We start from the raw sequence: 249,985 nt of genomic DNA, 5'->3' as shown, positions 1-249,985 counted from the left end.
GGTTTGACTATTGTTGACTCGAGGACTTGACGAAAACGTTACCAAGACTATTAGGATATTAGTAAACCGAACAATATATTTGCTACTTGTATTTAACTTGGTTGTGTGAATGAGATGTGTTGTTTATGATTTGTTGAACTAAAATGAGTTGAATAAATATTGTCATTTTAAATAGTGTCTTGTGTATTTGTCCAATCACGTTTAAAAGAGATTATGGTTTTGCTCAAAATTAACAAGTGGAAGGACTTTAATATGCAAAAATTTGTGCAGGGACTTTTATGAGCAAAAGTAAAAAGTATGTTGGTTTTTTATGGTATTTTCCCTTTGTAAATATCATGTACATACATCATATGTATGTTCTTTTTAGAGCTTGATATTATGTTGAGAACTACGAGAACACATTAAACCCGTGCAATATTTATTAGATAAATTGACTAAGCATTATGCTAAGAACTACGAGGTCACATTAGCACATGTAGTATGTATTACATAAATTGACTAAAATGCATGTAGATGTCGATATGTTTAAGATTTCTTTTTATAATATGGTATTTATAGTCTTTTGTCTATATGCACATATGCACTATATTTGTATTTGCATATGTGCACATTTTTACATTCGAAAAAGAAGTTTTGGAGGAAATTGATACAAATCAAAGAAAGACTGGGACAATACAAATGAACCATTGTTTTCGGTTTTTTTTTATCTTCTTAGTTGAAGCAACATGTACATGTGTTATACGGTTATTACAGTTCCTAAATATCATTTTCGATAAGCGTAATACCTATGTATAAGTTATAATGCAAATATCATTATTATATTAAATAACAATAATAAAGTCATTGCAGTCAATTTAGTAAAGGAGGTGAATGTGACATCTGATTCAAAACAAGAAGCTGCAAATTTAAAAGACAGTGAGCTTGAAGCTTTGGACAAAGCAAAGGCCTTACTCTTCATGTACTTCGGTTTATAATTTTTTATACATCATCACCAAAGAAAACATTTTAAACATTGCATAACTCTAGACCTGATAACCAAATAGGAAAGCACCACCCATTCTCAGGTTGATTTGGGCCGATCCGATTTATGACTTTTATCATATATTTAACTTCTCATAAACAACAAAAACAGCTGATTTTTACCAAACTTTGTAAATACAATTTGATCCCAAAATCAAAGTCAGATTTGATGATGCAAATCAGCTTTTGCATTTCAGAATTCTATAATCCTTTATCACTGCTTTCATGCATAAAACTTGCGTCTAAAGCCGAGCAAGTTGTCTGAACAATTCCAGCAAAGAGGTCCATCACTATATTCAAACTATTTTCAACATGCTCCTTGATTGTTCGGTCTCAAACCAGCATCTTCTTGTTATGGGCCCGAGATCATGACAATCTGTTTCACTACAAGATCCTGGATCTTAATGGCATGATATCCATTTAGTTCTGAATTTTCATGGATCCAATCATCATTGTCATCATAATCATCTTCTATGCGTACGTGGTTTAATGGAGTCTTGGTGGACCTTACTTCTTGAGTAACAGATTTCTCCGTTGCAACTGGATATTTGTCTGCAGCCATATAGTCGGTTGTAGGTTCAAAAGACGTGCTTGCAGAAGGTGATTCGGATGCAGTACTAATATCATGAACTATAGAATTACTCCCATGGGATCGGAAAGTATTTGTTGAGTGTAATTCTGGTTTTGAGTTGGCTCGCTTTGTAACTCGTTCATTCACATACTCCGGGCTGCAACTATCTGCAATTCAATAACATGCTATAAAATGAATAACTACTCATTTCACAAATTCAAATTCTTAATCGTGATAAAAACATACATTGGAAACCAAGGAAATAAAAGGATAAAGTTGTTTTAATTAGTACTAACCGAGAATCACAAAGGGGATATATAAGAACACAGGTAGGTTACAAATGAACTTTTATTGAAGTCTAAAGTCGATGGGGTAAATGACAAGTCAATCCCCTATGTATAATCCCTCAACCACCAAAAGAACGATGGAGTTCAATTGATATCAATGGCTGAGATCATATCGCTTAAACTTCGTGTGTTTGTCAATATCCCACCAATTTAAAACATACTAAACAAAATGTTGGATTGATGAAAAGTTTTGGTAGAAATATTTTGAACAAAATGTTGGCTAAAACATTTTGTTTTAGTTGAGAGATGAGCTTCACCGGCCATGACGTACTCCTCGAGTTCATACCCCATGACCGTTTACAAGCATTCAGTTTCGCCTCACGATATGCCTTATTGCCTTTAAGGGAAGGCCAATTTGGAGAAATAGGAATCCGCTTCCTTTAGCTTAAATAACCATATCCAAAATGTAGTCGGAAAGCAGGGAACTTAGTTGCTAAAGATGATTAACGCTCCTAGATAATTTCGGCCTACCACTACCATCATTGCAACTTTTGTACTCGCAAACATCATCAAAGTTCTATCTCTGGTCTTTGCTACTACAACTCGTGTATCATTCAGAGCATACACGCTTTTCTTGAGAATCGTTTTTTATTAGTACAATTAGAAAATCCAAGAGAGCGTGCATATTTTTTATTTCTTTATACATGTTTAACAGTCACTCAAATTGCATTCTTAGGACATCTATTCAGGTATAGAAATATGAATGAACACAAATTTAGTTGGTTTTTTTATTTTTAAAGTAATTTTGATGAAAAGAAGAGATTATTGTTAAGAATAGAACAAAGCAAAGCAGAATTGATGTTTATTTGGAAACCAGTAGCGCCCAGGCCTTCGTGCTTCATTTACTTTCACCTAGTATAGTTTTTCATTGCTTCAGTTGAATATATACTTTCTCCAAATCTTTTAATCAATGTTTGATTCATCATTTGAGATACTATCCTTAAATTTTCTTGATTCACATGCACAATGATAGATTTTTTTCCACGAAAACTACACCATTTCCTTGAGTTTCCTAGTACTGCTTCTCACATATAGTTATTCGTCCCCTCGATCAAGTGGTTGCCCATGCATGTAGCCTTAGCCTATCAACTAAACTTCTCGCATGCACTTGCCTAAATTGATGGCTAACTCACTCTCACAAAAAGAGTATAAGAACGCAAGTATTTTATAGATGAACTTGTAGTACTCAAAGCTTGATGGCTATAAAGAACAAAACAATCCCTATGTATAGTTTGTTGGCTCAGTTGTTGTTTGGACTGAGGGTACGGCCCAACCCAACCCAAGAGTTAAAAAGGGTTTAATGGGTTGCTTAAAGACCAAGTTAGGGTTAACTTGGTTATTAGGTTTCTTGTTTAATAAGTTAGGGTTATTAGGTTTCTTTTTTAATAAGTTAGAGTTAATATTATAAATATGGGTCAAACCAAGTTAGGGATTGTCAAGAGATGATTAGGGTTCATCAAGCGTCAAACGGAGTTAGGGTTTGAGAGTTGTAATCAATTTTTGAGTTATATTTTCTGATTAATATAAATAAGATTTAGTTGTTTAGTTCGTGTTTATTTATCCATCGGGCTTGATAGTTGCTCGGCCACCAAGCGAGTGGTTGAGATCAACTTTCATTAAAGGCTAAGATTTCATTTCTATTAAATTCCCAATAAATATTTTACATGTTGGAGAACTCTAGATATTAAGTTGTATGCGTACGTGGAAAGAGGTCTACGGTACCTGCAAGAGAGAATGTCATGTTGGGCACCCTTCGGCTTACCAATCATCATATATCTACTATTTAGATGCCGCCTTAGTCCAATCTCTGTCTAGCGTTGCTGTTAAGCAGGGTCGTCCCTGAGAGCTTGATGATTTTCATGGACCTTGTAGTACGAGTTATAAAAAATGGGCCCCAATATATATATAGGTATTGGATCAAAAATAAAGCATTAAGTCATTAAATGTAATAATGATGAACAAAACAACACAATTGTAGCAGAATGATATATTTTAAAAAGTTATTTGATTACACGAATCTTGAGGTTCGCCTTGCATTTTTGTAAGCAAGGTTTTCGATCAACTCGTTATGATCCATACACTCGACTATTCTTTCCTATTTTTCCTATTCATCAAAAGAGTCACGGGTGAGATTGCAACAACATAGTGAGAAAAATAATAGAATCACCACTCAATCTCAATCTCAATCAAGATCAAGCAATAAATACTCTTCGCACATCAGTTGGAGAACTAACAAGTTATAAAGAGGAAGTTGTTGATTTAACTCGCCAAAATGAGTATAGAAAGCAGTTGAATGTGGTCCTAGAAGCTTCTTAAACTCTTACACTGTGTTCCCGAGTTTCATTTAACTGAAGAAAGGGAAGGAAAAAGAGGGATGGAAAAAATATGTTGTGTTCCCGAGTTTCATTTAAGAAAGGAAAATGAAGGAAAATTTAAAAGAGGTGTTCCCGAGTTTCATTTAAAGAAAGAAAAGGAGGGGGGAAGAGAAAATAATGAGTAAAATAAAAGAATTTGTATCTTTCTAAATTGGAAAGATTAGAAAGGAAAATAAATTGAAGCAAAAGAGGATATATCAAAAGAAAAGATAAGAAGAGAAAAATTTCTTTTCCTTGCCTTTCTTTTCTTAAATGAACTCTGGAACACAGCGTTAACTTCGACAAGAAAATGGCATCTTCATCTTCTTCATCCTTTAAGAGTACTAGAATGAAGAACCGAGAAGAACATTCAACACAAGTTAGTGATCGTTTTGAAGATCAAAAAGAAGAACAACACCAAAGTGTTGACCAAAACAACTTCATCAAAAGAGTCAAGATTGAAATCGCAACAAATTTATGGAAATTCCGATACCCGTTTGACTAATATTGAAAACACATCAGTTTCGCATACACAGTCCGACACAAGAACTAATAAACAAGAAACACATTTGGAGTCTTCCTGTTCAGAACCAAAACCTACTTTGATTGCCAAATTAAAGATTTATTGGTCAAATAATCAAACAATTAAGACCTGATATAATGCCGATTTCAAAAGATGAGTTGGTTTTTGTAGATTATTATTTAATCTTTTATTTAACATGTATGCTTATATTCATATGTAAGTAACATAATATAAGCCATCGTAGACTCGTAGCAGCGCACCCAATATTGGAAAAAAGAAACTAAGTAAATGAAGCCGCTAGCACATATGGGAAAAGTATAGCTACTAGAAGTCTACACGTATGGCTGACAATTTGGCCACCTATTAGGTCAAACCATATTATTTTATTCGCCCTCGTGCTGCTTTCCTCAATCAAATCTATATTTTCTTACCCATCAATTTTAAGTCATATGCTTTGTTGTTTGAGTAGACGTACATATATTTGTAGATAATTTTACGAATCCTATCAGTTTACCAACAAGCCGTTTACCGTTAACCAATAAAATATAACCTTTACATAACATTTGACTTCACTAGTCAAGCTCGTGTAATTTTATTTAAACCTTTTTTTTCCTTCTAAACTTGACAAATTGAGATTTTATAATGAATTAAATGTCAAAACATAATTCGCACAAGGAAAATTTCCGAAAATATGTGTTTATGAAAACAAATTTCAAATTTTACGTGGCATTTGCAATAAATTCCATAAATAGGTATTATAAATCATAAACTAGTCGTGACGAGTAGTTTGTATAACCAATAAAACTTGTCACGTGTCCTTAAACTAACCGGAACGAGCACGTTCACTAATCATTTACTCGTCACGACAAAAGTAAGTTTCATGCCTCGTGATCAACGCTCACAAGTAATTCATAATCCTTTAGTCACGAAGAGTGGATTGTAAGGTTAAACTAATCGCGACGAGTTAACTACTAATAAACTACTCGTGTAGGGAATGTAAATTGGGTAAACTAGTCGCCGCGACTAAAGGAATTATGAATTACTCGTGGAAGTTGATTGCGATGCATGAAACTTATTTAGTCGTGACGAGTAATGATTAGTGAACATGCTCGTTACGTTTAGTTTCAGGGCACGTGACACGTTTTAATTGGTTCGACAAATTACTCGTGTATGACGTGACAGATTCTCTCCCATAAATGTTGAACACGTGTTATTGTAAAAAAGAATTATATCCTTCCATTTAATTTTGGATAAGAACAATTATTTATGATAATTGCCTACCTTTTCTCTTTTAAGAAACTATTAAAATAGTTAAAACAATGAGCGTAGTGACGCCCCCTTTATTAGACATAAAGTCTCTAATCCAAGTCATCGTCGTCATCTGTAATCAATCAACCCACCGCACACGCTAACCTTTTATGCCTTTACATCTTTTTCGACCAAAAAGTATACCAAACTTTTATCCAATGATATGTTTTGTAGCAGATTAGGATAAAATTTTGTAGCATATTAGGCATCTTATAAAAAATATCTCATCATAAATTTTACACATTGATTTTGGATAAAGATATAAACTCATAAACCTCACATCTAAACATATCTTAATGAAAATATAATTCATAATGGATGATCACTTTCCATAAAACGTTTAACTCATAATCACAAAATAAATCCGAGAATTCATTACAAATTAACAAAAAGCATACAATGTTGATTGGATATAAAAGGTATGATCTTAAAGCTAGACTCTTAAATAACTATTAACAGTTATCCTAATCCTAATACAAGTCAGATTATCTACTAATGTAGCTTTAAAAACTATTTAACTTATGATACATTTAAATCACAAAACTTTATTAAGTAATTAGACCATCCGTAGTGGTTGTTTTATGGTGGCGTTTTGGAGTCATAATGTCTGGGAACACCGCCCCCCTAGTCATTATGGATGGCTTTTTGAACATGCGTTTCCTACATATCGCGCGTTTTGAGGGTTCATGTTATTTTAATTTAATTTTATATTTAAAAATGTAATGAATTATTATTTAAAAAACAAAAAAGTGTAAAAGCGATTGGACGCCACGTGGCGCATAACGCCCAGGGATGAGGCATTATGACTACACCCTCTTTTTATAAAAATTCATAACTCTGACTGGACGTCACGTGACGCATAACGCTCAGGGATGAAGCATTATGACTACACATGGTCTTATATATAACATAAATAAATACATCTTTACCTTTGAAACAAACAATATAATTACAAAAACAACAAAATATGAAACTAAAAACTAAAATACATAATCTCACATGTTAAAATATAATAATTACATTTTATATTTGTATCTTAGATCTGGATCCAGAAAATACTAGTATACTACTATAATATTATCCATCAATCCATCAAAACCAATATCTTTATATTAAAAAAAACACATAAAAATAAGGTGTTTTCCTGACACGAAAGAGTCAAACCAAAACCACGACTTCAACCCACTCGCCACCTATAAACACACCTTCTCCACCTCACCCACACACACACACACTTATTATTATTATTACATCACCACCGTTTCTACACCTTCGTTCATTCATTCATACATACATTATTAATATTATTATTTCATTCACAAACATGAGGAACAACCAGAAGAAGCTAATGATGAGAATCATCACAACACCATACCGAGCCATCTGCAAAGCCAGAGACTTCTACATCCGCAGCATCACCGACTGCGCCAACCACACCAACTACGGCGGAGTCGCCGCGGCCTCATTCGGAGCCCCGATATCCAGAACCAGCAGCACCAGTTCATTCGGGTCCAACACCGCCGCCGCGGAGGATCTCCGGGAACTCATCCGGGCAAACTCAACCGCCAGGATGGGTAATGTTGAGATCACTAGGGCTGACGTGGAGTTGTATGTGAAACAGTATATGATGACGACCAAGGGGTCCAGGAGAGTGCCGCGTAGCGCGAGTGTGGGCATGTCGAGGATTGATGAGGATGGTCCGGTGAGTTTTGCCGATGATGAGGATGTTGGTCGGAAAGTGAAGAGTGATCATTTGATGTTTCCGAGGAGCAGGTCTCATGCTGTTACAAGTAGTCATGATAAGTTTAATAGGTTTTCATGAGTACTTTGTTTTTTTTGGGATTTTTATGTTTTCTTGAATTTTAATGTCATGTTCATTTTGAGTTTGTGCAAGTTGTAACATATTGGCCGGTCTAGTTTGATTACTTCTCAACTCATCAAGTTGGAATGCACCTAAGGGTGTCTAGCTAGTTGTAGCATCATGTTTTTGACCAATTTGTTACCAACTTCTTTAATTTGAAACCATTTGATCATTTGAAAGGTAAGTATAGCATTTATGAAGTTTCACATTGAGGTTATTTTGATTGATTATATTTATATAATTAATATAAAATATTGATTTAAAATGTTTATAGGCAAATGGATGTGATATCTTAATTTTCAAAATTGATGATTATCTATCCTTCTTTTTTTCTAAAGAGCAATCATTTGGGCACTAATACTTCCACACAGTTAATGGACTTGTTAAATGTTAATCATGGTATATTTGGGTTAAGGTAAAAAAGAATATTTCATATGATTCAATCAAAATCACCATTTGGGTATGTTAAATCAAAATCACATCTATGCACATGGGTTAATTTGGGTAAATTTGGGCATGTTAAGATTAAAAACAATATAGTACTCAAATTAAAGAACACATACAATAAAAAATATTATTCATATGGGTTAATAATTTGGGTAAACTCCAATTAATAGAAAGTATCATTCGATCATATGGGTTTATTTTCGTTTACTCCAATTAGTAGAAAGTATCATTCATATGGGTAGGGTTGTCTAAACCGTTCGTCGCTCATTCGAAAACGCTCAAAAAATGCTCGTTCGATTTCCGCTCGATTTGGAAATGAGCTGATCGGATAGTTCGATTTGAAAGCAAGCCGAGCACGAGCAAAGCTTCGCTCGGTTTGTTTTGCTCAAATTATTTTTTTAGTTAGTAAAATTTATATATAATATATTATTTATATAATATACAAAATTTTAAGGATTTTTTAATTTTCTACTTTTGTGTTGACTTTAAAGTTTAATTTTAAATCCTAGCCACTTGTTCAATACTTTCACAATTCCACTTTTTCATAAACTTTCTTGTCATTCTATCGTTCAGTACTTCGATTACACATTTGAAAAACTAGCTACTGGTTCTCGTTACACTTGATACACGAACTATTTTTTCTAGTGTTAGGAGAAAATATCGACTAGGTATCTTCGCTGAACTTATTATGTACGTTTTATTACTAACTTTGAATTTTAGACATTTTAGAGTTGGAACTAATACATTTTATTAGTTGAAAGTTTTGAATTAATGATATTTTGGAGTTTAAGAATTTTAAATTGAAAATTTTGTACGAAACCAAGCCGCTCGATTTAAAACCAAACCAAGTTCAAGCATAAAAATATCGCTCATTTCTTTAAATTCAAGCTGCTCGGTTCGGATCGGTTTCAAACCAAACCAAGTATGAGCATGCCAGCGTTCGGTTCGGTTCTTGAACAACCCTACATATGGGTTAATTTGAGTATACTCGAATTAATATAGTACTTAAATTAGGGAACACAACATAAAATATCATTCATATGGGTTAATTTAGGTATTTAAACTTGATTAAAAACCATAACTATACAACGTGTTAGTTATTGATGATACGTTGGTTTCCCGCTCACATTTTGAATAGAAAATTCAACTTCATATTTATAGTCAGTATTTTATAGTTATTGATTTCCTTTTGTGTTGTAAATCAAATCCCTAAATTATGGGATTGATTATTGTATATATGGGTGTCTTGTAAATGAGAAATATACATCGGTTGTTTATACCTTCAATATGGTATCAGCCAGGAGCACATAAACCCTAAGCCACCATCTCCTTCCCAAAACAACTCCCTGAACATCGCTGCAACTCTATTAGCAGCACCATGGCTACCACGAATTCCACCTCCTCCACCACCATCGGCACCATCCCCCTAACTAACACCACTTCTCTCACTAGCTCTTATCACTCTCACTGCCTCCCTCAAGCTTACCGAAACCAACTATTTGAGTTGGAAAACTCAAATTGAGGCTTTGCTATATGCCCTTGATCTTTACAAATATATTGATGGCTCACTTACGGCTCCGGAACCAGTTGCTGACAAAGATGGGAATACCACACCACATCCCGACTATTGTGCTTGGTTTCGCCAAGACCGTCTTTTGTTCGACGCCTTAGTCGGTAGTTTATCCCCGTCTCTCGTCTCGTTAATCTCCAACGCCAAAACCTCCCTCGAGGCATGGAATATCCTTTCCAGTACCTATGCCTCCAACTCACGTGGTCACATCAAACAACTTAACTATCGCCTAAAACAGTCTTCAAAAAGCCCTACCCAAACCATTACCATCTGTCATTGAGTCTGTGAATGTCCGGGACACCCCTGTCACTTTTCATGAGAAACTCATTAATCATGAATTAACCTTGGCACAACAAAACCCTACTGCTCATACCATGCATCAATCCACCACCGCCTTTGCAGCCCATACTCGCACAACGCATAAACTGTGGAATACTCGAAACACCTCCTAGTCTGCAGGTCTCCTGCCCACTCCACACAGGAAACCAACGTATCGTCAATACATCAATTCACCTAGCCCAAACGAATCAACCATTCCCTTAACACCCTCTGACCATAATTACACCAATTCACCTGTCTCATTTGACCCAACCATAACTACCCTTAATACACCCAATACAAATCTCGTCTCTCCTCCCCATGCTCTCACTCGTAAACCGAACCCAAAATATCACAATGAAAATTTTCTTCTTTATAATGCTTCCTTTTCTCACGCCACTGGGCCTACGACAGTAACTCAAGCACTTAAAAGCCCTCTTTGGCGTAAGGCTATGCAAGATGAGTTCGATGCCCTGCAACGCAATGGCACTTGGTCCCTTGTTCCACCAAAATCTGCACCTAACCTTGTTGGTTACAAATGGGTTTTTCGAACCAAATTTAAACCCGATGGCAACGTTGATCATCTAAAAGCTCGTTTAGTGGCCAAAGGTTGTCACCAACGTCCCGGCTTAGACTATGTTGAAACATTTAGACCAGTTATCAAACCTGCCACTCTTCGCCTCATACTTTCTCTTTCCACTTCTCAAAATTGGTGTCTCCGTCAACTTGATATAAATAACGCATTTCTTCAAGGTACCCTAACTGAAGACTTTTTCATGTCTCAACCACCCGGCTTTGCCGACCCCTCCTTTCCCCACCATATATGTAAATTAAACAAGGCCATCTATGGCCTTCGTCAAGCATCACGTGCATGGTATGGTGAGCTAAAATCATATCTTCTCTCAGTTGGTTTTAAACCAACTATTTCTAATTCATCCCTCTTTGTCAATCATCTCACTAAATCTCCCATAAATCTTCTCGTTTATGTTGATAACATAATCGTCACTGACCCAGATACATCGCTCATAAATTGTTTCATAAAGTCTTTTGCTTCTCGTTTTTCCCTAAAAGATCTTGGTCCAATCTGTTATTTTTTGGGTGTTGAAGTTCTTCCCCATAAAAATGGTATTTTCCTTTCTCAAACAAAATATATTCTTGATTTGTCAAATCGAGCTAACATGAGTGATTGCAAACCAGCTACCACCCTAATGTATTTCTCGGACCATCTTACCCCAACCGATGGAACACCTCTTCCATCACCCACCCAGTATCGTGCCTTCGTTAGAGCCCTACAATACCTATCCCTCACAAGACCCGATGTGGCATTTACAGTTAACAAACTTTTTCAATTCATGCACTCTCCCACAAACACCACTGGGTTGCTCTTAATTAAGCGCTTGCTTCGGTATCTTCATGGCACTATCTATCACGGCCTAAGTTTTAGAAACAACTCTCCAATGCAGCTGCATGCTTTTACTGATGCTGATTGGGCAAGTGACAGGTCAACATACCGAAGTACCACTGGATACGTCGTTTACTTAGGCTCCAATCCAGTTTCTTGGAGCTCAAAACGCCAACCAACTTTAGCAAGGTCCTCTACGGAAGCAAAATTTCGGGCCATTGCATCCACCACAATGGAAGTTCAATGGCTCATATCTTTATTAACATAACTCGGCTACAAATCCATGTCACCCCAACCATATATTGTGATAATTTAAGTGCAACACACTACTCAGCCAACCCGGTATTTCATTTACGCATGAAGCACCTTGCTCTCGATTTTCACTTTGTACAAGAAAAGATTCAACAAAAGACGATACGGGTCACTCACATCTCCGGTGATGAACAACTTGCTGATGCGCTTACTAAGTCATTACTGAAACCACGGTTCCAGTACCTTCTATCCAAGATTGGACTTGTCTCTCGATCGTCCATCTTGCGGAGGCATATTGACGATACGTTGGTTCCCCGCTCACATTTTGAATAGAAAATTCAACTTCATATTTATAGACAGTATTTTATAGTTATTGATTTCCTTTTGTGTTGTAAATCAAATCCCTGAATTATGGGATTGATTATTGTATATATGGGTGTCCTGTAAATGAGAAATACACATCGGTTGTTTATACATTCAATATTAATTTGGGTTTTTCGTAAACAAAAGAGAAAGTGTCATCAATATAAAACTTGTTTTAAGGAAAAATGGATCCAAATGGATTAAGGATACACCACCTGCACTCATTGTTTGTCATCGTTCAAGAGTTTGTCTTCGTAAATAACCTCACTCCTAAAAAAGACTAAAGGCCACTACGTCACCTTATATGCATCACCATGAGTTTTTAAAGTCTTATTAGCAAATAAACCAATTAATTAAATAAAATACACATACACATCAGCTGTGTGACAAGAAAAATTTAAGATAAGATGGGAGATATTGTAAGATTAACTAAACGAATTTAAACAAGAGAAATTGTCTTGTCTTGGACCAGGTCTTCTGAGCCGGGTCAATCTGAGGGGCCCACCAAGTATCCATTTGGATTTTTTTCACTGTCCTGTACTTAATTAAGGTAACCGACTCAGCAACACAATGAAATACATTTAACCGGCGGCCATCTATGCTGCCAGGTGTTTGGGAAATTTCAGAAATTATAACTTGATTTTCTAAAAGTTATTTGCATTTTTATTTTTTAGATTAAAACTATTTGGTGGTCTTTTTAAATATCTCAATCGTAATATTTGAGTAAATTCAACGCTAAAGTAGGGCTGCCGTGTCCGGGGCTTTACACTAATTAAACTTTTCTTTTTGTTATAATTGCATGTTAACAAATTTTTGAGATTACATCTTTACTAACGGTACGTTAAGATCACAGTGTCTCACTTTGTTAGCTAGCTCATCGGGTATGTCCAGTTTGGAGACAATGTAAACAAATCATAGTGTGATTTGCCTACATACATATTAACGAAGAATGAAGATTACGAAGGCATTTAACGACCATATGCTGGTTTGATTTTGTGGTGGCATACCATTTTTCATGTTGGTTAGGGGTGAAAAAACGGGTCTTACCTACAACACCTGACCCCGCCCCGGTTAAGCGTATTCTCAAAACTCAAGAACTAACCCTGTTTTAATATAATCGGGTCGAGTCTTGTGGATCTCACTTGTCTCGCCCGGTTTGATGGTGGTGGTTGTATCATGAAGATGGAAGAAAACGGACGAGGTAGGCCGTTAGGGTCTTTGTGAATTGTGATGTATACAAAATTTAGTAATGGCCCAAATAGATTTTTGAGATGTTTTAAAGGTTAATGGCCCAAATTGATTTTTGATATATAAAAAATCATTTAAAATATATATGTTACTGAATTTTAAAATGAATGTTAATTTAGTTTTTCAAATTTATTTTTGTTTTTTTTTAAATTGTGTATTTTTCTTAATTAATAGAGAGTTAATTTTTATTTTATATTATGTTTCTTTTCGACATTTTTCATCTCATTTGTTTTATTTGAGGTATAAAACCTCTTTTAAGCTTATTTTCTCCTTTTAATCGAAGTAATATGTCCATGTAAACACATACTCCTTTAATCATTTTAACTTTACAATAATCCCAATACCATACATAGTTTAACATACACCCCGACCTTTGGTGTATCAATCACTTGATGCCAAGCCTATAAATACAATTTAATCCCAAAGGCCAAAACACATAAAAAAGAATATGTGTTTCCGTTGATATATGTATCGATCGGTCACAAATAGCCCGGCCTTAGGTGGCGTATGACATAAACTATTTGATAAAATGTTTTAATAAACTGTTATGCAAATTTGTAAAAGATTTTGTGGTGTTAAGTGACCCATATGTTGAAGATGCTGAAATCCATATAATGACTTACATGTTGCTAATGTTTGTGTTTGACCTTAAATGTTTAAAGGACGAGACCAAGCAATCAGGACGTGAAGTATCCTTGAATCACGTGTGAATAATTTATGTACTCTAAATATGAAACTTCGTTTACTTTTATCCTATAAATGTTGAGTTTGTACTAACTGGAAACTATTAAAGAGGTTGATGATGTCAACTAAGAAAATGGAAATAAAATGCAATTGGGCGTCTCCTTTATGTTGTTTGGTGGGCGATACGGCGATTCATATAAAATATGGTCTTCTCCTCGAATTAGAAATTGAAATACACTATTCTGAAAGACTTTATTTACTTTTTTTCTTATTGTATGGTGATAGAAATTGGAAATGTAAGGTTAAGTGGATCGAGTGGATTCAAAACCTTTTTTTTTTTTTTTGTAAGTTGTTTGTCTAGTGTCTTCCTAGTTGGTTAGTTTTAAAAAATTTTGTACAAGCCAAAAAAAATGTGACCATGTGGGATAAGGTGATGGTAATGGGTAATGAAAATGGTCTTTAAGAATGACAACTATTAAAGAATGAAAAGTTTTGGGATAAAGGACTAAGTTATGGGTTAAATGGCTACCTGTTTTGAATATATGGGTATCTTACATTAATAATAAGGGTGGCAAAACAAAATCCAAAAATCTAAATGGGTTGTTTTGGGCAATATAAATAACTTTTAATGGAACAAAATGGATCAAAATAATCTAGCAAGAAGGTCAAGATATGTTGAGAAAAATGCTAGTGACTTTTAGTTATAGGTTAGAATGAGTTTGTTTGTGGGTTAGAATGGACTAAAACAAACTATATCCAATTTTATTTCAAACAAAACCCATGAAACCGAAATCATTGAAACCGAACATATACCAAAACTGCCGGAAATGTAAAAAAAAAAGCAAAACCGAACCGAAAAATCAAACCTGAACCGACACAAAACCGGGTTTTTTTAATGAACGAGGAAGACGGTGAAAACATTTTTGTTATTTTACATTTTGAGTTTTTGAGTTATTATTTTTTTTTATTAATTTTTTGATTTTTTAGGGGTTTTTGAAACCCTTGTATTTTAACCTTTACTTTGGGTTAAGATGGGTTACCTTTACCCATCTTGATCCATACACACCTAAACTCTCTTATTTTAAAAAATCCATTTTGACCGAAACTCATTCTAACCCATCACCCAAAACCAACTCAACCCATTTATATTGTCACCTCTAATTACTATATTTTGGGTTATGACGGGCTGTAATGTTTTGGGGTTTAGGTAACTCTTTAATATTTATAACGAAGTCTGAGTTTATAAACAATATATTGAATTAGTAAAGTTGCAAAGGACAATGGCGTGACTTATCGAGTTATCTAACAAGGACAGTGGCATATACTATAACAGTTAATAACTTTAAACATACTTGTAAAAGCTAAACACTTTTTTTTAAAAAAAAAAACTTTAATATGTAATGAGTTGTGATGTTAATAAAAAGTCTTTTATTATGTATGTGATGTGTAGATTCAAGAAGTGGTATACTTTTGGGTTTCACATACCCGACTAAACTAAACAATATGTAATCAAGTCGATTAATATAATTGAAAACCAAGAATTAGCAACCCATATATATTACATGGGTTCACCATTGACATATAAGTTTTGAGATTAACCAAACTTAAACTCGTCGTAGGTATGATGCACGCTAATGAGATAGGATAGAGACAATGAAAAATCTGTAGGCACGTACTTAAGGAGAGAGAAACAACTTTTGCGAGTAGCGTTGTATTTATACTACTCCCATTGGTAATCTAATAATGAGATTGGTGGGTCCAAAGTTAAAAAAAATTGAAAAATAAAATTTATCAATCTAGATTGGCAATCTGGGTTGGTAGAGCAAACCCAGATTGCAATCCAAACTAACCTCCAATAACTTAATTATTCAATTAACTTTTAATATTCGAACTAAATAAAATAATTAAATACACGATATTTCTTAAAAAAAGTTATGAACATTCCGACATAAATTTTATTTAAAACGGACTTTGTTAAAAAAAATACTTTTTTTTAAGTTGGTATGGGTTGTGAATGCGTGTAAAAGATTGGGGTGAATTAAATTATATAGATTGAGGAGAGAGAAATAAATTTTATAATGTGAGATTGAGATTGTGAGATTGTTGATGGGGATAGTCTTAAGAAAGAAGTGTAAGTAGTGAGTAGTGGGGTGACGTGAATTTTTTTTTCCACACGTATTCATTTTTCATAAGAAAGAGTCTTAGTATTTAATTAAAAATGTTCTATAATTTAAAAAGGGGCAATTTGTGAATTAATTTCTTCTATAACCAAATGCCAATCGGTCTACGTACCGGTATCCTATGACTTTCCTTATTGTTTATTGAAGGTTGTGTGTTTAAATCTCACATAGAGCAATTTATTCCAAATTGATCGAAGTTTTCCTAGTTGTGGGTTTCCTTCAGGGTGGGTGGCCCGTGTCACTACACTATGTTATTCAGCACTGATCTATTTGTCAGAATGATCTCATGTTTCCAAGTGTTTGCTATTAAAAAAATAAATTCTAAGTTAAATATAAAACTTAATACTCTCATAAATGACATGTTTTTTTTTCTTCATTGATGACCTTTTTCTTTAATTGTTTTTCCGGTTAAACTTGTCACACCGCGCGTATTGCAGCGAGTTAAACTACGAAAAAGATTACCCTCATACTTTTGTATATCATGTAAAATCGTCCGCGTTCATTACACCTCGAAACACGATCGTTACGTTTAAACTTAAGTCATCTAATCGCAAATTTTAAAAGTCGAAGGACCTAATATTAGTTTGACAAAAGTAAGGCATGCTGATGTAAGCCCTCTATTTGTATGTATTCCAAATAACCACCCAACGATACAAAACCAACATTTCCTCTGGAGACACATAACACATTAACATTAGGGTTCAACCAAGCCAAAAGGCTGCGGCGGAGATGCTGGACTTCTACAAATGTAGCAGTACCTCCGTCGAATGGAAACCATCGCCAATACTCGCCTTAGCCACCAGCCCCGACGAGTCTCAGGTCGCCGCCGCCAGAGAAGACAGCTCACTCGAGATATGGCTTGTTTCCCCTGGCGCCGTTAACTGGCACTGCCAGCTGGTACACTCATTATGTTATTATTATTATTATTATGTTATTGTTATTTGAGTAATTGTGTAGTGGAATGAGGGTTTTGATATTATTTTGTGGTTGTAGACGATACAGGGAGACCCTAATTTGAGAATCTCATCGCTCGTGTGGTGTAGTTCGGGTTCCGGTGGCGGTAGATTGTTTTCGTCGAGTATTGATGGTTCGATTTCGGAGTGGGACTTGTTTAATTTGACTCAAAAGGTTTGTGTTTTAGGGTTTATATGTATTTATTTATATTATATTATGACATTAAGTTTGTTTTACTAGTCAATATGGATAAATCATAACAATGGATAATGAAATGATATATCTTGTTTTTGTTAGACCGTGTGTAGTGGAAAATGCCTTATGGGGGCGTTGTGCGCCATGTGGCGACGCGTCACCATAGTGGCATTATACATTATACACAAAAGGGGTGTAGTGGATAACACCTTTCCCAATCATTACCCCATTATTATTTAAAAAACAAATAAAGCAACGATAATCATCTCCCCTCTTCTTTTTTTTCCGGCACTTTCTGGGAAGCACACCCCACATCTAAACACCCCAAGGCGCCCGGGGGGAGGGTGTTCCTGGCGCTTTGGGTGGGGAAAGCGGCCTACTACACACGGTTTTAGAGGTAGAGGTGTGCATGTGTCGATTTTGGCCCAAAACCATATCCAAAATCGATTGGGTATGGCGATTATGGTTAATTGGTTTAAAGTTTATTTCCGGTTGATTTCGGCCTAAGCTAAAATTAGCTCAAAAAAGTATAATTGAGCTTTATTTGGGTCTGAAAGTTTGGCTTGAAACTTTTTACATGGAACAAATTGTTATTACACATGTTAATATATTACATAGCATTAAAAAAATTCATATAATCTAAAACATTTAAAAATACATTTATCTGGTCTGGTTTTGGCAGGTATGGAAACCTTGTTTACCTTAGCTGACCCACTTTTGTCGGTTATCAGAAAGTTGTTAAACCAGCTCACTGGTTTTTGGTATGGTTTGGTTATGTCGGTTACTTCTGTTCTGGGTCGGTGAATTTGGTTTTTTGCACAGTGCACACCCTTATTTTGAGGAAATGTTTTAGGGCTGTGAGAATTTGTTTCAAGATTCAGTTACATGCCAACACACTCAACTTCTATATAAAGTCTGCTTTTGTTGATTGGCTTACTGTTATAAATTTTGTAAAATCTTATTTTTAGCTGATTTCATTTGCAGGTTGTGGTAGATTCTATTGGCGTGTCTATATGGCAGATGGCTGCTCATCATTTGAGCAGGCATCAGTTAAATCGAAGGTCAGATTTGGCTACAATTGAGAACGGGCATGGATCGGATAAAAGTATAGGTGATGGTGATGTCACCAGTGACAGTGAAGTTGAAGCCGATTCCTTTGAGCTATATGAGGAACCGTTTACTTCAAACGCTAGTATAGCAGTTGCTTGTGATGATGGTTGTGTGCGACTATATAATATCTCAGAATCAGATAATCTAAATTACTATAAATCACTTCCAAGAGTTAGTGGTAAGATAATACCTTCTGTCACTACCTTTTTAGTTATATAATTTTTTATATTTATTGTCTTTTTCATTGTTTATATAGGGCGTGTATTGAGTGTCACTTGGAGTTCAGATGCTAAAAGGATATATTCAGGGAGTAGTGATGGGTATGCCTCTTATACCCTTCTGACAAAATGACACATGTCAATTGTTTTCCAAGTGGTTAACTTTTTTATATTTTATAAACATTTTTAGGTTCATAAGATGCTGGGATGCTAAGACATCTCATGAAGTATACAGAATCACTGTTGGTCTTGGAGGCGTAGGTGGTGGCTCTGAAATTTGTGTATGGTCTTTAATTGCTTTAAGGTAAACACCTTTTTTCTTTATCTGTGTATGCAATTTTGTATCCCATATAACTAATGTGTTGTTTAGATTAGTGATTTACTTGTTTTGTATATCTTCTTTTAGGTGTGGGACCCTTGTGAGTGCAGATAGCAGTGGCAGTGTTCAATTTTGGGACAGTTTACATGGAACTCTATTGCAAGCACATATTTATCATAAGGGTGATGTTAATGCTTTAGCAGCTAGTCCTAGTCATACCAAGGTGTTTTCAGCTGGATCAGATGGTCAGATAATTTTATATAAACTTTCCAAACCGATTAAAAAGTGGGTTTATGTTGGTTATTCGAGGGCTCATACACATGATGTGAGAGCCTTGACTGTTGCTGTACCCATAACCCGTCAAGGTATGTTTTTCTTTTTTCTTTTTACCTAAAATTATGTCTTGTAGTTTGACTTTTGTCACTTTATTATGTAAACAGATGTATTGCTAGAAGATAAGTCAAAAAGAGCTCGTGTCAAGGATAAATCTATGGATTTCAGTTACAAAAAGTGGGATCATACGGGAACCCCCATGCTAATATCAGCTGGTGATGACACTAAGCTTTTTGCATATTCTGCTAACGAGTTTACCAAATTTGGCCCACATGATATTTGTCCTGCACCACAAAGACCACCGGTTCAGTTAGTGTGCAGTACGGTTGATGGGTTTACTTATCTGCTTTTGGTCCAGGCTGCACAGTGGTTAGATATTTTCACTGTTGATGTGAAATGCGATGTTTCTGCTGTTTCAACTACTGCTTTGGTGGCTCGAGTTAAGAGCAAGGGTCTAAGAAAGATTGTCTGTAGCTCTATCTCACCTTCTGGAAGGTTCTTTGCTTATTCAGATGATTTGAAGCCTTGTTTTTTTGAGTTGAAGAAAAAGGGAATAGGGAAAACTGGATGGTCGTTAAGTAAACGAAAACTTCCTTCATCTTTACCCTCTGCACGTTTCATGGTCTTTACTTCTGATTCTTCTCGGTTAATGATTTCGGGACATGATGGAATGATATACGTAAGTAATCACACACCTGTTCTATGTATATATGCATATGTGTTAGTCCCATTAACAAACCGAATGTTCAGTGAACTCTTCGTGGACTGTGTGACAGGAAAAAAATAACATGATTAAAAAAATGTTCACATTGTTAAATTAACGAACATGAACACATGTATCGTTCGTGTATTTATGTTCTTGAACGTTAGGTTATGTTTGTTCACTCATTTACTTTTGTTAGTTTGTTTATTTACATTTGTTAATATATTCATTTAGCTTTTTAGGCATATTACAATTTAGTCTAGTTCTAGTAACTTCTTTGCCTCAATTCATTGTTCATATAAAAGTTTAATAGGTTTTAGCTCAGTGATGTTTTTTCATGAACCGCTCGTTTATACTTCAAACGAACGTAACATAAACAAACACGGGCACATTCAATTTTTCACCAAACGAACATAAACAAAACTTGGTTTGTTTAGTTGTTTGTATGATCGTTTGTTCAGTTAAGGTAAACAGACAAACCTGAACATGCTTCTTTCATATTTGTTTGGCTTGTTACAAGCTTATTACACACACATATATATGTATAACGTAGATTTATCATATTTCAGGTTGTAGATGCTGAGAGCTTGGAAATAAGTCAAAGGTTCACTCCGTGTCGTAAGGAGTTTAATGCGGACTCAGCACCTCAGCCTCCAGTAACCAAGATGTTTACTAGTCCGAACGGATCGTGGTTAGCTGCTGTCAACTGTTTTGGAGATATCTATATATTTAACCTAGAGACAAAACAGCAACACTGGTTTATATCAAGATTAGATGGTGCAATAGTGACAGCTGGAGGGTTTACTCCCCAAAACAGCAATATGCTGATACTATCCACGTCAGCAAATCAAGTTTATCTTTTTGATGTGGAAGCTAAGAAACTTGGAGAAACATTTGTTTTGCCACGAAGATATCAAGATTTTCCGGGAGAGGTTATCGGGCTCACGTTTCCGCCTTCTTCAAATACATCGGATGTCATCATTTACAATGCTAGGTATGTTTTTATGAGTTGTACATAATGCCATGTCATTAAATATATAATTTTATGTCATCATCCAGTTATGCTCTTTTAACATAATTTGTATTTTTTTAGGGCAATGTGTGTTATTGACTATGGAAAGCCGATTGTTCGAGATGAAGATAACGAGAAAGTAAACATTTATGATACAATATTAAAGAAGTTATACGGTCAAACAAACGGGAAAGCGAAACGTAAGTTGATAGAGCTCAAGGATGGTGAAAGTATAAATGAGACTAAGAGCAATGAATTTTGTGCGTTTAAAGAACCGGTTTTGTACGTTGGGCATCTTTCAAAGGGTTCGGTGTTGGTTATAGACAAACCATGGTTGCAAGTGGTTAAGAGTTTTGACGCTCAGCCGGTTCACAGACATATATACGGGACATAAATGTAAGTCCTGAGTTCTGACAAAAAGGTGTTACTAGAAGAGAGATTAGGTGTTACTAGAAAAGTTCAATTTTGGTCTCATTTTATTTGGTCAACCTGGGGTCAACGCATGTTGTGTAATGTGTCTGATAATCTTGTTTTCTTTAATAGTAAAATTCTTTTCATGTCGTTTATGATGACACTGTGTCAACTGGAAGTTTTGATCGCATGATATTTGAATCGAAATTTACTTGCATTACCGTTTTGATTATTGTCGACATCATTATTTTATTCTTGATTGACTCTTGAAGTTGAATTGATCTCATGAGTTTAGTTTGACAGCCATATTATGTTTGATGTTGTTTAAAACTTATGTTGTGTAGTCTGTTTTCACTTTTCAGTTCTAAACCAGATTTTGAAAATTTTGACATATGAAACATGAAGTTTACAAACCAGGTTATCCTTTATGAAGAGACTAGCATTGAACTATCTGAAAGTTGTTTATAATTCCTTGTATGCTTGATGTTTTCTTAGATTTATTTGATTAGTTTGTTTGTATTACGCATGTTCTAATTAAACCATGTTTTTTAATTTTTTGTTAACGATAAATGATTAACATGCTCATCGGAGCGTCTTCATCTGGAACAACTTTGTCTTAAGGGCTGATTGGTTTATTCAGAACTAAATGAGTCAGATCTGAATAAGCATCTGTCCCATTCAGAAACAACAGTAAGTCTAACAGTAAGTCTGAATGATTCATACATAATTTTAACCATTCAGATGTTATTTTGTTTGGAACCAAACAGTCTGAAGTCTGAATGAATCAGATGTTTACATCTGAATGGTTCCATTCAGATGTAAACAAACAACCCCTTACTCTGGATGAACGTTTGTTTATTTACCCGTGTTAATTATTCTTCATCCTAATGAGTGTGCTTTCATCCGGACACATGATTTTGTTTAGATTTGACCCAACAGACAATGTCAAATCTAATCAGCATAAATTACCTCAGCATCGAAACACCAGAAACTCAAGCAAACTCCCCTTTTCAAAATTTTGTATTTAAAACATCAAGTTCAAATGATTCATTTGCTCTCGTTGGCATTGCTACTTTGGTTATGTTTGTTTTTTGCTTAAAAGATTTGTAATAGGCTTATGTCTGCGAACGCGTAGACATAATTCTTTGAAGACAGTTTGTTCGAACAAAATTAACTCCTCTTTTCTTCGACCCGAACCCACCCGACTCAAAATGTTTGACGTTTTTAAAGGGGAGGGATTAGATGAAAATTCGATTTTTTTCAATAAATTTACCAGCCAAACACATTATGGATTTTCATATATTTTGAGAGGCGGCCTGATATTTGTGTGAGATTGAGAGTGAGAGTGATGCCTATATGGACTTATTGAGCCTCCTTATTTGACTAATTTTCTATTTGATGTTATCGCATGAACATTAAGTTAATGTTTCTTATGGCAAATTAATATATTTTTTAAGGAAGGAGCGAATTAAGTCCATGCCAAAAAGTTTCTAGATGAGGAAGTCCATGACGCCACTCCCTATTCACAAAGACGAACGAAGTTTGAAAAGGTTGACGGGTAGCCCGCGCCATCCCTTACCTTTTTTACAAACGTACATTTTTAGTGCAATTTCTTCTTCTTCGTTTTATGTATTAGCTACATCTGAAAAAAATAAATAAATTAGCTCACGCTACCTCTCAACTTTTCTTCTAAATACGATACTGATATTAAGTTGTGAATATTTACGAATCACCATCATAGCCTAAACTAAAAAGGGAGCGACAAATATTTCATTGCTAAACAAATTACACAACAAGAAGTTCCATCGGTTAAGGTAATCCCTCGGTAATCACTCGACTCGTATTCTCCTTTGGATCAAAAGCCATAAAACATCAATTTTTGGAACTTGGAAAAAAATAATTAATGGTGTTAAGTTTCTTTTAATAGGGTCCAATAAGAAAAAATAGGGCGACGGGTGGGAATGATGGTAAGATTTTTTTGAGGTGAGATTATTGTCGGCCAATTGCAAAAGGATGAAATTATTGTTAGTAGTCTTGTATTATAAAATCCAGAAAAGAAAAGAAATAAATAAAACAGTGAACCGGGCTTGTGTTTAACATAATTCCCTTAAACAGATTCGCGGTCTGTTCCCAGGGTACTCCGGTTCGAAGCAGAAGCGTAGCATTACCGTACTCGATCACTTGCATGAAATGAAACCGAAGAAGAAGTGTGTATCAAACTGGCAATGGTCATGGTTTTATAGCCAAAGAATCATAAACAATATAATCAATTATGATTGATGACCATTAAAGAATAATGATCCATTCGTGTCCGCGGGACGGGCAGGCACGCACGAGTTCGATGAATTTCTAGTCCAGAAACCCAAATTTGCACCCCCCCCCCACCTCTGCGTGCGCGTAGGACTTGTGATAAAACATATCATAAAGATTCAACTGAGTAGTAAAGGCTCTACCTTATATACCACTCTTTATTTTGTTCCCAATCCAATGTGAGACAACTTTTACCACTTCCTTATTCAGACTTCATTCACACACTTTACTTAAAACTTCCAACAATTATTACAATCCAATTTGCCTATTGTTATTGACATAAATAGGTGGAAAACAATGTAAAGTCGTGGACAGTGATAATATAGATTATGAACATGCCCAACAGTGATAAAATATAAATTCAAGATGCAAATAATATATATATTTAACCAACCAAGAAGATATTTATTAATTCATACAAAGTTAAAAGACAGCCAAACATTTTAAAATTACATGTGAATTGATTATTCCCTACGTTTGAAGATAATTTCAAGAGGTTTTTGTTTCTGTAAAGTCACACCAAATTTTTCAGCCGTGTCAAGTGTTGCTGGATCCTCACCGTTCGGAAGGTACCAATCGTAATCCAGAATCAAAGATGCTAACAAAGTATGCAAACTCTTAACCGCAGACGGTAAACCAGGACACATTCTCCTCCCACCACCAAAAGGTAAGAACTCGTAGTCATGCCCAGTGAAATCAATGTTAAAGCTAAGAAACCTTTCGGGTTTAAAACTATGAGGGTCTTCCCAAACTTTTGGGTCATGGTTGATCGCCCAAACGTTGACCCACACTTGGGTATTCTGAGGTATCGTATAACTCATAACGTCACAAGCTTCAAGGGATCGTCGAGGAATTAAGAGAGGAACAACAGGGTGCAATCTTAGTGTTTCCTTGATACATGCATTGAAATATGGGAGTTCAGAAAGGTTGGATTTCATGACACTGCTAGAGTTTAGTTCTCTTCTTAACTCCTCTCGTACTTTGCGCATGATCTTTTGGTTCTTTAAAAGCTCGGCCATAGCCCATTCGATGGTTGTTACCATAGTATCTGTACCGGCTGTGAACAACTCCTACATACATGTAAGGGTAGTTTAAAATTCAAGTGAACTGCGGTTTTCGTCACCGTGGTTCGTCCAAATCTGCGGTTTTAGTACAATAGTTTCAAATTTGCGATTTCCGTCCCTATGGTTTAATTTCACCTGCAATTATACCCGAATTCATTAACCCCGTTAAGTTTGGTAGTTAAACCCATCAGCGTGCCCCTCACGTGAGGGGCATTTTTGTCCTTTTTTCTCCCCAAATAAACTCCAGTCTTAATTCTCAAGCTCCCCCTCACGTGAAGGGCTGGGATGTATTTGGGGAAAAAAGAACAAAACTGCCCCACACGTAAAAGGCACGTTGATGGGTTTAACGACAAGACTTAACGAGGTTAATGAATTCGGGTATAATTGCAGGTGAAATGCAACGACATAGACTAAAATTGCAAATTTGAAACTATTGGACTAAAACAGTAGATTTGGACAAAACACAAGAACGAAAACCACAGTTTACTCTTAAAATTCAAAATATTGCATTTAAAATCATGGAAACATTGGATGTACTATAAAAAAGAAAAGATCTTAAATCAACTTATATAAAAGACTTACCATGAACAAGATGCCGCCTTGATCATCCGTGAAGTTATTTTCAAGCATTCGATCCAAGAAATCTTTTTCTTGGTCGGCCACAGCCCCGTACTTGGTGATTCGAGCTCTCCTTTCTTTAGCTATAGCCTCTAAATAGCTAGCCACATTTTCATACTGATATATGCAATCCTTCCTTAGCCCTTGAAGATCTAGGCCTCCAATTACGGGGAAAAAGTCGCTTACATTTGGTGCAGCCGAAATCTCTAATATCTTAAAGAGTCTGGATTTCATCATACGAGCAGTTTCTTCATCTTTCAAATCAAGAAAATCCTTGCTGAATAATATGTTGCTCAAAGTGTTAATCAATGTAGTAAAAACCAATTCCTCAACTTTCACAACCTTTCCTTGAGTATTATTCAAGAAATCTAGCATACGAGTCAACTTTTCGTTTCTCAAGTTTGTCTGTGCCTCTATTGCCTTAACCGAGAACAATTCAGCCCGACACAAGGTTCTACATGATTTCCAATGTTCATTGCAATCCCTTGCAAATACGACATAATAGTCCATGACACGTAGGTGAAGTGCATCAGGTATGGTGCGACCAGAAAGATGACGGTCTTGAGTCCTGAGAACTTGCACGGCTGCCTCTGGAGTAGAGGCTACCACAAGCTATCGAGTACCTAGACGCAGAGAGATAAGCGGGCCATATTCATTAGTGAAGTTAGCAGACGCAACATGAGGGTTCTTGGCCATTTGGTGGATGTTCCCAATGATCGGCCATGGTCGTGGCCCTGGTGGGAGATTTTTGACGGATGTGTAATGTTTGCGAGCCGCAACCAACAAGAAGAGAGGTATGGTTAAAAGGAAAAGAGAATATAAGAGATTGAACTCCATGGATAAGAAAGTAATTCCTATTTGATATGTTTGGTGTGGTTCCATTTGCATGTGGACATGAGTTTTTATAGGATGCCTTGATGAAAAGAAGCACAACATATCATAGAGCAAAAATTATTGAATGAATAATAAAGCCATCAAACTTTTCATTAAAAAATAAGTTAATTAATATAACTGATCATGACAATATAGAAAATACTCATGCATGTCATACAAGCATATAATATTTTTTTTGAAAAGATGGCATGAATACTTAAAACACTTTTATATTGATCATCATATTAAATTATAAAACACAATAATTAGATTTTAAGACTATGCCATATCTATAGTAGTAAACTGATGAGAATACCTAAAGTTTACTCCAAATTAGTGATGTAAACGAGTGGAGTCGAGAAGTTAAAAGTTCGAATAAAACCGAGTTTAAACAAGCCCGAGTTGAGTCTAACAATACACCCGTTTACTAAGGAGCCCGAGATCGAGACTTATATATCTAGTTCGACTAGGATCACAAATTTAGTGGGACTGTTATATTTATAAAAATGTAATATACGTTATTTAATATAAGTAGATGTATATGTGTTACCTAACATGTATACTGTAGTATACAAGTTGTCTTGATTCTTGAATAGTTATATCTTCCTTAATTCAAATAATATATGTTTGACTAACACCAAGTATATGTTTAAAAGCTCAAATCATAATAACAGAACATTTAACTAACTTTGTTAAACGAAAACAAAATGATGGTTGTTGAACTTGTCTTAAAAAAATGACGAGAAATTAATAATCCTAAAGCATTCCACTTTAAAGTAGTCAATTTTTCCCTCCTTTTCTAATATGGTATAATGGTAGAAAGTCTAAGTATTTTAATGGAAACTCAAGTTTAATCCTCACATACAAAATTTTGGGGAGAGCGTGGGTGACTCAATGAATAAATACCGAGATCTTTAAGATCTCATATTCGATCTTGAGGGCATCTGGGTTTTACCACTAATGGGTCTTTGGACATGTGGTTTCCCCGGAACTGGAGATAACTTGGAGACGCTTAAAGGCTCCGTACGACTGGTTAGCTGGTGGTGACCTTTTACCATTAAGTCACCACGTACGGAATACTAGATTCTCTATTTATTGGTCGTTCAAAAACTAAAGTCATTTTTCCTCAAGCAAACTAACATAAATCAAGATCGAATCTGACCAGAAACATCAACTTTTATTATTTTTAATTATGTTGAAACATCCAAATGATTTACAATGAAGTGGCAGGTAAGCGGGCAACAAGCTGCGCCGCAACACCCTTTTGGATAGCAAACTCAATCCTACTAAAAAAAGTTTCGATTCTTATGGGCCTATACGTTACTATGCGCAACTTTCTGAACCATATTCAAAAGGTCCACGGCATCCGGAGCTAAGAAACCAAAAGTGTCAAAGGCAAAGGGGATAAACACGTGTTGATTCTCCAAACAAGCTCTCTCGTGTTTAGCAACCTTCTCCGATGCCGCCTTCAATGTTGTCTGGCCTGCTACAAACCCATTGTCCCTAATCCCAACAAGAGAGGACACTCCTATGAGGTCGACATACCTTTTTTTTTATCACATACCTTTTTTTGAATACACAACTTTTATTTGAATTCATTTACTAATAACATACCTTTTCTTTTTTTATCATTTCTCTTTACTTAGAAACTAATACTAAAAAGTTTAGTATATCTTGAAATTATATATATATACACACACCAACCCATGAAATACACGGGTCTCTAACTTAGAAAAAAAATGTCTAACGCCACATAACGTTTCATAGTTCCTCCTAATTCTACGCATCCGTCTCTAATCTCTTCTCTTCACTCAATTTACCACATGTCAATTAATAAATACTATTAATAATAAATACAAACTAACAAATATGGAATAAATAAGTTGTGTATTCAAAAATATTTATTTCAATAATATTAACATATTATACTACATTTAATATATAAATATATATACATACACACACACACGCACATATCTATCTAACTATCTAACTATCTATATAATTGTCTACCATGAAATCTTATGTGTCGCTCTCAGGTTGTTCCCCCCATTCTCTAGAGCCACCAGATTGCTTGATTTCTAAATGGTGGTTTCTCATGCATTTGACCCGAATTCATGGTTATGAGTCTTACCAAACCCGGATAATCTTTAAATGGGTTATAACATCTCATATATTTATGAAACTATTTCATAATCAAACAATAATTTTTGCGGGTCATGGGTCTCACCAAACCCGTATAACTCCAAAACGGGTTATAACATCTCATTTATTTGTGAAATAACCCCTTAACCATCAAAGAATAATTTACACAGGTTATGGGTCTTACCAAACCCTAATAGCCCTGAAATGGGTTATAAGATCTCATTTATTGGTAAACACTATCATTAAACCCTATTTTAATTTATCTCCTTTACATGTTCTATGTTGCTGGTCTATCATACAATAATTTTTGCGGGTCATGGGTCTCACCAAACCAGGATAACTCATAAGCGAGTTATAACATCTCATTTATTTGTGAAATAACCCCTTAATCATCAAAGAATAATTTACACGGGTTATGGGTCTTATCAAACCCTAATAGCCCTCAAATGGGTTATAAGATCTCATTTATTGGTAAACACTATCATTAAACCCTAATTTAATTTATCTCATTTACATGTTCTCTGTTGCTGGTCTATCATCTCCATCGGCGGTTAACTTCCGATACTATCCGCCATCGTCAACTACATCAACTTCCCCTTTTTCATTAGACAAATATTTGTTGTCATGTTTGTTCATTTAAAAAAATCAACAGTTCGTGTATTTTTGTTCGTTAAAAAATCTACACATCTCAATTGAAAGTACCCAAACGCAAAAAAATATAATAACAAACTAATATATATATGTGTGTGTATGTGTGTGTGTATTAAATTAAAACAAATTACGTTAAAATATAAAATAAATCATAATAAAATAGCAAAACGATTAAAAACAAAAACTTAAATAAACTCTCGTAACACGAGAGGATCAAACTAATATATATATATATATATATATATATATATATATATGTATATAAGTTTAATAGTTTATATTTCATTAGTCATTACTAAACTTAGTATATAGAAAACATTAAAATAACATTTATGTATAATTTAATATTCTTTTAGTATTTTAATTAAAACGTATACTGCTTTTGTTAACTTCACTTAAGAAAAATATATTTTCAAGTTTTTTATGTACCAATCATAACGCTAAGACAATATGTTATTAATTTTATTTGAAAATGTATATTTCAATTAAAAAACATATAATTTCATTTAAAATTCACGTAAAAAATTAAATTTCACAAACAAAAACGTAAAAGTTGTGACTTTATGTAAACTTACTAATATTTACTATTAGGTCACGAAAGTTGTATATGTTTAATCATTGAAATTTTAAATCTATCTATCTTTTATCTACTGTATTAAAAGACGAACTCTAATGGGACACGTCCCATAATTAGGATGCCTTCTACCTACATGTCAATTATATTAAACTAGTTTTTATCCCCCGTATTACAGGGTTGTTTTATATTGTTTGTTCTAGTGTTTATTTATTTATTTAATTTATATTTTTTTATTGTATGAAAGTTAATAATATACTTATGGTTTGGGATAAATTGTTTCACAAATAAATGAAATGTTATAACCCGGTTTAAAAGCTATATGGTTTTGATGAGACCCAAGACCTGTTTATTTTTTTTACTATGAAATTGGTTTTTTAATTATAAATAATTTTTATGAAAGTTAATAATATACTTATGGTTTACCCAAAACCCCTTTATTTTTTTTATTATCAAACTGGTTTTTTAATTTAAATAATATATATATCTTTTATAAAATTAATAAGATATTATTTTTTTATTATATCCTATTTTATAGATTTTTTACATAAATAATTTGGTGATAATAATTTTTAATTTAATGAGATGTTATAACCCGTTTAAGGAATATCTGGGTTTGGTAAGATCCATCCATGAATTCGGGTCAAATGCATGAGAAACCTCTAGCAAATCTGGTGACTCCAAAAAAAGGGGGAACGACCACATCGGGACACGTAGGATTTTTATGTCTTCGTTTATATATATTATAGATAAATAGATTTTTCCTATTTGCATCCGGTTGGTTATAATACGGGTGCACAATTTGCCCCTAAAAATCAAAATGATACATTTGAGGCCATGTAGTTTAAAAATAGGTGCACTTTGAGTCTCTCAGCTAACCACCGTCAGACTTTAGGTTAACAAGAAGGGCAATTTAGTAAACTACCACCTAAAGCCACGTTTTAAAGCAAATCAAAATTTAAAAGAAATTTTCCGTCTTCCCAAAAAACATATTATTATTATTATTATTATTATTATCACTATTTTGAGTATTACTATTACCTATTATTGTACATAACCGTCTGATCCAGCAAAAAACACACGTCTATGATTCAGACCGACTGCTAAATCATTGACATCACCTTTATGGCAAGAACATGCTTCCAAAAGAGTTCCATGTGACACCAATGTCCTTGTAACCATGCGAATAACTTTGTTAACCAATGAGTTTAAACCCTTCTTCTTCTATAGCATTGCAAACAAAATCCTCCATGCCCTCGAAATACATCCCCGAGTCAGAAACCAACCTAATTGAATCCTTAACATTAAAAACATCTAAGAAATCATCAAGCCCTTCATCACAAACTTCGATTCTCATCAAAATCACCAACGTTTATATCAGGAATAACCAGAGGAGGTTGCCCAAAAGGTTTGTTTGTATGCCTATTAAACTAAACTAGACGCGTGCCTGCGCAATGCAGCGGGATATACGGACATCGGTAATCACTAATCACATTATATATTTATGGGTGCTCGTCGTTTCGTTTGTAACTGTGAAACCATTTATTAGTATAGGTAGATTCATAGTTCTTATTTTAAACTCATTTTAATATCGAAGTGCAAACGAAACGAAACTTTACCATTGTTAATGGTTTGATTTTTTTGGGTAATTTTCACCGGTTTAGTTTCAATTTCCGGTGACCAAAAACCGTTAATAATGGTTTGACTCATGGTTTAATTTAAGACCATCAAAACCGGACGGCAAACGACTATATGTAAAATTTTATTTTTTTAACTGAAAAGAAACTATGATAATATCATACTCAAATTAAAAAAAAATTAAATTCTCGTTTTAGTGATGCAGTTTTTGAAAAACAATATTAAGATATGAAAAAATTATAACCGCTTAAAAATCGTGGGGGTATTTGGGTTAAAAGTGAAATTATGAAGAATATATAGTTAAAAGATAAAGGACCAAACTTATAACTATTCATTAAATTTTAAAATTTTTATTAAAGTTAAAGGGGCAATCTTGTACATATTTTAAAGAAAAATGAAACACACGATTAGATTTAACGTTACAATTACTACTTTACCCTTATTTTAGGTTATATAATGTGCTTAAAAATTTGTAAATCCCTTAAAATTTACCGTCTTAATTTGCCCATGACACCTCTATTATATATAACTAGACGGGTGCCCGCGCGATGCGGCGGGTGTTTGAACGCGGACCCTATTAATCATGTAACAATTATGAGTGTTCATGGTTCGGTTTAAAACCTTGAAACCGTTTAAACCGGTCATCGGTTTAGTTTCACGACTGAGTTTTTTACTTTCAGTGGGTATTTTTACTTCCTTTATCATTTTAACTATCATATTTTGACTTAGTTGGAATTGATGATACAGTTAAATTAATAATCATTTTAAACAAATTTTATTATCAAAGATTAAACTGTTAAACCAAACCAAACCAAAACCAGACCGTTAATAACAGTTTGACTTTCAATTTTCAATGGTTTAGTTTTGGTTTTGGATGACAAAAGATGGGTACTAACGGTTGGGCTCACAAGCTTAACTTAAAAATAATCAAAACAGGCATTAAACACCCCTACGCAACATATTAATTTTTTTAATTGAAAAAATTATAACAATATTATACTCAAATTAAAGAGAATAAAATACTCGTTTTTATGGTGCAATAATTTTACAAAAATATTAAAGTATGAAAATATTATTGATATTTAAAAATCGTAAGTGAGAAATTGGTTTAAAATTGAAACTACAAAAAAGAATATGGTTAAAGATAAGGGTGACAAACTTGTAAGTTGGGTGATTTGTGTTTAAAAGAAAAGTTTACCCCTAATTACACATGTACTTTATGTATTAGCACTTGTAAAACTCTTAAAATTAAGTGTCTTAATTTGCCCTTATTTGATGTCTTTTATATATAGTATAGATATAGATTAAACAAATATAGAAATCTTATTGGGCTTTTTTCTAGCCCAATGGACCCACTGAAATAAAAAAGGCCGGCCCAATAAAAGAGCCTAAGTCGGTACCCCTCGTCTCGTCTCCAACAATCGCCGTCTGACCTCCCAACACACACTCTCTCGTGCAAACTGAATAATAATAAACAATCACAGAGATATTAGGGTTTAAGCAAGCAAACAAGCAACATGTTCGACCTTTACAAATGCAATAGCAGCTCAGTCGAATGGAATCCATCTCCGATAGTGGCTTTAGCCACCAGCGTCGACGAATCTCAAGTCGCCGCCGCCAGAGAAGACGGCTCACTCGAGATATGGCTCGTTTCCCCTGGCGCAGTCGGCTGGCACTGCCAATTGGTATTATTATTATTATTATCATTTAAACAAATAGTTGTGTCTCTGTTATTAATTTGAAAGTTTGTTGTTGCAGACGATACAAGGTGATCCTAATTTGAGAGTTTCGTCGTTAGTGTGGTGTAGTACGGGTCACGGTGGCTCACCTGCTGGTCGATTGTTTTCTTCCAGCATTGATGGATCGGTGTTGGAGTGGGACTTGTTTCACTTAACACACAAGGTTTGTTTGTTTCTATCTTATTATATTATATAGGTTTCAGGAAGATAAATAGGAATTAGTTTCCCCGAGGACTGTAATTGAAACGAACTAAACCGAACAAAACGTTGTTCATGTTTGTTCGTTAAGGTTTAGTGGACAAACAAATGGTCCGTGACTTCATGAACACGTAACCGGAAGAAATTACGCGTTTGTGAAGGAAATGAACTTGTTTATGCTCGTTCATTAACTTTTTAAATGAACATAACTGAGCACAAACGAGCGTATGTTAGTTTGAAAATATAAAAAACATTGTTAATCCCAAACATTAGACATTATCGTTATTATTTTAAAAAAGTGTGAAAGGTCTAAGTTTCCGGAAGTTTAAATGTTTGGATAATAATATATAAAAAGCTTTTAATGAAGGAACGTAATCAGATTAACAAATTTAAATGAATGAACATAAACGGGCATTAACGTTTATTCACGGACATAAATGAACGAACGCGAGCTTTGTTCATGTTTTGTGTTATTTAGGGGTGTTTGGGTGAGCTTTTAGATTTGCTTATTTGCTTTTTGAAAAGCTCCATTTTGAAGCTTTTGGAGGAGCTTTGCCAGACACCTTTTGCTTTTCAACAAATAAATAAGCAAATAACCAAATTTTAGAAGCTCACTCAAACACTCCCTTAATTAATTGAACGGATATATTATTCATGTTTGTCCATTTATTAAACGAACTAACAGAAACAAACTTCATTAATAATAAGCGCTTTCTGCTGTGAAGCTGAGAGTCCGCAAGTATTTGAGAGACATTCTCTCTTATTAACCAAAATCTATTTTACTTCATCTGCAGGTTGTTGTAGATCCTATAGGTGTGTCAATCTGGCAGATGGCTGCTAGTCCTTCTACCAGGAGGCACTTATGTCCTAAACCAGATTCAACTTCAATACAAAATGGACATGCTACCGATAAAACTTTAAGTAATGGTGATATCACCAGTGAAAGTGAGATTGAAGCTGATTCACTCGAGTTATATGAAGAACCAGTAACTGAAAATGCAAGTGTAGCAATTGCTTGTGATGATGGATGTGTGAGAATATATAAAATTTCAAATTCAGATGGATTCACTTACCATAAATCGTTGCCTAGGGTCGGTGGTGAGATACCTATCTTCTATTCAGACCATGACTTTTGTAATTCTATATCTGTCAGTACTATTATTTATATTTTCATGATTTTATGCAGGCCGTGTGTTAAGTGTTACTTGGAGTACAGATGCAAAAATGATATACTCGGGAAGTAATGACGGGTTTATAAGATGCTGGGATGTTAAATTGTCTCATGAAGTATACAGAATAACTGTTGGTCTTGGTGGTTTAGGTAGCATGTCTCAACTTTGTGTTTGGTCTATGCTTGCACTGAGGTAACCGTTCATATGGGGGGTGTATATATAATATATGCAACCTGTATTAACTAAGCGCAACTTAGCTTCATATATTACATATGTTTTTTTCAGGTGTGGGACCCTTGTGAGTGCAGATAGCAGTGGAAGTGTTCAGTTTTGGGACAGTTCACATGGAACTCTTTTGCAAGCATATTCATGCCATAAAGGTGATGTCAATGCTTTAGCAGCCAGTCCGAATCATAGGCGCGTGTTTTCTGCTGGATCAGACGGTCAGGTACAACAACAACAATAATGATAATACTTGTAATAGTGATGATGATAATAATAATATTAATGATCTGTTTTCAGGTCATATTGTATAAGCTCTCTGTGGATAAATCTAGTCATGTAATGATGAAAAAGTGGGTCTATATTGGTTATGTGCAGGCTCATACTCATGACGTGAGAGCCTTAACTGTTGCTGTACCCATAAGTCGTGAAGGTACGCGTTTGTGCAGTTGTTTGGAGTTTGTTTGATACACTAGGCCTGTCAATGAACCTAACAAACATGAGCAGGAATGTTCGTGTTCAAACGATTTAACAAGAACAGTTGAACTAATGGGGCTTTCTTGTTTCTGTTTGTTCGTCAAGAAAGTGAATTTGTTCAAGCTTGTTTCTGCTTGTTCGTTAGTAGTATAAAAGAACTGTTGACGAACATAAACAGACGAGTGTTCAAAGAATATAAATGACCACAACTGAGAAAACACCAATTAAGAGTAAAAGAGAATATTTGTATGTGGGGCCTAAAAAGTGATAAAACTAGACTATTTTGTAATGGGTGATTTTTCTAATTTAATAAAGCGAACAAACTTAAAACAAACGTACACTTGTGAACATAAGTGAATGAATGAGATAGAGCATGTTTGGGATTGCTTCTTGAAATTGCTTATGGCTTTTTGGAGAGGCAAAATGTCCAAAATGCCCCTCCAAAAGCACCTAAAAGCTCCAATTTGTAGCTTTTAGGTGCCTTTGGAGGGGCATTTTGGACATTTTCTCCCTCCAAAAAGCCATAAGCAATTTCAAGAAGCAATCCCAAACACCCCCATAAGTGAATGAATGAGACATGTGCTCATTCATGAGCAGGAATGTTCGTGTTCAAACGATTTAACAAGAACAGTTAAACTAATGGGGCTTTCTTGTTTCTGTTTGTTCGTCAAGAAAGTGAATTTGTTCAAGCTTGTTTCTGCTTGTTCGTTAGTAGTATAAAAGAACTGTTGACGAACATAAACAGACGAGTGTTCAAAGAATATAAATGACCACAACTGAGAAAACACCAATTAAGAGTAAAAGAGAATATTTGTATGTGGGGCCTAAAAAGTGATAAAACTAGACTATTTTGTAATGGGTGATTTTTCTAATTTAATAAAGCGAACAAACTTAAAACAAACGTACACTTGTGAACATAAGTGAATGAATGAGATAGAGCATGTTTGGGATTGCTTCTTGAAATTGCTTATGGCTTTTTGGAGAGGCAAAATGTCCAAAATGCCCCTCCAAAAGCACCTAAAAGCTCCAATTTGTAGCTTTTAGGTGCCTTTGGAGGGGCATTTTGGACATTTTCTCCCTCCAAAAAGCCATAAGCAATTTCAAGAAGCAATCCCAAACACCCCCATAAGTGAATGAATGAGACATGTGCTCATTCATGAGCAGGAATGTTCGTGTTCAAACGATTTAACAAGAACAGTTGAACTAATGGGGCTTTCTTGTTTCTGTTTGTTCGTCAAGAAAGTGAATTTGTTCAAGCTTGTTTCTGCTTGTTTGTTAGTAGTATAAAAGAACTGTTGACGAACATAAACAGACGAGTGTTCAAAGAATATAAATGACCACAACTGAGAAAACACCAATTAAGAGTAAAAGAGAATATTTGTATGTGGGGCCTAAAAAATGATAAAACTAGACTATTTTGTAATGGGTGATTTTTCTAATTTAATAAAGCGAACAAACTTAAAACAAACGTACACTTGTGAACATAAGTGAATGAATGAGACATGTGCTCATTTTTGTGCATTTAATTAAATGAGCAAAAAGTTCTGTCATGTTCATTCGTTTATTATATAAACGAACTTTTCGCCGAACGGTTCACGAATAGTTTACTGAACCTATGGTTCGTTTACAAGCCTAGATACACATGATGTTAGTATATGCTTAATTGCTTACTTGATAACAGATCTATTACCTGAAGAGAAAGTAAAACGAGCGCGTAGTAAAGAAAAGCTAGTTGACTTTAGCTATAACAAGTGGGCCCATGTTGGAATCCCCATGCTTATATCAGCCGGTGATGACACTAAGCTTTTTGCATATTCTGCTAACGAATTTACCAGATTTGCTCCACATGATATTTGCCCTGCACCACAAAGGCCAACAATTCAGTTGGTCTGCAGGACTGCTGACCGGTTGACTTATCTTCTTCTGGTTCAGGCTTCACACTGGTTGGACATTTTAACTGTTAAAGTCAACCGAGACGGTGACATTTCAACCACTGATATGGTGGCTCGAGTTAAGAACCGGGGTTTGAGAAAGATTATTTGCAGCTCTATTTCACCTTCCGGAAGGTTCTTGGCTTATTCTAGTCACGTGAAACCGTGCCTTTTTGAGTTGAAAAAGAATGGAACCGGGAAAACCGGGTGGTTGATAAGTAAACAAAAACTCCCGTCTTCTTTACCGTTTGCACATTCCATGCTTTTTAGCTCTGATTCTTCTCGGTTAATATTATCCGGACATGACAGAATGATATACGTAAGCCAATATTTATATCTAATTATCTGTTGGGCAAGTTATATAAAAAACTAACATTCTTTTTTTAATTCTCGTAAAAGTCCCTTAACAATATTGTGCACATAAAAACGAACATACTTTTATGTTTTCTTTTTATCGTAAATGTCCTTTTAACATTCAATTTGAAATAAAAAATATATCTCTCTGAATTATGATTGGATGAAATCTTGAAGACATTATTTGACAAATTACATTATAATAGCGTTGAAATTCGTTTGTTTATAACTTTTTAACAATTTTAATTTTGTTTATTTTATTTTGAGTTATGCCATCTACGCTCGTGTATTGCCTTTTGCCTTGCCCGTGTCCCATCTAAAACATTGATTCATCATTCATCTCAACTCTTTCCTCAAGTAGTATTAGTAAGTAAAAAAATCACAATCTTGTTAAAAGTCAATGACTTTAATGTGTAAAATGTAAGTGGCTCTTATGAAATTAAAAGTATGTTGTTTTGTTATGTACAAACATTATTAAGGGGCTTCTATGAGAAAATACAAAAACTGTGTTGGTTTTTTATTTTATTTTCTCTTTTCTATGTGTATATTTATTTGTTTATTCGTGTGCATTTAATATTTAGGTCGTGGATGCTGGGAACATGGAATTAACGCATAGATTCACGCCTTGTCGTAACGAGTGTGACGAGGATTCACCCCCAACTCAGCCTCCGATAACAAAAATGTTTACTAGTTTAGATGGACAGTGGCTAGCTGCAGTCAATTGTTTAGGAGATATTTACATATTTAACCTTGAGACACAAAGACAACATTGGTTTATATCAAGATTAGATGGTGCGTCTGTGACTGCTGGGGGGTTTACTCCCAAACATAGCAATGTGCTGATAATATCCACGTCATCAAATCAAGTTTATGTTTTTGATGTGGAAGCCAAGAAACTAGGAGAATGGTCTATACAAAATACCTTTGTTTTGCCACGTAGATATCAAGATTTTCCGGGAGAGGTTATTGGGCTCACGTTTCCGCCTTCTACAAATTCATCAATCGTTGTTGTTTACAGTGCAAGGTATATGTGTTTTGGTAATTTCATATTAACAAGACTGATTGTTGAATAATATTATTGAATAATTGTTTTGTTTTGTTATCAGGGCGATGTGTTTGATTGATTTTGGGATGCCGGTTGATGGAGATGATGATCACGAAAAGGCGAACAGTCATGATGTTTCGATGTTAATGAAATTAAAACGGAAGTCAGTAGATGTTAGTAGGAACTTTGAGTTTTGTTCATTTAAAGAACCTGTTTTGTTTGTTGGGCATCTTTCGAAAGAGTCTGTATTAGTTATAGAGAAACCATGGATGCAAGTGGTCAAGGCTTTCGATGCCCAGCCTGTCCACAGACATATATATGGAACATAAGTTGGAAGATGATTTTCAGTTTTGGTCTCATTTTCATCTATGATTATATCATGTTGTGTAATGTTCTTTTTTGTAATAGTAAATTTTTTTGTTCTTAGTTTGGTTAAGCTACTATAATGACTAGCTTGTTAAGTCATTTACAAAGTCTGAATTTGTTCATATTTACATCTGCATGACTTAACCTTTGAGACAAAACAAACGGATAGTGGTCGAATCAGCTAGGAATCATTGCTTTGATATAACTCATGATGATGGTTTGAGCCATTGCGTGGTAACCAATATAAATGCTCACTAGGGTAAAACAAGGATCACATAGAGCTTATGTGATGGGTAGTCTACTGAAGCCCCGTGTGGTGTCATCGGTTTTGTCATGTCGTGTCATGGATAGTAGCTAAGCTTGGAGTTTGTACAAATGTGTATATTCAAGTGAAGCAACACTGGCTCAAAAATGAATCCGGTCAAATTGTAATTTGACTAGTTTGGTTTAGTAGGCATAACCTTAAGGTACCTTAAATTGCTCAATCCTAATTTTAGGAACTGGAATACTAGTGATCGCGCCTAACTGCATCGGTTTCTGTTAAAATATCCATTGAGTTGGAGTGAAGCAAGAAAAAGAAAAACATCAATGGATGAAAACAAAGGCGTCTGAGGTATGTTTTGGCTTCCTCGGTCCCGGTCACTTGAGCTCTTTTGTAAATCCTAGGAAACCCTAACATACTTGGTTTGGCCAAACCCATCCACACACATCAAAACTGGGGTTGTAAAATATAGCTACGCCTCTAATGAGAGTATCCAAAATAATGTATGAGAAAATGAATATGTATTTTTGATTAGACCAAATATGTAACATGATTGTTGTTGTGCGTGTGGTAGTAATATTATGAAAGGTTGGATATTTAGCTTTTGCACAATATCGTGTTTTAAATTTATAAAAGTGATTTCTACAAAAACTAAATACACACAAAATAGGCAAGTGTACCTATCGTATATGTAGAATAGTATTTGTAAGAACCAAGTATCGATCCGTGGACACAAATGTTTCTAATAATGAATCGTTGTTTTACTTTAATCGGAGGTTTTAATCATTTTGGGGTTAATTTTCTTATAAAATATAAATACTTATATATATAATATATAGGTGACCAAGAAAAGAGATTCTAAACGAGTAGTTCAATTATGCGAAGGTTACCATCTAAGATCAAGAATCCACTTCATTTTAGCATTGATAAATAATATTTGAACATGTGGTAAACTTGCCATAATAATATATGATAGATAGCTCCTTAAACCTTAAGTGAGCATCTTTGGCACTAAGGAGATAGCATGCGCATTTTAAAGTCCACCATTTCCTAATGTCACGCCATCTCAATGATGTCAATTTAAGTTGGCAAGTAGTTTCGTAAAGTAGAAAGATTAGGATTGACTTCGATTTCTCAAATACCAATTCTAACAACTTCGGGTGGTTGTAGTTTAGTCACACAACCTCCCCTTGGTTGATTTATGTAGGTTATAATTACACATTCCATTAACATATGATTTCTTTAACTAATTTGATATCATAAGCAAAGCCATTTTCGGATTACCAAGGTTTAGAAAAATACATCATAACTTATATCTCATCATTTCTAAGTACAATATAAGGATCCATGTTTCGATAATGTATCAAAGTATTTCTATCTTTCAAGAACATGAATCGATCATGAACGATTGCCAATTGAATTGACAACCACCAATTTTGAATTAGTGATTTAAGATGGTGAAACATTTCTCATCAAAAGATAATTGTAATATAACCATGTACTTTACTAGACTACACCACATGTTTTATATAATTATCAAGTAAAACAAAGCTTCTTCATAGATTTTAGATGGTAAAAGGAGTTTAGCTCATAATGAGCATGATGATAAACATTAAGATGAATGATAATAACAAATACATTATTAAACTTGGAATAATCTAACCAAATGTAGATGAATCTTCCTTCTTAATGATGATGATGATGGATGATGGTGATGACCTCCAAGCCTTTAAACTCTTCACTAGATCTTCAAAGTGAGTGTTAGTGTGTGTTTTTATAAGAGAGAACCGAATAGATTTCTTTTCAAGGCACACCCTTCAAATGGCACAAGAGCCACTATTTATAGGCAATCTGGAGTGTGAAGCACGGCCCCGTGCTTGATGAGCACGGCCCCGTACATTTTTATGACATGTGCCAGATTTGTTTTGTCTTTTCTGTGACGTGGCCACGGCCCCGTGCTTGATGAGCACGACCTCGTGCTTTTTAATGACATGTGCTAATTCTTTTTGTCGTTTTTGGAAGGTAAGCACGGCCCCGTGCTTCCTGAGGCACGCCCCCGTGCTTTTTACTGACATGTGCTAATTCTTTTTGTCGTTTCTGAAAGGTAAGCACAGCCCCGTGCTTCCTGAGGCACGCCCCGTGTTTCCCAAAAGCACAGCCCCGTGTTTCCAAAAGCACAGCCCCATGTTTCCTGAAAGCACAGCCCCATGTTTCCTGAAGCACAGCCCCATGTTTTGCTGTTTTCTTTGGTTTTTCTTTGGCTTTTCATTCGTTTCTTCATTTGAGGCTTGGATTCACCTGAAAATACATTTTAACATGATAAGTAGTTATTTTAACTATATTATACGATAGAAGTTGCAGTTTTTAGGGATTATTTGATGCTAAAAAGATGTATATTTTTATATACATCATAGCATCCTAAATATTCTTATATTAAATAAAGAGAGTTGCGTTAAATTGTCATGTGTTAAATAATTAATTAGTGTAATATAAAGAAGAATCTTGGATTTGGATTAAAGGGTAATGGGCCTTAGGTCCATGGGCTTTAAGGGATATAAATATCCCCTTAAACCATCCCACAACCCTAATCCTCATTCCATCTTCCATATTTCTCTACACACTCAAAAACACACACATCCTACACCCCGTATACGGCCGAGAGAGAGACGAGCGAGATCCGAGAGCGAGTAACGTCGGTTGTGATTAGATCTTTGTTATTCGAGTATTATACAAGATCTAGAGTTCCTAAACAAGCTAATCAAGATCAAACGAACACGTAAAGGTATGTCTTTCACCATAAAGTTTACGTTTTCATAAACGTTTAACCTTGAAACTTAGAACGAGAATAGATCGAGTATAAAGGAAACGTAAAGTTGTAAACTTGATGCTAAAACGAACCTAATAAATCCGCAAACCTAGTTGGAACGTTTTAGCTTAAAAGATCGGACTTTACAAATCGTTTGGGTCAAGCTTGGGCCATAATCAGTCTAGGGAACGGGTGGAATTAAGGCCGAACCATAATAAGCGAACAAGGGTTGCAAAACGCGTGTTTCGGATTGGTAAAACGAACTCCGGCAACATCAGCTCGCTGCAGTGAGCTTGCTGTATAACTTCGCCGAAAGTATAAGTTCGCTTGTGGTATAACTTCGCTTGCGGTGTAAGTTCGCAACTAAGTAACTTCGCTAGAATCCAAGTTCGCTTTTGATTAACTACACTGAACATTAAGTTCGCCAATGTTAACTTCGCTGAACATTAAGTTCGCCAATGTTAACTTCGCTGAACATTAAGTTCGCATGTATACAAGTTCGCCCAGCTTAACCCCAGCCAGGGGCTCTGCCCCTTGGACCTCGCTAGGGGCTGCAGCCCCTAGAACCCCGCTGCCAGGGGCGCTGCCCCCGGACCCCCGTTCGTTGAGGGTTATAATTGAACTTGGAAAAACAATATAGATAGCGATAGATGATTGATACGTGTAATTATTATACAGTTAGTCGTGCGCAGCTCAAGAAAGGGGTTACGATTAACGGTGAACGTAACCGCATTCAGGTGAGTTTCTAGCCCCATTTCCTTGTTATGTTTTCGGGGCTGTGTGCATACTCGATGTGATAGTTAATACGCTTACCTTAAATGATAAGTGTATGCCATGTATGATTTATGTGATAGATATTATGTTATGATTGTGAATGAAAGCTTGTCAATACGTGAACGATCTTCGGATATTGCACGTGTTGACAAGGGAGGTATGTACATTGTGAATGAAAGCTTGTCAAGATGTGAACGATCTTCGAATATTGCACGTGTGGACAAGGGAGGTATGTATATGAAAGATGAATGTGTATGATATAAATATATGAACGATATATGAGTATGTAATAATGATTAAAGAAAGTATATGTATGAGTATGTAAAGATAGTATGAACGAAGAAGAAGAAAGAGCGATCAAACCTTAATAATATCTGAGATAGAGAAGACGGGATCAGACCCTTATAATATCTGAGATAGAGAAGTAAAAAGGGATCAGACCCTAATAATATCTGAGACAGACAAGAAAGGGATCAGACCCTAAATAATATCTGAGATAGACAAAGAAAAGAGGGATCAGACCTTAATAATATCTGAGATAGAAAATGAAGGGATCAGACCCTAATAATATATGAGATAGAATGGACAGTAAATATAAAGTATGAACTTAATAAAGTATGTACGTATGTATGAAAGTATGAAATAAAAGTAAATTAGTAAAGTAATTATTATGTATCTTTGGATGCATGGTTGAAGGTAAGTGAATGTATTGTATGATGTATGATTAACTAGAACTCACTCAGCGTAACTGACTTTTAGTATGCACGCAGGTGAGTAGGATGCGACAGCTGGCGTGAGTGGAACACATGGCAGAAGAATAAAAGCCTGACATCTGAAGACCCTTTTATGTTTTATAAGTTATGTTTTAATTTCGAAAGACAAGAAGAATGTTTTAATACATGTTTATGATTTGATATGTAATGTTTTATGAAAGTTTTATATTCCGTGTAAAGTTTTTAATTAACTCTGATTTTAGAACTGCGTTTATGAGTAAATCCAACACCAAAGTAGGGCTACCGGCAACGGGACCTTACATAATATTATTTAGTCTTGTTTAAGTTACACATTTTTAATTTCAATAATTAGGTTGTGTAAAGTTTAGATGTATTTACAGTAAAAAAAAATAACAAAGAAATCATTTGGTTGAAAAAGAATATGCAATGAAAAAGATGTGAGGAATTGGATAGGCAAGCGATATTTCTACACCAGGGTGGTTAGCTGGACATCATTTGAAAACTATACGACTTATATAGGGTTTGCTTTACTTAGTTTGTGTTAGTATGTGTGTATGTGCCTCACATAGGCTAGAGATGAGCTTGGTACCAGCTTGGTATCAGTACCAGTATCATAGACAAAAATTCAGTAAATACATGTATCAAATTGTACCGATCCCGAAATATCAAATAATTGATAGTGAATCGATACCCGGTGGTACCCTTTCAATATGCTACAGTATCGGTACCATTTTCTCATCCCTAGTATAGGCACATTTTCCTTTTTGTTTATTTTTCTATTAAATTGTTTACTTAATAAAAAATTGTAAATAAAAAAACCCATATTTAAGAAATAACATCTCATATATTATAAAATAAAAACACGCCTATTTAAAAGTACATATTTTGCTTCATATTAATTGAACATACGAACAACAGAAACTTTTCGAGGCACCAGTTTTAAAGAGTGACTTTTACAAGTACTCAATACACTCATGTTGTCTGTAGGTTGTTCAGTTATTATAACTACGTATGATGTACCTCTTAAATTTTGTGTTTTTTTAATTAATAGTTTAATTAGTTAAACATAAGATCTTATAAAAAATTAAAACAAAAATCAAAAGAAAATTATGCTTATATAGATATGTGTTCCGTTTAAGCCATACGAGGCGTATCGACCTAACGAGGTATATTGTTTCTATACGATTTGTATAAGACCTATAAAACTGGTATATGCTTATACAAGTAGTATGGCATGCAAAAAAAAGTTATGACTTTAATTTCTCCGTATATACGTCAGACACACATTATATTTAGTATTTGTATAGGTTTTACCAGGGTCGGCCCTTGAGGGTGGCAGAGTGGTCGACGACCACAAATTCGACACCTCGCTAGACCCAAAATTTTATTTTTTTAAATGATGTATTTTTATTAAATACAATATGTATATTTAATGTTTAAATTGAATTATATAATCACTAGCTTGGTCTAGGGACAAAGTGATATTACTTTCAACCAAAAAGTTATGGGTTTTAGTCTCATATGAGACATGTTTAATCCAATTTTTATACAAAAGTTTTTTACACAACTCAACCATGTAAACCCATATAAAAATTAAATTGTTTAAACCTAACAACATACTTTTTTTACTTAAAGTAAAAAAAAATTCGTCTTTGACCCAAAATATTTTTTGCTTTTTCGGAGCCGGCCATGGGTTTTACTCACATCATAGGGTTTTGTCTGTATTTAACATCTGATACAAAAGCAACAAAAAAATTTGACAAGAGATAAACCCCTTTAAGGTAATGACATAAGTAACCAACATCTGATATACCAATTAATCGTACGAGGGGGGAACGACAAAAGAGCCTTGGTTTGAAAATAAAATTAGAAAGTGTATATATTTTATATAAAAAAGAAAAAAAAAAGGATGGTTAAAAAGCTGTTTATTTTACAGATATGAATGAAACCAATTTCAAATGAAAAAGTATGCTCTTAATCCACCCATCATATTATATGTATGAGGTTTTATAGTATAAAGAATGGTTTATGATGTTTTGAGTGGATTTTTTTTTAAAATTTTTTAGTAAATTTGAAAAGTTTATGTAGCATCTTATAAGTTTTTACATACTTTTTAAAAGTAACTTTGAGTAGATAAAAGAGAAAAGTTATTTAATTAGTCAAAGTGAATTTTGATGTAATTTTGAATTTTAAAATAAGAAAAGAGATAAAAATGCTCTTACAGGTAAAACTAAGAAAAGAACCTCTTTACAAAAATAATAACAATAATAATAATAATTGAAAACTAAGAAAAGAAACTCTTTTATCAAAATAATACTTAACAATAATAATAATAACTGAAAACTAAGAAAATAATCTCTTTAAATAATAACAATAATAATAATTGGCATGCATCGAGTATATATACCTGTTAAGGTGTTAAAACTACACAGTTGAGATTTTCAAATACATCTTTTATTATTTCAAATATTCTTTAATATATTTTTATTACCTAACAAAAATAATAAAAAATATATATTCAAAAACAAGAAAAACAGTGAGCTAGTACCATTAATGTTTACAGGCGTGGTTCACATAAATAGGTATCATGTTTCTGGTAGTCAGGTCGGTTATCACCTAATACTATGCCATCCCAATCCACGTAATAATTAAAGCCAATCTTATAATCGAAAACCAATGTGATTACCCACCCAGAATGTTTTGGGTTTGGCCGTCAAGTTTTGGCCACATAGCCTCACTGGGCATGGAACAGCGTTATATCGGCTAAGCCGAAAGGCGTGAAAGGGGCAAGGGTGAGAGTGCTCACATGCACTAGGGGATTGTTTGGTTTGTTTTCAATTTTTTTTAATAATAATTATATGTAACCAATCATTTCATTGTACCTCATCTCAAGCCATATTTCATATTCTACCTCACCATAACACATCTAATTTGGTATGAAATGTGTCTACTAGACAAATTGATATCTCACACTTGACACATTCCAGCTGAACTCAAAAGATTTGACATGTGTTTAGATCCATCACATTACATGAGGCGTGATTACATGACACTCTCATTCATTCATTCATAAAAAACTAAAGATAAGAGTTGATTTCCTATTCAATTTGTTCAAATATTAATAATTCTCCTGCAATACCAAAATCAGTATCTTCTAGAATTCAAAATCTTCTACTCCCCCCTGCACAAGAAGCATACCTGAATACAATTCAAATATAAAATGACACTAACTTTATGAATGCAATTACACTTTGTGTGTAACATTGACCGGAACCTTTATAAGAATAAAGAGATACACATGCCAATTATGATATCATGATCATGCCAATTATGATAGCCCTGCTTGCGGTGCGCACATATGATGTATATATGTGTGAACCCTCGGGTGGGCAAAAGTGAAATTGCACTAATTTTGACGTTATTTTACTAATCTCGTGAAAATAACGTTAAAAGTGACGGACGGTTAATCATGCATCATGTAGTGGCGTTGATAGCTGAAAGATAAGGGTACATGCACCGATCAGCCGGTGTCCCGATGATTGAGTGCTATGTGCCTTATGTCCAAGGCTTGATGCAAAACCACTATCGAGCCGGGGGTCTCACCGGAAGCAGCCTCTCTATCCCTATGGGGTAGAGGTAAGGCTGCCTACATCTTACCCTCCTCAGACCCTACCATAGCTTTGCTATTGGTGGGATATACTGAGTACGATGATGATGATGATGATGATCATGTTAGAAACAAAACAAACAGCCTTATTCAATTTACAAAAAAACTTATTTCCTGAAGCCAAAACAATTAGAGTTTTATATCCGCACATGTTTATGGATGATAAATCAATTGGAATTTTGTGCAGGTTGTCAATGTATAATTGTATATACTATATACAAACAACCATAGAAGATCAATTTAACAATAGGACCAAATATGCATATAGTTTCAAGATTTACCAGATAGTTATTCAGTGATATCAATTTGGTGCAGACGCGCCCTTTTTAACCCACACAGCGGTCACTTGCGGCCTCTTTACCGGAAACGGAGGCCGCGCAGGTCGGTTTTTATTGTATCCTCCAGAACCATATCTTCCATTGGTACTCCGACTCACATTACTGACATTTACTTCTTTCTCAACAGCAGCAGCAACACCATCACCACCGGAACCATCATTGCCCACATTCTGAGCCAACGGTGCCGTTTTGCCTTTCGGTTCCGATACCTCCTGCTTCCGACTCCAGTGTCCGTGTTGTTTTTTCTCTGGCACCGGCTCTGGTGAGCTACCTCCAGTTTGTTTTTGATCAGTGTTGAGCCTAGGGTTTCGATTCCGGTGTCCGCCGTTGTCACGGTGCTGTTTCTTCTCTGGTACCGGTTCCGGTTTCAGTTCTGGTTCCGACTCCGGTGTGCTGCCAACTGATTGATTCTGTACGGTAGCAGACCTAGGGTTCCGATTCCGCCTTCCGCCGTTGTCACGGTGTTGTTGTTGTTTCTTCTCCGGCAACGGTTCCATTTCCGGCTCCGGTGTGCTATCTACGGTGACAAACCTAGGGTTCCGATTCCCGCCGTTGTGACGATGCTGTTTCTTCTCCGGCACCGGTTCCGGCGAGCCACCTCTGGTTTCCTCTTGTTCATCGACAAACCTATTTAGTCCTCCGGTTACACTTTTTTACTTTACTTTAATTTAAATAATTAATATATTAAATATAATCTTTCTTTTTTGCTTTCATTGACTTCATTAAACATATTTAGTCCTTATGTCATATCATATATTTTGTCATTTTATTAACCCTGTTCATTTTTAGGTTCAACTTGTGTTAAATCATCAATTCATCATAGCCAGGGCATTAGTAACCTCTTCTTCTTCATTCTTATTTTTATAATTACACTAATTTTAATATTATAATTATTTCTTTTATTTAATTAAATAATATACTTTTATACTTTTATCATTAAAGTTTTATCTTTACTATACTCACAACCAATTCAACAAATATTAAAAAATAAATATTGACAAACTTTGTTTCCATAAATTTACAAAAATTACTACATTTTCTCTCTCCACCATATAATTTACGCTCACAACTACTCAAAACCTCACTTAATAATTTATAAACTTCACTCACTTAATTTTGAGGGATTGTATGAGAATGCTCTTACACTATCTAACGTCAATTATCGCACGAGACGTATAACTTTGTTACTAACGAACATTTGTTAGCCGTAATTTGGTTTGGGCTGGTCCATCAAGCCTATGGTGGATCGATAACTTGGGGACCAAGTCGAGTACATTACTTAATTAATTGTTTAAATATGTTTTTACTAATTAGTATTTGAGAATGATAAAGAGTTTGTATTCTAGTTTAATTTGGTTTTCATGTTTAAATTAGTATATATACCCGAGCTCATGGGTTATATCATGGTATTGTAAACTTTCAAGCTAATGAGAATTACAAGAATCGACCTTAGGATCTAAAATATTGTTTGGGTTTTCGGTTCTGGTTACCATACTTCAAAATTGTCGCCTCAATTAGTCTCTACGTTATACATGATCCAACCTGTATGATATTGGGTATGTTGTTAGGCAGGCTATGTTGAAGACAGAATCAGTAAAAATTGCTAAGCATGAAAAAACTTATGCCGAGAATCAACACGCCTTCATTCCTTTTGCTTTTGATACATTTGGGTCCCCTGCCCCGTAGTTTTGACTATTTGTCCCTCTGTTAGAGGTGTTCCAGAAATGTTTGCGATCGAGTAAATAGCTCTACGAACGAATGGATTGGATCGAGTTGGAAAATGGAAAGATTTGTACAAGTTATACGTTTCGTCACCACAAAGCAAATCTATAAAAAAAAATTAAAAAGGTACCAAAGTTGAAGTATTCAGTTGCAACAAATTTAATAACGATACTAAAGTTGTGTAATTGTACAAATCACATGTATGGAAATGACAACTCTAAATATTTGCTATCAGAATTTTACATATGAATGTCTAAATGGATTAAATTTCCTCTTCTTGTTAGTTATCGTTTTCTTCTAGTGTTTTGCTAGCTTTCACTTTAGAAGCTGTTAATAAAAAAACTAACATATGATAAACAATAAGTTTACATATCTCAACCAGGGATGGATTAACCTCAAACTAACCCCTGGTGGGCTTAGCTTAACGTTTCCAGATGGTGTGCTACTGCAACGATAGGGAACTCCGATAACCTTAATCCTGCAAAACCGAACACCGTGAGCTCGTTACGAGAAGGGGAGTAAGGGAAGTCTTCTCGTAATCACCCTCCGGCGTGAGAATCAGTACCTTAAGTATTAGGAATTCTTAGAGAGAATCAGAGGGAAATGGGGATCCTTTTACCGTTGGTTCTCGTCTAGTATTTATAGCCGAATGATAAGAGAAGGATTGGGTCAGATATCCTACTCAACAGAACCTGTTGTACTCATGATTGTGCATGATGGTGGCTCTTGATTGGTTGGACAGTCTGGCGCATATGGATCCTTGTCGTGTGCAGGTTTCGCGTTGGCCTTTTCCCATTGGTCCATCGTGCTATCGTGGATATTATAGGAATTCTAAACTGTGATTGGTTAGGTTGTGCTTTATCACGACAAGTCTTCCGCCATGCTTCTTTGGTCACAAATGATCAAGTGTTTCTTCTGCTAAGGGTTTACACCTTACTCTGCGGCAAGTATTTGCGGGGGAAATCTGGGACATCGCGGAAGATCTACTTCATGTGTGATCGGTTGCCTAGTACCTTACCTCCACATCATACTTGTGTTGTATTAAAAATGTTATACGTATGTCAAGTATGAAAATTGATGTCGTATTGTTCAGAAAATTCTATTAAAAAATACAAGTATGTTTTGTAGGTTTTACCAATTCAAAAAGTTCTCATTAAGATTAAACTATTCTCAAAGCAAATCTATAATTTTTTTTTTTAAAAAGTTGAAAATATAATAATGAGGAATATAGCTTGTTTCTTAGTGCATAGTTATTCTTAATACCTTTCTTGTAACCAAATATATTCTTACTAATCCCTATATATGGTGCATTTCTATTGTATGCCAAAACATCAATTATTTTAATTTTATATCCAATATTTTTGTTGAGGAAGAAGTTTCATTTGCATTCATCACGTAAGTCCAATTTTCTTCCATATTTTAGGATCTTATATATGCTTAAAATATAAGATAGAAATTGTCATAAATATATGTTTTCGAACTCTATGTTAGGTGATTAAAGTGATATGTGCGTATATTCTGGTAGTGAATTAGTGATTATCATACGGTGTTCAAGATACAATTCCATATTGTTTCAGTTTTTGCATTTTGTTTTAAAAAATTAAAGCCATTTCCTAGATTATTTTATTTCTAGCTATGATAATTCAAAAATTATGCCTCACTTAAGATGAACAAAAATGTTTATATATCATTTCCTGTGTTATCTTTTCTTCTCATTGGAAGTGACTGTGTATAATTGCACTACTAAAAACTCTCCTATTACATAGCTTGACTAATTGAATAATAAAATTTCAAATAGTTAGTAATAAGATTTAAAAATAACAAAGTGATCATGTATTGAGATAATATACGATTGAAATTACATATAACTTTCAAACTAATAATTTAATATATCGAAGTCAAATAGCTGATATTGTATTTAATATATTACACCGTTAACAATGCAAGGCGTTAAAAGCAACTACAAACATGCCTCGTCAACATTTGTTGCTTTCTTTGCCATGTCATCAAATGCATGGAGCAAATGCCTTCCTTCGGATATAGTATTATGTTTTCTTACTGTAGTTACAAAATGGTGACATAAGAGAATTGAGAAAAAGAATATTCGGCTCACAGAATTACGGCATGTGAAGCGATAGGGCCGTCCAAACCGCTCCCTACTTGAACTCGCTTGAAAAATGCTAACTCGTTTTTCGCTCGATTGTAAACGAGCCGTTCTCCTCGTTTCAGCTTATTTACGAGCCAAGCAAACATCAAAGGTCTGCTCGGTTTGGTGCAACTCGAATACGTTTAATTTATTTTATGAATAGCTATATATATATATACAAATATATAAATATATAGACTACACACATAAAATATAAGTATACAAGTTTTAAACCCTTATAAAATTTTTCTATTTCGTTAATTTTATAGAACATTACATGTTTATTATATCTCACTTTAAACTTCTTTCTCCTAAAAAAATTACAACCTATTACACGTTTGTTTAAGAACTACTGATTTGTTTACAAAATATATTATTTAGAACATTCAAACATGCTTCTTATTGAAAATTTTAGAGTGAAAAAAGAAATAAATAATGCTCGATATCGCTCGATGTTCGATCGAAAAATGCTCGATTTGATTTTGGCTCGGTTCGAATTTCAGCCGTTAGGTTCGTCTGTAAACGAGCCAAGCAACGAGCAAGCTTTCGCTAGGTTCGGCTCGGCTCGTGAATAGCCCTATGACGCGACCACTTCCTTATTTATTAGGTATAGAAGTGAAAATTTTAAGTCTTTCGACGATTAAATGATGAAGATGGCAAATAAATGTGCCTTATAATACTGTTGATGATATTGCTTAAATTGAGATTCTAACAAGTAGCTACAATGCCTTTTGAAATCTTATTGCAGAACAAAAATTGTAGTTAAATGACTTTCTTTAACATGTATTTTGTTGAATGTAGTTGCAATGGAGCAACTCCAACATTTTAGTCATGAGCATCTCCTTAGCCTTGTCGAATTACAGTCTGTCCATAATAATGAAGAGCGTCTCCTTAGCCTTGTCGAATTGCAACCTGACCATATTAGTGAAATCTCTAACAACGAAGATGAAGACGGTGATGAAGATGACTTTGTTGTGGAAAATCGTCATGTTGGCACATGCAAAATGTGCAAGGAAGAAATTTATTCATTTCATCTATGCTACTACTCCTGTAAAGTGTGTGACTACTCACTGCACAAATTTTGTGCACAACTGCCCATAATCCAACAAAATCATCCATTACATCCCAGCCACAATCTTACGTTGTCCGAGGGATTTCAGTATCACGTTCACGTTCCCACATTTAGTGATGATGCTGGATGGACATGCGTCATTTGCAAACGTAGAAGCAGGCTCTATAATTACTATTGCTTTGTATGCGATTTCAAAGTGGACATAATATGCGCCACTATGTCCGAACAAAAGATGAACCACCCAAGTCACCCTCACCAATTGCAGCGAACTTTCAGCCGGGCGATGTCTCTCTGTTGTGCTTGTGGTAAGGAACATAGTGGAACCTTCTATAATTGTACCACTTGTTCTTGGTTCGGGATCCAATTGGATTGTGCTTTGCTTCCATCCAAGTTATCTATTCAAAAATATACAAACGATAGTTTCAGTCATACTCACTTACTTAACATTGCTTATTCGTTTCCTTTAATTGAGAAAAAGGCTAAGTTCTATCCCCGTTGTAGAGTTTGTGAAGATGGTTTCAGTACCTACCAGTGGCACTACATATGCAATAAATGTCAATATTACGTCCATTTTGATTGTGCAACTTCAAGGAGAGAGGCATTTATGTCTATTTTGATGCGTGCAAGTGAGTAATACAACTTTCCTTTCTTTTAATACTATATATTATGCTTGACAGTTTAGCTTTAACTTTAATGTGTCATTGATTAGGCCTTGGTAAAACTTCAAAAAACTTCAAAAGACTATGATTATCCTAATCTAATCCATTGTCCACTTCCTGATGAAAGTTTCAACCTTTTGAAGCACCTATTTTTCAATAAAGATGAATTTATTACTAAAGGAAAGATTGACGATACCGAAACGTTCATACATTCCTGTCACCAGCATCCGCTAATTCTTACTGACACACTCCTTCATGAATCAGTTTCTGTTCATGATCCCATGAAAAGAGTGGAACTGTTGTGTGATGGATGTGTGAGACCAATTACAGATTTGCCATTTTACAAGTGTTCCGAACATCATTGTGGTTTTGTGCTTCATGAGTGGTGCACCAGACTACCCTCTGAAATACTAGATCACCATGACCATCCAGAGCATAAGCTTGTTCTCTTGCCAAAGATCCCTAAAAACTCCTTAGGTGTGTTTACTTGTAAAATTTGTTTGTTAGGTTGCAATGGTTTCTCGTATGGGTGTGTGCAATGTGATTATTATCTGGACATCAACTGTGGGTTCATACCTGATGTAATCACACATGAAGCTCACCCTAACCACCTTTTGCTAAGATTTAAAGCTTCAGCTGATTCAAGGAGGTTTTGTAAGGCGTGTAGGTATTCGATGAGAAAAGAATTGGGGTTTTATTGTCCCACTTGTAATTTCTATATACATACATATTGTGCTTTGTTATTTACCTAGAACGATTCAGCACAAGCACGATAAACATCCATTGATTCTAAGATATTATCCAGCTGAGAATTATAGTGGCGAATACTTTTGTGAAATTTGTGAGGAAGAATTTGACCCAGAAAGATGGTTCTATCATTGCAACATGTGCGCCTCGTCTATGCACACTGCTTGTGCTCCCCTAAAACTTCACTTTGAGCATTCAACATATACCAGGTATGCTTATTCTCTCTTTGTACATCTCAATGTCAAGTTTGGAGGAACATTCGAGATCGATGATCGTCCACATCCTGTCACCTTTGCACAAGGGGTTAATGGCCAATACATTGTGTGTGATAAACAATTGCGGTATTGTCAGATCTATAAGTGCTTCAGCTGCAAGTTTGCACGTCATATTTTTTGCGTGAGAGCGAATCCTGTCATCCGTAATGTTTAATTCCCCCAATCTGATCGCATTACCATAGTTATTCCAAGTGTTGTGTTTCTAGTCTACTTGTACTTTACATGTACGTTTTAGTGTGTTTTTTTAATGAAATTCTCTATATTTTTTCTAATATTCACAAATTGAATTTACATGGAAATTAAAGATGTTATAATCAGAAACAGAAACCAAAACATTGGCAGAATGCACACCAGATAAGCCAAATGAATACTTTATCACTATCGATGAATTAATAATTTTCTTGTGAAGTTATGGTATATGAATAAATATCCTAAAAATGTTACTCAGACATCACGTGTCAACACCTTAAATCACCAACGTTTTCAAAGATAATATCTTTTGTTTGGTTTATTTCATACATAACTAATCTATTTGTCTGCATAACAAGAATAACTTACTAACTAGGAAGCAAGCGAGCCAAGCCACTCGAGATTCACACGGAAAGTTTGAATATAAGCTTGTCGAGAAATACACTTATAGAGCTCGAACCATTCCTTTCCTTCAATTCCAAAACTTTAGCGGTTTGCCATGGATTTCTTCTCCATACAATATCCCACACAAAAGAACCATTAATTAATACAGCTTCTATTATTTTGGTGCAAATCCTCTATTACCAATCTCCATAATTTACTTGCTTCCAATTAGGTAACATAGACATATTAGCCACCGGGTGTTCTTCGGGTTCGTTTTTCAGATTTCGGGTTTTTTGGGTCGGGTTCTTCGGGTTTCAAAGTTTTAAATCTTGACTCGAAACCCAACCCAAATCTCTCACAGGTTTTTCAGGTTCGAGTTTTTTCGAGTTGGGTTAATCGGGTTTCAAGTATCCTAGAAAACAAAACAAAAAAAACTAAAAACTACAATACTAAAATTAAAACAACATATTATTCTTTGCTCGTAAGTTAATAATCATATAATAAACCAACATAACTTGATAAAACAATCCAAAAGAAAAGTAAAACTAACTCGAACCATAATCGTCTTCAATCGGGCGTGATTTGGTTTTTCGATTACTGTTGCTATTAGTAATAAACGGAAAACATAAATTAACAATAAACAATCGATCTTTAATAGTTGTAATGACAACAATCGACTAGGATCATATTCTGATAACATTAATGACTAAAACTAAGCCTATTATACCTAAAAATATATTTAATTTCAAAATTAAAAAAGTTTAATCGGGTTGACCCGAAACTTATAAATCAAACCTGAGAACCAACCCGAATTACTTTGATTCGGGTTCGGGTACGTGTTTTTTCGGATAAAAGTGAGCCATAACCACTCTTAACGAGGCCACTCCATTCCAGCCCAATTATTTTGCTATAACGACTTTTTTCAACGCCACCCATGTATTTTTGAATTTTCTTCATTTTAAACCCCATAAAAATCTTTTTCTGAACCGCTTACTCGAATCGAAACCGGTCAAAACCCAAACTAAAACCGATAATAACCTGGTTAAAAAACCGGTTTCAACCCGAACCGAAACCAATCATAAACCATTTTAACTTTTATTGATAAAACCAAACCGGTTTCAACCCGAACCTATTTTAAGTTTTAAACCAGTTTGTCCATCTCTACATACAACACCATTTCACATTTCACATTCAACGTGATCCAATCCATGTAATTAAGTGAATATTTTTAATGCATAAACTAAACCTTAAACGTAAGTACATTACCAAATATCCTGAGAATTTAGTCTAGTGGTAAAAGGCATGCTTTCCTTGAGTAGAGATGCATGTTCGATTGCTACTTGGGCTGGTTTAAAGGATATCTAGGTGAATGGACAAATAAGAGATTTAATACCGTGTTTGAACCCAACATGGGGCGAGGGTTTACGGATTCTATCATAGTTCCCGCACATCATGGGGTACGGTCTCACAATGATCGAGGACTTGATCTTGAACATAATCCCGAAAGAATAGGTTCACACATGTAGGGTTGTTCACGAGCCGAGTCGAACCGTGCGAAGGCTTGCTCGTTGCTTGGCTAGTTTACAACCGAACCGAACGCTTGAAATTCGAACCGAGCGAAAAACAAACTAGCCAAAATCGAACCGAGCATTTTTCAATCGAACATTGAGCATTATTTATTTCCTTTTCACTTTAAAAGTTTTAATAAGAAACAAATTTGAAGGCTGTAAATAATATATTTTGTAAACAAATTATTACTTTTTAAACAAACATATAATATGTTGTCATTTTTCATGAGAAGTAAGTTTAAAGTGAGATATAATGAACATTTAAATAAACTTTTAGTATTCTGAAAACTTGAATCAAACTAATAAAATTATAAAATTGACGGAATTGGAAAAAACTAAAAGGGTTTAAAAAGTTTTATACTTCTATTTTACGTGTGTTGTCTATACATTTATATATTTGTCATATCTATACTCTCTAATAAAAGACTACAAGTTTTGCCACTTGTCACCTCTATATTAAACCTCACCTTTTTTAACAAATATATAATAGTAAAATAATAATTACCATTTTTAGAATTTGTTAATTTAATATTTATTTCTTATTTTTTTCAAACATTTTATATTTATAATTGTCTCTTAGTTCAAAATTGTTTTAATGAGTATTGTATAACAACTGTATTAATAGTGATTAACGGGTTTATTATTTTCTTGTATACTGATTATTTATTAAATATTGTATTTTCAAGAACTACTCGTGTAATACACGGGCCTCAAACTAGTATAATTATATATAAGATAAATTAAAAATATTCGAGCTGAACCGAACCGAGCAGGCCTTTGCTCGTTGCTTGGCTCGTTTACAAACTGAACCGAGCAGAGCGGCTCATTTACAATCGAGCAAAAAACAAACGAGCATTTTTCCAAACAAACAAACGACGAGCGAGTTCGAACAACGAGTGATTCAGAAGAACTTGAGATCCTATGTCTAAAAACAAAACAAGTAAACCAAATTTTAAGGATCCGTACATCTGTATAGAATATCCTGTCTCGAACAACATCATCTTCATCTTCTTCAATCTTCAAACCACATCTCCCAAATCACCACCACCACCACCACCATCACAAAATGTCAACCACCACCACCGTTAACCCCGACGACACCACAATCCCATTCTCCGACTTCCCGGAAGACGTCCAGCTCTGCATATTATCCTTCCTGACACCACCCCAGATCTCCTCATTCGCCTGCACATCCAAACGCTTCTCCACCCTCTGCCGCCAGGACTCCAAGCTCTGGTTCTCCTTATGCCACCGCCGCTGGGGCTCCAAAACCCACATCCACAAATGGGGCTCCGGATCCATCACCTTCAAACGCCTCTACAACACCCTCCAAGATTACCAAAACCTCATCGGATTCTGGCGATTAAGCAAAACCCAATCACAACCCAGATCCCCTAATTCAATACCCAACAACCCTCCGCCTTTGGTCTTGTTTGAATGGGGCCCGTTTTTCATATCCGGGTCTCGGGTTTTGCCTTCCGGTAACGGTAGCTACGACGTTGTAAAGTCGCCGTTTTTATTAATGGGGATTTCGGCTAAAGGCGAGATTGTTAACTATCTGCAACCGAATTCGGAGATTCGGTTGGATTCGGAAGCGGTTTTGATGGGTTCGGGTTTGGGAAATGAATTGGTTTCGGTGGATGTGAATCATTTGGGGGAAAGTCATATAATAATTGAGGAGAGGGTTGGTTTTGGTGGGATGAGGAATTCGAATGTGATGAATGAGGATTTGATTGGGGTGGAAAGTGGATCGCCACCGAATCGGGTGACGTCGGAGATTTATCAGTATTTTGCGAACCGGACGAGCCCGGTGGGAGAGAGGAGACAGAGGAGAAGAGAGAAAGAGAAGAATGGGAATAAGAAGTGGGAGTCTGAGCATTTTATTAAGATTGTGAATCACTCGCCCACGTCTTCGAGGCCGTTGCAGGGTCTTTGGAAGGTAATTATTCGTTTACGGTGGAGTTTGATAACTATGTACATGGATTTGTTAAAAATTTAGAGGTGTCAATCGTATCGGGTTGATTTGTTCAACCTGAACACGGCCCTTATATTTATGTGCGTAGTTCTATCCCGGATGCACTTTAAATTTTGTAACCCGAACACAACCTGTTTAAACGAGTTAAACAGGTTGGCATGTAATAATAAAGTTCTAAACTTGTTAATTGGGTTGGTGGTGTAAGAAAGCGGGTTAAATGGGTCATAAGCAGGTTAAACTGGCCAACCCGACCATGACACATATATTTATTTGTGTCAAGAACATAAACCCTAACCCACTCACACTTAAAATTGTGTAACTTGAACACAATCATTTAACCCATTTATTTAAACGGGTTGGCGGTAGGGGTGTGCAGGATACGCGTCTGGTCCGTGAAACCCTGTGAACCCGGAAAACAGTTCCGGTTTAATGGAACCGGAATTTGAAAGCATGTACGGTTCTAGTTCTGGGCCATATCAAGCAGAACAATGCTGGAACCGCGAACCCCGTGAAAATCAATGGCCCGTTGAATTTCTTAGGGGTGTGCATGATATAGAATGAATGTCATGCAAGAATGAATATGAAAATAGTATACATTGTTTTGTATATAGTTGCACGATCAAGATTGTTTTGATGATTTTGAAATAGACAGGTCAACATGTTTAAAGTTTTTGACTTTTTGGTCAAAAGATGATTATGCTAATATCTTATTTATAACTTTATGTTGCATAATATAAGGTTTAATTGTTCAATGTCTACTGTTTTATGTGGCATAATATTATATCAACATGTACACACATCACTAAGAGTCGAAGTTCCTGCGACTGATCATATGTGTTTGTATTGATGAATGATCAGGTTATATGTGCCTAAAGCCCCTGCATGCTGAATCTTGTTAACAAACCCGTGAAACCTACCAACCCATTCCTGCATAACCGGTTTAAATACCCGGACCAACCCATTATTTGTAATAGGTCTGGTTCCAGTTTTTTAAAAAATCATGCAAACCGGTTTCGGTTCCAACCCAAGCGGAACAAAATGCCTGATTTTTGCATTTACATTTATAGTTGATGAATCATACTTTAGTTTGCAAATTATTAATGTTAGTCCAACTCATAAAGAAGAACAAACATTAATATTAAAGTTGCCAGTAGAGAATGACAACTAATTGATCTGGTAACTCCAGTAGAATGTTGGCCAGTTAGCTGTCATTCTCTACAGGTCATTCTAATATTAACGTTTCTTCTTCTTTATGAGCTGGTAAGTAATTAATTCACATTAAATAGCGAATTAATTAATAACATTAATATTTTGCAAACTAAAGTATGATTCATCACTGTAAATGTACACACATTTACATGTACACACATCACTAAGAGTCGAAGTTCCTGCGACTGATCATATGTGTTTGTATTGATGAATGATCAGGTTATATGTGCCTAAAGCCCCTGCATGCTGAATCTTGTTAACAAACCCGTGAAACCTACCAACCCATTCCTGCATAACCGGTTTAAATACCCGGACCAACCCATTATTTGTAATAGGTCTGGTTCCAGGTTTTTAAAAAATCATGCAAACCGGTTTCGGTTCCAACGCAAGCGGAACAAAATGCCTGATTTTTGCATTTACATTTATAGTTGATGAATCATACTTTAGTTTGCAAATTATTAATGTTAGTCCAACTCATAAGGAAGAACAAACATTAATATTAAAGTTGCCAGTAGAGAATGACAACTAATTGATCTGGTAACTCCAGTAGAATGTTGGCCAGTTAGCTGTCATTCTCTACAGGTCATTCTAATATTAACGTTTCTTCTTCTTTATGAGCTGGTAAGTAATTAATTCACATTAAATAGCGAATTAATTAATAACATTAATATTTTGCAAACTAAAGTATGATTCATCACTGTAAATGGATATGTGAAAATCAGACATCTTGTTTCGTTGGAATTAAGGCTGTGCAACAGGTATGGCCCGGATCGGAATCGGTATGCATGATTTTTTAAACCTATAAATGGACTTGCTACAATTGGGTTGGTCCCGGTTTTTAAACCGGTTATGTGGGAGCGGGTTTTTTAACAAGATTCAGTATTTAGGAGCTTTAAGCACACATAACCTGATAATTCATCAATACAAACACACATGTTCAGTTGCAGCAACTTAGACTCTTAGTTATGTGTGTAACTGTTGATATAATACACTGCCACATAATACAGTCGACATTGAACATGAAAACATTGTTATGTTGTGGTCTCCGATCCATCATGGGTCGGGTCCGGTTTAGACGAATAGACAGAATTAGGAGATTAAGCTGTTTGAGTTTTGGCCAAGCCCAAAAGCTCTAATCAGGCCCAGTTTAGTTAAAGGGTTAAACCCTAATTGTCTAGTCTATATATTCTCTCCTGTACTTGTAAGTTTGTATCACTCAATAATAAGAAAACCCTAGTTATCGACAGTGGACGTAGGTCATACACCGTGACCGAATCACTTAAATCCTTGTGTCTCTTTCGTTTATTCTTTCGGTTTTACTATTGTATTCGTGTTTGTGTGTGACTCCGAACCTAACAATTGGCATCAGAGCCAGGTTCTCGATTATACACACAGTTCCGCCGCCGCTGCTCCGCTGCTACAGTTCCACCGCCGCCGCTACAGTACCGCCGCCGCCGCTACAGTACCGCCGCCGCCGCTACAGTCCCGCCGCCGCTGATTAGGGTTCCGCAGCTGCTGGTTCGTTTTTCTGATCAGTTTCCAGTCCTTTTATTCCTTGGGTAGTTTGGTTGTTTGCTGTAATCAAAACTCAGTTTGGATAATGGCTGAGGACGGAAAGATCAAGATTGAGAAGTTTGATGGTCAGGATTTTGGATGGTGGAAAATGCAAATTGAGGATTTGCTATGTCAGAAAGACTTAATGGAAGCACTAGAAGAGAGGAAACCGGAAAGTATGAAAGATGATGAGTGGAAGGTACTTGACAGAAAAGCCATAGCTGTTATTAGACTCTCACTAGCTAAGAATGTGGCATTCAATATTGTAAATGAAACTACCACGTATGGTCTTATGAAAGCCTTGTCAAATATGTATGAAAAGCCTTCTGCATCAAACAAGATATTTCTGATTAGACAGCTAGTTAACACCAGAATGAAGGAAGGGGCATCTGTTACCTCTCATGTTAATGACTTCAACACTATTATTTCTCGTTTGTCTTCTGTTGATATCAAGTTTGATGATGAAGTTCAAGCGTTACTCTTGTTATCCTCGTTACCCGAAAGTTGGTCAGGGACTGTTACTGCAGTTAGTAGTTCTTCTGGGAATACTAAGCTTACTTTTGAAGGAGTCCGGGATTTGATTTTAGGGGAGGACATAAGAAGAAGGAATTCTGGTGAGACATCTAGTTCTATATTGAGCACCGAAGGGAGAGGTAGGAGAAGAGAGAAAGGTAATGGCAGGGGTAGGTCAAAGTCTAGAAGAAGAAGTCAGTCAAAGCCCAGAAAAGACATTGAGTGTTGGAATTGCAAAGAAATGGGGCATTTCAGAAACCAATGCCCTAACCCCTCAATTTCAAAAGAAAAGAAAGAATCTAAGAAGGAAGTTAATCTGGCCACCGGTTCAGATGATTCAGAAGGTTCAGAAGAGACTCTTATCTGCTGTGTTGAAGAATCAACAGATTCATGGATTATGGATTCTGGTGCATCTTTTCATGCCACTTATAGCACGAAGAAGATGAAGAATCTCCGAACAGGTAATTTTGGTAAAGTTCGTTTGGCTAATAATCATGCTGTTGATATCACGGGGATGGGGGATATTGAACTAAAAACTTCATTGGGCACCTCATGGACTCTAAAGGATGTTCGGGTCGTTCCTAGCCTTAGAAGAAAGCTAATTTCTGTTGGGCAGTTAGATGACCAAGGATATGATGTTATGTTTGGTGGGGGTCAATGGAAAGTTGTGAAAGGGAATCTTGTGATCGCCAGAGGTAAAAAGAAGGGCACTTTATACATGGTTGAAATTCCAGCTGATGGGGTAAATGCAGTGACCAGTGGACCGAGTCAGTCTAGTTTGTAGCACCAACGACTAGGCCACATGAGTGAAAAAGGGATGAAAATGCTCGTTGCTAGAGGAAAAATTCCAGAACTGAAGAAGGTTGAATCTGAATTTTGTGAACCATGTGTTTTCGGTAAAAAGAAGAAAGTATCTTTTGTGAAGACCGGAAAACAACCGAAAGCTCAGAAATTGGAGCTTATTCACTCTGATGTCTATGGACCAACTTCAGTCTCTTCTTTGGGAGGATCGCACTATTATGTCACCTTCATTGATGATTCGACACGCAAGGTATGGGTTTACTTTCTTAAAAATAAATCTGATGTTTTTGATACTTTTAAGAAATGGAAAACTGCTGTTGAATTGGAAACTGATTTGAAGGTGAAATGCTTGAAGTCGGATAACGGTGGTGAATACGTTAGCAAAGAATTCCGTGATTATTGTGAAGAGTACGGTATTCGGATGATCTTTACAGTCCCTGGCACTCCTCAACAAAATGGAGTGGCAGAACGAATGAACAGGACGTTAAATGAAAGGGCAAGAAGTATGAGACTTAATGCCGGGCTTCCAAAGACGTTCTGGGCAGATGCAGTTAACACTGCAGCTTATTTAATTAACCGGGGATTGTCAGTACCGTTGGGTTTCAAGACACCAGAAGAAGAGTGGAAAGGTAAAGCTGCAGATTATAAGCATTTGAAAGTCTTTGGGTGTAGCGCTTATGATCTAGTGAAAAATGACAAGCTTGATGCTAAAGCTAAAAAATATGTTTTCATTGGATATGGGTCAAACGAAATGGGCTACAGGCTTTGGGATTTAGAAAGCAGAAAAGTAGTCAGAAGCAAGCATGCAACTTTTAATGAGGCTGAGTTATACAAAGATAGAAACACTTCAAAATCAAGGGTTCAGAAAGAGCAGGTTGAATATGAAATTGATGCTCAGAAAAAGACAGTTGAGTCAGCTACCGAACCCGAGACAGAAACTGAAGAAACCACAGTTCCTGAATTTGAAGATGATGATATTGGTGGAAATGAAGAGTCAGAGGGAGTCTCTGACAGTGGGAGTTCAGAGTCTGAGGATGAACAGTCTCCACAAGAACCTGACCCGCCTCAGCACTGGGTTAGGAGGTCCACCAGAGTTTCTAAACAGCCGGTACGTTACAAACCTTCAGTTAATTATCTCCTTTTAACTGAAAATGGTGAGCCAGAGAGTTATTATGAAGCACTTAAGTTGAAAGATTCGCTCCAGTGGGAGCATGCTATGAAGGAGGAGATGAACTCTTTGAGTAAAAACCAGACATGGGTTTTAACCAAGTTTCCACCAGATAAAAGAGTTCTACAGAATAAATGGGTCTATAGAGTCAAGGAAGAACATGATGGGTCTAAACGATACAAAGCTCGTTTAGTGGTCAAGGGTTTCCAGCAAAAGAAGGGAATTGATTATAATGAAATATTCTCTCCAGTTGTGAAGATGACCACCATCAGATTGATCTTAAGTATTGTTGCTGCAGAAAATTTACATCTAGAGCAATTAGATGTTAAGACAGCATTTTTACATGGTGATCTTGACGAGGAGATCTATATGGCACAACCTGAGGGATTTCAGGTTGCCGGGAAAGAAAAATGGGTCTGCAAATTGAAGAAAAGCTTGTATGGTCTGAAGCAGGAACCTAGGCAATGGTACCTAAAGTTTGATGATTTTATGGTGAGAACTGGGTACAAGAAATGCGAGGCCGACCATTGCTGCTACTTAAAGAAGTTTAAAGGTTCATATATCATTCTACTTCTTTATGTAGATGATATGTTAATTGCAGGATCTGATATGAAGGAGATTCGCAAGTTGAAGAAACAGTTGTCTGATGAATTTGAGATGAAAGATCTTGGTCCAGCCAAACAGATTTTGGGGATGAGTATATCCAGAAAGAAAGATGGCTCCATAACACTATCCCAAGAGAAATACATAGGGAAAGTGTTAGAAAGATTCAGGATGAATGATGAGAAGACTAAACCGAGAAACACACCTTTGGGAAGTCATTTCAAACTTACCAAAGACCAGTCTCCCAGAACAGAGGAAGAAAGAACAGAGATGGCTAAAGTTCCGTATGCATCTGCTGTTGGCAGTCTCATGTACGCCATGGTTTGTACACGGCCAGACATTGCTCATGCTGTCGGGGTAGTTAGTCGTTTTATGTCGGATCCGGGAAAGGAACATTGGGAAGCGGTGAAATGGTTACTCAGATACTTAAAGGGTACTTCCAGTTTGGGGTTATGTTTTAAGGGGAAGGATACAATTCTCAGGGGTTATTCAGATGCTGATCTGGGTGGATGTAAGAAGACGTTTAAAAGCACTACTGGTTATGTTTTCACAGTTGGGGGAACAGCAGTATGTTGGATGTCCAGACTTCAGAAAAGTGTTGCTTTATCAACCACTGAGGCAGAATATATGGCAGCAGCCGAAGCAAGTAAAGAATTAGTATGGTTGAGAACTTTTCTTGAAGAGTTGGGAAAGAAACAGGCAGAGTTCTTATATTGTGACAATGAGAGTGCAGTGAAACTTGCGAAGAATCCAGTCTATCATTCGAAGACTAAGCACATCGGGAGGAGATATCACTTTGTCAGAGATTTGATCAGTGATGGTGTTTTCAGTTTGAAAAATATCTCAGGTGCTAAGAATCCAGCAGATATGTTCACCAAGCCGGTGATACTGGATAAGCTGAAGCTGTGCAGAGCTTCAGCAGGCCTTCGGGAATAATGTTGAGAAGGCGAAGGGTAACTAGGAGGTGCAAAACCAGATGGGTTTTATTTTACATGTACAAGGCAATGCAGGTGAAGACATTTTACGTCTCCAAATGGGAGCAGGTTGAAATGTTTGACGCATCCAAGTGGTGGTTTAGAGAAGATGTCTCGAAGCCCAAGTGGGAGATTGTTATGTTGTGGTCTCCGATCCATCATGGGTCGGGTCCGGTTTAGACGAATAGACAGAATTAGGAGATTAAGCTGTTTGAGTTTTGGCCAAGCCCAAAAGCTCTAATCAGGCCCAGTTTAGTTAAAGGGTTAAACCCTAATTGTCTAGTCTATATATTCTCTCCTGTACTTGTAAGTTTGTATCACTCAATAATAAGAAAACCCTAGTTATCGACAGTGGACGTAGGTCATACACCGTGACCGAACCACTTAAATCCTTGTGTCTCTTTCGTTTATTCTTTCGGTTTTACTATTGTATTCGTGTTTGTGTGTGACTCCGAACCTAACAAACATTATGTTATGCAACAAAAAGTAAAAAAATTTAAACATACTGCAACATGTATACTTCAAAAGCATCTTGATCTTGAAACTATATACAAAACAGTGGCATAAAATAGAATATTTTCATTCTTGCATGACATTCGTTCTATATCCTGCACACCCCTAAGTTATTCATCGGACTTTTGATCTTCATGGGTTCGCGGTTCCATCATTGTTGTTCCACCGAGTAAGACCCGAATCGTTTCCCGTTTAGGGTTGATATACTGGAACCGTACATGCTTTCAAATACCAGTTCCATTTAACAGGAACTGGTTTCACGGGTCAGATCCGTATCCTGCACCTCCCTAGTTGGCGGGTAGTAATGCATTTGTAAACTTGTTGATCAAGTTGGTGGACTGTAAAAATATGGGTCATAAACCGGTTAGCGGACCTGTATAACTAAACGGGTTAGCGGATCGACCAATTTAACTGAACGTGTCAGCAGGTGGACCTGTAAACATGACCTGGTATAATGAAGCTGTAAACTTGATAATCAGGTTAGTGGGTTGTAAAAATGGGTAAGTCATAAACAGATTTAGTTAGTCGACGGCTATCTGACTAAACAGGTTGCCGGTTCAATCACTAAACATGTCAGCCCAAACGCGTCCCGCCAACCTGTTTTGATAAACATGTCAAATGGGTTGGCGAGTAATAATAAAGTTGTAAATACTGGGTTGGTAGGTTGTGTAAAAAGGGTTATACGCGTCATAAATCGTAAACTGGTTTGTGGGTCACCCTATTTAACTGCACAGGTTGGCGTTTCGACCTGTTTAACTAACCGGGATAAACAGGTCAACCCGAGCACAACCCGTTTTTTAAAGTTTCTTGATGCAGGGTATTTGTGAAGATGCAAAGCTGGACTTTTATCTTGTGGCATATGATGACATTGGTGGTATAGCATGTAGAAAAATTGGAGATTCTTGCAAACCTTTTTCCAGTTGTGCCCCCGTGTTTTGGACTTCCAACACTACATTTCTTGAATCCCCATTTTCTTCCGAGGAAGAACACATATACGAAACCCGTGAACATCTTCTTCCACCTGGAGATATACCATCCTCACAAATGGAATCTGTATCGCGCATGCTTTATATAAATTCAAGCTATGATCTTGTGCTACCGGGACTAGCGGGGCCCACTTCTGTGAATCCTCACCATGTGGAAGGAAGGATTTGGGAGTATGGTGATGGAACAATTGGGTTCGGGTTTCTTCGTGATAATCATATTGTTGATCTGAAGCATATTGCGGTTGATGGATGTCTGTTAGACGCGGTGCAACCGTTGTGATGTCTGGTAATTCTTGGTTAGAGTAATAGTTTACAGATTAAAGTCAACCTGGGTTACCCTGTGTTAGGGTTGATGATTGATAGTTTGGATTAATAAGTTTAAACTTAATTGATCTGCTTAGTTTCAGATCTTTGCAAAATCTGTGTTTTTTTTTCATTGGATGCTGATATACATGTGTATCCGTACTTTGTAAATGTTACTAGATTATATTCTTGTTTTCTAAGCACAATGTACTGAAATATTGCAAATTTGTTATATCTTTTTAGCCGCATTATATATTATCTAATTATTAGACTGTATGATTGGTTTCGATATACAAAGTGGGGCTTTTGTAGGCGATTGCCATGACTAATTGGTTGTGATATACGCATCCTTATTACAAGAGGTTGTCTCCACGACTTAAACCCGTGAGCTCTATCGCAACCTTATTGCTGCTCTAAGGTTCAGCCCTGGAGGTTGAAAGTTGGAAGTTTCACTTTAGGGTTGTGATGTAGGTGTATACGTGTCAAGTCGACCTCAAAGTTGACAAAGCTTGAACTTAGATTGTTCAAATTAGGAGAGGGTGAGGCTTGTTTAGACCCTATTGTGTAAAGCTCATTAGGTGAGTCATACTTGAGCTTGTTAGGTGACACATTTTGCCCAAGTTGTGTTAGACCTAAACGCCTCATAGTGTCTCACACTTTTTTAACTCAACCTCGCTAAAGCTTTGCAAGCTAGAGCCTATTTAAATTGTAATATATATTTATGCAAACGAATTGAGATTTATAGGTTGAACTCCACTTGAGCTTGTTCAAGTAGAACTACAAGTCAATCGAGAATGGTATATTTTAGAGCTTATGAATCAAATCGAGATCGAGCTTGCATCAAACCTGTATTAATATTTCATAATTTTCAACAGGAAGCAGAACACTCTTAAATTCGAATATCCCATTCAAAGTGTCACAAGCAAAAGAAAACAGACTCCATATCTTTATCAAGCATACAAATCTCCCAACACCAACAACAAAACACAGGTTGTAAGATCATCATAACTCATAAAAGGTAATCAATCAATAATCAAGGTGCCGCTTCTGCAACCCTAGCAGATCGCTCACCCTCGAGCTGACTCAGGTTACCCTTCTCTTTAATGAGCTGAGTGTGGTGGTGTCTGCAGTACAGATGACCTTCATGTGCAACATAATTCGACGGGCTAATTGTACAACCTCCATGGCTACACTTAAAGCAACTCTTATGGTATGCAGTCCCATTTACAGAAACCTAATTCAATTTGTTACATATTTAGCATACTAAACAACTTACCACTTTACCAGTCTGTTTTAAGCTTCAACAATGAAAAGATCTTACCTTTTCGGTTGGATAGACCGTTTTCTGACAGCCCAAACACTTATCTCGCGTCCCCACAAACATACTCGAGACTTTATTTGCCAAAGGCCTCTGTTAAAAAATTCAAGATTCATCAGTTTCAGTTTCAACTTCAAAACAAAACAGATCAGATCTAGATTCAGTTTATGGTCATTGTGTTCGATTAAAATCATACCTCGCCATCGGTTTTCTGCGGTTTCACAATCTTTGGTGTGCCTGAAAAATAATAAAAAACAATGAATTTGATCATATCATCATATTGGTAATGAATTATTAATTATAAATTGTTAATTGTAATCCATTAATGATGATGCTTTACCTTCAAAGCTCTTATCTAAACTCCCAGTTTTCTTGAACAACTGATCAAAGTGTGGCCTGCAATACAGCACACCCTCAAAGGAGTTATAGTTACTGAGCTGCAAATAACAAGAATTTAGTGAATATCATAAACCCATCTTCACTGAGGCATTAGGTCGAACACCTTATGTGCAGATCTAAAAAAAGAAAATATATAACCAACCAACCAACCTTAAGTGTGCCATTGCAATGGTGGCATCTGAAGCATGCCTTGTGGAAGACCCTATTGTCAGCAGTGAGTTTGTCAACAAGGTAGACAGTCTTGTCACATGCCATACATTTCTGGGTTGTGCCTGCAAAAGCCATAGTTGGTTTGAGTTGCAGAGGATGATGTTGGGATGTGTGGAGTGGATGGAAGATAATGTTGGGTTGTAACTAACTAACACATGGTATGATATGATAAGGGGATCCATGACAATGATTTTGTCTGGATTCATAAGTAAGCAATTACCTGTAACCCATGTAACCCACTCATTTGAGTTCCAACTAAGCAACTATCTGTCAACCCTCTTTAATTACTATAATATGGAGCCCCATTTCTTCTTCATTATTATTATTATTATTATGTTGTTATTATGAGTTTTTAACATTAACGAAGCTTTGACGAAAACGTCAAGGAACATAGGGGCGGAATCAAAATGCATAAAATAAAAAAACTTATTAACGGAGGGGGCCGAGCTCAAAATTTCAATCGAAAACGAGTAAATTTGCACTACATAAAATAGTTTTCGGGAAAAAAACAGGTAAAGTTACACCATTGTGCAAAAAAACAGGGAGCTTGCGTGTAAAGCGTGGTGGGTTAGTTTTAAGCGTTGAATGTTAAGAAAATAAAAGTACTGAAAGTCGTTCGAGAAAAATCATGTAAAGATAAATTGTAATTTTAAACAAAGCAGCAGAGATAAAAGATTAGTTGGTATGGAGGCCCATTTTGTTAATTAAGATGTTATTTTATTTTTATGGTCAGAATGTTATTATATGTGTGTTGTTAAAATGTCAATTCTTGCTAAAAACTTGCATGCAAAATGAAAGTGATATTTTCCATTTAATAACATAATGTAGTGGTTAGTTTTAAACACTTAAATAGTGAAATGACAAGAAATGAAAGTAGCTGAGTGTAGTAGCTAGTAAGAAAAAAGCGCGGATGAAATTTTAAACCGTGAAAGATTACAATAATTTACTTTGAAAAAATAATACGTTAAGAAAAGATAGTTTGAGTCCCTTTTGTTTGTCGAAAATCTTGATATAATATACTAAATTCTTTTTATTTTTTTTACCCATGACATCAAGTGGTTGTGGGCATTGTTTATCTAAATAGTAACCAATAATTTTTATGAAATTAACATATTACTGCATAAGTGAACATTCATGAATATTTGTATCATAGACTAACCAATAATCACTTTTATAAGGTGACATTTCACAAATGGTTAAGGCTATATGAATGTAAAGCATATGTCATGAGTGTGTGGAATTATTATTGAAAAAGTTAGATTTACATGTTAGGTGGATCCATTTAAATAATAATTAGGTTGCGTTGTATTTTCATGAATAATGTATATGCATATTATTTAATTCGACTATTTTAAATGATTCACAACAAACATTTATTTTTTTAATGAACCATATAACATAAAAATATCCCATCCTTGGTCTGAAGTCTAAACATATAAATTTTAAAATTAAGATCTGGTAGTAGAAGTCAAGAAACCAAGGGGAAACGAAGTTGATGATATTGGCATCGTACAATTAGACAAACCTACAAACGATGGCCACACAACACAACCACTTGATGTTTATGTTTATGTTTATGGATTCAACTACCTATCTATTCTAAATGGTTACCATTTATATCCAACCAAATACATGATTTAATGGTTGGATGGTTGTCCATAAGAGTGATAAGACTACCGCCTCGAAACCTTATAAATGTTGCAGTTCATCTCTTGATTGTACGTTTTGCGATTTTCAATTTGATATCTTAGACAACTTTTCGAATCGTGTGATTATTTTTAGATTAAAGTATTTCGCTTCAGATAAGATAGAAAATTTCAATCAAAAAAATGAGATGTTCTCCTTCGTACAATTTGAAGTGTTGAAATTAGACGAGATGATTTATTTTATATCGATGCCGAACCGTTACAATGGTTGTGCAAAAACGTCATAACATTTTGTATACAAGTATGGCAATTGGGGTGTAACCACGATAGTTACATTCCACTCGGTAGCAAATTTGTTGCTATCAAAATTCTAAGATCCAACTGCAATACAAGATGCTAGAACATCTTATTTGCTACTTGCCTACTTAGCTCATTGGTTACTGATAAACAAAATTGCTACCGCTTGAACTAAGTAGCTACCGATCAGTAGCAATTTCCAACTTATTTCCATTAACCTTTTAAGATCATATTTCATGACCAGTAACTAAGTTGCTACCGAGCAGTAGTAACTTCCTAAGTAAGTTTTAGTTTCATTAGTATAAATTTCAACAAACACGATAAGTGAGTTTTAGCTTCATTTGCATAAATCTCAACAAAACCACACGATATCGTAAGTTTTAAGCGTCATTCGTATAAATTTTCAATGTAGAGGGAAGGAAGGTAGAAGCAGACCATTGTTCTATGATATTGTATATGTCGTTTCCCTTACTTTTACTAGACATTTTTCGTTACTAGCACACTAGCATTCAAACTGGCATGTTCATTTTAAAACTTAAAACACTAGTCTGCGTTTTACCAACTCACTCCAATATACTTTTACATTATGAATAAAGAACAGTTTTGAGCAACTAAACCAGTTGAATCAGAGTATATAATAAATGATGTAGTACTAATACAAACAACACAAATCAAATATAACATAATATGAAATGCTATATTAATAACAGAAGCAAACTACAAGTATATCAAACTATTAAAAGAAAACAAAACTTGAAAACGTGACAATATATGAACACGCATGCATATTCATGCCCCACCGTAAGGTTCAAAATTAGAGCAAATCCAATAACGGAGGCTGCTCAGATGACGGTTTTGAATTGGTGGAACGCGATTGACGATTTTGCCCCTGGCCTCTACCACCACCTCTCCCTCTACCAACAGCACTCTGAGGCGGTGGGGCCAGTCTCGGTGCCGCCTGCGAGCCCTTGGTTGATGCAAATATGGAACTAAGATCCGGAGGCTTAGCCCCGGTTGATGTACCATGGTCATTTCTCATGAACCCAATTGAGTTATGGCTAGAACTTCCACCAGTCAGACTACTAACACCAGGAAAGTCAAGGTTGTTGACCCAGTCGGTATTGGTATTACTATTTAGTTGACTTTCTGCACGTGTGGCGGTTCGGTTTACAGATGGGTGTGGGTTTGATAACCCGTTTGAAGCTTGTGGTGCTGCCGGAGGCCAGTTTGCAAACGGGTCTAAATCATCAAAGCTTGCGTTTGAAGCGTTTGAAGACCCGCCTTTTATACTCTCACCACCTTGATTGGAGGGTAACGGCGGGGGCCACTCGAAATCGGCTGCTAGGCACGATGTTGGTGTTTGTTGCATGGATGTAGACATAGACATGATCGGGACATTTTGTGGTGCGTTTATTGATGATGATTTGGGTTGTGTGGAAGATGTTTTTGGTTGGGTCCAATCTTCGTCCCATGTGGAGTTAGATTTTATGGCGGGTGAAACAGTTGGAACGGTTTTAACAGAAGGTGGTTGTGATAAACTTGCATTTGGTAAAGGGAATGACTTTGTTTCAACTGATGTATCGTTCATTGTTACTCCCTTTTTCTCTTCAACTTTCCTGCAATTAAAACAAGAAAATTGTGTGAATTATTCAAATAAATAATTGCATTCTGCTAGAAAACGGGCATACCTAAGGACACCTTTAACAAACGACATGTATTTAGCGAACTGCTGCACATTTAATTGTTGTGCAAGAAGAAGGGGGATAAGTAATGGAACAACATGTTCAACTGCAAAGTCAACTCCATGCTACATAACAGAATACCAGAAAAAGGGAAATGTGAGTTGTCCATAACAGAATATATAAATAAAAAGAGAGAAAATATAAATAAATGTGAGACCTTTTTCAAAATGGAATTTGCAACACCGAGGGTGCACATAAGAGTAGGGGCAGAGCGGTCAACAGCAGTGCAACGTTGAATTGTTTGTAGGATTTCCAAAATTGCTGGCTTACCGAGTACATTAACCATATCACCTAAACATAACAAGGCATTCACTCTCACCTGCCAGATTAGTAGACCAGATAAGGACTTTAAATTTAAGTTTATTGCATCTTTAAATATTTATACGAAGAAAGATTACATACCGCAGCAACTGTTGTCTTGAGGGCCAAGCCATGAACACGAGGCAAAATTGATTGTTTTACTAGCTGGATTTTAGTCAAAACACCTGATGTCAGCATAATCTTAAACTAACAATCTAACATTTTCCTTTATAAAAAATTTATCAATTAACATAAAACAAACTTACATGAGGATCAAGTTTTGTAGCGAGAGTTACAGTTTTTTTCAACACTTCTTCTTGCATGCGAGCATCAGTGTCATCATAGGCTCGCACAAGCATCGGTAAAACATGAGAAATCAAGTGCTCTTGACTAGCCTGCCATTATAAACATCACTAGATGCAGTTACAGAAATAATCTATCAAAACATTAATTCTAATATTTAACTTTTCATATATTATATGGTCCACATATTTCCCGACTGTTATAACTATTTGGTTGTGCTACATTTGTTCCACAATCCATATTTTATTCACGAGAAATATAAATCTGTACTTTTCTTAGGCTTGTAAACGAACTGAACCAACACAAACAGAGCATGTTCATGTCCGTTTGTTTAACTTAAACAGAACAAACAATCAAACACAAACTAATAAAGAACCCACATTTTCTTGTCCGAGTTCGTTCATTAACAATATAAATGAACGGTTCACAAACGCAAACGAACATAACTGAACATAGATGAACAGACATAACTTACCGAACACCAGTTAAAGGTAAACATGAATATCAATCTGTTAGGCTAAAATGTAAAACTGCTAGACTAAAGTAATGGGTGATAATGTGATATATGTTATGTGTACGGGCCCATGAAGAAAGAACCCGACAAAGATCCCAAGCCCATGAAACATGAGCCCATGCACGAAGAGTAGGCTGTGCATTTATCTTTCATTTGTTTATTTTCTAATTATCAGTAGGTTAGGGTTTGAGTTAAATAAAGGGAATTAGGTTCCCATGTTTCAGTTTTTTAGGCTAATAGTGTGTTATGTGTGTCCGTGGTTCCTGTCTCTCTTTAAAACGGGAAAACCTATGTTAAGAAGGATTATGAATGAAAATTTAGTCTATGTTCTCTCTATTATTCTAATCTGGAATCTTTCTATTTTCTTTTGGCTAACGATTAAACATTGGAACTACATCAATATATTGCATAAAACTAGACTAAATTGTAATGGAACTAAAAGTTTTAAATAAATATACAAACGAACAAACTTAAACAAATGTAAACTAACGAACATAAATGAATGTAAATGAACATTCATAAACACTCGCTCACGAACAATGAACGAGACATGTGTTCATGTTTATCTGTTTGTTTAACTAAATGAACAAACAATGTTCGTGTTTGTTCGTTTATTACATAAACAAACATCCAGATTGACGATTAACACAATGGTAAGGTGACCCTGCTACTTGTTTGATGAAACTTTTATAATGGCATGTTACTAATTTGTCCATACAAAAAGAAAAATGCAAGTTTCAACTTTCACCACTAGAATGTACAAAATAGGCATCATAAAGAAGAAGGGTAATAATGTCAATTACTTACCTTATTGACAATTAACTCCGCATGCTTCACAAGAAGCAGTAGGGTCTCACCAGCAGCAGTGGTTAAGACAGGAACAAGAGCAGGTAGTGTTGAAGTCTCAAAATCAACTTTATCCTGCAATACGTCAACACAAATTAGCGTTTTTCAAAAGAAATAGATAAACATAATGCAAGTGATTAAACACATTTCATATACAAACAAATCTACCAACCACCCATTATTTAAATATCTTTTTGCATTAACTTTAAAACAAGATACCTGAGAATCGGCTATCTTTAAAACCATGGGCAGAATCATTGGTTGCATAACCATATTCCTAAGCTCTGCACATAGAGGCGGAAGAACCTACACAGACAGAAACAAAGTTAAACTTGTGAAATTAAACAAACTGTGTTATGAATATTATTTGATAGCCCACAGTTTTAAACAAAGTAATAACCTTGTCTCGTAATATGCGAGCATCAAAATCTTTCCACATGTCCAACAGTGCTTTTAAAAACTCAGACTTCTGCATGTTATCCCTTTCCTAAAGCAAATAAAAATTAACATAAATGTATCTTATAAACACATCATACTAATTCAGAATATTACCATAAATAACTTAAATCCCACGCACGTACAAGCATGTGGTCCAGGAAGCGAAGCGCTCGCAACCTAGTGTCATCACGAAAAAAGGGAGAACCTGAAAAGTAAGAAAATCATAATTAACCATAAACCACAAAGTGAAAAGTCAAAACTGCCCTTCACACTGAGCACATGCAAGTCACACTTTACCTGTAAAATCTAAAGCGGATGGTCTCAAAGCCTCGTTTGGTGAAAGCATTCGCTTCAAATCAGAAACTAGTTCAGGGGGGATAGATGAAAACGCCTCGCTGGATAAATATGTCAATTTATTCATGTACTGCATCAAAGTACACAAAGTTACCAATAAACAAAAAGAAAAACTTGTGTTACGGATTATAAAAAAAATTATCCTTTTAAATATAATACCATTTTCACGTTGTTGCGACAGTCAAACAAGGACTTTTTAGCAATTAAGTGATATGCGAGACACGCAAAGCTAAAAATATCAGACGAGCATCCAAATGAAGGAGCCTTGGCCCTGACTAGCTCTGGTGCAGTGTAGTTCAGTGATGGCTGAAGTGGCAACAGTGAATCTTCAACATCATATTCCTAATATAACATATTCATATAAGTCTAGAGAATGGATATTTACATTATTGTTATATAATTTCCACCAATGTTACCACTCACAGAATAATGAAAGGGCGGAACAGTAGACGGATCCGCAGATGATTGGTCTGCAGATATTGCAAAACCGAATCCGCCAAGCTTCCAAGCTCCACTTGAATTAATTAGCACAGCCTCAAATAACCAATGAAGAAAATGATCAAATGAAATGCTAATATTGACTATAACAATCAATAAGTAAGATCAAATAAGCTTGTGTATATCTCGGGTGACAGACCGCGATGAACAAGGTGAGCATTATTATGTAGAAAGTCCAAAGATTCTGCTACCTGAAGCAAACCATGTTTTACCTCCAACAATCCCATTTCCTACAAAAGGAGTGAACATTTTAGGGGATATGAAGCAGAGTTATTATTCACAGTCTAAGAATGAGCAATAACCGAACAGTTAACCAAAACCAAACTAATAGCTGACGAAACCGAACCGAAACTAACCAAAAACCAAATTGCCGAAAATCGGTTAACGATTTTTTTGTGTGCCCACGGTTAACGAAAACTAACCAAACTAAACCATTCATATTTTCATATACTTCTAGCTTTTATACCTCCATTTCATGTACTTTTAAGCAAAAAAAAATTCCTAAGTTCGGTTTTGCTAACTAACTAAACCAACTTGAAAACCGACAAACTAAGCGAATTAAGCAAACCGATTTCGGTTATCAGTTTTGGTGGATATTTTGCAAAAACCGAATTCAGGTTTCCGGTGTCAATGTAGTGGAATAACCAAACAAAACTAAACCAAACCGATATACGCTCAGCCCTAATCACACTCTAAGCTCATAACAATCACTAATTAACACCACAGTTCCCAACACACATACACACATTAGTTAAATCAATCAATGCACAATAATCATAGCCTCAAATTCCACAAATAACAAAACAAACAACCTACCATTCCTTGCAGCTCACGCGGCACTTTGGCAATATTATCCAGCATCCCAACCGCATTCGCCACGGACGCAAACAACGGCTCCGTCACCATGGCCATGGCATTCTTATTCTCATCCAACGCCTGAACCACATGCACCACTCCAGGATGCCTCAGCCTCACCAGCCTCGTAGCATCCGCCCTAACAATCTCAAAAAACGAGTCCTCAGCCGCCTTAGAGAGGCCGGCGCGTGCCCTAGCCTCCGACAACGCGCGCTTATCAAGCACCCAAACACAAACCGTAGGGTACTGCTGCGAGATAATGGTGGAACCGCCACGTGGCTTGGCGGAGTATAGCTTCCAGACGAGGCCTGGACCGGCGGATCCGATCTGGTCGAGAAGGTCGTAGTCCTGAAGAAGCTTGGGGCCGGTGACGTCTTGTACGGTCTTTTCGATTACGGCAGCGGTTTTTGCGAAGGCTTGGGTTAGGGTTTTCATATTTAGAGACATGATTGGATTGATTGAGGATTTGGCTGGTCCGATCGGATCTAGGTGGATTTGAAGCGGTTAGGTTATCGGATTTTGGTGCTCCGATCGGATCTCCGTCGTTCCTCCGGCCAAGTATTGACCGATGAAGAAGATGACACCTAATTTTTTTCTTTCTTTCTTTCTTTCACCTCTTTATTTTGTTTTTATTAAAATTTTATATAATATTATTATAATTAAAAAAAAAATGTGGCTTCAAAGAGATCATGCTAATAATTGGGTAATAATTGATTTTAGTAGTTAATAGTTTAGCAACAAAGGATTCGTGTTTTGGCCTTAAATGAGGGTTTTCTTCTGTTCAAAGGCGAGTGTGTCCTGATATGGTGAATTTCGCCAATAGCCTATTTAAAAGATTCGTTGACCATTTAGAAAAAAAGGCTCGTTAAAAGGATTTGTTACTCTCGCAACTTTTTCTTACAAAATATATATGCTAATAAATGTCATTTTGAAGTTTCATTTCAAATACCGAAATACGAAAAGAAAGTGTTGTGCTTGAATTGATATCGAAACAACAATCGATTTGATTAACATATTGAGTTTAAACAGTAGAATAACATATCAAATCAATTGATTAACTGATTCAAACACAAATATTAAATCAGCGTAGAAATCATCACATATTTACTTAATTGCAAAACGAATTACAACCGGCTCCTCGACCAATGTAGTCGATAATACGATGATACCTCAAATGCATGCTTCACGTGTGTAGTTTCACAATGACTCAATTGTTACAAACCTCAAATGCATGCAAAACACGTGTTTAATTCAACTACAATGTATTGTGCTACAAATATGTTTTCATGTTTACAATTAATTGTGTATATGTGTAAGTCACTGTGGCCCCTTGAAAACATTCTTGAACCCATTGTACCTAACTAGAAGAATAAGCATTGCTCATGAATGCCACAAAATAACCCAAAATAGAATGCAAACCTAGATTAAGTCGAAGTGTTTTGAGAACCGGCTGAAAAATCAGCACACATCGTGTTGAATGACTAAGTCAAATTGTCAGGCTAAAAATAACCTCTTTATTTTATTATATATATCATGATACAATCTCATCTAACAACATTTTTTCGCTTCCTTACACTTTCTCTCACATATATTTGGGTAGCCGCTACATGGTCTACTACCGCAACAACAAAATCCATCAAATTCCTCATACATATGACACATAGGCTTAGTGTATGGTGGTGCTCGTAAAATTGCAGTTGTTTCAATGTTATTGGTTTTGTTTGTGTTGTTGCCTATATATACCCAAAGATGTCAAATATTTTATTTAAAATCCACGACTTGAAAGATAAATAGACGAATGAAATGGAACTTACAGCGATGACAAACAAGAAACATGAGAACACTTATGAGGAAGATGAAACATGAGAACACTTATGAGGAAGATGATCATATGTGATTCAAGAAGCTTGTCTCTAAAGAAAAGTTTAGTTGCATTTAAGACGTAATCCATCAATTATAGTTTTGTTTTTCATTTGTATTGTAATTTATTTTACATATGAATGAACAATATCCCACACAATAAACATGTCGGAATCTTGCAAATGAGAGTTTCTTGAAGAAGTCTTGAACATGTCAAAGTGACTAACAACACAATTTTCATGATTTCGAAGTGAGGTTCACAACTAATGGAGTTCGTGATCACGAGAATTTGATGCACAACATAATGAGTTTACCACAATGTTTAATGTTATTTAACATTTCAGTTTCATGTATGTATGAATCTTGTAAATTATATTTGGTGGTTGCTTATAAACCACCAATGGCTTCTTCACTCACCTGTGAGATACTCACTTGCAAGTTTTATACCAAACTCACTACTTTGAGCATTAACATCCAATCAATTTAGCTTCATTTTCAACATAGTTTAGCACTTTAGCTCATTGTGAAGCGCTCAACTAGGAGAATACAAAAAAATAAAGTCATTGTATATTGAAAAGTGATTGCGACAAACCCAACGCACTTTTATGACGTTTCAAAAGCAATAAGTTAAGTTTTGGTTATCGTCTTCAGTTCACCTTTACCATAATTTAGAACCCTGAATACCAAAATACTTTTATTACGTCTTAAGGATCTTTGTAACCAAGAGTGTTCCAATCCACAAACTCAGGGTGAGAATTATCTTGCCACTTGTGTTACATGACCAAACAAACATTTGGTTATAAAACAATAAGCTGAAAGTAATAAGAAATTTATAAAAAAAAAAGGTAAAGACATAGTTTGACTTGTTTAACTTACTTGCAGTTATACCCACCTAGAATGCAACAGTACATCGTACAATAGAAGCATAGGCAAGTCAAAATATAATCAACCACGAGATTGTTTTAAGTCTAGCGCATATTCCTATTAATATACAAAACAACAAACCACCTCACTGCCTTTGCAAGGGCGGTGGTGGTGTAGGCTGACTGCTTTGCCCGTAAAACCCAATACCTGGCGGCCGGTAGTAGCCGCTACCACTCTGAGACGACTGCTGCTGCTGCTGCTGAGGCGGCGGCTGGTGGTTGGGCCTCATCATCCCCATTGCAATATGTGACGGCAGAGGCGGCGGTGGTGGTAGGGGGCTACCACTGAATGCATATGGCATTCCACCCATCATTAATCCAGAAGAAGCCTGAACAAACTGATTAGTGGGAGAGCTTGTGCCACCAACGGAGGGTGGTGGCGGTGGTGGCTGTGGATATGATGTTTGGATATTGGTGAAGTAACCTGAAGTGACAGGGTCGGGATTGGTTAGTTCTGGGACCGACATTGGTTTTTCTAGTTTGGGTCTCTTTTCTGGGGGAAATATGGAGTTGAATCCGGGTGGTGCGCTAAAGCCGTTGGTGATCGAGGCGGCTTCTTCGGCAACTAGAGATGAAAGAACAGATGTGAGCATTTGTGCAGAGGAAGCTGAAGCTGCAAGTTTTGCAGCAACTGCAGCAGCAGCTGCCTTTTTGTTTTCTTCTTCGGTGGCTTTTGTGGTGGTTCCAAAAGGCGTTGATTGTGGGAGGTTATCAACAGGAACTGTCACTTCACCAGCAGGACGAGAAGGGGAGATAAGTTTCTTTCTTAAACTAGCAGCATCGTCAATTTGGCGTCGAGCAACCTGAAAATTCATTAGCAACTTTTAGGGTTTTGGTTGAATAGAAAACAGAAATGGTGTGTGCAATTCTAAACCATAAAAATGATGTCGTCTTTCAAATCAAGACATAATTTTCAAAAGCATCAGGTGATTGTTAACTTTTCACCCTTCAGCTTTCATTAAGCTCTTTCTGTATATGAAAAGAAGTTAATTGTCATTTTATTTGCTGTAAAATACTGGCATCACTAATTGTCAATGGATCATTTAATCTAGACACATCAAAAGGGCTTAAAGCACCTTTTGGATCAAAAGGTAACAACACCACTACAACATGTTTAGCTTTCTAACATGTTATGGTATGACTATAAAAAATGTGCAACAAGGAGATAGAAAACTAGGTAGTGGAAGCTCTTACACGGGTGCAAGGTTCTAGTGTTCTAACTTGTTCACCATGACTACGTCAAGTTTTGATCCTCTACTTTTGATCAAATTAAAGCAACCTGGAACGCTAGTCATCATATATAAGCAGGATGGTCATGTTCTAACTAAGAACAGGAAGGTAATGGTAGGAAAAGGCAGTACAGAAGGATATTATCAAAATGTGTCATACTTCAGCAATGGGAGGACACTCCGGACTCCATGCTACTCAACAAAGGATTAAAAGTTGCTTTACATGGAAGTGCGATGTGTTCTCTAGCCTATAGACTAGACCTGGTACAACACACGTTCCACGTCTCACTTCTTAAGTGAGCTAACAGTCCTCCTTCACAGAAGATGCATTTACCTTTATATCACCCATCCTCCAGCTACAACCATTGGCAATTACTGACCGGAAGCTTACTAAGAAAGGTCACTGTATTGTTAGTTTGTTATGATGATGTTAGTTCAGTGGCATAACTTGCCCATTATTGAGGCGATTGTGGAGACTTGGAAAACTTGGTCTCAGCATGATTCTTGAGATTAATATCCTTTAAGGAGTAAATTACGTAGTAATAAATAAAAGACAATATGGGGTTCATTTTCTAATTGTCGTCATGTTAGGGTTCTTCCTCATAACTCTCTCTTCTTACTATAGCAGTATAGCAATGAAGTAAGTAGCAATGTTGCAATTTTTATAACAAATATAGTTTTAGATAAATGGAAGAAGAAAGTGATGAAGAGAAGAACAGTATTGAGACGCCAAGAACCTTTATCCCCATAAATATTCATGGGGGTCAAGGAGAAACTGATAGGAATTAGAATGTTGTGATTGTGATTTAAAGAATAAACCGGGAAAAGAAGATAGAAATATTTAATAGCAGAAACTTGAAGGAAAAGTTACAAGGATAATCCAGGGCTATGCCCTCTCTCCATACATCATGCAGGAGCCTAAACAATCTAACAAACTCATGCCTAACACATCATACCTTATTCTCTCCTCTAACAAATTCCTAGTCACTATTATGAAAGTCACTTTTGCCCCTTCTAGAATAAACATGTAACAAATTAGTTTTAGAAATGGTGTTGTCTCTATCAGAAACCACGACTCAATATTATGAGCACATCCTATTCCTCAAAGTAATACACACCAACTCCTAGTTGATATTCAATGTTCAAACTTAAAAGAAATAGAGAACTTTTAAGATATATCTCCTAACGAGGATATACATTATACAGGCTGAGGAATCATGAATCACATCAAATAACTTGACATTGAGCAACTTATAGTAGATCATTGATCATTGATGCAACAACTTATGAAGCTAAGGAAGGAGTTGCTCAAATCAAGACGCTAAAGACAGCTTCAAGGAATTGATGATATGAACCAGCAAAAGTAGGCCATCATTAAAGAAACTGAAATGGGCAAAGTAAGAGAAAAAAAAAGTAAAGAAATGATGGTGTTGCCAGTGATTGAGAGAAGTGAAGAAACTACAATGGAAACACTAGATATTCACAAACGGAGGAACAGAACAAACCTTATAACTTCATTTATGATTTTATGTATTTTAAACTTTTTACTAACAAATGTGTGGGATATACTCAAAGGACCTACTGAGCTCCAACCTTAAAAGGGAACATGCAGACGGTTGTAGCCTTCTATATGTATCATGAAGCTTTTACAGCCTTTACAAGATGATCATAGTATACCTAAAAACTGCATCAGTTAAGTAGTCCTTAAAAACATTGTATTGGCCAACTGCCTTGACAAATAGGTATCAACATTACACTATATAGCATACTCAGAGTCTGGAGCCACCTTGACACCATTGCCATGATATGCATCCCACACATTGTTTCTTACTCAAGCTTATCACAACCACAAGTTTCTCCTAGTATGTGGCCATATTCCCTAACAAATTGCATCATGTCCATGCATGCCATCTCTTCATTCTCCCTGTTCTTTTCCATACGACCATACCTTCTAACTTCAATAAATAGGCTTAATTTATGCAACTTACTTCATTAGTTCTGAACACAACTATTTTCTGTATAGACTTATTGCTGACGTAAGCACGCAAATGGTTATTATCTCCCTAGGCAACACATTGCACAAGGTGTTATAAATGTCATGAGAATTGAGCTCTACATATTTACTGCATGGCCTCCTATTCTTTGGTGTTTCTTTAACAGATGCTAACAACATGAGATTTTTCTCATTGCCTTGCCCTTTAGAAAACAAAGCATAAAAAAAGCCATTTAAAGTGCATTGTACACAGATTATATTAGAAAAACGGGTCGTGAACAGGCAAATTGCAATCGCATATTACTCATTACCTGGGAAAGAATTCTCCCATTTCCATGAACTTAAACACAAAATCCAATGGATACAGAATGTGAGTTAACATGAGTTGTTTAAAAAGATCAACATCCTGAAGACTTGAGTAATTAAAGTATGACTCTAGTTAAACCTAAATAAATAAAGAAAAACTTATGTATATATACTAAATAATATATATATATATATATATTTCCTAATTTAAGAGAAACTATTAGAACCTGGGAACCGAATTGATGAAATATAGGATAACTGGCCTGATTTGAGATAGGCTAGATCTCCAAAACAAAATACGAATATGATAGATAATACTTAAATAAAAATAATAAAATAGAAGAAACAAAGCAATTAATACTAATGCCGCTAGCTAGAATCTAATAAAACCACCCCTACTTTTCCTCCTACAAATTAATTTTAATCAAGAGTGTTTATTTTCAGTCAAGGATGTTTAATTTCAGTCAAACAGTGTTTAGGCGGGAACAACCAGCATCTCTTGAATTTGCCCCTAAATGCATCAAACCTGACCCCTTTCCCCTTTGCGGGTAACCGGGTTCGTATCAATACTTCCGCCCCGGAGGAACAACTTGTCCTCGAGTCGGAAAGAAGGGAATTGTTGTGCCAGGCAATAAGCCATTCAATTGTAGCCCGTGCGGGTTTCAGCATGAATACAAGGAAGACCAGGTGATCTGGGAGTTCGATGGTAATTCAAGTTCATAAGCAACTGCCTCCGCTTTACGAATGATGCAATAATGACCAAAAGGCCTAAGTAGCAATCTTTCAAAACGTTTTTTTAGCCAGGTTCTTCCGGCGATAAGGTTAAATTCGCTGAAAGACCGCATCTACAACCTCAAAATTCAGTTCACAACACTTTAGATCAACCTGGGTTTTTATGTGATCTTGGGTTTTTTGCAAATTAGTAGGCATCAATTTTACATCTTGTCTCTGGTGACTAGTCACTAGTTTTCCCTAGAGTGATCACGTGGATCCAAATCACTGATCTTCAATTGAATACCCAAGAGTCCAAGACATGCTCAGACTGTTCTTCATCATTACTAGGACTGTTGTCGAGGGTTTCTTCTTCAACCAGATCTGGCAATGGGTTGTGGAACGCTTTCAAGGCGTGAGGCAATGGCTGCCAACTGGCAACAATGGAATCAATATAGGAACCGCCATCTTCGGTGGTGGTCAGGGTGGAAGGCGCCATAGGTTCCCGGCAAGGGAACCAATGTTAGAACCTGGGAATCGAATTGGTGAAATACAGGATAACTCACCTGATTCGAGATAGGCTATATCTCCAAATCAAAATACGATTTTGATAGATGATACTTGAACGAGATTACAAAGAAAAACAAAGCAACTAGTACTAATGCTACTGGTTAGAAACTAATAAAACTACCCCTACTTTTCCTCCTATGAATAAATTCCAATCAAGGGTGTTTAATTTCAAACATCTCTTGAAACTGCCCTGGATGCATCAGATCTGACCCCTTTCCCTTTTGTGGGTAACCGCGTTCGTATCAAAAACCAAAGTCACCAAATACGTTCCTAAATCACCTTTGATCCTATGTAGTCAAAGGCGCCTTGAGTGCGCCTAGTGCCTTCGACTACTATGATGTGATCATATTTTGAGATTTGTGACAGTCTAAGGTCCACCATCAATTAGGTAGTCTACACTAAAACAAGAGAAATAAAAAGTTCACAGTGACCGGCCTCCTAATACTTGATGTTCTATTCAACCATTAGAACATGACACTAAGACAACTAGTACCTCCATGACATGCCTCTATCATATAAAAGCCAACACTCTGCACAAGCCGGAGAAGATAGAAGTCGCATATTTAACAATTAACAGGCACAATAACATTAGCAAATCCCATTGTTACAATAACATATTAACTGATGTTCATGTTAATAAGCTTTAAGTAACCATCGCTTTTATGCTGTAAATAGTTTGGAGCATGTAGAGAAAGAGAGAGGAAGAAAGACAGGGAGAGAGAGAGAGAGTACTTGCAACTGACTGTGAATAACATCCAGCTTTAATTCCTGAAAAAAAAAATTGACAAAAAATTTAGTCGTAAGTAATACTCCTTCCAAACCAAAAATAAATGTAGAACTTTGAGTCTGGTAATTCCAACATTAAGCTTTTCTATATTGTCTTCAAAGTTTTAAGTTTCTAAATTATAATTTGTTCTTCCATTGTAATGCCCTATGACTTTTTAATGTAGCAATTCTCAAAACTAAGATAAAAACAAGTCTTAACAAATTTACTTGGCAAAGTAAGCCATTCGACACAGAAAGCAAATTAACACTCGGTTTTTAGAAGCAAGGAAGTAATATGCAATCATACTTGATCCTGAAGAGCTTCTTTAAGCTGGGAAATCAATGAAGTCCTAGTCCTTTCTGCAGCTTCAAGTTGGTTGACACAATCTTGAAGCACACTTTCTTGCTCCTGGATTTCATCTAGCAATGAAGATCCTGGTACAACTCCTGAACAGCACAAAACATTAATAAGTTCCTTAAAAATCCATATTTAATATGGATGATGAATAGGTATGCATCCTTTACCCTGACTTTCGATCTCTCTTTCCAAATCTCCAAACCTGCGTATTGCACCTTCACAGTTGTTTAAGGCGGTATCTTCAGTAGCAGTCTCATCATGTACCAAATGGAAAGCAGTCATTATCTTTTCTGGAGTACCCCCAACAGCCAACTTCTGAAAGCCCAAAACATGAATCAAATTTTGATATCAATTGAAGCTAAAAGATATCCAAACAATTCAGAAATGAAGCAAGATATAGTACTCACAAGCCTCAATGAGTTGGCATCCCTTTTCACTATTTTGATAGGAATAGTGTTAGTGTTAGGATTAGAGTTGGAGGTCTTTCCATTGCTGGTCAACTGAGTGGGTGGACTTTTACCAAGCATTTCATCTTTCAAATTCTGACCCCTAGATCCAAACACCCTCCTTTCATCCCATATTCCAACCTTTTTACAGTAATAGAAGCAACATTGCTCAAAATGCATAACAGTGGTCAAAATTAATGACTTGGGTATAGAAAATAAAACATAAACTACCAGTCTTGATGCTGCTTTCTTTCCATTATCATCACCATGTTCATTAACATATTTGAGGGCTGAAGGCATGACCTTCCAAAATTCATTCACAAACTCACTGCCCTTACGCCTACTATTTTGCAAGATGTCATTGGCCAAATACAGAAAAGAAACTTGTTGCTCACGCTGAGCGGATTTAAATGATTTATGCCATATCTCAACAATTTGTTTGGCTTTCTTCCTCTGTGAAATACACGAACGGGATAATGCTGATTTAGCACTAAGGAAAACCATAGCGGCAAAAGATACAATACATTATATCATGAATTCAATGTTAAACACAATGAAAACTTATCTATCAAATCAAAACGCTTAATACTTACATACATAAAACATAAAAAGACACGTGATGTAAACAAGCAGTTACACAATAGGATGATTTTACTGCAACGCATTCTTGTTTGTATAGTAATGTAGGACAAAGCAAATGTAAGGACCTAACAGCCCAATTGCCAAAGGGAGTCAGTGCTGAATAACAAAACTCAACTTCAAGACCAAAAAGCTCAAGTCTAGAAGATATTGGAAAAGCATTAACACCAGATGCTGATATTAAATAATTTTTTTAACAGCAAAATATTATATAAATAAAAAAATGATGGTTAGAAAAAGCTAACCAATCATCACAGAAACAAAGTTACATGAAAATAAGTGTGTTTTGAATCCACTTGGTCCAAGAGAGATTAATTTTTTATTTCTAGTAACAATTCATAAAACGGGAAGTGTAAAATAGACATCCAAAGATAATATTTGAGCTAAATGTGTAAACTATAGTCTGAAGGAAACATCAACTTGACGTCCAAAAATAATATTTGAGCTAAATGTATTAAGTCCAGATGCCTTATCCTGATTTGCTAACTAAACACCACTTATGATGGGCTTAAACTGGCAAAAGGATACACTCTATACTTTGTTGAGAGCTGTTGAGTTTATGCAGCTTGTCTGATAACGCTTGTCCATCAAAAACATCATCACTCATCCTGCTAGCTATGTAACTAGATTCAAAAGTCCTGCAAATCATGAATACAAATAATGATTAATATCATAAAGCAACTCAACTTTACTGTAGGGATGGCAGTGAACCCGAACCCGATGTAGAAACCCGAAACCCGACATAAATGAGACGGGTAATACCCGACCCATTAGGGTTTGGGATTAATTTTGAAATTTTTGGTGGGTTTGGAACGGGTTTGGGATTTTTAATATACCCGATTACCCGATAACATTGACCCAATTACCAGATAATATACCCGATGTACCCTACATAACTTTTTTTATAAATTTATTTATATCAAATATGCATTTAAATGTAACACAAATATATAAACTTTTAATAAATCAATAAAAATATAAATTTAACAAATTATAAAGGCATATATGGTCATATTGCAAGAAATCCAAATTACCACACAAAATGATCTTTATTATTTTCAAGTTCTTGCACTTTTCTTTTAATCTATTTGTAAAATTCTGGCATAACATTTTTTTTAATATATTTATGATACTAAATGTATTATAATCAGTTATCTAATAATTGAAAATGTATACCTATGTAACTTTATAAATCTATTATTTTATAACTTATTAACTATTCTATACTTGACTTTTAGCTTCCTTAGTTAACACCTTATAATTTTAGTATTCTAAGGATTACAAATCCCACCCAGACGCACAGTTGTTTAGAACCCGATAGGAAACCCGAAACCCGAAGGGAAACCCCGAAACCCGATGGGTAATTACCCGATAGAAACCCGACAGGTTTTGGACGGGTTTGGGATGAGACTGTATAACCGGGTATGGTTTCGGATTACCTAAACCCGTCCCAAACCCGACCCATTGCCATCCCTACTTTACTGGAACAGACGGATAGCATGTAGCAACCACCAAATAAACTGTGAATTACAGGTAAGAAGAAACATTAGTGTCCGTCAATGTGTTATATTTTCAGTTATAATCATTTTTTTGTTTCTTTCCCACCACATGCAACCCAAAAAAAATGCGTAATACCTTCACCAAATTGAGTTCATACCATGACACAAGGCCAAATATTACATATTCCTATTAACAATTTAGCATTGTGTCAAGTGCTGACCAATAATCATGCCTCATAAGCACAAAACAGTGAAACGTGACAGATTTGATGCATTCCCTCGCAACCGTCATTATGACGGCAACAAAAATGGAATGATAAAAAAATCCTCTAACATGGACTAGTTAGCATAGTATAAGAGAAGATACCCATATATTTAATTTGTATGAGTACTCTTTTGTTCCCTTTAGAACTTTACAAACTTCTACGTTATGGGCCTGGTTTGGTCAAGTTTCATGATTACTTTATGTATTTTGTGTGAAAATAAATGTTAAGAAAACATTTGCTATCTTTACAAGGTTCTTCGACTCAATCTCCATGGCTTCATTTTGGATCATCAGATACTGAATTATTCAAATTTGTTATGACAGTGAACTATTTAGACAAAACTTTCTAGATTACTGTTGTGTATATATGTATGTAGTGTGAAAACTTGAGTTCAAATTGTAGTTTATCCTCCACTCAACAATTTCAGCCATGGCAATCTTTAGTTCGCTGTCCACATACCACTTCATCCGTCCATAACTCACTTTTGGCTTTATATGTTAAAAACTTTATGCTAGAATTTAAATGGTATGAATTTGGTAGCATTCTAGGAAGAATACTTATTCTTAATATCAATACAATTAATGACTAAACAACAAATATGTGTGCGCTATCAGTCTCCAAAAACATTAATTTATATTATATTCATTCCCATAGTTAATTTTCCAATAAATTCTATATATTTCATTAGCTTCCATAGCTACAATATCATTTTACAACCTCATTAATTTGAAAAAAGTTTGCAATTTGTAGTCGGATCACATTACTGTCAAGTTTTAATCAGTTTAACATTTTTTTTTGAATTACTTCCTTTAGTTCACTTATTCTCAATTAAATACAATTATAATCAACAGAAATTTGTTAAAATAAAATTCAGAAGTCACATTGGCTCTTAACGCGTCGTTCATAAAGCATCGTTTATAACGCATTTCAATTAATGACTAAAAGACAAATATGTGCGTAATTAAACATTATAATTACATCACCATACTTAATTTCCAAAATCTTGTATCTATTCCATTAGCTTCCATGGCTAAAATATATAATTTATACAAACTCATTAATTTGAAAAAAGTTTTAATCAGATTGACAATTTTTTTCAATAGCTACCTTTAAGTCACTTTTTTCTTAATTAAATACTATTATATTCAACAAGCACATATATTATATAAAAAACCCCTAAAAACTAGGAAACCTAGCTGGATATTTTTTTCTTGACCTAATTATTACTAGATATATATGTTGCAGGGGGGAGTTAATGTACAAATTAAATTAATGTGCTAACTGTGAGAATCAAGTAGTGTAATTATATATACAACATAGTGTAATTATAGTGCTACTTGTAAATGTAATAACACTAACTGATTCTCATAGAGTCATAGTTAGCACGTTAATTTAATTTGTATTTGATCCAAACAGAGTGTGAATTAAACATTAACAATCAATCATTGGCTCTAAAACTAATAATCACTTCAAATCAATTCATATGAACATCCTAAAAGGTTCGATTCACGTAATTTTACCTAAAACAGTGTGGTGTATAGTTTGTGATACTGTAAACACGCATTTTCAGTAGCGTGAGCTTCGGCGTAAATCGATAAACAACAAGCAGATGAATAATATAATAAAGGTAAGAGCGAGAAGATGATATGAGAGAGAGAGTGAACGTACCGGATGAATTTGAAGAAGAGGTACGGCAAGGCAATGGTGAGGTGATACAGGGGTGAGCTGAGTATGAGTATGAGTATGAGTATGAGTATGAGTATGAGTATGAGTATGAGTATGAGTATGAGCTAGGGCTTCAATCGCAGTGGCCACCAATATGATTGATTCATTTGGGGAAATATGTTATTATTATTATTATTAATATTACTACTGTTTATTTAGTTATATCAAATTTACATTGTTGTAAACGTGTTTTGTAACCTAGTTTTATTAATTTAGATAATAGTTTACACATTATATTTTGAAAAAGAAATCAAGTATAGAGAACTGGAAGAACTTGAAGGTCGTTTAGTTAATAAGTGTTTTTTCTAGTTAATAAAATGGATAATTAGCAAAATGTTCATTTGATCAGTCAATATAAAAAGAATGTTCATTTGTCTAACTTTCTCCTAAAATGTTCATAGCTAAATCATGTCGACCCGCTGATTTGTACGAGATTTTAGTCAACTAGATTCTCTCACTTATCTTAAAACCGACGAGATTATTCTGGATTGCAACAAGATACTTCCCACAAGATTATTTTGGTGCCCGATGAGAGAATCAAAATCAAAACCAAAACCGAACTGGATTCACACGTTGTTGTGTCATCGTAACTTGATGGTCTTGTTACCTGGGTTTATTAATTTAGATCATTTTTGACACTTTATTTAGAAACCAGGAAAGTTGGAGGTCACTCACTTTTATCAAAAACTATCTATCTCTTTGCGTGTGTTTTTTAAATTGATAATTAGCAAAATGTCCATTTGACCTAGTCAACATCAAGAAAATTTCCATTTGACCAACCTCCTCCTAAAATGTTCATGCTAAATCATGTAAACCTGCTAACTTTTAATAACTAACTTGACGGGATTTTTAGTCAATCGTATTACTCACTTGTTCTAAAACATTGGCGATTATTTTGGGGTCCGCCGAGATTCTGGACTCCGACAGGATTGTTTTGGCGCCCGATGAGGATAGGTTTTAACATGGAACATTTTTTAGAAGAGGTTGGTCAAATTGGCATTTTCGTGATGTTGACTAGTCAAATAAACATTTTTGTCATTATCCATTAACAAAATACCCTAATATGAATTAACCTTAAGGAAAAAAAAACATTATTTTCTTCTTACCGCACCAGTTTGGAAATAATTTCCAATGAACAAAACTTTTACAATGAACAAAACCTTTAATTAATAATCTATCAATGCCACTATTTTGTAAGGCGATTTCGATTAAAATGTATTTGAATAAGTTTTAACATTTGTTTTCAAGTTATAAAGTGTTCTCTCCCTTTAATCTTGATGGATTAATTTCCTTTCAAGAGTAGAGTAGCATGTAGCAAGTCATGATCCGAAGCTAGTCCTCGCGTGTAGCAACAACAACTCGTTAAGTAATCCCCTAAATATAATCAAAACTCAGCAGCATACAAGAGGCCACCACAAACACTAAGATTGACAAATGCATACTTTTATTTATATCCATTGTGCATGTGACAGTTACTTTTCATTTTCTGAATGATACACACTTTTATATTGACGATGCATAAGACATATCAGTTTCTGTATTGATCCATGCATTATTATTCTTAGACGATATTAACAGGTCGAAAGAAGACAAAGAATTTGGAGACAGTGTCACATTGATGTCATTCTTATATTTCTTGAGTACACTTTTAACTGGCGAAACCTGCATGCGTAACATTGTCAAGAAAGTTACCTACCTGTGACTAGTAAATACATAGAGAAAAATGAGTATGTAAATATTAAATACCTTGGTTGGATTTTGGAATGAATTCTCATCATTAACATTTGTGGAGGTGAACACAGTCGTTGACGACTTAGAATAATCGATTAACCGAGGATCGAACCCTTTAAAAGTTATCTTCAAATTCACTTTGTTGCTACCATAATTTACTACCTGAAAATATTATTTCAAAAGTGTTCTCAGAAATCAAATAATATTTTATATATGTTCACTTATTTTTCTCATTTACCACATCAGAGAAAAGATGGTTTACTTTACCTTAACTCTTAGATATTTTATGTTATCTACAGGATTCTCGAACCAAATAGCGGATGCCACAAGCGAACTTGATGAATCCGTGAGTGTCGAATCAAGAAGAGTTGCACCATTTGACACTGAGAAAAATTGTTGCATCCAGTAACTTGGTGTCCCGTAAGTCCGATAAGAATCAAACACTATGGCATCTGGCCTAAATCTGAAAATAATCAAATATAAAATAAGTTTCAGTCACTAGAAGTTTAGTAGGTAAAATAGAAGTCTTGAAAAAAAAATACCCCTTATTACTAGGTGTATTAGCATTCAAAAACAAAGGTGCATTGCTTGCCAGACCCACAACATCACTGCCAAAAAAAAATCAACACATTATAACACTAACATTTTGATGAAGTGAGAAACACATGTAACATGTTTTTTTTTAAATAAAAACTGGATGACAGACCAATTTTTCTCTATGCCCATAAGAAATCCAGCTTGTGCTAATGCTGCTAGAAGGTTTCCTAAACGAGCATCGCTATAAGTCACAGCATACTCGCTTACAAAAGCCTGAAATCATTGAGTGTCACAACTTTTTTTGCGGTTTTTGTTCGGGTTTATATAAAACATATTTTTTGGAATATGAATTTGCAAACCTTTGGACCGGTGCGTGATGTGAGATCAAATTTATGAGCCATAGAAAACATTGTCTTTGCGTCAGCATAAAGCTAACAAGAGAAAACAGAAATCTTTATCAGATCCAACTCTTTTTGAAATTACAATATCAAGTAGAGGTGGAAATATGAATGTGTCAGGCAGGTTGTGTAACGGGTCAAAATGTTTTTGTACAAAACCTGAATATTTTTATAAAATTATCAATTGTGACAAATAGCTATATTATTAAAATAGATCGATTAATTAAAAGTTCTAATGAATTTACATACACTTTGTGGAATAACAATATCAGGTAGAGGTGCAAATATTGACGGTCCAAACCAGGTTCTCCCAAACCGGTTTCAGTTTGGATTAAGAACCGACTTTTGTACACAGGGGCGAATCTTCATTGAGGCCCGGGGTGGCCCCGCCCCCCCCCCTGTTTTTTTTGCGCAGTAGTGTAAATTTACCCGTTTTCGGCCGAAAATTTTTATACGTAGTGTAAGTTTAGCCTTTTTTGGCCGAAATTTTGAGTCCGCCACCCCCCCCCCCCCCCCCCGTTTATGAAACTTTGTATACATTTTGAGCTCGGCCCCCCGGTGCCTCAGTCCAAGCTTCGCCACTGTTTGTAAACCTCTAGTTTAACCATATGAACCATTAGTGATAAGTCATATTTTAGCCCATTTGTTAATAAGCAAACGGGTCGAAATTTGCATAATATCCGGTGAAGAATGATTTTAAAGTTAAACAAAGAATCTTACATGATAATCATACAGATCTGCAGGGTGGTCCAGTTTTGTGTTTGATCCATCACAGTTAGAGACCACTTTAATATCCGGATAAGCTTCTTTTATAGCAGCATAGAACTTAAGGTAATTTTCTGACCAAAATATAAAAAACACAACCATTTTTAAACTGAGAGTAGTCAAATGGTTCCCGGTATGAACAATAAAAAAAAAGTTAAAGCATACCACGGTAACCGCCCCTTGAACAATCTTGATTCCCGATAGAAACATGTTTTAAGTTAAACGGTTCGGTGCGGCCCATATCGGCCCGAAGAGTCCCCCATGTAGAGTTGGGATCACCTCTTGCAAATTCAATGCCATCAAGGACATCCTGAATAAAAAATAATAATAACAAATGATAACAATAATACTAATAATAATATTAATGTATGTTACAGAAAAGGAAAAAAAGCATGCCTGCACCAAAAGTTCAATGTTGGATGGATTGACCGCTTGTTCTAGGCTGAATCCTATGAATTATGGAAACGAGGATTAACCGCCATTAAAGATCAGAATTTTATATAAAGTATTGTAAGTTTTGACATGTTATATTAGTTTACCACTGCTGAACACCCATATTGGTGATGCATCTAAGTCCTCTGCCAACTGTAACAAAACCAGATATTTAAAACAAATGTGAAAGATAATATATCATGAAACGTTTAGTGTTTAAATGATATAACTCATGTAACCTGGAGAAATTCGAAGAAACCAAGCCCATCATCGGTCCAGTAGGCCCATACGTCATTCATATGTCCGGGCCTCTCTTCCCAAGGGCCCACGGTATCCTTCCACCAATATGCACTTATTAAAGATCTTCCTTCAGCAAAATCGCCACCTAGATGATTATTTATTAGACTCTTTAGGAGTGGCAATTTCCAACCACTTATTTATGAATGGTTTTATTTGGGTTAAGTTTTGTCTTTAACGAGTCAAATGTATCAAATAGAAAAATTCGAAAGGAAACGGGTTGAGATTTTGAAATGTTAACAACTATATAAAAAATATATTTACCTGGAAACCTGATAAATCCGGGCTTTAAATCTGCAACCATCTTAAAAAGATCTTTTCGGAAACCATGCCCCTGGTCCAAAAAACAGTTGTATTAATAAAGTTTATCCTACGTGCGCGTGTCCTATGCACGCATGTGTGTAAACCTGACTACAAGATGCTAAATGTCATGTTCATATGCGATAAAAATAAAATGTATATACCGAACAAAGCAAATGGCAGCATTGTTACATAAGAAATGTACTAAATATCGCGTGAATATAGTATACCTTGTATGTATCAGCAGGCATCAGAGAAACTTGATCAAACCATATGATGCCTTTTCTGTTTGTTTTAAACTCTAGTCTTGAATTATGATTAGTTGCATTTGCTTTCAATAGAATTTCCATCTTTGTCCAGTTTGAAACATCGGTAGCTCTTCAAGAACAATTATTAAAATAGTTTAATATAATTCCCGCTTAAATCCTATAAATTTGATCAAATATTAATACTCACGTGATGTTTGCAGAAGAAAGTGTTTGCCCTCCGGTTGAGTTGGTTAATGACACTATAATATTTACTGAATCTAATGAACGAATATATAAAACTAACTTGTATGTTTTCCCCTTTTCAATATTCTGCAAACGTTTAAGAAAATATTATGTATGCAAAAGTAAGATTATTAAAAAAAAATATATTATTTCTTACCATTCCCCAATATCCAGGATTATACATACCGACCCCGCCAGCTGGACAATCACTGATGTCACAAAGCACCTCCATCCGGAGTGCAACGGGATTTCTCTTAAAGCATGAAGAAAAATCGGTCTCTACTCGTATTAACGAGTAATCCCCGATAACTGACCAAGGTTCAATGAGGGCTGGAGAATGACGTCCACCAGCTTCAAAGCCTAAAGTTTTAAAATTCAAAGTTTCATGAGAACACGTTATCGTAATGATGAAGATTCATTTGATCTTTACTTTGTTTAGCAAGAATGTTTTTCTGTTAGAAGAAAATATTAAAATATTACCTCTGTTGCTTACTAACTCTGCCCACAAACCGCCTGCACCGGCATTGTTGATCTCCTGTGACATGGAAAATCATTAATAATAATAATAAAGGTTAAACGGACGGTTAAAAAACATGTACCTCAAAGGAAACACCAAACAGATTTTGTGGCATCTTCTTTGTGGATCCTTGAGAAGCGTTTACAAGCAGTAACGCGTTTGTATCGAGTAGAGTCGATGTGCATTGAATAAAAGAAGAAAATCCAATAAGAAGCACAAGTATGAGAGCTTGAATAAGAATAATATTATTACTTGAAGCCATTACTTCTTTGATGAACATTGAATACCTTCAAGTGGCCTGCTATAAGTTACAACAAAATGGAAACTAATATAGTTATGATAACACAAAACAATACAATGAATCAATGATAATCAAGATCTTTAAGTTAAAACTAGTTATGAAGTTGTATGCAATCAATAAGTGATCAAAACATTATCAACTCTAGTGATCAAAAAGTCAACCTTGTACTTTGGACATTAGAAGAAAATATTTTACCTTAGGAGAAGTTGACCGGAAGTTGGATGTTTGAATATTATCACCGGAAAATTATAAACATTAAGAGGGTTAATTAAAATAATTGAGGTGGTATTTGTCTTTGCTTATACGTAAGCAAACCTTATCCGTTTATTTATTTTATGGGTAGACTTGAAAGCATCAACAACTTAGTTAGTTATTCGACCCCACCAACCACTTGTCTTTCAATAAATATGTATTTGTTTTTATAGTTTCTTGCTGATTTTGAATTTTGATGAGACATGAAGCTAATGTCTAGTGAGAAATTTCGTGTGGAGACGTATTATTTCGAAAATAAAATTATAAACAAATCTTTAATAACACGTTTTCTTTTTCCGTTAACGGTTATATAGTCGAGTCAAAAGAGAAGATGCCCAAACCAAAAGTTACCAGCATTTTCTGAAAAATTACTAGAAGGTTAAACATTTTTATTACGTATGTTAACCGATAATTGTTTATATTACTAGCAATTAACATCGATGTCACAAATCAACGATTAAGCACAAACCCCTAAACCTTAAACCCCTAAAAAGAGTTATCTCATGAAACAGTAAAAGAACATACAAATCACAAAGAACCATGCTATTAATACTCGCAGCCTAGCATTATTATTGATATAATATAGGATATGTGTTTGCCGACAATACCATCAGTTGAAAGAACATGTCATTTGGTTCAGTCTTTAAGATAGACACAACCCACAAACATACATAGTTCAGTACTTCAGTTAATAAGTCTCATATTAAACTAAAAAAGGCATGATCCGAAACTGCTAGACTTTGAGTTGTTGACCAAGTGCAGATTAGCCAGGTGGCCAGTTCATTTGGCGTCCCCCGAGTAGGTGAACATGAATGTGGTAAACAGATTGGCCTGCCAAAAAAGACATTGTAAATTAAACATACACCCAACCCACCAAAGCAATGTTATATGTATACACACATATATAAAGAGAGATGTTCAATAAAGAACCAACTTAAGTAAGAAACTGCATACAGTTCTCATTGTAGTTCTTAACTGAATTCTATATGACTCACTTGCTCTCTCTAGATATGTACATTGTTCAATACAAAACTAATTTTAAGTAGAAAATTAAAGAGAACATGAATGTGGTAAACAGATTGGTATGCCAAAAAAACACTGTAAACGAAAATGCACAAAGACATGTTCATTACTCTAACCAATGTTGAGTACAAAACTTAAGACTTGTAAATAGTACTTTAAACATATAGTTGGAAAGACTGAGAGAGCCAGTTATGTGTTTACATAGCCACCTTATGTATCACAATTAAAGCAATAGATTACTGTCCGTGTAGTTCTCAAGTTAAAATTGGTTATGTATGACCCTATGCAGAAGTGTTTATGGCTATACATAGTAGTGTTGTTCAATATAAAGTATAAACCAATTTTAAGTAGAAAACTGTATAAACACACGTATTTATTGCATCAACTAACTGTAAGGCATAAGATAACCACATAACCGCGTCTCTTTTCTTTATCTCTCCAACAATCCCACTGTATCCGATAAGCACTACGTACAAGTGCTTATGCAGTTCTCACAGTCCTCTACGTCAAATTATTTATGTATAAACATGCCCCGGTGTGTGTGTGTTTGTGTGATGAGATAGAGAGAGAGAGGTACGCATACATCCATTTGGCCCATCATTGATGACAACTCTGAATCCTTCTTCAAGACCTTCTTGCTTTGCTACAACCTTTGCAGTGTAGAGAAGATGACCAAGAATCTCAGTATGCCTCTCCTCAGCCTACAACATCACATATAAAAGTATATCAATTAACAAAAACCAAGTAGATTTATCACGTGAAAGGATAATAAATCATGACAAATAAACGAGTATGTGTGAATATACAATGTGATTACCTTAGAGAGACCGGTCAAGCCATCCTTAACTTTTGGAATAAGCAAAATGTGTGTTGGTGCTTGAGGAGAAATGTCCCGGAATGCAAGAACCTGCCAACAAGAAACATTAAACAGCATATGATAAAGATCAAAGACTTATACTGTGATTTATAAACCAGAAAAGTATACCGGGACATACGGGATTCCCTTTTAGTTACTTGATCATTGAATACACATTGTTAATTCAAAAATAAAAGATCTTAACAAAGTGGAAACAGTAAAATGCTACCTTACCATCCTCGTAAACCACGTTTGCCGGGATTTCCTTGTTAATAATCTTGTCAAAACTTCAAAACAAACAAAGAAAGCTAACCTTTTTAGAAGAATATAAAAAATCAAGGATATCGAAAACGATTAAACATGTATAAATATAAACAATGAAGTTAGTCACCTCTAAGAACACGACCGAGGGCTAACACAATAGGCAATATAAAGTGATAGGGTAACTTCTAAGTTCTAACAATATAAAACTATTATACATAATATGCTTAGATTTCCATTAGCGTCAGTTAATTATGTTATTATTTGTAAGCCCTAAATATGAAAAGCATATTAATTACAATCGATGAATAAAATTCATCCCTATTCTTGAGAATCTAGGGCTAAAAAACACTAGAGACTGATCTAATTGGCCGTAACAAAAGAAATGAATATACAGTAGATTGTAAAAAAGGAGGTTAATCAATAAATAATAATAATAATAATAATGTAGCATGAGTAGAGTAGAGTAGAGTAGAGTAGAGTGGAGTACATAGTGGGAGAATCGGAAAGAACGGCGGCAAGAGCGGCGTCTTTCTCCGACGCCATCGCAGCAGAACAAATGTGAGAAGTGAGTACTTCCAGCCGCTTGCTCATCCCTCTATATATATGCTACATCTACTGTATTTCACAATTTCCTTTTATCATATTTTTTTAAGGGATATTAATTAATACCCTAAATATTTTAAAGTGGCTCAATGGTAAATATTTTAAAGTGGCTCGATGGTAAGTGACAGGTAGGGGTTCAAACCTCACTATCACAAATATATATGGAAGATATGAGGGATCACCCTGGCTTGCCAGGGTTCGAGTCCTGATCTCACCCGGTTTTACCGGCTCCTCACTGTCGTGCCATTTGGTGGGCGTGGAGGTCGGGTTTTATTCGATGAATCCCTCAATAAATGGACCGCTAGGGGCTCCGTTCGTCCGGACTAGTGGCCGGCTCGGGCTACCTATAGCCAATTGGGGCCGCGTACGAAGTACCTGACGTTACTTAGTTGGTCGTTCAAAAAAAAATACCCTAAATATTTTGCAATAATATTACACAAAAATCACTTATTTTGAGATGACATTTAACCAAACCAACTACTTTTATGAAAGTTTCTTATAACTTCAATAAGTTAATAAGTTACACAAATATAAATTGTTAATTTCCATTTCACATCAATAGCAATTTCAAACACTTTATTTTGCCTCTCAACATTTAAGTTGTATTAAATTCTCTATGTGTATCAACGATAAAATTGTTTTACTGTATTTTAAATTTTAGAAATTATCACGAGTCAAGGACCGAACCAATCCAAACGGAATAAGGTGAAAAATAAGGGGACCAGATGGGTGGGTGGGTCTTGGGTTTACATGGTAATTCAAGTTGGTTTTGTATATGGGTTGGAAAGGACCGACAAATTTTTCATACTTGTTCGCTTACAATGTCTGATGATGAAGGGGTAACACCCGTCCAAATGGAGTGGGTCATATGTTATAACAACACATCGGATTTGGACAAAGGAAACTAAGTACAACCTAAAAACAAGATGCATCTAAGTTAATGTATGAAAAGATTCAGGCCTAAGAGGTATCATAGATTAAATGGTATTGGTGTATTAAACAGGAAGGTTAAGAACAATGGTTCATGACAATAGTGATCACGACTATAATAGGCTTTATACTCGATTGAAGAATATTGATCAAATTATTGATACTTCACACAACTTAAAGGACGCCAGATAGAGTTTGCTTAGTATGTGGTCACTATGAGGATTGTATTCTATAGCACAACAAGAAAAGGATATGGGTGGCCCAATTCCAAGAGACCCCAACGTGAACGGTTAAGCCTAACGCACCCAAAAGTTTATAAGCATAAAGAAACAAACCCAAATGAGAAAATAATATAAATGAATTGTCAAATTGAAAGTATGTATATTTTTAACAAATGATACTGATGGAATACTTGAATCGACTTTTGGACAAAGGAGTGATAGCAACTGCTCCGTAAGAAAACCAAAAAAATAAAGATCCAAAAGATATAAATAGGTCATTTGTTGATGAGCTCCCAAATCACCTTAGCATCATAGTCATCATACTCTCTCACCATTTTCTGCTTTCAAATATATGAAAAGTTTTTAATTTGTAAGATTATTTTTATTTAAAGACCAATCAAATTGAATCTTTATTATAAAACTAATTTTCCTCTCTTTTATTAACACAGCCCAACCAAATCAAACTTTTCACACTCATTAACTACCCAACGCTTACTAATTTTTATAAATTAAATATAATTTATAATTATTATTTTTTTAATTATAAGCTGTAAAAATATAAAAATGATTTCTTTATATGAAAATAAATAATATATCTAATTTAAAAATATTAGAAAAATAATTATATTCATCAAACATCAAACATACTTTATAAAATAGATACACAAAATTACAATTGTAGCATTAAATATAAAATTATACTCAAAATGATTCAAACTATGTAATTGCTTATCAACGCCACATTTTTGCCACAAATGCTCAATCAACTCATTTTAAAAAAAATCGGTAGTGATTAATATTTATTTTGTATTAAAAAATATATGTACATATACTTTTACAAACCTTGTTTTGATATAAAATCTATATCGGTGTGTAAAAAAAACAAACCTGAACAATATTGTGTTTTCAGATTTTTTTAAAAAGGAAAACCTGAACAAGACTAGTTAAAACTAATTAGTATGAAAGCAAAAAAAAAACCACATGTATTTCGTTAGAGCCAGGCTAAACGTACCCCTTCGTGTACTTGTCATACCCCCTCCCCTATACTTTCAATTCATTTAACAATTTTAATTGACACATTACTACTCTCTATCATTTTTGTAAAGCTTATCATAATAGTAATATTGATTATATTTGTAAATATATTTTTTTAACAAGTCGATTTTGTTTAATCTTTTTTATTGATTTAAAACAATGCAGTTTTTTTTTTTTAAAAAATCTAAGCTCTCTAAACATTATTAAACAAAACATACTCTAAAGTATTAAAACACTTTTTAAAAAACTGTATTAAAACACTCTAAAGAAAATCTCTTTAAAGAATAAAAAAACTTTTTAAAAATAATAATGATAATAAATGATAAAAAAATGGTAAATGAAAAACAAAAAAGTTTAAATCGTATTAATACAAAACTTGAGGGAAGAAGTACGTTTAATAAAAATGAAGGGAACGGGTACGTTTAACGACAACCATCTCACTACAACGAAAGATTTGGTCTATATTTTGTTGTTTTTATCTCAAATAGTGAGACAAGACAACCCGTCTAAAGTTGAGCAATAAGAGTAGTGAACGATTAAAACAAGTGGTTTGCCTTTCAAAAAAAAATTAAAACAAGTGGTCCGTTGTGTAGTAAAACAACAAGTAACACCGACTAAGCAGCTAACAATTAAAAATTAAAAAAAGAAGTAACTTTTTTGTTACTATTCATTCATTCATTCTATCATCAACCTGCTGCTGCTGCTGCGATCTATTTATTTCTTTAATTGCCACCACTGCTCGTGTGCCAAACGACTCAACAATTATCGTTTCAGGCAAGTTTTTATGTATTTCACTCAATTGTCAATTTCATCCAACAAAACCCTACCAGACAGACAGATTTATCATCCCAATTCCACTCACCCTCACTTTTACTTTCTAACCCTAGAACACCTTCTCAAACACATAATAATAATAATAATAATAATTCATCTCAATTTTCTTGCATTACTTCCATTTCCCATCAAACCTCAATTCAGTTTATAATTCATTAGATAGGCAGATATTATTCAATAATAGTGTTTTACCCAATCAAAATAACAACTTTACCATTCTAGGGTTTTCAAATTTGGGGAAACAAACTCTATTGTTATTATTATTATTATTATTATTATTTTATTGTTATTAGTAAAGGGCTGTAATCGACCCGAGAAGGGTGACCTCGGGCTCCAACTTAAACTGGCTGGCTCGAGTTCGGCTCGTTAACTTTATCGAGCTCAAAAATCAAGCTCATGCTTGGCTCATTTAGAGCTCGAGTCGAGCTTGTTAACTTTTTTAATTTTTTTTGTATTTATTTTATTGATATTGATGTATAAACGACAAAAATATATTTTTTAACATCAATGATCAATTTATATAAATTTTATAAACTAGAGAATTTATCACATTATATGTTTTATTTTTGTTCTTTATTATGATGTTTTAAAGCTCGAGTGGCATAATATATGTATTATTTTTATTTTGTATTGTTTTGGTATGCTATTATTATATTAGAATATAGGGATTAATATAAACAAGCCGGGCCAGCTCATTAGATTCGAGCTATTTTCGAGCGAGTCACGAACTTTTTGAACTGCCTTATTATTGTTATGGGGTGAGTTCATTGTTGTTATGCATACAACCTCCAAAATCACATTACTTAAATAAAATTGTTTATGTCACCATAATGTAAATGCATTACTACTTTATATTTTCAGATTAAAATGAAAGAACAGAGTGGTTATATACCACCTCCTTACATTCCGCTAGGACAGTCAGATCAAGATGAGTCGGATCTTGAGAAACATATGCTTCCAGATCAATCACCATCAAAGAAAGAAACTGTTGAAGGTGTCGAAGCCCCGGTTATGTGGTCTTCTGGAATATGTGCTTGTTTTGATGATTTAGAGAGCTGTATGTTAACTAACTTTATTCATTTGTTTTTATCCAGAGTTGCTTCAGACCGACTGCTGGCATGAAATGCATTAATACTTTAATTTGTGCTTAATTAGGCTTCGTTGGTACGCTATGCCCTTGCTATCTTTTCGGAAAGAATGATGAGTTTTTAGGATCCAACACTTTCATGGGATCATGTACAACACATTGTATCATATGTGGTCTTGTTAACGCATGTTGCTGTCTGGCATCGGGCGGTCTGCTTCTTGGTTTTCCTGGTTGTTTTGCTGCGTGTTATGCGTGTGGTTACCGCAAAGCATTAAGGACAAAGTATAATTTGCAGGTACTTTTTTTTGTTTGTTTAGTGTTTATAATCATATTTAGCATATTAGTGGTTTAAAAGATATTGTTTGATATGTTGCAGGAAGCTCCGTGTGGGGACTTTGTAACGCATCTCTGTTGTCATATGTGTGCTGTATGTCAGGAATATAGGGAGATCCGTGAACGGTCTGTGGATATAAACCCGAATGCAAACATGGTAGAGATTCAACTCCTGAAGTCCAGTCGATGGATTTGGCTGTGCGTAAATGATCCTTGTTTTGTTGTGTTGAATGATAGATTTTGATTTGACAACAGTAAAATGAAATGTGATACTTTGGCAGTTTGGTGATAGAATGCTATTTTTGCGCCCCCCCCCCCCCCCCCCCCCGGTTTCTATGGCTTTATATATTATTTTAGAGTTTTTTGTATTTATATATGAATAAGAATTATGGATGGAACAATGTGATGAAGAGTTTTAAGAGCATGGAACTGAACAAACAAGGCAACACCCAAAAATTACAACAACTTTGCCAAAGAATACTAATTAAACCAGAGCGATTCTTGATCCAAAGATACCCGAACACTTAATTTCGTCCAAAGTTTTGCTTATGGTCACTACTTAATTTTGTTCAAAGTTTTGCTTATGGTCATTGACTTGTTTTCAATGATAGTTTCATTTTGGTCGCTTCCAAATACACCAACAAGCCGCGAGGATTTGAATGATCGATTATGAATGAAAATTATGCGTATAAAATAACTTTGGTCATCAAAACTTATTTGAAAGATATAGTTAGGTTATGAGTCACTTGCAATCTAAAACTTATTTGTTGTTGGTATGTAACCGTTGCTTTGGGTTAAAAAAGGATGGTCTAAAACCATCATTTATTGAAATGTTCGGTTAACATGACTAAGATGCTAAAAAGAATGATGTTTTGGGTTAACATGATTTTATACACAAGGTGCGTACCGTGGGTTGAAATAAAAAGAATTAGTTTGGGCTACCGAGTTGCATTAGAATAGGGGTGTTTTGAATTTCCAATGAGTAAAGTGCACATAATATGATTTTATATGTTTCTGGTTAAAAGAATTATTATTATATTAGGTTTATATGTGTAAAAAGACGTCTTTGTCCCAGACCACATCATTTTTTAACGGCCAAAAGAAGGGTTGGCTTAACGGCCAGTTCAATTACGAAAAAATTCATACTACAAGTGTTCATTGTGCACTTGTAGTTTTATACAAATTTCGAACCCTCGTTGTTTTATACCTTTTCCACCACCGGACACCACCGCCATACGATACACCCAATTTGATTTAAGTCAATCTATTAGGTTAAAATCGCAAATTCCTTTGGATCAAGCAAATTTCTAGTTGTTTTCAACCACATCATTATACAAACTTATTTACTTCTTTTACCATTTCAATTCACTTCCAAAAGCGTATAAGACGTATACTAACAGGCTCTCACTTGACATCAAGAAATTACACAACAACCGTGTCGATGGGCATGAAGATTCTACAATAGGTTTTGAGTATGTCATTAATATTAACTTTTGATCTTGCTATAGAGCTACATAAAGGGTTTGTGTTTGATTGATTAAAAGGGTTAGTGTAACATCTTCTTTGAAGATTATGTATCGACCATGAATAAATATATATCAATTGGTTCTCATATAAAATAGTGATCAAAAGGGTTAGTGTAACATCATTGCGTTAGGATAATGTGTTTCTCGATACATAACTCGATAATAATAAGTATATTTGTTTGCAGTATATTCAGATAATTGTGACAACATTCACAAAAAATGATAACAAATGGGGTTTTGTTTTTTTTTGTGTGTGCAGAACTAATGCTAATTGAGAAACTCTTTTCACAACTAAGGCTAGGGTTGAAAAGTTTTAAAAATAATGCAATCTCCGTCAATAATGACAACTTGAAGAGACCCAATAAAGTTGGTCAGGAAATGTACAAGAATGTAAGATTCAACGGAATATATAAGTTGTCGTTAGTAACTGCGTTTATGGTCATGTTTTTGTCAAATTGTCATTAGTAATGGAACTTTATTCCAAGTTAGCATTAACAACAGTTGTCATTAATAATGACATTTTCTAAAAGCAACTATCACATCAATTATTTCTCTTTCTATTTACTTACGGGTGGTTGAAGTTGAATGAATAAGTTAAATGGGTAGGCTGAGATGACAAATAAATGCATACATTAAATTGTTCAAAGAAAAACAAATAGATGATAAATAAAAACATTCACGACAAATAAATGACTCATAAGAAACTATCAAATTATAGTTTTACCAAACCGTCTAATTATATCATCCTTTTAGTATTTTTATGAAACAAATAATGTTATTATTTTAGATGATAAGTTTTATCAATTCTTTTTAATATATTCATCCAATTATGAGTGGATGACTGACTAAAATAAAATTAAACAAAAATATGTTTGTAACCGACTTACATTTGGTGAACCAAGTTGATTGCTCGACTTAAATTCCACATCATAATTTTTTTTCCTTTTTAATTCCACCTAACAATCAATATAAGTAGATGAGATGGGTAGACGAGTATTTATCAACTCACCATCCAACTAGTACTTCATAACTTTCCTACAATCACTTTCATCATTTTAAAAGCCTCGTGTCGCTAAAACTTTGGTTTTAATGACACTTTACGTATGTCATATTTGCTTTGCACATATTTAGTGCCATTTAGTACTTGTACCAGTGTATTTAACGGCACATTTGTAGTGGCACGTTACATATGCCATATTTTCTTGGCAAAATTTACAGTAGCATTAGCATTTTTGTCACGTAAATTTAGGGTTCTAATGTCACTTTGTATGTGTCACAGTTATTTGACACACATTCAATCAAGTTTATGACACTGTACGGACTGAAATACTGGTTGTGACCCTTGTCCATGAAAGAAGAATATAAAATCATGTTCTGTTCGTTAATTCTTCAGCAAAAAGAAAATGAGTTCTATCCAATAAAACTTGGTCTAAAAGTTTTTGCAAACAAAAATTATCAAGTTTTGATTCAATAACACTCACGAGGAATAACAATTTAAATTAGCAAATTCAGCATGTTGTTGATGAGGGGTCAAAATCTGCAATGTCAACACAGTAGTATAAAAGATAATCAAATATAACTAACTAACTATATAAGCCAAAATAAACATGAATAACAAACTTTCATTAACTAGAAAGATTAATAGATACTTAGTGGCTCCGTCTCACATTAATTAACTTTCAAGTACAGTTTTAACAATGTTTAGTTTTGTATAATTTTTAGTTAAGAAAACATGTATTTGAAAACACAAAAACAATAACTTTTTGGTTCATGTTTTCACTTTTCAGTCCCGAAAACAAGCCGAGACACCCACTCTTAAGACTCTATAAAGACTTGATATACATACCAGTACTAGCTATCGAATCGTCTTTGTTGTTTTGATAGGAAGCGGCCCCTCCTCCTTCTCCTTGGTATCTTTTTCATCACCTAACGTTTATCATATACAAAGATATACATTGAATCAAAGTTGATATGATCATTTGGCTTAATGGGTAAAAGTGAACACGAACCATGGCCGCGTTTGACAGAAAGCGACCCCTCATCCTCCTCGTGTTTGGTATCTTTTCCAGAACCTAACATATATAAAATATATTAAAAGATGCATAGCATATTTGTATTGAATGATCATATCATATATATGACAGACAGGGTTGAATGGTTAAAAGAGGATCACTTACAACAACTACACAGATGAAGCATGTCAGGGGCATAGTCCTCATCTTTATTATCATAACCTAGCATTTATTTATTTATTTACATGCATAGATTGAATCAAATTAAGATGATACATTTGGTTGGGTAATTATAAGAGACCGGAATTGAACTTACAAATACAGCCTTTTCTGAAACGAACATTCCCCGTCCCAACTCGTGCTTTGGTAAACCGCGCATCACCTACATTAATAAATAATTACATTTATATTAATTTGTTATTATAACAATAATTAAGATGATGATACATGGTGGTAATTGAATGAAAGATGATGAATATTTGGCATGGCAAGGGATTGAACTTACAGCAACATACTTTCAAAGTAAGTGGCCCGTTGATTTTAAAGTCATTCCAAATTCCTGCTTAATTAATTGTACAAAACAAAGTAATTAGATTGGGATGAATGAATTGGTTGCATGACTTACGCTCGTCCTCTGAATTTCAAATCATAATTTTTTTATTTTTTTTGTATGCAACTTATATTTCATAGAAACATCCAAACGATTTACAATGAAGTGGCAGGTAAGCGGGCAACAAGCTGCGCCGCAACCCCCTTTTGGATAGCAAACCCAATCCGACTAAAAACAAAGTTTTGATTCTTATGGGCTGATACGTTACTATACACAACTTTCTGAACCCTATTCAAAAGGTCCACGGCATCCTCTGAATCGGAATCGGTAAACCTTGTCCCGAGCCAGGGTTCATCAGGATCTAATGGCGGGAATGGCCTCCTTGTCTTTCCAGCATCCTTGGGTTTCGATGGATCAGTACTAGACATCCCGGCCTGTTAATTAATTTGAAAGAAAAAAAATATATCATCAAACCATAATATATAATATAACAACCAAAATCTAACAAACTACACGTACGTAACCTGATGATATTGCAAATTAAGAACCCTAATCGATTGTAAGCCTGAGAATTATCAAAACCATGATGCTATTATTATTATTATTATTATTATTATATTATTATTATTATGGTTGAGTTATAATGAGAAGATTAGTTTTATTAAGAAGGATTTGAAATAATCTTGTCCATTTATTTTAAAATTGAATGGTTGAGATTATATTAGAGGATCATAAAGTGTAAAACAAAGGTAAAGACATAATAGGGATAACACATTTGTTGACTTTCTCTCCTCACATGCAAGCCACATGTCAAATACCCCCATCAATTTAAAACGCTCATAACTTTTTTATGCGACATGTTTTTTTCAAAACAATTTCACCATAATAACGAGTGTTTTTTTATCTTTTATATGAGTACCATATTGCTTTATAAAAATAAAAAAAAAAATTCGTGGGTTTTTACAAGGTGTGTTTTATCATAATTGTGTTTTACAAAATTGTGTTATACAAGCGTGTTTTATCTTTTCATAGTGTTTTTTGCATTGTGTTATTTAATTGTGTTTTTGTCATTGTGTTTTTATTTTTATAGTGTTTTTTAATTGTGTTTTTTCAATTGTGCTTTTTACATTGTGTCTTTTTCATTGTGTTTTTCATATTGTTTTATTTTCCGGCGAAATTTCCGAAGACTTTTCCGGCAAGGTGGTCGCGGTGGGTGGCGGTGGGCGTGGTAGTTGTAGGAGATTAGTGAAAATTTAAGTGGGTTTTAATTAAGTGGGTTTTTGAAATTAAATTAAGTGGATTTCAATATTAAGGTAGTAGACTAAAATACCCTCCTTCCTAGCCTTCTTAGGAAAACCAAACTTTTTATTTGATCATTTCTCATTATTATTATTATTTATAATATATATATACCCCGACCCTTGTTATCGGATCCCTTATCGCGCACGTAAAACATACATGTATTTACAATTATTTTTAATGAATTAATCTATATGGACCTCTTAAAAGGTACCACTCTTGTTTCATGTTATACAATAATAATGCATAAAATTTTAAAAATGTAGGGGCAAATTAGTCTTTGCTAATTCAAAAATAAGTTACAATAATGGTCCTTCAACTTCAATCAAGTTTTATTAATTTATTAAATAATTACACATTTCCCCCTAATTCTAAAACAACTACCCACACGATTCTTTAACAACCGTAACTTTTTAACTCTTTAATATTTTTTCTAAATAATTACATCATAAAAACGAGCATTTTATTCTTTTTAATTTGAGTATGCTATTGCTATAGTTTATTAATTTTAAAAAAACTAACATGTTACGCGATTACCATTTATTACCGGCAATTGGTCGGACATGTTCGGCTAATGGTGTTGGAACGGGTGAGATTGGAACATGTTAATACAAAAAGGGTTAATTTAGTTCATGTTAGGATGAGTTTAGATCGAAAGGGTTCATGTCAAAAAGGAATTCGAGTCGGAGCTGGTCCGTCAAAACGGATTAGGCTAAAAAATAGTTTATTTGAAATTATTATACATTTCATCTTTGCTTCTTGCTTGTCGCCACCAGTTACGCGCGTTTAAGCATCGGTTACGTGGATAACATACCGAGTTGCTCACGTATAGACGTTATGTGACGCGCTTATTGGCACCGGCTACACGTCCGATGCCACGTTAAATGTATACCACCGTCGGGTTCCGTACGTACCGTTGCGAGGTTACAAACATACTAACACCAATTACGTTTACGCGTACACCGCTGCATCGCATGGACAACTGGCTAGTATACAAAGGTGTACATGTTTCCCAACACGTATAAAAAACTTGCCGTTTAAATCAGGCTCTTTTCATATCTTGTAAAGCCCATATCCCACTACGACGGAGATTTCTCATATCAAGTTCATGAATCATCCGGATTCATGGCTTTGGGATTTTGATGTAGATAACAAGTTTTCAGTCAAAACTATTAGGAAGCATATTGATGCCAGGACATTGCCTGATTGGGGCTCTATTACGCGGTGGAATAGATTGGTTCCCATAAAAGTAAACATTTTGGTTTGGCGCATTTATCTTAAGCGGATGCCTTTGCGAACCAATTTAGTGAATAAGGGTATAGATGTCCCTTCGGTTCTTTGTCCTTTTTGTCTTAACTCGGAGGAGTCTTCATATCATGTTTTGGGTGCATGTGGGTAGCGACTAGAGTATGGAACATCGTATGTAAGTGGCTTGATTTGTCTTCGATACAAGACTTTTCTTTTTTGGCTCAACACGCTTTCAGTTACTAGTAAGAAGCGGAAACTAATTCATGGTATTGTTCTCTCCGTGTGATGGATCATCTGACGGACTTGAAATGAAGTTGTTTTTCAAACAGGAGTTAGCAGAAAAGCTCTCATTTTCAACTCTCATCTTATTTATTCGTTTTCATGGATTACAAATAGAGATATTAAAAGTATTTTTAGTTGGACCGAGTGGCTTAAAAATCTTCTTTTTGTAATGTAACTGTTTTGTTTTTGTTACAAGCTTTGGCTAGTTTTGGTTCAATAAAAGCTATTCTAGAAAAAGTAATTTAAAACAAATAGATTGTTGTTAATAGTAGGTTATTTTTAGCATAAATCACAAAATACAACATGCATCATGACATGAACTCTCACTAAATACAGATATTAAACATATCGAAATACAAAAAAACGAAAGATTCTAACCTCATATGCAAGACGTACGGATGCCTTTGAACACCTCGCCAGACCTAACCGAACCTGACCCACGCGTTTGCAAATGGACTGACATTTAGCAATATTCAAGGTATGGTTGCTTTGACATGTGTTGTTTTGTTTCTCACTAAATTATTTGTTGCACATGTAATTTGTTTTTCTCAACCTAATCATTTAACTCATTCATTCAACTTCAACCACCCGTGAGTAAAGAGAAAGAACTGATGTGATAGTTGTTTTTTCAGAAACTGTCATTATTAACGACACCTTGACAGAAATTGTCATATTTAACATCAAGTTGTCAGAAATTTCCATTGCTAACAACTTGTCAGAAATATTTATTGCTAATGGCAACTTGACAGAAATTTCCATTATTAATGACAACTTGACAAAAACATGGCAGAGGTCGTCGTTACCAAGGGCGACTTATGCATTCCCAATATTTGAATCTTACATTCCCTTATCAACCCTATACGGTTCCTTCAAGTTGCCGTTATTGACAAGGATTAATGCATTATTTTTGAAAGCTTACCGACCTCCGTTTTAGTTGTGAAAAGGGTTTATCAATCAGCTTTAGTTCTGCAAAAAAACCTGAATAATACTATCTAACTGAACCATGCTCTTTTTAATTAATAGACAAAAGTTTTACATGGTACAGAACAAAGGTCAACTGGTTTCCTGTTCAAATTCATCTCCTTGATCATATTCTTGTGCATTACTATCAGTATCATCATCAAAGTCTTCTTTGTCATTCTCAACTATTGTTTTCCCAATCACAATAAGGTTGCTGTTTATCTTTCTGATGTCATTGTACTGCAATAATAAATCATCACATATATGATCAGTAAATACTAATATATATGTGACCGATCTAAACGCAAGGCCAATTTGAAGCATCTTGCTGAACTGTGAACTTGAAACAATTATGAGCTTTGGGTTGTAGTTTCCATATCTAATGATCATGCCATAGCTAGCAGTTTATTCCCCACATTGCTGTCATTACCTCATCGAAGAATATTGTGTTTGTCGTTGAGCTGTCGTCGGTAATGGTGACGTTGAAACAGTACCTGTTGTGCGGTTTTTAGTAGTATATGTGTGCAAATCTAATTTCAAGAAGGACGAGGCATAAATGTTATGTTATTTTATAAGGCGACTTCTTAACCCTATCACGACTTGTTAACTTTTTTATTACAACGTGTCAACCTATTTGACTCATTTAGGTAAACGTGTTACACACATAGTAATTGAAAATGCCGCAAAGAGAGTATGTACATTTGTTTAAATATGTTATATCCTTAGTGGCTGCTAGCTAGAGTATTAAAACATATCCTCCTCCAAATGTATTGCTGTTAGGTATGACACTAATGTTCCACAAGATGTTCCAGATTTCATGTATAGTAAAGATTTTATGAGTGGTTTAAAGCAATAAAATATATATAAAAGGAGTTTACTAAAACCATAATGGGTATAAATGTGTGTTCTTATACATATGATATAAATGCATTAATATAAAATATTAATACTAATATAAAATTGAACGTGCCAAGAGTTGGATAAAATAAAGAGATTTTGTGATACTCGAGACAGATGATTTTAAAAATATGATTTTTTTTTTGTTTTATATTGTGCACAATTTTTGAATACAAGCAATGTCTTATTGTCTTGTACATAACACATAGCATGCCCATTTATAATTTGTTAGTAAAAGTTATGGTTTTTAATTTTTATGGCACCCTTGGATATCCTGATTAAAATGTAACGGTGCGAGGTGAGATTTCACAATTTCGAAGAGCGTCTTGGCCCACCTCACATAGTCTTAAAAGTTGGACGACTTAGAACTTGACCGGGCGCCTTGGGGTGAACTAGTCAATGTGTTTTGGAATTTTTTTCAATGATGGTGCTTTTACAAATAAGTTCTAAAAAATGTATACTTTTTTAAAGATTTTCATTTTTTATGTAACCGTGGTCTCAAACCACGGTTTGTGTATCAAGAGATCATCATTTGAAATAAATAAATTAGAAACAGACCATGGTCTGAAACCATGATTATGTGTAAATAGAAGCAAACCGTGGTCTCAAACCACATATTGCACTAAACGTGTGCAGTATGTGGTTTGAGACCACGATTTGCTTCTGTTTACACCTGACCGTACTTTGAGACCATGATATGTTTTAAAAAAGTGTCGTTTCTTTGTTTTGGACCTTGGTTTGTTTATTCCAAATGACTGGATCCGATACGGTTTACTTCCATTTACACCTAACCATAGTTTGAGACCATGATATGTTTTTAAAAAAGTGTCATTCCTTTGTTTCGGACCTATTTTGTTTATTCCAAATGACTGGATCCGATACGTCTCTGAATATTTGATAGAGAACAACATAACCCGTGGTTTGAGGCCACGATTACACTAAAGTGAAAGGCTAAAAAATTATATCATTTTTGGAAGGTTATTTGTAAAAACAAAAATCACATTTTGGGAAACATGGAGAAAACATAATAATGGCAAATTCACTAAAAGAGTTTCTTAACTCTAGTGTATCATATTCAATTCAGATTAAGACCCAAAGCCATTTTGTACTTCAAAAAAAAAAAATCATGCATGCATCAAGGAATATTCAATTAACCCCTAAGTTTACACATGGTCACTTAGTTTCTTTGATTTTACACTTTAATTAGAACAATTCTAGTCTCAGTCTTCTTCCTTGTTAGCTTCCTAACCAAGCACACAAATTCAGAAATTCTCTTTTGACTTATAAGTTTGACCTAACTTCCTCTTTTGACCAGAATTTTAACTAAGTCTACCCAAATGACTGAAAACACCCTCCAACTTTCCTTTTTTTTGAACGACCAACGAATCCTTTAACTTGGCTACATCAAGATACACTCGTGTCTTTCAATCCTGAAAAATCCTTCACCTAGGGCCAACGTTCGTGAACACTCGCCCGAAGGCACGAATGTGCGTTGAGATAAAACTCGTTCGGTTCAAGAATCCAACTAGTGAAAGTCATCCACTGATGAAGTCTCCCATCATTACCCTGACGCCTCTGAAACTAAACGTTGAGGGCAGAAATCGAACCTGGGTCACATGAAGCACCAAGTCTCTCCAACTTTCTAAGTGTGTTATTAGGTAATTAAACCCTTAATTAATTAAACCCTTAATTAACACATGAATTGGTCTTAACTCTTAAAACATTATTACATATTTAAGTGATGCAAACAAAACCGTTCATGTAACTTAAAACATCTTAGATTAAAATTACCCGAAAATGAGATGCTACACGGGTAGTATGATTTAACAATAGGCCTGACAAAATTATAATCAGGGCAGATGCACATAAGTTAAAACTATTATTATAGTTCTAATAACTAAGCATAAGTCATCTGAAAATCTTTTAATAAAAATAAATAACCAAAAAAAAACTATGAAAACTAATTTGACTTCACCCAACTTGCAAGATGTTTCCATGTACTAAAAGAGAGAATGTCACATAATCACATGTTCATATGCAAGTTATATAAAAAAAATAAAGTAAAAGACCAAACTTTTGGTTGACTAATAATTAGGCCAGTTTCTATCAGCTAAACTCTGGCTCTTCAAAGTTCAATTTACCCATAAAAAGTCTCCTTAATCTTATTAAGTTTGTTTGCACTTGAAGAATCTAAACAAAACTCCATCATCGTTATCTACCAGCCTTTTATTTCTTGACACCGTTATGTTTGATCAACGAAGTCTGTTGTGGTTGCTCCCGGGCCTGCCATTATGTTGATTTCTTACAGGAACGCCCTTGGGCTTTGGCAGATCATGCAGCTCCATTACTTGTATTGTCCTTTGTTTCTTTGCTGTTCAAAACAAACACCGCCATCAACGACATGCTAGTCTAATAAATAATATTTAGAGGTGGCTAAATTGTGGGTCGGGTTGCATGAGTAAGAAGTCAAAATAGATACTTTTTGTGCAAGTCGAATTAGGTTGGGCCTAGGTTATGGTTTAAAAAAACAGGTCATGTTTGGGTTGACCACAGTTAAATAGGTTGACCTACTAACCCGTTTAACCCATATTTTTAAAACCCGATAAACAAGTTTACAACTTGATTATTACCACCAACCCGTCAACCTGTTTGACACATTTAGATAAAGTTAAACTAGTTGTGTTCGGGTTACACGATTTTAAGGTTGATGTTATTGACACAATAAAAATATGGGTCGTGTTCGGGTTAAACATTTCAACCCGGCAACCGGACATGATTGACAGTTTGACACTCCTAATTGGGTCAATCACTTTTACTATCCATATGGTTACAGAATAACCTAACTTTCTTTATTAAAGCGATTACTTTCTAACGTTACATAGAGTACAATCCACACATTTAGAGGCATACGGGCCAAATCCAGACATTAATCATATTATTCAAAGAAAGAAACACAAACCGTTTTCCGCTTGTTGATACCGTTCCTGAAGCTTCCTTTTTGCTGCTTCAAATTTGTCTTGACCCGTTGCCTCCCCTGACACCTTTTGTTTCTGTTCATCAAAATTAAAACAATTATCGTCAGGCTAATAATAATAATAATATTTGTAATTATTTTCTCAAGTCATAACTCACGATTTGTTGTGGAGGTCTCTTTGGAACATTTTGCAACTTTCTTTCCACGTTGGGTTTGACCCGTTGACCCGGTCCAGACTCAGGAGCCGTAGGCTTGATTGGTTTCACAATAGTTGGCTGTTTCTTCTGCATCAAACCAGAATCAGGCTCGGTTTTACGAACCGTATTTGTGACATTTGACGGTTTTTGCTGTTTTGGTTTTGGCGGGCTTTGGTTCTTGTTGAATCCCCCACTGTTTCCCGGATCTGAAACAATGGAAAACATGGAGAATTCAATAACAAACCGAGTAGCAAAAACTTAACAAATGTCGGTTTTAATAAATTCAACTTACTTCCATACTCATCCATTCCATCAAAGAACTTCAAACGCCAACGGTCAAAAAACAAGCATTGTTAATAATTAGTCAACATAAAGACAAAAGAAAGGTTTTTAACCAAATTAGGAAAAAAAACAAGATTAGAGTTTTATACCTCGGATAGTTCCAAAGACCCGTGAGGGTATAAGAAAGTCAAATCATCTAAAGGCGGAGATGGAAGGCCTTCTTCTTCATCAAGAACGGACGGGTTGATTGAGTCGGGTGTAGCTTCAGAAACTATTGTTTTCTCAGCAGCCGCCACATATTCATCCACCAAAACCTTCCAAGATCTGCATTTTTTTATCATTTATTAGATATACGTTACAACAAGAAAGGTAAATAATAACTTTTGCAAGCATATAAATGTGAACTTTATGCGAAAGGGCGTTTAGATATGCATTTAGAAAGTGGTTGTATGATATTCAATTAACCGAATCATATAACCAACCCTAAACCCTAATTAAACAGATTTGACCGTTAGTGTTTGGATTTTGTTACGCCTTTTGAACTTGTAATGATTAGATGATCAGATATGCGAGTTATTGTGAAGAAATTGCTAAATGAGAGTAAAAGCCAAAATTATGTATAAAAACGCGCGCTTTACTCTTAAAGTCACGTTAATCATAAGCAAAAGCAGAAATTATTGCAACTTCAAGTCACATTAATCAACAAGTAAGTTAGGATGAGCATCTATGCTCTAAAAGATCATATAACATGCACATAATCCATGTGAACTAATTACAACTATTTTATTCCTTCATGATAGGAATTAAGTCACATTAATATTATTTCAAAACTAAAGCAAGGGAAATCCATACCCGATGAGTGTCTTTACAATGCTTTGAACGTCCTTCGACACATGCTTGCGAATACTATTAACAGATTTTCCAATCTCAGTTGCCTGAAGTATAATTAACATACATAACAACAACAACAAACAACACAAAATTAACTAAAGTCAACTTAAAAAAGATTTGATCTTGGTTAAGTTCTAGTCATATTTATATTTATATCCAAACCTTGAGAGTTTCCACTGATAAATCCATCAACTGAAGCTTCCTCAACGAGTTGTACAACACCGATTCAGACTGACAACAACAAACATTTAATCAAACATTGTTTAACTAAAATTAAACATTGTTTTAACTAAAATTAATAAAAGTTTAAGGAACAAGATAAAAACCTCATCTTGATAGCTGTCAACAATCTCTTTAATCCTCATAACCTCACCAAACACAAGGGACTCCTCTTCCATCGCATCGTTCAAAGCCTCAACAACTTCATAATTGTAATCACTAACTTGATGCTTACCACCAACAACATTAACCTCCTTATTACCATCACCATCTTGGTGTTCATCAACAACAGGAACACCCAACTCAACCTTATCACACCCAAAACACTTGATCAATTTACAATTAAACAAAGTTTGAGCAATCCCATCTCTCTTAACTCCAAACTCTTTTGGGTAATCAGAAGCAGCAATCACAATTGCCTTTTCAATTGTTTCAAATATATCCCCTTTAGAGTTCTTAAAATACTCCCTCCAATAACCCATAGCAGATTTAGAAGCTGCCATTGTAACTATTAACTATTATATTAACTAAACCACCAAATTCAAATCAAAATCCAAAAAGACTGAAAACCCAGTTCTTATTTCGATCTTTGAACTCGACCCAGTAATCAAAATCCAAACTTTAAACCGATTCGATCGAACCCTAAATTGATGAACAACTTAGGGTATAACAGAAGAATGCAATAACAATCGAATCGAACAAACTTACAATTGACGTTAATTGATTGTTCAGTTACGTCTACAATCAATCCGATTGCAGAAGTGATAACGAAACCGATCAGATTATATCAGCAAGTTGTCAGATTTATGTAAAAACGCCGAAAATCGATGAATTTGTATGAAAAAAAATAAAATAAATAAAGTCTTGTTTAGCGTTATAATTATGGTGTAAAATGAAAATCTTGAATAACCCAGATGGGGTTTATGCAAGAACCGATAAGAAGATCGAAATCGATGATTATTGTTGTTGTTATGATTATTTGGTTGAAGAAGAAGAATAAAATATATTTTGGTAGACTTTGTGGTGTGTTGTGTGTTGAATGTTCAACTGAGGGGGGCTGGAAATGAGTATTATGTATTATTATTATTATTGGTATTAATATTATTCGATTTGGGCAGGTGAGACAAAACAACACAAAGTAGTGAAAAGTGGTATCAGTTGCAGAACATTTTTACCCTAAGTTTTCATCCGGTTCCTCGTACTTTAGGTTTTTTTGTTTCTTTTAAGAAAATAGTTGTAACTTTTTTGGTTGAATGCAGTCAACTCTTTGACCTAAAGGTATATATGACTTTTATGTTGGATATGTATGAAATGGGAGTTTTGATTTTGGATAAGAAGTGAGAATGATTAGTATGCTTATGTTTATCCTAATTAAACATCTTTAGCAAACCAATCTATTAATAAAACTAATAAATTTTGTAAGGCAACTTGTTAACACTGTTACGACTTGTTTAACTTATGGATTATAACTTGTTAACCTATTTAGCTGGTTTTGGTAAATACGTTACATGGGTAGTGTTTGAGTTATGCAATTTTAAATTTGTACGGATTGTGGGTGGTTTAATACGATGTGTTAAGCTGATGTGATTTGCACCCATAATTTCAAGTGATTTACTGTTGAAGTCTTATCTAATATCTAAATTTATACTACCTAAGTTCATTATTTAATAAAAGATAATTTATGTAATATCGATTTTATCTTATGTTTTTACTTCTTCACACATCTGTAAATCTGTAATGCAAGGCTCATGACCCTATTTGGGAGTCATGAACAAAGATGCAAGTAACCACCCGTTGTGTATGGTTTGAGTTTAAATTATATGGCCAGGGAGTTTTTAAAACTGGTAAAGGTTTGATCATTAGTTTGTTATTGTTTTTTGTTTAATTGTGGAAATGTAATGGGGTTTATCAAATGGTGTGTGATATTTGGTAAAAGTTTGTAAGAAGATTTTTGGGTAGTGTTGATGTATAAGGGCATTTCCAACCTAACATTCATCCTCGTCTTCATCTTTAAAATTTGAGGAAATTATTTAAAAGGCTAAAAGCACCACTCTACCTATTCTTTATCCTTATTCTCCATCTCCCTAAGTCAATGGAAACCTAAAGTGAATCCATAATCCCTAGGAGGTGTTTGGCTCGCAAAATGTATTTTAAAGGAATTGGAATTTAAATGAAATCCTTTGAAAATTCACATTGTGTTTGGTTTGTAATATTGATGGAAGAAATTATAATTTTTTTTTCAAATGACACAAATCAATCTTATTAATATAACCCTTCATTAAACCCACTTCAACTTCATATCGATGCAAACACTAATATGTCCAACATTTGTTTTACATCGGTTGATGTTACTTCCAATCAATTTCTTACAATCAACTAATTTTGATAAAGTTCGCATGTTATGAATTTCAATCGATTTTAAGTTTATTAGATCAATCTTCGTATACTCCTCGTGTTTTAAGTTTTTCTTTATGAGCCATAAGCACAAAATATTTCAAGTTTTTTGACTTACTAGTTCAAATTTTCAAATCTATGTTTCCGAGTTGGAAGTTTTTTTTTATCACAGTTCCAATTGAAGTTTTTAAAAAGATTAAAGAAAAAATTTATAATAATAATAATAATAATAATATAAAAACATTAATAATAATAATAATAATAACAATAATAATAATAAATATTTTTTGCATGCCAAGACCAATGGACCCCACCATATCCAGAAACCTAAAACCCGGCTCGACTGTATTGGCCTCCCTCTGAATTTATGGCCCACCCACAACTCAAACCAATCTCTCTATCTTCACTTGACACGTCATACAAAGCCAATTAAATCATGCTTTATGGTCTGAAAAAAATTCCCCTTCTTTATAATTTATATAAAAGAAATTACTATAAATGGCATTTTATACAAATAATATACGAGTTTAATAAAATAATTCATATGGCCTCTGGATTTATCTAGTAATTACAATTACATGATTAGTTAAAAAAAATTTGTTTGAATGACTACTCACATATTATTTACAAAGGGGTGGTCTAATCACAAAAAAAAAAAATGAAATAGAATAAAAAATAATAAGCATTAAATGTAATTATGAATCTAATAAATATATATCTTTTATTTTATTTTCAATTAATACGATCCAAAAGTGATACGATTAGTTAATTTGTTTAATAGAAGTCATTATATTATACCATTAATGGTAAAGTTTGTAATCAGTGACTTTATTAAATATTATAATTGATAGCGAAAAACAGTATATAAATATTTAGCAATTAATTATCGTAATTCACAAATAAAACTTTGGAAACATATGAATATAAAGTAGCTTCACACAAACGGTAAAACCCCATGTTATGGGGCGCCGTGGGGTGCTTTTTTAGGGCGCAGTGGGCTTGGAACACCACCGTGAGGCGCAGTCCAGGAAATGGCGCCGTGGGTAGGGTGGTTCCAACGGCCGACGTGGTCTGAAAATTTGGTGCCCCCCGCCCCCCCTAGTTTTTTAAAAAAAAAAAACTAATTATTTTCTTTATAAATAGTAACACATTTTTATCATTTTTCACTAAAAAAAAAAATACAATCAAATTTCACTAAAAAACCCTTCAACTATGTACCATGGATTCCTTCTCACATTTCACAAGCTCGAGCTCAAACCCGAACCCAAACCGGAACACGAGCTCGAGCTCAAACCTTAACCAAAACGCGAACACCAACCCAAACCCGTGGGATCCGGCTCAAAGGTGGTGGGCTAGTATGCTCGCAAACAACAATGACCCTACGAACCCTTTCTATGCCAACCAGCATCTACCCGCCATGCCTCCAAACGTACAACCGTTTCCTAACGATATGTTTTATCGAATGCCAATGCCGTTTATGCCTCCGCCACCCCAATACCTGAAACCCAAGTTCTCGAAACCCAAGTTCCCGAAACTGAAGTTCCCGAAACCCAAGTTCGTCGCAAACGAAGCCATAAAAATGAGGTTGTTGTCGATCAAACACCAACCGAAATGCACGACCGGAAAAAGTGGGAAGACGATGAGGAAGCGACGTTGGCCCAAGCGTGGATCGACTCATCCGAAGACTCCGTCTTAGGTGACGATAAACGCAACGCGATATTTTGGGTAGAAATAATGGGTTGAGGTCACTACCGCGGGGATGATTCCGTCTCCAACAATGGAAGACAATGGTTTTAAAAATGAACCACTTATCCACGATTCACACTCGCCTTACGAACAACATACCAAGCGGCACGAACGACGCCGGCCTTCTTAAGGATATTTTGAAACAATACAGGGGCCTTCATGGTCACCACTTTGGCATGGAGATGTTTAAAATTCTGAAGAAATGCACGAGCTTGCCGAAGTGGCATCCGATCCCGACATCTTCACCGCGACCGTCCAAACGGTCAAAAACGACGTCTGCTTCGGCCGATCAATCGCTGTCTCGAGCCGGGTCGAATGCTCGTTCTCAACTTAACTTAAACGAGATTGATCCCGATTTTGTTTTTGATGAACTGGATGAGTTGCCACGTCCGGTAGGAAGAGATAGGGCCAAGGCGACGGCTAGAGGTGGGGGATCTTCGTCTAGAACGACATCCACGATGAGTTCCGACGTGAGCGCGCGGTTTGACAATTTAGAGCTTGCTCTTAAAGAGTTTCGCGAGGACAAAAAACACTCGAAAGAGGAACTCAAGATAATACACGAAGAAAGAAAAGCGATGCATGCGGAATACAAAGCCATGCGTGAAGAAAGAAAGAAGGCTAAATTGGAGCGGCAACGAGAGAAGGACTTCAAACTCCTCGCAAAAGATCTCTCGCATCTAGATCCGGCCACGCGGGCGTTTTTGGAGAAAAAAAAATCAAGGATAATGACAAAATACGCAAACGAGGACTCGGACGCCGAATAGTAGTTCTATTTTTTTTTTCTATTTGTATGTTTTTTTTTATGTTTTTTAGTTTAATTAAGTTTGATTTTTGTTATTTAGTTTAATATAGTTTGTATTTTATTATTAAAGTTTGTTAAATTAAAAAAAAATAAATTAAGGGGCTTCGAAACCCCCGCACCATAGAGGGGCATCTTTGGGGTGGGGCCAATGCCCACGTGGCGCTGACGTGGCACTGGGGAGGGGTTTCGAAACCCCTCACCATAGAGGATGGTCTAAGTGTATCGGTTGCGTGTAGCACAAACAAGGAAGTTCGGATATCGAACTCAAGAACACGTGAGATGGCTTGGATAATAAATCCAAACTAAGTTCTCCTATATAAAAATATTTAATTTAATTTAATTTTTTATTTTTAAACTAATTTAACCTAACTGAACTAACGAAAAATTTAAAAGAACTTAGCAATGACTTAATTGATGACGAGAAATGGAACCACCTAGTAAAATGAATATCGGTTATTTAATGGGTTCGGGTGCTAACAAGTGTATGAGTCCGACTTCTAAAGATGAACTAACATAGCCAGTGTTACACCCCGATCAAAGGCGGCGGAACATGCGGGGGTGCAACGGATTGCCCAAAAACACAAGACACTATTTAAAGTGACAATATTTAATCAGCTCATTTATTTCATAAATCAATAATCGATACATCTCGTTCACACAAACAAATTGAATACAAGTAACATTTATATTGTTCGTTTTACTAATACCCTAATGGTCTTGGTACGTTTTTCGTCAAGTCCTCGAGTCAACATAAGTCAAACCTGTAACATTTCATAAAATAAAGTTTGTCAACACAAAGGTTGGTGAACAATTCATAAGTTTGAGCAACAATAGTATATAGTAAGAAAAGCCACAAAACTTGTATACAAAACAATAGATAAAAGCACTAGATTTGAATAAATAGACAATCGCTAAACACATTAGCGCCACCTAGCTACAAGGAGTTGCCAAGTAGTCTAGGATTTTATAGTTATCGTCAATTGCATTACGTTAACGATACCTTGCCATGAGGGGTTGCCAAATGGTCTAGGATGTATAGTTCCACCATCCAAAAGCGATAAACACATAAGCATGTAAGCATAGAACACCAAATCGAGTAATTATTTAAGTAAGGTATACAATCACGTTTGTGGGTTTAAGATTCAAGTAAATAAAGCATTTAGTTTGATAAGTATGAAATAACTCAAATAAAGCTATTTGAGTTAATATTAGAGTTAGCCAGTTAATTACAATAAAGTTAACGAATCAGTTTTGAACTAAAGAGAAAGTTGAGTGAGTAATTTGAAAAAAAATTAATTAACAATTTGAAAGTTAATCATCAATTTAGTTTTGAATGATTTGCGAGTTTTTCTAGTCTAAATATTAGGAGTTTGAGTCCCTACTTTGTTAGAGAAGTTGTTTAATACAAGTAGATGCGTTAGCGTAATTGTGTCAAAATTCTAAAAAACAAAAAAACTGATTTTGATTGAAATAAAAATTATGTGAACATGTTCTTGGGTATGCTTTTCAACAATTAAGCGATGGCATGTTGGACGAGTTCAACTGATAAAAGAAGACACGCCTGGTCGATAGACTTTTTCAATCGAGCAAGAATCCTTGCTCGTGTTTGGCTTGCTTCCAACATGACTCTATGAGTTAAGTCGTTTTTTTTTTGATTTTTTTTGTAATATTTTCATAAAAAAACTCAAATAACAAATTTCAAATCATAGAAATCCAAATAATACATTAATAAACTGCCAATTGTAAGCAATGAACTAATTTGTGCGAGTTACTCAAGCCAGATCAATTTGTGTACTAAATCATTTCGAGTTACATGAGCGAGCTATATTTAGCTTTAACTCAGCTCTGACATTTATACGAACCAACAAGAGACTATTAGAATCAACCTGGTTTTTAACAAGTTAATTTACGTGAGACGACGCATGATTTGCTAGCTATTTTAAATAACCATATTACCATATATGTAACTGACATCATACATACGTAGAAAACATACTCAGCTTTGAAAGCTCGCTTCTCAACTAATGGGGTTTTTTTATAATCCTTTTACATTTATATTTGTTTGATAAGTAAACCACGTCAAAATAACAATTTCTAGGTTTCCATGCCTATTCAGGAAACAATTAGACCATCTCTAATAAAGTGGTGTGACAAATAATTTAAGATCTACATTTACTAACCAGTAAATTATACTTGTCGCTCGAAGAAACTTTTTGATATCGATATGGAGAATTCAAATGTTTGCAAAATAAAAGAAGAACGCCTGGTCGATAGACCTTTTCAATCGAGCAAGAATCCTTGCTCGTGTTTGGCTTGCTTCCAACATGACTATATGAGTTAAGTCGTTTTTTTTTAGTTTTGATATTTTTGTAATATTTTCATAAAAAAAAAACTCAAATCAAATTTCAAATAATAGAAATCCAAATAATACATTGATAAACTGCCAATTGTAAGCAATGAATTAATTTGTGCGAGGCAACAAGTGAGTTACTCAAGCCAAATCAATTTGTGCACTGAATCATTTCGAGTTACATGAGCGAGCTATATTTAGCTTTAACTCGGCCCTGACATTTATAGGAACCAACAAGAGACTATTAGAATCAACTTGGTTTTTAACAAGTTAATTTACGTGAGACGACGCATGATCTGCTAGCTATTTAAACAACCATATTACCATATATGTAACTGAGATCATACATACGTAGAAAACATACTCAACTTTGAAAGCTCACTTCTCAACTAACAGGGTTTTTTTTATAATCCTTTTACATTTATATTTGTTTGATAAGTAAACCACGTCAAAATAACAATTTATAGTTTTCCATGTATATTCAGGAAACAATTAAACCATCTCTAATAGAGTGACGTGACAAATAATTTAAGATCTACATTTACTAACCAGTAAATTATACTTGTCGCTCGAATACACTTTTTGATATCGATGTGGAGAATTCAAATGTTTGCAAAATAATCGATAACTACATGGCAAAGAGATTAAAAGATCGGATAATCCAACAAAGGCAAAGATCACACCCCCTTCTAATAGTAGCAAAGAATACTGTGAATATCTTTGTGATATGTGATGTGAGTCAAAATACTTGGTAACATTTTAACAATAATGTTACCTATTATATTAATTATTATCGAACTATGTCTAATATTTTGTATTTTATTTGTTGTATGTCCTTAAAGGAAACTACAAAAATAAAAGTTGTGGCACGTGGGAAACGGAAATTGGATACAAGAAATGGTTCAAAGAGTACGATACGCTATCACATCGAGCATGGATTGGATTTGGATTCTCCATCTGATCAATTTGAGACTAGGCGGCTTACGCATTAGGATGCTGAAAAAGGTTGGATATCCACAGATGTGGCTGCAATATACTTAAGTTTACTTGCTCATTTATACCGCAATGTATTCATTATTTGATAAATAGTGTATTTATTGTACTATTTTTTCGTTAAAAGGAAGATACGATGAAGCTAAGAAACGAGCATTATTTGGAATCAATGAGTGACAAGTCAAATATCGAGAATATACTTGGACGAAGTTCCATTCGTTTGCATGGGTGGGACGCGATCCTGTTATTGGTAGTAACACCTTGGGTACTACTCATAAGTCAAAGCGTCTTACTTATGAAGAATTGGTGGATGCACTTGAAACAATTAAAGATAAATATGCAACTATGGAACAAACACTGACTGAGCATAATATCATGCCTCCTCCATCAAACACATCAGGAACATCTCACGGTCAGACGTTAGAGCATGTTGAAAATATCGATGAGTGAAGTACTTTTAAGTATTTTTCATAAACTTGAAAAGACTTACGAATATTTATTGTTTTGCACTTTTAGTACTTCAAATTCTGTAAGTTTTAAAATTTAAATTAGATGTTTTAGAATTTTTAATTAAGAATGGTAATTTTCAACACATGTGTTTCTATTTGCATCAACATATTTTGCATTAATTTGTATGTATTTGGATACGATTACTTACACATATCAAGATTAATAATCACATATAGACATATATTTACCAACAAATTTAAGTTACTTATCTATATATTTTGAAATCAATGCCTACACATCGATAACCTTTACCCACACATAATATTACTTATACCTATACATATAATTTTGACACATGGCAACAACACGTTATATGAAATTCCATGTAACCAGCTACGTCATCAACCATGTTAGCAGCCATATCAGCAACCACGTCAGCTGCCACGAGAGCGGCCACATCAACTGCAACCCAAGCAAATTGGTATAATTTTAATCAAACATATTTATTAGTATTAACCACACATATATGTGTAGGTATTATATATAATGTACCTACACATAACTGATGTGTGGGTAATGATCTTTTTCAACAGTCGTGAGACAACACATCATGACACTTAATTGATGTGTAGGTTAAGACACCTACCAACATATAATAGGGTTCTACCAATGTGACATTCATCAGATTTGGGTCTCGATTTGTATTCGTTTTGTAACATTTTATTATGTAAACCGACCCGTTTTGTAAACCGAAGTTATGATATATAAAATATTGTACTTTTATTTTACTAAATCATTCTCGTTGGTTCAATTTGAAAAATCTCTTTTACGGATTCGAAAACGCCTTTAAAACGATCAAATTACATCAAAAATGAATTTCCAGGACGCGTAACGAACCACACAAGACGAGCTGGGCCACCCCACCCCACCCTGGACACGCCGCGCCACGCAGCCAGGGCAGAAAGGTGAGCTCGCGCGGCCCCTAGACGGGTCTACACATTTTTGGACGAATTTTGTTGTCTTGTGTCTTGTCTTGGTCCATTTTTCATGCAAACTCTTGTAAATTACACCCATATTGACCACCAACATTACCCTATATAAACTGCAACATATCCCTTCATTTTCCCCTGCTACATCCCCAAATTCTCTCTCAAACTTCAAGGATCTTAAGGTCATTTTCTTAGTGTTCTTGAAGGTTGACTTTCAAAAGTCAAACTGAGTCTAATCTTTCATTCTAATTAGCTTATGTAGTCTTATTAATGCTTGTTTATGGTTGTACAACATATATATAATATACACCCCATTTTACCTTTGTTAGTTACTTCTCCGGTCTCGATTGGTGAGGTTTCGGACCTTGTAAGGCAATGCTTCATGGAGAACTTCGTGTCCTTGATATATATATATATATATATATATATATACTTATATAACTTGTTTATACATACTAACCATGCTTAACTTCTGCTCATTTTAGTTTATTTGTCATATTTACAAGTTTCATGGTTATGGGTTTGAAGTGTCTAAACACGGTTTAACCGTAACTAGCTCCAAACAGTAAACCGAACTTTGTTTACTAGTTTTTGTTAAATAATTGTTTAAACATGTTTAATGTTAGATTTAAATTTCTAAAATCATTTTTATGAGTTCTATCGTTATGGGTTTGTAGAATCATACCTCGGTTTTAACCCGAACCAAGATCCGAACCGAAAACTGAACTTTTGTTTAAAGACTTTATTGTTAACTTTTTGGTTGTAAAACTTAAGTATTTTCATTGTACATTATTATACAAGTTCTTTGATATTTGGGTATGTGTAAACCATCTATGGACTTATTGTGAGATGGAAACCGAACCAAACCGAACTAAACCGAATTTTACTCACAAGTGTGTTTTTAGCTATCAAGACTTGTATATTTCTTTAAAAATAGTTTACAAACTAATTTTAATTATTTTCTTAAGTACTTGGAAATGTTGGATCCAACTTGATCTCATAACAAAGTTTGGACTGACAAAACCGAACACTCGCTTAACGTACGTTGTTAGTTCTAAAACAATATATCTACATATTTGGTTAAGCATTATTGGATTTTTATGAGTTATCTCATAACATTTAATATTTTGGAAAGTTGACTTTGGGTTTGACCAATTGTCAAGACCCGAACCGACAACCCGAATACCGTTAAAAACCCGTTTTAGTATCTTTATTCCAAAGGGACTTGCATTCTTGCATTTTTACCCACCTTATTACTTAACATAGGTTGAGTAAATATTAAGGTTAGATACTTTAACTCGGTTTCGAGCAAACTTACATTTTTAAGGGGTTATTATTATAAATTCGTAAATAGTTACATTTTAAACCTTGAACTTTAATTTTATATTTCTCAACATTTATTTTATTTAAAGACTTTCAAGACAACCTTTCTAAATCTGAGACTTCTTTCCTTTTAGGCATTGTTCGTTAAACCCGTCGTTCTGGAAAATCTCCAAATTATCATCTTTCAAGTTTATTACTTGAACGTGAGTATTTTCATACCCCGTTTTCCACCTTTCGTTTTGGGGGTGACATTTCATACTTATTCAAATTAAATGCTTTATACTTGATTCTTAAACCACAACCGCTATTGTATACTTTACTTAAATAAATGCTCGATTTTGTGTTCTATGCTTATTTGTTTATATGCTTATGTGTTTTATCGCTTTTGGAGGGTTGGTTCATAAATCCGTGAACTATCTGGTATTCTCTTATAGCACGGTGCCGTTAATGTATTCTTATTAACTACCTCATGAAATCCGAATCTATTTGGTATTCTCTTATATACGGTGCCACTAATGTATTCTCATTAGCGACCTCATATTATCCAAATTATTGTTATTTATTTGTTGTTTTGTATACAAGATTGTGGATTTTTTCTTATTATATACTTATATGCTCAAACTTTTGAATTGCTCACCAACTTTTGTGTTGATAAACTTTATTTTATGAAATGTTATAGGTTTGCATCTTGGTTGACTCGAGCTTGTGGAGAAAATGTTGTCAAGACCTTTAGGATATTAGTAAAATGAACAATATTTAATTTGCTATATTTTGTGATATCTTGTTATGGTTATTTTATGAATATTTGTTATGTGACATTTTCGATGTTGTGAAATGAAATGAGTTTGTTAAATATTGTCGCTTTAATTAGTGTCATGTGCTTATGGGCAATCGTTACACCTCGGCATGTTCCTCCGCCTTTGGTCGGGGTGTGACAACCAACATATACTATATGTGGTTAAAAACCCAAATTTCTTGTAGTGCGAGCAGTATGTGGTCTGTGTAACGTGCAACTAATTTATAACATTATGAAGTAAGCAAATTGGAATGCTGATCACACTAACAAAAATTTTGGTTTCAAATTGAGCAATCCATTAATCAAGTTTTAAACAGTTAACAAGAACAAATCACACTCAGCGTTCAAGAATGCAACAAACATCAATCTCATGTTCTTCAATAAATGAATTATTAATAATCGAATCCAGCTAACCAAGTAGCAACGGCGGCCCAAGATTTTTGAAAGCCTCAATCGAATTAAAAAGTTAGGGCCCTTTCTCAAAAAGTTTTTAATATAAACCCTCTTCCTTCCCAATGTTTGGTACCGACAACAGAGTTATTAGTACTAATTTTAACTATTCAACAACGTTCTAATTTATAATGTTGATGTGTTTGCGAAAAACTAAAAAGCAAAGAGAAAATTAAAGTAGATAACAAGTAATTCATATAATTGAATAGATAAATAGATTTAGATACATTAACCTTGAAAATTTGACATAATTAATTTGAGGGATGTGAATCGCTTGGCAATTAGCGACCTGAAGTTTTGACCCAAACACAATTAATTTAATTTAATTTAATTTAATTTAATTTGAAGTAAACTAGCAATTAATATTTCATAGTGACAGTTTCCGGTTCAAATATTAATTGCAATTTAATTTGACTGATGATTAACTACAATTTCCAATTTCCATTATAGCAAACCGTATCACGTTCTTGACTTCTCGCCTAAAACTTCAATTGCAGAAATAAAATAAAAAATTCTCTATTATTTACAAAAAAACGGTTTTACTAAAATGGGGTATTTGTTATTTGGAGGCCTTAAACCTTAGCTTGACCCATTAAAGCTATTGGGTCGGCCCTGCCAAGTAGTCAAACCTTAGGCATCAACAAATGTAAACACACGACACTGGTAATCAAAGGTTCTTGCCAGTGTGACTCAATAAGGACAAAATCAAGCTTCATCGTATTCAAACTAATCCGTGCAACCCTATGAAACACGTACCACAACAATTGACAAACTAATTGTTCTAATTGAAATAAATCTAAACCGACTGAATGCTAAATAATACCAAACATCAATGTTCATAGATCGAGAATCAACAATTACAAATAGCCATTAAAACTTAAGTTTACAATACATTCCGGGTATGACCCGAGGAGACTAGCCACTCATCTTCATCAACAGATCTTCAATTATGATGAAACAAACATTAGGGTTTATCTCAGGATGATTATAATGGTTGGAAATCGTCTTCCTGCTCCCTGGAACTGTTATAAGACGTGGCCGTTGATAAGGGTTTGTGTTTTGGACAAAAATCTGCTAAGGATCAAGTATCCAAATCTGTTATGTGAGGTTAGGTGCTAACTCAATAATGACAAGTGTATAATCGTGATGTTGGTGAATACAAAGGTTTGATTACGAGGGAAAAAACCCTTAACCAAGATAATCTTACTTCGGTCAAAACTTATCGAGGTAATCTTTGGTAAAATAACTCCGGTCAAGGATTAATAAGATAATCTTTGGTCGGATTACTTTAGTCAATGATCAAAAAGGTAACCTTTGGTCGATGAGTATATGGTTATCTCGGTATCCGGCACAAAAAAAACCCCGGACGGTGAAAACTGTCACCGTCGAGTTTGTTGATTAACGAAAAGTGATTACAAATGTTTGTGGAGTATACGATCGAGATTACAAAGAAAGCTAGTGTGTAGAGAGAGTAATTGCTTCTGCTCTAGTGTGTGTGTAAGTACATGTGTGTTTCTAGCTCGATCATACTCAAATATATAAGGAAAAATTAATTAACAAACTTAACAACTTCGTCCTATAAATTCGCTAGTCTTCCATTCTTCACCAACGTGCTCTTTGACCACGTGCTGATAGTCACTCACTAGCGAACAAAGCGGTAGACCAGGTCTAGATACCGTTGTTATTATTTAAACGTCAATCTTCTAGAGAGTTCGTCTAGAATCAGCTATGTTGAATTAGGATCCTAGATCCATGTTCCAGCTATAGGATGTCCCATGAGGATAATTGATGCAAGTTCGTCTTAAGGTTGATATACCTGTCTAACACATCACCATACTAAACACAATCATTAGTAAACAAACAATACCGAGGATCGTCGATCCTTTATATCCTGATATACATTTCAAGGATAAACTATCCATAAGACAGTCAAGGATAAAGGATCCTCAGTATAAAATTCGTGACCTAACAATTGCCCCCAAAATGGCGGGTGACAGTGGAGCACAGCTGTCATTTTGAAATTTGAAATCCTGCAAAACAGAAGGTGATTAGACGTGTGTCAGGCGGTTTAATATCCACAAACCATAATTACACGCCGCCTATATATATGATAACTATAATCTTCTTATAACCACATATCCAAGCGTCTCTCAGGTATCTTTCTTTCTTTTCATTAATCTTCCTTCAACATGTCAACTGCTACTACATCTTCCTCCTCTTCTTTTTTCCATCCTGATGACCTTTATTCACAAAATCTCCTTCAATCACCCTCCTCCGAAATCTGTAAATTCACAGATTCGGATATCGATGAAATCCGATCACATTTTCCAGCAGACACAGTTTTTCGAACCTTCGATCCTGCAGCTCGTAGTGACAGCATTTCGAAAAACTGGGTTTGCTTTCCGGCCCAACCGTTTCTCATCGGTTATAAGTATCCTTTCCCCAGTTTCACACAAAGGTTCTTCAATTTAGCGAGAATTTTTTATATCCAGGCCACGCCAATGCTGTGGAGAGTCCTTCATACCATAGAAAGGATAATCGTAGAAGAAGGAGTCGAGTTCGGCTTAGCAGAATTAGCGTATCAATACAATCTTGTTACCAACGGTTCCCAACGCTTTGTCTTCAAATCAAAACCTCACCAAGAAAATCCCATTTCCAAAGTCACCCTTAATAGTACCCTTTGAAAAAACCAATTTTTCTTTGTAAGATGAGATTCTATTCCGGGTGGAACTAACCTTCCCAAAAGGTGGATACCAAAGGGTAGGATCCAGGATCCTTAGGTCACCAAGACAGGATATTCTATCCTTCTGCTAATAGTTTTTATCATTTGTGCAGTTGAAAATTTCGAATTGTTGGCTGATCTTCCAGGAGTTGAAGATAGAGTGAAGAGGTTTATGTCATTAGATCCTGCAATTAGGACTTTTCAAGCAAAATCTGTTGAAGCTTTCCGAAGATCAAACTCAGAATCAATTATGTCAAGTATGAATATTAGCTCTTAGTATAAAAAGTATTAATAATTTGAAAACTTATCTGTCGATTTGTTGTTCATAGGTGCTCCGAAATCAGGAAAATCTGCCTCCAAGTTTTCCCTTAAAGATATTGATTGCATGCTTACCAAGAAAAAGACCTCGAAATCAACCCCTACACCTCAGCCTCGCCTGATCACAACTCGAACGAAGTCTGGATCCAAGAGAAAGAGGAGTTCAGATACGGAAAATCCCTTTGACGCCGAAACGCAGATTCTGGACATGCTTTCTTCTGTAAGGATCCTTTATCTTCGTTAATTCTATTATTCCAAGCATCTTCCTGAATTTATTCCGCTTTCACTCATAGGCCATTGATTCTGCCCGAAACCACTATGAGAAGACTGTGGAAGAGCATGAGAAGACCCTCGCTGTGCTGAGATCAACGGCTGCTGCCAAGGAGAAGGCCCTCTCAAAGATGACCAAAGAGAAAAGAGAGATAGAGGCACACACTGCTGCTTTGGCCGTTCAGATGCAGGACGAAATCAATCGGGTTGCCGAAGAAGCGAAAGTATGGGAAGCCAAGTCAATCCTTGAGGCCAGAATCAAAATGTTTACCGAAGCTAACGATTCATCTTTCGATAAGTCGTCATGGGAGATCAAAGAATGGAAGCAAGCCTTGATCGACTTGGATGGAGGCGAGGATGAGACTGAAGCAATAATGGTTGAAGCGGGCGATGCAGGAACAAGCGGTGTGAAGGATCTGAATGAGGCTGAAGGTGGAAACGAGGCACCGGTGGAGGTGAAGACAATCATATGAACGGGCGATGAAGGATACGAAAGACAAGGCCTAAGCCCGTTCTATTTTGTTTTTATTGTGTTTTTATGAACAATTTCCATGGTCTGTATTAAACAATAGTATTTAGGATAAAGGATCTATGATCCTTAAGACAATCGGCGGGGGTGACAAAGGTGGAGGGATCCTCTGTTTGTGGGGATGAAGCCTTTGTTGCCCCTGTTTTTAATTTCCTGCACTTTATGAACAATTAGTAACTTTCACTTAACCCGGATGGATGGTCCATCTTTTCGTATGGTGAAGTCCGGGTTAGGTAATTTTGGATAAGTCCTCGGGGCTTATCTTAATTAATATATAAATCTTTTGACTATTTACATGTTATTCATCTTCAAATATTTGTTAGATATAACTTTTAGCATTATTAATAGTTTGACAAATATTCTTAAGTAAAAGGTTTTAGGATAAAAGATCCTTAAAAGTTGTTTAGGATAATATATCCTTAAGGAAGAAAATATTTAGAAAAGAATATCCTTAAATCGTAAATTTTAGGATAAAGTATCCTTAAGATAGACAAATTTTTAGTATCCAAATAACCTTAAGAAAATAGTCTTTCCAATTGGAATATCCAAATTTATTGCAATGAATAACAAGTCTAAGTTTAACGATAAAGATCATACCAGAAGGTCTAGATAGACCTAAGTTACCAGAAGTATTGAACTTTTAATGTTCCTTACAAGAGTAGTTTTAAGATCCGGGATCCTTAGTTTCTCGATCTTCAGTAATAACTTAGAAAATTCGCTGCAAATAATTCATATTATTAATCGGGATCAAATCCGTTAAGTTGGGGACAAGCCCATAAAATAACCTGGGAACAGGCCCAATAAACTGGGGACAAGCCCAACAAATATTCTGAAGACAAGCCCAACAAATATTCTTGGGACAAGCCCAATAAACTGGTGTTAACTGGCGACATGGCCCTTGAGAAGTGGTGAAAACCCCTTAAACCTTAGGATTAAACTGGCGACATGGCCCTGGAGAATAGGTGAAAACCCCTTAAACCTTAGGAAATGGTACGTCTACCATAATTCGTAGGATCCTTTATATAGCCGGAAACAACGAAATTGTCAGCCACTAAGAGTGTACTGGTCCCGCTGCCCCGGACTATACATCGGATAGCGTGCTCAACTGGCGATCGTGAGAAAGGTGAAAACTTTTAAACCGTAGGGGATATGACCATCGGGGGTCATACCCAGTCGTGGGCAAGGGCAAGGGAAATAGTATAGTACCTTATATGTAAAGGAGAGGTGGCCAACCTCCTAGACATTGAACTTCTCACTAGAATCTGCATGGTTACTTAAAAACTTGGAAGAGATAAACGTTAAAAATATTTTATCCTTAGAATAACAAGAATACAAAATGAATAAGTAATCAGATAGATATTACCGATTTTAGGATCCTTGATCCTTTAAGGATAATATATCCTCTCAGGATATTGGATCCTAATTAGAAAAAATATTTCTTTAGGTGGATAGCATTCCATGCCCGTGGTAGTCTATTGCCTTCCATTGTAAGCAAATTATATGCTCCCTTTCCTGCTTCCGACTCAATCTAATAAGGTCCTTCCCATTTGGGCGCTAGCTTCCCATCAGCCGGATTTGTTGTGTTTTGGAAGGCTTTCCTTAACACCAAATCTCCTTCTTGAAATTTTCTGATACTGATATTTTTGTTGTATACCCCAGCTACACTTTGTTGATAAGCTGCCATTCTGATCTTTGCAAGGTCTCTAAGTTCTTCTATAATATCCAAGTCTTCAAGAAGGATATCCTCATTGGTTTGAGGATCACGGATGCTCGTTCTCGCAGTAGGAACCACCATTTCTGTAGGAATTACTGCTTCGGATCCAAACGCCAGTGAAAAGGGTGTTTGACCTGTTGCATCTTTGGAGTTGTCCTGTCTGCCCAAAGAACGTAAGGAAGTTCTTCAGCCCATTTTCCCTTCTTGGATCCTAGTTTCTTCTTTAGATTGTTGATGATGATCTTGTTGCTAGACTCTGCTTGACCATTGGCTTGAGGATGAACCGGAGTGGAAGTAATCATTTTGATGCCCCAACTGTCACAAAAGTTAGTGGTTCTATTCCCGATAAACTGGGAACCGTTATCACAAATAATTTCAGCAGGAATACAAAATCTAGTTATTATATTTCGTTTAATAAAAGATATTACTTCCCTTTCTCGAACTTGTACAAATGCTTCTGCCTCAATCCATTTGGAGAAATAGTCAGTCATGGCAAGCATAAAGACTTTTCCACCGGGTGCTTTTGGTAACTTGCCTACAATATCCATACCCCATTTCATGAAAGGCCATGAGGAAGATATAGGATATAAAGGCGCCGCTGGCTGATGAAGGATGTTTGCATGTCTTTGACAAGCATCACATTACCTTGAATACTCCACTGCATCCTTCTTCATTGTTGGCCAGAAGTATCCGGTTCTAAGTATTCTAGAAAATAATGCTCTTCCACCTGTGTGATTGCCGCAATCTCCTTCATGAAAATCCTTGAGTACTTCTTTGATCTCAGGATCCTCAATGCATCTTAAGTATGGACCTGCAAGAGATTTTCTATATAGCATATCATCTAATAAAATGTATTGTGATACCTTGAGTTTGAAGGATCTGGGATTCTCTGTTGTTGGAATTTCTCTTGTTTGGATGTACTTTATGATCGGAAGGATCCAGGATCCTTTGATTGTCCGAGGATAATGGATCCCAAAGTATAACCTGTTTATCACTTGTTATTTCTCCAACTTCTTGCTCTCCTATTGCTGGCGAGATTATGTGGATTATTGGGATTTTCAAATCCTCATGAATCTTCAGAGATGAGGCTAAGTTTGCCAAGGCGTCTGCCCCAGCGTTTTCTTCCCTCGGTACCTGTGTAATACTAAATATTTCGAAGGATTTCGATAACTCCTTCACAACATCTAAATATTTCATTAGTTTCTCACCTTTAACAGCATACGAGCCATTAAAGTGGTTAGTTATCAATAAAGAATCTACATAAACTTGAAGATACCTGATCTTCATGTTTTTGGCTAATTGCAAACCTGCGATCAGAGCCTCATACTCTGCTTCATTGTTTGTTGCTTGGAACTCACAAGATATGGATTGGGGTATTATGTCCCCCTGTGGCGATTTCAGTAGGATCTCTAATCTTGTTCCTCTTATGTTGGATGCTCCATCTGTGAAGAGTATCCAAGGATCCTTGATCTTTTCCAGTTGTTGGACCTCCAGGTCAGCTTCTTTTTGTAGATCACTAGTGAAATCAGCCACAAAGTTCGCTAATGCTTGAGATTTGATTGCTATTCTTGGCTCATATTGGATATCAAATGCACTTAATTTCACAGCCCACTTGGCCATTCTACCTGATAACTCTAGTTTTCTAAGAACATTCTTCACAGGATAATTAGTTCTCAAAATAATATGATGAGTTTCAAAATAATGTCTCAATTTAGTAGAAGCCATAATTAAAGCAAGAATTAATTTTTCAAGATGAGAGTACCTGGCTTCTGCATCTAACAGACTTTTACTTACATAATATACGGGGTGTTGTTCACCTTCATGATCCTTAACGAGAACAGCACTTACTGCATTACCTGAAACTGCTAAGTATAAATACAAGGATTCTCCATCTACAGGCTTCATTAAGGATGGTGCTGAGGATAAGTAATCCTTCAACGACTTGAGTGTTGCCTCATGCTTTTCTGTCCATTCAAACTTCTTATTCTTTCTAAGAATATCATAGAAGTCTTTGCATTTCTTGGAGAATCTTGAGATGAATCGGTTGAGAGCAGCTATTCTTCCTGTAAGCCTTGGACATCCTTTGTGTTTGCAGGAGATTTCAAATTGAGGATGGCTTCAATTTGTTCGGGGCTTGCTTCAATTCATCTCTTAGTCACCATATATCCCAGAAATTTTCCAGCCTTAACACCAAAGTGGCATTTTGATGGATTCAATTTCATGTTATATTGGTCGAAGATATTGAATGCTTCCTCGAGGTCTCTAAGGTGATCTTCAAATTTCTTTGATTTCACCACCATATCATCTATGTAGACCTCCATAGTCTTACCCAACTGATCCTTGAACATCATGTTGACTAATCTTTGGTATGTTGCCCCTGCATTTCTTAGTCCGAACGGCATAGCAGTATAACAATATATGCTGGTAGGAGTCATGAATGTTGTATCCTCTTGATCAGATGGTTCCATCTGAATTTGTTGAATCCAGAGGAAGCATCCATAAAGGTAAGCATTTCATGTCCTGCCGTTGCATCCACCATGGAATCTATATGTGGTAATGGGAAAGGATCCTTGGGGCATGCCTTGTTTAAATCAGTAAAATCGACACACACCCTCAACTTTCCATTCTTTTTTGAAACAACGACCACATTAGCTAGCCATCGAGGATACTGAACCTCTCTGATCATAACGGCCTTAAGAAGTTTTTCAACTTCTTCTTGTATGATCTTGTTCCTCTCAGGAGCGAATTTCCTTCGCTTCTGATGGACGGGTTTAACAGATAAATCAAGGCCGAGTTTATGAGTGACTACCTCTTTTGAAATACCTGTCATGTCCGAGTGCTTGAAGGCAAAGGTAGATCTTCTTCGCTCTAAGAAGGATATTATATCCTCCTCAATCTTACTTGGGATACTGGATCCTAGGAACACTTTTATTTCAGGATCCTCGGGGTCCAATGATACTTCTTTAAGGTCTTTCTCCTGAGCTTTCATCACGTCCCTAGGATGTTGCTGTAGTTGCTATGCTATGGTTGGCTTGGCTGTTGGCTTCATCGATGATGAATAATAGTTCTTGGCCTCCGCTTGGTCACCTACTATCTTTACAACTCCCCAAGGAGTAGGTAGCTTGATGCACTGGTGATAAGTTGAGGCTACAGCCTTCATTCCATGGAGCCACGGCCTACCTAAAATAACATTGCAACAGGAAAGGTTATCTATAACACAAATTTTTGGTATGAATTTAACCCTTCGATATAAATTGGTAGGTTGATGTCCCCCAGTGTCTTCTTGGTTTCGTCACTGAAGCCAACTAGCACCGATGTTCTGGGGATGATTTCTGAATCCGGGATGTTCATTTTCTTAAGGACATCATGTTGGATAATGTTGATCGAGCTGCCGCCGTCTACTAAGATCTTGCGTACATAATGGTTAGAGATAAATAAAGTAATAATCAAACCGTCATGATGAGGATCCTGAATGTTCAGTTTGTCTTCCTCATCGAAGAAGATTCTCTGTCTGTTGTTAATGTGGTTGACACTATTGGACGATCTCCGTTATCCATCTTGATCTCCTTGGCGAATCTTTTTGTAGCAGAGAAGGAAGTTCCACATATGTCTGAACCTCCCGAGATGAAGTTAATTGCTCGCACATATGGCTTGTCTTGTCGAGGATCCTGGATCCTTGAATTAAAAAAGATTCTCTGATCAGTCACTCGAGTAGTGGGGATGAGTGGTCTTCTCTCATTATCCAACTCGAATTCTTCTGCGGGACTTTCTGCTATGGCACAAGAATCTCTAAACAATTCGTTGTCTCTGGAGACAAAGTTGATCACATGAGCATCCGGAGGTGGCGGTGTCGCCTTTTGTGGAGGATCTTCAGGATTCTGGATCTTGGTTTTCTTCCTTCCCAAGAGTTCTTTAAAGTGACCCTTGCCCAGGAGGTATCCAATTTCTTTCCTTAAGGCGATGCACTCGTCTGTAGCGTGGCCAAAATCTTCGTGAAAAGCGCACCACTTAGACTTGTCTTTGAAGCCGACAACCTTTTCATTCTTTCGTGGCCACCTCGCTTTTTCTCCCAAGTCCTTCATGGCACAGATCAAACCATGAGTGTCCACAGAGAAACAATAATCGGAGATGCAAGGATAGTCTTCATCGTCATCTCCTTCTTCAACTGCCCGTACGTTGTGATTATTGGGCTTGGCGTACGGCTTTGAGTTGTTGTTCCTATTCCAGGATCCTTTATTCTTTTCAGGAGTTTCTTGCTTCGTTTGTCCCCCGAGACGATCCTGGATCTTTTTATCTTCTTCTAAGCGGATGTATCTTAATGCCCTGCTTCTGACTTCATCTAATGTCCTGCATAGAGTCATCACTAAATCATCATAAAAAGAGGAGATCTTTTGAATTCCCATCTTGAATGCTTCAATAGCAGTAGTCATATCAAGGTTTGGGATTTCCAGAGCTTCCTTTCCGAACCTGGTAACGAAATCCCTAAGGGATTCATCACTAGGCTGGATAACACGATATAAATCACTGGTTAATCTCTCAAATTTCCGACTACAGGAAAATTGAGTGTTAAACAAATTAACTAAATGAAAGAAAGATGTAACCAAGAAAGGGGGGAGACTTAGCAGCCATTTTAGTGCAGCTCCCGTTAGTGTGGCTCCAAATCCTTTACAAAGGCAAGCCTCTTTGAGTCTCTCAGGGACAGGATTAATTTCCATTCTCTCCCGATATTGGACTACATGTTCCTCAGGATCGGTGCTCCCATCATACGTCTTCATGTTGGGAGTTGGAAATCGCTTCGGGATTTCAGCATCACATATGGGTGGAGCGAATCTGGATAATTTGTGACTCCCCTCCGGTATTTCAGGGATTGGACGTATCACTCCCGGGACACTGGATATCATATCCTTTATCTTCTGTAATTCTCTGGCCATGGCCTGGTTGATACCTGAATCCTGCATGGGAACATGGTTAGCATCTAAAGATATAGGATCGTACCAGTTACCTCTCTGCTGGGTGGAGTTTGGTATTCCAGACGAGTATCTGGGATAAGAGGAGTCAGCAATCGGAGTAGGTCCTCCAGAAGCTATGGTTTGCATGGGGATTATATCTCCTTCATGAACTTCAGAAGATCGTTGATGCTGAAATCCGGAGGATCCTTGATTCTGAAAGAATGATCCTTGAGGTTGTGAATTATAGGATCCCTGGTGATATAACCCAGAAGATCCTGGTTGAAGGATGGATGATCCTTGTGGGAAAGTTGAGGATCCTTGAGCTAGTTGACCCATGGAACCCGGTTGAATGATAGATGATCCTTGCTGGAAGTACGAAGATCCTTGAGTCTGTTGACCCATGGGACCTTGTTGAAGGATATATGATCTTGGCTGAAACAGTGAGGATCCTTGAATCTGTTGACCCATGGACCCTTGTTGAAGGATAGATGATCCTGGCTGAAACAGTGAGGATCCTTGAATCTGTTGACCTATGGACCCCTTGTTGAAGGATAGATGATTCTGGCTGAAACAGTGAGGATCCTTGAATTTGTTGACCCATGGACCCTTGTTGAAGGATAGATGATCCTTGAGTAAACTGAGCCATGGATCCTGGACTAGTGAAATCCAGCATCCTGGGTATCAAGGGAGTGTGATCCTCCGCTGGCCTCTTATTCTTCCTGAGATCTTCTATCTCACGGAGGATCCTTTTATTGGTCTTGTTCTGCTGCTCCATATATGCCAACCTGCGAAAACATAGATGAAACATCATTGTTAGTACTAACCACCGGGGTGGCAGCAGCGGTTTTCGAGCCCTGGGAGACTGGTAGTTGCGTCTTGCTTCCAGCAGCAGCAGTTCGTGGTGCTCCCGTGATTGGCGGGGGCATTGGTGGCAAAGTCCTTGCTGAGAGAGGAACCGTATCCGGCATGGTTGATGAAACAGAGGTTGATTGAGAGGCCATTGATAGTGATATGGGTATGAGAAGGTTGAAAATGATAGGAATAATATGGATTATAGCACCAATTGCCCCACGGTGGGCGCCAAATTGTTTTGGACAAAAATCTGCTAAGGATCAAGTATCCAAATCTGTTATGTGAGGTGAGGTGCTAACTCAATGACAAGTGTATAATCGTGATGTCGGTGAATACAAAGGTTTGATTACGAGGGAAAAAACCCTTAACCAAGATAATCTTACTTCGGTCAAAACTTATCGAGGTAATCTTAGGTAAAATAACTCCGGTCAAGGATTAATAAGATAACCTTTGGTCGGATTACTTTAGTCAATGATCAACAAGGTAACCTTTGGTCGATGAGTATATGGTTATCTCGGTCTCCGGCACAAAAAATCCCCGGACGGTGAAAACTATCACCGTCGAGTTTCTTGATTAACGAAAAGTGATTACAAGTGTTTGTGGAGTATACGATCGAGATTATAAAGAAAGCTAGCGTGTAGAGAGAGTAATTGCTTCTGCTCTAGTGTGTGTGTAAGTACATGTGTGTTTCTAGCTCGATCATACTCAAATATATAAGGAAAAAGTAATTAACAAACTTAACAACTTCGTCCTATAAATCGGCTAGTCTTCCATTCTTCACCAACGTGCTCTTTGACCACGTGCTGATAGTCACTCACTAGCGAACAAAGCGGTAGACCAGGTCTAGATACCGTTGTTATTATTTAAACGTCAATCTTCTAGAGAGTTCATCCAGAATCAGCTATGTTGAATTAGGATCCTAGATCCATGTTCCAGCTATAGGATGTCCCATGAGGATAATTGATGCAAGTTCGTCTTAAAGTTGATATACCTGTCTAACACATTACCATACTAAACACAATCATTAGTAAACAAACAATACCGAGGATCGTCGATCCTTTATATCCTAATATACATTTCAAGGATAAACTATCCATAAGACAGTCAAGGATAAAGGATCCTCAGTATAAAAATCGTGACCTAACAGTTTGCCAAAATGAGTATTATATCAAAACCCTAAGTTTCTCGACTTTTCATTTGGCCGTGTATCGCGCTCAACTCGTTGTGGCTCGTTTCTAAATGAGCTCGGCTCGGCTCGGCGAGATTTCTAAACGACCCGAGCTCAATCCAGGGTCAACTCGGCTCGTGGCTTGGTGTTGGCTCGACTCGTTGGCTCGTTTAGATTAAACCCTAAATTTTAATAATTGTATATAATAATAGCATACTAAGAAATAAATAAAATAAAACTATACATATATAATGTCACTCGATCTCTAAAACCTTATAAAAACATAGCAAAAGTAAAATATATCAAGTTATAAATTCTCTAGTTTATAATTTTTATACAATATGTATGTTAATATTATGTTTTTGTCTTTTATATATCAAAATTTGTAATATATAAAATAAAAAAATAATAAATAAATTTAAAATAATTAAAGGAGCCCGACTCGACGAGCTCGAGCCAACTCAATTTAAGTTCGAGCTCGAGCACACCCTGGCTCGATTTAACCTGGCTCGATTACAACCCTAATTCTAATATATTTAGATATATTATATTCCCTCATTTATAAACATTCTCAGTTCGGGACCTCCTTTCCTTGCATATTTCAGCTCCCTTTTGCAGTAAAAGAAAGGAATAATTTTTATAGTCTTATTCTGGTGACGTGTTGGTGTACTAAAAACAAGGAATGAAGCAATGTTTTCTAATATATAAGCATATGCTCTTAAGGTGATTGAAGATTTGAAGTCATTAGACTTTATTTAGAGTAAAAATAAGTCTAAGTCTAAACCTTTGAATTGGAAAAAAATGTTTAATTTTTCTTTTTGTTTTTCTCTCTTGTGTCTCTTTGACGTTGAGGTTCAGGCTGGTTTGGCTGGTTTTTATTGAAACTAGATAACACATTAGCACCCCACCGCATTGCGGCGACGCAGCGACATAAATTCGGTTTGCATCGGTTAGGTTCGTAACGGTAACGATAATAAACCCAGAAAAAGTAAATGCACATAATAGTGTTGTAGTACTCGTATAATTTATTATAAAAAAATTATAAAACAACTTGCAGTCAACTGGTAAACCCGCACGGTGCGACTGCGAGTCGAAACAAATTCGATCAGTATCGAGTTAATGCATTGGAGCTAAGCCAACAAAAATAAATTTGTTAGCATACAAACACAACACAACACAACACAACACAACACATTACTGTATTTAAAACAAAACAAAAAAAAAAGAAAACAAAACACGCGTGTTGCGGCAACAAACCAACACGAATTTGGTGGGTCAGCACCAGAGTTAAATAAGAAAATAAATTCGTCAACACCCAAACACAACAAATTAACATATTTAAACAAATAAAAAGCATGCGCATTTACAACGATAAACCAATGCAAATTTGGTAGGTATCATGTTATGACACTGAAGCGTAATCATAAATTAATAAGCTACAAAAAAGATAACAAATATCAATCTGGTTTTAGGACCAATATACTGAATCCGATATCTATCTTATATTTATAATTTATTGTTCGGAAAAAAAAACATATAAGAATGTCACTCATTTACATTTTTCTTGTGTTATCAAACGTTTGAAACAACTTATGCATCATCAAATTCAAATCTATCATGCATGTTTAAAAATCTGACAAAAAGACGCGTTGAATGATATATTTGTCTAGTTATCTAAAATTTATACCTTTCGATAATCTTTACAAAACTATAAAATCAAGTAATATTTTTCAAATTTATTTTATTTGTCTTTCAACCTTTGTTTATCTGATTCAATACAAAATATTTATACTTAACTTGTTTAACATGTGTATAATATTAGGAAAAATCAATTAAATAATATTGTACATTATCCACTTGTAGTCTTTCCTTGATAAGGTGCGTTTATTTATTCTTTTATGCTGTGTCACCTTCCATTAGTCATAATTTATTAGCCCAACAAAACGTTTTTTAAGTAAAGAATTAAATATTAAATATTATTTATATAGAGATTTTTTTCAAGATAATTCGAAATATATAGATGAATTGAATTTACCATATTAAATGAATATATTGTTCTTAAATACATGATAAACATATATAAAATAAAATGATCCAATTACAATAAAAGGTGAATAAACGGGTAACAAACTGCGCCGCCACCCCATTTTAAATGACAAACCCGATCCTGCTAAAAACAAAGTTACGGTTTTTTCTAACCGTAAACAAAGTTAAATATATTAATTAAAGATAATAGTTTTTTCTTGACAGCTAATTCTTTTTATATTTTTTAGAGATTAAACCCCTAATTTTTTTATTTCTTATTAAAGTGAGAATGACAATGAAAGGTAATAGTTTATGATTGGCTTACATAATTTAAAAAAGAAAATGTAAAAATAAAAGAAATTAAAAACAAAAGTAATTCAAGTGGAGAGTATGTGGACTGTATAACTTTTCCACGTGATCTAGCACGTGCCTTCATGTGTGGTTGGTGCTCCTTCAACTAAACTACAAACAAAAACCTACCTATTCTTTGTTTGATAAATACACAAAATACAATTCTTTCTTTTTTACTTGACAAAAACATAACAAAAACATGTTTGAGGGTCTAGTCGGCTTTCATTGATTGCTATGAATTAAATATCATCCATGAAGAAACACTAACCGGACCCCGGGCAGATTACTGGTAACCTGGGGGTTAGATAGATGTTTCCCACGAGGGGTTAGACCCTTGGAAGATGGTTCTTCTGATAACCTGCAAAACAGACACCGTGAGCTCGTCACTGAGAAGGGGGGGTTCCTCCTTGTGACCACCCTCCGGCGTGAGAATCAGACTAGATTGCTCTTTAAATATAAAAGTATATTAAGAGATTGCTAGAGCAGATATCAGGTATAATATGATGATAATGTGATAAGATTTGATAAGATGAGATGGTCATACCATTTGTGGTATTTATAGCCGAAGGTAGGTTTCCAAAGAGGTGTGGCCGGCTGCAACAGTGTTCCTGTTCCACCAACAGTGGCCTACGCACGTGCCCTGCTGGTAGTTGGTGGGTAGGCAGCGGCTGATAGTGACCAGGCCTGCTGTGTACTATTCCTTTTCCACCAACTGCCGGCTACGCACGTGGTATGGCAGTAGTTGGTGAGTAGGCAGCGGCTAATAGTGACACAGTACAGGAGCATGCTGCTCGCCATACTGTGTCAGTAAGCTGTCGTATCTTTAGTCAGATCTTTTTCCCATACCTCGTCAGGTACAGTACAGAAGATCTTCCTGTATCGTACGGACTGGCTTATTTGGGCGGGAGTATTCCCCCTCCCGCCCTTGTGCGGGATTGTTCCCGGCTTCGCTCATTCCTTCAGGTGACACTGAATGGTTGAGAGCTAAGTGCCTTGTGCGTGTAGCCTTGCTGCGCGGGTGGCCTTCCCTAATGGCTTGTATCCGAGGCTGCGGGGACAGGCGGAGTCCTTCACCATTGGGAGGCATTTCCTGCGGGACCAGCTTGCGTACTGCGCGTAAGGACGTCACGTCTCTGAGCATGGTTGGTCCTGCGGATCCAGTTGGTTTCTGCGCAGACGTCCCTGTTTAAGGTGAGTCTTGCGGGTCCAACTGGGCTCTGCTGGGACCTACCTCTTCAATCCATCATTTGAAATATCAACCACACAATATAGATTACAAATCTAACAAAAGATAAAACTAACACTTGCTAAAATGTATCTCTTTTTAGAGATTGGATTGAGTTCAAAGATAAAAGATTTTTGAAATAGTTGTAACAATCATAATTTAAAAACGTTTTAGTGATTAACAGGTCAGACGAGTTAAAGTTATTGTTAGATCCCCTAATGTAACTACGTAAAAAAGAGCGGTAATAATGTTTGTTTTGTCAATTTTAAGTGTTAAAGCAAGATTTTGTAAGGTCCTGGGGTCATTTCATTATTTTTATAGAGTTTGTGGTTAAACAAACAAAAGATTCTCGTTTTATAGAGGTTTAAGACGTTACCACAATATATAGATTCATAAGCAATAATAGATAATACCTAAAATATCGAAGAACAAACAATCACAAGAACATGTATGCATAAAATGGCAATATCTTATTAGCGCGACCATATTAATACACAGGCAAGAAACACGTGTTAATATTATTAGAGTGGCCACAAGCCCATAAATAATTTTGTACATGATGATCTAAACATGCATTTCTACTTTCTAGTACACCAAGACTTGTATTCCAAAACCGTGTATGTGGGACCGACATGCATACGAAGTTTACATAAAGGCACAAAACATGTTTTTCTTATGCTTTACCCGTTAGCCACATGTAGCATATCGATCTACTTTAAGTGATCTTTGAAAATATCATGATTATTTACTTACATGAGTATAATACTATCCTACACTGATACAATACACTCCTCTGTAATGTAATGACCGAATCAGTTATACCAACAATTACAAACCAAACGATAACTTTAAAACCATGCTATAAATATATATGTTCTATCTTGTGGCATGAGTGCGTGACAATAATAAGAGGAAGAAAAGAAAGATGTTTGTTCCACCAATGGATGATGAGATAATTATGGTCGATATGTTACAAATGACACGTATAAGATAGTCATAGAGTTATTTATAAAGCGATTTTTTAGAATAAATAATACAGTATTATTTCTCGGTTTATCTAATATCTTATATCTCAATTTTCAACATATGTGACTCGACCAAGAAGAGAGAAGAGAATAATAAACAAAAACGTTCATTTTCATTTTTAAGCTACAATCAAAAGCCTTTATAAATATAACAAAACCAGGTTATTGTCCCGTGGACGCCATGGGTGGAAATATAGAAATGTCTAATAAACACATATAATTTCAAACGACAATATTTCCCGTCCTCGAAAGTAAGTTAATAGAACTTGTCTAAATTCGAAGGATAAACAAAGTCTATTAAATCAGATATTGGATATAATGAATTGTTAATTAGAAGATCATCGGAATTTGTACATTCATCTGTCGTCATTTGAACCCCCCCCCCCCCTTCCCACACACGCGCACACACACACATTCCCTTCACCTATATCCAATAGTCAATTCGCAAATTATTTTATCTCTTCAACATGTAAGGATTTACATCAACTGTGAGCCTCGTGTTTTTTTGATAGTTTAAGTATCTTGTGCTTTTACAAGGTGTATGAAGAACTACTTGAAGTGTAATTTAAAATAAATATGAAGAAAATTCTATACAATTTAACTATTTATTTAACAAAAGTATCATAAATTTAGTATCTACAACTCCTAAATACTTCCTTGTATATTAGGTTTATACTTTAATTTGTAATTAATCAATTTAAATGTCAAAATTAAATTAACTACGCAATTGATGAATATAAAGTAAGAAATTACCTTGTATTCAAATTCCACCGTCAAGCTCCTGATATGTAATTATAATAAAAATACAGTTTATAAAGATTTCGATAAATAAAGTAAAAAACATTATACAACAAACACCAAATAAATTGAGGTTTTTACCTAACACCCGATTAGAGATTGAGATGATAGTTTATACAGCCTTTTGATATCTTATTTTCCATTAGTAAGATACTAATAATGTATTCATCTTTTAATACATACAAAAGGTGAATAAAATAATTTTTAGTGGTTCTTAAATATTTAGTAGTAATTGAAGCTTCTCCTAATCATTATACCTCCATATGAGGCGTCATCACCACAAAACTGCCTCAAAAAAGCTTTTAATAATTCCTACAAAAGTAAATGATATAAGTTTAAGTAAACATAATAAATAAATTAAATATGAAAATATGTTATTAAGCTTGGTATCAAATGTTGTGAAATTGAATCTCTTAATTTCTTAAAATTAAAAAATTCAACACATTTTTCCATTTATATAGAGAATAATTAAATATTTTAATTACAATTAATTCATAAACTGATGATTTTGCATAATTATGGTAAATTGAATGATATGTGGTTTTGATAATTAAATGTGATTTTAATCCGATTATTCAAATGATTTTGAATTTTGAGATATTTAATGATATTAGAAAAGTTAGTCTCACCATTTTTATTATAGAAAGTAATTAATTTTGCTAAATGACTATCATAAAGTAAATTAAGAAAACTATTAAATGATTTATCATAAAGTAAATTATTCATTCTTTAGTAAACATCATTTTAATAAAGAAATATAGTATATACATAGGCTTAATTAATTGTATCATATCCCGTATAATAAACATCATTTGAAGTTAGTTTATACATTTATTTTTAATTAGTTGACTCAATTAAAATTTTCAACTTCATATACCTTCTCTAGTAAAAATTATTTTAATATATAGGCTTAATTAGTATACATTATTTTTTTATAAAGCTAAACAATGTTATATTCTAGGCTTAATTATTTATGTTATTGTTAAGTGGGTCTAATTTTAGATGTATGAGAATTGACAATTCATACCAGTTATCAAAATTCGTTTAATTGATATGATTAATTATATTAATGGTAATAAATATCAATTACTAACTTATTCTTGTACATTACTAATTTTATTCTCTAGCTTGAAATATGGTGTAGAGTTTAAACAAATCAATTTTAATTATATTTTAATTAATCGTGTTTAAAACATTATATCACATAACCTAACTAAAACACGTATTATAACAATCTTTATAAAAACGTAAATACATTAGTTAATTAACAATAATAATTTATTGGTTACCTTAATTAAAACACGGTAATTAAAAAATTATAATAAAGACATATTAAATTGGTTAAATGTATTAAAGATTACATAATGTACGTGAGCATCGGATTATTAATTATATAACCTATTTTTGTAAGTGGTCAAGAAATTGAATTTCAAAATGGTTCAATTAAATAATTTTTATTATTCACTTAAGGAATTTAGTTGAAATTGACATTAAATTCACAATAACTTGAAATATTTAGAAGAAACTACTATTTTTTTATTTAATGCATGAATATTGAATAATTATGAAATGAGTTTATATTTATGGATGGTATTCAAAAAAATAAAAAGGGTTGAAAAAAATTAGTCAAGTTAGGGATGAGAATTATGTTTATATATGTAAATTTTATTTAAGCCTATTAAATATAAATGGTCAAATTGAGTAAAATCGTTAATTTATTCAAATTGTTGTTATTTAAACCTATTCAATATAATCAAATATGTAAACGTTATTCAAACCTATTCAATATAATTGGAATTTGACCAACAACAATATAAGATACGATCATATATTATTTAATTTGATTATTTGTTACATATATTTGTTATGATTGACCATCATTAAGTTTTACTATAATCACTAAAATCAATTATTGTATATTATTTGATTTAAATCCAATATAATCAATTAGAATATTTAAAATCACCAATCTCTATATTAAATTCGTAATCTCTTCTGTTGATGATATATCAAGTAATTATCTAAATTATATATTATATATTAAATCCGTAATCTCTTATATATTAAATTCATATATTATATATTATCTATATCTATTATATATAAAAAAAATTAAGCCTGATGTAAAGAAAAAAAGATTGTGAATGAAACAAACCAAAAATAATAAAATAAAATTAGTTAAAACATAATTATATGGAGAATTATAAGTTCAAACATAATTATAAAATATTCAAAATTCAAAATTAAACATTAAATGAAAATGAAAGAAAATGCCATTGATATACATGGTAAGTATAGTCACTAACCAATAGGAATGAGAGATTTTGACATAAAACCTATTGTTTTAATAGTATAGTTAGATGAAATAATATAATAACATATATGTTTCCTTGCTTAATAAGTATTGTAATAACCTCATCAACACCAACTTGGATTTGAGTTCAAGTAAATAAAATCAGTGGCACAAACCTAGATTCAAACCTATAAACGCAAAGGAAATCAAGTGATGATGTGATTAAGTTAAAATTTAAAAAACTAAAATGGTTAATGACGTATTATACCTTTTGGGCTAGGCCCATAACTTTAAATATTTATGCGGGCTGGATTTAGGCCTTGATGATATTTTTAACTTATGAACTGGACCATAATTGATAATTTTATATTTATTCTTTTTGGGCTAGGCTCATATCATTTCAATTTGTATGCAAAGAAATTAGTTTTAGTTATACTTGTAGTGTGTTGAATACTTGAATCAAATGCTATAGATCACGTTGGTTCATAAAGTAAAAACCTATATATGCTTTTGACGTGTGTAGAATAGGATAATTACACTATTCATGCTTTAAAACACAAGTGTATTTTGAAAAGATCAAATTGATTTGATAGTAAATCTTTAAAATCTTAATTCGAAAGCCAACCAAGAATGATAAATTATAAACTGATAATAGTGACAGCAAACAAAGTGCTAGTGTAGCAGTTTACAACACAGTGGGACAAACCACTTGTTATAAGGGTTTTATAGGGACACCACCATTTTTACTAAAAAAAAACCTACCAATAGCCCCGTATAGGGTGGTTATACAAGGCGTATAGGCCCCCCATATATGCCATGTGTAGCCCTATAGCCCTATACGGGGCGTATAGGGGGGTGTGGGGTGTCCATGGTAGAACCATTTATATTTTGTTTTATGAAAGTGATGTTGATGGAAAAAATCTATCTGATTGAATGATTGATTCAAGATAAAGACTACCTCCTTTATGAAGATAATAGAAGTTGGAACATTTTTCATTGAATACAGAAACTACCTTATCGGACCTTTTTTATGTCTCGGATGTTAATTCCTTTATATCTCGTATCTATCTCTATATGAATTTGAACTTACTCTTTAATAGAAACGTACCTCAAATCTTTAACCTTAAATTTATTCACCGTGTATATTACTCTCATAAAGATTACTGAACTTCAAACGCTTAATGTGTAGTAGTTATGAGACCCTAAGACTTGTTTGCCCTGTATGGAGTGTCCCGTGGCCCCACATAGGTCTTCCCCGAAACCCCTCCTAGTAACTAAATCATTCAATCTGCTTTGAGACTTTAAGAAGCTTCCTTATAACATGTTAAAGAAACTAAGCTCACACTTGTTTACCAAGCCTCGTACACTAAAACTAAAGCGTTTAGAAAACTTGCGAGACTCCCTAGTTGGTTAAAGCGCAAACATTTGCAAATCCTCCACTAACAATTAAACTCAAGAGTAAAGAAAACTTAGAGCCAGTGGCGAAGCTTGGACTAAGGCACGGGAGGGGGGGGGGGAGCTAAAAATGTATACAAAATTTCACAAACGAGGGGGCCGGGTTCAAATTTTCGGCCAAAAAAGGCTAAACTTACACTACGTGTAACAATTTTCGGCCGAAAACGGGTAAATTTACACTACTGCGTAAAAAAACAGGGAGGGCCGAGGCCACCCCGGGCCTCAATGAAGATTCGCCCCTGCTTAGGGCTAGGGCATCCATAATGATGCGACTAAAAACACTCAATTCTTGTGTCACATCACCGTCACATATGTGAGCCCGACAAATTTTGGATGTTTGAATGTTAAGGAAACTTAGTCGACAGACCCTGCGAGTTTTTTTTCTTACTCATCATTAGTTAAGGGTTCGAATCATGCAGCATACAAGTTTTGATGATAATAGGAGCAAAATAAGTGCAATTAAAACAACATATAACTATGATATGTACAGATTTGTCCATATAGTCCACAATAGCATCTATTTTATTTTCTATAAATAAAAAAAACTTTCTATAACTAATATTTTCTATAAACCATCTGGTTAGAAAAAAAAATGTGACTAGTTTAGTAACACAATATTATCTTTACCCAAAATGTAAATAAAAAAACATGTACCCTGATGTAACGTTCACACGATTTCCCACCAACACCACCTGCATAATATAATATTATACAACACATATACACACCAATCATTTTTTACATTTTACTCTTGAAACCCCAAATCAAAACCAAAACCAACATGGTTCTTGAAATAATTCATCCTAATACTTGCATCAGAGGCTGCTGCACCAGCGATTCAATTCCTCTGCATCTTCTTCCTTCTTCACACACAATCTTGCTTCCAATTGCAAGAGGTATGTATTATGTATAGTATGCACAATTTCATATTTTTAATTAAAGTTGTAACGAATTACTAGCATATGAAAGATATTCAATTTTGCATTTTTAGGAGCTGAGAGTGTTGTTTATGATGCAACGTTGGATGGGGAAAGAGTTGCTGTTAAGAAACCGGTTTTATCGACTTCTGATGACATTAATAAGTTCCATAAAGAATTGCAGTTGTTATGGTCAGTTTGTTTATTCTTTTATGATGTTGGAACATGGTTTTGATGCTTGGTTTATTTTGCTTGTTGTTGTATAGTTTTGTAATTGGAGTTTAATTTGGGACGCTAGTCGGGCGGTGACGTACTGACTAGAGATTAATAGGGATTAATCGGATTTGAATTTTTGTATGTAAATTTTCAGAATATATATATATATATATATATATATATATATATATATATATATATATATATATATATATATATATATAGGGTAAGGATCCTAAGAGAACCCTTTGCAAATTGAGAACTTTGAGAACCATTTTGGACCACTAAAAACACATTTGAAAAAAATATTTAAAAAAATCATAAAACAAAAAATAACAAAAATTTTAAAAAAGTAAAAAAACCAAAATTCTTATATTTCATTCCGGTTTCACTAAAAAAACAAAAAATAAAATAAAAACAAACGTCGTATTATACACATATGTATAATTTTATTTAATCTTTAGTTACGTAATATACACATATGTACTTATCTTAAATTATACACATGTGTATAAAAAAATCACTTAAATGTACATATATGTATATATTATACATATGTGTATATAATTTGGCTAAACCGAGTTTTTTTTTATGAAACCGGGATGTTAAAATAAGAATTTTGGTTTTTTTTTACTTTTTTCATTTTTGTGTTTTTTTTATTTAATTATTTTTTTTATTTTTGGGTTTTTTGTGGTCCAAAATGGTTCTCAATTTCAAAAAAGTTCTCTCATGATCCTGATCCTATATATATATATGTGTGTGTGTGTGAAATTTTGAAAAGTTGAATATAAAAGGTCACATAACTACTTTAAAGTATTTATGTGGACTTTTATATTTAGCTTTTCAACTATGCAGTCGATATCGCCGATATATCACCGATATATCACTGATATATCGGTTATCAATCCCTTGGCGATTTAGAAATCAGAATATCGGTACCGATAATATCAACGATATTGACCGATATTTGGCCGATATTGGACTAATATTTGACCGTTATATCACAGATATTCCCGATATCAGTGTTTTAAGTCTTAATTATCATCTTTTAGTGTTCAATGTTAATCAATTCTTACTTGCTACGATTGTTAGTGTTTTGCAATTTGTAAAAGGTTAACTTTTAATGGTAGGAGACTATACTGAATTATTAGTGTTAAATTGTTATATATATGAATTTTACTTGATATTATTACTTGATATTAAAATTACTGATATCTCACTGCGATAACCGATATCCGATATTTTTCCGCATTAACTGCTTAGCTTTTCAAAATTACACACACACTAAATTCAATATTTTGGGCCAATTTTTTATTCGGCCTAAAATTTTCAAGCTCAAATGGCAAAAACTGAATAGCCCGAAACTGAACCGAAAACAGAAAAACTGAAATCAAAAAAATCGAAACTGAACAGTTTCAAAAATTCAAAAACCGAAGTTTCAGTTTTGGTTTGGTTTTAGCCCTAAACTGACCCAAACCGAACCGTGCACATCCCTACTTTAAAGTTCACATGGTATACTGCAAACATAAACAATTAAACGTAAACTAAATGAATGAGAAAATGTTCAAACATTAACATATTAATTCATGGATCAGATCGGGAACTTGGGTTTGCGGCTAAAAACTTTGGGCCGATTTGTTGGTCCGGTTAGGTGAAATTGAATTGGTAGCATAGCAATTAATCGGGTACTAATTGTGATCTTTACAATACTGTTTTTGATGTTTAATTTGTTTGTATGATTTGGGACTTGAAGCAAGTTAGATCATGAAGGAATTGCGACGTTGGTGGCAGCACATGCAAGGCCACCAAACTACATGTTCTTCTTCAAGTTTTATGAGTTTGGAAATCTTTCTCAGAAGTTACATGTTGAAGAATGGAGTCCAAGTATTGACCAAGCACTTATGATCACCAAACAGCTAGGTGAACTTAACATTTGCTGTACTTTATCAACAGATTTCTACTTCATTATCTGATTACTGCATCGTAAAATGTTTGGTAATGTGAATCTGATTATATCATTTGGATAATCATTTTGCAGCAAGTGCCTTGCAATATCTTCATAACATCGGAATCGTGCATAGAGATGTGAAGCCAGCAAATGTTCTTGTAAGTTATTGCAGTTATATAATCTCACACTGTTGATATGTTTATAATCTAGTCACAGTTTGATATGTTGTTTTGATGCAGCTTGACAAACGCATGAGGCCACATCTTGCAGACTTTGGTTTGTCTGAATATAAACAGGATCTTAAAAGGGTCACACTGGAGAACTGGAAATCATCAGGCAAGCCGACTGGTGGTTTTCATAAGAAGAATATGGTAGGTACTCTTATTTACATGGCACCTGAAGTATTGAGGAAAGAGGTTCATACTGAAAAATCAGACGTGTACAGTTTTGGGATAACAATCAAGTAAGACTTATATGACAATCTGAATCATATATCACAACATGATATTGATATTACAGTTTACCGTATCTATATGAAATCAGTAGCTAGATAGTCCGTTTATAGTATTAAAAGCTTTCCTAAACTCCCGTCATTCATACGAAAACTTTTTATGTGTAGCTTATTAGAAGGATTAGTCACTTTGACTACTAATCAGTTGTATTAAGTATAATACCCTATGGATGAGCTAATAGAATCCTGTGGGTCAGATGCAATTATCATTAATAGCATGTAAGGGATGGTATGGGCAAATAGGTAATCTTAGCATTACAAAATATGCAAAAAGGAACGAGATAAACCATATTTAGACATTTACACAGTATATAAGAAATAAAATCCTAGAGAAACATATCTTGTGCAGATGTGCCTACTATTTTATGATGTATGCCCTATTAAACCTTCAATAAGTTCCACCAACTCCTGTATTGTGACGTGCCTATGTGGAATAAATTATTACCAATTCTAGAACTGAGCTAAGGATCAGCTTAACTTATTGGTAGATCACTGCTAAAGTAATCACTAGCATATTGCACCACTCATACAGCAACACTATGTTATTTACCTTTTCTATACACACGAGAACTTTTGTATAGAAAGGAAAACTACTAAATCCATCAAATGTGTGTGAACGATTCTAAATAAAGAAGCTATCAAGTAATATACACGTGTATGCACACACCCACACACACAACAATACCACCAAGTAATCTATCCAAACTGTTTAGGGTATGATCAAAATAGATATAACATATACCATAATTGTTATCATCTTCCTCTTAATGTATTGTACAGTTCTCTTTTAACCGTAGTAATAATTGGGTATTACTAAGGGAAATCTCTCTTGAGATTTGGGATACCAACTTAAATTATCTTTCCTTCATGTAGGAATAGAAACATAAAACATAAAACTTCAATCTTAACCCATTACAGTGAACTTCTCACAGGTGTCGTCCCATATACCGATCTTCGCACTGAAGCACAGGTTAGTAATGTTTTTAGTGTAATTTTGTGTAATGTTATGTACCAGTTCTAGCTATGTTTTGAATTTGGCACACTTCATTACAAGGCATATTTTTAATTGACCAAGATACGTGAAAATAATATCTTCTTTAGAAAATTGTCACGTTTTTCTTTACCTCTTTGAATAACAAGATTCCGTTCTGGCAGGCTCACACGGTGCTGGAAATGAACTATACCGAGCAGCAACTCACAGCAGCTGTCGTATCTGAAGGACTCAGACCCGCTCTCGCGGGAGCCGAATCGGGTGCTCCACCAAGATTACTATCTTTAATCCAAAAATGCTGGGATACCGACATCCACAACCGACCTTCATTTGATGATATAATCACAGAACTCGAGCTAATCATTGGAAATAACAGGATCTTCACAGTTAATGAGAATACTGTCACTGAATCATCAACGGTTCAACCATTTAAAGAGAACATCAACTGGTTTTCTCAAGGTGATAATATCTTAAAGACCGATTATGAAAGCGCTTCTGATGTGAAAAGTTGGGGTAGTTTTGATAAATCTTCATTATACGCTCCGGTTTTATCTTGGGGTTCGTTTGCTACATGTGGAAGACGAGAGACAATGGAAGACACACATTTTCTTATGCCCCGTTTGTGGAATGAAGATGATATTCATATATTTGGAATCTTTGATGGTCATCGAGGTACACATGGACACAATAAGGGGTCAACTATGATTGTCCTTTTCATTAATAATTATCTTATTATTAACATTGGGTGCGTGCAGGTGCTGCAGCTGCTGAATTTTCTGTCCGAGCTCTACCAAGACTATTGCAAACTCTGGATTGCAACAGCAGGTTTGTATGGTTTTGCTTACAAGTGGCAATGTTGACCCGTTTTCTTTTAAACGGGTCAACCCGACTGTAATGGCCTGTTTCAACCGACAATCCGACATGCCATCTTTGAGACAATCTAGTACTTATTTGTTCGGTTTGAGAAGAAAATTTATGTCTAATCTTTTTTAATAATAATGATACAGTCCTGCAGAAGCACTCAAAGAAGCATTCGTCAACACAGATGTTGCATTCAGAAAGGAATTAAATAATCAGCATAAATCGAAGGCGTTTATCCAGAAAGATTATCATCCTGGTTGTACAGCAATTGCTGCTCTTATAGTTCAAAACAGGCTTTATGTTGCTAATGCTGGCGATTGCAGGGCGATATTATGTCGGGCAGGTTCCCCTTATCCTCTTAGTAAGGTTGTTACTTAATCCACATTTATTATAAGAAATGGCCGAAGTAGTCAACATATTTCTTGACTTGTATGTGGTTGTTATTATTAATATTATTACCTTTTGTAGGACCATGTTGCAAGTTTTCTTGAAGAGAGAGAACGTGTTACGGGTCTAGGAGGTCAAGTCAAATGGCAGCATGATACTTGGAGGGTTGGTCCTGCTGCCCTACAGGTGCCATTTCATTCATTTATTTACTTATAAATGGGTCGAATATAATTAAAGTATGCAACGTTTTAATCGTATAGGTTACACGTTCTATTGGTGATGATGATCTGAAGCCTTGGGTAACTGCTGAACCAGAAGTTACCGAGATTGTACTTTCAGATGATGATGAATATCTGGTATGATGATCTTAATCTGTTTTCACTTTATTACTTGCAACATGTTATAAATTTATAATTTAATATTTTGCCAAAAACAAAATAAATGGTAAAATGTTAAAGGTGGCATTTTTTTTACCTATTTGCTTATGAACAGGTCAATATGAGGTATATATTATCTCTAACAAGCTAAATAAAAGTGTAGTCAATGAGAGAAAAAATATTAATATAATAGTAATAATAGTTTTTAATCAATGCGCCGGTTTTGATTATGTCAGGTGATAGCAAGTGATGGACTTTGGGATGTTGTAAGTAATCTTGAAGTTATTAAGATAATCAAGAACACGGTGAAAGAGCCAGGAATGTGTGCCAAGAGACTAGCGACGGAGGCTGCTCAGTGTGGCAGTAATGATAATATAACAGTAATTGTGGTGTTTCTTCGGCCCGTTTCAACTGCAGAGAGAATTTACTTGCACCGAGGTGATTGGGCGTGATGGATGACTATTTTTTAAATGTAGACATTTTTTTTAATGTTTTTGCAAACATTTATTTGACAGTTATGAGCTTGGAGTTTTAATTCTCCATGCTTATACCTGTAAACATTTGTTCTACCTGTAAAAATTATGTCTGGACTCAACGATGTTTTTTATCATAAGGATATCCAAGAACGGATGGTGTTAATGTTATTCTTTTCTTGTAATGTGTTAATGCATAAAGCCATATATTATACCAAAAGAAGTCTTTAATCATGTTTCAAGTGGATGTTAAAGCAAACATGATGGTTATGCAGTCACACATGCACGAAATGCAGCGCAAACTTCAATAAAAAGAAACGGAGCCCCATAATCTCTTTGCCAATCCAAAACATAAGACTCTGCACTGCCCTTGTAAAGCTGATCCAACCGAAAAATAAACGTCAGATTTTAGTAATATACACATCAGATTGTATATTCAAAATACTTACCTGAATTTCAAACTTGACAGCATCACATAAACTATATGTTTCATTGTTTGAAGTCTTGAATGGCCCATTCACACAGTTGATGTCTTCTAGAGTCATTCTATTCATTCCGTTTGGCAAAGAATAACGTTGAACTGATGGCTTCCACAAACATTTCACGTTGTAGGGCCCGATCTTCTTCCATTGTACGTTTAAACTCTTGAAAACGGTTAAAACATCTCTCATAGTTTCATGTGGCGATGAACAAGACTGCATTCATGTATCAATGTATAATCAAAAGTTCTATAAAACCTTTTAGAGATTGTGTCAAGATGTCAGATTATCAGTGATACGATATAGTTTTTGTAAACATATTTGACACATTAATTGTTCATGAAATATAATTTTCACCTACTGAAAGTACATAAATGCATAATGAAGAGAATCACCTCAAATCCAAGTGCCCACTTGCCTTGATCAGGAAAAACCGGTCTGACATATACATCTCGACGATCCGTGCCTTTTGGTGGCTGAAAGAATAAAAAGAAAGATATTAAGTTATTTCAATGCTTAAAAAATTTTGATTATTTAAGAAATTAATACATAAAATAACCAAAACAGAGAATCTTGTAAAGAAAAAAATAGATTTTGTGAGAAGAAAGTAAAAGTGTCACAAATTACTTTAAAATTAATGGACAAATAGATAACTTGATATTCTCTTTCAGAAAAATAATTAACTAAATATTTTATCTTAAATAATCAAGTACTTCAAAGCAGAATTTAATTATCTGAACATGAAAATTATTTATCAGTTCCAAGTTACCGGGGATCCTAGAAGATTGGCTTCATGGGAAGTCCAGTTATTCAAGCGCCTATGCAATAATATACAATATGAAACTGTTGCCTGAAGGAAAAACATTAGACGGTCTCAATTTTACAGTTAAGATATTAACTGGAATTCGAACAGTAGAGAAATTTTAGCACCTGATTTTGCCACATGTTATTCAAAGACCCGATCACTTCTTGAACATTAAATCCCAAGTTATTCATTTCTTCTAAAACTCGAGCATCAACCTTGATATGTAGATAAACAAGTCATTTTAGTGCATTTTAAAACTTTTTATAAACAACTTATGCATACATATAAATGCAGAACAAATATCAGTCTAAATCTTTGTATAAAATGATTTAAAAGGCTGTTTGCAGACTCAGCCCGACCCGTTTGTCATAAAAGACAAACCAAATGTTTTAAGTTTTAACTGTGAGATGGATAATTTTAGTACCTTTCTTGCATTGCATGAAGTATTAAGGGAGTGGTCTGCAATGTACTGCGGAAGATCTACTCGAAACCATGGATGCTTGTATATTTCAGGAATAGTTATACGGTTAACCGGATCAACAGTACGCATCCGTTTGATCAAGTCACGCGCTCCAAGAGAAAAGAAATTTGGAAATGTAAATATTCCACTCTAACATCAAGTAACAAACTTCATGTCAATATTAGTTTTATTTCCATATCTCAAAAAAAAAAAACCTTAAGCTTTTCATACAGAACAGGTATCATCCCATCATCAAAAGGAAGAAAACCGGACAGAAGAGCATACAATATAACTCCACAACTCCAAACATCAACTTCAGGACCAGCATAAAGTCGCCCTGAGACGACCTACATAAAAAAAAGTGTCGGTTTGCTGACGTGGCATCCTAGTTGTAAACATACGGCGCGTGGACTAAAAATCTTTACCTCTGGCGAAGCATAATTAGGGCTACCACAAGTTGATTTCAAAAGATGCCCGTCCCGCATAACATTAGCCAAACCAAAATCAGCAACTTTAACATTCCCTTTCAAGTCAAGAAGCAGATTTTCTGGTTTAAGATAGCGATGAACCACCCTGTGATGATGACAACCCTCAACACCTGAAATAATCTACATAAAGTGACAAGTATCATATCATATCATATTAATTTTCATTATATACTTGATAATGCAACATATATTATTACTCACTTGTTGAAAGAAACGGCGAGCCTGATCCTCCTCAAGCCTACGGTTCTCGGTTATATAATCAAACAATTCACCGCAGTTCATATACTCCATGATCACATATAACTTTGTCTGCGTCTCGATGACTTCAAAAAGCCTAACGATATGCGGATGCGAAAAAAGCCTCATTATTTTGATCTCTCTTCTCACTGAAAACACAATCACCAACATATTTAAATACATAATATATTATTAAGAGGCAAGTTAATGAACATAAACTAGTCATAATAATACCTTTTTCTCCACCGGATTCATCAATCGATTGGCGATCAAGAATCTTAATGGCAACTCTGATCCCAGTTAAAATATGCATAGCTGCTTTAACTTTACCAAAAGCTCCAAACCCTAGGGTTTTGCCCAGTTTATAATTTGATAGAGGTGGTAAGCTTATTCCATTACTTTCATCCATCATATCTTAGGTTATGTTATTTCTACATAATAACAGAACAACTAATGTGTGTGTATATATATTGAAAGTAAAACTAATAATAAAACAACGTTACCTGTGGTGATCTGAGAGTATGATAAGATGATTATTATGAGGTATTAATGAATATGAATATTGACAAAAGCAGCATCAAAAACCCTCCATTGAAATATCAGTAATAATGAAACACAGAACAAACGTCACGCATGAAATGTTTATGTAAGGGTGGCATATATATTATTATTATTATTATGGGTTTCGATCAAAAACAATTGAAATTAACGTGAGAATCATATAAAGTAACGTAATTACTCTGGGATGTAATTACATAATTACTATAATTGATTGTCACGTTCAGTATATTAATGTCATTTGTACGTTTACATTCCTATATTATTATTGGAACAAAAATAATTTATTTTTGTTCCTTTTTTTTATTATTATTATTATTATTATTATTATTATTATTATTGTTGTTGTTGTTGTTGGAACAAAAATATTTTGTTATTTTGTTTCATTTTTTATATTATTTTTCCTTTTATTATTATTATTATTATTATTATTATTATTATTATTATTATTATTATTATTATTATTATTATAACTTAGTCCTTAAGATTGAGCAATATCAACAATATGTGATTCATGTCACAAAGCTAAAGACACTAGATTACCTAAATATTGTTTTGAACACTTGCATCGTGACACATGGGGAAGATGACAAACTTCGTCAGTCACACAAGCAAATTACCTTTTAACCATCGTAGACAACTACAATCGCTCAATTTGGGTTTCCTTTTAAAACATACACTTGAACGAGTGATTGTTTATTCGGTTTTCAAAAGATAGTTAAAATACAGTCTCTGACCTTCACGCTCCAACTTGATAGGGAGATAGAAGAAAAATATGTTGTTATATTGTTTCCTTTTTTTTAATTATGTATAGTGTTTAGTTTAATTCCCCTATTAGAAGTAGTATTGGATGAGAGTTTAGTGTATCATGAGAGCTTTTGGAAAATATGAGTATTATTTATTCTCTTCGTTAGTTATTTACAACAAACTAAATGCCTTACGTAGACAGGAAAATAAATCATTACATTATTCTATGCACTACTAAAGAAAACGAAATGGTAAAAATAAAACACAAACAATGCTTCTAAATTAAAGTTACGAACATACCGCAGAAAATATGTCTGCCATATGTAGAAAAAGATACTGTCATAACCCATTATTGTTATATATTATTTATCTTCTCTTAGAAGCTGCATTATTGATGTTATACGTCATGGCTTTCATCATTTTTTTACAAAAGGGAGAAACATACTCGATTCTAGATGTGCATAAATTTGTAGGTACATATATACTTTTTCAAATTATTTTAGGGTATATGCACCCTCTGGACACATCCATGGTTTTGCCAATAATTCTAACACACTTTATGTGTGGCGTTTTAGTTATTACAAACATTTATAAATGTGTGTTATATTATAACTAAACTAAATCAAACGAGTGAAACAAAAATTAGATTAAAGAAAAAAATAGTCAAATTTAATTCGTTACTGGTGTTCAAAATGGATATTTGTTTTAAAATTGACCTTTATGTGTATGAAATTGAAATTATGTACCTAATAAACTTGAAGGTATGCTATGCCTCGGTTTTTTTATTTTTGTTCCAATCAATCCTTACTATTACTTATATGGTTTTCTTATAGGAAAATACAAATTCTACACATGTAATTAACGATAAGCAGTGGATATAAATTATTCAGGGCAAATATAGAACCCATCTCATCTCATACCATCTGTATTAGGGGTGTGCATGGATCAGTTTAGGGCGGGTTTAGACCAAACCCATAACCATAACCAATGTGCCGGTTAATAGATAACCATAACCGATCCGTTATAACGGTTTCGGTTAATTGGTTTTGAAGGTTAACCATGATCAGAACAATATAATTGAGCATAAAACTTTGCTACTAAATATTACTCACAAAAATAAAAATAAAAATGACATGACGTCAACAAAATATATAACACATAATATTAATAATATATATTCAAACAAACGATAAATGAGTGAACATTTTAGTAAAATTAAATCATATACTAAAAAAATGAGAGCTTTTTTATTTATTACATTCATTAATTTTCTCCAACTTTTCAACAATGTCTTCTAATTATACTTCATAAAGTTGAAAATCTTGTAAATGGGACGGTTCGGTTATGACAGGTTTGAAACTATCTTTAACCAAAACCAACCCGTATTTGACGTTTTAGAAAAATCATTATACGGTTAACCGGATCAACAGTAAGCATCCGTTTGATCAAGTCACGTGCTCCAAGCGAAAAGAAATTTGGAAACGTAATTATCCAACAAGTAACAAATATCATGTCAATATTAGTTTTATTTCCATGTATAAAAAAAAACACCCTTAATTTTTTCATACAGAACAGGTATCATCAAAAGGAAGAGAACCGGACAGAAGAGCATACAAATACAATACAACTCCACAACTCCAAACATCAACTTCAGGACCAGCATAAAGTCGCCCTGAGACGACCTACATAAAAAAAAGTGTCGGTTCGCTGACGTGGCATCCTAGTTGTAAACATACGCCACGTGGACTAAAAATCTTTACCTCCGGTAAAGCATAATTAGGGCTACCACAAGTTGTTTTCAAAAGATGCCCGTCCCGCATAACATTAGCCAAACCAAAATCAACAACTATAACGTTACCTTTCGAGTCAAGAAGCACATTTTCCGGTTTAAGATCACGATGAACCACCCTATGATGATGACAACTCTCAACACGTGAAATAATCTACACATAGTAGCAACTATCTTATCAAAATCTCTTCTTTTAATATTTTCATAAAAATAGTACAATGCAAATTATGCAACATATGTTACTCACTTGTTGAAAGAAACGGCGAGCCTGATCCTCCTCAAGCCTACGGTACTCGGTTATATAATCAAACAATTCATCGCAGTTCATATACTCCATGATCACGTATAACTTCGTTTACATCTCGATGATTTCAAAAATCCTAACGATATGTGGATGCGAAAAAAGCCTCATTATTTTGATCTCTCTTCTCACTGAAAACATAATCACCAACATATTTGAATACATCAAGCCGGGGGTCTTATCTTATGTCCAAGGCTTGATGCAAAACTATTATCGAGCCGGGGGTCTCACCGGAAGCAGTCTCTTTATCTTTATGGGGTAGAGGTAAGACTGTCTACATCTTACCCTACTCAGACCCTACCATAGCTTTGCTATTGGTGGGATATACTGAGTACGATGATGATGATATTTGAATACATGATATAATAAATATTAAGAGGCAAGTTATCGAACATAAACTAGTCATAATAATAATACATTTTTCTCCACCGGATTCATCGATGGATTGCCACCAAGAATCTTATTGGCAACTCTGATCCCAGTTAAGATATGCATAACACTTTAACTTTACCAAAAGCTCCAAAGCCTAGGGTTTTGCCCAGTTTATAATTTGATAAAGATGGTAAGCATATTCCATTGGTTTCATCCATCATGTTAGGTTAGCTTGGGTTATTTTTACATAATAACAGAACAGTTTATATTTGATAAATTAGCATGTCAGATTATGTGTACATATATACATTGTTCAGAAGGAGTACATTGTTCAATATATTATTTAGACATGGTGAAAAGCAGCATCGGAGTACAAACTGTTCCGAGGCTGGATTTCGAGCAATGCGCTCGCCAGAAGGAATAACATGTTCCAAAAATTCTATACAAGTAGAAGGGTCTTCAAAATTAGCGCCGCGGGTTCCATTTGGGCTGATAAATCTGGTTCGCCTCAATGGAATTTCGAGGATCAATATCTACATTTAACACCCCGCCGCTAGAACCATCGCACTGCTACTAGGAAAATCAAAAAATCTACCATGTACTACCGCCCCAACACTAAAAGGGGGCGGCTGCACAATCTCGTCACCATCAAGAACAAAGTCTTGTCTGGCAAGGATTGCTTGGACTTCATAAATTCAGCAAACGAAATACCCGCTGACTCGCTGCCGGAAACCTTGGGCAATTCGTCCACAATCACCTTCATTGGTTCAATTGACGCCGTTGATTGAGAGCCGGACGGAATAACAGATTCCATCGACACAGGCACCGTAGCCACAATGGTTTCGCCCTCAGGCGGTCCAACCACACTCGTTATTATTGGCAAAGTAATCGCCTGTACAGTGGGCATAGCCTCAGACAAGTTGCCCACACTTGTCATCATCGACAAACTTGAAAAAACAGCCGCCAAAGAGGAGGTGACGGTGGAAGTCACAGGAGTGTCCACCGAAGAAGAGATCTTCGAAACACCTGTAACAATAATAGTTGATGTCAGAAAGGTCATAACAAACAAAGTTATAAAAAACAGCAAAATGTTATATCTGGAGACTTAACCAAACTGCTCATCTTCACAAACCCACCAAGACGTGGCTTCTTGAGAAGGCGAGGCGCCTCTTCTTCTTCTTCATCACACGCAGGTGTAGGCGCCGCATGGCGTGGGACAGTGAACGTTCCAGCGGCAGTAGAACAAGAAGATGAACTGGTAGATACGACGGTCGTATCCACAACAGTTCCAGGAGCAAAGGCTGCAGAAGACACAAGACCTGCCACCACCAAAATTGGGTGGCGACGAGCGGACTTGTGTCCACGACAGTCACAGCAGTCACAGGCTGCGATACTGAAGGCAAGGAGAAACCAACAGAAGTGTGGAGGCGGCTGGGAAAAACGCAGCGCCAACGCCAAAAGTCCAGAACCAAGCGGGCCTAGTAATGTCGCGGACGAAGATACAGGCGGCCCGAATGGAACATTGGACATGATGACGACATTGTCATCATCATCCACGATGTTTCTCGCGGCAGCATCTCTCGGAGACGCAACCGTCTTCCAGACACTTCCTTGTGCACCATCCCCAATACATTTAGGAAGGCACACAACGTGAGACAGTTTACCTGAAACATCCAAACCGAACGTCAGGAAATGGATATAAAAAAAGACGCTAACACTTACCATCTTTTGGGTTAACGAAGCTGGGAGGTGGCAGCGGCCGCGGAGGCAGTGACTGCCCCATAGGAAGAGGAAACACGAAGTTTGGAGCAGTCCTCATGAGGATTGGCTCCTCACGAGGAACCAACTCCCTCCGGCGCAGGATCTTGGTGCCCTCCGATGAAGGTTGCAGGAGGAGCATGGGATCCTTCACCTCTGTAAACGACAGAAATATTAGAAAAATCAAACAAATGAATGGAAGGCTGTAACGAACAGGTAAAGGACTAACCCTGACCACCGTTATGGATGACCCGAATCATAGTTGTATCCTCCCAAATACGACTCATGCCAAATAGCACCAGTGCCGCTCTGAGTAGTGACGGAGTGGGGAAAGGCTGACCTGTAAGGTAGTAAACCAGTCTGTCCCAGAATAGGGGACTGGTTTAGGCTCCGGGAGCTCCTTCACATCCGAAAAATGCATCACATGGGAACCACACGCGCGCTAACATAGAAGAACATACTCTTTCACTCGTGCAAACTCTTTGGCGCCTCCAAAGAAATGGCCTTGGCACCGGGACGGGTAAACAAATTATACCAACCCTGGGACAAACGCCACTGGTAGAAGGCCGCCATCTTGTCAGTCGTGGGCGTAATGTCGAGGTAGTGACAAGTGTACTCGAAATGGCGGAGACGAGCCATTCCGAGTGGATGTATTTGGCTCAGATGAAGACAAAAGGCATCCAGAACCTCCAGTAGGAATCGAGTAACGGGCAAACGAAAATTGCCCAGGAGAAAATACTCCTTATACACGGCAATCTTGCGTTAGGAGCTTGTCGAGCCGTCTTGCCCGGAGCGGAAAACTCAGGCTCAAACTCAGGGCCAAGGTTATAAACCTTGACCACGTTGTTGAAGTCCTCGGCAGACACACGGCAGCCGACGAACTCCATGGTATTACTCTTCTTGGGTTTGGTTGACTGGGATGGTTCGGTCATAAAACAGAAGAGAAGAATCAAAGAAAAAGGAGTTGTGAAAGGAGTTTGGGTGAATAATGAAATCCGAAAGAGGCAACTCCTCCTTTTATACCCATCGCAATTAATGTAGGAGAGGGTACAGAAAGGATGAAGGCCACGTGATCCAATCGCCAGGTGACACGCCAACGAGATGGCAGGAAGATGTGTTACAGCTGGGTGCGTCACCGGGATTCTCGCCCACGCGCCTGACACAGACGAAAAAGCTGCACTGCGAAGTGTAACCGTCGTCAAACCGTCATGTCAAACCGTCGTTTCACTGACATTCATTTAATTCATCTTTTCCTGCCAAGAAACACGTCATCACTTCAGAAAGGATGGAAAGATGACAAGTGTTGGCAAAATAGGCTCCGCCATGGGATGGTTTTCAATAACCACCCGTCAAAATAGGCTCCGCCATGGGATGGTTTTCAATAACCACCTGCCAAAATAGGCTCCGCCATGAGATGATTTTCAATAACCACCAACCAAAACAAGCTCCGTCATGGGATGGTTTTCAATAACCACCCGCCAAAAACGGCTCTGCCATGGGAGGGTTTTCAGAAAACCACTCGCCATAATGGGCTCTGCCGAAGGACGGTTTTCGTTAACCAAATGTCCAAATGAGGCAATGTCATGACGGTTTTAAATAACCAAAAGCCAAAAAAAGGCAACGCCAAAAGACGTAGACCAAAGCTCAAAACAAGTCGCACAAGATATTGGTTTTTGCTAACTACCAAGTGCACAACAAACAGTTACAAATACGAGTAAACCGTCAAAAGTCTATGATAAGTCTATAGCCCCCATTTCTTCTAAAAGGGCAACTACAGACTAGGGGGGACTTGTAGGGGTAGGGTACTAAACCTACCATCAAGCTAATGTAACACCCGATAAGGGGATAATCTATGCCCTAGGCGGAAGACTCAGAGCCACAACCGTAGCCTGATACACGCGGACAAACTGTGCGCTAGGCAGACTTCATGGTGCCACAACCATAGCCTAATATATAAACATTCCCTGACACCTCGGGAATGGTAGCGCAAAGATTTCCACCAGCATGGGACAAAAAGGAAGAATTTACATTGAGAATATCACCCAACCAATGGGGATGGGACAAAACATCAAGGACGGTACAAAATAGTACAACAAGTCCATGTCAAAAACCCATGATGTACACCAACCACTACTAGAAAAAATGCCTTCAATGGGCCCTGATGACACGCAAATGTGTGTCATTGAAAATTGAATATGACACGCTTCTCGTGTGTCATATTTTATGACACCTTTAATGACACCCATTTGTGACACACGTATTTGACATGCATTTATGACGCGTTTTCAATATTGGTGTTTACGACACCAATTAACGACATGCATTGATGCATGTCATTGTATAACTTTTATTTTTTTTGTTTTCTTTTGTTTTGCATAATTAATAATATTAAAATTAATGACTCATAATATTGCAGCAAAATTATACATTCCATTTCTAAATTAAACATCATGAATCAAATTATTACATATAATCCCCAAGTTAACAAAAGTGTTGGTTAATATTTAATGTAATACATATCACTAACGAAATATAAACGGTGTGTATACGCCGACCAATCTTCTCGAACAACATCGAAATCTGTCTCTGTGTATCCGTGTTTGCCTCCACTAACCTAAGTTAAAAATTAAACAAAAATCGTTAGGTCAAACCATGAGACAATTCTATATAACATTTTACAAATTAAAACAAACCTCATTGAGTCAAAAAGACAAAGCCACCTTGTTGATTGCATCCTTAAAGTCTTCGGTCCAGTCTCTAATCTCAGCCAGTTGTTAACATCTAGTAGTTGTAATTTCTGAAACAATAAACTATGTAACTGGTTAATAACATAAAATGCATCTAATCTAATAAAAATAAAGAAAAAATTGACACGTTTGATCTGGAAACTTTTTTATGTTTTTTCCTCACAAACGCATCGGTAACAAGATTCTAGGAACTAGAACATTAGCATTGGATTATAAATTGTGATAAAATATGTAGGAAATAGCTAAGGCTCGTATAAAGTTTTACTGCTTATACAATAAGATAATTGTGTTTCTAGAAGCTCAACGATGACTATTTGACCCGAGTGTGGCCTGGTATTGCTTAAATTTAGAAGCTCAACGATGAGCTTGATCCTAAAAACCAAATCTGGTCTATTGGTCCAAATGAAGTGTGTGGACAGTGGGTTCACTTACCAAGCTCCCAACCGTAGATGGTGTAGTTCCTTTTAACCGTGTAACGCATTAAAGTTCCAGCATTGGTTGAGTCCCAAGCTCCAATGGTAGAACCATCGGCTAGCACCGTCTTTCCCATGAGAACATTCAGTCCAAACGTAACCAGTGTCCTAAATGTAAAGAAAAACATTTAAAGACTTAAAAAACACACAAAAAGTTATTAACAAAACAAGAGTTTGTTTTGTTACCTTGTTTCTTGGGAAGATCTGTTTAGTCCATCCCATCTGGATAAATACAAGCAACCGTTGGTGAAACCAAACAATTCCGAGGGACAGACGGCTCTGTATTAGCCCGATAAGCAACCTTTTTTTATTGTTTTATTTGAACAACCTTTTTATTTAAAGGCCCGATAAACCCCAAACCGTGAAAACCAAACCAAAACTAAACATTCGTAACGGGTCAGTTTGGATCGGTTTTAAATTTGAACGGTTCTGTTTCGGTTTTGGGTTAGCCGGGTCAGGTCAGGTCGGGTAATTCGAGTTATAACAGATTATCGGGCTGCACTTTTTTTACAAATAATTATAAAGACTATCAATTGAACAGCCTTTTTATTTAACAAATACGCTACACTGATGCACATATGTTGACTTTTTTTACAAATAATTATAAAGACTATCAATTGAACAGCCTTTTTATTTAACAAATACGCTACACTGATGCACATATGTTCTTTCAAAACTCTAAATATATCGGCAACCTTCATTTAGTTTAAATAATTGAGTGATACGACTTCATGTTTACTCTAAACTATATGAAAAAAAGAGTATATTAAATGAACAAATTGGAGATAGAAAAAGGTAAATATAAGACAAGTCCAATCCAACCTACAATCAATATCCACACATGTTATATCCCTTCATCAAATCACATAAATTTTAAAATAAATAAATAGTAACTGTCATGGAGATATAACTGTTAGTTAATAAAAAAATACTAGCATTTTGGACCCGTGCTTCGCAACGGAACCGTTAAACCGAGCAAAAATAAATATAGGTAATAATTTTAAACTACGCACATGCATTGTGTGACATAATAACAGTTGTAAACTTTGAAGTGTTCAAAACAATTATTTTCTCATAAATGTACATGTTTGTTTTAATTTACTATTGCTACAAATGAGATCCACAGAAGCCGCAACTTATGTATAAAACCTTAACATGACTTTTATTTTCAATTTCAACATGTTGACTTCCAACAATTACTTGCATGGTTTTGTATAAGGGACTAACAACTCTATTAAAAAACGATATTGTCAATTAGCAGTGTACCAACTACCAAGGATCAACACCCTAGCCCTCAGTAGTAGTATGTCTGCAACTATAAATCATAGTATCATAAGTTTCGGTTTCAACTGTTAGCAAGCTACATGTATTAAGTCGAGCATTTCATCAAAAACCTAACTTGCACCGTTCAAAGATTGAAATCAGAAAATACAACCAAAAGACAAATTTCAAAAAGAAATAATTTGGAATATACACACACCTGCTTTAATCGAGCATCATTGCATCAGCCTCTTACAGAACTGAGAGACGATACCAGTGCCACCACCGCCACCTAGCTTTTGAAATCAAACTTGGCAGCGATGACAAAAAAAAAGTTGAGCAGGAACGGTTATCGAGACGACAACCACCATCATAAACGCTAACTTTATAACGTGTTTACATGCTTTTCCCATTTCTCAAATAACGGATTCACCACCATCTCCTGAACACAACAATTAGCATAATGTTTCTCGAATAACAGGTTCATCACCTGCTTTGCAGTTTCTTGAATAACCTGAATGCCTACATCATATGATTCTTAACTTAACTCTTTTAGAAATTTGTTTAACAAAATAAAGTAATAAACATATGTTAAGTTTTCTCAAACCTAAATTTTAAGTCAGGAAGGAAAGCTTGGCAAATAAAGTTGTTTACTTTCTGTTAATAGAAAAATTCATTGCTGGTCCATATAGTGGGTCGATGTCAATTTAATAAGGGATTCACCACCTTCTACTAAACACAACTAAACTGTATTTTAGGCCAACCATATGCTATTATTAAACCCTAGCCAAATAATAGTAGAATAAGATAAAATTGAAGAAATATACCTCAAAGAAGATGAAATCCTTCAAAAATTCCTTCAATAGAATCAAAATTGTGCTTCAATTCTTCAAAAATTCTGGAGTTTGTGTCTGGTGGTGGGGACGGAATGACGTGGTGGTGATGGCGTCCATGGCTGGTGTGGTGGCCATTTGTCATGGTGGTGATGGATTCCGTGGCCGGCCGTGGTGTTTGGATTCCGGTGTTCTTGGCTGATATGCAGGGGGTAGAGTTTTGACTGGGTGTTAAGAGAGAAAGATATTAGGTCAAATTAAATGGGTTTGGGTATTTTATATGGCCATATCATGATATGGGGTGTTAAGAGTTTTTAATTTTTGAGTGAAAGATGACTGGCATGGATGACACACAAACTTATTTTCGCAACTTATGACACTAGTTTTATGACACACAAAAATAAGTGTCATAAATCTTCTAATTTTCAAAAATTATGACACGCATGTCATGGAAGCCCTTTTTCTAGTAGTGAACCTCCACAACCGCACGAGGGGAGAATATAGTTGTTGGAAAGGCTGACAGGGTGGTTGGCCATACCCTCTCTCTCCTTCGGCTATAAATACCAACACATCTCCAAACGGTGGGGGATCCACGATCCAATATTACAACCCTCTCTCAATACATTCTCATATATTGCCACATACTGATTCTCACGCCGGAGGGTGGTTACGAGAGAATCCCCCCCCCCCAATTCCTCGTAACGAGCTCACGGTGTTCTGTTTTGCAGGATACTCATCTGCGCCAAGAAGGATTACAACCCATCATGGGAACACTTAACCATTACCCTCGGACTAACTCGTTATACCTTGAGGGGCGGATTTGTGTTTCTTCATAACCTAACCTAACATGATGGATGAAGATAATGGAATAAGCTTGCCACCTTTATCAAATTATAAGCTGGGCAAAACCCTAGGCTTTGGAGCTTTTGGTAAAGTTAAAGTAGCTATGCATATTTTAACTGGGATCAGAGTTGCCATTAAGATTCTTGATTGGCAATCCATCGATGAATCCGGTAGAGAAAAAGGTATTATTATTATGACTAGTTTATGTTCGTTAACTTGCCTCTTAATATTTATTATATCATGTATTCAAATATGTTGGTGGTTATGTTTTCAGTGAGAAGAGAGATCAAAATAATTAGGCTTTTTTCGCACCCGCATATCGTTAGGCTTTTTGAAGTCATCGAGACGCAAACAAAGTTATATGTGATCATGGAGTATATGAACTGCGGTGAATTGTTTGATTATATAACCGAGAACCGTAGGCTTGAGCAGGATTAGGCTCGCCGTTTCTTTCAACAAGTGAGTAACATATGTTGCATAATTTGCATTGTACTATTTTTATGAAAATATTAAAAGAAGAGATTATGATATGATAGTTGTTACTATGTGTAGATTATTTCAGGTGTTGAGAGTTGTTATCATCATAGGGTGGTTCATCGTGATCTTAAACCGGAAAACCTGCTTCTTGACTCGAAAGGTAACGTTAAAGTTGCTGATTTTGGTTTGGCTAATGTTATGCGGGACGTGCATCTTTTGAAAACAACTTGTGGTAGCCCCAATTATTGAAGATGACCACAAGTTGTTTGCAAAAGATGCACGTCCCGCATAACATTAGCCAAACCAAAATCAGAAACTTTAACGTTACCTTTCGAGTCAAGAAGCAGGTTTTCCGGTTTAAGATCACGATGAACCACCCTATGATGATGACAACTCTCAACACCTGAAATAATCTACACATAGTAACTATCATATCAAAATCTCTTCTTTTAATATTTTCATAAAAATAGTACAATGCAAATTATGCAACATATGTACTTGTTAAAAGAAACGGCGAGCCTGATCCTCCTCAAGCCTACGGTTCTCGGTTATATAATCAAACAATTCACCGCAGTTCATGTACTCCATGATCACATATAACTTTGTCTGCGTCTCTTATGACTTCAAAAAGCTTAACGATATGCGGATGCGAAAACAGCCTCATTATTTTGATCTCTCTTCTCACTGAAAACACAACCACCAACATATTTGATATGTATAATATTAAGAGGCAAGTTAATGAACATAAACTAGTCATAATATTACCATTTTCTCCTCCGGATTCATCGATCGACTGGCGATCAAGAACCTTAATGGCAACTCTGATCCCAGTCAAAATATGCATAGCTACTTTAACTTTACCAAAAGCTCCAAAGCCTAGGGTTTTGCCCAGTTTATAATTTGATAAAGCTGGTAAGCGTATTCCATTACTTTCATCCATCATGTTAGGTTAGGTTATGTTATTTCTATATAGCAGAACAATTTATATTTGATAAATTAGCATGTCTAAAATTATTAATGTATATACATATATATTGTTCGGTATATTGAAAGTAAAACTAATAATAAAACAACGGTACCTGTGGTGATCAGAAGATACAGAAAGAGTATGAATTAATTAAGAGAAGACGATTATTATGATCAGGTATTCAAGGTATAAATATTGACAAAAGCAGCATCAAAAACCCTCCATAGGAATATCAGTAATAATGAAACAGAGAACAAATTATTTAAGGGTGTCATATATTATTATTATTATTGGAACAAAAATATTGTGTTATTTTGTTTCCTTTTTTTTATTATGTTTCCATTATTATTATTATTATAACTTAGTCTTTAAGATTGAGCAATATCTACAGTAAACTCTTGTATCGTGACATATAGGGAAGATGATGAACTTCGTCAATTAGACAAGCAAATTACTTTTTAACCATCGTAGACAACTATAGGCGCTCAATTTGGGTTTTCCTTTTAAAACGCAAACTTGAACGAATGAGTGTTTGATCGGTTTACAAAAGATAGTTAAAATACAGTATGTGACCTTTACGCTCCAACTTGAGAGAAGATATTGAAAGAAAAATAATTTGTTATATTGTTTTGTTTCCATCTTTTTTTATTATTATCATGTAGGGTTTAGTTTAAATCCCCTATTGGATGGAGTATTGGATAAGAGTTTAGTGTATCATGAGAGCTTTTGAGAAAATCTGAATATTACTTATTCTCTTCCTTACTTATTTATAACAAACTAAATGCCTTACCTAGACAGAAAAATAAATCATTACTGATACGGATTATTATTAGGGGTAGCTATTGTTGGGTTTCTATGAAATTAACAAGCTTAGTTAACCATTTAACTAGTCACAATTAAGGCGGAAGCGTGATATTTACAAACTAAACATATGTATCCATGTGTTTATATATGTATATGTTCATGAATAACCTAGTTTATTCATGTTATAAGATTACCAATAATCTATTTACTAGAAACCCGAAGCAAGGATCAAATGATACGGAAAAGCTAAACTATCAAGCTTGTAAACACTTACATTCTTAACCCTTTAAGAGTTTAGTAGATGGTTGAAGAAGATGATGATGTGAATGCTAGACTTTCAAAGGAAAACCCTCAAACGGAATATACCCCGAGCCTCCAACACACACCGAGCTATGCTAGGAAGCTTGAACACGAAAAACCCGAGACCCGAGCCCTTCCTTTTTCTTTTGGCCGTAAACAAGAAAGAAAGAAAGAAAGGAAGAGTTGTGTTTTTGTTTACTTGAAAGTGTTATTATAATGTATCTTGATCTTGATCTTTTATCATTACACACCATCATCCAACATGGTGTTAGGTTTATGGTTAAGTTCACACTCAACCTTTTCATGACAAAATATTGACCAAGACATGGGGTGTGGGGCCCACCCAAAACCGGCCCCAATTATTATATTTTTTTTTTTTTTTTTTTATTTTTATTTTATTTATTTTATAAAGTATAAAATAAATATATAAACACCCCATCTTTTATAAACCTTTTTACAAAAGAACACATAGTTAAATAATCATTCCAATAATAATTATTTGAATAAATAAATTAACCAATTAATTTATTTAACACTTTCAAGTAATTATTCAGAAACCCGATTTCTGAATGTGTCGTGTTCTGTATTTGTTTTATAGATCATATCTCAACAAATACATAATTGGTGTGTGTCTAACTCGTTATTGGGTATGACCCGACTTGGATCAAACACAACTAGCCACATTAACCTAATTACGTGTCTCGGGCATACGATATTCCAACAGCTATAAACCCTAGCTTGAATAAACCTCCTTCGGTCGGCCGAAAGGAGAAAACCGAACAAGAACCTGTTCGTAAGGAGAAAATAATAATCTTTCTTTGAAATAAATTGCATACCATTCCAACCTCTTATTACAATGTTAAATAGAAAAATTAAAGAGAGAAACATAAAGAAAATCCCAACAATTAAGGAAATGATAAAGTCTAAATTTTAAACAATACTTAAAATAAAAGATGGTTGGAATGGGTCTTGATAATAACTCGATGGTCCAATGCTAGCCACGAATTATGACCGGCCCAATACTTGTATGACTGAGGTCGGGTGGTTCTTCAAGCGTATCCGGATCCGTATCAATTACATTATTCAACGTACTAGTAAACGAAAGGAAATGATAAAGATAAAACACCCACAATGCTTATAAATTAAAGTTACAAACATAACACAGAAAAAGATGTCTGTCGTATGTAGAAAAAGATATTTGTCATAACCCATTAGACCATCTCCAATGCAAGGAAAAAAAAGAGCCCTTAGTTGCCCTTAATGATGTGATTAATGACATGGATGAGAGAGAGTGGAAAAAGCCCTTAGCTAAGGGCTTAAAAAGGGAGAATGAGAATGGTGTTTTGTGAGAAGAGGTGTGGGACCCACATGATAATGAAGGAAAAGTTTTGATGTTAGTTAGCTTATGTGGCATTGGTAGATGATAAGGGCACATGATAAGGGCCACTTGCATTGTGGATGGTCTTATTGTTATATATTATTTGTCCTCTCTTATAAGCTTGAATTATTAATGTTATGCGTCATGCCTTTCATCGTTTTTTGGAGGGGAGCATACTCGGTTCTAGATGAGCATAAATTTGTAGGTATATGTATACCTTTTAAATTATTTTAGGGTATTTTTTTTTGGTTCTAGTCAATCCTTACTTAAATGGTTTTCTTATATTCAAATTTCAATATTGGAAAATACAAATTCTACACATAGATAAGCAGTGGATATAAATTATTCACTTTTCTACAAATTTTAAAAATTTCAGTCTTAATCAAGTCATTTTCAATAGTGGAATTCTGACCCATCGTCACCAACCTTCCTTCACCAGATAACTAACTATTTATGTAACTCGTTTAACAGTTATTACTATAAATATTAAGCAAGTAAATACCTGATTTGATTTGAGTTTCATTAGGTTGATAATTAAACAAGAGTTAAACAGGGTCCAAATAAACAAAACAAACATCCATCCATCCATCCATCCTAAAATACTAGAGTTTAAAACAACAATATTAATAATAATATTAAACAGGAGGATATTTCCAAACATTACTACTTTATTACCATCACCATCCACCTGAGCTTTTCTTACTGCCACCACCACCCCATCCACTGTTATTATCTCCATCATCCTTCTTCTGCCCCCAGCCGCCACCACCTCCCCACCCACTGTTACTACCAGCATCCTTGTCAGCAGCAGCACCACCTGAACCAGAAGTTTCACTGTTTTTCTGGCCCCAACTGCCGCCACTTCCCCCCGCTTCATTACTCTTCTGGTTGCCACCCCAACCTCCGCCACTTCCTCCCGCTTCAGTACTCTTCTGGTTGCCACCCCATCCTCCACCACCTCCGCCACTTCCTGCTGCTTCGGTACTCTTCTGGTTGCCACCCCATCCTCCACCACCTCCGCCACTTGCACCACCACCAGACCATCCACCTCCTTCAGTACTCTTTTTGCTGCCCCACCCACTACCTGCATCATTGTTAGCACTACTACTCCAACCGCCACCTCCACTACTAGCACCACCACTCCAACCGCCACCTCCACCACCCTCACCACTGCCTCCACGACCACCCCCACCACCACTCCAGCTACCATCGCCGTCACCACCACCACGACCACCCCTACCGCCGCGGCCACCCCTACCACCACGGCCACCCCCACCACTGCTCCAACCGCCACCACCACCCCAGCTGCCACCACCTCCGTAGCCCGAACCCTGATTATCATTATCAGAATCACCCCTACCGCCACGGCCACCCCCACCACTGCTCCAACCGCCACCACCTCCGTATCCTGAACCCTGATTATCGTTATCAGAATCACCCCTACCACCGCGGCCACCCCCACCACTACTCCAACCACCACCACCGTCGCCACGACCCCAGCTGCCACTGCCTCCATAAACCGAACCCTGGTTATCGTTATCAGAATCACCTCCCCGTCCGCGACCTCTTCCACGACCCCTTCCTCTACCTCGCCCACGACCACCGTCTTGATTATCAGAGCCACCCCATCCACCACTCCCACCTGCTTCAGTACTCTTCTTACCACCCCACCCACCATTATCTGCATCCGTGTTGGCATCACCTGAACCAAAACCACCACTGCTCTTCCCCCAACTACCTCCACCTCCACCAGACCATCCACCACTTCCTCCTGCTTCAGTACTCTTCTTTGCACCCCACCCACCGCCATCTGCATCCCCCTTAGTCTCACCTGAACCAGAATCATTCTTTTTTCCCCAACCGCCTCCACCACCACCAGACCATCCACCACCCCCACTTGCTTCGGTACTCTTCTTTGCGCCCCAACCACCGCCATCCCCAGAATCATTATCGTTACTCTTTTTTCCCCAACCGCCTCCGCCATCCCCAGAACCAGAATCATTATCGTTACTCTTTTTCCCCCAACCGCCTCCGCCACCACCCCCACCTGCTACAGTACTCTCTGTGCCCCAACCACCGCCATCTGTATCCCCCTTCGTATCACCAGAACCAGAATCATTATCGATCTTTTTCCCCCAACCGCCTCCACCCCCACCCGCTTCATTACTCTTCTTACTCCCCCACCCACCCCTATCTGAATCCATGTTGGTGTCCCCTAAACCAGAAGCACTACTCTTCTGTCCCCAACTTCCGCCACCGCCACCACCAGACCATCCACCACTGCCCCCTGCTTCAGTACTCTTCTTTGCACCCCATCCACCACTATCCGCATCCATCTTCGTCTCACCTGAACCAGAAGCATCGTCGTTGCTTTTCTTACCCCAACTACTACCACCTCCACCACTTACACCCGCACTCCAACCACCACCACCGTCGTCACCTCCACTTGCACTACCACCTCCTCCACCACAACCACCGCCTCCGCCTCCCCCACTCCAACCACCACCGCCACTGTCACCGCCTCCCCCACCCCAACCACCACCGCCGCCGCCACTGTCACCGCCACCCCAACTACTACCTCCACCTCCATAACCTGAATCCTGGTTATCATTTCCAGAGTCATCTCCTCTTCCCCGTCCACGCCCTCTTCCTCTTCCCCGCCCACGACCTCTCCCCCGTCCACGGCCACCGCCATCTTGATCGTCAGAGCCACCCCAACCACCAGTTGAAACAGGACGGACCGGTTCACGGGGATCATCGATGTGTTTTTGGAAATAAGCAACTAATCTATCAATTTCCTGAAACATCTGTTTCCTGAATCTGAACCCTTTCGGATACAACCCAATATACTCATGATGTGCATTTGAAGTCCTTATGTATGTTAAGATAAACGCCCCTGGATGTTCATGAGACACACCAAAAGAATACACAATTCTCATTGGGTGTTCAGTTTTTTCCTTCCTTAAACTCTCATCAACTTCAGCTTTTGTCCCATGCTTAAACATTCTGTAATCCAACATTTTCTTCAGATTAGCCACCAATGGATCTACATATTTAGTAATCACCTGCGCATATAAAATTGTAAAAAATATCAAACACAGATTGCATAAACATTACATATGAGAATCAAATTATGGTTAGAAACTGACCGCATCAAGATCCGCAAATACGTCATCTCCGATTTTCAATGTTTTCCCGAGACGAAGCAAGCTTGAAATATCCTTCTGGTCTTTTTCACCTTCTAGAATGTCCTTGTGAGCATATACTCCATTGTAAACTTTGAGTGTCAAAGTTAAGTATGAGGGTCCACGAGAACTAGGATGGAGGATACTCGCACCGGATTCTTTCCCAGAAAGTAACTGTAAAAGTAGGTAAATTAATGAACACAAAAACTAATTTAAAAATAATATATATTTATAAGTAAAAGAGTAAGAAAACTGGTTAAACTCACATCTATTGCGTCATCAATATTAACATTCTTGAAGTGAGGATGAACAATCATTCTTGGCTTAAAAAGTTTCTTTGCTATCTCCTTCACCTTATTAGGCTTGTCATTTCCAGACCCTAAAGTTTCCCGAACCTCTTTATAATAAGGATCCACCGGTTTATCAATCTCAGAAGACCAATTACTCTTCATATGGCTTTCCTTACAGCTAAGAGAAACCTGGTACCTATCTTTCACAACTGACTTAATTTTACAAGTCAAAGTTTGACCTTCCTTTACCTTATCAGTCAAATCATCATCGTCATTACAATCATCACTAAAATCTTCCTTGTATAGCATCCCGCTCAACCCTGATGCAAGACTACAGATTGCCCTCTGAGGTAGCACCCGGCGGACCGTAACCTGCACAATCCTCCCTTCTGAAAGTGAACTGTTCGTCTCACCAGAAATCATGCAAAACTCTTCTTCTTGACTCGGTTCCACATATTCTCTTCGACAGTCTTGAAAACCGTGCAACAATTCCATCTTTATAAGGGTTATTGTGTCTTTTTTATTCTCCAATTTCTTAGAGTTAGCATACGTGTCAACATCCAGACTCTTTAACAAGCTAGGATTCTCTCTCAAGTGAAGCACAGCTATATCAATTATGTCATCATCATCATCATCATCAATGATGACATCATCGTTTACAGCAGCACGATATATATCTTTAGCTAACTCTTGTGCAATACAATATGATTCCGGGTGAATCCTAGTATCATCTAACAAATCAATCAACTGACTACTGCTGACAGCATTTCCACTTCGCCGAACACGTAAGAAACCGACAACGTTTATAAACACTGACCTACCAAGATTATGGTTCAACAAGTCCTTTCTCAAGTATATAGAACCGGATCTCACTAAAGATCGTTGTAAAGAAGCAGCTTTTGTGGGTCCCAGTCCAGAAATGAATTGTAGAGGTGCAAATAGCCATTCATGACTTATAGCCAGATTTACATCTAGGCCCACTTGGTTAGTGATATCTACCATTACTTGTTCAACTACGTCATACTTCTCATTTGATGTAAGAAAGCTCTGTAAAGGACCAAGTTTCCATGATAATATCTCCTTCCCGGACCCACAAAGAGTTGCAGCCATTGCTAACGGATTTTGAAGATAACGTCCAAGAGCAACAGCACGCTTAACAATGCCTGAAATAATATAATTTTGTATAAGACAGCATTAGCATTCAAATAATATAACTTTGTAATCATATTTGCCACATCTGATTAACACGAATAGTGCTTACCAGTTCGAGAATGAAGCTGCTCAGATGATATTTCTGAATTTTCATACAAGCGAGGAAGAGACTCATCCCCATATACAACACTTAGGCCATCGACGTCATCCATCTTGCAAACTATCTGCAATAATGATAACAAAATGATATAAATGAAAGGTGTTGCATATCTTTCGCTACACAAATGATTAGAAAACAAAAAAACACATAATTACATAAAAAGAAGTAACCAGATTATAAAACAAGGTTATGTATTACCCACTTGAGAAATATATAACCCTGTTTCACAAGTTGTTATAATAACTTTTTTTCAATCATCTCGTCTATTAACTTCTTATTTTCTTAAATGATCCAGAAGGTTAACTTTATTATCTAATTCAGATTATTCAGAATCGCGTAATCATTATAAAAACATTAATCCAAACACAATCTAAGAAAAATGCACTAACCTCATAAATATCTTCCTTCAGCCGGCTACAAGGCACACTCACAGCTCCCAAAATAACAACATTGGGTTTGTGATCTGTCATGAATTTCAAAATTCGTAACTGATCATTCTTCTTGCGTTGCTGATCGTTAACACTTTGACCACGTATACTCAAAGAGCCAGCAGTCAGCACATCAACAACTTCACCAAAAGCATCCAGCATCACAAAAGTTGTTGCAGGCCTACCCGGGCCCCAACAGCATGCCATAACCCTAGGTGAATCAAATCCCTTCTTCTGATAAGGTGCAACCGACACTTTATCCCTTAGCAATCTTCCATATTCCATTTGTAGCCAACTTTTTGCTCTGCTTGTTAACAAGGATCTTGCTTCTTTCTCCATAGAAGGTAGAAGGAAACCATCAAATGCATCTTTTATAATCTGCTTTCGTTGTTCATTCCATAATACAACAGATTCACTAGTGCCAGTACTGAGGTAATAGTCATTAGCATCACTAATTAACTTATCATGGGAAGTTGTAGAAAGCTTTAGAGAAACTTGGATGAGATTATCAAGCTCGGCTTTCTGAATTAGAAGCCACTGTGCATCATCAAACTTTGTTAGTGGTTTGTCCTTTAACCATTTGATTCCTGCAAACTGATGATGGGAGTCTATAACTAGCTTCCCTTCAGCAGTGGGACTTGTTGATACTGTTGCATTTTCCATAAAGAAGTCACGAACATGTTTTTTCACCAGCGGCTCATTGCTAATCTCAAGTGCAGCCTAAAATAAGAAATCAAAATGCATTCGTAAGATTCAAAACCAAGTGATAACAGAACATGGATAATAAACAAATAACAATCTACCATACCATGTGCCTAGCACCTGCAAGCACAGCTTGCGGGTTATCAAACGTTGGACATGTAAACCTTGATGCCACATCTTCGGGGGATTCAACAGCATTCTGTGGTTCATCTCTCTGCATAAATCCATAAATCCATAAACCAGAATCAATATCTATATTCAGTTATTTATATAGCGAATGATGCATAGAAATTTATCACTAACCATTTGTTCAAGAGAAATCAGTAATCCAAATTCCTCAGAGCTATAACCAAACTTGATAGCAACAACCCGAAGGCCAGCTTCACTGCAAATGTTATACTGTGATCTTCTCTTAGGCCTCTTGAATTCCCCATCATTGACTACAACTTCACCAGGTGGAAAATGAAGGTTAAATTTGGCGTCCACGTCATCGATTTCCCGTTCTGTTTCAGCCATATTTAAGAACTTGATAATTGACTCAAAAAATTTCTGATCCAAATGAACACGAGTTTCATCATATATGTCTCTGTCTTCATCAAACCGCTTATTGTAGTACAGTTGTAGAGCACTTTTCCTTTTTTGAAAGAGTAACCATTTATTGTCTAAATCCAATATATTCCAAAGTGCCTGCATAAATAACCCACCTCGTTTTAGACCTTTTTTGTGCATTCGTTTACATATTAGTATATCATCAACAAAAATTTACTTAGTTTCATTTATACCTTGTGCCACCTCAGTGTTGGTTTTTCATCAGAAGAATATTGATTCTCCAAATCAGCTTCTTGATCCTTAAACAAGCTTTGGCACTCCTCCTTTCTATACATAGCAATAAATGGCACCTGATACAAGTGGAAAAATACAAACTTCACACATCTACTTAAAAAAACATAGAAACCATATGTCAAAAGAGGCAGAATGAGTAAATTAGCTATGGGTCAAAACCAATAATTTTGTACGAGTTGGTGAGGTCAAACCAAAAGACATTTTGTCCAAATATGATTATAGATATTGTATTGGTTCAATGATTATCTAGTTCATTGAATAAAACGATTTAAAAAGTTGTATCCACTTATGGGTGAGTCTCAAACCGTTCCATCAGTTTCCTTTTTAGCTAGTCATATATTTTCAACATGTTTGACCAATTTAATATAGTTTCCAGTTTGCCATTTGAGTTAAAGATTAACACTTACATCAAAATTATCCACATGAACAAGCTTCAAAAACCTTTTAATATCTTCCTTAAGTGTAGATAGCTCATTTTCATTTCCTTCTTCAGTAATATTACTACCACCTTTGGCCAATTTAAGTTGATTAATAATCCAGTTACTCTCTCTGTCTATGGTCATAGCAAATGCCAAATGAGATCCAGTGATTTCGTCAAATATCTATATACAATAATACCTTAAATAATTATCAACAAAATCAAAGGTGTATGATAGGAACTTTGCAAAAGTATGTTATTAGCACAAAAACCTGCATTCTTTCAGGAATGTCTGTCTTCTTAATTTGATCATCTTTCTTAGTCATGTACTTCTCTGAATTGAGAATTGGTTCAAACTCATCTTCAACTTTTGCTTCCTTTGACTCACTAGTCTCATCATATTTGTTAACTTTTGAAAACTCATCAAGATCACCAAATATGTCATTAGAAGAAGCTCCTGCTGACTGTGTTGACTTTTTCTTCCTATCATTGGGACTTCAGCATTATACGCAAAAGCATCAATAGTGAAACAATTAAACAAACATTTATTATTATTCAGCAGCAAAACCATTACCACGATGGACCACCATGTTCATCTGCTACATCATCCTCTACAATAAAGTCAGCCATGTCATCTTCATCACTTCCGTCTAGAATTGGATCTACAAATTGTGGGTTGTTAGAAATTATGATACAAGCCATCCATTTAATTGCAATCAAATGAAAAGTTTTGGTATGTAAAATCTACCATCATCCGCTCCAAACAAATCGTCAAGATACCCTGATGTTCCTTCATCAGCATTAGTTCTTGCTTTCTTCAGCCGATTAAACTTACTTTCCTATTGAATTCAAAAACAAAACATCAGACCTAACAAGAGAGAAAAAAATATCACGTGTTGAAATATTACTTGACTTATTAAGTAAAGCAACAGACTCACATGTTTTGAGCGACGAATGCCAGTGTTTTCTTCAATAAGCTCGTAATCCTCATCATCAACAACAAAATTCTTCTGTGATCTGTAAAATTGGCAAAACAAAAGTTAGAAAGACAGTAACACAGTAATAACCAACAATATACACAAAATCTACCTCTTCTTTTTCTTCCTTTGACTCCCACTACCAACGACTTTCACGTCGTCTTCGTCTTCATCATCATTCACTATGAATCCGTCAACCTCAAACTCATCTAGCCAAAGCAAAACAACACATTCGTATAAAAACCTCAAACTGAAGTACATAATAGAGAAATAACATTAGAACATTATATGGCAGAGATAAAATATAAATAGACATGCACATAAAAGATACTTTTAATAAAAAAAATAAGTAAATAATAAAACATTTTATCTTCTTCATTAGACATGCATATAAAAGATAATTTTAATAAAAAACAATAAAAACAAAACATGCAAAATAATGCAGAGATTACACACCTAGATCTTCGTCTTCGATATCATCAAGCTCTATCGTCTCGTCGACTTCAGCTATAAATATCAATACACAGAAGCATACATACACATAAGCACTATAGCAAAAAAAAAAAACTCAAAATGAGAGTAAATATACCTTCACGTTTGGACATTCTCTTCTTCCTCGCCATAATTACGCGATTAAACAACAAACCAAAGCTAAAAACCCAAAAACCATAAAAAGTACAGTGAAATTAGGGTTTTCAAAAACCCTAACCTCGCAAAACACAAACGATACGATTCAAAGAGCTAGAAACAAAATACGATCACGATTTCATGAAGATCACTAGCGATTTGAAGTGTAATATGGTTTGAGACTCTACCTACCACGAAACGCAAGGAAACTGAAGCGGCAAACGCTGATCGTTGACGGAGATGGTTGCAATGTAGCTTAGGAGGCTACTGGTTACACCGAAACCCTAGAAATCATCGTTATTGGACCTCCATTAGCAGCAATTTGAAATGTGTGTTGAGTGAGTGAGAGCTTGTGAATGGAAGGAGAGAGGTTTTTAATGGAAATTGTACACTTGTCAGGGTTTCGGTTTTAGCGCCTGTATTTGTTGTAAATTGCATGTAATGTCCTTGTGAATTAGGTGTGTTTGGTTCATAGTTTTACTAAGAAAATATCTAAAACAAGCTTAGACCACCCGTAGTGGCAGCTTTGCCACCCACGTTAAGGAAGGAAAATGCGGGGATACACCGTCCCCCATGCGTTATGTTGATTTTTTTTGTGCGTTATATATAAAACGCGGAGAATGGCATACTAATCAAAACTGGACCGTTGCTTGTTTACCGTTGGAGAATTAAAAAAAAATCCTATATATTAAACAATTTCATCCCCAATCAAACCTCATCAAATTTATAAAAATTCTCTTTCAACTCTATAATTCCTTACACAAAATTCACTATATATGGATCCTCCATCTATATATAAACAGTTTGTCGGGCCCGACCAACAAGTCGAGGACGTGGAGGACGAACAGGCGGTTATAAGTGCGATTATGCTCGCGACAAAGTATATGAGTTCCGTTATGGGTGCGATTAGCTCTGCACCCCCCGTTTCAAAAAGAGCATATATCGAACGAGATCGTGCCGAAGCCAACAACCGGTTGATGGCGGATTACTTCTGCGACTCGCCGAGATACAAGAACCCGAAGACGACGAGGGCGAACACGACGATGACAACAACGACGAATAGTTTTTTTTTTATTTTCTTGTAATATTTATTTAATAAAATATTATTGTTATTTGATTATTCTTATTAAAAATTAAAATAAAAAAACAAAAAGTGTAAAAGTGACCAGGCGTCACGTGGCACATAATGTCTGGATGTGGAGAGTTATGACTACAACATGTTTTTGTAAAAAACCATAACTCTGACTGGGCGTCACGTGGCGCATAATGCCTGGCAGTGGAGCTTTATGACTACACATGGTCTTATACGTCCTGTTTTTGAGTTTTTTTAAAGGACGGAAAGAAAAGGAAACTAAGGATAGTTAAAAAATAGGTGTTTTTGAGTTTTTTTTAAAGGACGGAAAGAAAAGGAAACCGCGAAGGCAAAGGGCCAAGGCGGTCGCGGGGCGCCTAGGCCTTCTAGTCAGCAAAAAAAAACAAGCCGTGCCGCGCTAAGGCAAAAGGCAATATGCCTTCGCGCGGCGCCTAGGGCTCCCTGGTCAGCCATCTTTGCAAGTCCAAGCCCGTTACTCGCTTATATAAACATCTCTTGCAAACCTAGCCGAATCTAACAACAATTGGAGCCGATTTTCCAAGGGTTTGTGAAGGTTTTGAGGCTAGGAATCAAGGAGGATCATCAAGCTTTCATCCAGGTGTTCAATGATCAATCGCAAAGGGTTTTATCCCTCTAATTTTTGTTCCTTGTTCATTATTTATCATGTCTTTCCTCTTTGTTTTTAATACTTGTTTAGGATTGTTTTCAATAATGATTTTAGGCTAGACTTCATGTCTACCTAGGTTTGATGAACATGTTTGAGACTTGATTCTTGCTTTGGACTTATGCTTTGATTATGGTTTCGTTTTATTAATAGTAAAAGACTTGATTTTGTTTACATGATGCATATGAATGTTTATTATCTTGGTTGATTATTAATTATTGCTTCACATGGATCTTGCTTTCTATTTATTGTGTTATTTAGATATTAGGGTTCATGTTTAATCATTACTTGGTGTTTTGATTATTATGGTTGAATAGGCCTATTAGATCATAGAAGTTTATTAATCGTTAATTAGGATTTTGAATGTTTTGCTAAATTCCAATAGCTGTGAGGTGAGGAGTTGTTCATGTGTCTTGGTCAATTGCATGCTAGGATAGTAGTGACAATATTCTTGCTTATTGTGTTGATCCTTGTTCATGATGTCATGTTAGTTTATCAAGTTATCTAGAGTTTTGTGTTTAGTAAGATTGCTTGTTTTAGATACTATTAATTAACCATATTTGATAACCGTAAGGAAGTCAATATAACTGATTGCTTAATAATCTAACATTCATTCTTTGGGATTTCGTTTGATTCAGTCAATGGTCCTTAGGGTTTGTTAGATGAATACGTTTAGAAATCAGTTTCCATAATTATGTTATTTGTCCATTGCTTGATGATTGTTGATTCATGGGATTCTTACCTAGGTAGATTCCTTCTCTGATTGGTTTCGATCTTGTGTTTAATTGCTTGTTTTCTTGTTTACTTGCTTATTTATTTTCTTAGTTTAATATTAGTTTAAAACCCCCCTTAAAACATTAATAATAAATAGTCGTGTCGCAAGTCGAGTCTAATTAGTTAATTAACGTATTTATAGAGTCTTGTGGGTTCGATATTCCGGACTTACTTAGCTTTAGTACAATTGACCGGTTCACTTGCCGGTGTTTTGTGTAGTTGAGTCATAAGTCTAGTTTTTATTACTTGTTTAGTTTAGTTAATATTTAATTGACTGTTTCTAGCACATCAAGACACTTTTAGAAGTATATCCGTAAAAAAACTAAGATACAAAATATCGACTAAAAGTACCGTTTTCGCATGCTACATGTATTTACAATTTTACATTATGCATTTGTGGCAAACTGTAGATGCTCGTTACACGTGTTTCAGTTGTCGACTTATGTAAAAAAAAATCTAATTAATGTAACTTACATATAATACATTTGGAAAAAAATGTTCACTTTTTATTGTGTGATTCTCAAAGTTCTCACGACTCATAATGGTTCTTAAAAAAACTTGATCCATATACTACGTTTACAACCTTGATAGTTATTTTCTTTTTTCTCTTCCTGAACAACAAAATTCATTAAAATCTAGCAAGAAACAAGACACAAATAAAAAAAAAAATAGTACATTACACAATACAAAAAGAATTATAACATAAAATGCACCAATCTTGCAATTCTAAGGATACCCATGTTGCCTTATATTTTACCCAAATTAAGCATGTATTTTTAATTTCTTTAAATAACGAGTTGGTGGAGGACCTTTTGTTATTGAAGATCGCTTCATTACAATCTCATAAAATACACTAACATGTTGTAAGAATCACCCAAAAACCCATGATATTTTACCCAAAAATCGTTAAATACGGGTTGGTTTTGGTTAAAGATAATTTCAAAACCATTATAACCGAACCGGCCCACTTTATGTAATAATGATATGTTTGGGATTAACTTTCACCAACATATTGTTGGATTATAACCTTTTGATGTTTTTGGTTCTACGTTTGTTATAAAATTAAGTTGAATTTCATTGTTGGATTATATAATGTCATTCTTTTTTTGGAAATTTGGTATTAATATTATGGATGTATACTTTGTTGTATTACGTCATGTCGTTTGTTTGTAATAATTGGTATCAAACTTGTAGGCCCAATTACATTGTTTTGGTTACGGTTAACTGACTCATAATCGACTCACTATAACCTTCAAAACTGATTTACCGAAACCGCCATAACGGGCCGGTTATGGTTATGGTTATGATTATCCATTAACCGACATATCGGTTATGGTTATGGTTATGACTCAAATCCGCCCCAAACCAACCCACGCGGGACCCCTTAATGGTACAAAGATCCACCATAAAGTAAATAAAATGGTGTCACAATTAAAAATACATCCTGGTATAGTAAAAAACAAATAAAATGTCACATTCTATAAAATCTAAAACACATAATCTGAATCACAAAATGTGAATTTGATCATAAAGCAACGAATATATGCATAAATGTAGGGTCGTAGGGACGGCCCTTTTTATAACGATTGAAGTATATATTGAAAAATTAACAAAAACTTCATTTTTTTTAAATGTAGAATGAAATCACTAACTAACTGAACATACACTAAACTGATTTCTTGCTAACAGTGGTCTTGATTTGCTTAAATTAGATGCTCCTAATAAATAAAAAAAGTTTTTAGACTGTAGCACAACAACTACAAATGTTTGTGTCAATTTATACTCAAAATTCTCCGTTTAATTTTTCACAAAAGTTGTATGTCTTTAGACCACGTCATAACGTATAGGCAAATGTCTTCAATAGAAAGCAACGAAGTTCGTACATTGGATGAAAGTTTGAGGCAAAGCCTAACTTTGAGTGCATATATATTACATTATGGTGAAGGTAGATGTAAGTAAGTGATCAAAGTAGAGTTCTAGACAATAAAGGAAAAGGTGAATCAAGGGCATTTGGGGCCTCCTCTCTTGGTCTTCCATGTGTTATAACACGGGCAATATTGCTTGTTCCCGTAGGTCCCAGGAGGCACACACAAGCATGTGGCACAACAATTCTGGCAAAAAAACATGCACGGCTTCTTGAAGGCGGTTTTCGAGCACCTATTCGTGCATCTTGGTGCACACTCTGAAATATAACGTAAGTGATATAACGTACAATCATTAGTAAACAATATATTAACTATTGTAATTAGTGCCGCATATTATGGTCTATCAAATCATATTTGGGTCAAATATTTAATACTATGAAGTGCTTACCTTGAGGTTTAAGGCTGCCTCGAGTCGCTCCATACTGTAATTGATTTGAACACATTGATTCAATAATTAATTTATGTTTTATCTTTTGTACATAATTAATAAATAAATTTTAAAAACCTTAGCTAAAAGTAAAATATCGAGAATCACTTGAGTGTAATTTATAACCTTGCTAGTTTTTTTATTTAGAAAAATAAGATTTTATACAACACTTTGATTAGTCGATCTCACATTGTTTGGAAAAAAGGTAAAAGATGTCATCATTTTCAATTTTGGCCATTCACATAAAATGAGAAATTGAGGCATCAAAACGTACCATGGAAAAGTTGCCCGGTGGTTGTGGCTGAGGTGCCGGCAAGTACTCACTCAATTTTGCCTGAAAAATAAAATCCTACAATTAGGACTTTGTAACAACGAAACCTCATTTTTAAAACATGCTTACAATAATATTAAAGCATAACATACACCGTTAAAAATTATACTATTTGTTCCAAATTTCTTTATTATTTAAATTATTGAATCTGTTAGGATTTTTCTTATATGCTATTCTCACATTGCGTTATTACACTTTACATAAAGGTTTTGGTTTTGTTTTATAAACTATCAAGGCCGTTAACTTTTTCTTCACAATTTAACGCCCACAAGTGTGGTTCAACGTTGACGTTTGTTATTTGTACGGTTTAACGTCGTCGTGACAACGCAAAGGGTTCTAATACTTATTATAAATTGTTACTGAAGGTTGAATTAGTAATTTGGGTTAGAATGGTTTGTATTTTACTATTTTTGATTTTCAATAAAAACGAGCCAAGACGACTCTTGAGCAATTTCGATATAGGCTTGTTAAAAGCTTGAATTTAACTTGATACAAGCTCGAGTTCGAGTTCAAGCCTTAAATAAACTTATTTATTAAATCTGCCTGAGCTTTGACTTCACACGTTAGGCCGAGTTGCGACCCTAAACAAACATATTGTTTATGTCATATTTAATAAGTTGATCAAGTCATTAAACGTTGTCACGTGCCACGAATCACGGGGTAAAAATCCTTGTAGTTTATTATTTTGTTGATAAATTACTTAATAATTTAGCCATCTAAATTATTTTGAAAATACAAAACACAAACACAGTAGTCAATTTTTAGTCCTCCAAACACTTGTCGGATGTTTTTGCATTGGCAACAAATATATGCTATAACTAGTTTACATGTGCCTTTTTAAAAGGAAAAAAAATAACAAATAACATAGTTGACATGTGATCATCCTGCATTCATGGTTTTCTGTTGATTCATATTTTCAGTTGTAACGTAACTTTCAATATTCTGTTACGTTGCTAAATTTTAATAATATAAAAATTCAGTTTTTTATATGATTATAAAATGATGATATACATATAGTTATTTATTTGCTCAAATTTACATTTTCAGTTTAAAGAAACATATTGGGTGGCTTTTTACCCTACGAATTATAAAACATACATTACATTACTTATGTTATTTTTTAACAACGTTTTTCCGAGTCTACATGTGACAGAATTTTAATCGTTCCCAATTATTTAAAGCTTCAGGTTCAACTTGAAGCCCACGTAGCAACAACTGAAAACCCTGTTACATTATTGTAAATGAATTATAAAATATATGTTTTAGCAACCCATATAGGGACATAGGCTAAGTTTTTTATTTATCACTTTAGTCGTTACAACTTTAGAGATTAGAAAAACTATAAATTTAATTAGTAGCCTTTGTGATTTTGTAAACTATTGACAAATTTTTATATGTTAAATTCAGTCTAAACAAATCAAATTTGATACTTGCATATCTTTTAAGCTTTTAAATATATGGATGGTTATAATAAAACCTTGTTAATACTTTGATGGATTAACCGGTTAGCTTAGAAAAAAAAAACTTTTTTTAAGACAAATTTCTTTTACTTCCAGAGACTCGAACGCAAGACATTTGGGTGTTAAAAAGACTAATCATCCCAGATGTACAATTCGCTCGTCACCCTAAAAGGCTAAAACTCAATTTAATCCATTTAAAATATCAAAGACGAATTAACTGGTTTCCTTTCCGCATTTACCTTTGATTTTATAATTTTCTTCGAAACTAGGTTGACGAATTAGCACTCCCGATCATTTTTATAGAAACATAAATGAGTATACAAGTATTTACCATGATAAAAAAGTAAATAATAAAATCTTTGTTACTTACATGGTTGTTTGGTATATATGTGTGAACCCTCGGGTGGGCACATATGATGTATATATGTGTGAACCCTCGGGTGGGCAAAAGTGAAATTGCACCAATTTTGACGTTATTTTACTAATCTCGTGAAAATAACGTTAAAAGTGACGGACGGTTAATCAGGCATCATGTAGTGGCGTTGATAGCCGAAAGACAAGGGTACATGCACCGATCAGCCGGTGTCCCGATGATTGAGTGCTATGTGCCTTATGTACAAGGCTTGATGCAAAACTACTATCGAGCCGGGGGTCTCACCGAAAGCAGCCTCTCTATCCTTATAGGGTAGAGGTAAGGCTGTCTACATCTTACCCTCCTCAGACCCTACCATAGCTTTGCTATTGGTGGGATATACTGAGTACGATGATGATGATGATGATGATGATGATGGTTGTTTGGTATACATAGAAGAAGCATCATCATTCCAATGTAAATCATCACAACACTTGCTTTCATAGCCATTTCTGCTCTCTGCCTCTGGTTTAGTTGATAGTGTTGTGTTTGTTTCAGGGGGGATTTATAGGCTACAACTTCATAAAAGGACAAAGTGAAAGTTTTTATGCAATAAAATTATTTATTTCTTTATTTTAATATTTTCAAATGGAAAAAAAAAACTAAAATAAATATCAACTAAAAACGGGTACCAATAGACGTTAATTTTAAGCAAAAGATACAAGTGTTAATATGGTTTTCACCGCATAAGAAGTAATTTTTTGTGCGATGTGATCATGGTTCGCTGATCACACTTTTTTAATGGTTGAGATTGTAGCGGTGGCAAGATCAGAAATAACAAAAACGTTAAAAGGAGCCGGGTAAAAAAGGAAAAATCTTTGTCGTTAAGTTTTTGAGTATTATATATAGCTCGTCAACTAATTCATTTTTCTTTAAATCATACCACAAAATTAAGAATTGTATAGTCTTTAACTTGAGTATACTGTTAATACATACACACTTATTATTTGATCACTCAATTAAAAACGTTGATAACCATAAGACATGTCGCACACTTATGTAAGTATGTTGTATATTTGTACAATTATTAGATTGTTGCGTAGTTATAAGCATTTGTTACAGAATTATACGGATTCATATAAATTCACCTAAAATACAGGTTTCACATCCCTGGTAACTTCATACACTTCAAATGAATAACGGACTTCATATAAAAAAGTTTATTTATAAATCTCTCTCTATATATATACACATACATATATATTCCTTTTCTTTACCATGTGAAATTAAAAACGAAGTGATAAAAGTGGTCACATGTGACCATGACAAAAAGCAACAAATATATGAGTAATGGTGTGGAACTTGAACCACCCTTCTTCTATCACTTTATCCCATACCCGTGAATAACCACCAAGCCACTCCACCACCCTCATATGCTTCTTTTTTTTGTTTTATTTATTTATTTATTTTTTCATTTTAGTTCCGGATATAAAACAACATAGCATCCATTTTTGAGCTTCTTAGCAAATGGATATGATATCTAAACACTCGGCACTAGATGTACGGTTCAGATTGCAAGCGATAGAACAATATAACCAATGGTGCAAGCAAACCTCATACGAGTCCATGATTCACTCCTCTAGAATTGTTTGAACGATATGAACTTAAAACACGCACGTATATATAGCTGATTTGGTCGTCGAAACGAGAAAGAAAATGTGAGCGTGGTATTTAGTAATCTAATAAAAAAACCCGAAAATCATATGACTTCAATTCAATAGAATATGATAATAGGCCCTATTCGAGAGGGGATGCTCTCCGAATAACGATACAAATAGACAACTTAGATAATGTATACCATTTCCTCCAATAAACAAGCATCTAGCTTTATTTATACTAAAAGGTCACGATAAGTTTTCTCTACTAAATTCGTCTCTTGACTTTGACTCCTCTAATTCAGCTCTTGACTTTGACTCTTCTAATTCAACCATTGACTTTGACTCCTTATTGAATACTAACCATATTATCTTGAGAGAAAGAGAGGGTTGAAAGTTGAAACCTAGAGAACTCAAGAATGTTGGATGCTAAGAACCTTTGAAAAATTGTTAATATATGGTAATAATAAACATTTGTTGAACATATTTTTCCTTTAATATATCTCATATGTCATTATTTACTCTAATAGTGACAAACTTTAAGTTCGCTACTGTGAAAACATTTTTGTTTGGAACAACTAATCAAATGAATGTGATTTGTACTAGAAGTTAAACATAAATTGTCAAGTAGAAGGGTATAATTATAATTTCATAGTAATTGTAAATACGTTTAATATGTAACACTTGTTAACGATGTTAGGTGGTTATAGGTAGTTATAGTCGTTATCATTAACCATTGTTAAGTAGCTAAATAGTTAAAAACTTGATGTGTATAAGTATGGTTATATTCAACCAGTAATCATTGACATATGTAATTAAGTGTAACTATCAAATTCTTTACTTGTTGATTAGCTTGTGTTCCTTCAATTCGTCTTTGATTACCATAAATTGGTATCATACAACAACAACAATCTAAGGGAATAAAATAACCATAGTGGATTTGTTCAATCTACCAAAGGGAGATTACCAATCATGGAAACTATTGGCAAGCCGGATTAATATTATGTTGGGTTTCTATTTGATCAAGGGGCGCAAGTTTTGGGTCCTAATGTCAAATCAAACAATCGATATATTATAGAGTATCATTTATGAATAATTAATCAATGACTTTGATACCAAAACTATTAGGAGAGTTTATTGATCCTTTTTTTTGTATTTGTTTATTGGCACAGATACTTTGATTCATTTATTATTATCAAAACTATGGTCGACGTTTTGATTCTATTTTTATATATACGGCCCCCAATTTTTAATACTCACTTCAAACACGCGAATTCTCGTAGATGGACTGTTAAGAGCAAGGTATGGTGTTAATCTTCAATTGCTAATCACCTTACACGTTTGCACATACATACTACATGCTTAATGTTTCTCTATTATGATCATTAGACTGAGTTTTATGAGCGCCAAAACCCATGTGTCATCCAAATCACCAAGGAACACCACCACCACCACCACCACCACCATTACACCATTTTGAGGATGGGGCGGGGCTTTAAATGGGGTTTAACCTCTTAGGGCACTAATGCTTTAATAGACAACTAGGCTCAAGGTGACGGGACCACAATCAAATCCAACCAATCAGAATCATCATTCATATTTTTGAAAAAAAAGATCAAATAATAATTGTGTTGTTAGTTAAACCATTACACATTTTTAATAAAATTAAAATGTTAGTAAAAACCCCTATACCAACCTGACAGTGACATGACATAACATTTTTCATTGTTTACACGACCGTAATTCCAATTCCCATGTCAACCCTTTATTGACTTGCACATTCTTTATTAAACATACTATATCAAGAACTTTGAGAAATAATGCAAGGACCATTTATGCAACTTCCAAAATAAAAAAAACATTACACACACTCAAATCTAGAATGAATGAATGAATGAATGAGATATACATACCATGACCGCTAACATCAATGGAACACTTTTGCAGCCCCAATATCCGCCCAGACATTATTATAGATTCCACTCAATCTGCAGCAGCTGCAGGGCCACCTCTTTCATGAACAAAACCAAAACCCATTAATGGCATCTCATCCTACCTCCTTCTGCTCACTCTAACCTCACAGTTTTCACAAACCAAGCTGCAGAAACGCATAAAGATTCACCATAAGTTATCTTTATCAAGAACCCTAATATCCCTGTTCTTGTGGAGTGAGTTTTTTGTATTCTTGGTTATTAAATTTTGAATCTTTTTATATGGGTGTGAATCTTTTTGATTGGTTATGGTTATTGGATTGCAAAAGTAGTTAAATTTTGAATTCTTGTAAAGCTTGTATTTTTAAGATTATCAAATTGGGATACAATCACTTCATTTCATGATCATATTCATTTTTTTTAATTTGTGGGTGTGAATCTTTTTGATTGGATATGATTATTGAAATGCAAAAGTAGTTAAATTTCGAATTTTGTGAAGTTTGTATTTTTAAGATTATCAAATTGGGGATACAATCACTTAATTTCATGATCATATTCATCTTTTTTTTTAATTTGTGGGTGTGAATCTTTTTGATTGGATATGATTATTGAAATGCAAAAGTAGTTAAATTTTGAATTCTTGTAAAGTTTGTATTTTTAAGATTATCAAATTGGGGATACAATCACTTCATTTCATGATAATATTCATCTTTTTTTTTTAATTTGTGGGTGTGAATCTTTTTGATTGTATATGATTATTGAAGTGCAAAAGTAGTTAAATTTTGAATTCTTGTAAAGTTTGTATTTTTAAGATTATCAAATTGGGGATACAATCACTTCATTTCATGATCATATTCATCTTTTTTTTTTTAATTTGTGGGTGTGAATCTTTTTGATTGTATATGATTATTGAAGTGCAAAAGTAGTTAAATTTTGAATTCTTGTAAAGTTTGTATTTTTAAGATTATCAAATTGGGGATACAATCACTTCATTTCATGATCATATTCATCTTTTTTTTTTAATTTGTGGGTGTGAATCTTTTTGATTGTATATGATTATTGAAGTGCAAAAGTAGTTAGATTTTGAATTCTTGTAAAGCTTGTATTTTTATTATTTTAAGATTGGGGATACACTAACTTAGTTTTATGATCATATTCATCTGTTTTTTTTTTGGTTTTGTGTCATATTAATCATATTTATCTTTTTTTCCTGGGTATGAATCTTTTTGGTTGGATATGATTATTGAAGTGCAAAAGTAGTTAAATTTTGAATTCTTGTAAAGCTTGCATTTTTATAATTATCGAATTGGGGATACACTCGCTTAATTTCATGATCATATTCATGTTAATCTTTTTGTTTTTGGTTTTTATGCTATGCTGTCAATAAAACTCTCTTATAAAAACTCTGTGATGTTTTTGAGTTCATAATTTGACTGCTGATTGATGAACTTGTGGGAACAGTTTATATAATGCTTGTACACCCAAACGCGTTCATGAGGCAAAGTATACTTAAGGATTTTTTGCATATTAATAAAGTGATATGGGAAAATAGATATTCCTCATGTTGTCACAGTTCCTTTGATGTCACCGGGCTGAAAGCATTTCGATCGCTCGAGAAGATACAACAAAACGGTACAAAACATATAAAGATTACATTTTTACTGAACATGTTATCTTATGGTATGTTGTTGAAAACAACAATTTTATGTAACTCAACATTTTTTTAATAAAATATTTCAGGGTTACAACATGCAAACATGTCATCTCAAACAGTGATAACCGTAAGAAATAGTAACACACAAGAGTGTCATTCATCATTTACATATGAAGCTGCCATGGAAGCACTTTCATCTCTAATAACACGTAAAAAACGTGATAGAATTTTGAATAATACAGATACTAAATACACAAAACTGGAGAGAATGTCCATGTATATACAGGTAACTTCATTCTCAATATATTTAATCACATTTAAGTAAAAACAAATTAGACATCATCTTAAATTTGAGTTTCAGATATAGGCATAAAGGAACAAATTGCTGACCTTAACATTATTCATGTTGCTGGAACTAAAGGAAAGGTACTCCTATTCGTTTACATGAACGTATTTTGGACAAAATTTTATCATGTTTTTCTTTTTATAAAGTTTATATTTTAGGGATCAACATGCACGTTTTGTGAAGCAATCTTACGGGAGAGTGGGTTTAAAACGGGCCTATTTACTTCTCCTCATCTAATTGATGTAAAAGAAAGGTTCCGTCTCAACGGGTATGTATCTCATTATTATTTTCACACACATTTACCTCATAAAGATCATAAAGATTACATTTTTATCGAGTGACAACTATGTAGGATGGAAATATCTGAAGAACAGTTTTTATTGTATTTTTGGGGTTGTTGGAACCAGCTGAAGGTATTATTTCATATTAGTCTTTACTTAAAGTTGTGTATTGCAATTTCTCATGTAAATTTTGGTTCTTTAATATGTAAATTGGCAGGAAAACGTCACGGAGGACCTTCCAATGCCTCCACTATTTCAGTTTCTCACTCTATTGGGGTTGAAGATATTTGTATCTGAAAAGGTAAGTTTTTACATTATTATTTTTCGCTACTCTTGCCTATAAGTTTACAAGTTTATAAATGTAACATAAAGTTAATCAACGCCTTTGACAGGTAGACGTTGCTATTATTGAAGTTGGTATTGGAGGGAAACTTGATTCAACAAATGTGGTAACCACATCTTCAATTCATCTTTAAATTATTATGATTTTGTAAAATAAACCGATATTAATCTTATAAAATGGATTTTGAAACACTGCAGATTCAAGATCCTGTTGTGTGTGGCATCGCTTCTCTTGGCTTTGATCACATGGAAATTTTAGGTCAGTTATTTCACACATACCTTTCTTTATGAAGGTTGTTAATTATTTTTTTTAAAATTGGTTTTTATAATTATGTGTAGGAGATACTTTGGGAAAAATTGCTTTGCATAAAGCTGGGATTTTTAAGGTACAAAGAAGTAGGTACATTCAAACTACTGTAGATATATCTTTCTTATAGTTTTACTCAATTTTTTATTCATGTACATGGAAATTAATCGCTGAAATTATTTGGTATTATTTTTTTAAGCCTAAAGTTCCTGCATTCACGGTACCTCAACTTCCGGAAGCAATGGCTGTTCTTAAACAAAGGGCACTAGAATTGGAGGTATTACTCTTTCTTTTTTTTTCGGTTTGTAAAGAAGAAGATGGTTGTAGTGAAAGTAATGTTTATTACTTGAATGTGTAAATAATACAAAGACATCAATCAATCAATCAATCAATCATACCCAGTAAAATCCCACCGACAGCAGAGCTATAGGAAGGGTCTGGGGAGGGTGGGATGTAGGCACACCGTACCTCTATCCAAAGGAATAAAGAGGTGGCTTCCAGAGAGACACTCGGCTCTAAGAACATGTGTATGAAGCAAAAAAAAGGAAATCAAAGTTTAACAGTTATATAAAAAACTACTACCAAATATAATAATATTAATAATAAGGTCACAGTTTAACCGCAATATAAAAGCTAATAATAATAATAATAAAATATGTAAGGGAAATACCATTATGGTATGTGACCTAAATAAGTTAAGTCTAAGCCCTAAGGTATTCAATTCTCTCTAAAAATCCTTAACTTTAATTCTACTTCTCCACGAATTCCTATCCTCAACCATGTCCTCGGAGAGGTTTAGGTCTATCAAATCATGCCTAATCCTCTCATCCCAAGTCAATTTTGGTCGTCCTCTACCCCTCCTCCCCTCTATAGTAATGTTTTCTACGGATCTAACAGGATTCGTCGTCTGTCTTCTCTTTACATGTCCAAACCATCTCAATCTCCACTCTCTTATCTTGTCTGCTATGTTCGCCACCCCTAATCTCTCGCGAAGCACAACGTTTCTTATTCTGTCTAGCCTTGTGTGCCCACACATCCAACGTAGCATTCTCATTTCTGCTACCTCCATCTTCCGCACTTGTGCCTTCTTGATGGCCCAACAATCTGTTCCATATAGCATTGCAGGTCTAACTGCCACCCTATAGAATTTTCCCTTCAGATTAGTCGGGAAACTCTTGTCGCACAATATACCTGTGCCTGCTTTCCATCTACACCATCCTACCTGAACTCGGTGGGTCACATCACTGTCTAATTCCCCATCGCTCTGTACAAATGATCCTAAATACTTGAACTTCGTTACCTGCGGGACCACCTGCCCTTCAATTGTGATGTGTGCGTCTTCACTGTCGTTTATCTCACCAAAATCACAGTGTAGGTACTCCGTCTTAGATCGGCTAATCTTTAAACCTTTTGTCTCTAAGGTTGTTCGCCACTCCTCAAGCCTCATGTTTAGATCTTGTTTTTTCTCAGCAAGTAACACAATATCGTCTGCGAACATCATGCACCACGGGAGAGTCCCCTGAATCGACTTTGACAACTCATCCAAGACTACTGCAAAAAGAAACGGGCTCAATGCTGACCCCTGGTGAAGACCTACCTCTACAGGAAAGAAATCAGTATCCCCCACTGGCGCACGGACACTTGTTTCACTCCTGGTATACATATCCATAATTATCTCTATGTATTTCCTGGGCACTCTTCTACCCTCCAAGCACTCCCAGAGCACCTGTCGTAGGCCTTTTCTAGGTCAATAAACACCATATGTAGATCACGCTTCTTCTCCCTATACTTTTCCATTAATCTTCTTATAAGGTGTATTGCCTCTGTGGTGGAACGCCCCGGCATGAAGCCAAATTGGTTGACCGTAACCTGAGTTTCTCGTCTAAGTCTAACCTCAATCACTCTAAGTCTAACCTCAATCACTATTTCTCGTCTAAGTCTAACCTGAGTTTCTCGTCTAAGTCTAAGTCTAACCTCAATCACTCTTTCCCATAAATAATACAAAGACAACTACAACTATTTATACACAAACAAACCCTAGCTTTCAACCCATAAAAGGCCCATGGGCTTTAACCAACTACATGGGCTAAAACCCTAATTATAACTAAATACAACTAACACTCCTCCTCAAGTTGGAGCATAGATGTTAATCATGCCCAACTTGTTACAAATAAAATCTATCTGAGCTTTCCGGAGCAGTTTAGTTAGAATGTCTGCTAGCTGAAAATTTGTCTTCACATGAACTGGTTGAATGGATGGAGGATCAGTTTGTGTGCCTACTACTCGATCTCTGATAAGGTGGCAGTCGACCTCAATATGTTTTGTCCTCTCATGAAATACTTGATTCTTGGCTATGTGAATGGCTGATTGACTATCACGGTATAACCGCATCAAGTCATTAGAAACAACCCCGAGTTCTATGAGAAGACGACGTACCCATGTCATCTCTGATGTTACATTTGCCATGGCTCTATACTCCGATTCGGCACTCGACCGGGAAACCGTGTGTTGCTTCTTACTCTTCCATGATACAAGATTTCCTCCAACAAACACACAATATCCGGTGGTAGATCGTCGAGAAATTGGACAACCTGCCCAATCTGCATCTGAGAACCCTGATATCCGACCATCTCCTTCTTCCGTGAAGGCACCCACACAACAATGACCCTGATCAGAGTATAATATACCCAAACCAGGTGAGGTCTTAAGATATCTTAAGACACGAATGGCAGCATCCCAGTGACCGGTGTATGGCGCAGCCATAAATTGGCTCAGAACACTAACAGTGAAGGAGATATCCGGTCGTGTGACGGTTAAATAATTAAGTTTACCAACCAACCGTCTGTATCGCTCAGGATCTTTCATTGTATCTCCTTCCTTTGGGAGGAGTTTCTTTGTAGGAAGCATTGGGGTATCAACAGGTTTACAACCCAGTAAGCCACATTCAGTCAACATATCAAGGACATACTTTCGTTGGGAGAGAAGTATTCCTTGTGGAGAGCGAGAAACTTCTATGCCAAGGAAATACCTCAATCGACCTAAGTCGCTGACCTAAAACTGAGACCGAAGAAACTGCTTGAGTTCGGTGATCCCGGCCTCGTCATCACCTGTGATTATAATGTCATCCACATAAACAACTACGATAATCCTCTTTCCTTTCTGGTGTTTAAAGAAGACAGAGTGATCGTAGGCACTCCGAGTCATCCCAAACTGTCCCATAACACTAGAGAATCGACCAAACCATGCCCTGGGAGACTGTTTAAGACCATATAGAGAACGACGTAGTCTGCAAACTTTCGAGGCCTCCTCCTCAACAACGAACCCCGGTGGCTGCTCCATATATACCTCCTCCTCAAGAACACCATTAAGAAAGACGTTCTTGACATCAAGCTGGTGGAGCGGCCAATGATTAATGGCAGCAAGAGCAATACAAATTCGGACAGATGGCATTTTAGCAACTGGCGAGAAGGTTTCATCATAATCAATGCCATATGCTTGAGAATACCCTTTTGCGACCAACCGAGCCTTCAAGCGGTGTAAGGAGCCGTCCGGGTGTAGTTTAACAGTAAACACCCAACGACAACCAACAATACGCTTCCCTTTAGGAAGTGTTTCAAGATCCCAAGTATGATTGGACTTTAGAGCCCCAATTTCGTCTTCCATAGCCTTTCGCCATCCTGGGTGAGCGAGAGCGCTCGTCACATTTTTGGGAATCGGGTAGGAATCAAGAGTAGTGGTGTACACATGAGATTCAGGAGATAGGCGGGTGTAGGCAACATAGTCCTGAATTGGGTAACGAGTGCATTTCCGGGGTTCTTTGCGAAAAGAAATAGGTATATCGGGTAGTGGTGCACCAGGAGGATCATAAACGGCTGTATCAGGGGTAGCTTCTGGTAAAGGTGTCCGATCGGGTAAGGATGTATCAGTGAGAGGTGTAGATTGTTCGGATGCAGACGGAGGATCTGAGGGTATTTCGGGGTTGTGGCCTGAATGTGAATCAAGTGTCTATGATATTTGACCCTTACCTCGCCTAGCATATGTGAAAAGCAGTGGCGGAGGTTCTGTCGGTGGGTTAGAATCAGCAGAGATTGGATCGGTAGAGGGAATCGACACAGGAATGGTGGGGAGGAAGGGAGATGTGGGTATATCGAGGTCGGGAAACGGGTCAGAAACAGGAGTGGAACACTCGGGAAAGTAAGGAGACTCGTGAAAAGTGACATCGGCACTAGTAAAGTATCGGTGAAGTGATGGGCTATAGCATCGATACCCTTTTTGAACTCGTGAGTAACCAAGAAAGACACAACGAATGGCTCGGGGATCAAGTTTGATGGTTTTCGGACGATGGTCATGAACATAGGCGACGCAACCAAATACTTTAGGTGCGAGAGGAAATGGATCATCGTTGGGAAATAGTACAGAAAACGGTGTTTTACCATGAAGAACGGTTGAGGGCATGCGGTTAATCAGATATGTGGCAGTGAGAACGGCATCTCCCCAAAAACGATGAGGAACACGTGATTGGATCATGATTGTGCGAGCAACATCCAATATGTGACGATTTTTGCGTTCGGACACACCATTTTGTTGAGATGGATAAGCACACGATGATTCATGAATAATGCCGTTGGTTTTTAAGTATGAAGAAAAGTCGGTGGAAAAATATTCTTTAGCATTATCCGATCGTAAAGTTTTAATGGTGGTGTTAAATTGGTTTTGAACATAAGCATTAAATTCTCGAAATATGGAAAATACCTCACTACGAGATTTCAACAAATAAACCCAAGTAGTGCGAGAATAGTCATCAATAAATGTAATAAAATATTCAAAACCCAACGTAGATTTGATAGGGCAAGGACCCCATACATCAGAATGCAACAGTTCAAAACAAGAACTGACTCGATTGGGCACCCTAGGGGGATAGGGACGCCTGGTATGTTTACCAAGTTGACACGACTCACAATGAAAATTAAAAGACGAAAGTGGTAAATCTGGTCGCATTTGCCTCAGAACCGCTGTAGAGGGATGACCTAACCGACAGTGAGCCTCCCTGACAGCGGAATCACATAAGTTTGCTACAGGATGCGAAAACGGGGATATACGATAGAGACCTCCTGATTCAAAACCAGTACCAATTACCCGGTTTGTTCCTAGTTCATGAAAACGCAGTGAGTTGGGTAAAAGGTCACAGAACAGTTGTTTTGTTTGGTAATCTGACTCACTGAACAAAGACTGGTAGGAAATTTAGGAACAAATAGGATAGAAGACAGTTTTAGGTTTTCCGAGTTACTGATGGATCCTATGCCGAGAACGGGACATGAAGATCCATCAGCAAGACGTACTGGTGCATGGGAAACATTTTGAAGACTAGAAAAAATACCCCGATTCCTAGTCATGTGATGTGTGGCTCCAGAATCAATCACCCATGATAAGTCAAGGCTAGAAGGTTTACCTGAATGTGCCGAGCTGGTTTGAGGATGAGGCAACTGGGAGGTAAGAAACCGTTGAATAAGATCATGCTCCTCTTTAGTAAATGTATACATGTATTTATTTTCGCCCATAGTGATACACGAAACTGAAAATTGACTGTGAACAGTAACAAGTGCGGGTGGAGGGCGGGAACAGATTCCGGCGTAAACAGTTACTTGTCGTGAACAGTAAATCCCCGCAGCGAACAGTAACTTTCCGGCAGTGAACAGAAATTCCGACAAACGAACAGTAACTTCCTGCAGTGAACAGTAATTTCCTGTCTGAACAGTAACTTCCGGCGGGAACAGTGATTTCCGGCGATGAACAGTACTCCGGTGAACAGTGATTCCGCGTGAACAGTATTCCGATGAAACAGTATTCCGGTGAACAGTGCTCGTCGGTGAACAGTACTTTCACGGTCGAAAAAAAAGGATTTCGTGACAGGACAGAACAACAAGGCATGAGCTTGTTTCAGATCTGACGGCTGCTGGTGACGGCTGGTCAGACTCGGGTTCGGGTCAGATCGCGGCTAGGGTTTGGATCGAGAGCCGTAGCTCTGATACCATGTAAAGAAGAAGATGGTTGTAGTGAAAGTAATGTTTATTACTTGAATGTGTAAATAATACAAAGACAACTACATCTATTTATACACAAACAAACCCTAGCTTTCAACCCATAAAAGGCCCATGGGCTTTAACCAACTACATGGGCTAAAACCCTAATTATAACTAAATACAACTAACACGGTTGAAGTTAACAAATGTAATTATGTGACATTTGAAGGTTCCATTGGAAGTAGCAACACCGCTTACTTACAAGAGGTTAAATGGTGTCAAACTAAGTCTATCTGGCAATCACCAGTTCATGAATGCGGGCCTTGCGGTCTCTCTTTGTAAAAGCTGGCTGAATACTAAGGGAGAATGGGAAAAACTCTTCAAACATGTGAGTTCTAACGGGTCAAAGGTGGGTCGAACGGGCCTAAAGTTGCCCAAGTGTGTTTAGTGTATATATTATAGAAGCTCCTAATTTTATTCAAAAACTTGGATTATTAACAAAGTAATATGCTTTATTAATCGTATTCGACACTATTTATTGATAAATAATGGAGGGTAAATTAAAGTTTTCGTTTTTAATCTTCGTTAATTACAAGAATCATCCTTTACATCTAAGGCTTGTCACAACTTTCTTCATTTCCAGACTGACATTAAAAGCTTCTTTTAGTTTTTCAGAAATGACCAATTTACCCCTACAATTATAAATAAAATAAAATAAACCCTAACCCACAAAACATGTCTTGTTTAATACACCCCCTAGATTCTTCTGGTTCTTCTTCAATTATCATCCACTTACCTGTGGTGAAAGGGTAAAATAGTCATTTAACATTTTTTTTAAAAATCGTATGTGAGCTCAGGATATTGCAGATGATAGTCTACCAGAGTCATTTTTAAGGGGTCTTTCAACCGCACATCTTTCTGGAAGAGCTCAAATAGTACATGACGTTTCTTTGGGTTTATATAATAAAATGAAAAATGATGATAGTCGTCACGGGGAATTGATATTCTACTTGGATGGAGCTCATAGCCCTGAAAGCATGGAAGCATGTGCCAAATGATTTTCTAATGTGGTCAAAGAAAAGATTCATAGACCCGTCTCATTATTATCTGAAAGTAAAGGCATTAAAGAGTCTTATAGCAGCAATGGCTACATTCAACAATCAAATGAAAAAGAAGAGCCTAAAATAATATCCAAAAGGGTAATTTAGTAATTCACATCACACTTCATCATCATCTCAGATTTTGTTGTAACAATTTTATCTTTCAGATTCTGTTATTTAATTGCATGGAGGTGAGAGATCCGGAAGTTATTCTTCCAAAACTTGTGGATATATGTGCCTCTGCAGGTATTTCTTTTTTATGGCAAAGTTGTAAAATTTATGTAAGTCCATGGTTGTAGTGTTGTACAAAAGTTTTAAGTTGAACATTTTGAGTACAAAATAGTTTCAATTGGACAACCTTAGTGCAAGTAGTTTCAAATGCATAATCAAGTCATTTCACATTTCCACCGTTAAATTTGATCATTTCTGCTATTATTTGGTCAAATGTAGGAGTTTGGAGTTGTAGTACATGCATTGAAGGGCGTTTTGGTCTTTTTGCATCAGTTTTCAACAAATTTAAAAAAGAAATTGATCATTAATATTTGAACGCATTCACTTGCATTTTTCTTGCCATAGTTTTTAGTCCGTTATCATTTTACATGTTGGGCACATGTATCAACGAGTAGGGGCATTTTGGTCTTTTGCATGCGTCTTCAAAAAACATCTTAAAAACTAAAAATTTGAACATTATTATATGAACCCATTCATCTGCATTTTCTTGCCATTGTTTTTAGCCCATCATGTAATAAAAAGAAGGGCATTTTGGTCTTTTTACACATGCCGCGAACAATTTTAAAAAAAATCTGAACATTAATTAACAAACTCATTCACTTACGTTTTCTTGCCATTGTTCTCGGTCCATTATTATTTTACGCGTCGTGCAAATGTATTAAAAAGGGCATTTTGGTCTTTTTGCACCCATCTTCAAAAACATTTAAAAAGCAAAAAAAAAAAATAATAATAAAAATAGAAAATTATTTCATGAGTCCATTGACTTGCATCTTCTTTCCATCAATTTTATTCTCTTATCATTTCAGTATTTAACTATTTAGCACATATTCACTTTCTTTTTTATCCAATGTATTTCCAAATAATATATTGCAGGTTCTGATTTCTCAAAAGCAATTTTCGTTCCAAGTATCTCAACATACAGCAAGGTTACTTCTGGTAATTCAGACATTCCTATAAACACCCCTTCGAAAGATCTCGCATGGCAGTTCAACCTCCAGAGAGTCTGGGAAAGAATTATTCATAAAAAAGGTTTTTATCATTATTATTTTCTTAAAGTCTCAATTTATGCAGACCATTAGAACTAACCTCCTGAAATAATAACATTCGTCACGCAGACATCGGAATAAACAATAATTCGAAAATGGAAGTTATTCCGCCAACCGAGTCGTTCCTATATGGTGATATTTCTCACTGCAATCCAGAAAACGGAAAGTTTAGTTGCAGCGCAGTGTTCCCTTCGTTACCTATGGCGGTTTCTTTTTTAAGAAAGTCTGCACGTGACAACCCGTCACTTAGGCTTCAGGTAATGTTTGTAACATTCGAAAATATTATGTTTGGGGGTGTCCGGATATGGGTTTTGGGATTTACATTTACTTGTGTTTACAGGTTCTTGTGACGGGATCGTTGCATCTTGTTGGTGATGTTTTAAAGTTACTGAGGAGGTGACGTACGTTCGCATCAGGAAGCTTGTTTATGGGTGTAAATTGAACACCATTCGACAACCGTAAGGTTTTTAAAGATTTTGGGATCATGATACATTTAAAGTTGCAAGTTACAACTATTGGAAGCCAATATGTTGGTTGGGTGGTTAATGTTGTGTTGTTGGAAAAATGAAAAATTTTCATTTGCACATTTGCTTAAAGAATGATTCTAATTAAATTACTTTTATCAGTTTATGTTACTAAATGGAATTACAAAGATGCTTGAAATAATAGGCATTTATGGAATAAAATAATGAAGAATATGGTAATGCTATAAATTTTAAATACTTTTATAAGCCCATAATATATATTGTAGGAAAACATTTATAACCTTGTTTGAATTGAAAAGGTAACTATTTAAAACAATTCTTAATTTTACAAATGAGTTATTAAACACTTTAGAGATGATCAATAGTTAATAGTTAAGAAGGGTAAAGTTAAAATATAAAGGGTGACAAAAAATGAAAAGTGCGAGAAGAATTTGTGACCACACAAAAATCCCTTAAAAATAAATTAAAAAAAAATAATAAAAATCATATCTTAAAATAAAAATAAAAAACAAAAAAAGTTTAAAAAACTAAAATGTTTTCGTCATCATTCCCGCTAAATTTAAAAAAAAAACTTGAAAAAAATTGACGAAAAGACACAATGCCGAGATCAAATACACAATGACGAAAATGAAACGAAAGACATAATTATAGTTCAAAAAAACAATAAATCGCAAAATATAACAATGCTGGACAAAATATAGCACAAATGTGAGTAATATTACACAATATATAGGAAAAAAGACATAATGTCAAGGAAAAATGACAAAATCAATGATGAAAATAAACACAAAACATAATAATAAACAAAAAAACACAATGATCTTTTTCACTCACCATTGTGTCTTTTTTTAAATGAGAAAATCGGTGAAAACATTTTTTTATTTTTACTTTTTTCGTTTTTTTATCAGAGATAGTAAAATGGATAAAGCTCTTGAGCCATGAATAATTTTGACAGTTTAATCAAAGTTTAATAATAATATCTATAAAAATAATAATACAAAAAAGGTGAATTATTATTATTATTAGTATAAAAAAAAACAAGAAGTTCAATCCCCACTAATGATATTTTGGGTGAATATTGGTACTAAAGGATTTAAGCTAGGCATTGTGAGTATGTCAGTTCGAATCCCGAGCTCATCCGGGTTTAAGTTTTAACTTGTATTTCGTAAGAGAAACCTGCTCTTGTGCAGACACAACGACCGTCAAATGGCATTCGACGGTAGAGGTGCACAAATAGGGTGTTTTTAATACCCGGTTTCGGGTATGGAGTCGAGTATTGAAAAGTCGGGTATTGGCCATACTCGTGTCGGGTTCGGGTCCGAGTACTGTCTCTAAAACCGTACCCTATGCATCAGGTTCGAGAACTGTCTCTAAAGCTATATCCTATGCATCAGGTTCGAGTCAACCACGTATTCTAAAACCAGGTATTTGAATACCCTATTTCTGGATATTAAGAAAACCTTATTTTCGGTTTCGGGTTTTTTAACGGGTTGCACTTTTTGGGGTATTTTTCGGGTAATTTCGGGTATTTAAAAAACCCGGTTCCTGGTATGGAATCAGTTCCGTTTTTCAGCTATTACCGGGTACAAATCGGGTCCGGTTCTGAGCATGGGTTTTGGTACTAAAATGCATACCCTATCCGTACCCTACGGGCGGGGTCATGTACGAGCCTGGGTATAAAAAAATCCAGTCCCTTGTTTTTTTTCAGGTCCGCTTTCGGGTTTGTGTTTTTTGTGCATCTCTATTCAACGTTATGGTTTTCCGGAAAACGTTTAAACCAAAACAACGTAGTCTAGTCAAAATGACCAAAACACAAATAATAATAATATTAATAATAACAACAATAATTTTCCACTACTACTATTACTACTATAAAATAGACAGCAACAAACAGTGACCAAAGTCACCAACGACAAAACACCTCTCTTTCCATATAAAACACCATAACAATCATCTTCTTCTTTCTTGTTGTTCGATCAAACATCAATGGCAGGTATTTATTCCTCCACCCGAGCCACATCATCACATTCATCTCCACCGTCTTCTCAGGTTTTCAATTCCAAAATCCTACTCTTACTCACACTCCTCCCCTTATCTCTCGCACTCTTCGCTTTCGCTCTTCAATGGCGCGGCGAAATCCACGATCCGACAACCCGATGGAGCCCCAAGGACCGCCTCGAGTTCCCCGGTATGGATGCCTCCACGTCATCCGATCGCATTACCACTAAATCATCATCGTCTAGCTGTGCCGAGATCTTAGGGCAAAGCCGCTCTGTTACGTTTCCGTATTATAGGGATTGGAAGTTTAATTATACCTCCGATCTTAAACCTAAGGTAGTTTACACTTTCTAATTGTTGTTTTGTATATGTGAATTTGACTGAGTTAGGGCTTAGGGTTTACCAGAATTTGAAGGAATTGGAAATTGTGAGATCTGTTTGTGAAATCAATCATCTTAGTAGGATTATTATTATTATTATTATTATTATTATTATTATTATTATTATTATTATTATTATTTCATTGAAGTTTATAATGATTAATGCTAAATTGCAGGTAATGTGTGAATTAAGGCTTAGGGTTTGGTCTTGACTGTGATTTACTAGAATTTAGGGATGTAAATTGTGAGATCTGTTTATGAAATCAATCAGTCAATCATGCTAGTAGGTTTGATTATTAATTCGTTGAAGTTTAAAATGTTTAATGTTAAATTGCAGCTAATGTGTGAATTAGACAGTGGTAGTGCCCTATTGTAGTATGTTTTGAGGCTTGCAGAGTGTTTTTGCTGAAATTTGTGCATTATAACCTGGTGTAAACTGTAAAGTGGTTACTGATTTGTTTTGACGATAGGTTAATTTCTTCAGCTCATAGTTATTAACATTTAAAAGCCCTTGCTTTCTGTGTCTGGGCTCATTTTCCAGGCGAGGCCCAATATATGTGATTCTAGTTCTTAGGCCCTCGCTTCTTGGAGTTGACGACACTTTTATTGGTATTGATAAAGGATCAGGAACAAATCAGCAATGATCATTTGAACCTTTACTATTTTTTTACTTTTTGAACTTTTGGTTTTCATATTTTGAACGTTTTGGTACCTTACTTTGAGCATTTTGTTATTCAATATTTGGAATTACATTTGAATCTTGACTGTTTTAGAACTTTTGGTACTAATTAGATAGTATTAAATGTTATATAATAGCTTTTGTTTATTTTGTATCAAGAATAGTATTATTTTTATAATACATAATATATTTTAATTTGTTTTTTATTTAAGTGCGCTTTTTTTTATTTCTTAGGTCCTCACTTTTTTTGCACCCAGGCCTCAAGCGAGGCCTATGCGCCTAGCGCCTGTGATAACTATGCTTCAACTGAGATTAAACTTAATCTAAATCATATTATAATAGCAAAAACTTACCAAATAGGTGTTTTAGATCACTTGTTCGTATATCGTAGACTAATGGAATCTGCAATGTTATAATCATAACTGCAAGCACTTTTGCTGGCTTAGATTGAATTAGGGCTTAGGGTTTGGTTTTGACTCTGATTCACTAGAATTTAGGGATTGGAAATATTTAGGGCTGTAAATTGTGAGACCTGTTTATGAAATTGTGATAGTAGGATTACTGTTTTAATGATCCTTTGAACGCAAATAGTCACCTGCTCATTTCAAGTATAGGTTAAGTGCTTTATCTGAGATTGGAATTAACCTATATCATTCTGTGATAGCAAAGACTTCCATAAGACTAATGGCATCTGCAATGTTCTAATTGCAGATATGCATCACAACAAGCACTTCTGCGGGCTTAGACCAAATATTACCATGGATTTTTTATCATAAAGTTATTGGTGTATCAAATTTCTTTTTGTTTGTGGAAGGGAAAGCAGCATCTCCAGGTGTATCTAAAGTTTTAGAGTCTATCCCTGTGAGTTCTTGTCACATATTGTCTTTTTATGCTTCTTGAAGAAACTTATATCATCGTTCCAATAAATAGTTTTTACTTAATTTGTTTGCAGGATGTAAAGTTGATATTTAGAACAAGAGAACTTGAAGAACAACAAGCCAAGAGGTTAGTTGTGTTGATGGTCTTCTTATTCTTTAATTATATTACCAGACTCTTATGAATCCATGTTTTGATCTTCAGTCGAATATGGAATGAGACATGGTTGTCAAGCTTCTTTTACAAACCGTGCAACTATGAATTGTTTGTCAAACAGTCCCTTAATATGGAAATGGCTATCGTTATGGCAAGGGTATGATTATTATTTATATTTCTACTTGCATTAACATTAAGATGAAGTTGATGATGATTTGTTGGATTACTTCTAGGAAGCTGACATGGATTGGATCCTGCATTTGGACACTGATGAGTTGATATATCCAGCTGGCACTCGTGAATACTCTCTCAGAAAGCTTTTGTCATATGTCCCAAAATATGTTGATATGGTTGTGTTTCCAAATTATGTAAGTTATATTCACTACCGCTTTTATAATAATATAAATACTTAAATAGAATGATATAATAGGTTGTGTGCATTCAAAGTTAAAAATACACTTTGGTTGACTTTTGACAAATATAATTTAAGTCAATCCATTAATTACTAAATGGTTGATACTCACTTTTGTAGGAGAGCAGTGTAGAACGAGATGACATAAAGGATCCTTTCAGTGAGGTACATATTCTTTTGCTACTTACATGCGTATCATCATCATCATCATCATCATCATCGTACTCAGTATATCCCACCAATAGCAAAGCTATGGTAGGGTCTGAGGAGGGTAAGATGTAGGCAGCCTTACCTCTACCCCATAGGGATAGAGAGGCTGCTTCCGGTGAGACCCCCGGCTCGATAGTAGTTTTGCATCAAGCCTTGGACATAAGGCACATAGCACTCAATCATCGGGACACCGGCTGATCGGTGCATGTACCCTTATCTTTCAGCTATCAACGCCACTACATGATGCCTGATTACTTACACACATATATATATATACTTACATGCGTGTATATATATATATATACATACATGCGTATATATATATATATATTTAGAAATAGCTAAAGTTGAAAGAAATAAACCATGAAAGATGGAAACTGCAGTAGGATATTGTTCATTACCCGTCATTCATTCTATTAAATGATTATAAACTAGCAGTCACTTTTTTTTAGATGGAAATAATTGTTTATTTCCAGGTTTCAATGTTCAAGAAGAATTATGACCATCTTCCAAAAGACACATACTTTGGCAATTACAAAGAGTCAACTCGCGGTAACCCTAACTACTTTTTAACTTATGGAAATGGGAAATCTGCAGCTCGTATTCAACATCATCTTCGTCCTAATGGTGCACACAGATGGCACAATTACATGAAGACTCCAAAGTAATGACCATATCTTTTCTCTATTATTAATTACCACATAAGGCATTATTTTCCTTTTGATTGCATATTTTACTTGTGTATCTTTAGTAACTTGTATGCGTGTGTTTAGTGAGATAAAGTTGGATGAGGCTGCTGTCCTGCATTACACATACACCAAATTTTCAGACTTGACATCAAGGCGTGACCGTTGTGGCTGCAAACCTACAAAAGATGATGTTAAAAGATGCTTCATGTTAGACTTTGACAGATCTGTAAGTATTTATGCTTGTTTTGTTCTTTTTTTCAAAGGTCAAGATTTTTCGTGCTAGGTTTTAGATACGTGTAGGTAAAACTATGAAAAGTTGTGCACCAGAATTCATATCGTTAAGGTATTTCCAATGATTGATGATGAGCAAATAAACAATCTTAATATGAGAACTTCTCAATAATGAAACGTTTGCTATGTCATTAGAACATCTTAAAGTGTTGGAATATATGTGCATTTTCTTATAATTGTCAAGATCCATGTGATTGCATATGCATGCTAGGTTTAATTATTGGTTTAAAAAAAAATTCGATCTTTCTGTTTAAACAAATTTCTGTGATCTCAATAAACAGCCACAATTGGGTTGCTCTGTATGTTTTTAAGGAGTATAAATCCGTTTACGATATTTATTTTTCATATCGTTAATGATATCCGCTATTTGTGCTGCAGGCTTTTATTATTGCATCAACTGCAACTGAGGAGGAGATGCTAAGCTGGTAAGGCTGCTTGTCCTTTTCATATGTGAAAGAAACTAGTCAGTTTGCTTTTGTATATTGACTTAATTTGTGTTAATGTTTTAAAAATGATTTCATAGTCTTTTTGCTTTTGCATTTTGCATAAACATTACCATAGTTAGAACCCAATCATCCATTGCATTCTATTTATTGAGTAGTACAGGTGATAATTTTGACCTATTAACTTATGAACAGTTGACTTGAGTTGATTTTTAAAGATCTAACGGGTCAAACAGATAGATCGAAACCAAATTACCTTAGGATTAACAAGTTTAATATGTCAAAAGTTCAATTTTAATGCATAATACCTTCTAAATCATTTATTTGAAAGCTGCATTTATTAATCATGTATGGCACACTAATTGTTTATAAAAGTTGAATTAGTTTTTTTCAATCATATCTTGACACGCTGTTGTGCAGGTACCGTGAGCATGTTGTGTGGACTGATAAAACTTTAAACATGAAACTCATGAGGAAGGGAATTTTGACCCGCATTCATGCTCCAATGGCAAGTCCAGTTTCTTTTGACTTTTAGTTTTGTACCCATTTTCTAGATTCTTATGTTCATCATGTCTCTTACTTCAATAGGTAATAATTCAAGGATTAAGAGAAGCCGGCACATTCTCTTCTTTAATTGCATCTGCACAATCTGGGGCGGATCATCTGTCGCTTGTTACCGACAATAATAATAGTTCCTCTAAAGCCTATGAAGGGAAGAATGGTGACAAAACAAAAGAAGTTGATTTGACTGGTAGGAAAGTTCTAGAAGCATCTGACATAGTTTTATCCGCAGTTCCACCACTCCCACCTCCAACTGAATTTGATGATGGCGATGATGATATATGAATGATTGTTTAGTATGAATGGTTCCCGATCTATAACCAAGCGTGATGTACATTTTAGGCTTAGACTAGATTCACAGAGGTCACAAATATTATTTACGGCTCTTGTTTCCTATTGATGCACTCGGCTTATTTGTCAACATTGGTTTATCAGGTATACAATGTAAGATCGCGTCTTGTCTTGCAGGACGAATTCTGTGATCTTTATTTGATGATTATATGTGAATATATGGTTTTACCTTTGGAAATGCTATTTTGGCATGTATGGCTTAAAATTTTGGTCGGGCCTTGGGATTCTAGGGAGGTAAGCGAGCCTAGCCTGAGCTTGTGTAAGCTCAAGCTCAGCTCGTTTAACTTAAGAGAGCCCGAGCCCTGTTTGTTTCAAGCCTTATGTCTTAATATGAAAAATCGCTTCTTTTACAAATTAGGGTAGCTATATCCTTAAAAAGTATATATTTTAAAGTTTCCTTCTATTTCTTTTACTGTCTCCTAAAATAAGACTCGGAAACACAATGGTTTAAATATTTATAGTTTGCTTGGACTCTGCCTTGTATTTCATGCATCCGCATATATATTTCATTTAAGGAAATTGCATCAAAAGAAATTCTTTATATGCACGTATGATGTTTAAAAATAAGATTTTAACTTTTAGCAATGATTTGCTTTTAAAAGTTATCAAGTCGACCAAACTCGTACTTAATTAAACTGATACATTTTTACTTTCAATTCTTACTAAAGAAATTATTATGAACTTTTAACCAACTTATATCGATCTTAAATAATATGTTTTAGACCGTGTTTGAGACCATGTGTGCTTGTTTTAGTACTTGATGACTTTTTAATATATTAGTATAGAAAACAATCCCTATAAATGCACACGATTAACTGATTTTTTAATTGAACGTTACTAACGATATGTTACAGAGAATATAACTTTCAATTAGTTATATTTTTCTCTCTAATTGTATTGTTTAATTACCATATAGTTATATTAAATTGACCAAACCCGATTCAAAAAAATCTATAACTAAAGTTGTTAGATACTTAAACATCAAAACATAGTGAACACACTGAAAAATATTATAGAATCCGCCATTACCTATTTGTGGTTTGTACCAATTAAAATGATACAATTGATATTAAAGACTACATAACGAATCTAAATAAATAATTTACACGTATGACTTCCGTTGTCACACACCAACTCTCATCTCCATCCCGGTTGTCTCTCTATGTCTTCTCCATCTCAGCCACGTCCCGCTCCATCTTTCACGCGCAATATACAACTTTATAAAAAAACAAAATAACAAAAGATATAATTATAAAATATGTTTTTTTATAAAACTCCATATTAACTTGAGGTTGAAGATGAGCAGCTGGGTATTGAAGCAGCGGCATTAAATATTAATATATCGTCATCCCCATCCCATGAATCAAACCTTAATTTTAGGGTTTCGAAATTTCTTTATCCACCACAAAAGGTATCAGTCACATTTCTCAACCCTGGAATTATTGTTTTATTGATGTATAATAATAATAATAATAATAATAATAATAATAATAATAATTAGGTTACATTGTTTTGTTCTGTTATGTGTGTGTAGGATTGAAGTAACTCAGAAGATTGGAGCTTTGATTTGTATGAACCCTAGAGGAATTAGGTGTCAAAGGCTTTCAAATATGAACACTTCATCAAGCATTCAACCAGAGGTAAGTAGTAACTGATTCATCTAACTTACAATACATTTATCAACTCTCATATTCAGTTTTAACTTAGGAATTAGGTCCATGTGAAACCAACATTTTGTTTATCAAAAATGTGAATTTTGTTTAACTACCTTTTACTATTTCTAAGCTTTTCTTTAGTCTGCATATATTCTAAATTTGAAAGCTTTTATTGTTATTTATAATTTTACCTTTGTTTAAAATGTTTATGTAAATACAGGAAACTATAACCAAAGGTAGAATTGCTGAAAATTCAAGTCCTAGCAACAATCATGACGCTATTGAGAGAATGACGGTTCAACAACTGAAAACAAAATTGAGGTAACTTCTCTATCAGTAATCCATTGAGTTGGTTGAAGTTGTATTCTTTGTTTTTGTTACTTTTATCGTGTAAGGATCTAGTTCAAAGGAAAGAAATTTTAACATATTTTTATGATATCAAGCATCTTTATTAAGGTTTTTGAATTGTAGGAGCATTGGGGGCTCAACAAAAGGTTCTAAACGTGATCTCATAAACACGTTAAAGAAAATCTTTGATGAAGAAGCTGATGGTACTCGCTCTTGTAGTTATACATTATTAAATATCTCTTTACATATGTTAACAATAATCTTTATTATTTATACACCAAGATTCTCGAGAGATTGTTGAAGAAGAAGAATCCCATGAAAAAAGTTCCAAAAGGAAGGCAAAGAGCTTATGCATTGAACAACATACTGAGGTTACAAGCACGGTTTCTGTAGATAAGGGTATCAAGAAACGAACAAAACGAATCACAAAAGATGTAAACATCACTTTGGAAGATTCTAAGGATATTGAAATTGGTAAAAAGAATGATGTATTAGAACATGAAGTTGAACCATGGACCGTTCTTGCTCACAAGAAACCTCAAAAAGAATGGGTACCTTATAATCCCAAAATTATGAGGCCGCCTGCTCTTAATGGTGATACAAAATATGTGAAGATTATGTCTTGGAATGTGAACGGTTTACGGGCTTTACTAAAGTTGGAAAGCTTTTCTGCATTGGAACTTGCACAACGAGAAGATTTTGATGTACTTTGCTTGCAAGAAACCAAATTACAGGCAAGTTTCTTCCCTTGATATCCATAACATGATATGCAAGTTAGAGATTGCAATTTCAATCCATTTACCTATGACCATGCCAATTTGGTTGTGTTTTATTTCAAATAGTTATCATATTTTCCAAGATAAAGTCCCTCAATCTAATCTTAGTATATTAAACGATTTGTAAAAACTACACAAAAAAGTCACAAAACTAACTTTTGTATATTGAAGTCCCTCAACGTGTAGTTGTGTATAAACTACACAACAAAGTCTATAAACTGACTTTAATCTATTAAAGTCCCACAACTTCTAAAAACTACACAAAAAGTCATTAAACTAGTTCTTGTATATTTAAGTCCCTTAACCTGTATGCGACTCACATACTTTTGAAGGACTTTTTAAAATAATGACTTCTTAACTCTTAATTGGTCGAAATAATAATGTAATTTAATTTAATTTAATTTATTATTATTATTATGATTATTATTATTAATTTTGCAAAAATGTTAATGTCACTTCTTCAAATTCGGACCAATTTAAGAGTTAACGAGTCGTTATTTAAAAATACAAAATCAACAGTACGTGCAGTTTAAACAAGCTTTGTGACTTTTCCGTGTATCTACTGCAAGTTTAGATACTAGAAAAGGCACTTTTTTTTTGTGGGATAAAGAAAGGATATTGGTTTTTAAGATATTAACCTTAATATATAACATAACCGCAAAGCTGCTAACCATAGCCAAATAAGGGCTACAGTTATCATTTCCGTTATATATTATTTCTTTAATTTTGTTTTGTTTAATTGTGAAAGCAGGAGAAAGATGTAGAGGCAATAAAACAACGTCTTCTAGAAGGATACGACAATAGCTTCTGGACTTGTAGTGTCTCTAAGCTTGGCTACTCTGGTACTGCAATCATCTCTAGGGTATGATCATTCCTCGTTGCAACATCATTATTATAAATATAGACCTTATTTATTATCTTTATATTTTCAAATCTTGATAGATACCACCACTTTCTGTTAAATATGGACTTGGCATACCCGACCATGATGGTGAAGGAAGGCTCGTGACAACTGAATTCGATTCGTTTTATTTAATAAGCGGATATGTTCCTAATTCTGGTGACGGTCTTAAAAGGCTGGTAAATATACCAAACTTGTAAAATATCATTTTTTTTATTTCTTTATCATTAAAGTTGATTTTATATGCTTTTTGAATCTAGTCTTACAGGATAACCGACTGGGATCCTAGCCTTAGCAGTTACATAAAGGTATATTTCCCTAAATCTTAAAAATATTCTCAGTTATGTAATGTTTTATTGTCTTGTATATGATTTCTGTTTTTGGAGTGTTGGAAATTCGTGACGAATTTGTTTCTGTAGGAGCTGGAAAAGTCAAAACCGGTGATCTTGACTGGTGATTTAAATTGTGCTCATGAAGAAATTGACATCTACAATCCTGCAGTAAGTGATCCCTACTATAAGCGGAAACTAACCATTTTTAACTAAATTGGGAACGATATTTATTAATAGATTTATAATTCATATTATTGTTTTAACATTATAGGGAAACAAACGAAGTGCTGGTTTTACAATTGAAGAAAGAAAATCATTTGAGGAAAATTTCCTTAAAAAGGGTTTTGTTGATACCTTCCGGAAGCAGCATCCTAATGCCGTTGGTTATACTTATTGGGGATTCAGACATGGTGGAAGAAAGACTAATAAAGGTACTTTCTTGCTGTATCATCGTATGTTTGATTATCAATATCATTATGTAAATATGTTATGTTAATATGTTTGGTGTTATGGTAATGAATGCTGAACAGGATGGAGGTTGGATTATTTCCTTGTATCAGAATCAATTGCAGACAATGTTCATGATTCATTCATTCTCCCGGATGTTGCAGGAAGTGATCATTGTCCTATTGGCCTTGTTCTTAAGCTGTAACCATGACGGATTACTTGGATCAAAGTGCGGTTTTGATGATATCACTAGATGAAGTGAGAAAATATTAGCACTTTGTTAAGGTTGTTGCTTTTGTAGTAGTAGTAGGTGTTTATCTTCATTTTCTTTATAAATTTTGTTAATGCAATTTTATTTCTCTAGATTATTACCAAATTAGTATTTTGAATCTTTTGTATGCAAGCTTGATCAGAAAAAACTCCGCGATCCTTCATACACATGTTGGTGAAAAATCAGGGTGTATGCATATAGAGAAAAAGCGACTTTCGGTTGCACATAATGCCCTATTTGCTTGTATATAAAATAACGCCTTGCGCATGTGAAGATCTAGCCTTGTACCTCGATTTTCAGTACCTAAACACACTCTTTTACAATACAGGCAATGCTTTATCAAAAACCACTCAAGGAACAAACCTCATCTTTGAACATATGACTCATCCAACAAGCTACTGGTGCATGATTTGTAGGGCTACTAAACGGGCTGTGTTTGTTGGTTAGCCGGACACAAAGGTGGGAAAGTTTACACAAACACGAAAATCATGTAACACATTAAACAAAAGTTATTTCACATTAGCAGGGTTAAGATTGGTACCGTACCCGTACCCAATGTTAATATTGAGTATCGTACCGAATTTATTGGTACGGTATGGGTACAATTATCGATATGGGTATTTCGGTACAAGACCCGCTTTGGTAGCTATGGCGTATTGGTACCTGAACCGGTTCAGCTTTTTTGTTACTTGTACCGATACCAAGATCATTGAAGATTTGAAAAAACACAAAACAACAAAATGGTACCAAAGTTTGACATAAAATATATTTTAAGATTATTTGTTTTTTAAGCAATTATATTTAAACTTTACTAATTTTTTTTCTAACTTTCAAATTCTAACATAAAGTATACCAAATTGTTTTAATTATCATATAAAACACATTTAAAAAATCAGATAAATATGTTAAACTTTACTAATTTATTTTCAAACTTTCAATTTCTGACATAAAATATAACAAAATAGTTTTAGTTATTATATAAAACACATTTAAAATTAAAAAAAAAAAAGCAGATAAATGGTTGATAAGCCAACCCATGAATCTGCCAAGTTGGCATGGACATGACTCGTTTAGCTAAACATATTTACAAGTTCAACCTAAAACTGACCCGAACCTGTTTAGACTAAACCCAAATCCACAGGTTTCGTGTTAGGTTCATCTCTTGCCATTAATTCACACTGTCTTCCCGGGTCTTTCCAAGAAAACATAACAATTAAAACATAATCACAAAAACTAGGCTAAAAAAAACTAGTCATTAAAAGATGATATATTGAAAACAAACCATGTATAACTACCATCTAAACTCTCCCACATTCTTCTATCATTACCAAAACCGTCACTCAAAAAGAGTTTCAATACAAACTACCAAAAACAAAAACATCATCTGCAACTCATCCTGATGAAACTAGGACTCACTGGTGCACACGAACACGTTGACTTCCACGCCCTTGAAAAGTCGACCCATGACCATTTTGACTTTCATATCTATGACCTGCTGACTTCCTCCAGTTCCCATTATTCCTCCTCTTAGAGTAATTGTTATTCCCATGATTGCTCCTATTATTCATATTGTTACAAACATAATAATTATTATTATTATTACCATCATAACCATTTGTATTCCAACCTTGATCACCTTCTTTATTACCATTATCATTTTCATTCCAATCCCACCAAGCATTATTATTATTATTATTATTATTATTATTATTATTATTATTACCATTTCCAACATCACAACTATCCCAAATAATCTTTCCATGGTCTATACAATCATCCCAATTCACCGCACTTTGATCTTTCTTCACATCATCACTATCGCCCCATCCGTAAGGCGAGTAATCTTTATACGGGTCGGGAAGCATATTATCAAAGATAACAACCGGCTCACGCGGACTACCATCATCATGAACCACACACTCATTATCAAAATCCTTAATCAAACCATGATCAATTTCAGCGTTCCAGTCGATCCTGTCAATGTATAAATCTGGATCATGAAACGCGTCATCACACGGGAGACCATGGAATTTTGCATGGAATATATCTTTTGCGGTGTGGAATGCTTCTTTTCCAGCAGAATCATCCCACTTTAATACGTTGTCATAAAGATGAGTGAATTCCTTTGCTTGCAAGAACTTTTTCCATGATAAAGATCCGACTAATGAGACGAATCTTTTCTCCCAATAGGGAACACTTGGTTGCCAATTTGGATTCCCACCTGAAACACGCGATAAAATATTTTTCAGTTAAAGTAAACGCTATAACCTTTTATAAACCATGCAACATTAAGTCGAAAAGATGATCAACAATAACACACGTGTTTCCAAGAACCGCGTAAGCACATCTAAATTTTGCCAATTTCTAACATAACGTTTTATAGAAACCAAATTTATGGTGAACTATTTACCACTTTGTCATCTAAATATATCAAAGAATCCAGTTTTACTACACGTGATTCATAACTGTTTTACGCAATCCGCTATAAAAAAACATGTCATAACAACATTCATATTTTATAAGATATCCCAACAAGCTTTCAACTTAAAATGCATTTACAAACCCTAATAACACATTCATATTTGAGCAACATTCTTACACATAACAACACTATATTACATTATTACCCAAGTTGTCCAAAAAATAAGAGAAGCACATGATTATTAACATAAAAGTATTAAGCTAGTAGTGATTTATGTTCAACAATATAAGCATCATGATGCTAAGATACACTACTAACTACATTCAAGTAATTATCATACAAAAAAGGGAAATCAAACAAATGATTATTAACATAAGGTATTAAGCTAATAGTGATTTATGTTCAACAACTAAGTTTTTGACACAAAATACAACACAAAGGATTAAAAGCGATTCACCATTATTCAACATTAATATTTTCATACTACTGGTTTCCTTTCCCCTGAGGCTGTGTAGCTACTTAGTCGAGTCCAACGGGTCATGCATGGTAATGCTATCAGTCTATTACCCTAAGATCTATGAATGTAGTTTTCAAAAGACTTAGTTTTTCTAACCAAAAAGAACTACCGTTTACCTTCTATTTCGATGTAACGTTTGATTATATAATCTAAAAAACTCATTTAGACAATGAATAAAAAAAATCATGCATTTTCAAACTCTTTATTTGTTAAACAAAGATCATTATTCCTAATTCCTAATGAACTTCATATAATTTTATAAAAAAAATCTCTTAAAAACTTAAAAGGGTTGCATAAAATGCCTGAAATCACATAAACATTGATTTGAACATGCATATAGGGTTAGGTAAAACTCAATAATATTTTAATAAATTTGACCATGAACAAACAAACATACACAATTAATAACCCACCAACTGCAGGTGATTCCTTTACACATTTTACCCCCAATCTTCAACACCCAAATGCATGCAAACAAATTCACAAACAAACAAATTTTATAAAAATTTAAATACCGGTCACAAAAAACATACCAACAGGCGGTTTTCTGTAAGGCTTATTATAATAATTATTATTATAATCCGTCCTTCCAATTTCTTGATTACATTTATCACACTTTCTCCTCCACCTGTCCATGATCCCCTGCAACACAAAATAATAATTAACCAACCATTTGTTCCGATTCAAAGCACCAATCGCATCAAAATCAAATCTTTAAGAGAACCCAGAAACCGATTAACCGAATTCGATATGGGTACCTGCAATTAGGGTTGAAATTGGACCCAAGAAGGCGAATTTGGGGCAAATTGTGATATGGGTATTGTGAAATTATGATTGTTTGATGATCAGAGTGAAGAGAAATACGTTCTTTTTTTTAATTTCGGTTTGGCGTGGCGTTTTGTGCGTGTACAAACACTTTGTGGTTATATATATATATATACACAGATGGCATATACATATACACATGTTACATGTTTTTATATTATTTAAGTTTTTAATGTCCAAGATTGACTGACTAATTAATTTTTTAATAGTATAAAGTATGATTTATTGATGGTGAGAGTCCTGGGTTTTGTTTTTACTTGTTTGGGCAATTTCACTTGCATAATTATATTCACAGTATAAACTGTGGTTTATTGATGGCGAGAGTTTCGAGTTTTGTTTTACTTGTTTAGGCAACTTCACTTACGCAGTTATTTACACTTGGTTTTACAACTTTTGCTCACGCGATTGATTATTAGCAACGCCTATAACGGTTTATATTTTTTTTAAATATTTTAGGATTACATTTTAATTTTCGAGCATTTGAAAATTCATTAAATATTAAACGGAAATATCGAATACAATCAGATTTGATTAGTTGTTTAAAGTATAAAAATGGCTGGTTTTAATTACATACCATTTATATGTTATATTATATGTGTCGTATCTGATTACATAATGATATGCCCCTTTATACATATTTCATAATAAGATTTAGTATAAGTGGTTGGTAAACGAGTATTATTATTGTAATTAATGTTACAATTTATATTATTAACAAATAAAGATTCTATCAAATATTTACTAAACTACTTGAAAAGGTTCTGTAAAATATAAATATATATAATTACTTCACTAACTTTATATCATACATGTATATTATATCTTTTTGTTAAGTACTAATATATAGATAAATGACAAGTGTAAATATGTAATGAACAATTGAACATGTACTAAAAATGCAAGTCATTTTCACACATATTTTAAGACTATAGTAAATATGCACGTTAAATTGCAATTATTCTAGACACGGCGTGGTAATGAGTCGGGCGTGGCATTGTAATCGCACAGTTCATCCAAGCGTGAAGCGTCACATTGGATATTTTGGATGCATAATGTAAATGAATTAGGCAGGCTATTATATATATAAGGATTAGAGACGTGCTATTTGTCAAATAACCCAACAAACTTTTTTTTAAAACGTAATTTTTAAACATATATTAATGCTATACTTGAATTAAATAGAATAAAATGTCCAGTTTAATTTTATAGTATAATATTTTTTACAAACATAATGAAGTAATTGAAATTTATTTTGAGTTTAAAAGGTTGATGAAATTAGTTTTAAACAAAGAAAAATTAGCATTTTTGCCTCATTCACCTTTTTTAACCATCACCTTTGTATTATTTACACTCTTTTCAAACCTTTTTAACTTTCAGTTTATTACAATCTCTTTATCGCTTTAATCCATAAACAAAACAATTATCAATGGCTCAAAAAGCTTTCACCTAAAAAATTCAATACAAAAAAAAATTATTATACTACAAAAAATTACAAAAAGTGTTAACTGTTAAAAAACAATTTTTAATTCGATATTAAACATGTGCCCTGCTTTTAAAAAATTAATAATATGATGTCTAAGCCTTTGTTGCTTAACGAAATGTATATACTAATTCTATTAAAAATATGTTTGGTAATCTATTTTAGTTTTTTGAAAAGGTTAAAAAACATTTTTTTAAAAACCTAAATTCTGACTTTTTAAAATAACTTTTGAAAAAACCAATAAACCAATAAACATTTTTCAAACTCAATATCAAACATGCTCTAAATGCTGCATTAATTATTCTATACAACATCTGAGTTTTTTCTTTATTTTATTTATTTATTTATTTTTGTCTTTCACTAGAATGGTGTAGTCAAATAAATATATATTCTTATTTAAAAAATTCATTTCGACTTACAATTATACTTGAAGTTCTTCTAGAAAGCACAATAAATTTCTAGATGTTTTATTTTTTTAATTCATTAACTTGCCTGTCATTGTTCAAAAGATTTAACTTGCTTATTCATTATAGTATGACCATTTGATATTTAAATATTTAATTCAAATATTTTTTTAATTGATTTACCAAATTAAATATTACTTATTCAAAAAAGATTAACAGCATTAGTCTTTATGGGTAAAGTTAAAATACAAAGGACAACAAAAATGAGAAGGGTGAAAAGGAATCCAGTCTATTGATCTTAGATTTGAATGGTTGAGATTAATTTAATAAATAAAAATTGATAAAAAGGGCATTAAGGTAATAACCCACATTTGTTGACTTTCTCTCTCCACATGCAAGGCACACATGCCAATTCCCCCATCATTTTAAAATGTCCATAACTTTTTCATACGAGATATTTTTTTAAAAAAAATTCACCATAATAATAAGCGGTTTTTATCTTTAATATGAGTATCATATTGTTATATAAAAATAAAAAAAATATTAATGGGTTTTTTAATTGTGTTTTTTTGTTGTTCATTGTATCATTGTGTAATATGTTGTTTTCATTGTGTTTTACATTTCAAATCATTGTGTTATATATATTCACCATTGTGTGTTACGTTTTAGGTCATTGTGTTATACGTATTCGCCATTGTGTCTTGCGTTTTAGGTCATTGTTTTATACGTATTCACCATTGTGTTTTACGTTTAAAGTTATTGTGTAACATGTATTAACGGCGAAAAAAGACAAAATGGTGTGCGAAAAGACACAATGAAGAAAAAAGACACAATGACGAAAAAGACATAATGATAAGCGAAAAGACACAATGGTGTGCGAAAAGACACAATGAAGAAAAAAGACACAATGATAAGCGAAAAGACACAATGACGAAAAAAGACACAATGATAAGCGAAAAGACACAATGAAGAAAAAAGACACAATGACGAAAAAAGACACAATGATAAGCGAAAAGACACAATGGTGTGCGAAAAGACACAATGATAACCGAAAAGACACAATGGTGTGTGAAAAGACACAATGACGAAAAAAGACACAATTATAAGCGAAAAGACACAATGATGTGCGAAAAGACACAATTATAAGCGAAAAAACACAATGGTGTACGAAATGACACAATGACGAAAAAAGACATAATGACGAAAAAAGACACAATGATAAGCGGAAAAACACAATGGTGTGCGAAAAGACACAATGTTGTGCGAAAAAAGACACAATTATAAGCGAAAAGACACAATGACGAAAAAAGACACAATGACGAAAAAAGACACAATGTTAAGCGAAAAGACACAATGGTGTGCGAAACAGACACAATGACGAAAAAATACACAATTATAAGCGAAAAGACACAATGGTGTGCGAAAAAACACAATGACGAAAAAAGACACAATGATAAGCGAAAAATACACAATGGTGTGCGAAAAGACACAATGACGTGATTTTTGTTTTAAATTTTATATAACAAAAATCATACTCATATTAAAGATAAAAAAACGCTTGTTATTATGACGAATTTTTTTTTATCATACGAAAAAGTTATAAACGTTCTAAAATGATGGTGGTATTAACATGTGCCTTGCATGTGGAGAGAGAAAATGTGTACAATTACCTTTATACCCTTTTTTCTTTGGTCCTCACTTGACACATGTCAATTATTTATGGCTTCTCACACTTCTCATTTTTATCACCCTTTGTAGAATAACTTGACTCTGGTCTTTACTTATGTATAGATATTTATTTAGTACTTCATATATATTTTATTTAATGAAAATCCAAATCTTCATTGAAAAGGTAATAATGGATTATTAATTTAACGAATATAAAGCCATAGCAAGTGATGATAATTCACTTTTGATTTGACAAACTAAACCACTTATGCATTTTGTTAATAATTAATTATTTATTTACTTAAATTTTTAATTTTGTAATATAATGTAATGTACTGAGCATTAGGGTTTTTCGATAGGTTTTACAATAAAACGCATCGAAAGGCTCATTAACAAAAATGAAGAATCCGGACTATAGATTTGTTTGCAAAACAATAATAAACCCAATCACAACCCTAAAATGTTTAGAAAACTTTACGTTAACTAGTTAGAGAGTATCACTATGATGTGTGCATAAATATAAATAAAAATCATCCACAATGGACCCTTATTTTAGACATTTTATTAACAAATTGATGTGAATAAGTTGTTTTTTTTAATGAAAGAAATTATTAGCTTAAAATGATTTGAAAAAGTAAAAATGTCTCTTTTACAACTAATTGGTGGCCAATTAAACTAGTTGGCTATTAACTAATTGGTGGTTTAAATGAATATAAAATAAGAGCTTACAAACAAAATAAAAAAAAAAAAGGAAAGAATTTATCAAATTAATGTTGCAATGAAATTTATAAATAATAAACTTAATTGGACATATATTCATGACCTAGTGGTTTAGTGGTATGGTGCTTGCGATTTGTCCTTCCATTAGCGTAGTGAGTTCAGATATTTGCGAACGCAAAGTTAGTTAGATTTTAGGTGAATAATTTTGTTGTCGAAAAAAATGATTGGACATACAATTTCAAATTCAAGTTTAAAGAATTAAAGATTATATAGTTGAAAATCGGTGAATATTTGTTGCTGCATGTAATTCTAGAAATAATAAAAAGATGATGATCAGAATAAAAACAAAATTCAGTTGGGTTTTTCTCTTGTACTTCAACAAATAAATAAAATGGGAAAGTGGTCCTGGACTTGTTGAAACGTGGAAAGAGAGTCATGAAAATAACAGTCAAAAAGACCCTAGCTATGGAAGAGATGGGTATTATACAAGAAGTATCGTACGAGTACTGTAATAAAAAATACTGAATCAAATTTAAATAAAACATGATACCGAATATTATACCAAATGTATTGGTTTGGTACATGAACCGATTGTGGTACTGCTTTGGTATATTATTCAAAACCCGACTAGCTTATTCACTCGTTGTTTGTATGGTTGAGTTTTCGTTAAGTTTAACCAAATAGTAAAAACTGACATCTTATAGATAAATATTTGTTTGGATAGCTCTCTAAAAGCGGATACTTAATTAGTGTAACTAAACCGGTATGTGCTTAGTTTGGTAAAACCCGATGTTGTTAGTTTGGTAAAACCGGATATATATTAATTGCTTGAACAATAAGTTAAAAATGAATAGCATTCATTTATAGATACAAACCGAACATGAGTATTTGGTTTCGTTGCATACATATTGTTATATATGAAATATGTGCTTGGTTAAATACTAATAACCTGTGGATGATGGCCTGAACGTCCGTATGAATATAAAAAGTGCAATGGTTAACTTTAACTGATCTTAAAACCGAATTTTATTTTAAACTATGATTTTTGAACTAAAAGTTTATAATAAATCATCATAACTTAAATGATATATGTGAAACCATTTCATCACAATATATATACATTTTATTTAGAAAACCGAACGATGCGTGTCTACGCGATATTTATGTTATAACTCATTAAAAGAAGTTTGCAAATGAAAATATATAAAATAGTGTTTTCTTAAAGAAAATATACATAAAATATACTTTATTTTAAATATATAAAAAATTTTATTTACTTACCTTGCCTTATTTTTGCAAGAAACGACAATTAAACGTGATTTACGGTTGAACTGACACGAACCAGACAGAGAATATTATAAAATATAAAAGTTGAACCAAACAAAGAGTTTTATTCACAACATGTAGTTACATTGTGATTAATAATACAAAAAACTATCTTACACATGTTTGTATTTTTGTTGGATAAAATGAAGTGATGTAAATAAATTATAATCTAAATTACTGTTTTTATTTTTTTAATTATTATAGTTAGTTAAGTATGTTAATTAGAGATAAATTTATGATGGTTATAAATTATAATAGCTATATTAATTGAAGAGAGAATAGTGCATTTGTTGTTACATTTATATCTTTTTTCTTTATTTTGAACATTTAAAGCTATAAATAAATTAGTGGTCCATATTAATATATCGCAATTCTCGCATTAAAATCACTTCTCGCGTGAACTTAAACACACACACACACACATATAGTGTCAAATTAATTACAAAAGGAAACAAAAATGAGAACGATGGGAAAGATTTATAGCAACACAAAAAACCTTTCAAAAAATATTAGAAATAAATATATTAATAAATTATAACTCAAAATTTAATAAAAAAAAAGAAAAAAGGTAAAAAACCCAAAAATGTTTCCGTCATCTTTCTCGATCTCATAAAAAAACAGAATGGTAAGTGAAAAAATCATTGTGTATTTTTATTTATCATTGTGTTTTGTGTTTATTTTCGACATTGATTGTGTCTTTTTTCTTTATATTGTGTCATTACTTAACATTGTGCTAAATTTTGCGATTTATTGTGTATTTTGTTCATTTTCGTCATTATGTCTTTGATCTCGTCATTTTTTTTGTATTTTTTTTGAACGGGAATGATTGCGGAAAACTTTAGTTTTTAAATTTTTTTTATTTATATTTTAAGTTATGCTTTTTTTATTATTTTATAAATTTATTTTAAGATGTTTTTGTATTTTTAAGGCGGTTTTCTCATTTTTAAGGGATTTTTTCATTTTTGTATCAATGAAAGAGGCGTCGAAACTTAACAAAATGAGTGGTGGCATTAGGGAAATAAATATGGCATGAGATTTTAAACTAAGCTGGCTCTCTAATTTCTGAGTAGGTGTTAATTCTAAAGCTAACTAATCTTATCTCAAAACATCTAGAATCTATATACACATTCAATTTGCCGACATATTTGAAAATATAGTGTTTTGGAAATTCAATTTACATGTATAAATATGTACAAATATTATTATAATAATAATATATATATTTATTTTTAACCTTAATCTGGATGCAGTTAAAACGAAAACATCTACACACACATATATAGTTAGTGATAGGAAAGGTTTTTATAATTAAAACGCCCGCTTTAATATCTAACAGCTCAAACGGTCGTTTCTCTCGCAAAACGCTTGTCTAATAATACATGAAAAACATTTATTTATTTTCAGAAAACAAACATGACATATATATTTGGATCATTTATTTTCTCATTGCTATGTAGTGGTGGTGATTTGGAGAAACATTAGTAGATGCTGTAAGCTAGACCCGTTTGGAGTTGATTCGATAAAAGGTATTTTAAACTCCTTAAATCAACTTCCGAAGAAGGAGCATTGGAGGCAAATGGTGAAGTCGATAATGATGGTGACAATATGAAGCATGCATTTGGAGAGCTCGAAACAAGCTCATATTTGAGAACGTGTCTATGAAGATCGAAACTATCCTCGGCGAGATAAAGCTGCTAAGTTTTCTTTGGATAAAAAAAGAGCAAAACAATTGGATAGATTGGTCTAGATAGGATAATTTCTCTTTGTAATTTTTATTTAGGTTGTTTCCGGCCCTTGCTAGCTTCTCGGTAGGAGGGGTTCGGTTTTGTTGGTTTTAATGAAATTTGTTGTTAAAAAACAATTCACACCTACTTCTTATGTTGGTTCTTACTTTTGGCTGTTCAACTTTTAAAAGTTGATATTTCGAAACAGAATTTTAGTGGGTGTTACAGATTTGGACCAAGGGTTTGATACTTTGGTCGATTTGGGACCTAAGAAGATTGATGACGGGGGTAGCCCAATCCCCAAAGCAGAAGTAGCAGTGAACGCTTCGACTCAAGCACCGTAAAAGCTCGATCGCTTCCTCATCCTTGATGTGATGTGAACATTAAAGTTGACTTACTTTACATGCCAAAAGTATGTGAAGGTTGGACACACGCTTGGTGAGTGTTATCCAAGCAAAAGGAGATTAGTTCTTTCACTAAATAGTAGGACATAAACCTGCAGCTCAGGAAGTCAAAGGTAAGACCTTCGAGTGAGTTGGCACACCAACTCAGCTTGACCACAACCTTCACTATATAAACCCCACCTAGGTCCAGGTATTATCTCGTTTCCCACTCTCAAAAAAACATATTAACTTATTCTCACGCCGGAGATTGATCGGAGGAGAACCCCCCCCCCCCTCCTCCAGTGAGCTAACGATTGTTCATGTGTGTAGGAACCGATCAAGCTATCAATATCCGGAGCCATCTACACCATCTCTAACCTATTTATTTGTTGAAGCAACAATTTGGCGCCCACTGTGGGAAACGTTGGTGCAACCAACATGGCTTCTCAGACTTGTGCAAGAGCAAGAACTAGTCCTGTCCTCAAGGGACTATTCGACCTATGTTGGCCGTTTTCACTCCAACCGTTCAAACACATTTAATAGATATAATAATAATTTGAATCGTTTATACCAAATAGTTGCATTAGATACAAAAACCATAGCTAAATCCATACAAGCAAAGACAATGTTCTACTTATCAACTTGATTCAGTTTTCCTAAACCATTGCAATTAGCACAAACGATCTGCGCCTGGTCCTTCCTCGCTGCATTGGCGTTCAACCTCCCGCTCGCTTTCCTCACAAACCCTGCACCATCACACACCGGGCACCTGCCATACGCATACAACAAATCGTTAATCTCTTGATACACCGCTCAAAACTTTTATTGTTTCACAAATACTTGTTTGGTTTAGTATGGTTACAAGAATTATATTACTTCAACAATAACCAAACATAAGTTTTTTCCTAATAAAATACAATATAAGCATATTTGTAAGAAGTGTACGTACTTAAGCCGGTTACTGGCTTAAAAAAATATCATCGAACGGTTTGGTTTATGGTTAATACTTTATCAGGAGAAACCGAACCAGGCCGTACGAATTCAGGCCATGTAACAATTTATATTTTTCTTTGGCATTTAGTTAATTTAAGTTGGATTACACGTATTCGATTGACAATACAATACAAAGAGTCGTATTTAATCGTATTCTATACACATTTTGTTATAAAGAGACAATAAACCCAAACCGTGAAACCTTAGCAGTTTGGGTTGATCAGGCTTTAATTAAGATTTATTATAATAAAACCCGTTACTAACGGTTTAAATCACGGATTGACTAAAAACCGTCAAAACTGCAATTTTTGTGGTAGAGAATACCACATTTGTTAGTACATTAACTAACTTACGTGTCCTTACGGGAGAAAAGTATCGGAAAGGCGGTTCCAATAAGTGCGACCGCAGCTGCACCCGCAATGAGATAAGTCGTGCCATCCGATGACACATCGCCCACGGCTGCAACCACGGTTAGTGATCCTCGCTTCCGGTTCATGTTTAGAGACTGGAGTCTAGGTGCCAAGGTGGGACCATGGACAGCTGGTTTGTTGGCAGATGAGAGAGTTTGTAGTGGAGAAATGGCAGCCATTTTTACTTTTTAGTGTTGTGTAGGTTTATTTGATGTCAGGTTGCAGTTTTGTAACATGTAACATAGTCTTGTGTCCATTGATAATTTGTGTGTGAGGATAAGGTTAAATTGAAATATTAGAAGAAACGGATATTGTTGGGATAAGGTGGGCTCACTTAGACTGTCCAACCAATACTATACTTTTCATTTATTCTGCACATGTGTTTTTATTCAAAATTTAGATATTTTAACGGTTTTATATGCATTTTTTGAAAGTTATATGGTTTTATAAGTAGAGAGAATCACCAAAATGGTTCAGTTGACTAATTAAGTCAACACAATTGCATTTAACTTTTAAAGATTTTCAAATCAGCTAGTGTTTGACAACTGGCTTTTGGATAGCAAATTTCAATCTTTGCGCGACAAATTCTCAATCATTCTTGACGTGACAAATTTCATTTATGGCGCAACAGGTTCCCTCTCTGACGCAGCAGATCCATTCTCATACGTCATACGAGAATTTGATGTGCTGGCTCAGTAAAGTGTGTCATGTGAAAGCTTTTGGTTGGCTGAAACAATTTCTTAACTAAAACACAAAGACGGTCAAATTTCTTAGCTAATAGAATATAGCAGGTCGTACTTTTATAAAATGTCTATTGACTATAACTCATTTTGACTGAAACCAAGTTAAAGCCTTTTTAAAGCAACCCATTTTGGCCCGCACATTTCTCTCATAATCCATTTTGACCCAAACCTGTTCTGATTTGTTACCTGTCTAACCCAACCTGCCCGTTTTGCAAGGTATACCAAAAACCCATGTACTAAAAAAGATACTAAACCTAGTTTAGAAAATATAACAATATTTATTATAAATCTATACTTTAGATAAGGCTACATCTGAAAGTTTATTCAAGATCATGTTAAGGTCATTAAAGGTATTTTTAACAGAAAAGTGATCCAGATGACTTTTGTATAAGGGCATTTTAGTCATTTTAAAAAAGGACCTAGTGCTAGTAAAGAAAAATCATAACTGCATTTTCTGAGACATAATGTTGAATGGTTGTCTAGTAAAATTTCAAAATTACATTACACTAATAAACTCATGTTTCCAATAACTATTATTGTCCAACTGATACATTTAACCAGAATTTCACCTAAAACTTTCATAAATAATAAAAAATCTACAATGATACCAACCTTTTGGGTCAGGATCATGATTCAGAATCTTCATCAACACGAAACAACTGTTTTCTCAGAGTCTTAACCAACTTATCACAAACCCATTCATTTTGAATCAAATAACTTTCCGCTTCTACTTTACCATTAACTACTTCTCCATCTATGAAGTAACAATTTCCCTCTTTCAAAACAACCCCGTGTTCACAAGCCATTTCGAGAATCTCGGATGCACGAGATATGCCTTTTCCAAACTCAATCTCCAAGTCCGCCTTTTTCAATGCGGGTGCTAATTTGTTCTTCATTACTTCCACACATATTCCAAGACCCGTAACCTAAAAATAGATAATTAAGCTAAATACAATAGATTTTGTACCTACTAACTAAAGTAACTGAAATTTGTTACCTTTTCCTGAGTTTTGAGTAACCCTTTTCTAGCAATTCGCATACGAACAGCAGAGTAAAATGGCAACGCATTTCCACCACAAGTCACCTCACTTACATTTTTTATTCCCTCTTGTCGAGCTTTTAAATTTGATCTCACCTAAATAATTATATAATCAGTTGGAAAGAAACATTTATAACAGTTTAGATCACTTTAAATAATATTCTAACCTGATTTATAAATATAATAAGAGTCTCCGATCGGCATAACGAAAAATGAATCTTGCGGAGTGCTTGTGTCATTATCTTTGACTGCGTCTCGACACTATTGTCACTTATTAAACCTGAAATTTCACTTTGGGGAATAAGTGCAGCAACCTATAAAAGTCAAAACACAGAGTCAATGTAATGCAGAAAGCATGTATGCAATTATATGATTTTCTACTAGGAACATTAACTTATAAAAGAATAAAGACTCACACTGTCAACAACAATCACATCAACCGCTCCACTTTTTGTGAGAGTATCAACAATACTCAGCACATTTTCAGCAGAATTTGGCTGTGAGATGAGAAGACTTTCGGTATTTACACCAATTATTTCAAGCAGTTTAGGATCGAGTGCATTCTCCACATCCAAATATGCACAATAACCTACCAAGAATAACAATTCTACAACATTAAAACGTGACAGAAACTTAGGGGCCGTTTGGTTCACTTAATCTGATGGAATTGGAAAACATTCCATTAGAGTTCGTGTTTGGTTGGTTACTGATAGAATTGCAACCAATAAATTAACAGAAACCCAGAAGTGATTTTAAACACAAAAGTGATTCTACAAAACAATTAAAAAAACAAATGATTGAAAGACACAGAAGCTGCTATCAATTCAACAAGATTTTAATGGTTTAATTTCAACACAACTGAAATATCCAAATTAACAAAGGATTTCATTAGATTTGGTTTCGGCACCAAATTTCGATGGAGTAATTCCAATATTTAAATTTCCAACCTAAAATCGGTAAAGATGTGAATCTAACGAACAACAAATTAAAGATGTGAACTTGATGAAGCAAACCAAATTGATTAAACCTTTGAATCTAATGCATTTAAGATGGAGAAAAATGGTGGTTTCCAGGTGTGAATTCTAGCGATGAATAAATCGGGGGTGTTTGGCCTAGCTTTTTTACCAAAGCTTATAGCTTTTTTAGCTTTTTTTTATAAAATAAGCTTCATTTGGTGCTTGTTTAGCTTTTTTAGCTTAGGCTTATAAGCTTATATAAGCTAATTTGTAGAAGCTTATTTGAAGATGGTTATTTAGCTTATTTGAAGAAGCTTATTTGTTTAAGGGGGTAAATTACTCATTTGCCTTCAAATGATAATGGATTCATAATATTGAAGTAACTTATTACTATAACAAATTAAAAATGATGACTTTAACAACTTATTAAGATGTATAATCAACTTGTAGAATATAAGCTAATCCAAACACTTAAAATGGGCTTATCAAATGATATAAAATAAGCTATAAGCTTCAAAAAGATATAAGCATAAGCACAAAAATATAAGCTAGGCCAAACACCCAGAGTGGCGTATGTAGGGGTAATTGTGTCATATAATTTTTTTTCACATTCAGATTTCGTTAGTAAAGTTATGTACCAGACGCATTTCACGAACCGAACGACCCGTTATATTAATGAAAAAAAAGATTATTTGAGCACACCTCCAAGCTTTTGAGCTTCCCTTATTACAGTTAAGGCAAGTGTGGTCTTGCCTGAGGCCTCGTGCCCGTAAATTTCAACAATTCTTCCCTATAAGATAACACAAACTTTGATTAATATAAATATTATTATTAATTAATAAAACAAAGAGACTAAATAATATATGGATGGTTGTTCATATAATAACCTTTGGTAGTCCTCCAATTCCAAGAGCAAGATCAAGCTTTAACGAGCCGGTGGATATTACGGGCTTCACCCGGGCACGGAAAAACCGCTGCAAGAACAGCATGGACTCTCCATCAAAAGATCCAGCAAGTTGTGATAGTGCTGAATGAAGAGCAGTGTGTTTTTGTGCAGCTTTGATGTCGTCATGAAGCTTATCATCTTCTACATCAGAAGCAGCTTCAACTGCAAATGTAAATAGTAATAGTAATAATAATAATAATAAAATTAGGTGAAACTGAATTCATTAGCAAATGGTGTTTGTTATATTGAGCAGTATTATGTAACTAATTAGGCAAAAGGTGGTTGTGGGGTACCTGCAGTAGATGAGAAAGGAGAAGTGATTGTATGAGTGAAATTGATGATGATTTGTTTTTGTTTGCGGCAGGAAGAAAGGAGATTTGATTGGAGAGACTTGATTATGAAGGACATTTGAATTCGTATTTAAAGCGCCATTAATTAATTAAGTTTAAAGGTTATAACAACAGCACCGTGCCGGAGGGAGTATCAAACGGCTGCTCAATTGACAGACAGAGCTAACACAATCGCCGGTTAACACTTCTATGTTTGCTAAACAAACCCTTTAAACCTGACCCAAATCTGTCATGGGTTTTTCGAATTTTGGTTTTTTCTGGTGAGGTTAATCGGGTGTTTGAAAAAACAATTTTAATTAAAACAACAATAATAATAATAATAAACAGGGGAAAATGAATACTATGCTGTTAGGCGTGTAAGTTTACGCGTAAAACCAATCAAAACTACGTAGTTTTGATTAAAATTCCCTAAAATCTTTTTGAAGTGAAGTCACGCTCTTCCAGAATTGTTATTTCTCCCTTTTATCAAAGATTAAATCTGTTCATTGTCTGGTTAAAATCGTTTCAATCCTTAGTCCAACCGAGCACAAGTTTATTAAGAAATCCTTGATTCTTACTTAACGGTGTGTCTTTCTCTTCTTGATCATCAACTGACTAGTCCTATCCAATCCTAATTCAATTAAAATTAATACTCTATTGATAGATGTGTTATATTGGAGTAAGATTATGCAATTTTTCACGAAATCACAAGTACCACTTGCAATTGAAATTAGTTGGATATAATTATTTTATTATTCTAATTAAGCTGTTGCAATTCTTCACAAAATCAGAAGCACCATTTAGTTTAAAGCAACCAGAAACAAATCTCAAAGTTTTATGAGTAATACTTTCAGTTGTGATCTAAATACCATGGATTTGTATATCATCTAAAGTAAAATTCGACAGTGAAGAGAGGAAAGGGAAAAAGAAATGAAATTATTTTAAAAACAAGATTTTATGGCTAATGCCAAATCGAGAGTTTATGGTTAAAGATTGAAATTATTTTAAAATACCATGATTCAGGTTTTCGGGGTTCACTTGAAACCCCGTAATCGATCCAAATTACTACGATGCATGCTAGGTTTTTTCTAGGACGAGTTTCAGGTCATGGCAAGAGTGACAGACCTTTTGATTGATTTCTGAATACGTGTAGGTGAATTATGTTACATTTAGATTTAACCGTCGATAATATCTGGCTTATCTAAGTTGATGTATGACATCTGATAGCCACGTAGGAGAATGCAAGATGAGGGATTGCTATGAATTTTATTCGGTCGAGATCACATTTTACAAAGAACACTTTCTTTGTAAAACGGACACTTTCTTCCGGACTCGGGAGTTACTTCATTCAATGCTATCCGTCATACTTTTAACCGAGAAGTTACGTGAAGCCTCTAAATCCCATGAGATCTGATCCTCACTCGGGAGTTACTTCATTCAGCAATCTAACCAAAAACAGGGAGTTATTCCCGCCTTTTACTCGTTGCTTAATGCACGTAATTAAATTCATCTCCATTTTAACTGATATATTGATAATCTGCTTTCAAGGTCATGACCTCGATGAGTGGTGTATAGACCAAATAACCTTTCGCCATAACTCTTCCTTTTCCACCCTGAATCTCCACCACCATTTCGCGACATTTTATTTATCATAAAGATGTTTTTTGTTTTAGTTATAGTGTATATATTATAAAAGTTAGATAGTTATATACAGGGGTGGCAATCTTGACCCAAACCCTTTCAAATGAGTCAATTTGAGTTATTTTAAAAGTTAAATGAGTTGGTTTGGGTAAAATGTTTTAACTAAATGGGTCAAAATGAGTCATTTGAAATTCCATCCTTTTATTTTTGAGTCAAAATGGGTCGACAAGTTCAAAGAAATGGGTCGATGTGGGTTAGTGTCCTAAGGAAATGTGATAGGTTTCGGATCAAAACGGGTTTTCGTACAAGACAGGTTTCGGCACGAAACGGGTTTCAGATTGGAACGGGTTGGGTTCAGGTTTCAAGCCAACACGAGTTTTCACCCGTGACGTGTTGGGTTTTGGTTTCTTTTGTTTCTTTCTGGTCGATTCCGGACCCGTTTTTGTTCGTTTTTTCAGTTTTTTTTGTTTGGTTTGAATTCTTATAGTTTCGTTTTGATTGATTTTTTCGATTTCGGTTGATGTGGTCCGGTTTTGGCTTTTTGTTTCTTTGTTTCATTTTCGTCGATTCTTTCGGTTTCGGTTCGATTCTAGGTGTTTTTTTTTTTTTTTTATGGAACGAGGACAACGTAGGAAACATTTTAGTGTTTTTATTTTTTTTGTTTATGATTTATATTTTGAATTATAATTTTTTTATTATTATTTTTGAATATTTTTTTGAGGGTTTTTGATCTTAATAGAAAACCCCTCAAAAAAATTCAAAAAAATTAATAAAAAAAATCATAACTTAAAATATAAATAAAAAACGAAAAATCTAAAAAAACTAATATGTTTCCGCCGTTATTCTCGTTCAAAAAAAAAATACTCAAAACCCGGTTCGACCATAACAAAACAACCCTTTTTTTAATTGACCCGTTTTGACTCAAACTCATTATGACCCATACTCGTTTTGACCCATGACTCATTTCAACCCATGACTCGTTCGACCAAACCCAACCATTTGCCACCTCTAGTTATATATATGTAACTTTAAAGTGGTTTTTTTGATGAATATCTGGCAGTTATTCCTAACATGTATTATTTCAAATGTTACTTTACAGTTACAAACTGTATAAACGGTGATGGACATGCAATAAAAGCATTCGGTTTAGGTAGCAAATCAGGTTTAAAGTACACAACAAAAGCATCAAAATCAGATAATGATTTACTAGAGAAACCCGACTCAAATGTAGAAGAATATGTCAATGGAAAAGACGTCAGTGAACCGACACAAAATGTCGCCACGGAGCCAAAAAGAGCAGCAAAGATTCATGACTTCTGTTTTGGGATTCCTTATGGTAAGTTTCTCTGTCTCATTTGCAAAGATTCATGTAACATTCTTTAAACATGTATTGTTGTTGTTTCAGGTGGAATTGTTCTCGGTGGGGGTGTTGTTGGTTTTCTGTTCACAAGGAATTTGAATAGTTTGATATCTGGTGGACTTTATGGTGGTGTTTTGCTGGCACTTAGCATTTTAAGTTTGAAGGTTTGGGGCCAAGGTCATTCTAGCTTTCCATTCATACTTGGACAAGCAGGTACGTGATAAACGTCAAACCGAATATATATTTTGTTGCTAGAATTTATATCATCATTAAATTTACATTATTTTGATTTAACTTGGCAGGAATTGCTGCTGCTCTCCTTTGGAAGAACATGCAGACCTACTCATTAGTAATGTTTTACTCGCCAATCGTTTAATGATGAAATTGACAAAATAAAAAGCGAATGTGGTTTTCTGATTCAATTGTATTTTGTTGTGCAGACGAAGAAAATATTACCGACGGGATTTAATATTGTCACAAGGTACAAGTTATTAGCTTATTTATGAAGAACATTAAGTTAACTGGTGATGTTTATTTGCTAAAAATCAGTTTGCTATTTGTTTTCGTGACAGTGCTGCAATGCTATGCTTCTATGCTTATGTGGTGATATCTGGTGGAAACCCGCCTCCAAAGAAGCTGAAAGCTGCTGCTGCAGCCCCATCTTAAAGTGACGGCCTTGAATCTAAATATAGTTGAGTGATGGACATTTTTGGGGTTTTTTTAGTGACCTGTTGGATTAAAAAAGTAAAGAGATGTTCTAAACTTTGTAACTTATATGAGTTTCAGTTTTTTTCTTTTTTATACTGAGAGATGTATGCAGATATGCTTAAAAGCAAACACACAATAAACTTATTTGGGTCAAATCGCGTCTTATAGGCTAAGATGGTGTGTGTGTGTGTTTTGAGTTTTGACAGGTTTTGAATGTATATTTGGGCAAACCGGAGGTGAAATCACCTATTTGTTTGGGTCAAACTGGTTTTTGAGTGTGGAAATGAGAGGTTCGGTACGGTTTTGACATGGACCAGAACACAACACATGCCAAAAAACGACACTAAGTTTTTTTGATTAAGAACATGATTGGTTTGACCTGAAATATTATCTTGTTTTAATCTTTACACATATGTTGAATGGGTTAATATCAGGTTAACCCGATAAACTCAACATCAGGTTAAACCAAACACACGGCCAGTTTAGCTAGATGTGTTTATGAGTTCATACTGAAGTTGACCTGGATCCACTTATTAGACTAAACCAAGCATAAATTTAGTGTCACAAATTCACAACATTATAAGCATTTCTTCCATACATAGAATCTAAACATCAACATAACAAAATGAGAAATATTCAAGTATACAAAAGACATGAGAAGCTAATCTTATTCTTTCTTCTCATCTTCTTTCCACCCCAGACCTGGTCTGCACACATCTTGTTGCGTCTCTTCATACTCGCGAGCATCGCGTAAAGAAGCTTCAAAATCAGTGGAATCAGTAGCAACAGGAAGAAAACTGCTTATATCATCTCTGGCACCAAACCCACCTGCCCTCATTACATCATCAGCTTTTATAGAAGCTTCCATATTCACATCACCAGAATCCATTTCTTCAACCTTGTTTTCTTTTACTTTATTATCCTTCGAGACTACGCCTGCCTCGGACCAACGTGGCTTAGGAATAACAAAGTCAAATAACACGTTATAAATATGAGCCTCTACTCTAGGTCACCTTAGCAAACACCGCAGCGTTCGACTTAGTTAAGTTAAGTACCCGTAAATATACACAACGTACTCCCAGCAGGAGAACGTCCTACGACCAAGGGTGGTGTGATCATGCCCATTCATCGCATAGTACCACCTATGTAAGGATCCAGACATACGTATACCACAGCCTGAGGGCTAGGTTTATACCCTTTATTTATAACGGTTTTAGGAACACATGGTTCCTTGTAAACAATTTCATATAAAAAGTTTGACTCATTTTAAAATAAGTAAAAGTTTGGGGGCGTATTCACCTTTTCTCTTTAGGATCGGCTTCACTCACCGTCCAAGGGTCTTTCCCTTCTTTATCTCGCACCAATAGTACGAGTATAAATATTTGTTAGTCGGATACACGATCCGGCTTAAGACCTTTAGTCTTATTTTATATCTCAACCTCGATGAACCTTTAGTTCATTTTATTTTACTTGAAAACCTTTAGTTTAAAAGTAAATTATAAACCTTTAGTTTATATTAAAAACCTGACGTTTCTTCTTCTCCAAGAAACGTATTCTTTTTCTTTTATTATTTAAGAATACTCATTATTCATTAAATAATATTTTCATAACAAAGAGCATACATATATACTTACACACATATATACATAATCATATCCAATATCTTATCTTTCATTCATTTCTTTGTTATGTTTATTTCTCTTTTATCGAGGTATCGAGTATAACCTCGACTTAAAGCTTAAGCCTTTAATATGATATTATATTATATTCAATTGACATTACGCCTAACCTTATTGGCGTATTGGAAACCCTACGAAATCGAGCAGCACTCCAACGCCGCTTTACTTCTTGATCAACTCTTTTCTCGACACGCAAATCAATGAACGCCAAACTTTAACACACGTTGGCACGTACTTCGAGAACAAACGCCATTCTTGGTATGTGGGTGGAGGGTGGCACACACTTCGAGAAAAAGTTGGTACACAAACGAAGGATCGGGACACGCTTATCGAGGTGGGTCGTTACTATGATTGTCGGGATTCTAGAGAGAGGTTAGAGAGAAGTAAGAGAGCTGTTTGGGATGTGAAAATATGAAATCCCGGACCTGCTATTTATAGACATTTTCTGGGGTCCCATTGCGGTACGCGACGGGGTCTTTGGTACCCGTCGCGTAGCGCGACGTAGCTTAGATGACGCAGACAGTAGGTCTGCCACGTGTGGGGACACGTGGCGACCGATGTGCCACGTGTGGACACGTGGCATACCACGTGTCTCGCTGTCAGACACCCCATCGCGGTACGCGATGGGTCTCTCAGTTGAGTCATCGCGTAACGCGATAGGTCATAAAATCAGAATTTTTATTTTTAAACCATCAACTTTGGAATTTGGGCATTTCAGTCCCTAGACTTTGGAAAGTTGATACTTGAACTCAAAATTTTCACGTTGTTACATCCTCCCCACCTTGAAACAAATCTCGTCCTCGAGATTGCTTTACAAGAACAAGTGGGGGTATTTCTTTCTCATTTCCAATTCAAGTTCTCAAGTATATTCGGGCCCTCTACGCGAGTCCCATTTTACTTTCACAATTTTCAACGTTCTTTTCTTTAATTTCTTTGTTTTCGAATCTTCGATTTGCATTGGACGTTCTACGAATTTTAAGTTCTCATTTATTTCAACTTCTTTTAATGGCATAGCCAAAGATTCATCGGTTAAACACTTACGCAGATTTGAAACATGGAATACATCATGTATCCCTTGCATTTCCACGGGCAGTCGCAAACGGTATGCAACAGTGCCGATTCGTTCAAGTATCTCATAAGGTCCAACGAATCGAGGACTTAGTTTTCTTTTCTTACCGAAACGAACGGCGCCTTTCCAAGGCGAGACTTTCAATAAAACTTTGTCACCGACTTTGAATTCCAACGGCTTACGACGTACATCGGCGTAACTCTTTTGGCGATCACGTGCCGTCTTAAGTCGTTCTCGGATTTGGAGAATATTGTCGGTGGTTTCTTGGACTATCTCGGGTCCAGACAATTGATTTTCTCCGGTTTCAGACCAACACACGGGCGTTCTACACTTTCGTCCATACAACGCCTCGAATGGTGCGGTTTGAATACTTGCGTGATAGTTGTTATTGTACGAAAATTCCATTAGGGGTAGGTGGTCATCCCAACTTCCACCTAAGTCGATCACAAAAGCGCGGAGCATATCTTCCAACGTTTGAATCGTCCTTTCACTTTGCCCATCGGTTTGGGGATGATAAGCAGTGCTAAGGTTCAACTTTGTACCGGGAGCTTGTTGGAAGCTTTTCCAGAAGTGAGACGTAAAACGACTGTCTCGATCAGAAATTATAGACAGCGGTACTCCATGTAAAGCAACGATGGTGTTTACATAAATACGCGCTAATCTATCCATAGAGTATGATTCATTAATGGGTATAAATGTGCGGATTTCGTGAGACGATCCACAATTACCCATATTGCATTGTGTTGTCGAGTCGTTTTCGAGAGTTTGGTAATGAAATCCATAGTGATTAATTCCCACTTCCATACAGGAAGTTCGGGTTGGTGGAGCAATCCCGAAGGCTTTTGGTGTTCAGCCTTGACTTTCAAACACGTTAAACATTTCGCAACATGCGAAGCGACATCCCTTTTCATTCCATTCCACCAATAATTTTCCTTAAGATTGTGGTACATTTTATCGCTCCCGGGATGCATCATGTATTTCGTCTTATGAGCTTCATTAAATATTTTCTCACGCAAACCTCCAACGATTGGTACCCAAATCCTATTACCGAGTCTAAGGATACCATCGTCACCCTTGACTAGCGAGTCAATGGTGCCATTACGTTTTTCATCGGAGATTTGGTTTTCATCGATTGCTTGAGTTTGCGCGGATTTGATTTGTTCAAGAAGATCGATTTGAAGTTCTAGGCGCAATGCTCGAACCCTTTTGGGCTTCTCATGTTCCTTGCGACTTAAGGCATCAGCCACAACGTTGGCTTTGCCTTCATGGTAAACAATCTCACAATCGTAATCATTGAGCGTTTCCATCCATCGCCGTTGGCGCATGTTAAGCTCTTTTTGATAAAAAATGTGTTTCAAGCTTTTGTGATCAGTGTACACGGTAAATCTTACTCTATAGAGACAGTGCCTCCAAATCTTAAGTGCAAAGATTATGGCGCCTAACTCTAGATCGTGAGTCATGTAATTCTTTTCGTGTACCTTGAGTTGACGAGAGGCGTAAGCAATAAATTTCTTACGTTGCATTAGAACACATCCTAAACCTGAATGGGACGCGCCACTAAAGACCACAAAATCCTCAGTTCCTTCTAGCAAAGCCAAGATAGGTGCTTGGGTGAGTTTTTGTTTAAGTATATCGAACGCCTCTTGTTGCTTCGTTCCCCATTCATATTTGATATTCTTTCGAGTTAAGGAGGTTAGGGGAACGACGATTTGTAGGTTCCCTGGACGGATCACACGAGATATCCCGGTCTACTCAGGTGCGGAATCCCTGCGTAGATCGTTACGAGCGTAGAAAGCAAACCAAACAAACACACACGAACAAACCGAAACACGTTATATATTAATAACCGAACTCACGTGATATGAATCACTGATACAGACTCTCGTCAACTCAATCGACTCAAACAACTATCAACAACGATTCACCGAACTTCCTAAACCAAGCCGTAAGCTGTATATAAATACACGACAACTTCGCCTGATATGTTCAGGCGAAGTTGTCAATAACTTCGCTTGTTCAACAAGTTCGCCTAGGCGAACTTGTTAACAACTTCGCTTTAAACAAAAACATAAATAACAATACAGACTCGATTACAGACACTAGACTATGAACTACTGACATTTATGCACCAACAGACCCCCCCTTGGCAGTAGCTTCATATCTCGATCTTTAAGCTCTTGTCTTGTAATCCTGTATCTTCACGCATGCACTCCTTCTCTAACACATACCGTGACTACTCGCTGATATTTCCTTGCTTCGTCCTTCCAAGCAGGAATATAGAATATCTTCTTTTCATTCAACACTTGCAGATCAGCTTTCGATAAGTTAACAAGATGCATCGGATCATACACCCTCATCACTTCTTGTTCGTCTTCGTCTTCCATCACGGCTTCAGCAGTCTGGCAATCAACATACCACCATTTAAGATTCTTCAACACATCTTGAGGCATAGTCTTCATTGGAACCTCCTTAATGCATCGGATCGGTTTGTACTTCATCACCATCCATGGCTTGCCATCTGCTCTCATTCCCCTTTCTGTATCTTCCACGAGCTTTCCCTTCTGTGGCTTTAATAAATCAAACTTCTTCTCTTTTATGCTTTCTTTCCACACGATCTTCCCAATAACTCTTGCCATGTTGTCGTCACTTCTATTAATCAGGCCCAACCTAGCCAAATCCTTCACCTCACATTCCGGCAATGTATTGAGAGATCTCAAGGTTCTCTTGAAGTACTGAATACCATCAAAACGCTTCACCACAAACAACTTTATCTGTTCATCATATATCCAACAGATAATTCCCTTCTTCGACTCAGCATAGCCTTTGATGTTATAACTCTTCTTGAACATGGTTGGAACAGCAGGCTTCTTGGTCTTAATAAACCAATAAGCACAGCCTTCCTTCCACCTAGGCTGCTCCTCCCACTCAGTCTCATCGTTTTCCATCTCAGTACCCATATTGGCTTTCTCCACATCTGGGATCTCGTGTTCAACATTTTCTTCTACTATCTCACCCTCTTCAATCTCATCTTCAATCACAATTTGTGCGCCAATCTTCTCAATCTCCTCAAACGACAGCACATCATCATCAAACATATCATCATTCAATTCCTTCAACGCATCTATCACATCATCATCATCATCAACCATCACCACCTCATCACCACCAACTGCACCTGCAGACTCCCCCTGAGCTGTGGAAGTCCCAAGAGCTTGAGTAGTTCTTGGCAACTCACCACCTGCACCTTTCGGTGCATTGGGATCATCATCTCTGTCATTTCTCTTCTTCGTCCTTAACTCGTCGCCTCTACAGTCTGTCTCCCCCTGAGATGCCAAGAACTCCTTCATAGTATCTATAATACGCCCATGTTCAACCAGGAGGGACGACTGTAGTTGATTCTCTGCTACAAGGCGTTGAATAGCCTGGGTCTGGATAAAGTTTATCCTCGATTGCTCTGCCACGACCCGCTCAAGTGCAGCTATTCTCTCAGAGTCTGAGAGGGTTGCATCGAAATCAAACCTCATGTTAGATGTGTCTTGAGTATACTGATGAGGGATCTCGAATGTAACCGGGACTTCAGAAGCAGTTGTGGACGTAACCGCAGGTGGTATCGTGACCGACAACCCTGCAGTTGCGACGACCGTCGACTCTACAAACCGTGCCACCACCTCTGAAGAAGTAAGCGTTGGAGGTGGTAACGACACAATCTCCGGAGTCGTCGTCTGTAGTGTGATGAATGGGATGCCAACAGCTGATGTAGCCACCACAGGAACATCTGCGGCGCTTGTAACCTGTACAGAAGTGGGAACAATTGACATACCTGACAGTGCGGATGGAGCAAAACGTATAACACGTGAAGTCTCTCCAGCTCCCATACCAGCACCTGTCCTTTCACGTCTCGAACGTCTGATCAACTTGTGTATGTCCTCCTCTTCTTCCTCTGACTCACTATCATCCACCGTCCTCTTTCTCTTCCCCAACGTCCTCTCTCTAGTCACCAACATCCTCCTTGCCTCATCCATAACGTCGTCAAGATCTGAGTCAGCCACCGTCGTAGCTGCTCTAGTCACAATCACTTCCCTCACCTGTGCAGCAGAGACCTGCACTTCTTCATGTGGATCAAAACGATCCATGTCAAAGAAACCTTGGCCGCCAAATGCAGCATCAAGGTCAACATCCTCCTCAGCCGATACAACAGGCACAGTAGGTACATCACGAGTTGCTCCTGCCTGTTGTGGTTGAGGGTCTCTGAACTCGTCCCCCCGAGCTGGCACATACCCCGGGTTTATCAAGTACCCGAAGAGTGGAGTTTGCCTTGGACGAAGTTCAGGCTTGCTCCTCGCACTGGATGTGCGACATTGAGCAAAGATACGTTTGCTCACACTCTCCACGTATCTTATCGGGCGTCGTTGAGGCAAATTCGGAGCCACATGGTTCAAGATCATCTGGATGAATCTTGGATACATTATGAACCGCTCCCGAGCTATCGCCCTCCTCTGTCTGTCGATCTCATAAAAGACCATCTGACTGAAGCTATAACGTTTGTTATAGGTCAGAGCAGTCATTGCGGACTGCATGGTCGCACCCATACCGTCAGTACCCGCCTTCCTCCCAGACATGCATACTAGCATAACGTGCATGAGGAAGCGCCACTGATCGAGCAGGAACCCCTTCCGTCTCTGGGTATCGCCCAATGGACCAGAATAGCCCATTCGCAGAAACGCTCCATCACGAAACGGAGCCACAAAGTCAGTCGGGTCGTCCCGAGTCTCCTCTCCAAAGCGTAACGCCACCCGAATTTGTTCAGATGAGAACTGAACTTCTTGATTATTTACTGTTGCTCTCATGACCGGGGGCTCAACACGACAATCATACTCCACCGTCTGCCAGAAATCCTCGATATTGGGTAAGGATATCGGCAGAGTCGTCGTGATTGCGTGAAATATCCTCGAGCGAATGAGGAAAGAAATGATCTCACGGTAGTCTTCTACTCCGCTCGCTTCCGGGTCTAAGGTAATGTACATATTGTGACCCGGGAAGAATTGCCTCTGATTGTCTCCTCCGTCATCGCCTCCAGCACCTCCAGCACCGGCAACAGCAGCCATATCTGCAACAAACGAACCAAGTTAGATAAACATTAAGACATAACACAAGTTCGCTTGTTACCATGAGCGAAGTTGTGATAAAAACTGTATAGGCGAAGTTAAAGTTGAGGCGAAGTTGGGAACAACTTCGCTTCATCTTTAAGTTCGTCTAATAATTGTTAAGTTAAAAGGATCCAGGCGAAGTTAAAGTTGGGGCGAAGTTGGGAACAACTTCGCTTCATCTTTAAGTTCGCCTCACCACAACATCGCCTCAGGCGAATTTAAGCTTCAGGCGAAGTTGAGCATCAGGCGAAGTTACGGATAACTTCGCCTAAACCTTAAGTTCGCCTGAATCTGAATCGGCGACAGTGAGTTTGATTCAAACTCGAAAATCCGATGTTTCGATTAATTTTGACGATTGAGGAGGCTAAAACACATGATATTAATGATAACTAAACGACCAGGTTGTACATGACCACGTGAAAACAAGTTTTGAAATCGGGTTTAAGGATCGGTCGTCCGAGGTTATTACCCGGTTGTCGAAACAACCTTAGATTAACATCAATGAATGGATAATACGATGTAATAACCCAACCAACCTTTAAATCGGTTTGAGATCGAAGAAAGAAAACAAGTATGATCGAAGGTTAAGATCGCTAAGTTCGCTGGATAATCGGAGATAAGTTCGCTGATTAGAAAATAATGAACTGTTTGACTCTTGAAAATCCTTATATAGGGGCGAAGTTATACAGGCGAAGTTAAGGTTAACTTCGCCTAGGCGAAGTTATTCACAAGTTCGCCTGTTTAACAACATCGCCTATATTTACAAAATCAACCCTTATAATTTGAACATTTTGCAATTAACGTTTAAAACTTCCCTTTTAGAATTAACTAACATGATCAAGTCCAAGTAACCTTTTATAAAAGCATACAACTACATAAAAAGAAAACTTTTAACAATTAAAGCATAAGGGATCAAATTTCAGTCTCGATAGGGACTGCTACGTTTTAGAAAAGATCCGAACAGGAATCATACTAATTACGTGACTGTCTCATAGATCCGTGTTTAGCTGTATTATGGCATAAGGAAACAGGGTGTAAGCAGGTAATATACTTAAGATGGTTTTCATCGTTTCTGTGATACGAGTTAGATTCAATTAAGCCTCAAAATTTAAGTGGGCAACAACTCAGAGATTATGATGCCTCCTATCTATTCTCAAAGCGTATTTGGCTTTCCCCAAGTCACCCCGAATTGACCTCGACCCATAGTGTCTGATTAGGTTTGTAATTACTCTTCATCTGCTTCCCGTTCTCCTTCTTACTCTATGATTGAGAAGTCTTGACATTTTCAGCTATAGAATGTTTCATTAACTCAAATTTTTTTTTTTTTTTTTTTTTTAATAACTCACAAATTTACATAGACTTCAGAGTAGTAAACCAACTGCAAGTCCCGAATCTGGATCACTGCAGTTTCTTGAAACGCTATCTTCACGGGAATCAGAACACACATGGGCTCGTGTATGACTGGGTAATCGCTTTTCTGCCTATCATTCGGAAAGATATATATGAAGACATGCAAAAATCTTAAGGAGTTTCCACGTAAAATCAAGTAGATTTAGTTTGTATCACGTCTACTTTTACGCACCATAAAAAGTTACCATGACATACAATGACTGTCCTAAAGCCTTTTAAGCCTAATAACTTCACTAGTTAAGCACACAAAGTTAGTATATCTATCATTTTCCAAGGTTGGATCAATTTTCTGTTTAACATAGCAAACATACTTCTTACGAAGTAGTAGACTTGAAAAATAATTTCATTTCCCAACAAATTTTTGACTTCAATCGCCCCGATCAAATCAAGTCTTCAGGTGAACGGCTATCCCGAAGATCCAATGGATCAGCTGGACCGACCATATACAAGTATGTGTCCTTCTAACTAAGTATGATCGACTAATTTTCAGCGAAAGAAAGAAAACTCATCATAAACCGCCCCGGTCACTTTCAGTCATCTGGTTAATGGCTATTCTCATATTCTACAAGTAGAAATGATGACCAAAACATATCCTAAGACATGTCCTTCAAACTGTGGTAACCGACATAATTTTAAGCGATAGTGACCCTTTTTTTTATTTTTTTTATTTTTTTTTTAATATAACATGAAAAGCATGGCTACTCGGGATTGATCATCCCATTAAACTCGATAAGGTTTTGAAATCTTGATTTGTCAAACGCTTTAGTATAAAGATCAGCGAAATTATCAAGCGTATCTACCTTTTCAAGCACAATCAGTTTCTTCTCAGCACAATCCCGTATAAAATGATGACGTATGTCAATATGTTTAGTTTTACTATGTTTCACGGGATTGTTAGTTACTGAGATAGCAGCTGTGTTATCAATGCAAATAGGAGTAAGTAAGAAATTCAGACCATAGTCGCGCAACTGTTGTTGAATCCAAAGAACCTGGGAGCAGCAGTTGGATGCTGCCATGTATTCTGCCTCACAGGTTGAAATTGCGACCGAAGTCTGTTTCTTGCATTGCCACGACACCAATCTGCCACCAAGAAACTGACATCCTCCAGTTGTTGACTTCCGACTCTGATTGCACCCTCCATAATCAGAATCTGTGTAAGCGACTAGCTCCAAGTCTCCTCCTCTCGGGTACCACAACCCCAGCTTCGGTTTGCCCTTGAGATACCGCAAGATCCTCTTCACACCCTTCATGTGAGATTCCTTTGGGTTTGCCTGAAAACGAGCACAAAGACAAACAGCAAACATTATATCAGGCCTAGAAGCAGTTAAGTACATTAAAGAACCTATAATAGCCCGATACTGAGTTGGGTCCACATCTGCATCACCGTCTGACTCAGCACCCAATTTGTGATTGACGCAGATAGGAGTGTCGAATGGAGAGATGTCCTCCATCTTGAATCGTTTGAGCACATCATGGACATACTTGGTCTGATGAATGAACATCCCATCCTTCTTCTGATCAACCTGCAATCCTAAAAAGAAAGTTAGTTCACCCATAGCACTCATTTCAAACCTTTTCTTCATGACGTCCTCAAACTCCTGACACATGGAGACTTTAGATGCAGCAAAGATAATGTCATCCACGTAGACTTGCACCAGCAGGAAGTCGCTTCCTTCTCTCTTAACGAACAACGTGCTATCAATCTTCCCTCTTTCAAAACCATTTTCAAGCAAGTAATCTGATAAAGTTGAATACCAGTCACGAGGTGCCTGATGTAGTCCATA

The 249,985-nt window shown here is 35.3% G+C and overlaps 20 protein-coding genes, 1 long non-coding RNA gene and 4 pseudogenes across 24 annotated transcripts; 10 read left to right on the top strand and 15 right to left on the bottom strand.

The window, feature by feature from the left end:
* Positions 1 to 7,447: 7,447 nt before the first annotated feature.
* On the top strand, positions 7,448 to 7,945 carry LOC143636178 (uncharacterized). The gene has a single exon (XM_077103835.1). The coding sequence runs from the start codon at positions 7,448 to 7,450 to the stop codon at positions 7,943 to 7,945; it is 498 nt and encodes a 165-aa protein (XP_076959950.1).
* A 9,133-nt stretch (positions 7,946 to 17,078) lies between these two features.
* LOC143636203 (WD repeat-containing protein PCN-like) lies at positions 17,079 to 198,488 on the top strand. Its single transcript, XM_077103859.1, has 10 exons — positions 17,079 to 17,345; positions 17,442 to 17,576; positions 18,582 to 18,885; positions 18,964 to 19,027; positions 19,116 to 19,229; positions 19,332 to 19,609; positions 19,685 to 20,256; positions 20,850 to 21,274; positions 21,374 to 21,715; positions 198,479 to 198,488. The coding sequence occupies exons 1-9, from the start codon at positions 17,178 to 17,180 to the stop codon at positions 21,684 to 21,686; spliced, it is 2,373 nt and encodes a 790-aa protein (XP_076959974.1). The 5' UTR covers positions 17,079 to 17,177; the 3' UTR covers positions 21,687 to 21,715; positions 198,479 to 198,488.
* LOC143636161 (putative (S)-N-methylcoclaurine 3'-hydroxylase isozyme 2) lies at positions 24,402 to 26,675 on the bottom strand (annotated as a pseudogene). The gene is made up of 2 exons (XR_013154192.1): positions 25,660 to 26,675; positions 24,402 to 25,083 (listed from the first exon to the last, which is right to left on the bottom strand). The product of XR_013154192.1 is annotated as a putative (S)-N-methylcoclaurine 3'-hydroxylase isozyme 2 (transcript).
* LOC143636202 (WD repeat-containing protein PCN-like) lies at positions 32,932 to 39,077 on the top strand. Its single transcript, XM_077103858.1, has 9 exons — positions 32,932 to 33,261; positions 33,335 to 33,478; positions 34,308 to 34,611; positions 34,700 to 34,877; positions 34,971 to 35,133; positions 35,208 to 35,340; positions 37,066 to 37,634; positions 38,251 to 38,693; positions 38,776 to 39,077. Exons 1-9 carry the CDS (start codon positions 33,094 to 33,096, stop codon positions 39,041 to 39,043), a joined length of 2,370 nt encoding a protein of 789 aa, XP_076959973.1. The 5' UTR covers positions 32,932 to 33,093; the 3' UTR covers positions 39,044 to 39,077.
* LOC143636160 (uncharacterized) lies at positions 46,350 to 48,285 on the bottom strand. The gene is made up of 2 exons (XM_077103823.1): positions 47,605 to 48,285; positions 46,350 to 46,854 (listed from the first exon to the last, which is right to left on the bottom strand). Exon 1 carries the CDS (start codon positions 48,156 to 48,158, stop codon positions 47,625 to 47,627), a length of 534 nt encoding a protein of 177 aa, XP_076959938.1. The 5' UTR covers positions 48,159 to 48,285; the 3' UTR covers positions 46,350 to 46,854; positions 47,605 to 47,624.
* Positions 57,387 to 67,220, top strand: LOC143636206 (F-box protein At3g12350-like). The gene is made up of 2 exons (XM_077103862.1): positions 57,387 to 58,362; positions 66,550 to 67,220. Exons 1-2 carry the CDS (start codon positions 57,490 to 57,492, stop codon positions 66,997 to 66,999), a joined length of 1,323 nt encoding a protein of 440 aa, XP_076959977.1. The 5' UTR covers positions 57,387 to 57,489; the 3' UTR covers positions 67,000 to 67,220.
* On the bottom strand, positions 67,954 to 69,115 carry LOC143636209 (LIM domain-containing protein WLIM1-like). Its single transcript, XM_077103864.1, has 5 exons — positions 68,890 to 69,115; positions 68,681 to 68,777; positions 68,537 to 68,577; positions 68,344 to 68,433; positions 67,954 to 68,256 (listed from the first exon to the last, which is right to left on the bottom strand). The coding sequence occupies exons 1-5, from the start codon at positions 69,022 to 69,024 to the stop codon at positions 68,056 to 68,058; spliced, it is 564 nt and encodes a 187-aa protein (XP_076959979.1). The 5' UTR covers positions 69,025 to 69,115; the 3' UTR covers positions 67,954 to 68,055.
* Positions 71,498 to 77,278, bottom strand: LOC143636201 (SCY1-like protein 2 A). The gene is made up of 14 exons (XM_077103857.1): positions 76,704 to 77,278; positions 76,017 to 76,117; positions 75,813 to 75,927; positions 75,549 to 75,731; positions 75,333 to 75,459; positions 75,179 to 75,240; positions 74,998 to 75,084; positions 74,817 to 74,903; positions 74,559 to 74,672; positions 73,201 to 73,329; positions 73,037 to 73,099; positions 72,792 to 72,953; positions 72,581 to 72,699; positions 71,498 to 72,508 (listed from the first exon to the last, which is right to left on the bottom strand). Exons 1-14 carry the CDS (start codon positions 77,187 to 77,189, stop codon positions 71,707 to 71,709), a joined length of 2,637 nt encoding a protein of 878 aa, XP_076959972.1. The 5' UTR covers positions 77,190 to 77,278; the 3' UTR covers positions 71,498 to 71,706.
* Positions 79,381 to 90,021, bottom strand: LOC143636200 (uncharacterized). Its single transcript, XM_077103856.1, has 8 exons — positions 89,976 to 90,021; positions 87,071 to 87,180; positions 86,135 to 86,382; positions 85,865 to 86,044; positions 85,625 to 85,772; positions 85,407 to 85,546; positions 85,067 to 85,102; positions 79,381 to 80,328 (listed from the first exon to the last, which is right to left on the bottom strand). Exons 2-8 carry the CDS (start codon positions 87,147 to 87,149, stop codon positions 79,612 to 79,614), a joined length of 1,548 nt encoding a protein of 515 aa, XP_076959971.1. The 5' UTR covers positions 87,150 to 87,180; positions 89,976 to 90,021; the 3' UTR covers positions 79,381 to 79,611.
* On the bottom strand, positions 91,347 to 96,102 carry LOC143636199 (alpha-L-arabinofuranosidase 1-like). Its single transcript, XM_077103854.1, has 18 exons — positions 95,997 to 96,102; positions 95,583 to 95,798; positions 95,464 to 95,518; positions 95,141 to 95,343; positions 94,949 to 95,070; positions 94,723 to 94,870; positions 94,457 to 94,526; positions 94,135 to 94,280; positions 94,003 to 94,048; positions 93,860 to 93,912; positions 93,629 to 93,773; positions 93,419 to 93,537; positions 92,660 to 92,731; positions 92,470 to 92,573; positions 92,306 to 92,371; positions 92,031 to 92,226; positions 91,779 to 91,925; positions 91,347 to 91,694 (listed from the first exon to the last, which is right to left on the bottom strand). Exons 2-18 carry the CDS (start codon positions 95,778 to 95,780, stop codon positions 91,536 to 91,538), a joined length of 2,049 nt encoding a protein of 682 aa, XP_076959969.1. The 5' UTR covers positions 95,781 to 95,798; positions 95,997 to 96,102; the 3' UTR covers positions 91,347 to 91,535.
* Positions 96,534 to 98,811, bottom strand: LOC143636198 (14 kDa zinc-binding protein-like). The gene is made up of 5 exons (XM_077103853.1): positions 98,684 to 98,811; positions 98,162 to 98,219; positions 97,894 to 97,983; positions 97,660 to 97,777; positions 96,534 to 96,884 (listed from the first exon to the last, which is right to left on the bottom strand). Exons 1-5 carry the CDS (start codon positions 98,785 to 98,787, stop codon positions 96,817 to 96,819), a joined length of 438 nt encoding a protein of 145 aa, XP_076959968.1. The 5' UTR covers positions 98,788 to 98,811; the 3' UTR covers positions 96,534 to 96,816.
* LOC143636158 (protein PLANT CADMIUM RESISTANCE 10-like) lies at positions 101,676 to 103,449 on the top strand (annotated as a pseudogene). Its single transcript, XR_013154191.1, has 4 exons — positions 101,676 to 101,759; positions 102,681 to 102,876; positions 102,975 to 103,201; positions 103,283 to 103,449. The product of XR_013154191.1 is annotated as a protein PLANT CADMIUM RESISTANCE 10-like (transcript).
* LOC143636197 (putative mediator of RNA polymerase II transcription subunit 26b) lies at positions 114,042 to 117,869 on the bottom strand. Its single transcript, XM_077103852.1, has 8 exons — positions 116,684 to 117,869; positions 116,520 to 116,588; positions 116,319 to 116,401; positions 115,616 to 115,790; positions 115,477 to 115,504; positions 115,146 to 115,390; positions 114,973 to 115,063; positions 114,042 to 114,384 (listed from the first exon to the last, which is right to left on the bottom strand). Exons 1-8 carry the CDS (start codon positions 117,077 to 117,079, stop codon positions 114,266 to 114,268), a joined length of 1,206 nt encoding a protein of 401 aa, XP_076959967.1. The 5' UTR covers positions 117,080 to 117,869; the 3' UTR covers positions 114,042 to 114,265.
* Positions 151,305 to 157,478, top strand: LOC143636204 (protein kinase and PP2C-like domain-containing protein). The gene is made up of 12 exons (XM_077103860.1): positions 151,305 to 151,459; positions 151,555 to 151,672; positions 153,450 to 153,616; positions 153,735 to 153,802; positions 153,884 to 154,107; positions 155,074 to 155,125; positions 155,311 to 155,818; positions 155,902 to 155,971; positions 156,154 to 156,373; positions 156,476 to 156,580; positions 156,655 to 156,750; positions 157,008 to 157,478. Exons 1-12 carry the CDS (start codon positions 151,345 to 151,347, stop codon positions 157,221 to 157,223), a joined length of 1,959 nt encoding a protein of 652 aa, XP_076959975.1. The 5' UTR covers positions 151,305 to 151,344; the 3' UTR covers positions 157,224 to 157,478.
* On the bottom strand, positions 157,451 to 160,140 carry LOC143636205 (SNF1-related protein kinase catalytic subunit alpha KIN10-like). The gene is made up of 10 exons (XM_077103861.1): positions 159,948 to 160,140; positions 159,678 to 159,862; positions 159,414 to 159,596; positions 159,204 to 159,335; positions 158,953 to 159,138; positions 158,654 to 158,743; positions 158,493 to 158,573; positions 158,119 to 158,199; positions 157,694 to 157,939; positions 157,451 to 157,622 (listed from the first exon to the last, which is right to left on the bottom strand). The coding sequence occupies exons 1-10, from the start codon at positions 160,123 to 160,125 to the stop codon at positions 157,512 to 157,514; spliced, it is 1,473 nt and encodes a 490-aa protein (XP_076959976.1). The 5' UTR covers positions 160,126 to 160,140; the 3' UTR covers positions 157,451 to 157,511.
* LOC143636177 (SNF1-related protein kinase catalytic subunit alpha KIN10-like) lies at positions 162,384 to 173,075 on the bottom strand (annotated as a pseudogene).
* Positions 176,416 to 184,430, bottom strand: LOC143636176 (transcription elongation factor SPT6-like). Its single transcript, XM_077103834.1, has 18 exons — positions 184,295 to 184,430; positions 184,065 to 184,184; positions 183,932 to 183,982; positions 183,588 to 183,684; positions 183,437 to 183,515; positions 183,247 to 183,337; positions 183,073 to 183,160; positions 182,771 to 182,993; positions 182,488 to 182,682; positions 182,020 to 182,136; positions 181,541 to 181,924; positions 181,344 to 181,451; positions 180,497 to 181,255; positions 180,057 to 180,171; positions 178,772 to 179,958; positions 178,470 to 178,679; positions 176,454 to 178,385; positions 176,416 to 176,421 (listed from the first exon to the last, which is right to left on the bottom strand). Exons 2-18 carry the CDS (start codon positions 184,096 to 184,098, stop codon positions 176,416 to 176,418), a joined length of 5,676 nt encoding a protein of 1,891 aa, XP_076959949.1. The 5' UTR covers positions 184,099 to 184,184; positions 184,295 to 184,430.
* Positions 188,436 to 189,273, bottom strand: LOC143636157 (uncharacterized). Its single transcript, XR_013154190.1, has 3 exons — positions 189,260 to 189,273; positions 188,947 to 188,980; positions 188,436 to 188,815 (listed from the first exon to the last, which is right to left on the bottom strand). It is a non-coding gene; the product is annotated as an uncharacterized LOC143636157 (long non-coding RNA).
* Positions 196,738 to 206,522, top strand: LOC143636208 (folylpolyglutamate synthase-like; annotated as a pseudogene). The gene is made up of 14 exons (XR_013154196.1): positions 196,738 to 196,794; positions 196,873 to 196,982; positions 197,067 to 197,127; positions 197,213 to 197,296; positions 197,388 to 197,444; positions 197,536 to 197,596; positions 197,677 to 197,723; positions 197,844 to 197,921; positions 203,894 to 204,073; positions 204,522 to 204,863; positions 204,932 to 205,010; positions 205,869 to 206,024; positions 206,111 to 206,298; positions 206,382 to 206,522. The product of XR_013154196.1 is annotated as a folylpolyglutamate synthase-like (transcript).
* A 1,990-nt stretch (positions 206,523 to 208,512) lies between these two features.
* On the top strand, positions 208,513 to 213,798 carry LOC143636195 (glycosyltransferase-like At2g41451). Its single transcript, XM_077103851.1, has 11 exons — positions 208,513 to 208,860; positions 210,295 to 210,444; positions 210,536 to 210,588; positions 210,664 to 210,772; positions 210,849 to 210,983; positions 211,148 to 211,192; positions 211,714 to 211,901; positions 212,011 to 212,152; positions 212,596 to 212,642; positions 213,081 to 213,168; positions 213,249 to 213,798. Exons 1-11 carry the CDS (start codon positions 208,513 to 208,515, stop codon positions 213,504 to 213,506), a joined length of 1,563 nt encoding a protein of 520 aa, XP_076959966.1. The 3' UTR covers positions 213,507 to 213,798.
* Positions 213,799 to 215,134: 1,336 nt separating this feature from the next.
* On the top strand, positions 215,135 to 218,368 carry LOC143636156 (DNA-(apurinic or apyrimidinic site) endonuclease, chloroplastic-like). Its single transcript, XM_077103822.1, has 10 exons — positions 215,135 to 215,212; positions 215,448 to 215,548; positions 215,699 to 215,778; positions 215,858 to 216,309; positions 217,103 to 217,213; positions 217,294 to 217,431; positions 217,513 to 217,560; positions 217,672 to 217,752; positions 217,856 to 218,015; positions 218,115 to 218,368. The coding sequence occupies exons 1-10, from the start codon at positions 215,144 to 215,146 to the stop codon at positions 218,234 to 218,236; spliced, it is 1,362 nt and encodes a 453-aa protein (XP_076959937.1). The 5' UTR covers positions 215,135 to 215,143; the 3' UTR covers positions 218,237 to 218,368.
* A 1,180-nt stretch (positions 218,369 to 219,548) lies between these two features.
* On the bottom strand, positions 219,549 to 222,141 carry LOC143636155 (uncharacterized). The gene is made up of 3 exons (XM_077103821.1): positions 222,000 to 222,141; positions 221,775 to 221,883; positions 219,549 to 220,523 (listed from the first exon to the last, which is right to left on the bottom strand). The coding sequence occupies exons 2-3, from the start codon at positions 221,875 to 221,877 to the stop codon at positions 219,715 to 219,717; spliced, it is 912 nt and encodes a 303-aa protein (XP_076959936.1). The 5' UTR covers positions 221,878 to 221,883; positions 222,000 to 222,141; the 3' UTR covers positions 219,549 to 219,714.
* Positions 222,142 to 230,319: 8,178 nt separating this feature from the next.
* LOC143636154 (uncharacterized) lies at positions 230,320 to 231,428 on the bottom strand. Its single transcript, XM_077103820.1, has 2 exons — positions 231,118 to 231,428; positions 230,320 to 230,540 (listed from the first exon to the last, which is right to left on the bottom strand). Exons 1-2 carry the CDS (start codon positions 231,351 to 231,353, stop codon positions 230,402 to 230,404), a joined length of 375 nt encoding a protein of 124 aa, XP_076959935.1. The 5' UTR covers positions 231,354 to 231,428; the 3' UTR covers positions 230,320 to 230,401.
* A 977-nt stretch (positions 231,429 to 232,405) lies between these two features.
* On the bottom strand, positions 232,406 to 235,418 carry LOC143636153 (DNA repair protein recA homolog 2, mitochondrial-like). The gene is made up of 7 exons (XM_077103819.1): positions 235,152 to 235,418; positions 234,800 to 235,020; positions 234,615 to 234,702; positions 233,373 to 233,545; positions 233,124 to 233,270; positions 232,915 to 233,052; positions 232,406 to 232,843 (listed from the first exon to the last, which is right to left on the bottom strand). The coding sequence occupies exons 1-7, from the start codon at positions 235,264 to 235,266 to the stop codon at positions 232,544 to 232,546; spliced, it is 1,182 nt and encodes a 393-aa protein (XP_076959934.1). The 5' UTR covers positions 235,267 to 235,418; the 3' UTR covers positions 232,406 to 232,543.
* A 2,481-nt stretch (positions 235,419 to 237,899) lies between these two features.
* LOC143636175 (protein FATTY ACID EXPORT 1, chloroplastic-like) lies at positions 237,900 to 239,069 on the top strand. Its single transcript, XM_077103833.1, has 5 exons — positions 237,900 to 238,164; positions 238,234 to 238,401; positions 238,491 to 238,537; positions 238,629 to 238,669; positions 238,761 to 239,069. The coding sequence occupies exons 1-5, from the start codon at positions 237,900 to 237,902 to the stop codon at positions 238,852 to 238,854; spliced, it is 615 nt and encodes a 204-aa protein (XP_076959948.1). The 3' UTR covers positions 238,855 to 239,069.
* The last annotated feature ends 10,916 nt before the right edge of the window (positions 239,070 to 249,985 follow it).

This window comes from Bidens hawaiensis, unplaced genomic scaffold (assembly GCF_021521415.1).
Source record: "Bidens hawaiensis isolate Kalapana, Puna unplaced genomic scaffold, B.hawaiensis_p1.1 tig00007801_1, whole genome shotgun sequence".
NCBI classification, from domain to species: Eukaryota; Viridiplantae; Streptophyta; class Magnoliopsida; order Asterales; family Asteraceae; genus Bidens; species Bidens hawaiensis.
The sequence above is the reverse complement of the archived record's forward strand: the minus strand, read 5'-3'. Positions and strand labels throughout refer to the sequence as shown.

Excerpts from the sequence above, each read along its gene's own strand:
- LOC143636178 (XM_077103835.1), top strand. The coding sequence starts at position 7,448 with ATGAGGAACAACCAGAAGAAGCTAATGATGAGAATCATCACAACACCA.
- LOC143636203 (XM_077103859.1), top strand. The coding sequence starts at position 17,178 with ATGCTGGACTTCTACAAATGTAGCAGTACCTCCGTCGAATGGAAACCA. Across the intron at positions 17,577-18,581 it reads TGTTTAATTTGACTCAAAAG|GTTGTGGTAGATTCTATTGG; the intron begins GTTTGTGTTTTA and ends TTTCATTTGCAG. Across the intron at positions 19,028-19,115 it reads TATTCAGGGAGTAGTGATGG|GTTCATAAGATGCTGGGATG; the intron begins GTATGCCTCTTA and ends AAACATTTTTAG.
- LOC143636202 (XM_077103858.1), top strand. The coding sequence starts at position 33,094 with ATGTTCGACCTTTACAAATGCAATAGCAGCTCAGTCGAATGGAATCCA. Across the intron at positions 37,635-38,250 it reads GACATGACAGAATGATATAC|GTCGTGGATGCTGGGAACAT; the intron begins GTAAGCCAATAT and ends TTTAATATTTAG. Across the intron at positions 38,694-38,775 it reads GTTGTTGTTTACAGTGCAAG|GGCGATGTGTTTGATTGATT; the intron begins GTATATGTGTTT and ends TTTTGTTATCAG.
- LOC143636160 (XM_077103823.1), bottom strand. The coding sequence starts at position 48,158 with ATGGAACCGTTGCCGGAGAAGAAACAACAACAACACCGTGACAACGGC.
- LOC143636206 (XM_077103862.1), top strand. The coding sequence starts at position 57,490 with ATGTCAACCACCACCACCGTTAACCCCGACGACACCACAATCCCATTC. Across the intron at positions 58,363-66,549 it reads CGTTGCAGGGTCTTTGGAAG|GGTATTTGTGAAGATGCAAA; the intron begins GTAATTATTCGT and ends TTCTTGATGCAG.
- LOC143636209 (XM_077103864.1), bottom strand. The coding sequence starts at position 69,024 with ATGGCTTTTGCAGGCACAACCCAGAAATGTATGGCATGTGACAAGACT. Across the intron at positions 68,578-68,680 it reads TTTAGATAAGAGCTTTGAAG|GCACACCAAAGATTGTGAAA; the intron begins GTAAAGCATCAT and ends ATTATTTTTCAG. Across the intron at positions 68,434-68,536 it reads CGCAGAAAACCGATGGCGAG|AGGCCTTTGGCAAATAAAGT; the intron begins GTATGATTTTAA and ends ATTTTTTAACAG.
- LOC143636201 (XM_077103857.1), bottom strand. The coding sequence starts at position 77,189 with ATGTCTCTAAATATGAAAACCCTAACCCAAGCCTTCGCAAAAACCGCT. Across the intron at positions 75,241-75,332 it reads ATCCGCTTTAGATTTTACAG|GTTCTCCCTTTTTTCGTGAT; the intron begins GTAAAGTGTGAC and ends CTTACTTTTCAG. Across the intron at positions 73,330-74,558 it reads CGGAGTTAATTGTCAATAAG|GCTAGTCAAGAGCACTTGAT; the intron begins GTAAGTAATTGA and ends TTATAATGGCAG.
- LOC143636200 (XM_077103856.1), bottom strand. The coding sequence starts at position 87,149 with ATGAGTGATGATGTTTTTGATGGACAAGCGTTATCAGACAAGCTGCAT. Across the intron at positions 85,547-85,624 it reads AAGAGAGATCGAAAGTCAGG|GAGTTGTACCAGGATCTTCA; the intron begins GTAAAGGATGCA and ends TGTGCTGTTCAG. Across the intron at positions 80,329-85,066 it reads TTATTCACAGTCAGTTGCAA|GTTGCTCGACGCCAAATTGA; the intron begins GTACTCTCTCTC and ends ATGAATTTTCAG.
- LOC143636199 (XM_077103854.1), bottom strand. The coding sequence starts at position 95,780 with ATGTTCATCAAAGAAGTAATGGCTTCAAGTAATAATATTATTCTTATT. Across the intron at positions 95,071-95,140 it reads ATCCTGGATATTGGGGAATG|AATATTGAAAAGGGGAAAAC; the intron begins GTAAGAAATAAT and ends AAACGTTTGCAG. Across the intron at positions 92,372-92,469 it reads ATGGGCATAGAGAAAAATTG|TGATGTTGTGGGTCTGGCAA; the intron begins GTCTGTCATCCA and ends TTTTTTTGGCAG.
- LOC143636198 (XM_077103853.1), bottom strand. The coding sequence starts at position 98,787 with ATGAGCAAGCGGCTGGAAGTACTCACTTCTCACATTTGTTCTGCTGCG. Across the intron at positions 98,220-98,683 it reads CTTTCCGATTCTCCCACTAT|TTTTGACAAGATTATTAACA; the intron begins GTACTCCACTCT and ends TTTGTTTTGAAG. Across the intron at positions 97,984-98,161 it reads TGGTTTACGAGGATGGTAAG|GTTCTTGCATTCCGGGACAT; the intron begins GTAGCATTTTAC and ends TCTTGTTGGCAG.
- LOC143636197 (XM_077103852.1), bottom strand. The coding sequence starts at position 117,079 with ATGGCAGCTTCTAAATCTGCTATGGGTTATTGGAGGGAGTATTTTAAG. Across the intron at positions 116,402-116,519 it reads TATCAGTGGAAACTCTCAAG|GCAACTGAGATTGGAAAATC; the intron begins GTTTGGATATAA and ends ATTATACTTCAG. Across the intron at positions 115,064-115,145 it reads AGAGACCTCCACAACAAATC|AAACAAAAGGTGTCAGGGGA; the intron begins GTGAGTTATGAC and ends TTTGATGAACAG.
- LOC143636204 (XM_077103860.1), top strand. The coding sequence starts at position 151,345 with ATGGTTCTTGAAATAATTCATCCTAATACTTGCATCAGAGGCTGCTGC. Across the intron at positions 153,617-153,734 it reads TATGATCACCAAACAGCTAG|CAAGTGCCTTGCAATATCTT; the intron begins GTGAACTTAACA and ends ATCATTTTGCAG. Across the intron at positions 155,972-156,153 it reads ACTCTGGATTGCAACAGCAG|TCCTGCAGAAGCACTCAAAG; the intron begins GTTTGTATGGTT and ends ATAATGATACAG.
- LOC143636205 (XM_077103861.1), bottom strand. The coding sequence starts at position 160,125 with ATGATGGATGAAAGTAATGGAATAAGCTTACCACCTCTATCAAATTAT. Across the intron at positions 159,336-159,413 it reads CTAATTATGCTTCGCCAGAG|GTCGTCTCAGGGCGACTTTA; the intron begins GTAAAGATTTTT and ends TTTTTTATGTAG. Across the intron at positions 157,940-158,118 it reads AGTGGGCACTTGGATTTGAG|TCTTGTTCATCGCCACATGA; the intron begins GTGATTCTCTTC and ends ACATGAATGCAG.
- LOC143636176 (XM_077103834.1), bottom strand. The coding sequence starts at position 184,098 with ATGGCGAGGAAGAAGAGAATGTCCAAACGTGAAG. Across the intron at positions 183,516-183,587 it reads CAAAGGAAGAAAAAGAAGAG|ATCACAGAAGAATTTTGTTG; the intron begins GTAGATTTTGTG and ends CCAATTTTACAG. Across the intron at positions 181,925-182,019 it reads CAACACTGAGGTGGCACAAG|GCACTTTGGAATATATTGGA; the intron begins GTATAAATGAAA and ends TTATTTATGCAG.
- LOC143636195 (XM_077103851.1), top strand. The coding sequence starts at position 208,513 with ATGGCAGGTATTTATTCCTCCACCCGAGCCACATCATCACATTCATCT. Across the intron at positions 210,445-210,535 it reads AAGTTTTAGAGTCTATCCCT|GATGTAAAGTTGATATTTAG; the intron begins GTGAGTTCTTGT and ends ATTTGTTTGCAG. Across the intron at positions 211,193-211,713 it reads TAAAGGATCCTTTCAGTGAG|GTTTCAATGTTCAAGAAGAA; the intron begins GTACATATTCTT and ends GTTTATTTCCAG.
- LOC143636156 (XM_077103822.1), top strand. The coding sequence starts at position 215,144 with ATGAACCCTAGAGGAATTAGGTGTCAAAGGCTTTCAAATATGAACACT. Across the intron at positions 215,549-215,698 it reads CAACTGAAAACAAAATTGAG|GAGCATTGGGGGCTCAACAA; the intron begins GTAACTTCTCTA and ends TTTGAATTGTAG. Across the intron at positions 216,310-217,102 it reads TGCAAGAAACCAAATTACAG|GAGAAAGATGTAGAGGCAAT; the intron begins GCAAGTTTCTTC and ends TTGTGAAAGCAG.
- LOC143636155 (XM_077103821.1), bottom strand. The coding sequence starts at position 221,877 with ATGGACAGGTGGAGGAGAAAGTGTGATAAATGTAATCAAGAAATTGGA. Across the intron at positions 220,524-221,774 it reads TTACAGAAAACCGCCTGTTG|GTGGGAATCCAAATTGGCAA; the intron begins GTATGTTTTTTG and ends CGCGTGTTTCAG.
- LOC143636154 (XM_077103820.1), bottom strand. The coding sequence starts at position 231,353 with ATGGCTGCCATTTCTCCACTACAAACTCTCTCATCTGCCAACAAACCA. Across the intron at positions 230,541-231,117 it reads CTTTTCTCCCGTAAGGACAC|GTGCCCGGTGTGTGATGGTG; the intron begins GTAAGTTAGTTA and ends TGCGTATGGCAG.
- LOC143636153 (XM_077103819.1), bottom strand. The coding sequence starts at position 235,266 with ATGTCCTTCATAATCAAGTCTCTCCAATCAAATCTCCTTTCTTCCTGC. Across the intron at positions 234,703-234,799 it reads GAATTGGAGGACTACCAAAG|GGAAGAATTGTTGAAATTTA; the intron begins GTTATTATATGA and ends GTTATCTTATAG. Across the intron at positions 233,271-233,372 it reads ATGTGATTGTTGTTGACAGT|GTTGCTGCACTTATTCCCCA; the intron begins GTGAGTCTTTAT and ends TGACTTTTATAG.
- LOC143636175 (XM_077103833.1), top strand. The coding sequence starts at position 237,900 with ATGTATTATTTCAAATGTTACTTTACAGTTACAAACTGTATAAACGGT. Across the intron at positions 238,165-238,233 it reads CTGTTTTGGGATTCCTTATG|GTGGAATTGTTCTCGGTGGG; the intron begins GTAAGTTTCTCT and ends TTGTTGTTTCAG. Across the intron at positions 238,538-238,628 it reads ACATGCAGACCTACTCATTA|ACGAAGAAAATATTACCGAC; the intron begins GTAATGTTTTAC and ends TTTGTTGTGCAG.